Source organism: Metopolophium dirhodum, chromosome 3, assembly GCF_019925205.1.
Source record: "Metopolophium dirhodum isolate CAU chromosome 3, ASM1992520v1, whole genome shotgun sequence".
NCBI lineage: Eukaryota > Metazoa > Arthropoda > Insecta > Hemiptera > Aphididae > Metopolophium > Metopolophium dirhodum.
This window is the reverse complement of record NC_083562.1, coordinates 38,179,277-38,459,724: the sequence shown is the minus strand read 5'-3', so window position 1 is coordinate 38,459,724 and position 280,448 is coordinate 38,179,277. Positions and strand designations below refer to the sequence as shown.

Here is a 280,448-nt window from a genome sequence, read left to right as displayed (position 1 = left end):
AGCTTTCAAAATAAAGCATTCATAAAAAAAATTCACTGGGGTTTTACAAAAACGAATCAAACCAACAAAGTCAATTAACATTTCACGTATAACAAAAAAAAAGAAAAAAAGAAAATTAATTTTCAAATATAACATTTGAATTTCCTCCATTATTTAAATAATAATACCTATAAATATTGAAAATGTCCTCATTAATATTGATCGATTCTAAAATATATAAACATAAAAAGTAATTATTTTTATTTGAGTAGGTATTTAATTTTTTAATCAATCGTATTTATTTAAATACATATGATAATTTAAACTATATTGAGTCATACTCACTACTTAAATCTACTTACGACACAGCACATGAGTAATATTTTACTACCTACTGCATCAGTTTAATGTCGAATTTAGAAGGGCGTTTCAAAGGGGTCTGAGTTATTGTAAAATGTTTAAAAATGTACATTTTATTTTAGAAATAATTTAAAAATAATTTTGATGTAATATATGTATTTAGCAAAAAAAAAAATGGTCCTCTCTCAAAAAAAATATTATAAATACGGCCTGGCCTGCCGTAATAATCAAGCCTTATTATTCTTTTTTAAAAATATTATTTATAAATAATTTCGTCAGGTTTATACTAAATAAATTAAATAGATGAAAAAATCTTCTTGTTTGTTGAGTTTGATAGTTTTATGACATTGACGTTTTATACTTTTAAGTATTTATACATACACTAACTTTACTTATTTTAAGTATAATATAAACAAAATAAGGTATGATAACAGTATATAATGTATAAATTATAAAATTATACTATTATAATATTATCGCTTTTACAATCATTTGTATAAATATTAAACTTTTCAAATTAAATTTTTGTTGAGGATGGAATAATTTAAAAATATTCTGTTTTATTTTTGTTCCAATAAATAATTTATATTTTAATATTTTATCAATAAGTGTTTTTTTTATTAAAATATAATAAATAACCTATTCAAAAGATATAAACGTGATACCACTTAACTTGCACCGATAACCTAATTTGATTTATACCCACCTATTATGAGGCTGCTATTACGACTTTGTAGTAATACTTTAAAATCATTAGAACCACATCGAATTACTATACTATTACCTAAGATATATTTCATAGGATACTGTCATTGGCATTGGACAATAATGTTTCTCTGTTAAAATAATGATACAGTATTATAGCTGCTGTTGTACTTAGTAATATTTTGCAACACACGAATAACGACGTTGTTTTGTTCATTTTTTTTTCTCCCGATATCAACCAATGCGCATTGGAGACTACCTAAGTTTTAAAAATAAATGTGTTTTTTTTTTTTTAGGACGTCGAGTCAGTCGTCTAGAAGCGATGCAAAAAGCTACTTTTAATCGAATTTATACTCCCACTACTACTAACACCACAACCGCGTATATATAAAATAAAAAAAAAACAAGAAAAACTTTTCCATCACGGTTTGCCGCACATGAAAACGACCATAATCTTTGCACGCCTTTCGTGCGGTTTACTGTTTCTATTTTTGTAACACCTTTTTTATGAGTGGTTTTTTTTAACGCCTATTAATTTCAAGCTCTGGTTTCCTTATCTACTCCCGCGGCTGTTTAAACGGAAATAATTAACAAAATGACGCTCGTTTTCACGGAGCCATTTATTTCGCAAGAAATAGCTACGACACCGCAGCACACTTATTAGACGAGAAAAATTCTTGGTCTGGGTAATGGAGACTTATTCTAAGGATTTATTATACGCACCAATGGATGACCTTTGTCCGATTATGTTGGTGTCATACCACCTATTAAGAGCGAATCCTCACCACCGCACAGTGTACACCCATGATAAGGGTGCTATTTATTTAGATAGTTAATGAGAGAAACACCGGGTCATAATATTGTTTCTAACAGAGTTTATATAATTACAACGAGATTGAAATGAATATAATATAAATTATTATTATTTCATGATTATATTTGTGTCATTGTTAAAGTTTTATTCTATAATACATTTTATAATTATTAATTTTTTTCAATAATTAATTTGATTGTCATATATAGTTCTAGCTTTTTTTTTATTTTATACAACAAACAATAATATACATTATACATTATACAATTTGTAACAAAAATTAAAAGAACAGGTAATATATGGGGGCGCCCCCCGGGTACAAATATACAGGATGGACGTCTTGATGGAAATGGGACCTCTAATGTACTAGCTTTGTTTTTAAAAAGTAAACCAAAACTGAATTGTATTATTTATATATATTTTTTTTTTCGGTGAAAGTATAATACATATAATATTATGATAAATTATTATTGTTATATAAAATACAATTTTTTTTATGACAAACTGAAACTGAATTATTCTGGCTTCTGAGCAATAAATTTGGTATATATAAATATTATATAATAAATAAACTATTCGTGAAATCCAGAGAAATTATATAATTACCCAAAAAATTCTTAAATTTTTTTTCTATTAATTTATTCTATTCCATGTATATTAAATTATTGTTTTCACTTTCATCTAAATTATAGTGCACAACAGTTAAAATAACAAAATATAAGCTTCTAAAAATGTATCTATAAAAATTTATATTGACCAGTTACAATATACATGTACAAGCGTGAATCCAGGGGGAGTAAAGCGGCTCAAGCCCTCTTTTTGGATATATATCTAATGAATTATGAAGTAAATAATACATTTTCAAAAAAAAAGTGTTGATGGATGATGGTTTGATAGTGGTAAAAAGAAAACTTATCAACTACAATTATTTTTGGCACTAACAAATTTTTTGTGATTTTGATAAATACGCCTTTGTATATTATCAAATAGGTACTTAATATTATGTATAAACTAAAATTGTAATTGTCATCTAACCAAGAAAATATACTCCCCCCACTACCACCATTTCAAATCATAAGATCCATTCCAGTGCATGTGTAGCATATCATGTACCTAATATACAACTAATATGAATTTAAAAAATGTAACCATCAAATAGTATATTCTTATAAATAATGTACATTGTATTTCCTACAAGAAGTATTACCACTAGGTGGCTTCTTCCATCAATATTTTACTTTTCATTTATTCTTCTTGTGCCTAATGTGTCTTTAAAAAAAAATTACGCACTTCCAGAGAATAACCAAAATTATTATTACTTTGTATTTAGCGTGGAACGGTTTTAAAATATTTCAATAAAACGTCTTCACCATCTGGATAATAAATAAATTAGTATTAAATTACAGATTAATTAATAAAACATTTCGACCACATTTTTTAACCCCTTTGTTTATACTAAACTCATTTTAATTTAATTCATTTTTGATATTTACTTTGCTGCAGTAAACTAAAAATTATACACCCTACGTTTGTCCAGGTCTAATTCATTTAGTATTTTTTCTTTTAAAAAATAACAAAACTATTCATACTTCATCAACAGGTACCTATATTATACTAGATAACTGTTGTGATGGATATCTTATTATTTAAATTTAATAATCAATTATTGCTTACAAAAAAAGAATATTCCTAGGAAGGGAAAACTGGTGAACCATAATCTATGTCTACGCTTCTAAGCGTAGTTTATATAATAATTATACTTAAACATCATATTTTATGTATACAAATTTAAAATTATTATTATTAATTTCTTAATATTTGGTAAGTTGAACTATATTTTTCGAAAAATATGGAATTTAATCATTAAGTCATTATAGTCATCATTACCGCGTAACGAAGAATATTGTGAATAAGTTTATTGTACTTTAAATTTTTCTAAATATTGTGGATAAATAAAACGTGCGTGGATAATAATAATTTCGTAATTTCGGAATGTTTCAAGTTTCGTTAATTAATAATTTTTATTTTTTATACAGAATAAGAGTAATTATCTGCGTTTAAGAAAAAATCGTTTTATTTTTTCGATTAAATATCTAATTTTGTAAACATTTAAACTTTAATCGCTTGTATAAAAAAAAAATTGTAATTGTATTTTTAATATTTTTTAACCACTGCAGTATGAACAACTTATAAGAAACCCCTTATATTATTTGTAATAACATAGATCAAATAAGTTCTCTGCTTCATTTAGAATTTAAAAATGGATATTCCCCAGAACAGCTATTTTTAAAAATGTATTTATTTTTTCATTTATGCAGCAAAGTTATAAAGAAAATGAAATAATAATGATCAGTTTCAAATTTATTGTTTGGCTTAACTTTAAATTTTCTTATTAGTTTGAAGTTACCTTGAAGAACCTAATATTTTATTATGTCTAAATATAGAAGTATTATAAATTAATACAAATGTACATGTAATAAAATAATGGTATATCTTTAATCCCCAGAAATAAAATTGAAATTCACAAAACCCTTTAAATTTAAATAGGAATTATCTCGGGGTTTATATATTATGATAAAAGTTTAGTAACTGTTTATAACGATTTGTTAAATATCATTTAAAATACAAATGTCCACCGTTCTAACTTTATTTTTAATTTATAACGACCATAGCTGTAAAGTGTAAAGTGTGTTTCTCCTATTCGTTGAAAATAACTTTTAAGATACTTTTCATTTTTTTTTTTTCATTATTTTCGGAAGGAAAATAATATACTCTTAATAAATTTAAATGTATGTTGTAATACGGTGAATATTTATAAATTATTTTGAATACGTTTTAACGATTAATAGTGTAAAATTACACAAATCGCTACATTGCCGTGTAGATATCTTAAATTCAAATAATAGGAAATGTTAAAAAAAATTGTTCATAGCCTATCAATAATCCTTATTTTTGTCAGAATAAAATTATTATTGTAGTGAATTATTCTGAAGATTTTCAGTGGCGTTATTGTATGGTATTAAGATGTTTTCTATAATATTATATTTGATTTCGAATTTTTGATTCAATGCCCCAAGATTTCATTCTAACAGATTTTACAAAGTTCTTAAAAAAATATACTCTTTGAGAATGGTTTTATTTGGCCCAGTTTTCTGCATCACGAGTTTGCTGATATTAAATACACTCAAATTATATTGACCAAAGGACATATATAGACACTTGAATGTGTGTGAGAGATAAGCCCAGAGATAAGCCCTTGTGCATGTCCTATACGTGGATGTTTTCGACCTTCGAGCTCTCTTATAAGCATCCTATTTAAGGTACATTAAATTAATGGTTATTATGTTGCGTAATATTATGAGCAAATATCCAATTACCGTTAGTGTTAATTGTGCTTATATTATACAATGATAAACTTGTACAGTTGAACACATGCTGCAAAAACCTTTAAAACTTTATTTTATATTTTATATTTTAGCAACACATATAATTATTAATTGGTAAATATTAACGTAATCAATTATCCTATAGTTTTATAATTATATACAACGGCGATATTATATTTAGCCCCCCCCCCCTGTTCTTTCTAATTTTTTTTTTATAATAGTAGAACTTTCAAAATGTAAAAACAAATAGCCATACACATATATCGGTAAGTAGGTAGATGGTTTTATTTTTTTTATCATCATTGTGTTATTGTTATAATATATTCCACACATCAATCTCCCTATCCTAAACAATACTGTGTTTATCGTAATATTATTACGCCTAGCTACCAATAAGAGGTGATTTGTATCATAACTCCCCCCAAGCATCACAATTTTTTCCCCTATAAATTGAAGGAATGCGTACCGTGTTTTGTCGGTACGGCGAAGGTGTTGCACGAATAGCATTCTATCCGGTTGAATTTAAGATGGATATGGTGGCTGAGTATCTGTTAGCGACTTCCATTAATTCTCCCTCCCTGTCACCCCCCGATTGGCACGTTAAATTTACATGAATCCCAAATCATTTATGTTTATCCCAATTTTAAAAACCTCCAGGTATATATAGTGACGTTTATGTATTATTAAAAAAATTTCGAGTAATAAGTATTTTAATTAAAATATTATTAAAATATTTCATAGATTATACTATAATATTATGTATAAAAGTTTTAAAAAAATGTCCAAAGGACATGAAACACTCTTCATATTATTACATTGTCAAAAACGTGATATTTTCTTTGGGAAAAAAACTTCGCGGAAAAAATCGCGTCATCTGGGGTGTTTTAATCCGTTTGTGGTAGGTCTCGACGCTTGCGTCGCGGGCGTACATTTTGGACAACAATAAATTAGAACGTTGAGTCGAAGGACACTATAAATAAATACTCAGCAAGACCTTTTGGCCGCTATCTATATACAGTCTATAATACTGAAGCAGTGGGGTAGTACAAGTCGTGTCGTGGTTCGCGGGACAAGGGGTGGTGGTAAAACGGGTGTAGTTGAACGTACGCACGTAATGTGTGGGGGTGTGTAGGTGTGTGTGTGTGTGTGATAACTTGGTGGGAACGAGCTTTGTTTATCGACTCGTATACGGAAAAGAATAATGTCGGGTGGCTGCGAACGAAATGCCATTGTTGTGCGTGCCGAGTACGTGCTAACCAAAACGCGGTACACAAAGTTTCATCTTATTATATTGCAGGATGTGGGAGCATCGCAGCTATAATACAGGTAGTGGTCGTCTGATTTTCGTTTTCGGACGGGAACGAGAGAGCAGGGAGGGACTGCCGCAGCAGGTCTTATCCTCGGAGATCGGACGCACTAAATAACTGTATACTACCAGGCATCCCTTCGCACACGATTTACGTGTGTGGCGGTGGAGATATAGAGGTATATTGCGTATTGGAAGTTAGACGCATTGTCGTCCTGCAAACACACACTTTGTCACGTGGAGGCGGCTTTCCCAGAGTTGTTCGCCAACAATCACGGGGCGGCGGAAAGAGGCCGGGACGTGGCCGGGACCAAAAGTTCGCGCTGATTCCCATTCACAAATATACTTATATACACACAAACACGCGCACACAAATCACACACACCCCATTTTCCACCAATATAAATCTTTAACGAGCTCCGATTGTCATTATCTGGAAAGTTCGGGGGCAACCGACACGCCTATATACGACGACGCGAGTCCTAAAGCCTTTTCCAACTTGGATTTCGCCACACGACCCTGCCCGCGACCTCGCTACGCAACCCTACTGCACACTTTCATATTATACAATATATATAGGTAAGGTAAATCCTTGAAATACTCGGTGTGTATATACTTACTTATTGTCGGTAAGTTATAAATTAATCGGGTCCCTTGCACGCGGATAAGCGGGGAACACTGTCACGACTACCACCACTGCACCCCCTCGCCGTATTTCTTGCACGCACACACATGCACACACACACACACACACACACACACACACACGCACATGAACTTTTATAATATTATTATAGCGTTGTACGGCAAGATTTTTCGTGGTGGCACAGTCTATATGCTCTTTAAGTCCAGTTACTGGCGATAGATTTGTATAGACGGTAAAGTTTTTTATACCCCCGCACGCGAATTGCGTTTCGATAACGGTAAAAATATCATCGTAACAAACGAATAACGATTGCCTCCGGTTGTTATTGGTTTTTTATACAAATATAATCATGTTCGACAAATAAAACGAATTTTTTTTTTACATAAAAAAACATTTACATTTACATTTGCTATATGTATATTGTATAATGTATTATTTGCTCCACGCGCGTATTTGATTTCGCGTACAAACTTTTAATTGCAAATGTTTTTTTTTTATATTCATAAAAATATTTGAGAATACTAAGTAAACATTAGAAATACATACCTACCTACTTTATTTATTTTTTACTCGTAAAATTTAATACACGCATATACGTGATATATCTACTCGTAAATAAATTATGTTCGATACAAACCGATACAAACATATACAAATTAGAAAGCATATAAATACTATAGGTAATATCAGTAATACATAATTGTTTAAATTTTGCTCTTTTTACCTATATTGTTGTTTACCATAGGTGCAGTTTCTATAGATCGTAATAATATAATGCAAAGTATAAAAACATATTTATAATTGGTTTATCAGTATAATTATTATGCCTGGAATTTTAATCTGTCTTTGTGGTTTTAAAAATATTACATATTCACATTTTTTAACGATTTAATTACTATACTTTTGTACGGATTCCGATGTTTTTCATTATTAAATTTACTAAAAATATTTAATTAAAATATATAATATAATAAAATATGGATACCTTTTACGTATAAACAGTTTTATACCAGAATGTATAATATACCTACTATAGAATTATACATTATCGTACATACTATATAGGTACAGTCCTGTTTCAGAAACAGCATTATAATAATATTATGAACATTTTTTACTAAAAATTAATAAATATTTTTCATTTTAAAATACCATATTTTTTCAAACTATAAAAATTCTAAGAAAATATTAATAAAAAATAATATCATTGTATTAAGTGTGGATACGTGCTAGTCATTTTCACATATTATTACTTAGGTACTAATTTATTATGTATGCAATATAGGTCATTATATTACATAATATAATAAATATTGTTTTACGAAAAATCACAAATAATAATATTGGGAATTTGACAAATCCAACATTAAGTAGGCACTATAGGTACCCATAAATCTATCATAATAGAAGACAACTTAAAAAATACTTGCAAGGATAATATATTTTATATGAAAGTTTGGTTAAGTCAAGTTTTTCCATGGTAATAATTTTTTAATTTTTAAAAACAAAGCGAGCAATTAATTTGTTATTTCTCTGTCAACGCTGTAAGGTAGGTGCTAATTTAAAATACACATCAAATCTCACGAAGACATACAATTAACGATTTGGAATACTATCTCATTGATTGTATGAAGTTTGAAAATGTAATCAAAATGTAATGGTTTTATGAATAGTTTTCCCGCTTACTTAGCTCGAAAAATCCTCAGTAAACGCAATTTAATTTGAGCTCCTGCAGGCACACGAAATAACTTTTCAAATGTTATGATTTATCATCGCTTCCTAATTTATAAATATAATAATACACATTACTACCTTTTAAGCTTATAAATGTAGTAAAATGAATGTCCACGTCCCAAACTTGTGCGGCTTTTTATAGTATGTAAATTGTATTACATTTAGTTTTCCGACGGTTTAAATAGAAAAAAACGCTGAATACAAAATATTTTTAGTTAAAATTAATTTTTCTTTTAACTCAAAAAGTTTCGATCAATTTGTATTAATTTTTTTATGTGCAGCTTACTTAAAAAAAAGTTACTCTTATATGTACAAAAAGGTCCATTGGACACTAAAACTTTTTTAATTAAGAACTAAATAGAAAATAAACAGTAACAACATAATGAGAAGCAAAAATAACTTTTTTCCACCGTTAAGTTCTGCACTTATAACACTCTAATAAGTTATTAATATAACTTCAACGTGTTTTTATGCGGTTGATCAACATCTATGCCTAGAGAGGTTAGTTTTTATTATACGGTAGTATAAAATTGTATTATACACGTCATGGTACAAAATTATTTTATGAAAGTTACATATTAAAAAAAATAATAATATTAGGTTTTTAATAATATGGAAATTAATTTGATATTTATATGAATATAGTTTACTATAGTTGTAACTAGATTACTTTAAATTTAAATTATTTTTATAGTCACTAGGTATTAGGTATATAAAAATTGGTAGCATGACTGTAAGTATTCATTTTCTTTAAAATAATTCTCATATTATTTTGATTTTTAAAATGTTTTCTGAAATTATTAAGCCATTTTAAAATTGGGTATAATATAGGATAGTTTTATAACTTGTGTTCAATTATATATTATAATATTATACGCAATAAAGTACTTTTATCATAAGTTTTATAATGTATAGATTGAAATCGTTGTACTTTTTTTTAAAGTTGCTTACTGCAGTGCAGTATTAATTAAGGACTGGACAAATTAATGATAATTTTAATAGAGTTAAGTTAAGTTGATAGAAAACATTCTAAAAAGTTTAAAGTTAATAGTTTTCCGAATTTTAAAAGTTATATAATATGTAAACTTACAATTAATTTTCTAACTTAAATTAAGTTTTTTTTATATACATATAAAAAGCCAGTAATACGGTTTAAAATAATAAAAAGTAAGTGTTTACAATATGTCAACATGCGCATCATCAATAATAGTTTTATTATATTTATTATTTAATTATTTATAAATTAACGTATCTGAGATTTGATTAAAAGCAACTGGTTATTTATTAAGTTTATATCAATAAAAATCAGTTAAGTTAAAAATTAATTTACTGAAAATTGCATTTTAAAACGTTAAGTTGAAATCAACATAACTTTAACATTTTTAACTTGTTTATGCCCCGGCTTGAGTATTATTACATTTCTATATATTATAGCTATTAAGCGTACAGAATTTGGGTTATATACTGCACATGACGAATGGCACGATTGATGACGACACGTGTGTGATGTTATATTCTCATCAACCGTTATTTTAGCTATTGAATTATTTAAAGTTTTCCGAGAAAATAATAATGTTCAGTATGTACGTAAAAAAAAAACGGAATACTTTACATACCATTCGGGCAAAATATTTAATCTGCGTTCATAGTATAAGTATATATACACGTATACAAAGAGTACATACGACGAACGAGGAAATGGAAAAGTGGAATAGCACAAATAATTCGAGAGAAGTTTTTGAGATTCAGTGGGTGTTTTCCGAGAGGTTTGTTTATGCATCCAAAATTCACAGCGTTCTCCGGGAAAAAGATAAATGTTTTTAATCTTAAATTGACCCGGAGATTTACTCTTCTTATATTTTGTTTCCACGCCGCTGAACTTTTGTTTTCAATCAGCTCTGTATAGTGGATTCATGTATTTCTTGTAAGAGAAAGAGATACTGCCGGAACAGTTCGCGGACCGTTTGTATACTGCAGTTCTGGGCGAGAGGTAGATGTATTCTCCTGTGATTTAGGACACGACCACAAGCTCGGAGGTTTATTTATGAGTCCACCCCCCCCCCCCCTATTCGACGATATATAATATGTATGTATATATTATTTCACTAGTGATTCGACGAACGCTAAGGAAATGTCTTTTAACGATATTTAATGCAATTGACTTTTCTCCCTTAACCCCTGCCGCAATGCCAGCGTTCCTCCATTGATCGGATTCGCTGATTACACATAGACATTTATTAAAAGTCCAAAATCCATTTTTGTTTTTTTATAAAAAATATAAAACTTAAATGGTTTAGTGTATTAATGAATAAACGACTGAGAATATTCGAATAATTCCTGTATACAATTATCATTCCTTTTTATCATCTCTTGAATATAAAATTTGATTACGCATAGAAAGTACCTATCTAAGTATATCTTTATGAAAACTTACATTTATTCGTGACGCACGACGATTTAAAATTGAAATATTTCGATTAACTATAATATAAAGATAATATCTGTTATAGTAAAACATAATAATATATACCAAATATAATTTTCGAAAAGATTGTTGTCTTTTTTTTAAATTTAAAAACCAAAAATTATTAATGATTATTACATTTGATTACACTTTATTATTTGATAAGTATTTTACTATTCATGGTTATGCCACCGAAGTTTGCAATGATTCATCAGAGATTTCGGACATTGTTGGAAATTAAATTATTTTGTGGGTTAACCTTTGGATTATGATTATAGAAAGGAAAATATTATTATTTTGTTTATAGCATTAGATGACCGGTCTCCCGTAAGGGCTTTGGGTGTTAATTAATTTTGTAGGTAGGTACTCAGTACTTACACTAAAATCCGAAGTATGATAATGAATAAAGTATTGTTAATTATAATGTTTTTAATTAGTAAAGGAACACATTATTATTATCCTTCAGTAAATTAATAAATTAAAGTAAATTATATAGCTTACAAAATATACATCGTATTTCAAAATTATTCTATATTATGTTATTACTTACTAATTACTATTTAGTATTTAATTAATATATTTAAATTGTCAACCCATTTAATCTCTTTTCTATGGTTCACCTAGCTATTTCGAATAAGTTAATTAGTACAAATAAATAATAGTAAAAACTATGATAGTTAATAATAATATATCTTATTATCAGAGGCGCGACCCTGAGTCAAGTAAACATTGTGTCATTATCAATAATACAAATTTAAATTTGGTACATATAATATGTATTAATGTATTTATGTAAATAAAATATATTATTCCTACCAAACGAAAGTGTCACTAATGGGTGGCTGCTCTCCTCAAATGTTTATCACTATGTATAATCTATTGTAAACTGTCCTTTTTTTTTATTTATTATGTTTCAATACCTTACATTTTGTCATTTCTGTATCATGTTTACTTATTGTGCCTACATGTCCACATAAAAAAAAAATTTATATTATTCAGTTTTTGGTACCGTCTTATATAGTTCTATCAATTATGTATTTATAAATTAAATTACATAAAATCGTGATCATTAAAAACGATATAAATTGTAATATAGATATAGGTGTGATATTTCATCGACAATTTTTGAATATAATACAAACTAGGTAGTTTATAAAATATGTATAGTACTATAAATATTATAACAATATGAACACGAGTCTAATGTATAATAATATGCATTAACTGACCAATACAAATAAGTATATCGTTAATATGGCGGTAGAATTATTTGGGGTAGAAAACGGTAAGAAAGAATAAATTATAAACAGGTATTTTTTTTTTCATATACATAATATATATCCAGGTATATGCGGTTAGACGCTGCGGCGGGGAAGTTAATACAGAGGGTAGAAAATAGTGATTCGTATCGAGGGGGGACGTGCAGGAGGCCAGGGATAATGAGATAAAAAGTTGGGTTGGCTCAGGGGACTCTAATGCAGGAGATGTACGAGAGTAATTGCCACATCTGCCGGTGTTGTCCCTTTCAAAAGTCAACAGGCAACCAGCTAATTTCCCAAGAGGTAATAACTACTATAGCACCGCAGTAAAGATTTTTCTATTACGCCGTTCTTTTGTCCCCCTCCCCCTCCACCATATCCCACCTCGGCCATCGCCGTTGGCCGTATCAGTGCTGCCCTCCACTCCCGGCCCGCGCATAGTTCTTTTGTTCGGAGTTTTCCGACCGCAGTTCCTACGACCGCGTTGGATATGCCATTAAGGGGGAAAATGTCCACAAATATGACCCGTGGTGAAATCTGCGACAATACAGGCGAAATACGGTGGCGGCGGCGGCTGCCCTGGTCGTAAAGTGATAAACACAGTTTAAATTCCATATTTCCCCACCCCTGCGGCGTTTTGTGCTTTACGTTTACTTTACACGTCCACTTTGCGAAAATAAAAAAAATAAATGTCCTTACGATTTTTTTTTTCGTTTTAAACGATACTGCGCAGTCAGATGGTAAAACCAACTGTTCATTTAATGTCCGCGGTCTTAAGATAAAGAGTGTCACGTGATACAACTTCTGCAGTTGAACGTGCATGTAAGCGTTTCTAAAAAGTTTAAACTATCAAAACGCTATATTATCCATATATATATTATTATACACTAATATTAACTAATATTAACCTAACAACAATATAATATACCGTGCTTGCATATTTTAAATTTTTGTATACCTAAATAATATTTAGTTTTTCATTTGCCTGTTATACATGCACTGTTTGCATTTGAGCCATTTAAGCATTGTAGGTATACCTTTATTTAAATACAAATTCAACTCGTGTACATATGCGTGTAGAACGAACAATTATATGAACAAATAGTGCATTAGTCGTATTTCCCGACTTCCGTGTGATAAGGTATATAAAAGCACCGCCGAGGACCCTTTTGTTATTTTTTTTTAAATAAAATTACATTTGAAATTATGTATTGCACCAGCGCTCGGTCGTCTTAGTGGCAACAAAATCAGTTTTATACAAAAATATTATGTTAATAAGCCATTGATGTACATATTTTAGAAGAAATTTAGGTGAATATTACAGAACAAACGTATTTTTTCGACCGTTCCACCTATATGCGGGTAAGTCCGGCAGTTGCGCGTTACCTTCATTGATTATTTACTTCAAACAAAACCTTTTTATGAGTTCCGTAAATGTTGATATAAATTCAAGATGGCCTTTGTTTTAAATTATTTTATGACGGATATTGCACATATTGTATACGGGTACGCATATGAAAAACACGGACTTCAGGTCATAGAAAAATAAATTTCAATTCGCCAGCAGTCTCCTCTCGGTCCGCGGGCTGCCAGCACACAGGTAGAGTACTCTCTCTCTCTCTCTTTCTCTTTCTCTCATTCTCATTCTCTCTCATTCTGTACATATATATATATATATATTATATACATATTCGTATACAAAAACAACAAACACGAACCGTATATAGCTGGCGCGAACAAAAGGCGCGTTCCTGTGCCACCTCATGGGAAATCCAAACGGAACAGAATGATGTTTTAAAAATTCATGCCGCCCCCAGGGGGGTCCGACGGCGCATACCATTCAATTTCGAAATACACCCCCCCCCCCCCACACCGAGCTGGTCGTCGCTGCCGAAATAATAATAATAATAAAAAAATTCCCCCGGCAAAAACGTGACATTTTTGAATACTTAATGCGTCCCGTACAGTATATATATATATATACGCCCAATGCTCCTCCGCGTATATAATAATATTATATAGTGCGCCGTCTCGTATATATATTCACATAATGTGTATAATATTCTCGGGTTCGTATATATATATATTATGTGTATATGTATATATATTGTATACGGTATCCTCGCTGCCGACTTTAATCATATTATTATTCAGACTATACTGACCCACTACTCTACGACGGCGATGGAATTTATACACTGCCGTGCGGCATAAGTAACATGCACGCGGGAATGTTGTTATGCACTATATCCACCCCCCCCCCTCTCACCGGTGATAAATGACAGGTCGTACCTCTCCTAGTCTCACTTATTTATTGCTCATATCCATCATGACTTTCGAAGTTATTGCGGGACGCGTCGAGAAAATAAAAGTAAGGAAAAAAACACACGACTACCCGTCTTTGCTGCGGGATAAATAATGCAAGACCGATGGTGGGGGGGGGGGGGGGGGGTGGAGCCGCGACGGTCCAAAGTTTTTAGGCGGGCACGTCGCGTCTCTGTCGCCGCCGCCACCGCCACCGCCGCCGCCGTTATCCTGCTCCTTCTCCGCTATGTCTCTTCGCGAGCGTGTCACAGGAAACGCATATAACTATAGAGTTCTTTTTTGAAAAATTAACGTGTCATAATTTTTATTCTCTAAACAGACGACGAGGGGTGGGGGGGCTCATGCAGTTATGTATTTTAAAACATAATATATAATATATATGTGAGAAGGAATATAATACTGAGGACGACGAAAACAATGTCGTGTGTTGTGTAGCCGCACATTGTGCTGTATTGTTACTCGGCGACCGACCACCCCTCTCGTGACGGGCAAACCTAGTGTGGGGGAGGGGTGTCGTACACGATGAAATTTTGATGGTTACGTCCCGCGAATAGGGGAAATTTTTATTAATACGATATAATATAGTTCTGGTATGAAAAAAAAAGATTTGCGACGGACGGGCCCCAACTATTTATTGTTTTTATAACAACCATCGCCGCCGATTGCCCGAGTCACGACCGGGGAACAAGAAAATTATTATTACTCTATAATATATATTAAGCGTTAATATGGATGTTGGTGGAATATGGTATCCAACCCAGTGTAGAATTGTAGATAAATCGGAGGGGTTGAAAGAATAATCGTAATTTATCACTTTATTTTATTTAACTTGCACTTATAAAATCGCTTTTAATAACAACCATTAATATGAAATATATACGTAATACGATATTGCTTTTAAGTATTAAAACATTTGTTGTAAATTGTAGAAAAGCGTTTTCCCGGCAGCAGTAAAACGAGGTATTCAATAATCAATATAACAGCGATTAGTTAAAATGTAATCTATTCTACACGATGTTACAATACATAAACCGATGAATTGGACGAAGTTTTTATTTCGGTGAATAATCATACATAATTTTCAATTACGAATTTTATTCCTACGATCGGCTGTACAAACTGAAAGTAATTGGGCAACAAAATCGAATTCTCAATTTATTTATTTCATCTATACGCGCGATACGTTCGGACTAGTAAATTTACTCTGTTTAAACTATATAATTGCCATCCATAACCATAAGTAATTTCTCATTAATCTTGTATCAAGGAGTTATTTGATGAAATTGTTTTACTTATAGAAGTTTTACATTTTGTCATTTCACTAAACGTGTTTTTAGGGATTGGGTGCTTACGTTAAATTTTAGAGAATTGAAGTGGAAAGGACCTTCATTAATGAATAAACATAATTAATATTATTTAAAATTAAAAGCACATTAAAATAATAATAGAAATGCTTTATGGAATTATTTTACCGCTTTGTTGTTTTATTTATTTTTAGTTGCATTAGGTGACTGACGATATTGCTGTAGACAGATGTGTTTCAACGATTATGACTTTTATTTAATAATGATAATAGTAAAATTGCATGTGTCTATATAACCTACCTAGGGACTAATAATTACTATGAACACACTGAATAATAATTACTCTATTATACTTTCATTTTAATTTTAAACCACAACATTATTATTTAATTTTTATGAGCATAAATAATACTAAATAATATGTTTAACTATTTTGAGTACATATTTTAGCTTACATGTGGTATTTTTATCGAAAACTGTTATTTTTATTTATATAATGTATTGTAACTCTGAATTATTTATTACTTGATTGAATCCATACTTGAAGAGAACAATATTATTCTTATTCCATGTACCCATACTCAAATTCCAATAAGAATGACGGGTATTCAATATTTTGAATATTACAATTATTTTTGAAATTCAAATTTATTATACAAAGGAAATTTAAAAAAAAACACTTTATCATTTGAACAGTATAAGGTAGATACTTTTTGATCGTATTATTCGTTTTCTTGGAAATTATTCCAGTAACGTTGCAGCTTTAATTACAGCAGCTAATTCGTATTGCACAAACCTAGCGGAGAGGGTGAACTTGAAGAAATTAAAAACCGTGATCGGACTACTCGAAAGGTATCTCGGAAGTAAAGGAAAAACCGCTGTTTCCGTACACTGAGCACATTTCCGGTGAACAGGATCCAGAATACAAATGTACGGATCGGAAGTACCGCATATTTTATCACTGGAATTCGTCTAATTTGATTATTGGAGCAATGAATTCATTTTCATACCTAACGTTATTACCTATATCCATACCATCGTATATGGCACATACAGATATTTTTTGTTGCAATGCCTTATAATAATTTCTTATAATATGACTAATATCTTGTAATATTATCGCCGGCTGAAAAAAGAATATTTTTTAGGACATTATAAATTACAGATAAGAACTTTTGTAGTTGAAATAAAAAAAAAATAGATTTTTATGCAATATCTTTAAAAACACTAAATACAGAATACACACGCTTCTATTTCGAATATCTAGTAATTTATTTTTTTATTAGTGCCTAATACGTGCAGGATATGAAAACTAATTTTCCTAAAAGTATTTATTTTTTATGAAAACATAATATTATGACACATTAATGAACTTTCAAAAGTTTATCAAACCACTCATGTGAATTATACTCGACGAGGAAATCTCTTCAAACGCAATGTGTATGACGTATGCTAATTGGTAATTTGTTTGCTTATATATTCTGATTTCCTCTTGTCTAACCACCACCAGCTGGTAATCAATGAAATGTTTGAGATGTATGATATTCGTAAATCAAAGTCTTGACAGTTTTAGTTGTCATGATGATGGTTTGAATGATTTTCAATAATTATTAATAACATGCCATTCGCAGTTCATATTCTAACGGTATGGAAATAATTATATTTATTGTAAATTATCATTATGTATGATGAGTATTGAGTAATGAGTATAGGTAGACAGGTAGTATAGCCAGCGTATAGGTATATAGCTAATAAATAAAAATATTATACTTATTTGTTCACTTTATAGCTGATACGTCTCTACCACAGTTAACAAAATATGAAAAGCATCAACTCAATGCACTTATTAATACACACAATTCGACATTTGAATAACAGTCTAATTTTTCCGAAACCCTAAAAAAGATCATATTATATAAATTGTAGACTTTATTATAGTGTTGACATATACAATTTAACTGTCAAGTATAATTTTTTTTCACCAAGTGAGTAATTCAAAATTAATATTCTTAAGTATTAGTATATAATGATAATATTAAAAGAGTTATTATTAAATACGTCAATTTAAATCAGCCAGATTTAAATGTATGTATATGTAAATAAATAAATAAATAATTAAATACTACGAAGTTATATATATATATATTTAGCTAAATATTGGAGAGTATAAAATTTAATACAAAATATCTTAAAGACGATTATTTTATTCAACTTTCCCAGAAATTTCAATCCACTAAACTTGGGAGGGCATTGAAATGAAAATTCGTGTCCCGAGAGGAAATTGCTTGGAATAAAGGCTTTATGTGCATTAATAATATACACATATTAGAGTGAAAACTTTTAGCTTAAAATATTTTGGTTTTGTGAAATGCGGTATTTTTTTCTTTTGAAATTATTAACTCAGGAATACCTACTTATTATAGTAGAAATACTCAGAGGTTATATAATATTTATCATAATGTGATATACTATATAGGTGCTTATTATTATTATACACACTTTAGTTATAAAATCTCAGAATGCACAGTATTGAACATAAATGTAAATTGAAATACAATAATTATACTGTATTGACGTTTTTTTGTGTTTAACAATAAATATTAACTAAATTCAAATTTACAACTAAGATTAAAATATATTTATTTTTTACGAATAATTCAGCTTTGATAGACGCGTATAATATATTTAATATCTATATTTGTATATCACATAATCTAAATGAAAAAAAAAACTTATGTAATTTAGTTTTTTGAAAGAATTTGTAAAATGAACCTTAAAAACATTCGATCGACAAATTCAAATGGGACATCGTGTTGAAGTACGCACATTGGTCGTGGTGTGACCGTAATATAATATAGAATAATGAAATTATATACTTTAAAAACAAACTAAAATGCAAATATTGTCCATTGTATAAAATAATTATTGCATCTTTTTTTCATAAAAATGTCAGTGTTATTATAATGTGGTCACAGATTTGTCTGAATACGACATATTTCAGTTATAACTGACATTTTAAATTTATTTTTGTCCAAACAATACTTTATATTGTATTGAATAGTATGCCTACGATTAAAATATACCCTTGGTAATATGTAAATTCCGTTAATTCCATTGATTATTTCATATTATAAAAAAATGTAATTCAATTAATCGTCTTGAGTATTTATAATAGGTATACACTGAACGTGTTAAATTATTATCAAAAACTCATACCAAATATAAACAAAACATCAATAACAATATTTACAATACTATTAGTGAGACCAAACATTTTAACCAAAGTATAATATTACTTACTTTGTTACGTTTTAAATTTGTAAAGTATTTTAAACATTTGGATGTCTAGTTCAGTAGCTAACCTTACCAAATATTGCCGTATTCAATTAATTCACAATCATACCGATATTGTGCATGATTGACGTTCAAAACGTAAACGCAAAAAATATTATTCATTTTGGCCTTTATTTTAAATATTTACCTTGTTCATAACTACGATATCATAATCAGGTTTTCCAAAAGTTTATTTTAAATATTTAGTCGTAAAGTTATCGATTCATAATTAATGGAGACCTGTACAATGGCGAAACGTCAAAATATATGAGTGACCGTATTTTGTTCGCGTATTACACGTAGTGTGTTCACCAAAACATACTCAATACCATAAATATTGACATTGTGTTCGCCAGCTTTGTTAAATATCGCCTTTATATATTGTGAAAACCGTATTTATTTTTTACCGAGTTTAAAAAATAGGTGACAAGTTTCTCGTGTTGTTTTAGTGTCACAATCGCCAAAGAAATATTTGTTTTTCAAGTAGCGCAAACAACTACGCGTGTTCTTATACAACAAGTCCACGACAAACATTCTGTTATTTCTGTTTATTTATTTTACGAGAGGGGAAATAAAAATACGTACCTATTGTTAACGTGTAGCCGTGTAGGTGTGAGCAATTGAAAATACAATACACAAGACCATTGATAGCTATTGTTTGACATTTAAATGACATATCAGTGTTTTTACGAAGAAAAAAAGTAATTTATTTGAAATGTTATAATAATATGAGCACGTAATAATATTTGTTTCAATTCGATTGAAATTAATGGACCTACATATTATTTTCTACATCAAAATTGTATGAAAACATATTTTAAGTTGAGGGAAAAATTGAATTTATTACAAAAAAAAGTATAAAATATAATTATAATATTTTATAAGTGTTATTTTTAAGATTTGCTTTTTTAGGTTATTACAATGAACCAAAGAGATAACTTTTATCAATTTACTATCGATTTTATCATTTTTGACGGTCGAAAAAAATATTAGCTTGAGAGAAAAATGAAATCTCTGTTGGATATTTCGTAAGGAAGAATAACGTATTCGTTTCATGACTAATAAAATATCGGTCAAAACAAATTGGATTATTAGTTGCAAATTTCGTAAATGTAATTAATAATTGTACTTTATTTGTACATGTAACCAATACGTATACAATAAACTCATGTCACTTTTCATATTAACGAATGATTTTATGACATGGTAGTTGGAAATTGGTATAAAAATGTAGAATAACATAATAATTTTATTATTGTAGGCACTTTAATATTAAATATTTGTTTTGTTAAATTATAAATTATTATAATTGCCCTCTAAACACAATTCAATAAACATTGAAATCTATGTAAAATCTGATTGTAAAGTAGGTATTGTAATAATTATTTATTTAAGTACGTAATATAATTTACGATTTATTACATTTTCTATTTATAACAAACATTACTTCACAAACATTACATTGATAATCTTAAAGTTTACAATTTACAAATTGTACAATTTTATTTTTATAAGTACCTAACAACTTACAAGACATAATAATATGTTATAATATATATTTTTGCAACAACGCAAGACGTATTATATTACTATATAATATTAAACGACGAAAATGTGTTAAATACAACAATTATTGGAAGACGGGAAATGTATAAGGACGTTGATTGTGTGGTACGACTTAAGTATAATATGTATATGGTTTTTCGGGCGTCGTGAAGTCAAACTTTGCGGAAGAAATAGCAAGGGCTTTTCACCCGACGGCAAATATTGTTATATGACATTATAATCTTTAGACGTTCTCCTTATTCAAGTGCGTATATATACATACATATATATATAAATAATAATACATTTATTTCACGTTCGCTAAAAGTTCAAGTTTATAATTGCTCCGACTCTCCAAGTGAAAGAGGAAAATTCGAATCCGCCAAGATTCGACGATTCCGCTCGTGTATATAGTGGTCCCGCTGCAACCTGCTGCTCCCCACCGGGAAATCGTTTCATTACAATGGCACGCATTGTTTGCAAAGGATTTCGCGGAGCACTACAACTATACTTCACCTGCAGGTACCTCCTACTGGAACGAGGAGAATTAATAGTGTGAGGACTAAAGGAGTGGAAAATGAAAAAAAAACGGCGAACGCTTAAAACAATCGGAATACTACACGTAATATGTTTTGTGACGTAAAAAAAAAAAAACACGTAAATTTAATGTTCCGTATCGACGGACTATAATATAATGTCTTAAAGCCTCGAACATCTGGTATAAAGGATTACGGAATTTATTATCTCGCGCCGGCAGAAGACGTCGTAAAACAACTATACTGTATATATATAGCCCGTTGTATATAATAATATGCAAAGCAGTCACTATTATTCAGACACACTATGTCTCTCGAACGGGCGCCGTTCGCCGCCGCCCCTTTTGCCGAACGGGTTTTTGGCAAAGTTGGACCCTTTTTGCTCTTTACACGACACAGTACTTACGAGCTGCTCTCCGCCGTCGTCGTTTTGCTTTTTTTTTTATTCACCACCCCCTAACAGATTGTCCGCGTAATTTTACCCTTGTCACGGGCGCGCGCGAGAGGTCGTTTTTTTCCGACTTTCCTTTAACAAGTGTATTTTAATAATGAAAATAGTTCGGCCTTCGCTAAAACATATTATTGTCCTGCGCCTTCGCCGCCGTTCACTCGTGACCCCCCCCCCCCCCAAGTCTACTCTCCTTGCTCGCGCCGCTTTCGTATTCGTACAACGAAAACACGACCTGTCGACAGATGCGCGATGAAATGTTATTAGTAACTAACTTTCAAGAAACTCTGCTGCGAACGCCAGTATAGTAGACATTTTGTTTACGAGAGGATATAATGCCCGAGCGTTTAAATTCTATTGAAGTCGTGTAATAAGTAGTCGTTTGCACCTCGCTAAAATACACGATATTATGCTTAAATGCCCAGTGCGATTTACCATAATTATGTGTGTTAATCGTAAGACGTAATTCAAACTAAAGCGCACTATTCATTACGATATACCTACACACACCTTATAATATATAAACTTGGTAGGTATCTAGCTAAGAGGCTCAAAGTACGCCGTGTATATAGCACTTCTGTATATATAGATGGGAACTTTGGAAGACGTCTGCAACGCGATTTACCCCTGCACAATATCAGACTTAAAATAAATGATATCGACTTCGACGTTTCTTCTTTGTCGATCGTCAATTAAAATATTCCAGCTAAATAATAACAATAGTCACTGCGATTATTTATTCAATTTCGAAATAAAAAGGGAGGACGGTTAGAATTATAGTAACCATTATTACCGTTTTATTATTTTCACACGGCCATACCGATAACTATACTGTCAACATGAATCTAGGTGCGTCAAATGCGGTGGAGACCACCGCTCCGTGAACTGCACAAAGGACCGAGCTAGTCCAGCCAAATGCGCGCTCTGTTCTGAGGTACACACGGTCAACTACAAAGGATGCCGTGTTTATCAATCCGTTACAAAAAAACGCAAAAATACAAATGTACCAACGCCTACAAAGTCTTCGTCAAACGATGTCCCAGGAGATCATGCTCGGCAGCTTCCAAGGAAGTCCTATGCTGCACCGACCAAAACGGTAACCTCTTCCATGGAATCCATCACAAATGTTTTATCAGAATCTATTTATAATTTTAACTCTCTAATTACTCCACTAATTAATCTCCTTACCGGGATTGTCAATAAACGTTTCTGTCCGTAGTGTACAGGTTTTTCCCTTTTTATCTATCTTTTCATCGTATATCAGACCATACCTACAATTACTTATCTTTATTTACTTTAGTTTATATAAACACGTTGCTATTTTATCTATTTGTATACATTTTGCTCATGCTAACAAATATCATTAATTGTATATGTCATACTATATTTTATACCAATTGTAATTATCCATAGTACTTAAAAATTTTAATTATCATGTTATAATGTTAAAAATTATGTAAACTTTCAATATCCCTAGATTTAGATAGGTAGCCTTAGGCTAGGAAAGTCTTATGTTTAATTAATAAAAAAAAAAAAATTATTTTCACACGTTTCATCATACCACAATAAGTAATACTATATCTGACAGTGGCGTAGACAAGGGGGGGGGGGGGGTCAGATCCTCTCCCGTTGGCTTTGGAGTAGATAATCTTCCATATTGTGTTTGATGTGAAATTTAAATCAATTCAAATTATATTCATTGTTCCATATTGTTAAATATTTTACCACCTAAGTAAAAAGTTTTGAGAGGGTGGGGGATTTTCCAATATTCCCCTCCCATTTAGCTATGACATTTTTTTTTTTTTTGATCCCCCCCCCCCTTTCAGAAATAATGTCGACGCCACTGGTATCTCATGAAACGATTTTTTAATTGGAAAAAAAAAACGATTTTCTTTAAAAATCAATAATATTGTTTTAGCATTTACCAATTTATCGCTATATTGTAATATTTTAGTCGAGTTGCTCGTTGCTCGAGATTTAACTCCATAAATTATATATTGTGACTATACATCCACGCGGTGTGCAATAATTCTAGAATATTAGTTCGTGGTCGTCCGTCATACTAATGCCATATCAATAAAGAGAATAATTAATACTGTATAATTCCACCTAACAACTATTTTCCATTAAAGTTTAATTAATGTGGCGTATTTTTAATCGTCCGTAACCGATTAACAAGCGGAATTAATCGCAACGAAATTGCAGTGTACCGATACACACCACTCGCGTTCCACACAAACACACCACCATTGCGTTTTAAATACAAATTTATAAATATAAATTATATATCGACGCGATTTTCAAAATCAATACCACAACAATAATATAATCGTAGCTTGGCGACGAGGCGACGAGCCACGTAGGTAGTTATTTAAATGGCAAAAAGCACACCACTATAATAACAGTATTATAATATATACAGAACATCGCAGTATATAGTTTGCGATATTGCGCGATACCAATTTTGTGCGGAAACGTTCAATTTTGCGCCTAAAACGACATAATATTATACGACTATAAAATATATAATAGTATGCTCGTTCTAGGGTTATATTTTTATTTTTATTATTATATGTACACTCCGTAGCAGTCCTCCGCCTTGACGTACAACGGGCTCGTATTTTTTTTTTTCACGTCGACGTGCTTATATTATATTTTACCATTTTTGACCGCCTCAAACGACGACGACTTGGGAATCGGATTATATATAATTTAATACCGTTTATAGAATATCAATAAATATATTAAACCGGATAAACGTACGTAGGTATGTGGACAGAAAAATCGAACGACGATATTGTAGGCGGTGGGGCGCGTGTTCCACATTACACCACGACTTAACAAGACGACGTCTCGGTGGTGAGGGGGAAATTTTCTCGGGGGGTGTGAAGGGGTGAGGTGGTGATTAATAATAATAATTGTGCTGGCTAACTGCAGTGGAGAGCAAAAATAACAACTCTACACCGTCGCGTAGTGGTGTAGTGCATATAGTTTATATTATTTTATAGTGAGTCGTACATCGCGATGACTCTGTTTAGCATGCGGCAACCGTTCTCTTTTGCACCACGTCGAAAACTTTCGACCGCCCTTAAAATACGCGGGTGTGTGTGGGTGTGTGTGTTCAGCGCGCCTGCGAACCTTCGCGACACGCAGCCAGCAGTTAACTTTTATTAGACGCGTATTGTTCCAGCTGTCGCTTTTCCCGCGGGCCGGGCGGGCAGATGTTTACACTGGCAAAAAACACAACACGACTTAAATCCCGACAACCCCTTCTACCCGGATGCCGTGTAACATTCGTATATATACGTACCCCCTGGTCGTTACCGTCACACGAGAAATCGCACACACCCACACCCGCCAAACACAGACGTCACACACACATACCCACTAACATCCCCATAAACGTTCGCCTCGCGCATCCCCCAGGGACGACCACGCGTATAGCCCGTCTCCTGGTCGGGCATGACAAGACCCGAAACGAACTCTCTCAGAGACCGTAAGCAACTCGGTCCTCCGTGAGTTTCGGCTGTTTAATTGCTGCGCTGGTGTCTGATTAAAACGAAACGAGACGTGTCAGGCGATGCGAGGCGAAGCCGTTTCCCGGGGAAAAGTATGACGTAGTGACCTTTGACGGTGAACAACTATTAATACAACTCGAATGTACCAGAGCATGATATTTTAATATTGTGTCTTTTTACTTTATTAACAAACGGGCAACCTGCAGATGCAATCCATCATATGAATCCTGTTTGGAGGCTTATATTATATTGTATGCCAATTATCATAGGTACGTTCGCCTCTATTGACATAATATTATACTGTACTGCACACAACACACTCAACACGACGTCTTAATAGAATAAATCATAAAGCTGCGTCGACTTTTTAACAGCTTTATAATTTGTTATAAATCATTTATTGTGAAAGTAGAGCAATGCTTTTGTTCACGTCACGTGCAATAAACGGACACGGTCTAACTTAATTTAACGGTTTTATTATGACGTCACCGTTCATTTAACAGAATCAAGCAGTCCTTAGTATAATCGACTTATAATAGATAATATATATTATTCGTATCGCTGAAATTGCATTCAATCTATACGTTTAAATTGTATTATAAACCTACACGTTTTTGCTTTTGTTTTTTTTTTTTTTATTGACTTTATTATAGTAACGGCGGGCGGGGTAATCATAATATTATTATTTACGGTTTTTTTTTAATCTGTTAAAATTATTTTTATGGGTTTTCCACACTCTCCTGGTCTTGCTGTCCCATCATAATTATCACAAAGAAAAAAAAAATTCAACGGCCGTTTTTTAATCAATATATTAAGTAGATACCACATGAATGTAACCGTATCATTTTTACCTACAGATAAAATAATTCTCCTGAATTTTACCCCACAGGCGGTTATTAGTTATCTAAACTTATTTTACATACCGATTTTGGTATATTCTGAGGTTATTAATTAAGCAGAGTGTTAATAATAAGAACAAATTGATAAAACTAAAATTATCTGTTTTTATTATTGTAATTTGTAATAAGTTACAATAAATAGGTAGGTACCTACTTAATTATAAATGAAAATTAAATACTATCAAATGTTTTTTTTTTGTCTTATCAACTTAAAATATATTACTGCGTACAGTGCGATTTACAATTTACCAATTATGCAAATCCGCGTGTTTTATTTGTTTTCTTTGTTTTATTTATTTTCTTTGAATATTTGTTTAAATTCTGGTTTTGTAACTTTTAAATATACTTAAAAGCCATATTTTCAAATACTTAGATTCTTTATACATCTAAAAATTTCAAAATCCGAGCTATGATGATTTGACAATTTAATAATTAATATTAAGCTCCCGATCAACATTTTATAATTGGTAAACACAACCAGAGGATAATGAATACTATCATGGGTTCAATATTACATCTATTTTATATTTTTTTAAAACTATTTTTAAGGATTATTATATTTTTTATGTATATTTTAATAACTCAAAAACTACTCATTCAAATTTGTATTTAAATATATCGTCATTTTTAAAAAATATCCGTCTTATAATTTTCAGTAAAAAAAGTCCGTTCTCATCAAAAATAAAGAAGTTTGTATTGCCACAGGCCAAATACTGGTACAAAAATCTAAATAATTGAAAATATTAATGAACCAACCTTAAGGTTACTTAAAAATCAATATTAATAAATCCATATTTTTAAATTTTTTTTTTTTTATTGAAATGGGGATTATCATGCTTGGTGAATTTTCTTGTGTGTGACTAATATTAACAATAAATAGTATGTGTGATAATTGCATAATATTTTTATCGTTATAAAAACTAAATATAAACGAAACGTCATAACTAACGTTATTAACATTTTGATGATTTGAATTTAAGACACAAAAATACCCATAAGTTGCCTATACAATGTGCCGTCCAATATTTAACGTATTCTTCTAAAGTATGTGGTACGTTTAATGTTATTGTTAATGAATAATGACTAATGAGTAATTACTAGCTAATGATAAATAGAAAGCATAGATATTTCAAATGTTTTTTGTTATGTTATAAAAAAATACGATTATTTAAATCTATTATAGATATGGGTATTTCATATCAAATTTCGAAAGGAAAATAATATTGTCATTAGTGAATATTATAGATAACACAGTGAATATAATAAAATCGGACATAGCGCGTTATTTCATATAAACGTTTTAAACAGAATATAATGTATAAAAGCGATTTTTTTAGTAGTATTATATTCTGATATATATACCTTCATATTATTATATTTCTTGATGTAGGCAGCAGCTAACATAATATATTATGATACATCACTTGATATGACTTGCAAATCCATCAGAGGAATTTTGAATATTACTTTAAAATATTAAATTTTCTACTTTCGTAAAAGGAATGAAATTATTTCATTTCACGTCAAACTAATTCAAATCGCAGGAGAATATCTCACGCAACAAAAAAGAAAAATAAAGAAGACGACGGGAAGAGATGGAAAATAATTTTCCGGTGTTGGAATAAAGCGATATAAATAAATGATTGACACGTATTTGGAGAAAATATTGTGTGTATAACTCGAGGCGTGCACGGTTTAGTGACTACGTGAAATGTGCTTAATTAATTCTCATTAGGGTAATATATAAAATATAATTCCCCAGAGTTCTCATCGCATATATTACTATCGTATTTAATGCGAAGGAAATTTTGTACAATATTTTAACGTATTAGTGTATTGCGCAACACGCAATAACAGTATATACGTATACATAATAAGTATACCCGAAAAGTTATTTTAAATTATTCACAAGTCGTTCATACAGCTGTTTGCTTTTTGCAGATATGCGAAAAAAAACTTAAAAATATTGCACTTTAAAATCGAACTCGAGTGCTCAAAATGCGCGTGATCAATGGAATGATCGTAAGTCCGTTGACTGTGCGCAAGTCGTATTTTAAACGTTGAGTTTCACGTCTGTCTCGATGTTTCATAATATGGTAAAAACATTGTATAGGTATCTATATAAATAAATTGTACAGCAGTGAACAGAACAACATTATTTTATTAAATATCACTATAAGAATTATTAGTTATTACGGGTATAGGGTAAATACGAATTATTATTTAATAATATAGAATAAATAGCTGGATACAGCATGTACTTACCATGTAGTTGGCTGAAGTTCGTTACTTATTATAAAAAAAACAATATTATTATTTATTACTATTTACTATTATATTATTAATTAGAGTGTTTTTAATCGTTATAATGTTACATACATTTTCTAGTTACTATAAACCTCCCTTTATTTGTTAACATTATTTTGTATTTGTATAGCTTACAATTTGTAAAAAAAAAATCCAAATAGGTACCTGCTGTGGAAATGTTTTGTTGATGGCGATTGTCAAAATGTACAAAATGGTTTTATTTTTTATTTTCAAATCGACTGGGAATAATGTCGTTTTAAAAAATAAAAATGATACAATTTTAACCATTTTAAATACAATAATGCGTGTGACATGTGTTTGTACAATATTGGGTCGGTATATAATATTATGTTGGCGGTACACTAAATTGATCGATGGCGTCGGTTTTGCATTTCACAATATAAGCACCATTGACGTTTAAACAGTGTATTATGAAATTATTTATACGCGACTATGCTAATATAACAAACGATCCTACCAATTAGCTTACGTAAAGTGTATAATATTTTCATCGGTGGAAAATATTATTCGCATTAAACTACAAAAATAAAAATAAAAAAATAAATCCAACGATTTATGCGTTTTATATTATATATTATACAGGATGATTCACCGAGCATTCACACGTCCATTTTTTAGAATTCGGATTTTTATAATTTTTAAATATATAGGTGGGTGCCTACTTAAAGACCACAATATTTTAAAATTCTTGAGATTTGTTTGTACTTCATAAGGAGTATACTGCAGTAGAACAAACTTCTGTTTTTAAAATGAGAACTCGCCAATTTCACTTTCAATATTATTAAGTTGATAAATTTGGTATGTATCTAATTCATATCCGGACGAGTTTTTTTCAGTTATTAAAATGTTTACATTAAGGATACCTATAATAGTTCTTAAAAATAGTTTTACAATATTATAAAATAGGTGTACCTAAAATCGGATCTAGTAATATTATACTTGGTCACTTTGACCGTTTTCATAAATTTTATGAATATCGATGGGATTAATATAAAAACTAAAAATGTTTAATTACCATTGTCCCAATACCACTTACTTTCCAAACCCATTGTCATTGACCTATCATCCTTAATACCTACACAAAGTTAAATATCTCAAAAACAACTCGTTAAAATTATGATTTTGATAGGTATTTCCAAAATTTCAGAAAAATTATCCACTAAATGATTTGCAGTAAACAAAGGGGGGGTGGGGGGGGGGGGTTTATTTGTAAAATATACATTTGTATCACAACAGGACACTCCTTAATATTAGTACGAAAAATCCCAACAATAGATATGGTCTTATATATATATTTCGAAATTTCAAAAACCAGGATTTAAATAAATTCTTTACTATAGAAAAATGACCAGGATGACCATTCTTGGCGAATCGCTCTGTACTCATTATATTGCAATGGAAAATACATCATAATATAGGTATATCAGCTATCCTATTATTTTTTGCTCTTACATAGTGTACCTATAATAATATGTATAATGTACGGTTATATTTCTTAATGAACAATATAGCTCGTGCAGATTCATAATTGTATTACTTTTTGACTGAAGCGGTGGATCTAATTATTCTTGTATGCTATTGTAATGGATGAACAAATAATTAAAAGGAACGTTAAGTCAGAGACGTGATGCATAATAAATTAAACTGAATACACGTGAACGGTATGTTGCGTTTCGCGAACAAATAATATATATTATACAAACAGAAAATGTTTACAGCCCAACGTGATTTAGCCTCGCCATTATCTCTACGGCGTTTCGTTTGTACTTTGTTCCCCGCAGGACAATATCACCTGACCGAAACTTGAAGATATTAATCGCGTTGTAAATTTGAAACAACTTTAACACTGAAACAATTGTCTTCGTATTCATGTATAGTTTTCGCGCCATACGTTTCGCGCGGGTATCAAGGGACCGGCACAATAATAATATATGCTCACGCCATAGAGTCATATTATACGATTCTAAAATTCCCACTTTAAATTACACGCGAGTTCCAGCAGGCATAACAAACGCGTCGCGTGAGATACGCAGTTCCCAGTTGAAGTATTAACAATATTATTACGATTATCATAACATCATATAAATAAAACAAGAATAAAATAATAATATTAAAATGTCTTTTCGCGAGTCATCGCCGTGATAACCCGCGATCAAAATATGTCTACGTTTCAGTTTCTTTTCGTTTTACACCAAGAGCATCTCCTCGGACCTTCCGACGGTTCGTGACGTCGTTTGCGGGACGACACGCTGCGCAAATATCATCCTAGCAAACTATTATAGATTTAAAAATTCCCACTTTATATTACACGCGAGTTCCAACAGGCAGAACAAACGCGTCGCGTGAGATACGCAGTTCCCGGTTAAAGTATTAACAATATTATTACGATTATCATAACATCATATTAATAAAACAAGAATAAAAATAATAATATTAAAATGTCTTTCTCGCCGTGATAACCCGCGATTAAAATGTCTACGTTTCAGTTTCTTTTCGTCTTACACCAAGAGCATCTCCTCGGACCTTCCGACGGTTCGTGACGTCGTTTGCGGGACACGCTGCGCAAATAATATCATCCTAGCAAACTTTTTCCGCTCCGCTCCGTATGTAAACCATTAGCGATCCTGTGGCTAATACTCACGTAAGTTGCCCATGTATCATTATGTTATGTTATTATTATTATATAAGCCCATCAAACCGTCGAAAAACCGTCGCGGCGGGGGGGGGGGGGGATAGCTAGGACGACAATGACGGTGATGACTGTATAGTGCTCGCAATCGACCATTTTATATATACTCGGTCTGGCGTAGCGTTCCTGTAATGCGACCGAGGTATAATATACAGAGTGATTCAACCACAAGCACGCCCACCCCCTGCTTTTCATAACGATGCAGTTATTTTTTTAAATCGATCTGATTTTCGAACATTTCAATTAATATCCTCACTTAGAGATCATATTACTTTTTAATGTTTTAATTAATATCCTTACTTAAAGATATGATTATTCGATATTTGTTTGTATCATTATGGAGTGTCCTGTACTCCTGTCACGATGTAAACTTCTGCTTTTCAAAATATGAGAACCCCGCATATTTCACTTTAAATTATTCACAAGATAATTTTAATGTATTTTATACATATCTTAACCGAGTAGTTTCTAAGTTATTAAACATTATGTAAGTACTTGTACTATAACTTATAAGGACAATAGGATTGGAAAATATGGAGCTATATGTTGATTTGAAAATACTATAGTAAATAATATTAATCTATCGTCATTTTATAATTTGTAAAAGTTGTCTCGATATAATAAATACTAGATTTAACATTACATATTATTATATATTATATTTTTGTAAAACAATTTTTAAGGAATATAATAATAATAGGTTTAGAAAATATGGGGCTACGATGTTTTGAAAATAATTTTGATTATTAATATTAGTTTATTATAATTTTATAATATTTGTAAAAATTGTCCCAAGTATATCCTAGAGTATACCAAGTATATCTTAGTATTATAATATCTATTTCGTATTTTTTTTTAAAACACTTTTTAGGACTATTTTCCATAGGTAATAATAAATAATAATATATAGGGACATTTTTAATGACTCTGAAACTACTCGTTAGAATTTCGATTTAAAAATATTAAAATCTTCAAAAAGGTGCGATTTATCGAAAAGTTTTAAGCGAAATAGGAAAGGCGAGATTGGCTGGTGAATCGCCCTGTATGATATATATTATATTTAGGTACCTACATTTTAATAGTATATAGGTAAGGTGCAGCGTGTATATAGCGCAGCGTATAGATCAACCGTTGAACCGTCATCGTTTCGTGCGCTAGCAAACGGTAATCGAGCGTAAGACTTGAGATTTAGACTCTGGAGGGAAATCGACGTGAAATCCTACTTAATAGACGTGTAGTAATCCACCGAAATGTGTGCTTTCGGGCGCGACGAGAATAGGTGAATCCGTCGAGGCATATAGGGATATTCGAATTAGTCGTACAAATGTCTATTTCCCTCTCTCTCTCTGTCTCTCTCGCTCTCTCTCTCTCCCTCTCTCTCCCTCTCTCTCTCCTTCTCTCTCTCTCACTATATATATTATACAAACTGCCTCTGAATTTACCCCAGAACACCCCCCCCCCCCCCCCCCATTCGGCCCTCGCCAACACACTAAAGCCACCGAATTTCCGCCACGCGTCGACCGGTCGTGTGTCGAAACCGTTTCACATGAAATAATTTGGCGTATAAAATAATAATATACATCCATCACGCGGCGCCCGCGAAAACATGACGCGATAATGACGAAAAGGCAACAACGAAAACAAAAACAAAAAAGCGCACACAGATATCACGTCGTCCGCAAGCCACACGGACGGTTTAATTGTTGCGAAATTTCGCGGGTTTGTTTAGGCGTTAAGGTCCCTATTTAAATAGATTGATGAATGGCTCGTTACCATGGTTACTTCATTAATTATGAGGTCCGCGAACAAAACACGTCAAGTTCAATGTAAACATTATGTGTACGGCACGACGCACCCAGCTCCATCACACGCCCACTCATACATACCACTCCAACACGCACGCACATGCACACACACACGACAGTTTGCGCGTAAATTATAATATAAATAAGCAATTTATACATTGACCGGCTCGACGCTTGTGGGACGGGTATGGGTCTATTGTTTCCGACTATAGATACATTGTGTGTAATGTAATAATAACAATATTATTATACGTCCGTCGTCCTCTGCAACACTCGAACGATCGCGCGCCAGCATCGAAACAATAATATTGTTATCTAATATTAAAACAATAAACGCGTTTTTTGTTTTTGAATTTTTTTTCCCCTTTTCACGACCACCACACGCTGTGCAGTATAAACTATGACGTAGTGGACATGACGGTTCGAGGAATACGTCACATTATTATAGGTACCCACCGTGTTTTTTAGATTCTGAGCGGATGCACCTACTAATTATCGATTTTACAATGAAGCGTGGTTTCTTTTTTCTGCTGTCGTCGCCTTTGAAGAAATGGTAAGAAAAAAAATGATTCGATTTTCAACTTTAGGAGTGGTCTCTGGTAGCAAATTGGAAGTGGCTGGTACTTTTTAGGGGGTCAAAAATAACTCGAAAACGAATAACTGCGTAGATACTTGAGTTATTCACCAAATGTTTGCCTTATAATTTCCTACGCACGGTATAACTTTCTAAATATTTTTACTACTTTTGAGATATTTATAGAATTTTTTTCATTTTCTTTCCATGTCGATCAACATTTTTTTGCTGAGTCAAATATTTTTTATGGATATTTTAAGTTAAAATGTAGGTATACCAAATTAGATATTTTAAATGAAAAATAACGCTTTTAGTTAAAGAATACTTTTGTCATTTAAGAATATTATTCGTGGGTACCTACTACCTAACTTTTAACGCATATAGGTGTAGTTATTATATATTTTAAACACAATGACAATATGTTCAAATACAATGTTTTCAGCAAAAATGAATTCAACCTACTACGTATTACTAATATACAATAGTTGATAGTTGAATAGTACCATAAATTACTTAATAGCAATATAAATATATCATAAAATATACTTAATGATATATATATATAGGCTGACTGCAGACCGTCGGAATTGTTTTTCGTATGCGATTATCGTGATTGAATTGTCATTGAATTCAAATTGAACACATACGTCATTATAGTGACTCACTCAATGACGATAGGACAGAGGGGTTATCACTATCTTTTACATCATTTTTGATACGGCGGTGGTCGGCGGTGGGGGTTGCGGTAGGAGCTGGTGGTTGTAAACAGGGTACTGGTAGGGGTGGTGCCGGTGGCGATGGACGGTGGTAATATGGTCTACTCCGCGACATTTGCAGCAGTCTATTTTTAAAATTAATACGATACGATCGAATCGACGGCGTTGTAATTGCGAGGAATGTAAAAAAAAAAATGCCATTATTAGTACAACATCATAATATCATTGTATTATAATAATAATATATACCTAATAGATATTAGCAAATCGTTTATATTATTATAATATCGTTAATATTGTCGCCTGGCACGTGATTATAATATCCATTAAAATAAATTGCATTACGCGTATAATTCCACGTGCTATTTTTTCCCGTTATTCTCTGGTGCACTATATAACACTGCGACCCGTCCTAATCGGATCGATTCCGTTTCGATTTCCGACCGATCCTATCTATTGCAGTGTCGGTTAGGTTAGCGTAATAATGTATAGCAACGCGTAAAATGTTACATTATACACCATAAAGGTCGTTTATCAGCGTATGAAATTGAATAACGTTCGACGTTCACACCCCCCCCCCCCCCATCCTACCAGAGCCCCGACGACGCTACGGGGGTACGTATTTTACAACTTTGCTAATAATATAATAATAACAACATAATAAATATATACATTTTAAACGGAAATCGAACGGAACAATCTTCTCGCCTCGTACGCACTTATTATTAATATGGTTGCGTTTTGCAAAAAAAAAAATAAAAACGATTTTCCCGTTTCTTTATTTTTCTCTAAATACACGACACGTTTTTTATTTGACTCACGAATAATAATAATTCCTATGGATTTTTGGGAATAATTTATACTTTATGCATCGAAAACATAATCTGTTGTTATTATATTATTATGTATGTTAAATTAATAAATTACGATGGTAATGTCTTGCAAAGTAAAAACTATACGCGGTGAACTCGATGGATTGGGGCTAAGGAGGCTGCTTCAGTGAAAATATGAAAATACTTTAAGTTTAATTTAATATGTCTAGCCTTGCTCCACCATTGAAAAATCCTTTGCACAACAATGGTGGGGACTCTATAGAACCTGATTATTAATTTAAAATAAACTTTTTTAGTACTCAACTTTTTCGTACATATATACAGCATAGTAGGAAATATAAATACTTGACAACAGGGTCGGTACTAAATATTCACAGACTAAAAAAACCTTATTGCAGACATTCTACAATATAAAATATCTTTTTTTATTTTAATATAATATAATACACTATATATATTTTATAAGCCAAATCTAAATTTCGTTATAATTTAAAACGATGGCATAAAATACTTACGAATTAATTCTGGATTACGGTTTTGTAATTATAACTAATTTTTTTAATTTAATTTTTGTACACGATTTCAGGTAGTTACGCGCCGCCTGTATAATATATGTTGTGATTTATGACTGTATATGATAATTCAAACAATTTACTGGATTTCTTATCTTGTGCAGGTATTTAAGTATGTTTACTTAAGTCTGGGAGTACTCGTCGTGTATACGCGTACACTTAATATTTGTCAAAACCATAATAGACATAATATAAAATCTTTACTGAGGTGGGTACATGTTTTATTCATACACATAAATACATAATATTACCAACGAGATGTTAAATCCTTCGATACACATGCCAACTATTATTATATTATGACAACGTTATATATACGTCACGTTTGAAGCATTTGTTTACAATTTTTATAAGTATATTTTATTTTTAGTTTTCACTCACGACGTGAGTGAAAATAGACACCCTCGATACCCGTCAATATAATGTGACAACGCAGTGAAACTGTGAAAGAAATCGTAAGCTCGGCGGATAGAAATCAGACTTCCATTGTAGTCTCGGTACGGGTACGTGTGTATATATATATAATACTATATATATATACTATACACATAAGGATCGAGTTTGATGAAGAGACTTTGGAACCCGCAAAGCTCTCGCTATTGATCCAACTTAACAGAAAATGCTACTCCGCGACATCAGATATTTTGTCACTCGAGCTCTTGTTGAAAAAAAAATAAACACATCGAAATATTATTACTATATTATACACCGAAGACTTGTTGACTTGTTTTATTAACGCTTATTCATATACATAAGGCTATTATAATCATATTGCTTTAGAACTAATGAAATATTTATACTAAACGTCTACAGTTATGTTTTCGCCAACTGATAATAAAGGCAACTATAAAAATAACATAATATTAATTTTTCTTCCGTATATTTTTTTTTTTTTTTTGAAATTTGTATTACACTCTTACACATTTATTAATTTGAAAACGGCGAACAGATTATATAGAATGCGTTCGTACAACTCACAGAACTACAATGAATACACACTTCTAGGTTAGGTACAAGCGACTGATAAAATATTTACAGGTTATAATTTATATTATTATGTATTCGTGGAACAAACACTACAGATACATACGAGTATTTATTTAGTTTTAAAGTTAAGTTAACAGATATAATATTATTATAGTTAAGAAAATAATTTTTAATTTTCCTGGTATACGATGGTTTTTTGCATCTGAAAACATTGTTTTTCAATTTCGTTAGAAAAAGTTCATCAAAGGCGACTGACCCGCGAAGGCTGGCGACTGGTGACCGGCAAAAATATCTCTAACGGAAATATCTCCCATGAAAATATTTAATAATTTTTAGAAATATGTTATTGTAATCATACTATAATATGTCATTATTATTACAAGTACAAACTAAATGGTATTAAAATCGACTGTATTTCTAATACAGTGAGTTTTACATGTCTACAATAATGTTTGCGACAAAAACATGAAATAATCCACAGACAGTAAAAACTTATCACAAAATATATAATATATCAAATTACAATTTAAGGTTGTTGTGGACGATTGAGTAATGTGGAAACCATGGCGACTGTCCCGCGAAGGAACAGCCCGTGCCACGACAGTGGCGACTGACTCCAACGGAGCAGCCCACGCAGTCCTGGGTTTCCTAGTGCCTGATCCGGTGGCCGCGGTGGCGGAGTTTTGGTTCCGTGGTGCCGGGTGGTGCCCCGCGGTGCGATACGACTGCCGCCGCTGACGGCCGCTTCTATGTGGGGCCCGCGCTGTAGCAGTGCCCACGTGGGTCCAAACGATAAGTATTTGAAATAATAATTATTATTATTCATTCAACTCAGGTAGAAGTGTGGAATACATAAAAAAACAAAATAACATAAGTAATTATATGAACCGAGCTGATTATCCCTCTCTTTAAGCATGCCACAAGCATGGAGATTGGAGGGGGAAACTTCAGATATTAGATTGACAAGATTTTTAAAATTTTTAAAATTCATGAAAGTGAAAAACTATTACAAGAGTATAGTAAAAAAAAATAAATAAAAACAGAATAATACTTAAATAATAATAATAAACATGGCCAGAAAGTATCATTTGACCATTAATTCGCACTACTTGAGTCCTTTCAGATGGATAATATGATTTAAACCATTTTAGAAATTTTTTTTCTCCTAATAACTTTTGCAATTTGATTAATAATATGTAACCGAGTCAAATTCTTTTGCAATGTCGATAAAATTAGTTAGATATTTATCACCCTGATCAAGTGCACCATAAAAAGAATTTGCAAGTGGAGTTATGCATCATTACTACCCATGTTTTCTCTAAACCCAAATTGGTCACAATTTATAAAATTTTATGAAGTTAAAAATACTGCAGTCGCTTTTTACCAGGTATCTCAAATATTTGATATTAACGCTATAATATGGCGATAATTAGAAATAGCATCGCCCGCTTTAAAAATAGGGACAAATACAGATTGTTTTTAAGAAAATTTCCTATTTTAAAATTTAAATTAATTAGATATGTAAGAGCAGGTTTTAATATAATAGCAGGAGGAATTTATTTTAAGTAATTCAGAAGTTATCGTATTGAAGCCAAGAGATTTATTATTTTTTAGTATTAGACTTGTTTCATGGACTTCAGTTTCTGAGAACTCTCTAAATAAATTATCATTGGAATAGGAATTACAGCTTTTAAGTGTATTAATATAGTCATTATAGTTATAATTGTTAGGGCATTTTTTTTTTTTAATGGATTATAGGCTATATTAGCGCCGACCTCTGAGAAAAAAATCATTAAAAATATTGGCGCACAAGACTGCAGTTCCTCAACTAAAATAATTCTTTTATTTTCAAATTCTATGGAATTACTCAAAACATTATTCTTTTTCTTTCTATTAAAAATATCACGCACTGCTACGGAAACAGCATAGATATCGTCAACATTACTATACACACACACGGGTACACGATGAGATAAGTGACTGAGCGAACTACAAAATCGACCGGACAGCTATTGACGATCAGCCGAAGACATTTATATTATAAATGTTTAGAAAATCATGTTTACCCATTACTATAATATTTAGGCAGTCGGTGATAAACTCATCCGTTCCTAAAATCCGAGTCACACCGCCGTCGATATTCTCGACAAAGTTTCAAGTGCAGTTGGTGTACTATTCGTAGGTAGGTCGTACCTAATATTATGTATATTATAATTATTATGTTCACCGTTAAACTAAATAAATATCGACAAAATGTAATAATTGTGTATCGTGTCGAATTTCGTGTCTCTGCGGCAGTTGCAATCGTTACAATGCGATGGTAATATAATTATAACAAAAATGAACGGTATATAAGGTCACTGCAGCGGCTATAAAAGAACCGTATGAAAATTTAATCACAAAATTAAATGTCAGACATTTTATTTTATTTCTTTTATATTGTGTGATGTTTTAACCCTGACAGCGTGTCAAGTCAACCGAAAATGGTGTGGACAGCTATTACTATCAGCCGCGCAGTGTAGGTACATATTATTTGAATTCGCGTGTATATACATAATATTATATACATTATAATCTCAGGGGTTGCAAAGTCTGACAAGTTTTTTTAGGCCGTTTAATAGCATCTCCGTGGCTAAAGCATTTTTTTTTTGGAACACATGTCAGACATAAAATGACACCCATAGGACGATTGCAATAACTGCTTCCATGGGATAGCTGCTGTTCGATGATTACAAGTAGTTGTACTCTTAGTTTTAGATTAATAATATTAGTGAATGTATTTTGAATAAATATTGAAGTACGTATTACTATATATTATTAGGTACTCCGTGGTAATTCCACAAAGGACAAGAGGTCATCGTGAAAAATAATTCTGTATAATTTCGGACGTGATACAGGAAGTGGTTTTGTACAGATTGATATACTTTCTGGGTAGGTAAGATCACTGCCGACTACGTTTAGTATTTCTGTGGCCATCATTTAACGAAATTACACATATGAACTTATAAATATATTATACAGTTACGATTACTAATATTTTAATACTAGGTCGAGATTTGAAAATTCATGTTTTTGGAAATCCGCTTTGATATACTTTGGTCGCCGTCCTATGGATTTTTCCCATAATAATATACTTTACTAACGACTTTGCCGACTTATTTACGCAACAAAATTACTTTTCAGATGACTCGTGAGACGCTGCAGTCGTGCACGACGCCCAATTCTAATATAATTAGGCCGTGACATAAATAACTACATTACTGTGCTATGATAACTAGAACTTCCGCTGTTTTCATAATATTTGTCTAGAAAAGTAGTAGGAGTGATCGTGATGTGAGTGATGTACAAAAATGTATCATAACACAAGGAGATAATAATATATTGTTTACAATTTTATTTTGCATATTTTGTAGTTATTGCATATAAATAATGCATATTATTTGAGTACATTCGACAAATTAAGAGCATAAGTAGATTTAGGTACAAAATTGGAAAATATTGATATTAAATAAAATACACCATATTATAAAGTCTGTCTAAGATATTATTTTCTAAATGCGTACCTAATACATTTATATTATAATATTAATTTCATCGATTAGTAGTTACCTGCCAAATTCACTATATCTGATACATAACAATGTAACGCGCGTAGAAAGTGGATTCACTACTAGTCTGTCATAATTCATCGCATACTGTTGTTTGATTATTGTTCAATTGAATGTCCAAGTTGTTATCAAACGACAAGATTATCCCGCGCACTTCGTCGCTTGTAAAAAATTACAACTTAAAAAAAAATTGTGTTTGTTCAAGTCCTTTGGGGTGCAACTCAACCTCCCCGGGTAGGCGACCCGACTACGTCTGATTGCAGACAATATGTGATAGCATATCAAGTAGGCAATGGCCAATGTGTGAAAATTTGATTTTATGCGCATGCTAGCACCTGATTTGTCCGATTAACCAATGGCAACCAATAAAAAAATAAAATACTGATTTCTACTAATTATTTCTCCTATAGAACCATTTACAAATAAACAAATCTCAAAATCCCTGTTATTTGAGCACCTCCCCGGGTCGGACCTCTAATTCACCCTTTTTAAATTAGTCCACTATAACCGTACCAAATGTAACCGCAATCAGATGATTGGTTTAGGAATGCATATAAATTACACACACACACACACACACACAAACATTAATTTATATAAATATATAGATAGATTTAAACATAATTGTTAATATTTTAAATGTTATAATATTTAGATGCCATAATTTATAATATATTACATAATACATAATATGAGATAGAGCATAATTCAAATGCGTATTTATTTGTTTTTTAAATGCGTACATATTATATTTAAATGTTTTGATTTTTTTCGAGTAATAGAATAATTCCTCAACTCTAGTAATAACTATAATACCATCTATATTGTGTTGTTCGCTTAACAACATGATCGCAATACTACCGTGACGTATATATCTGTTTAGTTGTTGCGTTTATCGCTCACGACAAAAGTTCATCGGCGCGTCGTTCTCGCGTATAAATCGGTCTGGTGTATAATACACGATTACGACGTATATACCTACATAATATTATCATATTATAATATACACGTACGACGACTATACGTCCACGTGGTGTTTCGTACTTTCGGATTTATTCCTCCGCCGCCTTTACCGGTTTTTTTTTTTCGCTCAGCCTTTGCATTCGCCACCGGCTCTCGCCGTCGTAACACGTGTCGTTCGAGCGATTCCGGAGCGACCCGCGCGCGAGCTCTGAATACTGATGATGATCGACCCCCCCCCCCCCCCTCCCGGTTAGGTTAGGTTTGTGGGGGAGGGGGTGGATTATGGCCGGCAGCCGTCGTCGACGGTTGACAATAACATCCGATCGCGAAATACCCAATTTCACCGCCAGCACTGCACCGGCTGCTGCGGGCTGCGTGACGACGAGATGACTACCAAATGTATACTTACATAATAATATTGTATATTGATGTACATACAGGGCGATTATGATATTTTTACCGTGTGCGCGTCTCTCCGGAAACACGGCGCGAGAACGTGCGAGATTCCTAAATAGTATTTATTTATTTTTTTTCCGACGATATTTTTTTGTGCGTGCGATGGTCGTATTACGATCGATTTGAAAATATGAAAAAAAACATCGAATTGCTCATCATATCAATGTTTTCTCAAATATTATTATTTTACATATTAAGTTTCGCGACAAGCGAATCCTTCTGTATGAAATACGCACGACCCGGGTCCCGCTTAGAACGTGCTATATATCATTATGTTCGTACAAATATATATATTATTATATAATAATATTATACTTATGCTATGTAGGGACGATATAGAGACGTTTATCTAGGCGGTTGGTTTTCCAATTTGATTATTGTGCGTATAATATATGATTTATATACGTGTATAGAGAATTTTTCGGTGCAGGTAGGTAATATATTACGACGATCACTATTCACTATTTACGTGTACACAGCAATCTATGTGGAAATAGAATTTTTGGGAGCCAGACATTTTTTTTTTTGTTTTTGTACCTACACTATACTACATATTATTATTATTATTATTATTATGTTTTTCTTTTACCCAAAGATACTGCAGCAATATATTTATAAGTCTTTACTATATAATAATATATTCCTAGCTATTCGTATAACGCTTCTCTTGGTACAGTCGTGGTATAATGGTATCAGTAGCGTTATCGTGGCACTATAATACGAGTATATATACGCCAATCATATTATCATATTCTCAAACAGTAAACGGCGTCGATAAAAAAATGTTTTTGTTTCGGAAATTTTTTTTGGCATAATAGCCAGCGGATAACAAAACCAGTTGCCCGTCGTCGCCGTATTTCGTATATGAGCGTCACAATTAAAAATAAATAACCCAACTCGAAACCTTTTCTGTGTCAACATTATATTTTTTTATCTACGAGGAACGACATTAATGGTGCGGCGGTGTTTATATCGTAGGTATATTTTGTTTAAATATAAGTAAACGAACGAGAAAAACGAAAACCCGAACGAACTTGATCGAACTTTTGACTGCATATAAAATGTATACGACATCATGCCACCTTCAATGATCTCGTATATTGAATCAAGTTTTGTAAAGGATACGCGACACATATTATATAAGTGTATAAATGTAATAAAGTACATTAACTCTAAATAATATATTATATACGTATATAATAGGTTTTGGTCTTCATTAAAACCAATTTCAAGTCTATCCAAAATTCTATTCTTACTCAAACCAAATCGCTATTCTACAAAAATTCTTTCTCCGTTCATGCCCACGTCCGATTCCTAGGTAAAACTCACCCCCCTCCAACCACTAAAAAAAGAATCAAACCCTACCCATTAACCTGGGTAAACCAACATATTTAAATAATCACCCTCAACACACTTCCATCCACTAGTAGAGGCAAAAGCCTGGTATAGTATAACGACACAGCCATCCTTACAAAGCAAAGCAGATAAATCAAATGTGATCCATATATATATATATATATATATATGGTAAGAAAAAAATTATTGTAAATTCAACGCGTCACAAAAAATGAATAAATGAATAAGAATTATCAGGGTAGAAATATTTTAAAACATAATATACATATAATAACTTACCGTCGATTTCATTAAGTCGCAGTTAAACTGACTGACGAACTTGAATGATTTGTATATTATACGATTTGTATGGAGATATATTGTACTTAAAAATAAATATGTATATGTAAACTAAAATAAAAATATATAATAACTGGACAGTATATAAGTGATAACATTGGAAATTATTTTATTTTTAATTAAAAATTAAATTTTATTTTGTACATAATATTTTACTTTCTTAATTTTAATTTTTAAATAATACTTACTGTTATTATAATTTGTAATAAAAAATAATAATTTATGATAAAGCATTTATTCGTTTTGGATTTTGTTTACTATATATTCAGAATATAAATCATTAATCATACTAAAAGTTTAAGTCTTTCTCTGTGAATTATGCAAACAGTTTTTAGAAACAATTAGAATTTAAAATTATTTTAAGACTAACATTAATAATATTTCTGTTTAGCTTATACTACTGTATCTACTGCAGCTTTACTATTACGTACGTGTTCTAGTAAAATAAATTATGTAATAACTACACACTTTTCTTAAATTTTTTAAATAATATATACCTTCTTTTGGTGTTTCAAAATTATAAATCTACATTTTACCCATCCCTTTTGTAGGAAATAATAAATATATTCTATTACGTTTTTGATGTTATCATTGACTCGCGTACACATAGCACTACATGAGGAGCAAAATATATTAATCGAATTACATTTTTTAATTTTTCATGAATTTCGTTGCATCCAATTTTTTTCCAAGTTATCAACATATAACTTATTGAACTTTTAATTAAAATGTCAAGACGTTTTAATTTTCATAAAAGCAAGAATAATAACAAGGAAACACTTTTAAAACGTTCAAAATAATATTACGGACAGCTGATAAGTTATTATAATATCGTCTGAAAACTTAATAATGCTTAAAATAAAGGATAATCTTTCAGCTCACAGTTTAAATTTCCACGATGACTAGCTATATATAGTACTGGAATAACAATCGAAAAAATATACATTCATTATGGATTAACGCAAATGATTGGGCATAAGTAAAATAATATGTTATAAGCTCATAAACAGTATCCTGCAATGTACGTATGACGTCAGACACGACCACTCTCGATGGTTGTTGTCAATATTATATTTTATAGTCGGCTATAATAATCAGTAATTACCCATAGTAATATTACACTCTAGATGTAGGTACTGACGTACTGTAATCGAAATTTAATAGATATTGACATTCGTTTTTCCTTATTTTGTTATCTGAAGATAACTATATAATAATAACGGTGCTTACAGTTTTGATTTTAACCCGATGTTTCGAGTTTAGGGGGTGGCAATATTTATAATTAATAATTAATAACGCAGTCGAAATTTATAATAGCATTGTAAAATATGGAAAACCACGTCACGCAGGCAAACCCGGGAATCTTCTAAGAACGGCAACCGACATTTCCGAAACGTTTTTGGGGCTTTGACAGAAGTCAAAAATGCCATTGAATAGATGTTAGAAGATGTATTTCTGTTGGTTCGGCTTAAACGCCATTATAGTATAATGAATCTACATAATGCGTTTAAAACTAGGACAAACAAAATATCGATGGCTAAGAGGCCAAAAGTTGTAAGTACAATTTTCCTCAAAATCGTTTTATTACTCCATAGAGTTTATCTGGGTCGTGTTTTTGATTCGGTAATACATTACAAGTCAATATCATAATTGAAACATGTTTTATCTATGCTTAAAATGTTTGTGTTTTTAGAGTGCAAGATAGGTTTTTTTAGTGCACACATATAACAAGTCCTAATTTAATGAGACATACAATAAATATTTTAACATGATCTAAATATCAAGCGGACAAATATAACAAGTCCGGGCTTGTTACTTTTGTCAAAAACAATACATTCAATTTTGGACGTGTAATGTTTTAGATAATATTGAATTTGTTTATCTAATTATAAAAAATGAATATGTCCGGACGCATTATTTTAAATAATAAAAGTTTTTAATTTTAAATTACACTATAATAAATAATATGATATCTTCAATTAGCATAAAATATCATTAAACACGGGTTTTTATCTGACCAAAAATTTGATGAAAAATGCTACTTTATTATTTTTTTCATTCAATAAAAAATTGCAATATTTTTATATTTTTTACTTTTTTACTGCATTTATATAAACAAATTGAATTTTTTATATCAAAAAAATTAGTCTTACGTACATTTTAACTATTTATATAATAAATAAATTAGAGTTTATACTAAATTAACAACTTTTAATATGTCCATCAAAACCTTATATGTCCACGATAAAAATATATTATAATTGCCATTCATAACAAGTCCCATTTAAATTTAAAAGAAACATTATAATTACGTTGAGAACAAATTTTAAGACCTAAAAGTAATAATTTATGTAATCTACAGAATATTTTACAAATAAATCAGTTGCAACACTGGAAAACAAAAATCTACAACACAAATGTTTTGGTGTAGAATAATTTAAAATCTTAAAACTGCTCTCCTGTAAAATTTAATGTTTGGGACATACAACTTTTGGCCTCTTAGCCATCGATATAATAGCGGGACCTTCTGCAACGTCGTCTTCTCCTTCGCGAACAAACCGAAAAATCATTAGTAACCGACGAATGGCTTGGAAAATGTGATTCAGTTGGACGTTAAATACGTTGAATTTTACCATAGTAAGTACATACCTATAAAAGTATAAAATATAAATAGGTAATACGTATAATAATAATAACAATTTATGTAAAAGTAAATAGAAAACATTTATTTTATATTTTTATAAGACGGCACTCTGTGTACGCAATTTTCATACAATACGTATAAGAACTATACACCCGAAAGGGTAGACAAATAATAATAACATGACGTTCTATTCAATGGAATTCGTTTCGATATTACGACGCAATTCCTTGCCGTTATTTACAGTTATTATTGAATATGATAATATTATTATTTAATACACAATATGTATATCTACTTCAATACACTTCTTTCGGATGTCGACGAACGCCGGTAAATCAGAATGGAATATAAATAATGTTTGCTAAAAATTCGAACATAATATCCAAAATATTACCATTTTTCCATTTCCCTGTGATCTCCGGCATTCAACGAAATGTAATAGTTCACATAATATACTAAAACACTTGTACGTTATACTATACACATTCATACATTGAATATAAATTATAGAATTTTCAGCTATATATTGGTTATCTTCTTTGTTGTAGCCAAAATTGATCAATAAATAAAATATAATAGTAGGATTTGATTATTTTTAGACCATAAAACGTTGCTTAGCCATACCATTGATTATAAATACTAGTATTGACAATAACAATACTTGTATTTATAATCAATGGTCATACTTATTAAAACGCATGATACCTGTCTACATTTTAAAATATTTAAAATATTTAAATAATAAGAGTAAACATTTTCCGAGAAAATCACTCTATTTTCATTTCGGATTTTGAATGGCGAAAAAAAGAAGTTATTTAAAAGTAAACTGGGATTTCCAAATAATTACGCAGTGTCGGAGATAATGTAATAACGTTAAATATTTTATACTTATAAAAAGTTTGGTGTACATTTTTTCAACTAGCATTCAACATTGTTTACTTTGTACTCGCATTTTTGTAACTTTCACAAAGGTCAATACACAGTTTTGAAAAGATTTCAAGCAAATAAACAATATAATAGCTTATATTTTTTTAACTTATTTATAATACTTAATATACATTTTTATCCTCGCATGATTTTTGTTTTTTCAGGGGGAGACAATTCTGTGCCGTAGTATATTAATTATATCTTATACAGTTTCTCGCCCGCTTGTCCGTGTCAATATATTAATTCTTATTTATAATTTTTTGAGAATTATTACAAACGCACTGCATTTATTTACAATAATTCGTAATATTTTTTTAGTTCGCCTAAACTCAAAATAAACAAATATCCATTTTTCTTTTCTTTTCAAAAATCAAGAGATGTCGTCGTCATATAGAAATATCATAAAGCCAACGTGGGTCATTATTTTAAACATCGAATATAAATAATAAAACAATATATTTATTAATATTATAATATGTACTCAAATCATTTTGTTCGTATACCAAGTAAATTACGCGTTATTACGGTACAGTCGTGTATATTATGTTTGCGTGTAACTCGATCAATTATTTCGCTATACATCTCGGGCAGTAGTTGCGTTTCCATTCCGATTAATGAAGTATTTTCATTTCCACTGGCGGTCTTGTCACCGGAACATAGTAAGTTGTATGCGTGTACCGAATAATATAAGTTATATAGTCTATATCAAACAGATAAAAACAGGATGAGATAGCCATACATATATAGTCCACGGCTATCGTAGACTCGGAAAGAATAATAACATATTATGTACACAGTTCGAGTGCTGTTAACATAGAAACGTTTCCGAAACAATTCAATTTATATTCGGGACTGATATTTTTGTTGCAAAGACGTGTTTATCATTCTCGCTCGTATTATCTCTCTTAGCTCTTTTTCCTACAAAAATAACACAGTATGTATATAGTGTTTAATGACGCACACGCATATTAAAATAATAATCCTTGTGGTCGCATCTATAACAAAACAAAACAAATATAATAGATAGGTCTTAAATAAGATATGAAGTATAGATACATAATTTATTTTATTTTCCGATAAATCCGTTCGTTAATAATTACGTCCGTGTAATATAGGTAGGTGATATGAAATATATTTTACACGGATTCCTGACTCGCACTACATAAATCGCATTTATAGGAATAGCCCACCCTGCGGTATTATTATTATTCGATAATTTAATATTTTAGGTGTCGATAATATTGTCACAGATTATATAAAATATAAATTTATAAAATAAATATTTTCTGTGATATTATATTATTGTATCTTGTATTATTTTTACACGCCTAATACTATAATATTATAAAGGTATATTATGTATATATTTATGCGGAATGATTATTTTGTCGTATATATGTACCGCAGGCAATGACGTACCAAGACGCATTTTATAAGGAATTTTTAAATGATTTTTTTCAAACGTTTAAGAAAATAATGATATAGATACGATGAAATAGAATCACTCTGTACACACAAAATATGGTGCCACTATAATAATATCAATGTCTACAGTCGCACCCGAGTGCGAAAGGCTAGACGTCGGCGGCGGTCTGTATAATAATAATAATTGTATGCAACTAAACGGCACTCTGCTTCAGGTAGGTAGGTAGGACCTACCTAATACCTTCGACGACGACGAGAGTGAGTGCGGGTTTAAGGCGGATTAGAACTGGGGCTGCTCGCTGCAAGTGGCCGATAAGGACGACTGTGTGTACGATAAATGCCGAACTGGCTGCAGCTCGAATAAAGCGGCTTAGCTTTTCCAATCGTAAGTCCTCGCCCTCGCGAACCACCTCAAACCGTTTGTAATTAAACTGGCACGGAGCAGCAGCAGCAGCAGCACAAAAGCCAGAGCCAGAGAGCATAATATTATACACTTCTATCGTCCTGCCCGCCCACGCCACGGTGATAACTTGAAACCGGCTAAAGGTCGATGGTCTTTGCACTGCAGCACCCGTGTAAAGCCAACGACACAAAAACCTTTGTCTTTAGCCGCTGCGCGTTTGCCTCCCCGCTAGCTCGTGAATTACAATATATTTTATTATATTTATTATAATCTCACGACACACCGCTCGCCCCATCGACGCTATCCGACGCATTTCGATTCCTATTGTTTTCACTGTATTTCATAGATGTATGATATAATATTCCCATCGCCGTGTCTGCTCTGCGAAATGTGCAGTTATGAACAGTCGACTTTTCCCCAAAGACGCTATTTGCACTTAACAAACGCGCATGGCTAAAAAACCATAAACCCGGTACATAATATACCGCATTTACCGTACTGGAACCTATATATTATATTATATACCTATGTTTATGTTAGGCTATACCAGTGGGCAGGGATTATTTTGGCTGTCGACAACGGATAATTATTCCAACACACATCTCGATAACCTATATTATGCATCTATATTCTATAAAATGAAAATATTTTTATGCGCTATGAAAAAGTTGAATATTAATTAATTAGGAGGGTCGTCGCACATAAGGCAGGCTAAGAATCATTGAGCTATACTATACCAATATACATTACTATTAAAGTACTATATATACATAATAAATAGTATTCAATCGACGTTCCCCTGGAGTGGAGGGGATAGTAGACTCCCTCCATAAATTAATATAATAACTCTAAATAACTAATTATTGTACTTTTGATATTTGAGTGTTTTCATGTGCTTATACTGTAGTTGAAAAATAATGATGTGCATTTTGTGATGAGTTGATGTGTTGATGCGTTATTAATTTTCATATTTATTGAGTATCAACCGTTATGAAAACATTTTAAGTATATAGTTTACTTCGATCTGGCTGACATTTAAACCACTATTGCGCCGGACAAATAATTGGCAGTCAAAACTGAAAACAAATCCTAAATTTTCTAGACAGCTGCATAGATTCTATAGTCAATCAATTTTTCCCAATATTATATTTTATTACTTATAAATTAATTAAAATATTATAAACACTACCAGGGTCTTTGTCGACTTCTTCAAAAATGTATTCATGTATGAAAATACTGAAAACCTATCTAATAAGTAAAGAAAAACACGATGACATTTAAGACTAAAGTAGATAAGGAGTGCACGATATTATACTAATGTGACTTTTTATTCTTCTGATTTAAGATTTAACGTCATTTTTAAAAATCGTCACTCAATTGTGATCGATTACGAGTGTGTTTGAACTCAAACCTCAAAAATCAAGAAAAATGTATGTATAGTTTTATAAATGAATTTTACAATTTTTTTAATTCGATGCATAGCACCTACCTATAAATAATATTTATTAAGATTTAATATTGTATATTATATTGTTTTTGTGGTGAATGATGGCAGGGCATTCATTTTATCACACCACCTCCATTTAAAAACCTGATTACACCACTGAAGTAAGCAAGTTGTATTTCACGGGACTGTTACGAATTATTGATACAACTTACTATATATTCCAAAATTTAAAATCGTACAAATCTTCAATTATATTAGATAATTCCGTATTGTTATAACATGGAATTCTTGAATGACTCGTTTTTGTATTTTTTCACGATACCTAATGTTTAATACCTGATAGTTTTTGCAGTTTATCTACAACACTATCGTCGATGATGCGAGACAGATGAAAACCCAAAAATGCAGTTTACGTGAACAAATTAGTATGAAACGTCTCGGCCGCAGAAATTGGTTAAAATTAAAATTGTATGGTCCCCAAATTATTTTAGGTATACTATATTATGGTTAATAGAATTAAACCTGCGAACGTTTAGGAATAGGTTTAGTAGGTATATAACTTTCACAGTGTGAGAATGTGAGCAGAAAACATTCGCGTGTACGTTCTTGAATATACGATAGAACATAAAAATATATATTTATCGTGGAGCGTTAATCAACATATAGTACGCAACGATGATCGATCGAATTGGTTTATAAATTATTCCAAATATAGTAATAATATAATAATGCTACAATATCACGTTTATTATAAAATGTATGTACATATTCCGGATAGCACAGTTATCGATATCAGTATTTCGAATTCGTCCGACTAGTATAGTCTATAGAAAATGTCGTCTAAATGACGTGATGAAATCTCGCGTGTGCTTCTTATGGAAAAACATTTGAGACCTAACAAGCACAATAAAAAATGTAATGTAAAAATAAAATAAAATGTAATTGTCCCTGCAGTGTCTGGGACAACTGAATCCGAATTTCAAACCATCTGTTATAGTGTAATAAGTTGTCTGTCTGAATGGCACGCCATATTTCAAAGGGGTCTGTGCAAATTGCACGCTTAGTACAATTTTACTATTTTTTTTTTCCAATTTGTCTTGGTAAAATTGATTTAGCTTCGAAATTGAACACGACGTTCACAAAAAGTGTCGTTCTTGCGGGAGTTAAAAATTAATCATAAATCCATCATAGTCACCGTATTTTTTTATAAGTGTTTACATTTTAAATTTTGAAAAAATTCATCAAAGTTTGACAGGTTTTGTAGGTAAAAATTCTTAAGATGTAATAGGGACAAGTTTTATAGTCATAAAAGTATATTAAAAAAAGTTTGCAGACAAAAGCCACAAATTGAATTTGTATGAGTATTTTAAAATCAAATGTTGATGTAATTGAATATCTATAAGAAAAATAACAAGTTTTTAATAATTGCTTTTTATTTATAATGTTGTTTTAATAATTCACAAAATATTAGTTTATTTTGTTTTTTGTACTATTCATACCATTAGGCATTAACCCATTCACACTGCAGCTCTACAGTACGACGTCGGTATAGAACAGCGATACTCAACCTGCGGCCCTCCAACGATTTATATGTGGCCCGAACAGAACTCGTTGAATTGATAAAAAAATATAAGTTTCAAAACTAATATTATTATAAATATAAAATATAACAATAGATAAGGATGATTATGTTTTTGGTATTTTTTCTATTTATAACGATTTTGATGTATTTTAAATCTCGAAGCTATTTTCAAAGAGAAGAGAGAGCAAAAAGAATACATAGAATTTTGGAATTTAGTGCCAGGAAAATACAAAACCCTACAAAAATGTGCCCACTTTTTGATGACAATGTTCACATCAACATATCTATGTGAAACTTCATATTCAAAAATGAAATATGCAAAGAACGTGTACAGAAATCGGCTTACTGATTCACATCTTGACGACTTGTTAAGAGTAGCATGCAGCAACTACAAACCAGATATGTCCAAAATAGTGAAAAAACTATCTCAATTTCAAAATTCACACTAATTAAATATAAATATTTAATTAGTGTGAATTTTATTAAGTTTATTAAGAATAAATATTTAATTACATTTTTTTTATAATAAATTTTCAAATGTTATACAATATACACAATATATAAATTTATTTTTAGTTTTTTTTTTAATTTCCGTTCTATTCATTTTAACTTGCGGCCCGCGTAATATTTTAAAATATTTTATGTGGCCCAAATAAAAAAAAGGTTGAGTATGGCTGGTATAGAAGGACAGATTAATAACGGCTCCGGGCTAGTACCCAGTAATAACTACAGGTAATAGTTTTTATGTTATATTTTTATATTATGTGATTCGTTTTTTGAAAATAATAGTTACCGCACTACACTACTACTAAAATCTAAGAGATGTCTGGCAATTCGGACACTTCAAATTATGTTTATTTTTTTGGCGAGCAATTAGGCTGCACTACGTGATCACATCAATTATTGCTCGGTGAAAAGTGCTGTAAGCATTTAGTGTAATAATTTTAATTCAATCACTTATGCAATTTCCATGTGCTTTGTCAACATTTCGGAATTTGAGTAAATATTATGTTACTTTAACAATATAATAATATTATAGTTAATATAGTAATAATAATAATAATACTAATAATAATAATGATAATATTAATGCAAAAAACTCGCTAATACCATAATATTGTATTTATAGTTTTAATAATTCATATATTTTGTATTTTTAAAATCCTACCGATTAGGTATAATTTATTTATAATCCGATCAAACTTTTAATACCTATCACAAGCTTCACATTTTTTTTATATTTTACATAACTTGATATTTTGCAAACTTTTTTTTTCATTATAAGTTAGGAATTCCATCACACTGGTTTTATTTTGTTCGTCGTAATTAATTTTAACGTTTGGTATGTTAAACTACAATTTAAAATTTAAAAAAACGCGGAAATTAAAAATAAAACGTTTAAAAAAAATTGAAATATATTACATTGTGCGTTTTCAAATATTGTTGCAAATTATTAAACTATTTTTCACGCTCTATATTATATACATTTTAATGTCATTAAATTGGTTGAAATCTATTTCACACCATTTTTATCAATCCATGTTATATTATATACACTATTGTGGGTCATTAAAACGACTAACAAAATACTGTTAATACGAATGGACACTATTATCAACAATTTTTAAAAAGTGTATTAAACATCGGCATTATTATAATTTTTTTACGCTATTTTGCCTACCTTCATACCATTATAGATAAACTGTTAAACTGTTAAACTGTTTTCACATTTATACATCGTAAATAATATATTATATTTACAATTTGTTATAATATTATAATAACCCATCTTTCCATATTAATTCAAACATTATACATTTAACTTGTAGGTATTCGCAATAGAAATTATTTATTTTGTCACTTAATTGGTCATAAAGATAAAATTTTATTTTTAGTACTAAAGTTGACCGAATTTTACTCATCCAATTATAACATAAGATACTCCTACAATAGTTGTTTTATAGTAGGTGTATAATAATATATAAAATAAGTATATCATGCTCGTTATTTTTATGAAGAGGGTTATTATTAAATATATTATTTGTTACACAATACGACAATTATCGCTTTTCAATAATTTATATAATACTCGCCTGTAATTTCCGGGATAATGATTTACCACTTTAGAAAAAAAAAATTTTACTGGAAACATTATTAAACGTTAATTATATATTATATAACGACAGTGTCTAGACTTTGTAACGAGAAAATGGAAAGAGGTCCTTCTCAGAGCCACTATCCACCTAGCCTAGTAAGACCATTAATCGAAACAAACCAGTTTTACAACAGATAATCACACCAACACATGCTGATGATGTGGTTTTCGAGTAGAAAACAGTTGTGTGATACACCAACCAGAACGCTGGTGGCGGATCCAAGGCGGTCTGTTTGAAATATTTACCAGTGCGCCACGCTTAGAACTTCACACATAAAGACTTCACTAAGAGCTTCATTTCAAAGACAGGTACTTTAAAAAAAAATGCAGTGGCAATATTCTACTGAACTTTCACATCAACGTACAACCACATTAGAATAATAGGAGAATTTCCTACTACTAGCAATAAGGCCAACGGCCCGGAATAGTTTATAGGAATAAAGTCGTCCAACCAAATATAGAGTCAAGTTGAAACTCTACAGATCCGACAGTCTAAATTAGGCTCACCCAGTCACCCCTGACACTGGCATATGGGCCTAACGCCTGATCAATCAAATCAATGTGGTATTTTACATTTGAGTCGCAGTGGAGTCCAACTATGGCTTTACATTGCATATATAACGGCCTCATAGCGCACTTGACGAGTCGTATAATTTTGAGTTTGGAATTATTTATCTTTTCGACTCAAACTGTTCTACTGAGCTGAAAGCATATTCCAGAACAAAGTGTCGGTAAGATCGCCAAGACCAGCTGCTTCAATCGTCCAAGAAAGAGTGTGAAAACGTCGAACCTAATACGGTTGCAGTTGCAGAGAACAAAATTACTTAAGTCTCTCCACCAGCAACCAAGCCACGCGTACGATAACGACTGCAAGGTGTAAATAACACTGACTTCACACCGAGCCACTAGTTGTTACGGTTGCTACCTGTCTGCCTACGCCAACTGACGAATCAATCTTGAGAGCGGAACGACGTCACTAACGGCCAACGACGCATAGAGTCACCGCATACAGCCGTGGCCACTGCAGGTGTGATTTCACGCGATGAAGATCCATGAATTCTGGATCACTTCGATCAAAATATAATCCAGATCGGCCCAACGAAAAATGCTCTTCTTAGAGCTACCTGCACTCCGTGACAGACCCAAAACGTCTGCTCAGGCGTTTTTCCCCGAACCAATGTACCCCTACTCCACCCCCACAACTCTTCTGAGCAGGCACAGATGGAACGGCGATCCCGTCCGAATATTGTAGCCAAACATTACACATTTCCTATAAATTGTAACTATGGCTCAACTACGGTCGCTATACCTGTCTGCTTACGCCAACTGACGAATCAATCTTGAGAGCGGAACGACGTCGCGAACGGCCAACGACGCATAGAGTCACCGCATACAGCCGTGGTCACTGCAGGTAACATTCCAGTATTCCAGGCGATGAAGATCCATGAATTCTGGATCACTTCGATCGAAATATAATCCAGATTGGCCCAACGAAAAATGCTCTTCTTAGAGCTACCTGCACTCCGTGACAAACCCAAAACGTCTGCCCAGGCGTTTTTCCCCGAACCAATGTACCTATATACTCCACTCCCGCCATTTATCTGAACAGGCGCGGGCGGTCCTGTCCGAATATTGCGGTGCAACACTATCGCCTGAGCAGACTATAATAATATATTAGACCGATGTCCTTTTAAATTATATTTATATAATATTATTATAATATACATACATAAATCTGTATATTATAGAAATAAAAGATAGGCTAGCTGATACTAAAAACCTCTGTCTTCAAATATTATTTCACGAGGCTGTGCCACTCTTCCAAGTGTTGCGCACCGTTTCAATATTTACGTTTACTGTTTATAAGGTATGATGGCTAGTCTCGTACGAACGATGTACGAACACTTAATTATAATTAAAAATTATCCTGTGGGATATGCGAACCTTTCCAAATTCCTAAGTATTCGTTGTGGAGGACGAGTGGGTTATCGCATCGGTATTATAGGTTAGTATAAATAATACTGATGGATAAAATATTACTATAAAACATGCCACGTAGAAGCGAAATATATTACATGGAAATGATGTTCGCAATGCACTTAATATTTCAAATACCTACGAAATATTGTACAAACCCATATCATATAATACCTATATATATTATTATTATGTATTAGGTATGTATATTATTGTGTTTTTTATGAGTCGATATAACACAGAATTATGGGCAACGTTGCAATAAACATCAATGCCAATGAAAATATATAGTGCAATATCAGTCATGACTTCATGAGCCAACAAAATATAAACAAATGCTTATGCGTTAGCTAAATGGCCGGTTATAGTTTAGCACTCTATTTTCATAATATTTGGAGAGTAAATTTATGTAAATTACTTTCGTTTTGTTTTTTTAAAAGCTATACTAGAATGCAATAGACAAAGGTTAAATCATAAAAACTATACAGTTTTAATGAAATAAAATAAAAATCGTTTGTAAAATTATACCGCCATGTAGGTACATTGTACATTTTATTATAATAGTTTTTTATTATGCATTTATAAAATTATTGATAAAATAAGCAGCGGGTGGGTTTAACGCGGGTGGTATTTTTACGGATTAAAAAAAACGTATATGGATTTATCACAATATTATATTCAAAGTTTTTATAATAATTTCATAGCGTAGTGTAAATTCGACAAGAAAAATTATGATTTCAATTTGTTTTGTTTTATATTAACACTTTATCGCTTATCCACAATAGAAAATAGGGGGACAGGTGGGTGCAGTTCGTGTCTAGCGGGTCACCGTAATGGATGTTGTTAAAGTATAATTAAATAATGGTAGTATAAAATCACTGTATACGAAAAACGATTCTGAGCGAAGACAGACCGTCAGCATTTCAGATCATATACATAGTATACATGGTATATGATTTAAGGTCAGAATTTTGGTATTAGGTACCTATATATGTATACGTATATATTTTATGATATTATTGCTATTAAAGTAATTTATTTTACATTTAGCAATACGCTCAGTAGGTTAAATTAACTTTTCCTGAAAACATAGCTTTTTAAAATGTCATTGTGTATAATATAAAATACAATAAAATACTTTAAAAGTTTCAAATGTTTCAAGAGTACCCTGCAGATATAACATTTTTAAATTACAACAAATTAACTAAAATTGTTATTGATCGTTGAACTACCATCTAAATTCGTCCGACTTTGAACTTACAATGATTATAGAAAATACAATTGTGATTATGTATCTTTAATATTTTTGATCTGCAAATATATTATTATTGTAGAAGTAAAACTTAATGTAAAAAATTGTTACGAGATCAAATTGCAGTGAACTCAGTGTATACAAGTATTCCTTTGAATATACATCGATAAACATAAGACCTAGAATAACTAGGAACCAAAATATATATGATTTAAGGTTTTACAGAGAATGAATTAGCAGTGAGCGCCTTCACGCCATCCAGCTTAGGAATAAATTGTGAAAACACAGAATAATAGGTACTTTCAAAAGTCATTAAATAGACATATTATTTATTTTGATTATTATTGTTATTTTGTATGACTTATTAATTCAACTTCACATCTATTCCAACGATTGTTATGATAATTTATATTAACATAAACATTATTTTATACACACAGGCCTAATTATTTAATTGATTTAGTGATTTAGGTATAATAATATATCTTACCTTATTTATTTATTTTTTAATGTTTGTACTAAAGGTTGAGAGTATTTAAAAAAAAATTTGTTTCACTTTTATGATATATTATAGATACCTACCTATTGTAAATAATTTATTAAACTAATGTTTAATTATTTTGTACCAAACGTTCTGATTGAGTAGTTTCTTCTGTATCACTAATAAAAGGTTTTTTTCCTAAGTAGTGAATAGATATAGTGACCATAAATAGGGGCATAAAATAATTTTGAAAACAAAACTATGTAACTCTAACTTGGCCGAAAAATGTTTTTCAATATAACAATATATTCTGTACTGTGTAGTGTGTACACTTTACTGGACAACGTTTTATTAATGTAAATATTGCTTTGTACAAATCAACACCGAAAACAATTGTTGGATACAATAGAAATTAGCAGCGATGCTGCATTGTACATAATTGCTTACGTCCGACGTCGTAGGTACACAAAATTCACGAAAAACAATTTTATTTTCAAACTATAAGCCCATTTCATAAAACATAATGCGAAATAGCACGAAGAACGTCATAGTTTTAATCACAATGACTTGGTACATTCGGATACAATTCTTAATAATATTACAATGGGAGGATTGCTTGAATCGTATAGACCAAAACTTATAGTACATTAGACAGCCAGAGAAGTAGGTGTATTAAGTTTGTAAGACCCGGTAAGTTATGAGATGTGTTTATTTTCTCTTTCATTTCAGATATCGAAACCGACCTCTATGAACGGAATTTAAAACTAAAAACTATATTATGCGAGTTACGTTACTAGACTGCACCAGAAGTATACGAAAATTAATTATTTACAATACAATTAGTTACCTAAAAATAATAACCCGATCTCACTGATTACATAAAATTATTATTATTGCACAATCAAATCTGGTTAACTCGAAACCATCGATACTTCGAACTTTTTGACCGATCCATTCAACTTTGAGTTAACAATGTCCGTCTGTATTATATTATATATATAAAAATTTGATGAACTTTGATATTGTTATGAATATCCACTATAATTTATGTGGCACCGCATCATATTGTCACGTTTGGACTATACTGCAGTCGTCATAATTATTATTTGATAGGATGTTGTCGTGCTGATAACTTTTAGTGTATAGGTACTAAAAACAAGAAAAATGCTTTAAAAGCCTAAAATCTACACAAATGATCTAGATGGACGTAGTCTATTACACTTATATACCTATGCTTAAAAAAATGTCTCAAAATTATTTAAATAATTAATATAACGATCGTTAAAGGTCATTTTTTTTTTATCTACATAATTTCTATTTAATATCATTAATTGGATTTGTGCGATATAATACCTATTTTATAAATACAGCCAAACTTGGGTAACTCAAATCGTCGATACCCCGAACTTTTCCCTGGTCCCTAGGATTTCCTATAATTGTATTAGGTATATATTGTAATTTTCTGCATATGGGTCGACAACTCTGCGAAAGCTTATATTAGATAAATGTATTGAAATATACGTATATACGTTATTTTACTATGTTACCATGTTAGACAACTAAACAATGTTATCAATTAATATTTTGTTATTATTGGACATTGTCCGTGATTATACGCTAGCTGCGGTTACAGCAGTCTCTTACAATATTGTTGCAAAAAATGCAGCGTAAGATTTATGATCGAAGAGCCACTGCTATCAAAAGTTATTATAGGTTCAAAGCTATAAATTAACTATTATGAAATTATCTTACATACGAATGTCGATGCTAAATAATTATGACTTAATAACAATAAACCACGATCATGCAATGAAAGAAAAAGAAGAAGAAGAACGAAATCTACGAGAATCTCTAACGGGTGATTCCCTTCCTAGATACAGTGAAAAATTAGTAATTTGTGAAATGATCATTGTACGCAAAAGGCAAAACTAGATCAAGAAGAAGACCATAAGTAAATTCGTGTTGTAGTATATTTATTAATTATTTGATTTCTATATTGTTTACAGTACTATTGTTTACTGTATTCATTATTTAAAATGTTGTATTTATTTTTTTATAATCTATATTATGTCTTAGCATGTACTTAATTATAATCATGTATATTTAATTTATAACACTTTAAGAACTTCCGAGTCCCCACACGAGTTTTCTCGTTGGGGCACAGTATATTTACTGGATGAAATTTAAATAAAATAAATAAATAGACCCCACAATTCAACAATTGGCAGAGAAAGTTTACAGAACATTTCAAATGATAATGGCACACGCATGGATTTCTTGGTTATGCCTTTGGCGTTCCAGAATACTATAATTACAGGGTCTATTGTTCGTGATGGTTAGACAAAGGAGAAATTATGAATTTTAGAGATATGTTTCTTTAGTTAGGTCTCATTAAAAAACATAATTAATCATATAGTTACATACTATACGTTAGATTACACATATTGCCTTTATGATTTTATAGTTAATATTTATGTATTATAATCAATATTAATAGGTACAACAAATATTCACATATTGTGTCAGATATGTTTTAATAAAGACATTATACATTAACAAGTCCGCATTAATGGCATTATTATTATGACCTTCTAACGCTTTTTGTCTAAGCAAAAAAATAAATATTCACAAAAGAATAAATTGTATTTATGTATTATACTATTATGTAAAATGTGGGTTCATTTTAACGCTAATTTATCCAAAATTATCATTAGGTACAATAGTTACATAGGTATATTATTGCTTATTGTTAAATATTTTTATGCAATTTACCTACATTCCTATTAATTATAAATATTGGATGTTAAGTACCTATACCTTTTAGTTTAGAATAATTGTATATTATATATGTTTGGCTTGGTATTTATATAATTAAAAAAAAAAGTACCTACCATTATAGTTATGCATTTATGGATATAGTGAATAATACCAGTTGCATGAAGGCATACAGAATAAAGTAAAAACATATACCTAACTTCCGCCAGTTCTGAGATTTGACGATACAAGAGTTAATTTTCTTACGTTTTATGTACTATTATACATTATCTTATTCCAGACGTTTGATTAATGTTCATTATGTATTTGAAGTAAAAAAATGTCTTGTTAAAATTAGAAAACATCTTTTATTTGTTTCAAAAAAATAAAAACCACATAAAATCCATGATAATATCATGTTCATACTACTTTTCTTACAGTATTATTACCTATAGTATTCATATTAGTATTAGATCATTATCTGTGCAGACTCGAAAATATCAACCAAGAAAATTATAAACATTATAATTTATAGTCTTTGTATAAGTTTTTATTTGTATTATTGATTACATTTTAAATGCATCTGCTATCTACGAGCAGGATGGTATTACTGAATCTCTGTACTATAGGTAACTAGGTAGCAGTGTAGTAAATACTGTAGCCTGTAGGGCACCTTTTATTTAGGTATACATAATATATTAATATATTATTATACGTAAAATACAATCAACAATCGTTATAGTTATTATAATATAATATATTTTTATAAAATAGTAATACACACATAAATGGCAATTTTTTTTATTCCAAAAATAACATTTTTTTTTTATATAGGTATAGGTACATAATATATATTTTGTAATTATAAATAGTATTAAAGTCAGTGATTACATTTGAAAAAAAATTCGGTTTTACGTCTTAAATATTAATTGTAAATTGGGCACATGCCCGTAATGTATGCTTAAATAAATAAATAATATATTTTGTTAATCGTTATGTTTTGACGTTTTGTTTTACGGTATTTAATTATTTTTGATTTTCGATTTCCGTTATAATAACGTTTACAAATTTCAATAGTTTTTTTGTCAAATATAACGTTATTATAACGTTTGCAAGCCATGAATTTCAAATAGAATAGGTAATCATTAATCGTTAAACATACCAGTCACGACACACGGGTTAAATGTATTATCATCGTTATAGTAATCACACAATAATGAATACCTATTACCTATATCTTTAGCTGTATAATATTGTGGCCATAAAAAGGGTGCATACTTTAGGTCTAGTGACTTTGGAAAAATCTATCAGTTTCCCAGATCTGACCACAAGGAGAGATATGAATTTATGCGGGAAAACATATTTTTATATATTACGAAAATAAGGCATGGATTAATTGACTTCAATTTGTTGTGTTGAGAAAATATATATAAACTTAATACTGCTGATCCGTAAAAATTCGAAATGTTAAAACATATTAATCTGCAGTTTAAAGTTGTAGTGATTGATGTAACAGGTTAAAATAGGCGAGCATGATATATTATTATAAAAACTACAACAAAAGCAGTGTTACATTAATTTCTTAATGAGCAAACATAATATTATGTATGTACTAGGTACTTAAAATTAATTAAATTATACTATATAATATAACATACATATATATTTTTATTTTTTTATTTAACTTGAGCCCCGCGACTATGGCCATTAGCTGGTGTAGGGGATAGTGAACCTATGTATGGCTAGGTTAAAACCTAGGTTTTTACTACTACGAACCCTGGTGGTCACCCATCCGGGAGCTAGTAGCAGCGGGCGTTACTTACTCTCAGTCGCATTCCGCGACTGGTAGCAGCCAACGCGCCACGGCTAGCCACACATATTATATTTAATGTATCATAATCGTACTACCTACCTATAAGCCATTGTAACATAATATTACTGTTTAATGTCACGAGCCAATAACCATTGTTGTTGCTACTTTAATCAAACAAAAATAATATTTATAATGCACCTATTCAAAATATGAATATCACTCAACAGAATAACAAATAGATATTAAAACATCCATTCTTATAACAATAAATGATAACGTGCCTAAACATAAAAAATAAAAATATATAATAAGAATTTATCAGGTAAATAGATACCTACATGGTAATAAGTAAAAATCAACACGGTAAAAAACGATAAGGTAAAAAAGGTGGACACAAGTGGGTGCCGCTCTGTTGTACAGAAGTTATCGAGTACGTCATTAATCGTTATCATGGATGTGTTAGATTTTAATTCAATGATAAATCGTTTCATACTAAAAACGACTGTGAGCGGAGGCCAATGTGTCAACCATTCTTGTATAAAAAAAATTTAATTTAATAATAATAAAAAAAAAAATATTAATAAGAATCGAAAACATCTCATGGCTATTTTCAAAGGTATAAAACATATGAGCAATCTTCTATTAAATGTTCAAAATATATTAGCTATGAAAAGCAAAATATTTATGAATTTTTATAATTTGCCAATTTTAGGGATTTTATCAACATTTAAACTTTGAATGGATATTATAAAAAATAATCGTACATATTTATCTTTTATAGGAACTTTACATTACATTTTCAAGTTTTTAAATAATTTTAAAAATCGTTTAATGAGAATTCGTTAGTTTTCGGGTTAATTTTTGCGACCTTGATGAATTTTGTCGAATTTATAACACCAGACAATCATGAAAAAACTACTGGTGATTTACCATAGAAACTCTGTATAACATTTTTTTTTAAATTTATTTTTGTATCGGTTTAACTCAAAAACTAAGAACAGCAGACACTTTAAATTTCCATTAAAAGTTTATATGAACATTTTTCATACATAATAACAATATTTTAAAAATATGTTGACTTTTTTTGAGATTTTTTATTACTACCAATGAGAAATTTTCGATTTTTTTTAAAGTTTATATTCAATTATTGTCGATTAATAGTTTTTTGCTCGATCTTTTTGAAAGTGTAATACACAATTTTACTTGGCTCTAGTGTCAGAGTTATCTCTTCAGCCGTACACACTGCCATTTGGGATAAAATGATTTTATGATTGCCTAATGTTACAATTTTGACATAATTCATCTAAGTCTCGAAAATGTGAACATTATCCTTTGTTAAAAATGTATACAAATTTTTCTTTTCGTAGCTAACATAAGGAAATTTATTAAAAGATTCCCCACACGTTATTCTACCTTAAAAAAAAAAAATAACTACAAAATTTGATTATTTATACAAGTATATGGTAGGCTGACACACAGTCTCCATCCAGAATAATTTTTGGTATATTATGATTTATCATTAAATTCAAATTTAACATATTCATAATTCATTACAATAACGTCATACTCGAAAACTGCCATACAGGAGAGCGTTACCCACTAGTCTACCTTTTTGAAAATTGGGTTTATTTGCTAATAACAGCAGATGTCAGGATTATTATAATAAATTGTGAAAAAAACTGATATTTGTGATTTTTATGTAAAATACATTTGATGTATTTTTCAATGTCGTTGTTTTCCTAGATTCTGGTGCCTATTCATCATCGTCTGAAATTTCAATAACAACTGGGTCGATAGTAACGGTGCGTTTGCTGCAAATGAAAACATAATATTAATTTACAGTCTGTAACAATGCAAAGTATTTACACCTAACTCTTTAATACAAACCTGTGAATTTCATTTATTGTCTTGTAATTGCGTTTCAAATCAGTCCTCAAGTGTGGCTTGACAATCTGCAACGCCATCTTATAGATTTTTTCGGCGGTGGCTCTCCCAATGTATGTTAACTCGAACTCAATGCATTTTGACCATAAAGCTGCAATGTGACAAATATTATACTATAGGTATTCTAATAACAACTAGGTGGGCCAAAGCAATTTTCAACTGGACAACATATTATTTTTAAAGTACATTTTAGGACCATACAATTTTCCATCTCATAATCTAATTTATTGTGAATATCGTGTACCTAAGAATTAAGTTAGTACTTGGATTATTTAAATTTAAATTTAATTATTTATAGACCCTATTGTACCCAAAAGCATTGTATATAAAACAAATCCTGAAATTATCTGTCACACATAAAATATTCAACATAAATCAAACATGTTTATATTTCCTTTAAACAATACAATAACATATTTCTGGGGGTATCATCGATTCCGCCAGGGCTTTCTATACTAGGGGATAAGGTATATCGAATCCACCAGTACAGGTAATCTAAAAACAACCTATCGATTCCGTCAGGGAAAAAAATAATCTTCCCGAATAAAAATTATAGTTTTTTTTTACTTACTGGCTATATTATGAACATCACATGAAATACCCGTAGGTATAAAAATGTTCGTTTTATAGAGATTATATTATTATAGATAATATTGTATTGTTTTTATTTTACTTATTTAACTGTTGTATTATTTTGTTTATAATAAATTATAGGTATTGTAATAATTATTATATTGATTGTTAATTTATTTTTAATATTTAAATGATTAGTAGGTAGTTGTTGAATTATTTACGGTGAATCCCAAACGTCCCTCGTCCATTGTTTGCTTATTCCCAAACAGCTCCCATCGAATAATGTCTTACTAACAGGTAGATAACCAAAATTGCTCCTGTTGAAAAAGGTTTCACCCAAATTTAACCAATGTATGATTTTTATATTTATACTAGCTGATCTCGTGCACTTCGTTGTCCCGTCGCTCAAGCACACACAAAAAATGTCATCAAAATCGGTGCAGCCGTTTAGGAAGAGTTTGAATACTTACACACGGATAGAAGAAATATATATATTAAGATATAAAATGTAAAACACATTTTTAATCACAATTGGTTTAAGACAGTCCTAAGTCTGTATGAAGTGAGTAGGAATTTGTGTTAATTTCCTTAACCTTGGGAATTTACCATTTTGTAAAACGGTAGCCCATTCGGTTATGTCCGAAAATTACAGTCAATTCAAAATACAATCTTGATACATAATTTTAGGTATTATATGCTTATACTGTTACACCTCAAATCACGCAATCTTGTTTACTCTAGGGCCTAGAGGAGCCTATAAGTACATACCTATTTTGACAGACACAATATTACGTCACTCGATTCTGAAACTACCATGTCAATAAAAATAAAATATATTCGTTTGCCTTTTTTTATAACTTAAAATACTTTGTATGTATTGTTGGACTTCAGAATATATATCATCAGTATTATAAAAATATACTCACTGACTTCAGTGCCTTGGCGGCAAAATTTCGAGCACGCGACGTTGTACAGGTTTCTTATGTTGCTGACGTTGATCGGTTGTTGCAGTTTCTCGTACTCGATCATGTCCGTGTACAGCTTTTTGTTCTGCGGTTCTAAGTTTTTCAATTGGTCGAACAGTTTTCGAGCAGAGGATATGCCATCGTACATGTGGATCCATTCAAGGTAGTCGACTTTGTACACATTGCTGATCTCTGGGTAGGGACTCTTGGCGCCCTCTTCATAAAACTTCCCGAGCTATGAAAAATGAACGTTACAACAAATTAGCAAATCGTATGGACTAAAAAAAACAACATAATTTGTTATTTTTTGAGTGTTAATCCGCTTCACATTCACCGTATGTTCGATTTTTTACGTCTGTTCGATGATCGCTGTTTGTCATCTACGTAATTCGTTTTATGAATTTTTAACGTCCAGTGTGGTCTCTATTTTAAAGTATTTTTTTATATGAGTTATATATCAAGAGTAATTATGGCCTCATCAAATCACCAAATCAAAATGAACGCTACCATCCTCGTTCTTCACCAAATTCACCAACTCTGAATTTGCAACGGATAAACAACCAAATATTTCTACTCAGCCTATCGACCCCCTGGTATTATGTAGCAGGTGCAAAGCTATGATTTTGCATCTGCAGGCAGCAGTAACTGAATTTTAAATTATAAGCCTATTAAAATGCAATACCATTTCATTTATTTGTTGAATTATTTTATAATTTATGACAACACAACTGAATAATTAATAATACAATAACGCGTTATGTAATAATGTTGCTATCACTTGATTATCTATTATAGCCCGATACCTGTTGTCACTATCATAGTTACAGCGGCGAAACGAACCTAAAATAACCCATAAGCTCCTAAAGGTGACCCACGCACCAACAATTTATAATAAACGCAAGTACTAATAGTATTACTATATGATTACTATTTAATATAATATAATTATTTAGCAATAATATTGGTTTTTACTATCATATTGAGCACTAACCACCTACCCACCTACCCCTAAATAAAAAAAAAATCCTAAGCCACTGCTTCTCAAAGACCACATTTGTTCACCACTATGATTTATAAACTTAGTCACGAAATTTCCCAAAATAATTTTTTTTATTTCATATAAATATGGTATTTCTGTATATTATGTATAATATATAATTTATGTAGGTACATAACATTGAACTATGTATTATAAAACTTTGTTATATTAAAATAATAATTTAATTTACAAATATGGTAATCTAGTTTAATATTGTTAGCTTACACTTTGTTATCTTTTAGTTAAGTTAAATACTATTACAATTTTGTAATCTATATAATATTACTGTGAACTATATTTTATAATAGAACTTCTTTTATGCAATAGGACACTTGTCTAGTGAGTTGTCCGTATATATTAATTAAAATAAAAAAAAATAATAAGATTATTATATAGTTCATTTATATATACAGTGTTTAAAATAATATACAGATTTTGATATTTGTAAATTTTATCAAATACAAAAAAATAGTACACTCGAGCAAAGCGATTGGCTTTAAAATATATTATGACTTAATTTATCTTTATGATTACCTATTAGATATTACCTATTACCTATTACCTATTACCTATTAGATCAATACAAATTTGCACCTGCTGAAATTTGATGAAATCACGCTAATGGCTACCGATGAGGACAAATTGTCCTAATGGCTAATTGGCTAATAGTATTCATACTGCAATCTGAATTTCTTTTAAATCTTCCTACTTTAATGTTTACGTGATTGCCGAGCTGTACAATACCCTTTTGGTTAATAGCTAAATGTGGGGAACAATAATGAATGAGTTATTTTCACAATCACGCGATTGTTGTTAAGTTTGTAAATCGTATTTTATCTGAATGACTTATTATTTAAATGTATGTACAAATAGTTTTTTTTTCGTTTAAATAAAAAAGAAGTCTGAAAGATCAAAAAACCCCGAAAAAATGTGATGATTTTATAAAATCGATTATAATTTCAAATTCAAACTATCGGTATAACTTTTATATGCGTGCGTGTTAAATGGATCACTGGTAGTCGACGAATAATATTTTTATTCATAGGTAAGTATACCTAATATATTGAAATAATAATTAATAATATCATACCAGTGTGACGTCGCAGTACTGTTGTAAAACTGAATCCGTAATTTCCCATAACAGTAATGACTTGTTTCCCAATGCCTGATAGCCGACGTCAAAAATCTTTTTTAATGTTGTATAACTCTCGAAATGTATGACATAGTATTCTAATACTTCAGCCCACACGCGAACGTTTTCTTTGTTGTAATCGATCGCCAATTGTAAAATTTCAGGACGATTATCTTGACAAAGTACCGCCTTCGTAGCGAAACAAAACTTTATTTATGTACAATTCACAATGTAGTATTATATTGAGAAAATTTACCCAATAAACGTAATATTCTGGTTTGTGTAGACCTCCAAGGTGAAAGTGGCCCACCTGGAATGCCTTTTTCATTTCCCTTTTCACGAGAGTATTGATTTCCGAATTTCTAATACCGTTATTACATTTCCAAAGTTTTATTATATATTCAGTAAGCAATTTCATCAAGTTGCGTTTTCTTGTGACGTTTAATACATTTTTCAATCCTTCATTGTATGTTAGAATACAACACCTATAAAACAAAACCATATCAATACCATGTAGGTACCTATCAATCTAATAAAATAAAAATACATATATTTGTTTATTTGTTATATTTAATGATCTATATAGAAGAGTATAGGTAGGTACAATTTTTTATTAATAATATATTTTTCTTACATAGGGAATTCAAAGCCATTACAAAACCACATTTTTAATATATTTTATTTTTCATAATTTTTTTTAAAGATGTGTTAGGTATAACCAACCTTAATAATGTATAAGAAATATTTTCAAAAACGTTAATATTTTTTTAGGTAGGCAGCCAGGTAAGTATAAGTACTTTAAGGTTTAAGGTACTTAAATACGAATCGCCCTGCAGTTATAGACTCAACACAAATTGTTATAATAATTATTAATTAATAATATTATGTAAAATAACCTCGCTCTTTTTTGGAAGTCTTTGACGTATCCGAAGAAGCTATTATTATTTTGGTCGAAGATGAATCCGTCGGCGCACAATGTAGCAACTTTATGCCACATAACATCACTTAGTTTGTATATCTCCATCAAATCACTAAATAATGTAATAATAAAACAGTTTTAATATGTTTTGAAAAATCATCTACAAACTAATATAATAATATGTTTATCATATTTTATTATTATCATTGATATTATGTATAGGTACCAGACAATTTCGTGTTGTAGTCTCCATAAGGGTTTTACTTCTATAGATCTGTCCAACAATAAGATATGAAATTCCATGTCATTTTCGAAATGTTTTATTGTATTTTTATAAATTTGAATTGCTTTCATTTCATTCAAATGACCGCCTCCTACATCACCCAAGTACATCACTTCAATCCACAATTGTTCTAAATAAAGAGTTTTATTATTTATGTGTTTTATAATTCCTTCTTCAAAGTATCGCCTAGCCATCTGGATATTTTGTTTTTCATATTCAAACGTAGCTGCAGCTATATACATTTGAGGTTCGCATTTTTTTTTCGACATTAATACGATTAGCGGATGGATTTCATTGGTTATAAACTTTTTCTGAAATCAATAAAATATGTTTGACGTTAAAAAAATAAGATTCTGGGTAGGTAATAATATTATGTTGATTAATATTACGACATTTTGTTTATTTCCATTGTTGATTTTGTGATTTAAAAGAAAAAGTTTTTGTGTAATATCGTTATTCATAAAACAACATCGATATTTTTAAAAATATTAACTCCTGTGCAAAAAAAATTTTTTTCAGAGTGGAGTATGAGTGTATTCATTTTACAATGATATGGTTTTTTTATTTTTTGTATTTGTCATAAAGAAATATAAAATTAATACTTATAATAAATTTACGTAGGTATACCTATTTTATAATAAGTGGACTTTCCACCCAGAGGGGTTGAAGACCGACCGCCAATCCAACGAGATGTCTGATGGAGTGTAAGACCATAGGCGGAAATCGAAGGGGGCTTGAGTAGACTAAGCCCATCAAAAGCTTTAAGTACAGGTTTTAGCCTCCCTCTCCCTGGCCAGAACAAAGTGTCTAAGTATATAATTATTCATTCGCGTTACACGTCCTTGGTTCGATGAAAACACTAAATAATATACTATTAACTAATAATTGTTATTGAAAAATATTTGAGCAGATATTAAATTAGTTCTAATTCAATTGATTTAATAACTGAATAATTTCTGATTGAAATACTTTAACTTGTAAGATATTGGAAGTTGTCTACTTGGAATTAATAATTGCGAGTGAAGCGAGCGGCGGCTCCATAGGTAGTACCTATATGTATAATGACCAATTTTATGAGCACAATAATCTCAATCACCTTCCCCGGATAAATTACACCAAATTTCCGCGTATAGGTAGGACCTAGAGTTTGGTGATTGGAAACGGCAGGCATTACCAAATTGGTTAGGTTAGGTTTAGGTAACATGGGTTGTAAATAATTTAATAATGCATAAATATTTTTTTTTTTTAAATAAAAATTTCCGCTACCTCACAGGTAGCAGCAACGGCAATGGTCATAGAAATATTTTAAATGTAAGACTCTTTTGGGGACATATATATAATATAGTAAACCTGGTGTCACAGCTACATCTGGCATCGTGTCCAAATGTTGAGCTTGGCCCAATTCTGGAAATTTCCAGGTAGATCATGGTTAGTGAAATAGTGAACGATACCATCATTACAACAAGTATTCAGAACACGATAAAAGGCACATGACACGACAGATGACGTATAGTTGAAAACCCGACTTAAGTGGAGTTTGGAGCTCCTTAATCAAGTCTTCATGGTAATAATCATAGAGTATTGAGTAATAATTATAGTGATACAGGAAAGTGGGAGCCAAGGAGTGGGAAATATGGACAATGCCTTCATATGAGGGCGTGGCTTCGAATCCCACTTCTGAATCTGTAGGACGTTCTGAGTTGGGATCGTAATATGGCACGATCACAACTACTAATATATAAAATGAACCAAACAATTATTGAACAATTAATTATTGCACAACGGCACTTTATTGTGAAAGTAAGTATAAAACAAACACAATAGAATAATAATTGTAGAACAATAAAAATAATTTTAGAACATCGTGGGACGTGGAGCGTGTACCGCGCTAGAGCTGGTACACGATCACACCCACACGACAGGTGGCCGTGATAACTGCAGTCAACACTAAACTTAATACTACTACTGTAATTACATTGTTATCAAATGCCACTGTTATCACTTATTACTACGTCTTCTAGGTACCAAATAGTACGGGGTTTCCTGTATAACATTATTATTCGATAGAATTTTTACTACGATTCAAAATGGATAATGATTTTGATAATATCGATACGAATGTAGGTACCATTGTAACAAATAATCGGGTATCTACCGATAAAATGATATGTAGAATGTTGACATGTCGTTAAAATTCGATAGTCGATTAGGTTCATTATACTTATAACTCAACGTCATATAGTATATGATATAGGATTTGTTTTGCCTATTTTTTCATAAAATACTATAGAACTATAGATAATTATAACCTTCCACCAAAACATATTTTATAATATTATTAGTTAAAAATGAAAATTATTAATTTTTCTGAAATACTGGATTCATAACATTTATTTTTGTTTTTTCCAATTTTGTAATGCCCAATAGTGAGACGTGAGTATTTGTCGCAGTGACGTTGAAATAAAAATGCTCTCTGGACCCCTCCTCGTCTCTCTTTTTAATTTTTTCTTTACTGGTGGATTTTCCTAAAATTTGCTTTTATAAGAACAATAAATTACGAACACAACAAAAAAAGAATCAGCCAAATCAGCCCAGCCGTTCTCAATTGATTAATATTAAGATACATTTTTGACACAATTTTTATAAATATAGATAATAATATAAAATATTTGTATGTTTAATATACTACATATTATATAGTAGTAGCTATAATGTATAGTAGTGGTTAATATAAGTACTTAATTATAATTTTATATTTTTTTTTTATGTTAACGTTTAATAATATTGTAAATTACAATTTGTAATTATATACGAGTATAATAATAGGGAAAAAATATCACACAATTGGTTAACAATCTCGGACATTACCATCTCGGATATTATTATCCTAAGATTTACCAAATCCCATTTTTAAAAGTCCAAACTACAAAAACCAATCGAGGCTTGACAAAACTATTTTGTTTAATAATAATTAAAAACAAATTTTAAATTACCTATATTATATTATATCTATATCTTACCTCAATTTAAAAACATAATAACTAATAACTATTATCCACAAAAAATAATTGTGAACTAGGTAATAGGAATAAATATTTTGATGAAAATTGAAAATTAAAAAAAAAACAAAGTGCCAAATAAATTCAATCCACTAATAGACAAAAGTATGCTCAATATAATTGTATCATGTCATTCGAAACTATTTCCAAATAAAGTCACGTTGCACTCATAACTCATTCAAATAACCCATTCTTTTATATCGTAATTGTTTAGAAAATAAATACGGGACAAAACATTTTTAGTGATGGTAACACTGTTATAAAGCACGCCCACAACTTTCATTTTCTTTGTTTATAGGTACTCTCGCAGAGACCTCTACTTTCGTTTTCTTTGCGCATGAAGACTAATAAAATTGATCAATAATGTATAAAAACTTAAATATAATATATTTAGTAAGTATACATAAATAATTTTGTACGCCCATGTAAAAGGTCTGATAGCCACAGGTAGCAAAGATTTGGGGGGTGGTAAAGTTGTTAAGGTGTTCTTTTTAAAAGAACTTCCAGATTTTTTAGTGATTATGGTAACACTGTTTCAGGGCACTCCCATGACTTTTACTTTCTTTGTTGATACTTTCGCTACTTTCATTTTCCGTGATCATGAATACCAACCAATTAATCTGATCAATAACGTAAAAGCTTGAACTTATAGTAGGCATAATAAATAATATTTTACGCCGAATGCCGTGTAAAGAGACAGCTAATAATTTCTTGGGGGTGGTAAAGCTTTAAGGATTGTTTTCAATATCAAAGCTTGTTAAAAAATACTGGAAAACGAAATTACAAATAGAAAGTTTCAGTTTTTAACACTACAATGACTATAAATAAAACATCGAAATTGTTACCAGTGTGATTTTGTATTAAATAAGTACATGATTTTTTTTTTTTGTCATAGGTTGGATATACTGTAACCATAATATTAGAGATCACCACCCGACATGGTGATTGGTAAATTATTTGTTAACCTCAGCCATTTTACGTATTATTTTAATAATTAGTATAACTGTCACAAGTATCATGATTTACTTACGTATTTCGATTGAAATTCCATGTACTCTACCAATAACACACATCCAATAGAAAACATTTGAAACATACTGAAGTACAAGTGATCAATTCGATTGCACAACAGTTTCATGATACCGACGCTCTCATCAATGAACCATGATCTGGGAATGTGATATTTCTGCAGATCGAAAACCGATAAACATTAACATCTTTCGTTTCGCGATTAATAATTTATTATTTTAGCACATACATCGATTGCTGAACTGCAAATGGCCATTACGTTCAATTCGAGTGCGAGTAGTTTCAGACACTCTTCTTTGGTAATCTCTTTGGTTGCGGTTTTCCGGATAAACGTTTTTCGTTCATTGACAAGATTTCTAAACAAAAGAAAACGCCGTTTAGAACAATAAAAATTATAATTTGATTGCGCACGATTAAAATTGTGTACTCACGCGATCATATGGTCGTTCATGAGATTATAGCTCATCAACAATTTAATGTCAAGACGTGTTTCCAAAACATTCGGCATGGCTGCGGTGCTGATATTATATAATATTATATACTTAAAACCGTAGAGTACAGCAGACACTAGACAGCAGACACTGTAGGTATATTATATTAGATATTATACTATCATATGGTTCGTGAATGAAACGACGAAGTACGGCGTGAAGTACGACGGAACTCGTTGATAGTACGTGCACGGGCTGACAACGAACGGGATATTATGTCTGAGTTGGGTGAAAAATCGATTGAAGCTGACCGACAGCAGCGCTGATTCGGTCGATGGGGGTTGGAAAACGAGATGACGGATCACACATCCGCCGAAATGGCACCGACGGTGGCGATGGTGGTGGCTGTTTTTCGGGGAACCAAAAATCGATTACAAGCTGATGCTGAAATGGGGCCAGCGGGCCAGCGGGTTCCAACTTCCACCACCGCCACCACCAGCCGAGGACGTGGACCTCTGGCTCCAATGGTGAACCGAAAAAAACGATTAGCTATTTGAAAAATAAGGAAAACTTGTTTTATATATAGGTAGATGTTTCTTTGCCGATTCAAATCCACTAGAATACCTGCGCATAGCAACCCTTAAATGTTCGACGTCCGTACCCAGATCAGACCCTGTGTTTTTCCCGAAACAATCAATAGTAAACGTATTTTCTCACGTTAACGAATCACAGGGGTCACTGAGGGCATACTGCGCATTTCATCAGGTTTTCGGTGCATTTTTATAACTAATTACAATTTCATAGATTTCCGTCATAGTGTTCGGACGACTTTTTTTGTGTTTTTCTAATGCGTTTTATGTATATTTCCTATATAAATATAAGCCCGTAAATGTTAAAATAAATTTAGTTATCGTAATGTTGAAATTCGTGAAACAGATTAGTTGATAAATAGTAATATTAATTCATGTGGATTATATTGTTTTTATTTGCGATTTTGAATATTCTCGAATTTTTTTTAGCAATTTATTATATTTCCAATTTTTCTTCTTTTATAAGACATTGACATAAAGTCGTGTGATAAATTAAAATGATGATAAATTGTAGTTTTTTGGTAATATGTTATACTTGAAATTAAAACACCAATGAGTTGTTTACACTTTCGGGGTGGGCAGAGAAACGGTATTTGTACATATTTTATAGACGCAGAATCTTTCACGCATATACAAACGGCTACACGAGGGGGTTCGTCCAGTGCTGAAGGACGTTTTGAAAATAATAATAATATCTCTATCTCTTTTTGTCAAACATAATAGGCATTATTAAATTGTGTTTGACGTTTTTACTTGTTATTATATATATATAGGACGCTATTACAAACAAACCCTATTCTAATCCAATAAAAGGTTACCTTAAATGACCCCCCCCCAAGATTATTGTTAAACCGTTAATAATAAAAACAACCCTCATATTGTATTCAGCGTCTAAAAATTACCAATGTGACCTGTCGGATAAATATCATTCAACGGGTCTAAAATAGTTACAATAGTATTATATTATAAAAAAAAAAATACGTGGGTTTAGAATGAAATGGTTCTAAAAAGTTTTTATGAAACTGTCCAGAACAGCAATTTTAAGGTTTGAGTTCAAATATTTTACTCCTTGAACAACATTTTAGAAAATTAAAATTCTATAAGTTTAATAGTATTGTATGAAATACATTTATAAATACACTATAGACTATATAGAGACCCCACTGCGGTACCAAACCACGTCAATACAATATTATTCAAGTAAGAGCTGCAGAGTACAGTCAAACTTGCCGAACTCACATATCGAGACAGTGAAATGGTACATAGATAATAATATATTCCACTAATCTGTTATAATACATTTCTATTTTCGAGTTGACGTGTTTATTATTCATTTTTTCAAACACTGAAAAACACGCTTAAAAACGAAAAATACTGAACCAACCTCGCCAAAAAATATTATAGCCCGTATATATTATTTTTACAGATTTGTGCCTCGCGAAATAGCGACGAAAGTGAAAGCTCTCTCCACCGCGTAACAGTTGGGCACGCATGCGTGCGGCCCTGAAATCTCAGCTTGATCGATTTTTGTTTATTTACACAGCATACCGTAGCTATATATACATTTAAAGGACCACCGTGAATCACGTTGCTATGGTTACATACATAAATCAATACTGTACGCGTTCGATGTTCCATGTACATTGTACAATTTCTACAGCACTGTGTTATATTTATAAACTTATTTTTATTTTGTACTTGATGTTTCAACGCGAAACTGTTACCTATTAGAATACCATTACTCTTAAACGATAAATTCACCTAATATAAGAAAAATTTAATTATTTTTTTCCGATATGAACCCAAAATCCAAAAATATTAAGGACGTTTGGACTCCATGACTCTGCAAGGATTCTACTTTAACTACAATATATATAGATATTGCGTATAGTATTCTGTGAAATATATTGGCTTCTAATAAAATAAATATAAATTATATGATAGGGTTGTAAGTAGGTATCTACAGGTGGAAATTTCAGTCCACTATCGCTGAAACCAACAGGTTTCAATTGACCTAGTTTCATTGCGCACAAAATTGCATTTAAAATTTCTCATAGTATGATAACTGAAAACTATTTTGATTTGATTTGATTTAGATGATATTATTATAAATGTAAATAATTTGAAAATATAATTTCTGGTTTTTTCAAGAAATTTTTTTCGTGAATCCTGTTGCTTCCTGTAATTATACCCGGCTGGTCTTCGCGTGTTTATAGCCTATGTGTACATTTTATAGCACTCTTTGGTTTTTATACTCGGGTCGACCCTACCTGATTGTTGGCTTCTTAATTTTCATCACATTTTCTTTTGTTTTTAAAATTATTTTTGAAACAAACTAGTAAAGGTAGATGGTTAAAATTGTTCACTAGATTAAATATTCCTTTCTATCGAAAATTCACTTCAATGTTGAAGATTTGTTGGAAATCGGCAATGGTGACAGAGATAAATAAATAAAAGATATTATTAAACTATAAGCAAAAAAGATTAAAGACTAAATTTTAGATTTAGATTTTGGATTTATTGTAATTTTTTAATAGAAAAAATAATTTGAAATTAGTCTCAACGATTATGGGGGTTGGTTGCCCTGTGACCAACTTTAGGTGGTGTTGCACGCAACAAGTCGGGGGATATTTTTGTTTTTTTGGTCGGAGTATAGCGCAGCGAGTGAGTGGTCACGCGGGCATCACTGTAAAAAATTTACGATTTTTTTTTTCACGTTAGCGTCACTGTTGGGTCTTTGGCCGGTTATTTAATATTTACACGGATGGGGGTCCGTGCACGCAACCATGGACTAAGATAGTATGGACTGGACACGGTAGCTAAAATCGTGATCCCGAAAATGTCACGGTAAATATTGTAGTGGGGGGAATTGTGCGATTAGAGGACCATCTAGGTATCCCATAATTATTTCTAATATATAGGTATACAATCTATATATTGTACTATTACAATAAAAAAAGCGGGTAAGTGGATGTCGCTCTGCTGTACAGTAGATTACATGATATAATATCATTGTATAAGAAAAACGATTCTGAGCGGTGACGATTTGTCAGTCTGGATTTATATATTGTTATTATTTATTATAGCCTGTAAGTTGAATTAATATTATAATATTATAATTTTTTATTCGTTGCTATGGTCATAGACAAAGCATTAGAAATTAAAATCCCATTTTTAGCGGTTTTTCGTAATTTGTCGGTAGTTTTTCCCGTGGCATTAAATAACTATTGATAAAATCGAAAAATAACCTCTCTAAAGTACCATTTTGATTCAATTTTCTAAAATATAACGTACTATATTGTGAAATCGAAGCACTCCTTCTAGTAGAAATATCGTATACAGGATAAAAATAAATAAATAAACACCATTGTAAAACCATTAGCGACTAGCTTCCCGCTTCCCGCAGAATCTAAAATACAAAATACAAATTAAATGTTTAGATATTATCTTAATATTATACGTAGAACATAGAATATAAATATAGTTTCTGTCACGAATTATTGTGATTTGCGATACAACATTGTATTTCGGTACCATTTTTTAGTGCTCACGTCCGACGTCCACTATTAGGAGTGTCCACTATTGAGAGGTATCCATTAATTTTAATAGAGGTTTCATTGTATTATTATTATATTATATTTTTTACAATATTTTGAATAATGAAAACCAATCAATAAAAAAAAAAAAAAAAGGGACTGCAGACCTGGGCCTCGTATCATTCCCTGCTATAATACAGTTATATGCGATTTATATAAAATATACATTTATTTGTTTAAAATCTAAAAAATAAATTGAATTTTAAAACAACGATATAGCAAAATAACAGAATTTATAATTTAAGTTAAGGAACCCCACCAAAAAATTAGCTCCGAGCCCAAAAATTCCTAAGTAGGGCTCTGGTTACGACAGATCGTTATCGTCATAAAAAATCATAAAAATGTTAAAACCCTATACTTAACAACAGAACAAACTGAAATTCTGGATATCGGTGGACCGATTCGAACCTGTGCTAATACTCTTAACGGAGATACCCTCAATGACCACAACAAGGTTTCGCAGGCACACTTTCCAAGGGGACGACTCGATACCCACATACCCACAGACTCATATTATTTTCAATTTAAAATATAAACGAATACGTTAAACTCTTCCGTGGGGGCCGTGAGGGGTAGTAATATGGCGGGCTAAGGGCGCACGTACCGTCGTCAAATATCAATGTTAGAACCGTTACCAAGGCGACACCGACCCTAAGTTCGTGCACCCTTGCCAGAATAAATAACACGGTACGCACTCTATATTGTAGTCTTTATACTATATACTCTCTCCCTCTCTCATTCCCAATTACTGTTATCCAAGTCGCCATTTTACATTTGTTCAACACTAAAACATTATCACGGTGGTTGTTGTAGTAATAAAGAGGACGCCATACCCGCACGTATTTTCTCCGTCTTACAAATGCATCATATAGAAAATCGTACGTTCCCAATAATTCGTTTTTTAACTGTGTTATTTTTATTTTAGAGTGAACTGACCTATTACTAAATTTAAAAGTAAAAAAAGTATCTAGTTGATGACATACATTTTTTAAATATTTTAATTGTGAAGGGAGTTTTGAGCATTTTAAAATTAACAAACAATTTACAATTTGAAAAAAACCCATGTAAGTATTAGATAATATTCTTACTTCTAAATTTAGTAATAGGTCATCTAAAATATTAAACATAACAGAGTTAACGAATCATTCAGAATCAGAACTACTATGTACTATGTTTTGCGTTTGTCAGACGGATATAAGGCATGTGAGTATTTCTTGGCTTCCTTTAAATGTTTAAAAATTTTTTTGTACTTGCTTATATAATGTACGATTGTCTAAAATAGGTATCATTATTTTTTTCATTTAAATCAGTGAATATTGTACAACGCATAATCTCAGCAATCGCTTAATTATAAAATAATCGTTATTATCATTATTATAAAAATACTGCAGGCCAACACCACATAACAACCAGAGTTTCTTTTCGTCCAGGATACGTATATTTTTGAGTGGCGAGTTTTCCTCCAGTAAACGTTGAAGTCAGAAAACATAGGTACACGATATCAGCGTTTTTAACCAAATACATACAACGCAGACGACTTCAATATGCGAGCGAAGAGCGTTTTCGATGCGAAACTAAAGGTTGTCTAACAAAAATAGTATGTAAAATATTTTGTGAGCCATCTTTTGGTATCGTATAGATTACGTTGGACACCACGGACTAGATAAGCAAGAGTAGATCGGTGTGTGTGTACAAAGATTTTCGTTTAATTTGTCAAATAAAAATAAACAACGGATGTAAGTAAGGTCATAGATCATAAATGTAATACAAATGTAAATTAATACAGTAGATAGTTATAGATAGTTAACATAGTTATATCATAGATAGTTAATAATTTAAAATAGTCAACCTTTTATACCTTTCCAGAGTTTCTATTGCGTTCACAAGTCGGATAGGTAAATTCGTTTTTCTTACCCTTTTTTTGTTCCGATTGCGTCCTATATTGTATAATATTTACTATTTAGGTATAAGCATTTATATTTACACTATATATTTATACGATTTTAGATATTTTAATATACATTCGTGGTTCTAGGATCGATAGATGGGGAAATGTATAGTCATAATTCAGAGGCGTGCTCAACAACTGTGAGGTTCTTATTTATATCGAAATTAATTAATAGGTATACGAGTACTATACTCGTAGGTTTCTCAAATATATTTGGTCAATCATTTTTTTCTTATACATTAAAACTCAAATAATTCAGTTACATTGACGGATAATTGTTTTATCCATTTGCGTAAATACACATTTTCAGACGCTTCAAAAACAGTTTTTATTGTTGAAAATAATTCTTTATACCATGAATCGGATGCGGGATGGTTATTTTTAGACGTCATGTGCGACGGCCTTATCGGTGGTGGTGGTGGTGGCCAGGAAGTCTGTCCGATGGTGCGGGTTTCATTGTATTCTTACTTATAAGTTATAACTTATAAAGCACTATTTTTAATACTTTTATATATATTTCGGTTTCTTACGATAATCAATATTATACTGTATATTATTACACCACCAGCACTGAGTAGAGACAAGTATGACAACTAGTGATACTAGTGTGCTGCGTGTGTCTTTGTCTTTCAAACATTTGAGTCGGTCGCTGGTGATTTTTTCTTATAGTGTTATTAATGTGTAATTGAAAAATTATTCACGATTATTATTATTTATTCACAAATAATTTTTAGTATAAATATTGGTACCTATTGCCATTAGAATTTTACTGACAATCCCAGTAACTTCGGCATGTGCCGAGAAAAGCTTTTGATATTGAAATTAATTAAAACATATTTGAGGAACAAATTCAGTCAATAAAACCTTTCTGGTCTTCAATAATTTCAATAGAAAAAATATTTCGGAATCTTTAGATTATGATGATATCATAAATCAGTTTACTGCTAAAAAATCAAGAAAAGTAATGTTATAAAAATATGTATTAATTTTATGACTAATGTAATCAATAATTTTTATTGTTTGTTAATATTGTTCTTTCTGTTATATTGATTACATTAAAAATTTTTTTTAAATTTATATTATACCTATTTCTATTATTATCTATGCGTTTATACACGTTATAAAAATATGTATTAATCTTATGACTAATGTAATTAATAATTTGTATTGTTTGTTAATATTGTTCTTTCTGTTATACTGATAACATTTTTTTCATTTTTTTTCAACTTATATTATATTTCTATTATTATCTATGTGTTTATACATGTTATACAATTATTTTATAATAATTTATTAAAATATAATATATTATATGTATTTATGTATAAAATTATGATTGATATTTGATAAAATTGGTTTAGTAAGTACCTAGTTAGTTTGGATATGTAATCTAATTTTCGAGCGGAGCAAAGAGAAAAAATTTTTCGTGTACCTTTAGTATAATATTTATAGACTGTTATTTATTTTGCCCAGGGTCCCGCAAATCCTAGCGCCGCCGTCCCTGCGGAATCTCTCGTCACCGCGGGACGTTGATGTCATTCAACCACAGCCGCAACTGCGCAAACTGTCCACGGAGGCACAGGCCATGATAGAAATATTTCTATCATGAGTTCACCTTCAAGTGTAATCTCCGCGAACCAGGCTACGGCAGTACGACTAGTAGGTACGACGAGATTGACCGCTCGACGAAGGCACACCGTGCGGAAATTGCGAATTTGTAATTAATTATGAGTGATAAAAGGACATTGGACGGTTCTTCGAACCATGAACCAAAGGAACCTAAATCTATAAAAAAAAAGCCAGGTTGCACCCTCTGCGTCATAGGTCTGGACACGCCTATGTCACATTTGTTCACACAAATAGATAAAAAATATGTATCCTAGGGACTAGGGAATCTAAAATGATACATTTTTTTTTTTGAAAAATATTTGTCTAATGTAATATAATATTTCAAATAATTTATTCATGAAAATGTGCTATTTTATTTCCCCCTTGAGCATATAAATCAGAACTATACATTTTTTTTTTATGTAGGTAGGTACCTAACTTAACTAGTTTTGAGATCAAACTAAAACATTCTTGATTTACTTGAATAATGATGTTGTATAGTTTGAAAATATGGGAAGTAGCCAAGTTATGAAAAGCAATCTATTTCATCAGTACTCCGAAATTCTTGAGTCCTCGGGCTTATTTTTTAATGTTACTTAATTATTATTTTCAGTTTCAACCTAGAATAATCTCATTATTTATGTTTGATACTTTTTTTATTCTTTGTATCTGCTATAATATTTATTATATTAGATAAATTATTTTTTTTTTTATAATTAATCTAATAACATAAAATAATATAGAAAGTTAAGTTACTTAAGTTAATTCCAAAACAAAATGTAAATTTATATTAATTTTATAAAATAGTTAACATAGTAATTATATTTATAATGTCCACTATAAATGTTTGCTTTAATAAATATATTAGACATACATACATTTTCATAAATCTTTAAATTTATCAACATAACTAGAAACCTACAACTTGCACCCATTATTATTAATTCAATGTCTAGGAGTAATTTAATCATTTACTAAGTTTACCCTTGATAAACTTATTTAATTTACTACATTACTGTCCATGTATACTAATTACTAAGTATTCGTTTTAACCTTTTAGTAACCTGTTATTTTTTCCATGTGATTATAGGTGTATTCATAAATCATTATAAAACAATTGCCTAAATAATTATTAATGTTTATTTTAATTATTGTATTTATAGTTTTATTTTATATAACTAGTTGTTTTTGTTTTTGTTTTTAGACTTACCTGGTACGTGTGATGACAGTGGTAAAATGAGTTATATATTAATTGTAACAAACACTTTCAATTTGGAAGATATCACAGAATTGACTACTGATGAGTACCCCAGTTTATTTGGAGATGAAGACATTTTTTATTTTAAAATTGTTATATCTGATTATATTTCATATCTGAGATATGAACAAGTGTGCATTATTAGAGCATATGACATTGCTATATTATGGTACACTAAAAAAGAGTTTTGTAAATATTTTGTTGACTATTTACGTCCAACTATGCTCAACTGTCATTGAATGTTAAAAAATGTATATACAATAATGTAAATAAAACACAAGGCTATTTATATAATATATCTATATAATAAAAAATTCTAATTGCATGTTTGTAAGAACAACTACAATAAAAAAAAATAAAAAAAAAATATAATATGTATATTTCTTATATGTCTTTTTTTTATAATTCTTTTTAAGTAAATGGTTAAGTGCCTTTAATTCTAATGATAATTGTTTTTAAGTAATAATTATTATAATATTACTATATGTTGTAACCAGGGATTGAGACCTTAATGGTTTTAACGGCTTCGGTAAGGGTTAAGGTCTTTAAAATATTTTTTTAGGGGTTTCGGTTAAATTTAGGGATCTTATGAAGTTTAAAATTTAGATTCCGGTTAAAACCGGCTCCAATCAGTATCTAACCTATATTTTGTTATATTTGTTTTTCAAACAAAAAATGTTAATTCATGTATGCAGTTGTATAGTTGTATGTTATACTCATTTAGGTACCGTGAAAGCTTATATTGAAACATTTGAAACCTCATAAAAAGCTGTGTTATTGTTTATATTTAGTTTACAGTTTATAATAATTTATGGTTAAATTTTAACAAAATTATTCAATTTGTATAATTAACAAAAGATACTATTTAGTATTTAGGACTTACTAATCTATTCAGTGTTTTGTTTTTCAAGATTTTTCACTAGAATAGATAGGTGATATAGGTATAAACTATAAACTATAAACTATAAAGATAATGTCGTCTTGTCTGTCTACATGAAATTTGAATATCGCCTAGATACCTGTTTTATTTTTATTTTTACTTTGTTATTTACGATTTTAAATTTAAATTAAAGTCAAAATTAAACAAACCTAAAATGTGTAGGTACTTACTTTTATTATACCTTCGCAGTGTTTACAATTAATTGACTCTTGAATTTGGTTATGATAATTAAAAAATCCGTACACACACGACGCGGTACAACGGCCCATAATTAATATGAACTCAGTTTTCAGTTTTCCACACAAGTAATTAGCCAGTACAGGTAGACTGCAGTATGTGGTGCGTGCCACTGCGTCAGCGAGTGAATAGCCAGTAAAATAATAATAATACAAATATTATGATAAGAGCGATGGCGGACCGTGCAGGGCGTCAATATTATATTAAACATTTCAATAACAAAGTGTCATTTTGGCAAAAATGGTAAAAATAACTTGTATTCGTAGGTATTATCCGTTATCGACGTAACATTAAGATTGATTACGTAACAGTATAACATAGGTCGATATTGGATGGTCCATCGATTATCATCGACCATCGTCGCACGTCGGCCGTCACGGTCGCGGATATACGGGCGACGCGGCCAAAAATAGCATTACGTAGATAGGTACTTACTGTGTATTGTGAACTATAAAACTATAAAAGTATAAAATATAATTCTTGTTTTTGAACCATGTATTTTTAATAATTTTTTTTTCTACATCACCGAGTTATTGAAAACCGATAAAAACCCTAAAAAAAACCGGTATTTATTCGGTTTTGGTTAGGGTCTTTGAAAAACGTAAAATAAAGGTTACGGTTATTTTCGGTTCTTTAGTTTATGCAAGGTTTTAGGTTATGTAACCGGTTCTTTTCGGTCCGGTTAGGGTCCCTGGTTGTAACTCATATACCTCATCACAAGCTTTGCTTAGAGAGGTTAATTAATCAAAAATTGTTGTAAACTATAATTATAATTGTATCTTTGTAATTAATTGATAAAATAAAAAATTTAAAATTTAAATTAAGAAGGGATCCAGAGAAACCAAATGATTGTAGTTTCTTAAAAAGAATTAAATGATTAACTTGATCAAAGATTTTAGAAAAATCTTTGTAGATTATATAAGTTTGTGCATTCGATTCAAACGAGCGAAGTATTAAGTTTTTTTGTAATAGCTTAAATATTATGAAAAGCAAATATTGTTATTTATACAAAAAAACTAAAAAATTGAAAACTGAATATGACCGTAAACAGTTCAAAACAAATCAAAATATTTTAAAATTTTTATCGTGTAGTATTTGAAATGCTAGTATAAACAACCGGTGAAAATTGCATGTATAATATACGGTTATCACCCGATTATGCGTAAAAATTCCTGTTTTTCCTTAATTTTAATTTTGTTTTTCCCGACGCTTTAGAAAACTATTGGGAATTTTAAATGTTGACCTCCCGAATGCTCAAACTATATTCACTTTCCCACCAAACAAGATACTGTTGAAAAAAATCGAAGCGGTGACGAGTGATGACACACAAACGTAAAAAAAAATACAAGTAAAATCAGTACATTCATCGCTATCCGTCCAGAATCTAAAATGAATATAGTAATTCCAATCAAGTAAAAACCAATTCGTGTTTAAACAGATCTGCACACCATATATGGACAAAATATAACTAAGGTTTATACCTACTATACAAATATACTAAAGGACACAATCAGAACGCAGAAAAGGTAGGAACAAATCGTTTACCTGAGTCTGGGACGCAATCGAGTGTCTCCGCGGATGGGTGACCACGAGTCCCAGGTATTGCGATGAGTGACAAATCCTTGCCACACGTACATACACGTGTTCCAATTTAACCGTACCCTTCCTCCCTCCCCTAACATACTAACACACACACACACACACACAAAGCTAATGACCATAGTTGCCGGACTTTTAAGATCAATAAAAAAGAAAAAAAACTATGTAGACTGTACAGTGATTCTTTTATCATTGACACTCATTATTTCGAGAAATGTAAATGTTTTTGAAAATATTATTTTACAAAGTTTCAAATAACTAAAATCGCTACAGAGCCAATTCAATGAAACAGGTATTGTTGTGGACACTGGGAATCGCATTTATGAGAAACCACGGGAAGGAAAAACATTTATCATTTGTAAAAGGCCAAAAGGCCCATCAAGTTAAACCAGACATGTAACCACAGCCGTTATTATTTTTAAATATTAATCCTAAAGAGTTGACTCAAATCAACCTTATTGTTCCGAGGTACCTACCTACAAATAGTGGTTTTATAGGTACTATTGGTGGCCATCATAAATCTGCTACGTTCTCTGATATTTAATATCATATTACCATATTATAATACAATATAACTACGATAATAGCTTTTATAAATTTAATTATAATACAAGAACTAAGTCAGAAAAGATTTACAAGCACCCGTAAAACCTATTGTGCACGTCACTACGTGATCACAGGGGAGGGATGAGGGTATCATAGCCCCTTTGGCTTATTTTTGTTACATAAAATATAATATATGATATATTATTATAAAACAATAAAACAATATTTATCACTATAAAAGAGTCTGAAAATAGTTATTAATTTATATAGGCGAGAAGAGTGCAACAATTAGGACATTTGTCTTACATATGGAATAAAGTTATTGCATTGTTTTATTTAATAATGCTAAGACTTATAATACTTAAAGATATCATTGCAAAGCGTTAAAGTGTCAATGTATTTAAATGTTAAAATTTAAAATCTAGAGTTTCGTGATAAATTTTGTTTGTGGGAAAGTGGTTTTTAATGTTTGCTTAAATTTTAATTTTTACTTTAGTAAACCAATGTAAAATGGCATCATGAATACTACTTCTCCCCAAGTAGCATAATATATAATATTAGGTACATTAAACAAGGTATTATAAGTAGCAACATGATAAGTAAATATTTTTGACTAAATTCTTTTGTAGTTTATGGATTTTGTTTACTTTACAACAACACAAAGTGGAATTACTTATTAGTTATTTACTACCAATATTCAAACATCATATTTAATATTTTTTACTTTTATTAAAGTCTAAAAACAATAAAACAATACACATTAAATGTATAACCATTGAGTATATATTATTATATAGATAAACAACAATGTACTATAATAAAAATGTCCTAGTCTCCCAGAGACGCGGCTAATAGATAGCGCATGGAAAAATTTGTCGTAGAGGCAAAAACAGTGTAGTAATATTCTACCTATTAGTAATTATTGTTCACAATTGCGAGTGTCAAATTAATCATTATAATTGCCTTTAATCTAGTAAAAACGTAGCAGTAAAATAAATTATAAGTCAAACAATGAAATACGAATAATAATATATTATTTAATTTCACCTAATAAAAATAAAATAATATTGTTAGTGATTGCGGTAACGCGCTATATTGTCAGCGTCAAGTCAATGAACTGATATTTAGCGAACAATAAATTAATAAAATATAGAACATTGTTGTTTTGTACAATATTTACTCAATGGTATAACTCACAAATTAAATAAATAAAAACAAAAATTGATGTTTTAAGATAAAAAAAATAATAATAATAAACACTAACACTTTATACAGCAAATTTTTAATAAATACACATTCCTACATGCCCAATTCATTTTTTCCATTATTTTTAAGAATAAATTAATTTTTGTTGTATAACAATTTTAGATCACTAAGTATGCATTTTTAATGCCAAATTTGTAGGATATTTTCCTAGGAGTGTTTGTTCAACTCTAACTTTACTTTTTATTTTATTATTTTTATTTTACATATAAACGGGCTTATACCCAGGTAAAAAGGGTACATATAATATAATAATATAACAATATACTCAATATAACAAATCATAAATACGGCTATTAAATAACTAGAATTAACTAAATTAACTTATAAACAAAGGAAGTGGGGGTCCTCATTTGCAATTTCAATACAGTTTTCTTCATCTTTAGCAATAGTATCTGTTTTAAGTTATTTCCAATTTAGTTAATTGAGAAGCTGTGTGTATCATGTGTAACAGCTTCCCAATTAGCTACTTTAGTAATAACAGACAATGTGTCGACATAAATTAGGAAACTTCTGTTTGTGATATCACCAACAAAAATAATTTGATTTGTGTGGACCGGTTCAGGAGAAGAACATATTTTATCTGTAATCAAGTAATCCATCCATGTAGCACAACTAGTATTCAGATAACCAAGCCATGAAACTTGAATTGGAGCCGGTCTTAGCAAATATTTAAGTTTGGGCACCCTTTGTATAACCATGTAAATATAACTCATGTCAACAAATATATGGATTCCATCATTATTTATAACTTTGAGTTGTGATAAATCTCTATGGTATTCAAATTGACTCAACCTGAAATTCAAAAAAAACTTATTTAACATATTAATTAGTATTGTAATCAATAATAATGGGTGACTGATTAAGAGGACGTCACACTGGTATGTATTGTCTCCGTCTTACACGCATACGACATAGACAAAATGCGTTTACGAAGTCAGGGTAGAACTCGCTCAATTTCGGTGTTAGAATAAAAACTCCTATCACAAAATTAAAAAATAACAATATTCAGGAGGGCAAAACATCGAGTTTTTAATAAAAAAATTTAAATTTTGTAAAGTTAAAGGTAGGTATTTTAAAAATGTTGAAATTGTTGCTATTTCTAAACGATATAATAAACATTATATTAGGTAGGTACCTATAATGGGAAAACGCAACAACTTGCCATCAGAAATATTGTCACAATTCAATTTTGTAATAGGTATTTTTACTCTAGAATTAAAATTGAGCGATTTCTACTCAGACTGAGTAAACACGTTTTGTCTATATCGTACATGTGTAAGTTGGAGACAACATAATATCAGCTTAATGGGCTATGACAAAGTAAAATAAATAATTTAATACTAAATAACAAAGTGCTTTATATATTATAAATATATATTTATACTGGTCCCGAGCACTTTGTTGCCCGTTAAATGTATCAACTCTATATGACTCAAATTTTGTTCGATTCGTTATTTAGTATTCGGTGAATGGTGTTCAAAATTTAACTTAACTTTTCCGTTGCCCGGAATAAAAATTCTGATTCACAGCAGTACATTATAAGGTAGGCAATCTACCTGCGGTAGATAAATCCGATGAATAAAAAAAAACAAATTTAAACCTTTGTGAATTAACCTATCTTCTTCCCAGAGGTCCAATCTACCCACAAACATTAATTTATACATATATCTAACTATATAAATACACAGACTATAACTATACAGACTAAACTCTGGAACTACTTATCAGATCTTCTTGTATATATTATAAATGTCTTGATTTTTTTTTAAATGAAAGGGTATTTCACGGAGAAGGTTTGTATAAAAAAGTTTTTAGGAAAATTCACCTGTGTATAATATATTGATTGCTATTGGTTAATCGAGCATAATTGTTGATTTGTATTATTGTCTTTTGTCAATATACATATAAGATCTGATAAGTAGTTCCAGAGTTTAGTTTGTATAGTTACAGTCTGTGTATTTATATAGTAAGTTGGTAGATTAGACTTCTGGGAAGAAGATATGTTAATATTTATAAAGGGTTAAATTTGTTTTTTATTCCATTCATCGGATTTTAGTACGGTTAAGTTAGGATAGGATTTTGTATAAATTGATTATATTAAGTAAAAACGACAAACTTGGTATAACTTTGATACTTTAGAGTTAAATCATACGTACAAACAGCATACATACATACATACCTGATAATGTACTGCTGCGTATCAGAATTTTTATTCTGGGAAACGGAAAAGTTAAGATAAATTTTGAATACTATACACTGAATATTAAACAACGAATTGAACAAAGTTTGAGTCATATAGAGTTGATACATTTAACGGGCACTGAAGTGCATGGGATCAGCTAAAAAATAGTCTATACTATTATATAAAGAAGAGTTGTTAGTTACCATTGTTTCTTGTCCATTTTAAATGCAGTACAAACACAAGGAAAATATTTTTTAGATAATACATAATATTTTTATTTTTTATTATGGGAGGGACAGCCTGGTGTGGCGAGGTCAGGGACGGCCTGGCTAACCGGGATACCGAGAAGTTCTCAGTGGCCTGACTTATTGGGACTTTCCATTGGCCTGACTGCTATATTCAATTATTATTTTAAATAATTAGTATATTAATTAGTATGTATTTATATAAGCACGCGTAATACAATAAGTTATTACTTATTACTAATATTACAGTCATATACAATTTAATTATATCATTCAACATTAAATAATAAAATTACTTATGGTATAATTCATTTATAATCTTTAAATATAAATTGAATATAAAAAAAAAATGAAATAGCAAAAAAAATTTTGAATTTATATTTTAAGTTAAGTGGCACAACGATGAAATTAGCCCTGGGCCCCAAAATTCCTCAGTAAGACTCAGCTAACCACAATAATTGATCATTTAAGGGGATTCGATACCGTAATTTTCTGTTTTTGTTTAACACAAGCCCGACAAAGTATTTTTTTTTTTTTTTGCTAAACATACCAAATGATCTAATGCAGCAATAAGAATTCTAAAAACAGATTTGAATTTTTTGTCAAGTCTATTTGAAATCGACTTTATCACATTTTGGGGGATAATATCATAAATGTGGGAAAGTCAATTTCAAGTTATTTTGGCCCTCCCTGACGTCACTAGCTTCCGGGTTTTTAGTGGCAAATCCTCGCCCCACATACTCATGTGTTTTTAAACAACATAAACAACCCCCCTACAGGTGTCCATAGTTGGCAATGCTTCAGTTTAATAAAATAATATTCTTATTAACCAATATTAAGTGTATAATATTATATTGTTAATTACATTTATTATGTAGGTTTTAACTTGTAAAATATTTTATTATGAGAATGAGACACCTATTTACGTGTAATGTATTAGTTAATATGTAAATAAATAACAATGTTGAACTGTTAAAATGTTTTTACATAAATGTGTAATTATAAATGTGTTAATAGCTTAAATAATTATGTGTTTGTGTGTGTGTTTGGGGGGGGGGGGGGGGGGGTGATACCCTTATCTAACTAAACAATGAGATAGGTATACTTAATTTTAGCACCTCCTAAAATATAAGTCTAGTTACGCTTATGGTTCCCTTACTGGACAGATAATTTTAATAATGAATTTTAAATGTTAAATTGTACAGCAAAACTATAAATTAGTAGAAAACAATAAATTTAGAGGAGTTCTCTATAAAATATTGAATGTTATTAGTTTTTACCTCTACGCAGCTTAATATAAAGTAGCGTTAAAGAATATCCACACAATTTCACAGAGCTGGCTTTTCCAAAAGTTGCTTATGCCAAATCCATTACTTTTGTTTATCTTAATAAGTCAAATTTTTCGGAAATTCTTCAAACTTTAAAAAATAAAAACAATTAGTTAAAATAAATTGGTAATAAGAAGTTGAGTAAGCAGGCATATAACATTTATGAAACAAAATTAAATTTTAAAGCAATAAAAAATTATTGCATTCAAATGATGGTGAATACACATTGGACTTTTCAAGCACTCTTAGTTGCTTTATAGTACTAAACATTGGTGTTCCCAGGAATTTTCTATGAGAAGGGATGTTATAAGTAGAGGACAGATTTGTACACACTAAAAAGAACCATAATGTCATAATACCATGTGTCCGAAATAACTGGATAAATCTATAACTCAGCTACCTATATTACTCAGTATCCTAGTCCCTAAACATATTTTAGAATTCTGTCTGTGGGAGATAGATGATCCAAAGATACAGGGCTTTAGTAGTTAATTTTTAACCCGTCGTACGGCACATGGATTTAGATGTCTCATTTACGCGCATGGAAATATATAGATATACAAAGAGTTTACATTATATAGAGTGATTATAAAAACATTTTTTTTTATTTTTTTAAACAATATTTTGTATAATTGTAATATTTGAGACTATTGAGGTGATCAAATTTCCACATACCATATGATAAATTTTATAAAGTTGGTTTTATTATTTATTAATTTTAAAAGGTTAACATGCATAAAATGCAAGAAAAAAATTACTCTACAGTATTACTTTATACTTTGAAATTTTATTACTATGAAACAACATTCTGTATCATTTAGGTTTGCCATATACCTATGTAATATTGATAAGTACTAAAAATATATGACATTAAATTTAATAATATCAGGTATGACACAAAAAAAAATATTAACATATTCAAAATGAAGTGAATTATTTAATTGTTTTCAAAATGCTTTAAAAATATTATCTAAAATTGAATATGTTAATTTAGGTATATTTATGACAAATATATGGGTGATATGATTGAAGCATAGTGCGCACACATTTGTTTATGTATAATATTATAGTAACATAGAACATAGTAGCCAGTAGGTAGGTACTAGGTAAAATTAATAATCAATAACTAATAAAAAACAATAATTTGGAGGGTGTATACCCCTAATCTAATACAACTTAAATAAATAATACCCAACAGGTTGAACTCTGGCTTTTTGGTCTGGAGAAAAAAAAAACAGTAAAAACAGGGGATAATTACTATATAAGTCCATATCACTGGCATACCCAAAAACTAGAGATCAACCACCAAACATAAATCCAAATAACCATGCATTAAAATTTAATTTATATTTAAAAAAAAGAAACCTATACTCCGTTTCTCTATGTAACTGGCGGCGTTAAACAACCTGGGACACTATTTTCTTCATACAAACATTTCTGGTGGCAGCATCTAGCACTAAAACTACAAACTATGTTTGATAAGGGGAAATAGTGACCCAGGTCATTGAACCTCGTCAGTTCCAATGCGAAATGAGTTCCTTCTCTTGTGGAACGGAGTATAGATCCTTTTACATGATAATATTAATAACTGTAAATTATTTTTCTTTATAGGGTCACTTCTGATATTGAATCTGTAATGAATGTTTTGCACAAAAAATATCCTGTAAGTATTAGAATGATTGATTTATATAATATTTATAAGTAATAAAAGTAAAGTAGTAAAGTAATTTGTTTTACTGATTAATCAAAATTCTGATTCATGAAATAAACTTTATCTTTACACAGAGTTAATGATAATGGTTGGCATATTTAGACAACTATCACATTTAATAAAACCATTGATTTTATAATATACTAATATAGTACTATAAAATCAATGATAAAACCCACAAATACATTATTTTGTTGTCTCAAAAAGTTAAAAATACACAACATAGCAAATTTATGTACACTAACTCACATTTAGCTTAATTAATTAATTTTCCGATTGGCACTTGTAATACTAGACAGTAAAAATTAGGGTGTGGTGTTGTCTAATTTGTAAACATATTGCAATGCCATGAAAATTGTAGTCCCCCATTCACCTATTTTAATATACATTTTATGAGATTTCCTAATAATGGATGTCTTGAGAGCGTCTGAAATCTGAATAATTGTTACATTTCAAAATAAGTTTTGAAAGACAGCAAATATATAAGTTGGATAATATATTTATCATTAAAATGCCTAACAATAAGGATTTATTAATTAAATAATTAGAGTCATTAAAAATATCGAATTTTAAAAAAGGATTTTACATATACATATTATGATATCATCCACATTATGTCCTACAGACACTACTTATATATTATTGAATTATTAACATATTACTTACAGATGATAACTAATTCATAGTTTAAAATATTATATATGTATGTTTTTTTCAAATAAAGACAACTTATAATGATCCACATCGACTTGACCAAACTGTTGATAATGAACTGCAAAAACAAAATGTATAATATTGTAATAAGTACATATGAGAAAAAATTAACAATAAAAGCCAAAACACAGCCTATAAACCTAACCATGTAGAGAAACTCCAGCTCACACTATACTATTATTATTTATTACTCACTATGATAAGGACTGAGGCCCAGAGTGATCCATGCAGAGCCGTAGATGCCGTTAAAACTCAAGCAAACCGCACATAATATTTTAATATTAACAGACAATGGTTCCAAACTCCAATAGTCAGTACTTGAGTCTACTATAAAGTATTTATGTGCACTGAAGCAAACTACCTGCAAGGATAAACAAAATTGTATGACTAAACTACACATTGGTAAAGATAATATTATAAGTTATAATGGCGGTACACAACGATAGTGTGAACTGTGAAGCACAGTGTGATGGGCAAGATACCTCGAAAAAAGTATCTAAATATAAGATACAAGATACATTTATGACTAGTATCTTAATACAAGATACAAGATACTATAATATTTTTAAAGATACTAGATACAAGATACTTAATATATTTATTTATTTTTATTAATTTCTTAATTTACCTTGGATACAATTTTATCATATATAATTTATATTATATTATAGCTCATAAATGTATAATAATACGGTATGCATTGATCATTAACAATATAATTTCAAATAACATTAGATACGCTTCAAAAAATTATAATACTAATAATAGACAAAACGAAATAATAGGTAAAAAGATTTAGTCTATAAAAAAAATTAAAAATAAGAAAACGTTATAAAAAAAAAAAATATATTTATAAATTAGCAATGTTTACTTATTATTTATTAAATGTTTAAATATAGGTGATTTATATAAATATTTAACTATATTATTTATATCCCATGTTTTGAAATAAATTCCTGGTTACCTTTTAAAGAGAATAATTTTTTAAAAGTATCATCTGACATACTAGATCTACATGGAGAATGAATAAGCCCAGCAAAAGAAAATAGTCGTTTAACAGCTGCTGAAGAGGTTAGGCTTGTATTATATTTTATAAATAATTTTTTTTATTTTTGGATAATTATCTAAACAACTAAGTGATTTATTTTTATCATTTAAAAAAACTTATAAATTCAAGCTCGTTACTTGACTGTTGTCTGAACTAGTCTGGTTCAGAAGAAAAAATAATAAAAGATTCTGACTCTGACTCTGCACCTGAATGAGATTCAATTTCTGAACTACTTTGTTTTGCACTACAATCAATTTCATAATTACATAAATTTTGAATTCTTTTTTTCTCTCAATCAGTTGTTATATATATTTCTGGGAGCCAACGTAATTTAAATGTAGTGTGAAAACATATAGCTAAAATAGTATTAGCTTCAGGTTTTAAATTTAAAAAAGAATCAAATCTATTAGACAAGGATAATATTAATGGAGCTATCATAGAAGACAAAAGCCTTAATTGTTTTTCTTTTAACGATTCAAGCCGGTGTTTGAGTGAAAATAATGTTGGTAATAATACACCGTAGTAAAAATTAATTTGGCCTTGCAAATAATCTAAAGCACATGCAATTGGCTTTAATAAAATTACAAACTCATCTAAATACTCTATATCTAAATCTTTTAAAACATAATTAATATTAATAGTATTTAAATGTTCGAAAACAATATTTAGTTTTGCTTTATTAATAAGAAGTTGACTAATCGAATCAAATAATGAATTCCACCTTGTTGGACAAGGATAAATTAAAGAACAACCTAATATACTTTTTATAACTTCAGCAGATTTTGGACGTCTGGACATGTTCCACAAAAAATTGCACTTTTCAATGGCTGTTAAATGTAATCTATTAACTGGTATACTTTTAATAGCTTTCATGAAATCAGAAGTAGCTATCAAGCTTAAAGTATGGCTGGCACATCTCAAATGGTGAGGTAGCAACATAATCTGATCACCTTCATTTGCATTATTATCAGGGACAATTGGTCTAAATTGCAGACATTGTACATCATTATTCTCACCTATAAGTATAACAAAACATAATTAATTCTTTATGATACATTTAATATTTACCGTAATAATCAGAATCATTCTCTACTCAAAAATCACAACCAAATTCTTTAAAGGCTTTCACGAAATTGCTTCCATTATCGGTAATTGTTGATACCACTTGTACACGCCGCAGAGAAAATTCACCCAAAATGTTATAAAGCATTTCAGTCACACGATCGTATGAATGTTTTCCAGTAAAACGGTTACATGCTAGTACACAGCTTTGTCGTTCTAATGTAATTGAATCAATCTATAAAAATCATAAAATTAACATACCTATTATATACAATTATTATTGAATTAATACATAATATATGTTTATATTTTAAATACCCAGTGTGCTGTAACACCCATAAAACTGTGATGTTTGGTGGACCAAATATCAGCAGTTGTCGTAACCAACAACTGTTTCATTTCAAACAGATTTTTAATTGCGCCATTTATTTTTTTATAATCACCATCTATACGGTGACTAAGAGTTCTTCGAGAGTATATTGTAAGATCACAATCTAAATCTATGCAATAAAAGAATTAATAATATCGTATAATATTTTTCATTTCATGGAGTTACCTTTAAATATTTTTATGAAATGTTCATCTTTCACTGTAGACAGTGGTTTCATACCAAGAATAATGTAACGCATAATATTTTCGTCTAATTTTTTTTGTTTATGATCAGCAGTACTTTTATATTCAGTTAGTTTCCTTTGTCTTGTTGGAATTTGAGAATTATCATTTGATGTACTTGCTCTTTTAGGTCCTCCGACTTTTAAGTATGCATCACATGCTTCCAATTCTGACATATGCAATCTCTAAAAAATGTTATTAATTGTACAATATTATTATTATTAAATAATATTATAAATTGCGAATTTTAATAACTCTACATTGTATTATACAGACATATAGTTATAAATGTTGTGGTACACAAGTACATTATATATTTATATATATAATATATGTTATAAATTGGTTAATTGGTTAATATTATAGACATAAAGTTTGCATATTTTAAATAGGTACTTACTTTCATATGTAGTCGAAAATTTGATGTGAAATTTATTGCTCCTGAAATATTTCTGTTTTCTTTTTTTTTCTCTTTACATGTTACACACATAGCTTTTACATTAGAATTCACATTTGTTATTTCATCAGAATTTAAAATCGTATAAAATTTGCCATCTAAGCATTTTGGAATATTAACAATTACAATTGCATTATTTTGGCATTTTCCATGTTTTTAATAACAGATATTTAGATATTAAATTAATATTTACAAATATTAAAACAATGCATAAAATATAATTTTTTCATAACTTTGTCAATCTACACAAACACCGCACAGATGCATAATACGCATGAGATAGCCAGAGAATATGAACCGACAATCGTCAGTCGACGACCGGTGATCAACAAAGTCTTATCGCTGATATAATATTATCGCCAGACACCAAAGTTACTTTAATCTGATATATTATTATCTAACATATTATTAGTTATTGGGCAATTAGGAAAATTGTTATATAAATGAAATATGTAACATATTTTTTGAATGTAGGTATCTAGTATCTTAATCATCAAAATATACTAGATACAAGTCAATAAAGTATTTAAATACCCGATACAAGATACAATTGTATCTAGATATATATATATCAAGATACGTATCTTAAATACTAGTATCTAAGATACTGCCCAGCCCTGACTCCCTGAGCACACTGAACAAGCAGCGAAGTGTTTGGCATAGAAAAAAAATAATTTTCGGTATTGTTGTTTGTCGCTTTGACAAAATAGGTATGCCAGCAACCTTTTGATACGCACGGTGTCGGCCGACCACTCCACACCCTAGTGATCATGATGTAACTAACATGTTAGTTATATCATTCTAGTGATGGCCACGATTTAAGAGGACGTTTCACCCGCATCCGTTGTCTTACACACGTACGGCATAGCAAAAACTGTTTGCGCGGGGGAAGAACCGAGAAGGCTACAGTCATTACTAAGAAACGAAATTTTCACCACATAAAAAGGAGAACTTTGGCTGTGCACTATCGTTATTATTTTTTCGTCATCGGAACTTCAAAAAAAGTTATTAAAAACTTAAAAACACAAATAATAATAGATTTTTAAACATATAAGAACTTTTTCGTAATATTATCTATAAACCTTGAGCGATGGCCGATGGCAAATTGTTATCAATTTTTGAAACCGTTACAAATTGTTATTGTTACTCAAAAAAATATAACGGGGAAAATAACAGTTAGTGTTATTGAATATTGATTGATTCGGCAAGCGGGCAATGTTATTAATGTTATTTTTCGGTATAGTAACAACCAAGGTGTTACATTGATACACCTTGGTAACAACCACAGTTCTGTGTAACAACTAACAACACAACAGTATTGATAACAGGTTAACAGACAATAACAGCGGTACAGCTGTACTACAGCCATAATATAAGCATAGAACAATATTGGAGCGAAACTCGATCAGCTGATTGGGGTCTAATTGGTTACCTATGATCTGAAGTCTGAACCTATGGAAAACATGAAAACGGTTCCATGCACCAATATGTTAGACCCATGGTTACCAATATTATGAAAACGGTTCCAAGACCATGGCGGGATACGGTACGCGGGGTCGGCTTGTTTACCGTTCCCTATTTCACGTATGCCACGCCCCCCTGGACACGGTGTTCAAGGCCACAATCGCCCGATTCGGCCAATTCACGGAGTTTCATACCCCTTGGTTATACTCAAGGCTTGAGGATTTCAGAAACCGTTATAAAACCGAAACCGAAAACAAAATCATAACTAAAACCTAAAAAAATCGGATACCGGTATTAACTTCAAAACCGAAACCGGGAAAAATTGGATACCGGTAGGTATTATAATTAAAACCCGAAACCGAGAATATAATTTAAAAAACGGTATTTTTTTAAAAAATCTTTGCATCTTGACATTTTGGAAACTTTACACATAAGGCAATTCAAACGCTCGATCCGGTGATTCAAAAAAATTAATAAACCAAGAATGAACGTAAATAGTCCAGGCCTTGAAATTGATTTTAGAAACCGATATAAACCGTTTAAAAACAGAAACCGAAAAAATTGGAAACCACGGTATACATAATCGAAACCGAAACCGAAATGTATTCAATCGGTTTCAAGCCCTGGACTTACTTATACTAGTATAAGATCTATGGGTACAGCGGTAACAGCATTAACGTAACTCCCAACTCCCAACCAAAAATGTATGAATTGATATACAAGTTTACTTTGCATCGGTCAAAGCATATTTTTAATGTATTTAATAATAAAAATTGACAAATTTATAAAATTTAAAATATTTATTTTCATCAAAATATTGCTACAATTGAATAAGTGCTTCAACCGATGCAAAGTAAACTTGTATACCAATTCAAAAATTTTTAAATTTTTCAAATAGAACAACTAGAAGTACCTAAATTTTTTCAGGCGTATAGCTATTTTCCCTATGTTCCGCGTGTGTTAGACAAAGACAGAAAAACACCGCTTCCAATCCCCTTAAGGGTCCCGGTGACAGTTTTTCAAATTTTCCACAATTCTAAAAAATTTTAAAATTAAATTTTATATTTTAGTTTCCATCTTAATTATAACACTTTTCCACTAATCTACTACCCGATACCTATTTAGAGGGGGTTGATAGGGTGTATTATATCGAAAAAAAATACTTTACGGGAATAACTCTCAAGCTTTGTAGAATTGTCGGATTTTGATGACTATTTTTTTATCTGAAAGAAGAAGACTTCCTACAGCCCGCGTCGATTTCTGATATTGTATTTTATTTCAAATAATTGTATTAAAAAATTTGTAAAAGAATGATTTTTATCTAGCATTTTTTTAGACATATTATAAAGTTTGAGAATAAAATATTGAAAAACAGAGATCGATGCGGGCTGTAGAATATTTTCCTCTAGCAATTAAAAAAAAAATTATGAAATTTGGTTGATTCTACAAGGCGGTATCGTTATTCTCGAAGAGTATATTTTTGAGGACAAAATGGCATTGGCACCTGGCGCCTCGATATTGTTTGTTTCGAAAAATGTTAGTTTAGCTCTTTTAAAATAATACTGATTTTTAAAAAATAAAAATAGTAATATCTGAAAAGTGAGAAGGAATTGTAGAAGATAGAAAAGAAATTTGAAAAATTATTCAGTAGTAGATTATTAGATTAACTTTCAAAAAATTATTCGAAATTATTCGAACAAACTATGGAAACATTATTTGAATATTTGATAATATAAATTTTATTATTCGTTACCGCCCGTCACTGTATAGTTCGCTGACTTTTGTGCGTCAGTCTCAGAGCCACGGCCCACGAGCACGATTTAAGACACCTTAAATCGTGGCCAGGACAAGGTTATTAAAAACCTATTATAAGGTATCTATAAAAGTAGACAAACGGTCTTAGACCGTGATACAAACAATTACGTTATCTTATCAATCACGTGTTATCACAATTGGTGGTCCGACAAACGGTGAATATTAATTAAAATTGTTGTACTTGAGTATTTTGCTGCGTTTTCAGCTTTGATTTAATTTGTTATTTGTTAATTTGTAATTATTATTTAATCCATTACATAAAATGCCGTTAATTTGTGGTGTTTATGGTTGTGGAAACAAACACTCGGACAAATCGTTGTCATTTTATCGGTTTCCAAAGGTTAAAGTGCATGCTGCGGCAGATTTAAAAACACAAATGTTAAAACAGCGAACAGAGTGGCTTAACGTATTACACAGAACTGATGTTCGTGATAGTAGGCTTAAGAATATGAGAGTTTGTTCAGTTCGTTTTAAAACTGGTAAATATTTTATTGGAAATAAACATTAGTTACTTAGCAACTGATTTGGTACTTGTCTTTGACTAATGTGCTACCTATCCACCTACATACTTCAATAATAATCATACTTGCACAACTGAATTTCGTAGTAGGGACTAAAGACCTATTTAATCTAATAAACTAAAACATTAGGAACATTGTGATTATGTGGACAAACATAAGATTAATAATTATCAATTATAATATTAATTTATAATCACAATATTAAGTAGGTACATATAGCTGCTGTATAATATGTTAAACTTTTTTAAAATATTACTACATTATGAAATATAAGGTTGGTGGCATATTAAACAAGTATCTATCAAGAATATTATTTTTTTTTATTCAAATTGTTTTATTTTAAGGTAAACCAGCCAAATACTACGATGATAAAAATTTTGGTACCGACCTTAAGCATAGGCTATAACTCGGGAAGAGGTAAATAATTTTTTTTCTTATTTCTTTTCTACATATTTAATCAACCATTATTTTTTAGCTACTACTCCTGCAATTAAAAGGTACAATTGTGCAAGTAGAAAAATGGAATTAAAACCTACGGGTTTATTTCCAAATACTGTAAAATTAAACATTGTTGATTCTTCTGAACCCGGTTCGAGCATTGATTTAAAAAATGATTTGTTGGGTGATCCTATTGAAGAGAATGGAACAGCTTGTAATACTGACCTTAAGTTAATAGATATCAGCGAGTTGGAGAATTTACGAGATAAGTGTTCTGAATTACAAAATCAAATAGATTATTTTTACTTCACTGAAAAAACATTTAATGGGCGGAAAAAAATGTTCACTTATTACACAGGACTGGATTCAATTGATGTTTTTAATTTAATATTGGAGCAAATTAAACATGGACTTACTGCTAATAGTCAGAGATTAAACGAATTTCAAAAACTTCTATTGTGTGATTGTGTCTAATGAAATTAAGATTAAATATTCCATTTACTGATTTAGAATATAGATTTAATGTATCATGTAAAACAGCATCAATCATTTTCAGAAAATTCATCATATTGTTAGAACACATGTTTAAAAAATAAATATATTGGCCAAAGAGGGAAGCTCTACGCAGTACAATGCCATACGGTAGATATTTGTACAACATTCAAAAAGAATGCAAAACTATGATTCGTTGGAGATTTACTAAATCAAGTTCATTGAAGTGTCCCTGTATTTTAAAAACAGATTTAAATATTGATAGTCCAACTTTACTATCCATTGAACACGATCACGTACACGAGGCAAATAAAAATATGCTTTCTGCAGTAAAAATTATAAAAAATATGAAGGCAAAAGCCACAATAACCAACGACACGCCTAATCAAATTTTTTCATGTGCAATATTAAATGTTCCGGAGAGTGTATTAGCCGAATAAAAAACTAGGTACAAAACAATTAATTGAAAACCGCCTAAAAAATGTATGTGTACAAATTAAAAATAATGATATAAGTACATTAGATTTTCTAATGGCAGTTCGCCACAACATTAGAAAGCGATGCGACTAAATTATTTTAAATTTGTACACAGTTACATTTTTTTAATTTTTTTAAAATTATATACAAATGACAAATGACAGTTATTCACCTTTGACAATTTTTTAAAATTATATACAATGGACAAATGACAATTATTTACCTTCAAACATTTTTTTAATTATGTACAAATGACAATTATTGACAATGTAAAATGCAGATTGCAGCTATTCTTGTATACTTTATAATAATTAATAAGTAATACATAATATATAATATGTTATTGAACTATTTATTCTATATATATTTTGATTTATGGTTTATGTTATATGATTTTTTAACTGTGATATAATTAGTTATTGTTTAATGTCATATACTAGATGTAATTTTTTTTATAGTTTCCTTATAATAAAATAAATGTATTGTCTAGTATAATTAATATTAAATTACTTATTAGATACATACCTAATAATATAATAATTTTTATTAATTTTAATAAAATATTTTATGGTTATAGATATTATATTAAAGAAGTGTTAGGTACATTGATAAATGTAATGATTATATTATGATTATATTTAATTATGTAAATCATAATAAAAAAGAATAATGTATTTAGTTGGTACGGGGCTTTTTTTTCTTATGACGGGGATTTTTTTTCCTAGATTCGTTGAAAATATCAGGGTAAGTAATTGAAGGCACTTTGTTTAAATCTGTTGTCCAAAGTATATAATTGTCTTTCAGCAACAAGTATGGATCTTGGAAATTTACCAATTTTATTTTGTCTAAATACATTGTTTGAGTTTGGAATTAACATTTACAGTTTCAGATTTCGATGGCTGAAGAGAACTCAATAGTTCATCATTTTTTAATTTGTATTCAGGTCTATTTAACATAAATGATGTATAATTAAAAATAGTATAAAATTAAATCTAAATAAAGGATAGGTACTTACAGTTGAAAATATGGTCGTATGATTTGACCTTTTAAATATTTTGTAGGAATCGCATCTGATTTTAAACGATAACCACATTTGCTATAACAAGGTTCATCAAAATGTCTAGAACATAACTTTCGATTTGGCGAATATTCATCAGCTTGCAAACCACAAGCATTCAACCATATATTTCTTTTCTCTTCATTTGTTGGAAATCTATAAATTTAAATATGTTTTTAATGAAGTAGTTCCAAGCAGCAATTTATTAACAAAATAAAAAGTGTATCATGTTATTCTACACTACCAACTATATGAAAATAATTCAGCTAATAGCATATTTTATACCATAAAATACTAATTACTACTAATAATAAGTAGCTATCTGGGCCCCACCAGTAATAAAAGTAAAAACTAAATAATAACACTAAAGTATGCTTACTGATGCAATCTAAGATAAGGTACTTTCAATGGCGATTTCAGACATAAAATACAACAGTTGTGTGACTTGCTAAATTTGCTCATTTTCACAGTCGTAGTAAAGGCCCTCTATTCAAATTTCAAATACTCAATAGAAGATAGAAATTATAAAATGTATAATGATAAATGACTATAACGTCACGACGGTTATATTTTGAGTTTTGTGTATTCATCAGCAATGACTTGTAACTCACAGTTTTGCGCATGCGTAGTGGTGACTTTGGGCCGAACTCATTGAACTATTCAACAGGTTATTCTGTGCCTTGGCCACGAGGCCCGATTGCAGTATCAAGATATTGCTCGACGGCGGGCGGGTGGCGATTTTCAGACAAGGTGTATTGGTTATCAATGGTTATAATTGGTTTCCAGAGCACCGAGCAGGTATTAACCACAGATATCTATATACTAACTAGATAAGCCCCACGGACTAAGATATATCTTAGTCCGTGAGTACTCCTATATAATTTACATTGTTATCAAGTGAAGCTCAGCTGTTGACGGCCACTACTTTCTCGGGGGCAAAAATTTTCATTCATTCAATCAAGTTTGATCAATGGGATCAACCCCCCTCCCCCCCCATGACAAAAACCTAAATACACCACTGAACTCCACGCTACACTACAAGCATGGTATAGTTCTTAAATAATATATACCTTAACCTACCATGACAAATTAAATTAAATTTGTTAAGATACTAACTGGATAGAGCGATGGTAATCGGTCAAAATATCCAAGGACAAAATATTCAAATTTATCCGCTTTTACGTAAATTAGTAGATTACACTTTACTTTGTAATAAAATTAGCTCAAATATCAAACTATTTAATTATAAAAATATACCTAATATATAATAATAATATAAATATAAATATATTATTTAATATAATATCACAAAATATACTGCACACATATTAGTCAAATAGTCAAATAATATAAAATAAAATGTAAAATAATTTGCTAAAAACATGACTACCTACACTACTTTCTAAAAATTTAGAAATACGTTTTTAAAAATAGAAAATTTTATTTTATTTTCTAATAAAATTAGCAATAGCATTTAAAAAATTTGGAATGACCCTACTTCCATCATTGTACTCTTTTAATATATGTTTTCTTTTATTTTTCGATGGTGGTTCAATTATAGTACCCAGTTGACGCTGTGTGACTTTGGTTTCGTCTGCTGCATTTCCATGCCGCATTTTAGTAATCAATGTCCAAATTGTTGGATGTTTGTGATTCACCTTAATTAATATTAAACAAATTATATTGAATATTTTAATTGAATTTTAATACCTCCTAATAATAAATAAGTACTTACTAAGTTTTAAAACCGATTATTCCATCCCTCACATACATTGTTAGTCCGATCTCCGTTGTTTAATGTTGTGTCTCTTACATACCAGACAGATGGTGGAAAATGAGGAGATGTTTTTCGCAATTTTATACGTGTCTCCGATTGTCCGTTCCCAACTCTTTTATACGACCCTACATATGTGTGCTCAAAATACTCGACCAAATCTGTAGCTTCTTCAGGCATGACACTTTTTAAATAATTTAAACCTTGAACAAATCAAGCTATTTATGGATTCTTTTTTCTAAAAAATTCGTCGACTCAAAAAGCTTGAAAATGTAATACAATGTTACTTATAAGTAAGGACTTGATGACCTAAAACGAAAGAACTATTGAATTTTCAATTTTGTGTGACGTAAGCTGAATTTCTATAAATATGAGCCTCGAATATGAGCTTAAGAAAAAAGTGCAAATGCATGAAGTTCCGGGCCCTACTCATAAGTTTTAAATATAGCAGTACAAAAAAATTTATTTCTGTAGTTACAAATTTATAAAATATTTAATACTGTGTTAGCCTACTGTATAATAAAATAAATTACTTCAATAGCGTATAATACTATCGCAAACTATACTAAAATTAGTAAAATGTAGGTACATTAGAGGGGTAATCCCTCTTCCCATCTTTTAAATTATCAAATTATATTTTAAGTTGTAACTACTTACCTGCATTAATATCATTTATTGGTAAAAACGCCAGGCTGTCTAACATGCCACAAAAATGGGAAAACTCTTCATTTGACCTGTACAATTGTTCAAGACCTAACTGTTGTATTTTTCTGTGGGTACTTTAACAGAGATGAAAAAAGCATCCCTGGATTTGTACATCTTCTCCAATAACAGTTTTTATAGTATTGATTTCTGCTTTTTCAAAGTCCACATTAATTATCTGTGGGTCCGGAAACAAATTTCTTTCGGCACATTTATGTATTATGATTGAAGCATTTCTTCGTAACTCGATTCTGTTTTATTTTTAAATAAGATAAAAGCAGCAGTTATAAAAACACTATTTACTTTAACACGAATGACGTACAGTTGTTGGAATATTAGTGGAGCCATTGAAAAATTTCCGTCCATATAACAGGTAGAAGCTTCAGTTAAATATTTTAAACAATAATTATCTGTTGCAAAAACAATTATCCGTTCAGTTTCGTCAATTCCGTTATCGTGCAACAAAAATCGTGTTGATTTGTCACCTAAATAACACAAATCATTCTCATCAATAACTAATTGGTTAAGACATCTAGGATTTATTGGATTGTTCTTCGATGTTCGATCTTCTTTTCACGATTTATTCGGCTGGCATCAGAGTTTTTGTGTTACGGTCCACTTTTGCTACCACTTCAGAAAATATTTGTCCTGGATTTTTTTCATTGCGTTTGCAAGTTGGAGCATTTCATTTACACATTTTATGACATTGATTTTCCCTGAGTTTTTTGTACATGCGATCAGATGTGTTGTGATGACGTGTGGTTCAAAATAGTCCAATTCAGATTGTAATATTCCCAGACATTTTAATAAGTTTGATTTCACGCAGCGCCATGATACAGTATACAGTATACATGTGCCTACTAAATATGGCTTTTAAACCACCTTTGTTCGATCTCGTTACTTCCATTTATTAGTTTTTAACAAATTTATGAACTACACTTCACTACGTTAACACGAAAACCGAACGACGTTGACGACGACGAAGACAATAATTATACGTATTATAGATTTATTGATTTATATGTAACGATAACTGTAATTTGTCGGAGTTTGAAAACCAGACACTAAATATAGGTAGTAATGTAGTATACTAGTATAAGTAAAGCCACCTTATTTCCGTATGACCGTATAGATACGATACAACAAAATCTAATAAATTTAATAATAATCCGATAAAATCATTATAGTCACTCACACTTGTCTTGTCGATAATTTAAACGATAAGATACCTACATTATATAATACAATGGCATCTCGTGAAATTTCCAGGTTGAAATACTATAATATTATTACATTTTATCTTTATCGTAGGACGTAGGTGCGTGTATGTATCCATGAGCTGAGCTTGGCGAGCTTTGTTAATATTATATATATTGTAATTAATATATATATATAAATATATCAATAACAATTACAAATTCAACGCAGGGGTTTGACTAATGTGTGTGCAGTATAATTTGTGATATTATTACTATTAATGTAATTAATTTTACTATTAGTAATTAGTAATTACTAATTAGTACCTACATTTTTAAAAAATAGTGTAATATTATATGGAATACCTATATTATATCATATATTTATATTTATATTATTATTATAAATTAGGTATATTTTTATAATTAAATAATTTGATATTTGAGCTAATTTTATTACAAAGTAAAGTATAATCTACTAATTTACGTAAAAACGGCTAAATTTGGATATTTTGTCCGTGGGTATTTTGACCGTTGGATATTTTGTCCTTGGATACTTTGGTTTGGATATTTTTTCCGTGGATATTTTGTCCTTGGATATTTTGTCCTAGATTCCGCGTGATATATGTATGGCTCTGAATCTAGGATATCCGCGCTTGAGCCTTGAAGTCGATTTGGTCGGATCGTTCGGCCCTGATGAACTTAGGAACACAGACTAAGAAATTATAATGGACAGGAAACCAATAACCATAAACCTATTAACTAAGTTGGTTAGTTAATAGGTCTATATAGGAAACGACCTGAAATGGTCCGCGGGGGTCGGCCACTAAAAGGTTAAGAATACTGGGTACCTAATCATATATTATACTTATCTATGGTACCTAATGTTTTCAGTATAGACATATAAATAAATATATTTATATGTCTATGGTTTTCAGCGCTACCGGTGGTTTTATTTGGCTTTACATTTTGCATCTTTTGTGGTCTTGATAAGCTGCTCGTTTCCAGCCCATTATATCTTAGTCCCAGGGGTGGACTGCCTTGGCCCAGGGTGCTATAAGCCAGCCGACAGGTAGCACCCCGGGTCACCATTCGTATTTATAACACAGGTCCCTATTACCATTTTCGCGCCCTTTCTTAAATTTAACTGTTATTGTAATGGATAACTCTTTCCTAATTTTAGTTAGTTTAAAAAAAAATTTACGGGTCCCTAATTAATTTTGCGCCCTGGACCAAAAGTAGCCAGTCCGCCCCGACTTAGTCCATGGTCAGGAACGAAAAAGATAGCACGGGACGGGGTAACCTCAGCCTGTGGCTGTTTAATCTTGCGATCAAATATTATTTATGACAATACGGGACAAACAATGGTAATAGTAGATGACATAGCCCCCTGAAAATACTATTATTCACTATACTATTTGTATATTACAATCCCATAGATATAATAGAGCACGTTCATAACCGGTTCTGCAGTGGCGTGCATGTGACGCGATTTTTGATACTAGATGTCCCGTATATTGTCATATATAGTATTCGGCGCTACTCATTCCGCTATGTTTTTTCATGCAAGCGGCCGTACGAGTTTGGTCTCCTTGTTCTAGTCTTCGTGAATATTGAGTGATAGTCGAACAGCGCTCTCACGTCGGCCCGCTGGAACTATTCCCATATCCCATGCTCCATCTATTATAGTATAAGGTCTATGGAATGTCCCAAGCTTCAAACCACGATGTAGAGAAGATATATATATACCAAATGGATATATATATATATATATATACATTATACATTTTTAGGTTTAAAATTATTTTCTTAGATGTTCGTGTTGCAAATGTACCTTCCTGTAAAAACTTTACACAACCCAGAGGGTCCGGGTTCCATCAAAGCTCCATCTTCATTGAATCAAGATATTATATAATGTAGACAATTGTATTGAGCAGAGCAGTAAATTAGGTAATATATAATTTATGAAAAATATAATTATAAATAATAAAAATATGAGTGTAATTTAATTAGGTACCTAACAAAGCTCAAATAATACAAAAACAAATAGATAACAATTAAAATAAATTAATAGGTACTCTTATTTTTCATACTTGAGTGCATAAGTTTTTCATAACAAGCAGGGTTCAGATCATATAGCAATTGCGTCCTTTTTTTATTTATTGTAAAATATTGTAGTGTGCAAAATAAATTTATTAGGTCATAATATTGTCAAGTCAATAGGAAGTGTCACTACTGGATGGCTTCTTTCAACAATTTCCTTCATGTTCACGTAATTTAGCATATATTCTTATTATGCTTCCAGGGTACAGATTGTATATTTCATATAAAAAAAAAACGTCATAATATCAAATTTGAAATTTAAATGTGCATATTTTTACATACCAGTATAAACAATTAATATAAAAATGAGTGTGGTGGACAACAGCCGCTGCTATGGATAACTTAATTATTAAATGTTAAAAAAAAATAAAAAATTACAGTATTATACATTTTAAATTCTATGCTTTCTAATTAATTTAAGCTGTTCTATATTAATGGCTAAAATTGATTACTAATTTAACATCGATTTACTTAAATAGTGTATATACCCTGTCATGAGAACACACCGATTCTGAGAACCCCTATTCAACACCCTGCCACTGAGACTTAAACTAACCATGGCTGATGGCAGAATGTTGCGCAGGGTGCACAGAAGATCAAATTGTTGTCAACCAGCAGCATATTTTCTTTCTGAGCAGAGTATAATATAATTAACTTAATTTTTATCTCACTGCCTTTGTATGAGTAAAAGTAATTTAGGCCTTAAATTACATAATATAATTAGTTTTAAATTCAAAATTTAAAATAATGAAATAACTAAATGTAAGTGTTAATAAAATAACACTTTATTTTATATCTGTAAAGATATATAAACTCATTACTTATTTTACCTATTACTTTCTAATTTTTTTATTAGGTATTTTATTTCAACTAAATGGCCTAAGAGGCATGGATTGGGCATTATTAATCTATAATCTATATTATATTTTTTCTATTACAGTATTACCTATGTAACACAATTAATAATTATAAATTACAAAATATGTAACAGGATTTATTATATTTAAATAGTATGTTTGTATTTTATTACCTGGTATTATGTTTATGTTAAGTCAATTATCGACCAACATGTATAACCAACGCAATATTAAAGTGTCAATGGTTGCCAAAATAAAATATGATATTTAAAATAAAAATATATATATTGTGTAGATAGTATAATATTATTAAACATTTGTTTTAAATCTAATGTTTCATAATACGTAGCATATTCAAATAAAATTATAATAGTTATGTTTATGTTTTTAATTATTAATATATTAATAATATCAGTACCAAAAATTGAAAATACTTTATTTGACTTAACTAGATCTAAATACTAAAAATAGTGTATCGTTATATCACTTCAAAATTATATAATATTATACGTAGATACCTATTATCTACCTAATTGCATTATACAATAATTCTTGATAATTTTATTTTATTTTGATGAACGTCTAGTGAAACTTAGTGATATACTTAGATCTTAGATTCACTAGAACATATTTATGTTTTGATAACTATATAACTAGATATTAACTTTTAAGTTAAATGTAATATATAAACATGAACCATTTAACTCTTGAGTTTTCAACGAATGTGCACATTATACTGACATATTGTACAAATATGAAAAACCAACGAGCCGTTGTAAATATAAATAACACAATCTTGATGTCATTACTTGAAGAAGAGGAAGAAGAAGACAATATGATAGAATCTTTAATACTGAAGAAGAAAAGAAAATCCACAAAACCCATGTTTTTAAAGAGGGAACAGGAAGGATTTTTTGAAAAACTAATCATTAAAGGGCATTTAGTGAATGATGAAAAATTATTTCAAGAATTTTTTTAATTATATTTAAAACAGTTTAATTTTGTTTTGTCACTTGTGAAAAATTATTTCTCTTCTGAGCCATACAATCGAGTACAGCAGCTGAATACACTTGAAGACAAATTAACATTAACGTTGAGGTAATATACATTATATAATATTCAAATAAATTAGTAATCATTTATTAAAATATCAATTTATTTTAAAATCGAACAAAGTAATTAAATTGATAATTATTTATTTATTTATAATAAACCTTTTATGTGAGCAATATCAGGCTTACATTTTTAAGTATTTTACAGTAAGAACTAAAATTAAAACAATAATAATGAAAACACAGATACAAAATAATAATAATTTGACAACAGTAAATGTTAGTTGGGTGTTAAAAAAAAGTCGATTACAAAGTTAAGCAACACTAGGTGGAATTGCCATTACAGAAATAGTAGATATATTAATAAATGCGATAGATAATGAATCTGATAAAGATGTAAATGCAGCTATTAGTAAATATTTTGATAATTGCATTTCATGTTTTAATATATATATATAGATACTTGTTGTTAGTTTGAAGTTAATATAAAGGGTACCTACTATTCATTATTATTTTTCAAGAATTTTTACCAATATGAGAATAGGACAATTCATTGTATGTTTGTTTCTTTTACATAGATTTTTAACATTAATTAATATTTTAACAAGCAAATTGCAAGAAAAATCTTCGACTCTTGGAAATTCAGCAATTATTATTAAATCTATAATCAAATCCTTAAAGAATTATAAAACCATCTCGAATGTTTTGCAGAAATTTGGTTGGATATAAATAAATTTGCAACAGTCAATAATATATCTATTAAAAATCCATTCCAAGGTACACCTAATCAACTGATTACTTAACTACGTTATTATTAAAAATGATTATTGTATTAATTATATTTTAATTTAAAATTTAGGAAATAAACGAAAAAGGACAGAACCAAATGATCAAAAAAAATGTCATTGTCACTGCTAGTACTAGTACAAACTACTCAGAACCTACACAAAGTAACGTGCAGACAACTAAAGATTTCTTTAGAATAAATGCGTACTATGTGATTCTTGACACACTAGTTACAAAGTTAAAAGAAAGATTTTCCAACAATAGTTTACAAATGGGCATATGTTGATAATTTTTTTCAACTAAAATTTGAAGTTAGTCAATTTTTTATTGATCATTATCGAGTAAATCTTTAGTTTTTAGTTTTATGATAAATGTCATTAGTACATTTTAACTGTTTTTAGGAACTATTTGATTTAATGAAATTCAATATTCAGTAAAAAAACAGTATCTTGCAATCAGAAAATTAAATTAATTATGAAAGAATAAAACAAAATATTTCTAAAAGTGTGTTGCCCAACTTATAAAAATTACTAAAAGTAGCCATAACAATATCAATCAGCTCGGCTACATTTGAATGAAGCTTTTCTACAATGTGCAAAGTTAACAAAATATTTATTGTTTTATAAATTAATGATTTTTAAAGTAATTTTGTAATTTTGTAGCTAATACGTACTGAAGGTAATATTGATATTAGAGGGGGGGGGGGGTGCTATAAGGACGGCTTATTTTGCAAAGAAACATTTATGCCAGCCCTAAAATTCAATCATATCTCAGTATCAAAATTATTTATATCGAGTTAATAAAGGTGGTGGCCGATTTGGTAGTCGTTCTGGACTAATTGGAAATAAAGTTGGTGGCATATCTGGGTCATACTCTTTTTCTATTTCCGAAATCAGCTTTAAAACTTTTGCCTTAGCCTCGGCTATACCTTTTTTAGGAAATTTTTTAACTGTTTCCGCAATACTTTTAAAAAAAAAATCCACATCATCGTCTTTTTTACCTAATGTTTTTTCTTGTTGACCATTTATATTGGCATCTCTCTCTGAATTTGGTTCTATATCTTCATTTTTATCAACACCATCATCTTCTGCATGAATTTCATTAATCGATGGGCTGAATGGGGAAAATAAAAATTTACTAAAATTAAATTCAGTTAATAAAAACACATTTTGGATTTAAATGAATAAATAAAGTATATTAAAAATGTATTATGTTTTAAGTATACTTTAAAAGTAATGTACCCACCTGCGTTCACGCTTGACTGTATCCAAGAACGCAACACCAGGTTTTTTTATCGCACTTTCAGATCCTGCACCTAGTATGTACATAGTATTAAATTAATATATTATTACAAAAGTACACAAGTTGAATTAGTATAGGTATTTTTACATTTCGTTATAAAGCCATAGGTTTATTATATTTGAAAATAATTAATCTAAATATTAAGACTGAACCGATGAAACTTTTATTTTATGTATTTGTAATATGGAACCAGCAAGTGCAAATGTGGAGATTTCACTGCAACTATAATAATTGATGATGAAAAATAAATGCAAACGTCAGACATAAAATTCAAATAATTATTAATAAATGAAATAATAACTATTGTTTATGCTGTTCCTCAAATACGTGTCAGTTTACATTTAAAGTTTAAATCATCCAATAACACCAAAGTTGAGAAGTAAACTCGCCCATGCTGATGCGAGTGGTCAATTACCGCGTCTCACGCTTGACACTCCTATCAGGGCAGTAACGTTGCGTCATAAGTTCATAACCCTAGACGCACAACGACCGACGCGTCTAGGAATGCAGTTCAGAAAAATATAAAAGTTAAATTATCAAAATAAAATAATAGTTATTAATTGTATTATTCCATCTGGTATAAAACAATGAGAGGCTCAAAATTGTATATAAAATGAAATTTTTTTTGGGATTTCCCGACTTAATAAGTACAACCTATATTTAAAAATAGATAGCTATCAAATCATTTTTGCTAATAAAGAAGTCTGTATAGACATGTCATAGATGCGATACTTTGTGAAAACTAACCAACAGGTTTGCGCTCGGCCATATAAAACCACGTCATCACACGATTTGTGCTCCAAAGAAAATTTGTTAATAATTACTTACCTATAGGTTGATTGTTCATTGGAATAGTTTCTAAACCATCATTTTTCATTTCACTAGTTCCAGGACGATTGCTCTGTGGTTCAGTTCTTATACCATATTTTGTCTTTTTACTAGTTCCATCATACGCGTTTTGTTGTGATCTTCTATGATCCATTGCTTTAGTGATGTTGTACTGTTGTAAAATGATGCAGGTATAGACTGTTTGCTTTAGACCTTACGGCTTACAGACTACAGAGTACAGAGTTGAAAGATGTTAACTCTAACCTATCCTATAGTCGGGGTAACGAAAAATGAACGATGCTCGGTGGCCACGGTTATAGATAATATAACCTAACTTAACCGGCATGCTACTTCCCGCCACTTGTTGTTTAAACCCGCCATTATGGCCAATGACTCATCACAGTGTAGCTGTAATGCTGCTGCAGTGTTGCCATATCTGAATAATTCACGGTTGGGGGGAAATTTATGAATTTACTGTATGAGGACCGTACACCGGTTTTTAATGAATTACCGTACCGAATAATAATAATTATATGATAAAAGCACATATATTAATACCCCACATAAGCGGTCCTACGGGTGCAGCCTCTGCAGCCTGTGCAGCACCTTACATTTAAATTTTCAACCGTCACATTTTTTTATTGGTTGTTATTATATAATTATTCATTACTCATAAGGTAGGTAATTTATAATTTATATATGGTTGTTATTTCACGATTTATTTTTCTGATTAAGAACTCTGTTGTTAGTTCGTAGTTCGTAGTTCGTAGTTCATAGTTCTTATGATAAGGCTCGAATAGACTTCAGATCACAATGTAGAGAATATCTTCTCTAGATCGTGATAGATATTATTTTATCAGTATGGCATTATTCATTAGTACGTTTGTCGGATTCAATTTTCGTTAATGGTGGGGGGGGGGGGGGGGGGGTGAGGGCAAAACATTTTATTCATTATACAAAATGGTATACGCCAGTGGCGTAATTTTGGGGTTGGAAGCCTGGATAGGAGGGATTTCCCCTGTCTGATAATAAAAACAGTCTGAAGGGTCTCTTGTCGTCAATTTACTTAGGACCTGCAGAAAATATATTATAAAGTATATATTTAAAATAGAATAAAACCAGTTAATATATCGAATGACTGAATTTTAGTTAGGTACGTATTTAGTTATTTGTGCCTATATCTATGTATGCTGTATGATAAATATGCAATTGTATTGAAAAAAATTGTCTATGTACATGAAAATTTGATAAGAGTGAAGCGATCTTTTTTTCTGGGCTAATCAAGACATTTGCCGTTTGCCTGTTGGAGGTCCTTTTTTCCAAATCGCGGACTGGTCCTTTTCGAACCAGTCCGACACTGTGCACGATGAGTGTCATTCATTTTGTACGGAGGCATAGAATTATAAAATGTGTTATAATGAATTCCTTACCTTTAATCCGTACATATTGGATTTATTTGTGGTGAAGCGGTATAAACTGTCGTGTTTTAGATAATGCACTGAACTTTACTATACACGATTGTCGCTATCAGAGTGTGCCACGGGACTGACAATTTATTTTTTTATTATTTTTTGTATTAGTAAAAGAGTATTAGGTTTAACAATTTTGATTTTAATAGTTCGTATACTTATATGGGAATGATTTTATAAAATCATTAATAATTTTACAATGTTAATAATTTTAATATTCATTTTTTTTTGTTTGATTTTTTTTAGCTTAAAGATTAAAATATTATGATTATAGCCCAGAATTTTTTCTTTCATTTATTTCAAGATTTTAATATTAATTTGGTATAGATATATTTTCTTATTTAATGTTCATATTTGAGGGATCTGGATTATTAGATTAGACTAGATAGATATTGACGATTCCCCAAATAAGGGAAACGTAGATAATTTATAGTAAAAAACTAAATTTTTTTATAATTTTTTTAAAGGGTTCATTAATATTAGGTTAATTTAAATTGTTGTGATATTTAACATGGCGAATAGGGATTATATTAATTTAATACCTATGTGATCTTTAACAGATATTATATTAAAAACTATTGATAACTGATCATTTTTCATTTATAAAGACGTAACTTTTTTACTGTCACATGATTTTAGATATTAAAAAAAAATGTTAACTCTTTAAAAAATCCAAGTAGGAATGAACATTATTATAATATATTACTAATTTTATATAAAATATGTGATATATGGATGTAATTGTTTACAAAATGTATGAAAAAAAAGTACTGTAGGTATATTGAAGATAAAAATGCTAAAATAAGCCACTTTTAAGCTGTTTTTTTAACGGTTTAAAAAGTCCAAGTGATGCAGAATGAATATTTTTTTACTACCTACTTATATATTATAATATGCAAATAACATGAAATAGGCACCTAAATAGTATGGAGCGTAGTCACTCGTTAGTTTGATAATAATAATGATTAACTATATTTTAACTTTTCACTGTTATTATCGTACACATTTTGTTTTGAGATGGTTTTTTTTTGTTTTTGTACTAATAAGTATACTTATTTACATTTTTTGTGTAGGTGCGAATTATGAGATAAATATAATACATAGGTTATAAATATCCATGCACTTAAATACATATAGGGTGATCAATTGAACTTGTAAGAAAAATATTTTCAAAAACGATAATATTGTAAATAGTAATACCTAATGAGTGTCTTACGTTAAATGGATCATCCGGTATATATTATATTATAATATGTAGGTACTTATACCACAATGAGGTTAGTTGCAGGTGGTCGGCCAATCAGTATCTATATTAGGTTTATTTTGAACTGCTTATGGTGATTTTTTTTTAGCGAGTTTTGGACATTTCTGGGTCGCCGCCGCCACCAACACCGCTGATTACCGTCTATTGTCCAGACCCATTATGAATATATACTAATAAACTAAAACAATAATATTAATTAATTATAATAGTTAATAACGATGTTGTCGGCCGGCAATCACCGGTCATTATTGCAAACGGTGTAACATTTGTAAGCAACCGCAACGATAAAACATAATAATAATAATAATAATGCTGTTCACGATGATTACACGGTCGCGAGCTACAAAATATAATATTTTTGTAGTCTTCTCTATGGTGCGATCCAATATTGTACGTAATATAACTAATATAAAATATTATTTATTTACGTTTTGTATAGTTAGGTATATTATATTATTACGTAAAGTTTTTTTAGTTTCCACATTTTTCTTTTATAGGACAATAATATTATTATGTCTCCGGCTTGGAGCAGGAAAGAGTCAACGGAAATGCACATTGAACAACGGTCCCGTCACACTGCAACTGAAGCTGATGCTGCGTTGGATTCAATAGTTAGATTATTGTAAGTTATTGTAACGATAAATAATGATAACGAAATTTTAAAATCATAAAGATTATAGTTATAGGTCATAATATGAGTTATAACTTATTACTAATGCGCGAATTATTAATTTCCGATGACGCTATTTTTTTTATATTCAGTTAAAAGTTGTGTTATAGTCTATAATGTAATAGGTAATCGTTTAAAAAAATTTAAAAATCAAATTTTAGTTTTTACTAAAATATAATTTTAAAAGTCAGAGTATTACTTTTTTTTATCTCGCTAATAACTTTGACAGTACACTGACAAGTATTTTGATTTCTTAGAAGCTATTAATTAAAATATTAAACATTCTTATCCTATACCTTATTTAACTATAAGTATTAAGTACCTAGGTATTAAAATGACGATGTAAAATTAAGTAGACATAGCTAACTACCAAATTTAAGTATATTAGGCTGCTCAGATTATTATATAATTAGTAGGTAATTACTTTATCCAAATGGTTGTATATTAACTAACTGAAGAATATGTTTTTCTGTTTTCTATAAGATTTTTGTTGGTGTTTTTGGTATTTTACGGTATCTATATTGTATTACAGTTCTTTTAATATAAAAAGTATAGTAGGTTTTTAGTGTACCTACTTCTTCTTGAGTAGATTAGGTTAATTATAGACGTGTCACATAAATATTTAAATTCAATGATAAATCATTGCTAACGAAAAACAATCATTGCTAATTCTAAATAGAGTTTGTCTGTCAGTCTATATTTCTAAGGATATTTTATTGCATATTTATATTGCTATTATAGAAATAGTCTATTAATATTACGGTTAGTTAGTTAAAATAATTTCAGAAAAAACAAATCACATTCGTCATAATTATATAACAACAATTATTATAATATTAATATATTATATATTAACATCATAAGTACCTATAGCTATGGCTATATAGTATAGCTATATTATGTCTAAACATTGTTAATATAAATATTTGGTGAACATTTCAAGTCTATATGGCTATACATTTTTGAATTATATATAAAACAAATTTCAATTTTGTAAAAAAACTGGTTTTAAAATAATTTTTTTTTGTTTTTCCCAATTAGGTATTTAGAAAATAACTGTGCATTTGTACCTTTCAACTTTTTTTTCAAATCACATTTATTTCTCCAAAAGGTGATTACAGATTAAAAAAAAAAAACCAAAATATATTCAGAAACCAATAGGTACTACATTCATAGCTTACTCGAGAATCAAGGATAAAGCTGAGTTAGCTATTATTATCTTTTAAGAAAATATATAAGTTACAAAAAGTAAATATTTTCTTTAATTAATAAATTAATATTAAGTATGATTGTTAATCTATAAAGTAATTTTATTTAACTAAAAACTAATAAGTATGACTCGAATCCCTGTTGGTTATTGTTTGAATTTTTTTGATATATAACCAGCTATATCTTTTACCAGCTGCTTTGTAGTTTTCTACTGTAGGAAATTAAAACTAAACCTTCCGATACATAAACGTGATTTTTATTTTTTGTGCGCAAATATGTGCTTCTTTGCCTCTACTTTATAAAATTTTGAATGACGTCCATGCATGTCATCATTCATAAACCTGTAACAATGAAATTATTTTTTTATTTAATAACGACGTCAAAGAATCAATATTAAAGTTTTATCTAAATGTAAAGCATTAAAGGAGTTATGGTGATTAAATGTTATGATTAAAAAAACTGTTTGTTAGACCATAAAAAACTAATATGCACTCAAAAATGTTCCGTACATCATTCGCGCATCGTCTGTTTACCTGCGCCAAAATATCGTAGGTACATCGTATGCATATCAGTGGCCGATTATCGTTTGCGCATTGCCTGTTTACCTGTACCAAACTATCATACTGAACCGCAGAAAGGCGAAAAAATAATCGTTGATTGAAAATTCAATGATTGTCAACTGTCAAAATTCACATGTAATAAATATATACGAACAATTAAAAATAAATTGAATTAATTCAATTGAAATATATTGTTGTCATTATATATTTCAATATGCGCACGGTGTATTAACACGATAAATGTGCATACCTACATAGGTATTATATTAGGTATATTATAGTCATATAGATTATGAATACATTAGGATTTTTTAGTTTAAACTACGTTTTTGTTGAGTTAGCGTTCAAAGTTAAAATTTTGACAAAATTCATCAAAATCAGATTATTTTAATACTTTTACATTTTTAACTAGTCACATTTTTACTTCAAAAAACAAATAATATGCATACAATTTGGGAAAAAATAAATTGTGTTTATTATTGCAAATTATAGCGTTATAGTTATAATACATATCATAATACAAATATATACCTATATAGTTAATACATAAACAAACCTTTTTCAGTTCTATTGTTGAATAGTGTTGATGCGCAAATTATGTAGGGACGACCTTTCGACATAAGGGGAGGGAGGGATTATGAAATAAGGTCAACCCAGAGTAGGTTAGGTACCTATATTGCGACCGTGTAGGTAGAGGTAGATGCTATTACCATTGGGGTGTTATACTTAAAAAAGTATCGATGTAGAAACTGCTGTAGGTTACAAAAAAGCATTTAGATACAAATATTTAAAAATGGAATTTAAATCAATTTTAAATGGATAGTTAATTTTAGTTTTAGTTGAATAAAGTGTGTTTTGTCACATAAGCTAAAAATTCATACACGTTGTCACGAATGTAAACACTTATAAGTTATATTATATAACGTACTTATAATATAATACAATAATTAATGCAATATAATATAAATATACGCAAGTACCTGAATCAATGTGATGAATGAAAAATATTTTAATATGGTCACCTTTGCACATATAACCATAGATGCCAATAAGACATGACTAGATAACTATAATATATAATATATTGTATATGTATTGTGTTAGATTTGAATTGATATGATAAATCAACGCTGCGTAACTATTATAATAATATTATTTGACAAAATATTACTAGCTGTTAATCGCATTTCGACGAGAATAACTTATTCACATACAATAATGCACCTATATTATACGAATTGAGCCAATTGCTTTGTTTTTAAACGAGTTTCTTAGAAAAATTAAGAAATAATCAAATAAACTAGCGCGGCTGCAGTTTTTGAAATCAAATGCGTTCATAACTGATATTTTATAATATTTTATGATATTAAATTATATTGCATATTAATTGATATTATACGTGTGGCTGAGGAAGACATGGTAATAATAATCGTAGTGAATTTTACAGTCGAAGCCGATTAAACGCAATCCTATTGCACAATATAATAAATTAATGAATATCGTACGATGTGGTGGCCATCAATCACAATACTAAATGATTTATTGCTATTTGTACATTTTGTTACGCCTGTTTGTTTATAGATAAAGTCAAATTTTAGTGCAGACTCACCAAAAATCAAAGCAAAATGTCCAAGAAGGGTGTGTACAGGCAAATCTATGTCACTATAGTCGGTAAGTTTCAACTGTAAAACATATTAGGTTATTTAAATTGAACCTATATAATATGTTATCCAATATATTATATAGTACGCACGATCTTAGTTCGGTTAGGGTTTTATCTGAGTAAACAAATTTTTTTTAAACAGTTTTTATACAATCATTTCTAACAAATTATAGTGAGTCTCAAATGTAGTTTACATTAAGAACAACCCGGACACCTATAATCATCTATATCTTCTGGTCGTAATAAACGTGGTAATAATCGATGGACGATGATACACTATACGGCGGTTAATACAGACATTTACCAATGTTCTAAATTAGCCAAAAAAATTTAAACTATCATTATCAACGTCTTGGTCATATTTAACAATTTATATTAAATCTATTAAAAATGACCAACAATTGATCGACTCTGTGAATTTAAATTGTGGTTAATATGATTTTAGCGTACTTTATTTCAAATCATCATATTTTGGAACGCTGATATACAACAATATTTTAAAACTCATGTAAAAAAATGTTTTTATTCTCAAAATAATGCCAGGAATATTTTTCAGCACTATAAAATATAGAAAATACAAATATGAAATATGAAATCAACAAAAATAATATGTTTTTCTTTAATTCTAAGCGTGTAATCAATTTATTGTTTCTAATCATCTATAACCGAACACGTTTAAAAGAAGAAAATATATTTTTCATAATTTCAAATGAAATATTTCAAATTTAGAACCCTAATTATAATATGGGTCTGTCTGATCCGTGACAAATTAAATGCCTGTGGATTTACCCTGTTTTAAATGCTGGAAAATGTGAGGGTTTGACCAAATAAAAACAGTTCTAAAATTAATATATCTATCCAAATCTAATAACTATTTTATTTCTGTAACCAATGGAAAAACCTGCAAACTTATACAAATAAAAATTAAAATTAAAATATTTGGCTTTGAAGTGCACATCCTCAGGTATAAGATATTACCTACCTGGATACCAAATTTCAGAATCATAAGTGCTATTGACATTTGACATTTCTGTGGATCACGTACACACACACACATTGCATTTTATTTAAATAGATTATATTTTGATAATGATGACTGTTTCCGCAGCGACCATGTCGATATTCATCAGCGGCATGTGGCTGGGGTGGCCAAGCTCGGTGGTGGAGAAGTTCGTCAAGCATGAGACGGACTTCAACGCGACAATGGACGAGCTGTCGTGGATCGTGGCCACGATGGACCTTGGTAACGTGATTAGCCCGCTTCTGGCCGGCCACCTGATGGACTGGATGGGCCGGAAGCCCAGTACCGTGGTGCTAGGGCCGCTGTTCATCGTCTCGTGGGCGCTGACCCTGTTCGTGCCCACCGCCTGGGCGCTGTACACGGCCCGTCTGCTGGCCGGCATGGGCAAGGGCATGTCGTACACGGTGGTGCCCGTGTACCTGGGTGAGATAGCGTCGCCCGCCATACGCGGAGCATTGGGAAGCGTGTTCTGCCTTCAGTTGCACTTTGGCTTCCTGATGGAGGCGGTAATCGGTCCGTTGGTGTCGTACCGCACGCTGAACGTCGTGTCCGCCGTCGTGCCAGTTCTGTTTTTCGTCGCTGCCGTCTGGCTACCCGAGTCACCGTACTATCTACTGAAGCGCGGCCGCCGGCCACAGGCAGCCGTGTGCCTGCAGTGGTTCCGGGGCGGCGGTGACGTGGGCCACGAACTGGACCTGATGGAAGTGAACGTGCGCAAGGAGATGGAAAACCGTTCCACGTTCCAGGAGCTGTTCGCCAGCTTGAAGGACATGCGGGCACTGGCCATCGTGGTGGCCGCGTGCGCCACGCAGCGGGCAGGTGGCATCAGCTGCATAATGGCCTACTCGGCGCTCATACTGCCGGATAACGGTTCGCTGTTGAACAAGCACGAGTCGGTCATGCTGTTCGCCGTCACTCTCGCCGTTGTAAACTTGATAGCCGTCGCGTTCGTGGACAGGGTGGGCCGGAAACCGCTGTTGCTCTTCTCCGAGGCGGGCATGGCTATGGTCACGCTGACATTCGCAGTGTTTTTTTACTGTTCCCGGGGCGACGGCAGTGACTGGGGCCACCCGCGAACTTGCGTGGCTCCCGTACCTCTGCCACTGGTCGTTTGCCGTCATGTTCGGGGCCGGCGTGGGGTTCGTGCCCGTCGTGTTCCTCGGCGAGATGTTTCCGGTCAACATCCGGTCGCACTGCTCGGCCATCGCTTCCATCACGCTGGCGTTCTGCTCGTTTGTCACCAACAAGATGTTCCTGTTCGTGTCCAATCGCTACGGGTTCTATGCCATGTTCTCGCTGTTCACTGTCGTCAATTTTGCCGGCGCGTTCTACACGTACAAGTACGCAATCGAGACGAAGGGCAAGACGTTACAGGAGATACAAGAGCAGCTGCAGGACACTGTTGGACATCGTCGAGAGAAGACCAACCAAAATAATAATTAAATTGTAGGTACTAAAATATAACAATTGAATCCAACAATTAATCTGTTGTAAACTTTTAAAACAGTTAAAAATTATTTTATTTTATTTAAAAAAAAATTATAATTTCAACTTATAAAATAAATCAGTCTTGTTTTCTTTAACATCAGACATCCATAATAATAAATATTTCTTATACCTAAATATAAAATAATGTATTTATTTGTTGGTGTAATATTAAAAAAAAATGCAAATTAAAAAATGAAATACCTAATAATAAATACATCGTATAATTATAAAATAATGATAAAATGTGAAAAAAACGTATAAAAATGTTTAGGCACTCCGTGATACAATTGAAAATTATTTTTACATTTATTTGTAATTTCAATAATATTTTTGGACTGAAGAAATTGAATTCTGGCATTTACATCAGGTACTTGTGTTACCAATTCCTTAAAATTAAATTTAATGATAATATATGAAATACGACAAATACGTATTGTGATGTTTGATCGCTATATCGGTTTGACTATTTGTGATAAACACTTATGATGGTACCTATGCACCTAATAGTAATGGTACTTTTTTTCCGTCGAATTATTAGATTAATAAATATCAATAATTAAACTCATTGTTTTTATATTTTTACGATGTATTTATTACCATGGATGGAGATATCACACCTGAGTGGTTGGGGCGGCCAGTGTTTGACTTAGTTAAGTACTTTTTTATCTAGATAAAGATAACAGATAACTAAATTCAAATATTTCTAGATATAGATTAAAGATAAATACATTTTTATCTAAATAAAAAAGGATGTTTTTTTTAAATACCTACTATAAAGTCTAACTTTTGAGAGTACAGCTTAGAGCTTAGATACTACTTTGGACTTCAATAGTATATAAACACCGGCTATATGTTTAAATTAATGTTCGCATTGAACATTATTATTAATCAATAACTAAGGTATAACTGAAAAAACATTTTCAAAATAAGGTATACATATCAAGAAAAAAACTATTTAAAAAAAATAAATTGACAATAAAAAGTGTATTTCATTTTTTTTGTATAGAGATGAATTTTCTAGATAAATGAATTTTTTATCTTAGATAACTATTTAGATAAAATATATTTAATTATTTTCTAGATAAGTCTCAATACTGGGTGGGGGTATAACAAACCAGTACTATTTTGAAATAACAACAAAAAACCGAAAACAACGTATTCATGTACCATGTTGAAGTCGGATCTCCGCATTTGGCCGAACACAGCTGCCATCCGCAGCAAATAATGCAAATAACGATATTTTATCTACCTAATAAAGATTTGTGTTTCTCCAAATTGCTTAATAATTATATATTTTTCTCTAGTTTGTTCTATTTTAGGATATGGTCTTGTCATTTAGAATACCTGTCAATCTTGCTCAACAATGGTGAAATCGCAATTTATTGGTTGAAATTAGTTTCAAAGATTATTAAAAAAAATAAATTACTTTGTTATCAATAAAATAAAAAGTAAGTACGATAGCCGATAGATAATTCCTGATTCCATCAAAATGTTTAAATTGTTTCAATGAATGGAAATCAATTTCAAAAAAATAGAACGCACAGTCTACTTAATGCATGTAATCTTAACTTTTGTCTCTTAAGCATTGATGATTATCATTTATCAGCAAGTGTACAATTTAAATTTCGATTTTCATAATTCATATAGATTATCAAAAACCAAATACCTTAGGTATGACATCAAAACTCAAAAGTACGTACAGCCACGGGGGATGGTTATTTAATAATATACCTAATATAATATACACAGTGACGTATTTTCAAATTTTTGTGTGTGTGGGGGGGGGGGGGGGTCTAAATATTTTTTTTGTATATTATCAACTTTTTTTTGTGTAGGTAAAACATTTATACTACATTTGAAAAATGTAATTGAAAAGCGTCTGAATATTGGGTTGCTTTTTAGAAGTCACTCTGTACCTACGTAACAAGATATTTATGACTTTTTAACCTTTTTTTTTCTGGGGGGGTCGAGACCCGGCCCCCTCCCCGTAAATACGTCACTGTATATACATATAGTATATGCATACAATGTTTGAACTTTGAATTGAGGGCGTCGTGCGTTTGGCAGAATTACCTCTTTACCCACAAAATAAAAGTAATGTGTTTGGGAGAGTTTCTTATAATGTGTTTGAGCGAGTATGATACAATATAAAAGATAAAATTGTAAGTTTGTAAAGATTAAGATAATAATAATATATAAAATCTATTGGGAATTTTATATCAATCTAAATATGGCACATAATTTCAATTTATAATTACACACACTTACATAATTGCTTACATATTATTATTTTAATTTTAATAATATTTTAACTTGATTTTCAATAATTTCAATTTTAATCACGCACACAAAAAAAAACAATCCATCTGATAAAACACAGCATCCCAGGATATTAAAAAAAGATCGCCCAAACACATTACAATGTTTTAAGAACACTCGCCCAAACGCATTATGCTAAATTGCCCAAACACATTGCATTTTTTAAAAATTCTAACGAACTCAAACCGCCTTTGAATTGAATCTGTAATTTTACTACGGACCTTGGCCCAGGGGGCTTCCCCCTATATACGCTACTGAGTCTACATGATATACTAATTGTATTGTGTATTATAAAAAACGCTTTTTTTTTCGAAATTGTATATTATGTTGACAAAAAAAACAAAATGAGCTGTTGCGGCGTCCTCATCATATCACACACGATCCGAAACACATTTTCACAATGTCAAGTGCGTATACATAGCAATAATTGACTATTATTAATAGTCAATAATGTGTATTATTATAATATTGTTATAAGTACTTTGTTAGTGCCTCACGACGAAATCGATCAAGTGTGAAATATATATTATAATTATACTAATATAATAATAATAATAATGATAGCAGCATTATAATAATATATTAAGTGTGGTAAAAAGGTACCTATACCGCATTAATGGATTATTAGCTTAGTAATTATTGTTGACTTAGCGGCTGGCGGTATCTACGTAGGTATGCCTCCTATTCGTAAACTGCTCTCAATATATTATAAGTACTTAATATATTATACTCGTATATTATATTTCACGGCACGGCGATCATAGAGTATCATACCATATAGTCTATTCAGAATTAGAGCACACCAGATTTACTTAGCAACACCGGTTTTGACCGTGGCCGCCTGGTGTCGTCTTATTCTGAATAGAGTACGTATATAGTATCATTATTTTCACCCGAATAGTATATTTTATATCTTTATGTTTACATTGTTATATTGTTAAATTAATTTTTGTATATGTTTTAAAAATCGAAACTAGTTCAGTGTAATCATAGTCGAAAGCTGGAACTCAGCCATACGAATAATATTATTAAGCTTCAATTCACATGTATAATATTATATATAAATATAATAATATGTGCACCCGTGCAACATACGTATACCAATGGGGAAACAAAATAATACTTTAACGTTTTATTTCTCGTTCATAGACGTTTTACTATTTTTTTTTTTTTTTTAATAAAACGGCTCTATATGAAAATGAGTGTTCAGCCGACACGTTTTTACAAGCTTGGTATAGGCTGCTAACTAAATCGACAGGTTTAAGTGAATAATAATTATTATCGTCAAAATACCGATCATCGTTCTATGTGTATTAAATATTTAAACAATTCGTAAAAAAAACCAGTTTGGATATGATGACAAGAAATAAGACGTGAGTATTTACCAAATACATTAATAATTCTAAAGATGAATATTTTGTGTACAATCCTATAAAAACTGATTTTTTTTTAATCTATTTTAATAATTTAAACCAACATTGAGGTGTTTAAAAGCGGTGATTTTTCATGTTTGATGCCTTTTTTTACTGACATACGCACAATACATGAGCGTATTGAGGATTTGAACATATTTAAACATGATTGATAGCGATAAAAGCGATAGAAATTTTTAGAAAAAAATTTGAATTTGTTGTCAACTTTACTTGAGATTGATTCTACCGAATCTTCGATTTTATTCTAAAAAAAAGTATAAGTATTTATTAAAAAAGTAGAAATAAAAAAATGTATTATACTTCATTATTTGGAGAAGTTAAAATTAAAAATGAATGAAAGTTTACCTCATGAAGAGTATTCAACAATTTAAAACCAGTTTTCAGAATAATATTCTTATTGCTTCACTAGATCAATAATTGGTACGTTAGAATGAAGACGCTTCTATAATTTCCTATATTGCTCGTGTGTGAGACAAAGACGAAAGATCACCACTTCCGTTCCCCTTATGTGGCTTATGTATTATAATATGACAAATATTTTTTAACTATATTTTCTATTTCATTCAAATTTTTTTTAATTAAAAACACCTTCACACTCCCATTAAATATTAATTTCAAAACGAAATGGTATACGTCATTATATGCATATTAGGATCCTTGCAAAATTATAATAACATATAACTTACAATATAGTATCTAGCTATTATAGCCGTCCTACGAAAAACGCCGTAAATCGAAAAAAAAGAAATGAGATAATACTGTATTACGTTTAATATTATAGTTTTACATGTTTTTCCTAAACAAAAATGCAGTAACTATGATTATTTAATATACAGAATTTTATGTTCATAAGAAAACAATATTGCCGCAATAGTAATAAAATGTAATCGGTGCTTAGCAAAAACGTCGTAACCACAGTTTGCTTAGAAAGATTTCCATAAGTTTTGTTTAAAATACGGCGTTTTTACTTAGCACTTCCGCATAATCTATACTTGCGGCGTTGATGTTTAGGAAACCGGTTGCCATTATAGCCCGTATCTTATATATTATATAATTTTAAATCACTGATAATGTTTGGAAATTTTGACGTCATTATACATCGGACCCATATTATTTTTCGTTCAGTTATCGATGTACCTCGTCGCGAATATTTTACGCTCAGTTTTAATTTTTGCAGTAATCAGAATTACAGCATTTTTGCCAAGTAAAAAATTCTGAATAATTAATAGCTTATACTTAGTATAAATATAAAAACAATGATATCTTGGTGAAAGAAAAATTTTAAATTAAATTGAATGGTTCCATTGCATTCATTAGGTATATTTCCATAAGAAATCATGTATTTTACTTTGATAAATATTATATTTATGAAAATAAAACTACCAAAAACTACAAAACATAAAGTGTCATTTTTCTCAAAATGGCATGGGAGGAAATTATGGCGTTTTTTCTTAGGACGGCAGTAATACTATACGCGTAGGTATATTTGATAATATTTAAATAATAAATAATTATTTATTTAATGATTAATCAATTACCTATAATATTGTCGTATTGATCGTCGATTGTTTTTCTAAAAATAAAAATAAAAGTTTTTGAAGGAAAAATCAATGAAATAGCTACTGATGAATACTTCTTATTCGATGAATGTCGGGTAGCTGGTATCAGATAGGTGTATCTACTACCATTAAATAAGTATAGGTAGATTATGTAGACGCTATTACCATTGTTGTAAAAAGGTATTATACAACATCATTTTAAAAACAAACAATCTTAACACTCGAAATAACGAATTATTTTATATAAAACCCTACACTCAAAATTATATGTCTTGTACACCTATAAAAATTTTATTGTCTAGTGGAAATTCAGTAAATAATTTAGATTATTTTTCTTCTATCACTTAATATCCTTATACTTATTATTATAAACTTTTATATTTTATATTTTATCTTTATTTTTCTTTATTGTATAATTAATTTAACTTTTAATATTTTAGATTCTGAGTGAAACGATGAATGTATTGATTTTACAATGATGTGTGTTTTTTTTTTATTTTTTTTTTTTTTATTTTTTTATTTTTGTGTCTGTGTACACGATAAGTAGTCGAAATAATGCTTCGATTTTCGACTTCAGTATCTTGTTCGATGGGAAAGTGAATATCGTTGGTGCATTGGGGAGGTCAAAATTTTAATTTCCCAGTAGTTTTCAAAAGCGATGTGAAAAACAAAAGAAAAATTAAGGAAAAACGGGAATTTTTACGCAAAATCGATTTTTAACAAAATCGATTTTGGTTATTGGTGTAACTCTAAAACAAATGACCGTAGATGCATGAAATTTTCACTGGTTGTTTATATTAGCATTTTCTATACACCATAAAATTTTCCAAATATTTTGACTCTTTTTGAGCTGTTTACAGCCATTGTCAGTTTTCAATTTTTTTAGTTTTTTTTTCTATAAATATCAATAAAATTTTATCTATTGAGTAAAAAAGCTTGAAAATTTAATAGAAGGCTCCTAGTTTATTGTTTCAAAGGCAGATGAAAAAAATTAAAAATCCTTAGTCACAGTTTTTAATTATAAGCATTTAAAGTTCAAATTTTGACAAAATACGGAAAAATCACGAAAAATAGCAAATTATTTTGATGAGAATTCATAAAAATTTTTCTTTTTAAATCTAAGATTTGAAAATGTAATATAAGATTACTCATAAGTTTGTCTACCTTTATCAAAAAAAAAATGTCTAGAAGAAACTTAAATTAAATTTTTATGAGCGTATGAAATTTATATTTTTACAACATTTGATATTTACTCGATTTCTCATGTAACGATTTTTTTATTTTATTGTAATTAAAAAACGAATGACTGTAGATACTTGAAAATTTCACTGAATGTTTATATTAGCATTTTCTATACACCATACAATTTTGAAAATATTTTGACTCTATTTGAGCTGTTTACGGACATTGTCAGTTTTCAATTTTTTTAGTTTTTTTTTACTTAAATATCAATAAATTTTTATTTGTTGGATAAAAAAGCGTGAAAATTTAATATTAGACTCCTGATATATCGTTTTAATAGCAGTTGAAAAATATTAAAAATACATTTGCACAATTTTTTTTTATAAGCATTTAAAGTTCAAATTTTGACAACATTTATCAAATTTATAATTTATTAATTATTTTGTGGTTAAAAATTTATAAAATGTTTAACTTTTATGGCTAAGGATTGAAAATTTAAAACAAGGCTCCACGTTAATAGGTTATATATAAATTACTTTATTCACAATAATATCATCAAATATACTTGGTAATATCATAGGGTGACTGACCGTTTTCGCTCAGAATCGTTTTTCTTATACAATGATATTATATCATTGAATTCAAATTTAACACCATCCATTACAGTGACCCACTTGTAACCTACCGTACAGCAGAGCGACATCCACTTATCCACCTTTTTTTTTTTTAATCTAAATTATACACTATGTATTATGTAAATTACACTAACGTCCGTTAAATAAATAAATAAATAAATACTAAATAAGTTTTGATGTAGAAACTGTTGGAGGTGACAAAAAAACATTTAGATACAAATATTTAAAAATGGAATTTAAATAATTTTTAAATGGATAGTTACTTTTAGTTTTAGTTGAATAAAGTGTGTTTTATCAGATAAGCCAAAAATCCATACACGTTGTTACAAATGCAAACACTTAAGTTATATTATATAATGTACCTATATTATAATACAATAATTAATGCAATATAATATAAATATACGCAAGTACCTAAATAAATGTAATGAATGAAAAATATTTTAATGGGTACCATTGCACATATACCCATGGATGCCAATGAGACACGAGTAGATAACTTTAATATAATATAATATAATATATTGTATAATATGTATTGTGTTAAATTTGAATTGATATGATAAATCAACGCTGCGTAACTATTGTAATAATATTATTTGATAAAATATTACTAACTGTTATTACTTATTAGCATTCCGACGAGAATAACTTATTCACATACAATAATCTACCTATATTATACAAATTGAGCCAATTTCATTGTTTTAAACAAGTTTCTTTGAAAAATTAAGAAATAATCAAATATTGTACGATGTCTTGCAGACGCGTTAGACAAACGAGAGTGCAGTTTTTGACATTAAATCTGTCTACAATTTATATTTTATAATATTTTATAACCTATTGATATTGTACGTGTGGCTGAGGAAAACATGATAATAAAAATTGTAGTGAATTTTACAGTTGAAGTCGATTAAACGCAATCCTATTGCACAATATCTATCACTCTATACAATAAAATGATTTATTGCTATATGCAATAAATCATATAATAAATGAGCTATAAAAACCTATTTTTTACGCTTGTTTGCTTATAGATAAAATCAAACTTTGGTGCAGATTAACAAAAAACAAAGCAAAATGTCCAAGGAGGGTGTGTACAGGCAAATCTATGTCACTATAGTCGGTAAGTTTCAATTGTAAAATATATTAGATTATTGAAATTTAACCTTTATATGTTATCCGAATCAGATAATCCGTTATATTATACTCTATTTGCATCGTAATCTATATAAAATAAAGCTTCACTACCAATAATTTTATTACATTTTATGATTCTATTAGTATCTACGTAAACGTTTACAGTAATAATAATAAATACAAAATAGTTAAAAGTGGTAAATCGGATTGGATAAATTACTCATTAACTCGAGGTTCGAGCACAAAATCACGTGTTACTTAATATAATATTATATAATATAGTTATCCAGTATCTTCGTACACCACATTTGCCTCATGGAAATACTTAACAATTGTTCACATAGTATACAAATTTTAATGACACTAATTGACTGATATAAGTAATATCATTAGTTATTAAGAGTGATCGAACGTTTGCTGCAGAAATATGAATACCTTAGTACCCTTACACACACAACGTGCACACGTCACTTAAAACAATTTTTTTTTATCGTCAATCAGGCTATATCATAAGTTCAAGGAATTTTGTAACATTAATAAGAACACATAATATTATCATCATTTACCTAATAATTATTGTTTCTCTACGATTATCCAGTATCCTGTTCTTAAAATTAAAAACTCCAAATTTGATAAATACTGTCAAATATTAGGGGTTAGACTGCTCAAAGTCACCATTACAATACGGTAGTTGGTTCACAATATAAATATGATTACTCTGCAAACTTATATAAGTTATAATACGGTAACAACCAAACGATGATATTATTTTTCTACTATAGGTACTGTCTAATCCATGACAATTTAAATGCCTGTGGATTTACCCTGTTTTAAATACTAAAAAATGTGAGGTTTTAGCTAAATAGAAACAGATCTAAAATAAATATACCTATCCAATTGTAATAACTGTTTTATTTAAGAATAAAAATTAGGCTTTGAGGTGCATATGACTCAGGTATAGGATATTACCTTTTTTTTTTTTCTTGTTATCAACGACGCTGCCGGGACTGCTTGCGCATTACTTCGACAGCGTCGCCATCGTTTATTATGCACTAAAAATAATGAATAATTACAAACATGAATACATTATTATCAAATATTATATTCTTTGTTGAGCCGCCGAGCCGGTTTCTCGGGCCGACCAGAGTCTGCCACCCTTGACATCGCGTTCCAGATTGCCCCTTTGTCAGCGGTCCTCCTTCATAACCTGTCCGCTAGGCTTCATCCGACTGTCTGGCCCTCTCTTCCTCTTCATATAGGATATTACCTACCTGGGCACCAAATTTCAGAATCATGAGTTCGATTGACATTGCTGTGGATCACACACACATACACATTGCATTTTATTAAATAGATTATATTTTGATAATGATGACCATATGTGAACGTTCTCGCAGCGACCATGTCGATATTCATCAGCGGCATGTGGCTGGGGTGGCCAGGCTCGGTGGTGGAGAAGTTCGTCAAGCACGAGACGGACTTCAACGCGACCATGAACGAGCTGTCGTGGATCGTGGCCACGATGGACCTGGGTAACGTGATCAGCCCGCTTCTGGCCGGCCAACTGATGGACTGGATGGGCCGGAAGCCTAGCATCGTGGTGCTAGGGCCGCTGTTCATCGTCTCGTGGGCGCTGACCCTGTTCGTGCCCACCGCCTGGGCGCTGTACACGGCCCGTCTGCTGGCTGGCATGGGCAAGGGTATGTCGTACACGGTGGTGCCCGTGTACCTGGGTGAGATAGCGTCGCCCGCCATACGCGGAGCATTGGGAAGCGTGTTCTGCCTTCAGTTGCACTTTGGCTTGCTGACGGAGGCGATTATCGGTCCGTTGGTGTCGTACCGCACGCTGAACGTCGTGTCCGCCGTCGTGCCAGTTCTGTTTTTCGTCGCTGCCGTCTGGCTACCCGAGTCACCGTACTATCTGTTGAAGCGCGGCCGCCGGCCACAGGCAGCCGTGAGCCTGCAGTGGTTCCGGGGCGGCGGTGACGTGGGCCACGAACTTGACCTGATGGAGGTGACCGTGCGCAAGGAGATGGAGAACCGTTCCACGTTCCAGGAGCTGTTTGCCAGCCGGAAAGACATGCGGGCGCTGGCCATCGTGGTGGCCGCGTGCACCACACAGCGGGCGGGTGGCATCAGCTGCATATTAGCCTACTCGGCGCTCATACTGCCGAGCAATGGGCCGCTGTTGAACAAACACGAGTCGGTCATGCTGTTCGCCGTCACTATGGCTGCAGTCAACTTAGTGGCCGTCGCGCTCGTGGACAGGGTGGGCCGGAAACCGCTGTTGCTCTTCTCCGAGGCGGGCATGGCTATGGTCACGCTGACATTCGCAGTGTTCTTTTACTGTTCCCGGGGCGACGGCAGTGACTGGGCCACCCGCGAACTTGCGTGGCTCCCGTACCTCTGCCACTGGTCGTTTGCCGTCATGTTCGGGGCCGGCGTGGGGTTCGTGCCGGTCGTGTTCCTCGGCGAGATGTTTCCTGTCAACATCCGGTCGCACTGCTCGGCCATCGCTTCCATCACGCTGGCGTTCTGCTCGTTTGTCACCAACAAGATGTTCCTGTTCGTGTCCAATCGCTATGGGTTCTATGCCATGTTCTCGCTGTTCACTGTCGTCAATTTTGCCGGCGCGTTCTACACGTACAAGTACGCAATCGAGACGAAGGGCAAGACGTTACAGGAGATCCAAGAGCAGCTGCAGGACACTGTTGGACATCGTCGAGAGAAGACCAACCAAAACGATGATTAAAATTGTAGGTACTAAATAACAATTGAATCCAACAATTGATCTGTTGTAAACTTTTAAAACTGTTAATAATAATTTTATTTAATTAAAAAAAAAAATTATAATTTCAGTTTATAAAATAAATCAGCCTTATTTTATTTCTTTAACATCCGGCATCTATAATAATAAATATTTTTTATACCTAAATATAAAACAATGAATTTATTTGTTGATGTAATATTAAAAAAAAATTTTAATTTAAAAATGAAATACCTAATAATAAATACATCGTATAATTATAAAATAATGATATAATGTTAAAAAATGCATAAAAATGCTTTCCGTGATACAATTGAAAATTATTTTCACAATTTTTTGTCATTTCAATAATATTTTTGGACTGAAGAAATTTAATTCTGGCTTTTATTGTATTAACTTAAAACTTATTTTAATGATAATATTTGAAACACGAACAAATACGTACTGAGATGTTTGATCGGTATATTGGTTTGATTATTAATTGTGATAAACACCTCTGGTCTGCACCTAATAGTAATGGTACTTTTTTCCGTCGAATTTTTAGATTAATAAATATCAATATATAAACCCATTATTTTATATTTATACGATGTATTTATTACTATTGATTGAGATAACACATCTGAGTGGCGAGGCTACAACAAACCAGTACCATTTTGAAATTACAACAAAAAACCGAAATCAACGTGTCCATATTATGTACCGTGCCGAAGTCGGACTTGGCCGAACACAGCTGCCATCCGCTTCCGGAATAAAATCGTCGGTTTGACATCAATTTTGAGCCATTCCAACCCCAAACCTCCAAAGGCGATGTTTGTTTAAGACGAGCTTAAGCAAAAAAAAATATACCTGTAAATAACAAGTTTGCTATACGCGTATACTGTCATAATTTAGGATTCCTATATGTACCTAGTATAGATTTATAATGAATAAAAGTTTTTGTCATATGCTATTTAATTGGTTTTTATTGTATAGCTATTATATTATTGATATAGTAAAATTAATTTACACGGATTTTGTAATATTATTGTGTTTATATGTAACTAATGGAAAAATTTTACGAGGAGACTTTTTTTGACCAAAAAACAAATACATTCTATGGTTTATCGAAAAAAACCAAAAACAGTGAGAAATCATGTGAACAACGATATTTTATCTTCCTAATAAAGATTTGTGTTTCTCCAAATTGCTTAATAATTATATATTTTTCCCTAGTTTGTTCTATTTTAGGATACGGTCTTGTCATTTAGAATACCTGTCAATCTTCCTCAACAATGGTGAAATCGCAATTTATCGGTTGAAATTAGTTTCAAAGATTATTTAAAAAAATAAATTACTTTGTTATCAATAAAATAAAAAGTAAGTACGATAGCCGATAGATAATTCCTGATTCCACCAAAATTTTCAAATTGTTTCAATAAATGGAAATCAATTTCAAAAAAATAGAACGCACAGTCTACTTAATGTATGTAATCTCATTTTTTGTCTCTTAAGCATTGATGAGTATCATTTATCAGCAAGTGTACAATTTAAATTTCGATTTTCATAATTAATATAGATTATTAAAAAACAAATCCCTTAGGTAAGACATCAAAACTCAAAAGTACGTACCCGCCTCGGGGTATGGTTATTTAATAATATAAAATATAATACATATAGAAATATACATACTGCAATGTTTGAACTTTGAATTATTGAACCTGTAATTTTACTACGGACCTTGGCCCGGGGGGCTTCCCCCTACATACGCTACTGAGTCTATATATGATATAATTATATTGTGTATTATAAAAAACACTTTCAAAATCGTATATTATGTTGACAAAAAAAAAAAAATAAGCTGTTGCGGCGTCCTCACGATCCGCAACACATTTTCACAAAGTCAAGTGCGTATACTTAGAAATAATTGACTAAATTATTAAAATAGTCAATAATGTGTATTATTTTAATTGTTATAGGTACTTTGTTAGTGCGTCATGACGAAATTGATCAAGTGTGAAATAAATATTATAATATTATACTAATTTAATAATGATGTTGCGTCGTGTATTTATTCAAATAATTAAATGTGCTAATGGGTTACTATTACTAAAATAAATCAATACAATTTGATTGATAAATAATGTGGAATGGACTGTATTAAAAAATATCACACTTCTCAACATAAGTGAATAAAATAAATAATAATTATTATTATTTAGGGATGTAGGCGCCCATCCACTATATAATATAAAAACCGATTACTCCTTGTTCGAAAAAATTAAATATAATAATTATTCGCCACAAAGGCAATAGTACAAAATATTGATATCATATGGCAAATAAATATGTTTACAAATAATAATGGTAATAGCATAGATAAAATAAAAACCGCATATCAATATTATGATACCGCGTTACCGGTTGCCGCTGACCGCTCGACTGTCCATACTCCATACGACCATAAACATCTAACTGCCCGTTCGAATCCCGCGATCCACGATGTTGATCGATGGCTGAACCACATTAATTATGCATGTAACACGACGTCTCCTCGTCCAGATGACACCTCGTACATACAGACCCGAATGTCCGACGCACGTTCGGCGTCCGGTTGGATTGCACCCGCTCGCGCTCACGAAAATATGCCACCGATGGAAAATGCACTCTCGTATTGATATTCCGTAATACCAATATGAATTATCGAATGGGGCTAAGCAACGCGTAAATATATTACGTGCTCCAGCAATAACAAAACGGAGGGTTCGGAAACGACTAGCATCACACGACTTCGACGACCAATTAATTGATCACAGTCCGCGTACCCCGGTGGTAGGCCTCTGTTTGCGGCGGCCGGACGGGAAGCCGATTTGCACTATACTATGGGTCTTCTAGACGTTTCTATGCCTTATCGGCGTAGACCTGCGACAAAAATAAATATTGTAGCCGCCGGAGTCGGCACCGAACATTCTCCCGCCTTTGAAAGCAGTAGGCTTTCAAACCTACTTGTCCTGGTCTTCATGCGTTTAATAACTAATTTAAACTATAACATTATAGACACGAACATCAGATAAATCATCCACGATCGTGGGTATAAGACAAATAATAATACAAAATAAAATACATAGTGGTGGATAATAGACAAGGATATGAGACGTCCATACGCACCAGTACAAAGTGAGCATGCTGACTATGCAGGCAGCTTGGTAACCTTGACAACCGGTCGCTTGAAAAGACCGTCAGTTGTTCGAATGGTTACGAAGTAGATGACTTTGTCTGGACCTGGATAAACTTCCATAATACGTCCGAGTTGTCATGACATCGGTGGATGATTGGGTGTATGAATTGCTACTAAATCTCCTACAGTCAGGTTATCCGCTTTTTTGAACCACTTTTCCGTCCCTGCAGAGTTTGTAAAAATACTCATTGCTCCAACGACTACAAATTGATTGGAGAGCCTGACGAATCAGTTCCCATCGTCTTAACCGCTTGGTGGCGACATCTATGACATTTTCTTCGAGAATAACTGAGACCAATTAGATTCAAATTTAAAATTTAATAATTATTTTGTATTAAAAATTTATAAAATGTTCACCTTTTATAGCTAAGGATTGAAAATTTAAAACAAGGTTCCACGTAAATAGGTAAGTATATAAATTACTTTATTCACAATAATATCATCAAATATACTTAGTAATATCATAGGCTGACTGACCGTTTTCGCTCAGAATCATTATTCTTATGCAATGATAATTCGATTATATTATTATGTTTGATGATAATATTATTTTCTTATGGTGTTTTAGTTAAGAATATTAATATTTACAAATCTTGTATCTTATACCTGTCATTGACTCGATGCATGCCGAGGTTAAAAGAACTTTAAAGGGTGGACCCATATATGAGCCATCTCAATGGGTTTCATTAATAAAATGTGCAAAACAAAACTGGAAAACCTTACATTGTACATGAAATACGACTTAAATAACTTAAACGACTCGCATTAGATGTTGGACAAAATTTAAAGAAAAATCCTAATGGTGAAAATGTTTTATGGAATTCAATAAAAATGATTAGAGTCCAACGTGCTAAAACAAGCTATGTTGATATACATTTTAATATTATCGACACCAGAAAAAAATACAGAAAACCATTAAATTGTAATGACTTAAAATTATGTTGTTTGCAAAATGCAACAAAAATGACTCCACAGACATTTTTAGCATTATGTAACTCACATGCGATTTCCAAAAACCATTGAGCATTTTATCAACAATTAGAAGTGTATTCAAAAAAATTCAAAAAGAATTGTTGATACTGATACTGAAACCTAAATACCTAGTTTAAGTTTCTGCAAAAATATTTACTAAGATAATTTTAATAAAATAATCATACTTAGGTATAACTTAGTTTTAAGGTATTTTTATGATATTGCAATAATGTAAAATTAGATCTCCTAAGAGCTAAATAGTATTGGTGGTAATGACAAGTTGTCAAAAGTTTTATTTTCATTTGTCAAAAAAAAAAAATAGTATTTTTTTAGTTTATTTTATTTTGTTACTAACTTTTAAGTAACAAGTATGTACTTACAGAAGTTTTTTAAGTTGTTTTTATTAAATAAAAGTTTTGTTTGGTTTATTTTCTTTGTAATGAGTGTTATAACTAATAACATAAGTATTAAGTTTCAATTCAAAAGTACAACATTTTAACATACTGCCTTATTTTAAAAAAAATGTTCAATTCAAAACTGCTACATGTGATTAGATCTTATTAAAATAATTCATATATTTATATAATATTAGCAACAATGGAAACATTAATTAAAGCCCTATGTGAATACCAAAAATTGTATTCCTAGCTAATTTATTAAATATTTTATAGTTGACCAAACATTCATTGATTTTTCAAATCGCTATCCTGAAAAAAATTGTTTTTTGAGTTGTTGCAGTCTTGAACTGTATAGACGAATTATTATATCATTGAATTCAAATTTAACACCATCCATTACAGTGACCCACTTGTAACCTACTGAATAACAGAGTGACATCCACTTATCCACTTTTTTAATTTTGTATTAAGCTTTCTCGGAAACTAATAGAAATAGCTTATTAAAAAGCTTATATCCTATAACTTATGGGTTGCTAAAAATGTGGGGAATTTTATTCAAATGATTAAATAGTGTTTCTGTATTTTTTTTTTTTTTAGAATTGACTTTATTTGAAAAATTACGATCTATACAGTTTGTACAATAAGTAAAATTATTAATTTACAACAGTTGACAATGACTATTCACATGAGGAGGGAAATTACACATTTGCGACACCTCTTACATTTATAAGTTTTAACTTAAGTTATCAAATCTCGGCACCATTTTCTCTTGAACATGTTATTACAAGGTATTATTTATATAATAATGATACAATTAACAGAAAATAATAATGATGTTATTGTGGAATGAAAAATAACGGGAGATAAGATATTATATAAATATAAATTTTAATTATTAATTTAATTTTAATGTGAATTGTCTGGTCGATAAGATAAGACTATGGAATGCTATTAGTTGTGAGTGCTTTTAGGACTGACGAAAGAAAGATAAGGGGAGTTATTAGTGAGTTTAAATTAGAAATAATACTTGAGAGAGTGTCGGTGATTTTGAGTTCCGCGTGTAAATTTTGAGGATTTTTGGTGGCTTCAGCGTAAGATTTGGTTTTTTGATAGAAATCAGATCCTTTGGCTGGATTGACGGTTTTTTTGTAGGCAGCTTTGTAGACTGGGCATCCTTTAAAGTTTTCGGTGTGGTCTTTAGCGCATAGGGCGCATTTGGCTGGACTATTTTGGTCCTTGGTGCACTCGATTGTCAGGTGGTTTTCACCACATTTGACGCATCGAGCTTTATGGCTGCAATAATTCTTTGTATGTCCATAGTCTTGGCAATTATGGCATTGCGGTGGGCCACGTCTTTTTTTGATTGGTTTTTCGATTTTCACTATTGTGTCGAGAAGAGATGTAATATCATGGATATCATTGTTATTTTCTTGCTGGCAGATATCCACGAAGAATACTGGGAGTGGGCAGTTGTTCCTATTTTTGGCATTGTAAATACTCTTGACTGAATGTCCCAGTTCAGTAAGAGCAGAAGTAATATCGGTGTGTAAGATGGAATAATGTAAATTTTTGATGACGACTCTGTATGTGACTCTGTATTTTTAAAATATCGATTATATTCGTTGCTTTTAGGAATCATCTTATAGTGGTACTGAATTATATTTCAAATAACTTATCTATCCATATCGATATCGTTATTCGTTAATTTTTATAGTAATTTAAAATAGTAAATTGGACACAAGGTGGTAAAATATCAGTTTTTAAACCTTTTGAAACACTTACGGACTGACATGTCAATTACCAGCAGGGTAGGTAGTTAAATAAGCTTGTATTTTCGAAAACACCCTGCAGAGTAAATATGAGCGTCAGTTTTGGTGCTATACGCACTACTATTATATAGGTAGTAGGTACTTGTAGTAACAGGTATTGACATTTATTTTAAAATTACGTTTGTATAATTTACTATTACAGTAGAACCTCGATTATCCGAACTAATTGGGACCGCACCTAGTTCGGATACGCAAAAGTTCGGATATTGGAAATTTAGAAAAAAAATTTAGAATTACATATTATGTATTAATTGTTTATTATTGTTATTAATATTTTATTAGAACTACATACATACATTACATTATCAGAAACATTGTCATACATTATAAGAAAAACATTACATTTATTTTATTTACATAATATGTATTATATTTTTTTTACAATGAGCTGCAACGCGCTTTTCTACAGCCAAGTCTCGCAAACGTATAAGGAGAAGTAATTGTGTTGGACAACATTCGGACTGTTTTTGAAACCACTCAAGACCAGTTTCAAATGCAGCAAATGCTTCAGCAGATGTTGGTCCTTTTGACGTATTCATACTTTCATCACTACTGCTGTCGTCACTTACTTCATTTTGCAACGAAGAAATGATTTCATCGCTAACTAATATTTGATATCCTAGATCATTTACATCAGTTGTTAACCAATAAACAGCGTCATCATAATTACAGTCATTAAATCCTGGAATTTCATTAAATAAATCAACAAAATCATCAAGATTATTTAGATCAGTTTCTTCTTCGGCTTCTAACTCCATAGAAGCAACCCACAACTTCTTCCAAGCATTTCGTAAATTTTCCTCAGTCAAATTATCCCAGGCATCTGCTGCCATGTAACAGCAGTGTTATAAAATTCAATAATTTTGAAAATACAACAACACTCTCTTCAGTGCCTTCATTTAATAAAAGTCTCCTCAACATTTGTTTTCCTTAATATCTGTAACTGTTGCTTTACCTATATTATAAAGACGGGCTAAAGATACGCTAGTCTCACCTTTGTCCAGTTTAGCAAGAATTTCTATTTTTTGTTCCATCGTAAGAACATGACGTTTACGTTTATTAGACATTTTAGATACACTTGACAATCGTAATATATTTGTACGTACGTATGTATAACGATGTGTGTGCGGTAGAGAGCCGAACTAAACTGACAAGTAAAACACGAGGACGTCGTTTAGATAAGCCCGTTGCGTTTTGGTTATCTACTAATGATTGACGCACGTAAAATACATACATAAACCGTACTAATAATAAACCAAAAACGATAGTTATGATAAATTCGATAAACCGGCCGACCGGCCGGATACGAGTTTTCATGTTCGGATACGCTAATTATAGTTCGGATAATAGAGGGTTCGTATAACGGAGGTTCGGATAATCGAGGTTCTACTGTATGTTAGTTGTTACGGATTGACTTGATCAAATTAGGCGGATCAAATATTGAAATATGTGGGCAATTAATTTTCTATATTTTCTATTATTTTAATATTTTCATAATATTCATACCAATAAATTATAAAAAGAAGTTTAGTAAAAGTCACATTACCATTTTATAAGTCTTTGAAATTTTGATGAAATTTAATATATATATAACCTCTTTTTTTCTTTTTGTCTGGTTGATCCTAACTGAATAATGCGTTGTTATGGTAGTATTATAATATACTGTTTGAACCATAATAATTATTTATATCATAAAAGTTTTCGTGTAAGAATTTAATATATTGTATGTATTACTGTTAAATAATCGAAGAATATTTTATAAAAAAGAATTTATTGTATTATAAACGTTACAAGACATGTCAAATATTGCCGTAGAAAAGAGTTGTATTATGTCGGAAGCCGAAATTTGCTCGCCGTCCGCTGAGAAACTGTTAATGGATAAAGTTTTCGCCGACTTGAGAAACTGGTCGGCAGACTTTGCTAAATTGGGATGTCAAGGTGATTTCGCAGGGCTGAAGAGTAGGAGGCGATGGAGGTCATTGCCAGACATATCGTCGGCATGTCGCGTTGATGTCGTATTGGTGGAGGCCACTATCCGTCGTGATCAACCGACACAAACCGAAATGGTCTTGAGTTACGCAGAAATAATTCAAAATGCGGAGGACGACGTATTGGTGCAGGACAGTATCCGTCGTGATCAATCGACGTTAACCGAGTCGGTCTTGAGTTATGCAGAAACAATTCAAAATACGGATGATGTCGTATTGATGCAGGCCACTATCCGTCGTGATCAACCGACGCAAACCGAAATGGTCTTGAGTTACGCAGAAATAATTCAAAATGCGGAGGACGACGTATTGGTGCAGGACAGTATCCGTCGTGATCAATCGGCGCAAACCGAAACGGTCGTCATCTACGCGGACATTATTGAAAATATATTTCGAGAACTTAATCCTAGATCAGTTTTGGGGAAATACATATCTACCCAAATAGCAAATAAATGCAAGCGTCCAACCATGTGGAAACGGACGAAGCGTTTCTTCGTCCGCTTGTTCACTCGCTAACTTCAACTTCAGCTGAACAAGTGGACAAAGAAACGCTTTGTCCGTTTCCACATAGATGGACGTTTGAGTTTATTCGCTGATTTGTGAGCTCTGTATTCCTCTATGGCTGTTCTGGTAGAATAGTGTTGCACCGTATTATGATTTTTTTTCTATATAACTATTATTATTTATTACCACATTTCGGTAGAAGAGCGTGGTTATCTGGGAGACTTCATATTTTTATAAATAATATATGAATTTGTTTTGTATTATTACTATTTTGCACTTTGTATTATAACTAATAACTATGTATTTGTTTTGTATTCACATAATAAATTATTAATTACATGTACCATTTTATGTTCATTGGTTTATTTTTCAATTATATAATAACTAGCTGAACAACCCGGCGTTGCCCGGGAAAAAAATTATGATTTATCAACTCATTTTGGGTGTAATTCGCTCTGCATATGTATGGAAGCAAAATCATATTGTATTTTAATTTTTAGCCATCCCGCGTGGCGTTAGCGCGTTACTCGTGAGTTTTGCTTATGGTAATGCAAACAGTATAATATACATTTATCAGATATTATCTGTACCTTAAAGGCTAATGGGTCCAAGTCCATTATTGTAACTTCTCAGGAGAGCCAAAAAACCGTTTTTCAACTATTTTTATTTCACTTAAATGGCTGGTGTAAATTCAATTTAATGATTATACCAACGAGGTTTGTTTTAAATTATATAGACTATAATATTCTCAATAAGATGAATATTTTTTCTTTTAATTATAGCTTACCTATAGTTGTTTATTTTACGATTTAAATGAAATGTTTTGGACTTGGATCATTTTGCTTAATCACACAGTGGACTTGGTCTCTATTAATCCCCATGTTAATTTTGATTATTTTGAAAATATTATATCATTGACTGTTGTTAATTTATTGTAATATACGTAGGTAAAAATTATATTACCATGTTGAATAATTTACAACTTTTATGAATTTTATTAAGGACGTCCAATGTCCATACGACCATAACCTTGCAAACGTCTGTCTGCCCGTTCGGATCCCGCGATCCACGATGTTGGCCGATGACTAAACCACGTTAATTGTGCATGTGACACGACGTCTCCTCGTCCAGATGACACCTCGTACATACAGACCCGAATGTCCGACGCACGTTCGGCGTCCGATTGGATTTCACCCGCTCGCACTCACGATAATATACCACCGATGCAGGCAAATGCACTCTCGTATTGATATTCCGTAATATCAATATGAATCATCGAATGGCTAAGCAATGCGTAAATTTATTACGTGCCTCCGCAATAACAAAACGGAGAGTTCGACGACTAATTAATTGATCACAGTCTGCGTACCCCGGTGGTCGGACGGGAAGCCGGTTTGCAGTATACACGGCGGCGGGGGTGGGGGGGTCTTCTATACTCGTACCCGTGAACGCGACCAAATTCGTCCGATATCGCGCATTGTCTCCACTATAAAATAAACCTCCCCGAACGCTGGCCGCCGTCAACTCTGGGCTCTGGCCGCCGCCACCGTCGCTGACACATTAGCCGTTAGTCGCTCGTAGCGAGTGGTGGAATTTACGGCGGCGACTAGGTGGTAGAGTGCGAGAAATTTGAGTGCGATCGTACGAAACCGCTGAGCTCCGCGTCATTTTGGATGCGCGAACGAGAACCGTTCTCTGGCGGGCACGAGTATAGACGTCTCCATGCCTTATCCGGCGTAGACCTGCGACAAAAATAAATACTGTCGCCGCCGGAGTCGGCACCGAACAAAATATGTAAAATACTAATAGTCATAGTAATAATAATAATTATAATTTACCAACATTATAATGTATTATTAGGTGTGATAAGAAGATACCTACCGCATTAATGGATTATTAGCTTACTAGCTTATAGTAATTATTGTTGACTTAGCGGCTGGCGGTATCTACGCGTATACTACTTCCTATTCGTAAATTGCTCTTAATATTATAAGTACCTTCTTATATACTCGTATATAAATTAAATTTTACTGTACAGCGGCCATAGAATCAGAATAAGAATACACCAGATTTACGTAGCGAAACCGGTTTTGACCGTGGCCGCCTGGTGTCGTCTTATTCTGAATAGAGAATTTTCACATCTATAATATTTATAAATATAATGATATGTGCAGCTGTGCAGCATACTTATACCTATAGGGAAACAAAATAATATGTTAACATTTTATTTCTCGTTCATAGACGTTTTACTAATTTTTTTTTTTAAATAAAACGTTTCTATATGAAAATGTGTGTTCTGCCGACACGTTTTTACAAGCTTGGTATAGGCTGAATATTAAATCGACAGGTTCAAGTGAATAATAATTATTATTGTTAAAATACCGATCATCGTTCTATGTGCATTAAATATTCAAACAATTCATAAAAAAAAAAACGGTTTGGATATGATTACAAGAAATAAGACGTGAGTATTGACGAAATAAATTAATTCTAAAGATGAATATTATGAAAAGTTATTATATTACAAATATGAAAGATCACCACTTCCGATCCCCTTAAGTACCATTTAATGAATTGGCCCTTATTTTATTGATACCTACATTAGTTTAGTTCTTTATATTATATCCAAGTAGAGCTTTGGAGTTACAGGGAATGTATTTTTATTTTATGTAGAGCATAGCTTTTTTTAACTAGTTCATCACTAGTTTATTTTAACATTTGAATTGCAATTTTCAGCATTATATGTAATTGTTATACAATGCAATTAAAATATGAATATAATTGTATAACAATACAATAAACAATTCATAGTGTTAGGTTTATAAGTGTAAAATAATAATTATACTATCATAATATTTTATTTTTATACAGTATACATTAATATATTAATGTACCAATCCATAATAATGTACCACAGTTAAGAGGCCTTGCTACTATCCATACACGTTGTTACAAGTGTTATTATGTATTATATTTCATTGTTTTTATTAATGTAATATAATATAAATATACGCAAGTACCTAAATCAATGTAATGAATGAAAAATATTTTGATGGATACCTATTGCCACACGTACCTGTACTTAAATATGTCAATGAGACATGAGTAGATTACTGAAATATATAATAATATATTGTATATTGTGTTAAATTTGAATTGATATGATAAATCAACGCAGCGTAACTATTATCGTGACTAAATAAACAGGCATGTCAGCTAAAATTTTATTTTCGCTATCGTCACGCATGTTCTCCAGACTTGGAAAGAATAATATAAAATGTATAATGTAGATTATTATTATAGCATACAATATTTTAGCGTTTATTCTAAGTATGGGGAACATTTTATTACAATTTTATGCGCAGTGTTATCGAGCTGGCCGCCTGTTTATTTAGTCATGACCACGGCCTTAGAAGATAAGGTCGGGACACTTCCCTAATTAACAACGTTAATCAATTCTGTCGCTTAGAGAGGACATTTTAGTTGAGTTTTTCGCCGCTAATTTATTAGGCACCTAGGTCTGAACTTAATTGAGGTTATGAATAAAATTAAAAATATTTAAGCGGCAAACGAAAATTAAACATCACAATAAATTATTATTATCGTAATTGAAATTAGAAAACAGAAATATTGTATAATACAGATTGTTTAATATATTATTTAACAGGTAGGTAACATAATATAAAAATACCACTGAGCATATTATTTATTATTTATGAGGACAAACAATAAGAATGTTTTTTTTAATAATTGTATATATAATATAATAACACATTAATATACCTACTTAAAAATACATCGGACATTTATAAATTTTTTTACAAATAGTATTTGTACTACACTACTATACTCACTGTTTTCATTGGTTAGATGTCAACTAAATCTATGATTCAAATGATTTTTCAGGTTATTTATGTAAACAATTGATGTATTACACAAAAAACTGTCAAGTTTGTAAGACATAATTTATATCTCATCAAGGACATTCACAGCAAATGCAAGCAGCTTTGGTTAATCTGAAAACCCACGGACGATTAATACATCCAAATATAACTTTCTTCTATTTTATTAAAAATATTGAACAAAAATTTGAAAAATATTGTAATTCACTATTCACCTTATGTTTTTGATTTGATTTTAGAAGAAATATTGAGTGAACACAAATTAAGTTTCCCATGTTCTACACATGCCACTGATATAATTTCTTTCGTAGTTATATATTACATACGTATGAGAATGAGGCAGTTTTCCCAACAAGTAAATCATAAAAATAAAAAATTGAATCGTAATAAAAATAAAATAGCTAAGTTATATTCGACAATCGACATAATACATGGAAGTACCTACTGCACCAAACGTTGAAATTTTACTGTAAATATTTGTAAATATTAAAACAATAAAATATAATATGGTTAATTATTAAAGTAAATCATTATTCATTATCATCAATTTATTTATTTATTTTATTTAGTTAATACTTATTTATTAATTGGTGACCGGTTTTAGATTCTGAAATATGAGCGCCGAGCGGAGCGATGTTTTTTTTAAATTTGTAACAATGTTGCCAGTGCTGCAGCCGATGACCGATGGTAAGTTGGTAAATAGGAAAATTCAGAAAGTTGGAACAGAAGCGCTATTAAAATAGCGGATTAAATAAGTACTAAAATGTCCTATGTAAGCGGGCACAATAATAAGCAAAGAGTCCCGACCTTATCTTCTAAGGCCGTGGTCATGACTATTATAGTGATATTATTTGATCAAATATTACTAGCTGTTATTCGCGTTCCGACGAGAGTAACTTATTCACATCCGATAATGCACCTATATTATACGAATTGAGCCAACTGCATAGTTTTTAAACGAGTTTCTTTGAAAAATTAAGAAATAGTCAAATGACAAGCGCGGCTGCAGTTTTTCACATCGAATCCGTCTACAATTTATATTTTATAATATTAAATTATATTGCATATGAATTGATACTATACGTGTGGCTGAGGAAAACACGATAATATAATATTTGTAGTGCATTTTACAGTTGAAGCCTAATCGGCTAGGTTAATCCTACTGCACAATATACTAGCTTTATACTATTGAATATCGTGTGGTGGCCATCACTCTACAACGAAATGATTTATTGCTATAAATCATATTATAAATGAGCAATAAAAACCTATTCGTACATATTTTTTGACGCTTGTTTGTTTATAGATCAAATTTTAGTGCACATTAACAAATAATCAAGCAAAATGTCTAAGAAGGGTGTGTACAGGCAAATATATGTCACTATAGTCGGTAAGTTTCAATTGTAAAACATATTAGATTATTGAAATTACATTTACATTGTAATCCATATAATAAACCTTCGCTACCAATAATTTTATTACATTTTATGATTCTATTAGTACTTACGTAAACCTTTACACTAATAATAATAAATGCAAAATAGTTAAAGTGGTAAATCTGATTGGATAAATTACTCATTAACTCGAGGTTCGAGCACAAGATCACGTGTTACTTAATATAATATTATATGATATAGTTATCCTCGTATACCACATGTCCACATTTGCCTCACGGAAATACTTAAGAGGACGTCACACCCGCATGACGTGTTGTCTCCGTCTTACAAATGTATACAACATGGCAAAAACTGTTTTGCGTGGGACAAATTTTCTCGCACCATATTTGTTGTGGAACTACCAAATCTTCACAACACGTAAAGAAGAACATTATCTGTACAACAACGTGATTTTTTTTAATAGCACTATCCAATCATTTCTTATAAGAAAACGAAAAAACAAAAAACCAAATATTTAGAAGCAAATTACTTTTATTCAATTTTTGTTATCTAAAATATAGGCACGCTGTTGCATAGATAATTTTCTACCCTATATGTTCAGAAATTTTGGAGCTACTATTACAAAGTACAAACACAGAAAGATAGAAGTTGTTCCACGCAAAACTGTTTCTGCTTTGTTGTATACATTTGTAAAACGGAGACAACACATGCGGGTGGGACGTCCTCTTAACAACTATTAACATACTATACAAAATTTGAACAGCACTAATTGACAGATATAAGTAAAATTATTATTTATTCAGAGAGATCGAATGTTTGCAGCAATATGCGCACCTTACGCACACAACGTACACACCTCACACAGGGAAATTGTTTTTTTTATCGTCAATCAGGCTATATCATAAGTTCAAGGAATTACGTAAAATTTATAAGAACAAATAATCTTATCATTATTTACCTAATAATTATTGTTTTTCTACGATTATTCAGTATTCTGTTCTTAAAATGAAAAACCCCAAATTTGATAAATATTGTCAAATGATAGGGATTGGACTGTTCAGAGACAACATCAAAATACGGTATTGTTGATTCACAATAAAAAAAAACATTACTCTGCAGATGGCTCCTAACTTATAAAAGTTATAATACGGTAACAACCACACGATGATAATATTATACTATGTGTACTGTCTGATCCGTGACAATTTAAATGCCTTTTGATTTACCCTGTTTTAAATGCTGGAAAATGTGAGGTTTTGACCAAATAAAAACAGGTCTAAAATTAATATACATATCCAATTGGAATAACTATTTTATTTTCTGTAACCAATGACAAACCTTGTGAACCTATACAAACAAAAATTAAAAATTAATTTTTAATAAATTATCATGTATAATAATATTATATTACTTACATTGGTACCAGATTTTAGAATAAGTGCAAATAAGTGCCATTGACATTGCTGTGGATCACGTTATTTGATGTACGTCCGACGTCGTGGTCGTACGATAGTCAAACGACAAATGAGTAGGTAATGACGTTAATAAACAAACAATTATTATTCTATTAATATTTTAAAATAAAATTGTTATTATTCTTAAGAATTGTCATACAACGATAATGATAATATGACATATAGCTAATAGTGAATAGTGATATTATGTATAGTTTATACTTTATAGTTATTAATAATTTATTATTATTTATAGAAATATCCTTATAATATTACGATTACGAAGACTATTTCCAATAACCATCGGATATATAATATTTTATAATGTTTATACTTAATCGCTAATCGCTATTAGTTTGTAGTACATTCATTAAATAATAGATTTAAAAATAATTAAAAATAATTTACAGACTACCCAACCCAGCCCGTACCCTGATATAAAATGCCCGGCCCATTATAGCCCAATACTATTCTAATTTTCGAAACCCAAGTCCATCTTAGATTAATTTAAAAAAGCAAAACCCACTCAGGCCCATACACTTAAAATAAATATGCAGCCCGGCCCGGCCCAATGTACCAATGGGCCGGGCCGGACTCAAGCCAGGGCTGGGCCAGCACGGCCCATGCAGTGCTCTAGTACACACACGCACACACACACACATTGCCTTTCAACGAAATAGATTATATTTTTATAATGATGACCATATTTGACCGTTCCCGCAGCGACCAAGTCAATATTCATCAGCGGCATGTGGCTGGGGTGGCCAGGCTCGATGGTGGATAAGTTTGTCAAGCACGAGACGGACTTCAACGCGACCATGGACGAGCCGTCGTGGATTGTGGCCACGATGGACCTGGGTAACGTGATCAGTCCGCTCCTGGCCAGCCAACTGATGGACTGGATGGGCCGGAAGCCTAGCGCTGTACACGGCCCGTCTGCTGGCCGATATGGGCAAGGGCATGTCGTACACGGTGGTGCCCATGTACCTGGGTGAGATAGCGTCACCCGCCATACGCGGAGCATAGGGAAGCGTGTTCTGCCTTCAGTTTCACATTGGCTTGCTGATGGAGGCGATTATCGGACCGTTGGTGTCGTACCGCACGCTGAACGTCGTGTCCGCCGTCGTGCCAGTTCTGTTTTTCGTCGCTGCCGTCTGGCTACCCGAGTCACCGTACTATCTGTTGAAGCGCGGCCGCCGGCCACAGGCAGCCGTGAGCCTGCAGTGGTTCCGGGGCGGCGGTGACGTGGGCCACGAACTTGACCTGATGGAGGTGACCATGCGCAAGGAGATGGAGAACCGTTCCACGTTCCAGGAGCTGTTTGCCAGCCGGAAAGACATGCGGGCGCTGGCCATCGTGGTAACCGCGTGCACCACACAGCGGGCATGTGGCATCAGCTGCACATTAGCCTACTCGGCGCTCATACTGTCGGATAATGAGCCGCTCTTGAACAAGCACCGGTCGGTCATGCTGTTCGCCTTTACTTTAATCGTATTAAACTTGGCGACCGTCGCGCTGGTGGACAGGGTGGGCCGGAAACCGCTGTTGCTCTTCTCCGAGGTGGGCATGGCTATGGTCACGCTGACGTTCGCCGTGTTCTTTTACTATTCCCGGGGCGACGGCAGTGACTTGGCCACCCGCGAACTTGCGTGGCTCCCGTACCTCTGCCACTGGTCGTTTGCCGTCATGTTTGGGGCCGGCGTGGGGTTCGTGCCGGTCGTGTTCCTCGGCGAGATGTTTCCGGTCAACATCCGGTCGCACTGCTCGGCCATCGCTTCCATCACGCTGGCGTTCTGCTCGTTTGTCACCAACAAGATGTTCCTGTTCGTGTCCAATCGCTACGGGTTCTATGCCGCATGTTCTCGCTGTTCACCGTCGTCAATTTTGCCGGCGCGTTCTACACGTACAAGTACGCAATTGAGACGAAGGGCAAGACGTTACAGGAGATACAAGAGCAGCTGCAGGACACTGTTGGACATCGTCGAGAGAAGACCAACCAAAACGATGATTAAAATGGTAGGTACAATTTAATAACAATTGAATCCAAAAATTAATCTGTTGTAAACTTGTAAAACTGTTAATAATTATTTTATTTTATTTAAAAAGAAAATTAAAATTTCAATATTTATAAAATAAATCAGCCTTGTCTTATTTCTTTAATATTTTAAATATTTAAGATTGTACTGTTAAATAAATATGATTATATGAATGACAAAAACCGGACATATCTCAGAAAGACGTGTAATATAAATTATTAAATGATAAATAATAAATATTGAATACAATTTTAAATTATAATGATTATCAAATGAACATTTTCGGGGCATGTCTCGGTCGGACTCGGGACACACTAGTTCGTTGTCCATGTTAAGACTTTTTATCTAAAAAATAGAGAAAAGAAGTGGAGAAATATGAATTATAGGTACCTATTTATTATATCATGTAAATATTTTGTTGTCGTTCCTTGTGTAACGATAACCAATTGTCAATGAATAATCATCATTTGTGTGACTTTTGTAATCCATTTTCTTTTTAATTTTCTCATTCCTCTCAGTATTTAAAAACTTCTTAAGAAGGTTCCAAATAATAAGAAAAACAATATCCACACCTAATACACAATACTAAAGCGCATTCTTAAAATAAGAATAGACAGAATATGCCAAACAAATCGTATCTAAAATCGACATTGAAGCATAATACTTTATTACTAATTAATAATATTTTTATATCATCGTTTTATTACTAATTATGAAAGGAGGTGATGTACCTATAGATAAGGCTTATGCAAGTTTTTGAATGAGGGTTTTACTTTGATGTATCATTTTAAATTTCCCAAATAATTTTCTCGAGCGTAAAGAAAAACTATCTAATATACCATATTATGTGTTTGGAATTTTTTATTTTTGTAAATTAGCAAATTTTAACTTAACATTAAGTTAAACTACTTTTTTTTCAAAGTTATCTTTAAACTTAATGAGTTAACAAAAAGAATACGAGTAACTTTTAACTTAACTTTATTTTATCAATTTAAAATAACTTAACTTAACGAGTGAAAAAAAAAACCGTTAACTTGCCCAGTCTTGCCTATATGTATACGATATTATTTCGATTTTCCTGTTAATTTCAAACCACCAGTTAATTTCGGGTGGATTAACGATCGTAAATAATAAAAATAATTATGATGTTGATATTAGGCACCGTCAAGAGTTCAAGACATTGGTTCGTAACTCAAAAAATTAATAAATAATTTCACAGTGCTAAAAATAAACTTATAACAAAAAGTATTTTACGTCCAATCTTCACAATATGTGGATAACTCATATTATGTAGGACATTTCAATGTTTCATATTAACGGATGTAAAAAAATGGTAAATAGGTACCTACTTCACAAGTGCATTGTCAAGAACGTAACTTTTAGTGTTATTAGAAATCATAATATTATGTGTAACTGGATAAAAAATGTTTAGTATATTATACTAAGCACTCATGACGTATTGACAGTGCGTAATAAACGGATAAAAAACACGTAAAATAATGTATATATATAGATCATTAAATTTAATAACAACCAAAATACCTTATTGAACAATGACATAAACTCTTTGTCGTAATATTTACGAAGAAATCGATACAACAATAATTATTATAATATAATATATATATAATTAACAACAGATAATAATATTATTATATACTAAGATTTGTAGAACAAAAATAAACCAAACGGGTGCATTTAATCATATTTAAATGGAACACAAAAAAAAAGGAAAAACACGATAGAGACTTACAACGAATCGATATTGTTATTATTATTATCATTATTACGTTACAATATGATATATATAATATACAGGTATTATATATATATTACTCGCATTACGCATAATACTTAAGTACACCACAACGAACATTAATTAATAAACGCGCTGATTTTCTCACGTGAAAACCACCACTTGCATCTATAAGTATTTATAATATAATATTGTATAATAATTAATCTTTATGGAATTATAGAAGTTTTTTGAAAAATCACAACATGAAATATATCATAACATTTTGGCACATATTTGAAAGTTTACTTATTTAACTGCAGACGGTTATAAAATGGCGGTCACACACACACACACACAAACAAACTCTTCAAGTTAGATCATGAGAAAAAAATTTGATCACAGTATCAATAATAATAAATAAAAGTTTTGATAACGACTGAGTGAAAAAAAATCTCCATTCGCATAATATTATCATATCATTAGACAGCACGATTGCAAGAAAACATAATCAGCATTTCAGTGATCGAAGCACATCATATTACGCATGCAATGCATCCACTTAATATTATTATGTTTTTAAGCGTCCAGTTTTGTTTCATTTAAGTCTATATTAATACGATATTATAATAAGAACAACAACAATAATAATAATAATAATAATAATAATAATAATAATAGTAATAATAATAATAATAATAATAATAATAATAATAATAATAATGAAATATTATAATATTATAATACAATTTAAGCCTTTAAAACAGAGATCAAACTCCACCGACGATATGTTAGTGTAAGAAAATTCGTTAAACATATTTTTTTTTTCTTGAAACATGATAATAATAATATATATAGGTAACAATGATTCATATATATTATATATTTTATCCTTTAAAACAATGTAATCTAATCAATCAGTATAGGTACACATATTTATGTTTGTATATAGGTACCGCGTCTATAGGTGATTGTCATTTATGAGAAAAATAAATATTTATATAATGTAATATTATACAGTTTTTTTTTTATATAGCGATTGAACGTGTTACATAGTTTAAATTTATTATTATTGTTACACCTATAGTACAGAAAATAAATATTTAAATAACAAAATAAGAAAAAAAATTACATCAACAAACTAACGAATTTACATTAAAATCATTGAATCAAGTACATATAATATAGTTAAAATACAATAATATAATATATTAAAAACTTTGTATATGTGCATAACACACATATTTTAATATATAAAATACATTATTATATATATATATATATATAATGCGATGGCGAGAGATAGTATATAGAAAAAGAAGAGTAAATATGAAAGAAACTCGTATCACACAAAGAAATTGTCATATATTCATTTCATTAGTTACGTATAGTTGATGAGAAAAATTTGGCAATTGGGAAAAATTTGGGCATAGGTAAGTCTTATAACGGTATACAACTTATAGTTTAGAAAAATAAATGTTTCTCCTATTCGCCATCACTCGACGATGAGCTGGACTTGTTGATAATCGTTTTCTATACATTTTGTGCACAAATATTGTGTAAAACGATATCCAATAACCGTCAAACTTTCGTGCAACACACCGACGAATGACCGAGAATGAATAAATATAAATAATAATAACCGAACCTATCTCCTTACATATTAATAGTTATTATTATATAATAAGTGACGACTCTCAAAACAAAAAATATATATATTATATCTTTAACGATTCAACACATATACGTACGTATAGGTAACTATAAATTATAAAAATTGGAAATAAACACATACATTCACGCACCCATACACACACAGTTTCGGTAATTTTATCAAAACCAATCGAAAAGTGATCTGTCGCATGTGATTCGAGTCGGAAATAAACGTATTTTTTTATATTAATTGTCTGAGCAAAAACCGCAAGAAGGTACATATTTCGGCGCATATTTCGATTCGTGTATATAATCGTGACCGTTAATAAAAAATCTAATACCGTATACCGTGGTATACGCGGTGACCCCAACTGGGGGGTTAGGAAGGTTACTAACGGATTTACAACGAAAGAAATATAATCGAAGCCGAGTTCCTATACACGGAAACGATGGGCCGCACACTATACTATTCTATTTTATTCTAAGGGCGATAAATTATTTTACTGTCTAAAAAATAATATTTTGATTGTTCAGTACGACCATTTTTAATTTTTGTATATCCGTCTTGCCACCCACCTTCGGTTTGTGACGTCGTTGACGGCGATATGGGTAAGTATAACACTTTTCCGATAACGTTTTGAAAATTTATACATCGGACAACTGATTATAATAATAATATAATACCTATAAATTATGACAATCGTACAAGTGTCACACGACTTCATGTGTATAATATATATTGATCGTACGTGTTGTTTCTATTTTTTTTACATCCGAATCGCTTAACGAACAATGTCTATTATAAGTACACATACCGAAAGCCGTGTCTGTAAAAAAAAAAAAAATGTAACAGAAAAATAGTTAATGAATCGAATAAAAATGCCTATATGTGGCACAATATACTATTGTTAGCGTACGACGACGTATTATAATATATAATAAATCTATCGTCGATATTGCCGTGCCAGTGGTTTTTCCCAACGTCTGGAAGACAAAATTATGAAAAAAATTCGAAGACAAAAAAACGTCAAGACGAAAAAAATCGTATACGTATGACACAACGATGATATTAAAATGACATGTCATCATCGTTGCGAATATACGCCAAGTGATAGACTGAAGAACACGAAAGTCGTGAATACACTCGATTTAGATAACGCATTAAAATTTTGAAGCAGCTATGATAGCGGTGGCGCAGTAGAGCCAGCTTGGCCAAGCGGAAATGTATAATAGGTATTAGGTACCTACTACCTACCTATCTACTCGTTGTGCATAGTACGTAAACTGAGCGGGACGGCCCGCCGGAAGGACATTAAATAATATAATTAATTATTATATTGTATTCGCTGATCGCGCGCGGAAGACTCGCTCGCCACTGGGAATATATATAATAATAATATTCCTTCCGGTGGGAGAGGGGCGGCGGCGGCGAGATAACATTTGTGACCGTGTTGGGGTGATGAGAAACGATGACGATTGTCATCGGAGACGTGAGAACAGACCCTCCTCTCTGTGTCTGGCTGTATCTGCCTCTCAATCTCTCTCTCTCTTTCTGCAGCACCCTCGACCGGGCGCAGTGACTATAGAGCATCTAATGATTTAGGCATTCGTCACCGTACGATTGATTATTTTATCATACTGCTGCAGTTGTAGTGAAACGCGGTAGTGATGATATTGAAGACGATTATTTACTATTATTATATTAAATAGTCGCACTCGCTCGCCGCCGTCGCCCGCGGGCGGGTGTCAGTCGCATCGATCGTTTACTTGAAGCACGTGGTTTTATTCCTCTTGGCGCTGAACCGCCGTCATTGGCTGCTACCGCCACCGTGGTGAGGCGAGTTCGACAGCGTCGTGATGCTTAGCCTGGACGGCCGAGGTTCGATCTCCAAGGACCTGGTGTACAGCTCATCCTCGTTCAAAAGCAGTGACGTGTCCAACAGGTAGTTGGCCACCCTCGGGTGAAAGTCGATCTTGTACGGGGTCTGCTGAAACCGACGGATTTCCTGTACCACGTGCGCGATCTGAACGACAAAATAAGAAAAAAATTAATATTACAGTGAAACCTGCAGCTCCTCTTACAGATACCGGCTCCCAATAGCAAAACCTCCTCATAGAGGACGTTCTATTGGGAACCAACTACAACATTAATTCTACAGTCCGAGCCCTCTGAATACCGGACACCTCCGAATAATGGACAAATTTTCCGCGACCGAAGTTTCACTGTATAATAATATAATATGATATACTTATAAAAAAGAATGATTGAGAAACAGCGCGAAGAGATATTTACTCGTACACGTCCTTGCAAGACAGAAGTGTTGGAATAAGAAGGATGTCTCATATTGATATTATTGTACAGATCGGCTAAAATTGCTGAACGGTAGATGTAAGTACCTATCCTACCTATTATCCACGTTACAAGGCAATTTATAATTTTGTATTACAATAGTTTAGATTCAATAGGCATAAGATGTTACACTAATAGTACCAATAATAACGGATCTAAGTTTTAATATAATATTAATATATTATACATAGTAGGTGTATAGGTGCCTACAGTTATAGTAATAGCACGGTATATACCAGGGATGGCCAAACTGCCACTCACGTTATAGACTAATGCATCTTACCATTTTTACTAATATAATAACAATTAATAGGTATTATTCCATTTCCTGTTTTTGGTATTATTTTTTATTATATTATGAAGCTTGCCGTACTGTAGTTATACACACTAAATTATTTTTAGCTGTGATGTATAAACTAAACCTTTCACTACTATATAACGACGATAACATTGATAACAGTGTTCTCGGGGTTTCTCATCTAATACAATTATTTTATTTCTTAAAGCTATAATACCTGTGTAAGCATTGCAACAATATAATATGGAATGCTTAATAACTGACACAATTCAATAAAATAATGATACATTTTTAATGTAGGTACTGTACTCACCATACGCAATTTTGAAAAGTTAAGTAGACCGTCGTCTGCCAAACTGGGAGTCCCTTCTTCTAAAAACGATAAATCACTCAGGTACATCCCCAAGTACGGAATACACGGTGGATCGCATCTGTGCAGAGCTTCGCGAAGGTTTCTGAATCTTCCGTCAGACGAGACGATTATCTGAAGTTTTTGTACTGACAGTTTTGTCTGAAAACAAAATAATAAGCTATTTATAGAACAAATAATTTCACAAGCTCATTTACAAGTTGTAATTAAATTAACCTGACAAAATATACCAAATTTTTGCACAATTAAATAATACGAATACATTTTTATACCTCGTTTAAGTCGAAATGTTGACGAATATTTTTAACATATTTTATAACTGTTATTTACGAAATAAAATGTTAGTAGGTATTGTTTTCATAATATTATTATATGTCAGTGGTATAAATACTATAAACACTATATAAACACATCAACTCACAGCTTTTGAAACTTTCTCCCACGTTTTCTTCAATCTGAACACCGAACTATTGGTAAAAGCCGAACATATTTGTAGGACTCCATTAAAATTATGCAAACACCTAGATATGTCTGCCACTGCGGCCCACTTTTCTATTGCTATCACTCTCGCAGCCACATTGTTCTTGCGCATTATTTCTGAAGCGACCAGCTGCGACAGCTCGTTAAATCTCTTAGTCATTAGAATAATGTGAGGCGCTTTCATGTTTTTGTCGTCTTTCATCCACGCACGGCCGAAAAATTCCCTGGAAAAACGCGCGTAGATTAATGCAATAATGATATTTTATAATTTTTATAATTTTTTTTATACTAGACATCGAGTATATTAGTGTTTTTAATATTTAAATTATTGTTATATATAATATTTATAGCTGTAACAAATAAAAAAGATAATGAACAGTGAAAAAAAAACAGGGAAAGTATTACGAGTCTAGGCCCTGGACTGCTCATTTAATGTAAAATTCTACAAATACAAACTGTGTGAACCAAATTGTGATCAAACTTAATTCCATCTGTAAAGATCGTGTATAGAATTTAAAACATGATACTATCATTATTCATTACCTATAATAATAATTATTTTTATATAATATACGATAGGCAGATGATTTACCATTTACAATTTATTATTACTGTCGAACATAATATTATATGACTTCAGACTGAATCAGTTCAAAAAAATATTCTTTATTATTCATCATACAAATGGTCTGAATAAAATATAGGTTCACTTTTGATGTAGTGCAATTTGATATTTTGTTAAGCTTATCGTTATAATATTGTTATTTTAAATCAATTTATTAGCTCTGGTGATATGGGTAGATTGTACAGAACTGTTTGGTAAAATACATGTTAAAAATCAATACACCACGTGTCAGAAATAGATATTCGTTTGTAAATACAATTTCAAAGGAAATAATATTATATTTTCTTCCCAATATTTACAAATGGTTATCGTTGTATACATAGCCACATAGGTTATAACGTTATAAGGTACCTATAACGTCTACACAACTACAGCCCAAAAGCGAAAAGTGTAACAAATGATAAATCATTGGTATTTTTATTTTAACTTTTTAGGAGTTCAAATAATTTTAAGTTAAAACTATCATTTAAAAGCTATTGGTGATAATTATTATTCTGAATATTGTTATTTATTATATTATTTTTTGTAAATTTTGTATTATTTAATATCACTATTCATATTTAATAGGTAGTATATTTATCTGTGTAACTTATAATAATAATTGATAAATACACTTTTAAATGGTTAGGACAAAGAACAACTATATTTATTTATCATCATGCATAAAGTATGGCGTATCTAAAATGCTTAGCCAATGACTTTCGATGCTCTTGTTTTTTTGAAAACAACTAAAAATTCGTAGTATGTTCAATAACCTTAACTCGATTTATTTGCAATCAAAATGTATTTAAACAGATTTTTCTTCTAATCTGTTAAAGACAATTCAGAATATTTAATGATTAAAATTACAATTACAACACATACCTACCTATAACATAGCAAATCCAATATTCGTATATTATTTTCTCAGTTTATGGCTAAATTGCTCAAATATAGAGACGGTAATAATGACCTATTAAATTATTTATTAAGATTTTATTGTAGTGCCACGTGGCTATACTATATGGCTTTTTTATATAGCCTAATTAAAACATTAAAGAAGCTACTATTGTTTACTGCAATTAGGTACTTCATTGTTAACAATTATTACATTTAAGTGGTAATAAGGTTATAACTATTTAAAAATGAATGATATTGAAATATCTTATTATGCAGAGCACTAGAATTATACTTATGTAATACATTTTGTAACGTGTCATGAGTGTGTAATTTAAACAGTACCTATGGCTACAAAAAGTGGAGTACGTGAAATGGTTTTATTATAAGTTGGGAACGACTAATGAGTAGGTACCTACCTACATAAAAGATAGAGACAAAAAAATATGTTACGCTGGCATTAAGTTAAAAGGATTGTACTCACTGGCTTTGGATTCTTATAAATATTTGATGGTCGATATATGTCATTTGTTCAGCAATTTCTAATGCAGACAATGTGTCAATATTTTCAGAACTGGGAATCTGAAAATAACAATGATATAAATGTATGATTTTAGTATATAATAATTTATAATTTAAAGTTTTTTTAATTATATAGTTTTGGTACAATATTTTTAATAAATATTATACAATATTACTTAAATTTATTGTTAAATATTTTACACAAATATTATAAAAAATAGGTAATACTAATATTGATTTTATAATACAAAATTAAATGTAATAATACTTTGTATAATATAAAAGAGTAGGTAGATGCATAATTTTATAGCATAGTGTACAATGTACAAGTATAAAATTGATTAAACTATTGACGATTAAATTTTCTTTTAATAAAAATATAATTTTTCATATAGACATATTAGGCTTATGAGTTATAAATAATTCAATAATAAAAAAGTTGTATATGTAGATTATGGTCATTGTCTGGTAAATAACTTTTGAAAAAAAAACCAATTTCATAAATAATTATTAACGTACCTGTGATGGAGTCAACAGCAAGCTTAGGTCGACAGTAGGTTTTTTGGTTTCGTCCATTGTAAGTAATCTAAGTAATTGACCAGCTATTTTGTGCTCAGCTGGTAAAAGATTGGGACTGAAGAGTATGTCTTCTAAAAAGTCTATAGTCATGTTCTTAAGACGTGTTTCATTTTCAAAATCCTAAAAATGTTGTAATTTGATTAGTAAGTACTCGTCGTGTTTAAATTTGTCTTAGGGTACTTGTGGGTGTTTTGATATCCAATGTTTTAAGACATTTAACACCCGCATCGTAGCTGCTGTGGACATTACAGACTCTTTTCTTTTTCGTTCTACTGAACAACATCTTTGATCATGTAATGGAGAGAGTTCCCGAGGGTTACTCGAAGCTGACGTTGCGATAGCAAACGCTGCAGCAGCAGTAGACGTGCTGCTCCTTTGAATAAAAGAACACATTTGTGTTATTGTCACTGTTAGTATAGTAAAACTTTACTTGTTCGTCTAGAAACACTTGTGTTGAACTTTTAATTAATACTGAATTGAAAATATTAATGTATACAGCGCTGAAGAACATTGTTTTGATTGGGGTGTTGTTTTAAGAAAAAAAATAATAATAAAAAGAAGAGTATACTGATTGAAATGTGCATATGCCTCGATTGCGAGGAAAAGGGAATAGAATCGATTTAATATGATACTTGAATGAATAACACGTGCACGGAAACATTCCCAGGAGTCGCAGGTGTTCTCTATTTTGTCAGCAACAAACTCAAACTATTTATACGGCAATAATATTTTTACATTCTTTAAAAGTTAAACTCTACTTTCTATTAGTCTGGATTGGCTTTTTATTGGCCGTTACACAGCGAAGGATGAGCAGTTATAACTAAATGGTTCTGGTGGCTGTGGGACCAATTGGGATAACTAAGTATAGTATTAGCTCCAGAACTTTAAATATATTATCACTACTAGGGTGTGTGGATCAAACATTTTATCTAACTGCTAGTCAGAGTCCATGCATATATTATTTTCCTCCTTTAATCATTCTAAAATACCGGAAGACCTTTTATAAATACTATTTGGTTCATTTTGTGCTAAAACCAAATGTTCTGTACAGTGTGGGAGAGTACTAAGTATTATAACAATATTAGCTTTTAAAGTTTTCAAAGAGCAGCAAAATAGTATATGTAGTCTGTAAGTGATAGGTTCATGCAGAAATATGAAATCAAAAATAAAACTGAATAAAAACCCCTTTAGCTATGCCGATTTTCAAATGTCAGACCTCTCACATTGTGCATATCCACAGCACTTACCAAAACTCCGGCCTTCCAGTTCTGAACACAAAAATAAAACAAAACAGGTGTAAACATATGAGAACCGTTTTACAGCTGAGGGTTTGTATACATGTTTTGAGCGCAGGACCTATTTTATTTAGTCAATTTTCTATAGTTCCTATGTGATAATTTGGTCCCACGCTTTTCAAGATAACAAACAACAAATAAACGACGATGTGAGTTGAATATAAGCTATAGGTTTACCTTCTTTTTGATTGTCTCGATGACGTTATTACAACACCGACACGACTAGATAGTGGAGGGCTATCGTGTTGCATGCTAGCTCTCTGTGATATGCTTCCGCTGTAACAGCCATCAGCATCACCAGCGCATGCAAATGATTTTCTTCTAGAGAAATACTACAGAAATCCAACTATTATGTTCAGTTTTGTTCTATAAATGTACCAGCAATAAAAAATACCTGTGCAATGCTAGAGTTGGCAAGGGAAGCTGATCTTGATGATGATGCACTATGCAGGTTACTGAGCCATCCGTTTTCATCAGTGCCGCCCATATCGTCCTCACAAACGCCAAAACTCTTTTTCCTTATAGTTGGAGTACAATCGTGATTGAACCAACTTCTTCTACGTGGTTGTGGGGTAGAAAAATGCTTTTCTGAATGAAATCTGTAAAAATAATTGTTATACTTTTGTTTACTTCAAGTAAAATAATATTACTTTTCTACGAGTTCCTTAGCTGCATCTGATATTATGGACCCGAATTTGATCGCATGTCCATGGTGAATAGGGAAACCTTTTGAAGGCGATTGTATTTTACGTTCTGGTGGAGATACTTTTGGCAAACTACTGATTTTATTGTCATTAAGACTTTTCTCACAATTAGAAGTCGCAGCTACTAAAGTCGAACTACTATTATTGCTACATGGAGATGTTGCAACTACTGTTGGTTGGTTATCTAAAAAAAGGCAAACATTTAGAGAGAAAAAACTACACCATGCTTAACTGAATTCTAACCTCCAGTCAGTGTCTCATTACTAGATGATGAAGTTGCTTTAACCATAGTAGGAGGGGCTAAATGACAATTGTCACCTGTGTCTTCGATTAGTATGCTCACTTTTCGTCCCGGTGAAGGTTGCTGGTATAAACTAGTAGTTGAACTGTATTCTTCAGACACTTTTACTTTATTTTTTCTTTCCTCTTCTTCAACTAGAATACATAATTTAAATAAAATATGTGTAATAGTAATTAACCACTAATACTTTTATTTTTATTAAAACTTACGTTTTCGAAAACTATATTTTCTTCCTCTCGGACTATGCTGATAATCCACACTGGAACTTCTATCCCGGTCACTGATTTCTGATCCGTAGCCTGTAAATCACAACAAAATATATGTTAAACACGTAAGTACCCTAGAACGCTCCCGTGAGCGTTTTTAATAGAATGGATACCGGATACAGAACTGGCGGCACTATTCTTTCGGTTTGACGAAATGACGCTGGGTCTTCTGTCTCTATCCCCCGTAGTGAGATGATGATTGTTATGCAATTCACTTCGATCTAATGACCTAAAAGTGATAATAAAATAATATTATAATTATATAATTGTATAATTATGTATTAACTTACGTGTTATTCATAGGTTGGCCGATATTTTCATATGCATCTACTTCATTGTTATAAAACACCTTTTTTAACGCTTCCAAAATGGTAACTCCATCAGTAAAAACTCTATATGTGAGAAGAAATGTATTGAGAAAATCAATTGATAAAAATCTTAAGTCCACAAGTCTAGATATCAGTTTTTCTTTTGTAGCATGGTGAATACGCGGAATCTAAATTGAATAGGTAATTTTACATTAAATAAAATTATTCTGTTTAAAACAAACATTTGACGTACCCTACAGGAATTATAATATTTGCTAAATTTGATATCTTTGTCATCTTTAAAAAGCTTTGGATCACGCATTGAATTCGGCATTGTCACAGAAGATGTATCTGACATTGAATTTCGAAGCATTGCGTCAAATCTTAAGTTTTCAATACACTAATATTCAAGATATAAATTATATTACATTTAAAACAATTATTTGATAATACTAATATTAAGATTATCTGTACTTACTTGACTAATATCACTGACCCACGCGGTTTTTTCTTGTAAAGAGGGTGCATACAAATGAACTGCAATGGGCGTAGACGATTTGCAATCAACACAAAGTTGAAAATCATAATTTTGTGGTTTTGGACTAGGACTTGGACTTGGACTAGATGAACATTTTAAGCCTTCACAATCGCTATTCTCAACATCACTTGAGTGACTGGTACCCGCCGAATCGTCAGCTTTTGGAATAAAAAAAACAGTCATAAATATTTTTGATTTAAATGTATTTTACATACCTTCGTTGTTTCCGTCTGGAATTTCCAGGTCTCCTGGATTGTTATTGTCATCCTCTTTATCATTAGGGTCCTCTATTAAACGACAGTCTGCTAAAGATATTTTTCCGACTTCAGGAGCCAAATGTAATTTTCCACTAGTTGTCCTAAAATAAATGTAAATGTTCAAATATATGTGTTTATTAATTTCAATTCCATGTGCCTATAGGCTATAGTAGAAGTTATTGACTTACCTAGTTGTGATTATCATATGGTTCGTAAATAGAAAGCATTGTCTTACTGCTTCTTTTTCAGTTTTAAAATGGGGTATCCTGCTCTTTTTTCTAGCAATTGGCATTTGTACCAAAGTACCCTGTCTGACAAATATTTGATTGACGTCCAGTAGAATATCACAGCCTTCAATAATCATTCGTTCGATGGAAAGGTTTTTTCGTAAATTTTCAGTTTCGCTAACTTCATCATGAATTTGTCTGCTCAAGTCTTCCAGTTTCTGACAGGCTGTTTGCAAACTTTTTCTTTCCACATGGTCGTGGGGCGTATGTGCTAATATTTCATGAAGAGTTATTATATATCTAGGAATCTATAAACAAAAATATTAAATGACTAAAGGTTGACTTTTAAGAATATACATAATTTAAGTTTAATTTTTACAGAACACACACTCAGTTATAATATATAAATATATAATGTACTTAAAAATAAATAGTATATTTTATATTAATGAGTAATGACTTTATAAAATACAATACAGTTTAAGTATAAAAGTTGACCAATGTATACAATGTATTTATGCTGTATATTTAAAAATTATGTTTCGATTTAGAGTTAAAATAAACTCAATTGATAGCAAAAAAGTTTAAAGAAATGTTTTTCATATGAATGAAACTTTACAGATTTTATTTACTGTGTATGTAATGTGTTTTACAGTGTTTTTATTTCTGTTTACTCTGTTGGGTAAAATAAGAGGTCAAAAAGTTTCAAGTAGCCTTATATGAATCGAATGGAAAATAAGTCTTCTTGAAAGTACTTGAAAGAGGTAATTTTCGATTTTCTTTGTAATTTCGTAAGCTAAGAAAGAAAAGCTACAACAAAGTGTTAAACAATCGCAAGTTTTAAATAAAATTTAAATTTTAAATCGTGTTTCGAATACAATGATAACAATACATAATACAATACATTATTACTTTAAAATTTAATATTATAACACAAACCGGCATTATACTTTGTATAATTTAGGTAATGCACTAATAAATTGTACAACTAATGTATAACAATTTAATATATTATTGTCATTATTTTCTTCGTAACTTTTGTTATTTTAGCAGTTTTTCCAAACATAAATTAGATTTCTAATTTTTTGTTCCTATATAGAGGTAGGTAATTTAATTCTGGTCGAGATTTGCATATGATTTGAATACCTATCAAATTTTTTGTTGTAGAACATCAATTTAACTAGAGAAGATGAACAATTTACTTAAAAAAAACTGATAAATAACCTATACATAATTCAATTGAGATAAATTGTCGATGATATAACTTTGATAAATCATAATAAAATATATTTGACTGTGTAAATTATGAAGTTAATTATTTGTGTTGATATAACACCGTGTTATATACTATAATATACTATAATATTTATAGTATATATACTATAATATAAAATACCATTTTCAAATTGTATTGCGACATTCACACTATAATACGTGAATAACAATATTATTATTATTTCACACCAATTGTAAGTTTTACCTGATGCATTGGCACTATTAAGAAGTTTTCCAATGACCGTGCATGACATGCTGGTTTGTTTTCCAATCGTTCCAAAAGGTTAACAAATGCTGGGTTTTGTTTGCATTCGGTCAACACTTGTAAACTGTAATGATGATTTCTTACATATTCCTGGTAGATTGTCAGCATGGGCAGTAGTATGTCGAAGAGATCACCTGGAAATAACATGAAAATAAAAAAAAATCGTGCGTTTCTCGTAGTTAAGAGCTACATAGTAAAATATTGTATTCGACTTTTGGTACCTATAGGTATATACACTTGAAGCTCGCGGGAATCGAAACGAATTTTAACGGCAGTCGAGATGAGATCATAATATACAGTTATACCAAGAGTCGACCGTACTGTATAATTTAGTTCGCAAAGTTTCGAAACGTCTAAATATATGCCACGGACCATCTTTAATTTTATAGTATTACGGGTTTAGGGAATGTTCGACGAATCAATAAATGAAATGTAGAATTCCACTCACACGCGCAGGCGACCTTATAATATAATATTATGTCGGTTGATTCTGGCAGTAATAGAAGCCAGTATAAAACATTATTATTGCGTTAGAGAACGTGAAAATAGCTTTGTAGTGAAAATAAATGAAAACAAGAGGAGGAGATGGGCCGGGAGAGAGATAGAAGTAATACGTTTGCCAAATTTATTTTGGCCGAGTAAAGTTTTGTGCGGAAAAGTTTCTAGTGATTACTGCAGAAGATCAAATAGCGAACACAGCAAGGGCGTTTGTTTCTATGGTGACTGCCACTTGATGCCGCGTGAAAGCCCTACTATATATATTTTCTTAATCTAAGAGGAAAAAATTAATATCAAGATGGAACGGAGAAAAAAATATTACGGGATTCCATTGTTTTTCTGAAACAAGAGACCTGTGTAATGTTACTGGAGGCGTGTTAGAGTAATTGAAGAACATAGAGAACTATACCACTGCAGTGGAAAAAAAACGCGCGTAGTCATTTGCCACTTAATAATAATAATATGTTCACTTATTGGTGTTCGGGTACAAAAATCGGTCTAACGCGCGATTTTATCGATAACACACAACGTCACAACCCATAATATTAGGTAACACATAACAGGTGGTTATCATATCAAAATATGATAATATCAAACGTTATTACGACAGAGACGAAACGTTGGCGATTATAATATAATCTCAGGGCGTAGTGCAAATAATATTATAAAAAGGTGGATAAGTGGATGTCGCTCTGCTGTACAGTAGGTTACAAGTGGGTCACTGTAATGGATGGTGTTAAATTTGAATTCAATGATATAATATCATTGTATAAGAAAAACGATTCTGAGCGAAAACGGTCAGTCAGCCTATGATTTTACCAAGTATATTTGATGATATTATTGTGAATAAAGTAATTTATATATAACCTATTTACTCGGAGCCTTGTTTTAAATTTTCAATCTTTAGCCATAAAAGTTAAACATTTTATACATTTTTAACCACAAAATAATTAATAAATTATAAATTTGATAAATGTTGTCAAAATTTGAACTTTAAATGCTTATAAAAAAAAATTGTGCCTATGTATTTTTAATATTTTTCAACTGCTATTAGAACGATATATCAGGAGCCTTATATTAAATTTTCACGCTTTTTTAGCCAACAAATAAAAATTTATTGATATTTATAGAAAAAAAAACTAAAAAAATTGATAACTGACAATGTCCGTAAACAGCTCAAAAAGAGTCAAAATATTTTCAACATTTTATGGTGTATAGAAAATGCTAATATAAACATTCAGTGAAATTTTCAAGTATCTACAGTCATTCGTTTTTTAATTACAATAAAATAAGAAAATTGTTACATGAGAAATCGAGTAAATATCAAATGTTGTAAAAATATAAATTTCAGACGCTCATAAAAATTTAATTTAAGTTTCTTCTAGACATTTTTTTTTTTTATAAAGGTAGACAAACTTATGAGTAATCTTATATTACATTTTCAAATCTTAGATTTAAAAAGAAAAATTTTTATGAATTCTCATCAAAATAATTTGCTATTTTTCGTGTTTTTCCCGTATTTTGTCAAAATTTGAACTTTAAATGCTTATAATTAAAAACTGTGACTAAGGATTTTTAATTTTTTTCATCTTCCTTTGAAACAATAACCTAGGAGCCTTCTATTAAATTTTCAAGCTTTTTTACTCAACAGATAAAATTTTATTGATATTTATAGAAAAAAAAACTAAAAAAATTGAAAACTGACAATGGCCGTAAACAGCTCAAAAAGAGTCAAAATATTTTGTAAATTTTATGGTGTATAGAAAATGCTAATATAAACATTCAGTCAAAATTTCATGTCCCTACGGTCATTTGTTTTAGAGTTACACCAAAAACCAAAATCGATTTTCTCGAAAACAGATTTTGCGTGAAAATTCCCGTTTTTCCTTAATTTTTCTTTTGTTTTTCACGTCGCTTGTGAAAACTACTAGGAAATTTTTACTTTTGACCCCCCAAAGTACCAACTAGATTCACTAACCTATCAGAAAAGTTACTATTGAAGAAAATCCAAGCACTTTTACTGTCCTAAAAGGTGATGACAGACACAAAAATAAAAAAAAAAATTAAAAATTAAAAAATAAAAAAAAAAACACACATCATTGTAGAATCAATACATTCATCGCTTCGCTCAGAATCTAAAATTAACGAAATAATAATTCGCTATAAAAGCGGAGAACGATCGGTCGTGCTTTTGCGTATTCGCTTACCGAAAGTGGCTCGGTATATGTTTTCCCAAAACGGACGAGTAAACGCTTAACCACGCTTAACCACGTAATAATCATGAAATTATTTTTACACTAAACCTACCTAACTGCAGATTGTTATCAAACAAAAATTATAAAAAATTAGTTATAATATTAGTAATAGCCACGCAATTGTATTATAATACGTTATTTATTGTATTATACATGTACTGCAGTGTGTTAGTGACGCCGAAAACATACACCAGATAGTTAAATTGAACTGTCTTAAAAATTGGGTGGGTGGGTGCCGGGTAATACATAATACAGAATACAATTATTCCTAGTCTTTCTGCTATAATTTAAACACAGGAACGTCATCGTTAAATTATTTATAATACCTATAGGTATTATAATGTAAGTCCGTTTCACAGTTGTTTGTAAAGTGGAGGGCGGGTCAATCAAACTATTTTATTTAATTCCATTCGGCGCCACTGCAATGTGTGTGAGGCATTCGCGTCTTAGTAAAAATTAACAAACAAGCTACGCGTCGAGCAACGTCGTTACGGTCGTCAGTCGTGGTCGTCACTCGTCACCGTTTACGCAATACATCAGCCCACCGAGTAATAGGATTTCTAACTTTTACTACAGCTACAGACTACCATTATAGTTATAGTAAAGTTAGTGTATACGGTTTAATAATTAAATTCTATTTTCTACAAAATGTTTGTACTAATTTCTCATCATCGTATAAAATTACGGCCAAACGTTTATGACCGACCCACCGTGATTTTTTCGGCAGCTCACTGGCCCGATGGCCCCTGACTGTCGTCACCCGAATCGATGCACAATTATATGTATTTTATGTAATTTATGTATTATTTATTATATGTATTTTATGCGTGCCAAACAATATTATTGTATAGATTTACTCAATATAGATGATTACTCACTTAGGATTAGAGTGGGCCAGTTTTCCATTCTGGTCGTTAGCCCCTTGTAGAATATCTGGTGCAGGAACAGCACTGTCTCGCTGTTCAGGAATATCGAACTTATGTCTTCGTGAGAGCATGGTGGCTTCTTCGAGCTGGCCGCCATCCGCAAGGGGCGCAGGAAACAAGTGACCAACACCTCCAGCTGGCTCACGTACTCTTCCTCGGCTTCGACCATGCGAAAAACCAGACTGATGATGGAGATTTGAAAACGAAAGAAAAAAATGCGAATTATTGTAATAATTATTATATAAGCGTGTAATTATTATTATTATTATAAACGACAAGCACGCGATTAAATCGTTATTATTAACATAATCATCATCATCATCTTCATCATCATCATCATCGTAACCACGGGAAACCTCGTCGCGGTGTGTACAACAACGATAAGTGACTATAATAATATTATTATGTTTTTGTTGTTGTTGTGGTTGTATTGTGTTATAACCTAATGCCGTGTTAGTTTTGAAACCGTAGGTAGGTATACGGTAGTACACGGTATGTAAGGTTAAAAACCACTGCGTACTCGAAATAGTTGTGACGATTACGTGAGCAAACACGTGTTTGCATAAATTATTATGGCTATCACGCAAATGTGTTTTGCTTAACTGCGAACACGTAAAAAATAAAGTTTAACGTTTACCATCATTTATGTGCTATTTATTTTATCGTATACCAAAATAATATGTTTTATATGACGTGTAGTAATTGTGTAAGACATTTTCTAATAATACTGTCGTCTGTCAACCGATTCAAACCGACCTATACATACATTTTAATAGTATAAAGTATTATAATATAGTATAGTGCATTATCTATATTATACATTCGGTCGATATGACGCAATAATAGAAATGTTACATACGTTTCGGCACATATTTAATGTGATTTGACAGTTGAGTAGACAAAAAAAGACAATATACAAATTGTTATATAATAAAGTTGTTTTTTTACGATGGCAGTTAGTAGAGAGATTTTCCTAGAATTTATACTGAACAATTTCAAATATTCATGCTTATATAATGGACTTTTGAAATTTTAAATAATATTTATCGTAATATAAATCGTATGATTTTACAAAAACGGTTTAGACAATAAAATATCGTTTAAAAGCACATTAATCATATTATACCGGATATAATAATATATATAGTAGCTAAACGCTTAAAAAATATTGTTTTTATTATTATTTTATCATCAATATTTTTTTACATTGTTTCAAGTAGTTACAAAATAACGTTTTTTAAAAAATTATTTTTATAAATATTTTTTATCTTTATAATTTTTTAAGATTTTTACTATTTTGTACGAAAACATACATTTTCAACTTAATCTTCGAGAGCCAAATTTTTTTTTTAGTATTTCGATACATAAAATCAAATTTAGGGAAAGTAGTTTATGAGTTATAACTTATAATTTATTATTTGAAGTTTTGATGAGCGGAATAGTGGACCAACATTTTTCGGGGTAATAGCGTGTCACTCTACTCCGTTCATCTACATTTTAAATAGGTATTTATAACTCATAAACTACTACATATTCTTAAATTTAATTTTTATGAATCGAAATAGGTACTCGGGAAAATATTCCACTTTCGAAGATTAAATTAAAACTGTTAAAATATATATATATATATATTTAATAACTTCGTTTTGTATAACAAATTCAAACCATATGAAAAAAATATTTTCAAAAGCATCAATACTTTTTTTTTAATTAATGATAGTAGTTGATAATAAAAAAATCACCTTGTATATAAGTAAGAGAATTAAAAACAATTTTAGTAGAGATGGTTGCAGTAGGGTTTGTGAAAACAAAATATGATGTATAATGTACCTATACATATATCCATGGAATGGATATATTATTATAAACAAACATCAGGTAGCATTATTAATAATTAAAAAAATCATGATTATACATTATTGACTGCAATTCATTGAATAAATACTAATTTAATAATGTGTTGATAACTATAATAATTTATAATATGTTATATGAGGCACGTCGAGCGTAATGCATCTAATCAAATATTGAACAACGATTCAATTTTAATCAATACTAATCCACTATAATCAGTGTGACGTTTGAATGAAGTTAGTTAGCATTTTCGTGGAGGAGGGTAATGCGATTTCGTTTTGCAATAAAATATAAATCATGATACACTGGAAACTTGTTTTTTATATGAATACTGATATAGGTAGGTAGGTGCGGTATTTTTTTCTTAAGGATTATCACCTAATATAATAACTATTTTATTATAATCTAAATTATAATAATATAGCTGTAGGTACTCGCCTGTTTCTCTTGCGCATGCTCTCGGCGTGAGGACTTTTGATGTACTGTTCGACGATTTGTTTCCACCGCCTCCTGCACAGCCATCCCCTAAAGAAACTCTGAACTTTCTTGATCTTGCGCATCTCGATCGAGTCCTGGACATTGAAAGTGGTCGGGTCCGAGAATATGAAGCTGTCTTTGGATTGTCTTCGCGAGTACGTGCCCGTCGTCCCACCGTCGAACGATCCGGTGGTGGACCCGCTGTACGATGTCAACGGTCGCAGCTCCTTCTTTAATGTTAACACCTATTATAAAAACGGCACCCAAAAGGGGTACGGTGTCCAGTGATATTTTAATATCTGACTGCTAACTTTTATACATATGGTATTCGGGACGTGTGATGCATGTGAGGAAATCGGTCGTCTTACATCGCGAGATGTCGATTTAAAAAACTAAATAATATAATATGATACGGTCATGATTTCGTGCTGCAAGTCAACCAAACAAAGACGTAAGTATAGGACGTTTTTAACATTTTTTTTTGTATACCTAATATTTTTTTTATTCAAAACGTTTTACTTTTAACGGAAAATCATGTACGGTTATGTGTGCTGGGGCCTTAACAGCCTTATATTTAATCAAATAAACGAATAGGGTTTTGAACTTTGAAGTCTGTAGCATGTTTGAAATGTTTATAGTTGGATATAGTCGAGTGGTTTTGAACACTGTCGCCATCGTTGGCGTTTAGAACATAATAACAAATACGTTTTAAACCAAATCGAACGGTTTTTTTTCGTTTATTCTCGTCGGTATAGATTATACACCAGCTAAACAGATATTCAAAATATTAGTATAATGCATAATATTGCCTGTGCAGTCTTCGCTCTAAACCGGCTAAACCTAATTACATTACAACACGACATATTTACTAATTTACCGACGTTTGAATAACCAACTGTACAAGTAGGTATAGCACTTATGCCTGCATATAGCTTCATTAGTTTATTTCTACGCGTTTATTTGAGCAGAATTTTCTAATATTATAGATTCATACAAGTAAAAACTAATATGTAGCCCTCATATATTACTATAGTGTTATAAACAGTATGTTTTACTCGAAAAACATTTTTCAATTGATATCGATCGGCATTTAGTTAAGGTCAGTGAACACAATATGAGATAGTGTTATTGAGAAACAGAATAGTTCTTCTAAAGGTCGGAATCTTTGTGATGAATTTGATTAGAAAAATTATGCCAAAATCAATATTGTGACAATTTTTGAAATTTTGAAATAAAAATAACTAATTTTGATGATTCACGTATGTCCCGCAGTACTCGTGAAATGGAGACGCAATAATCGCGATGAGCACGTCACTATATAATATAAACTACAGGGAAATAATAATTCGTTTACAATATTATGTTTTACTTCTGCGCGTAGTTTTTTGATTTCTGAGGCCGACTCATCGACCTGTTGGGCGTATTGCCATTTTGCAGTCATTTCGCTCTCGACGACCTGTAGCAGATGCAAATGCCGTTGTTCGAGCTCTTCTTTTTGTAGCAGCAATTTATTGAAACTGAAACGGCGAGAATCAACGACAATAATATAACGGACGTTATGTAATATTTTTCGGGCTGTATATTATCATGATATAAGTACAATGGCGTCATTTCAGTTTTTGATAGGGGGCTGACAAGTTTTGACCAGCCAATTGACGCGGTACGCAGCGGCCACCAGTACAAAGTACAGGTACCGCAGCGACCAGTCTACACTTTTCGTCAACCGCCACTACGGGCTACAGCGCGACAACGCCAACTCCCCCACCACGCCACAAAGGCACAAGGTGGGACGGGAAGGCGAGTCGCGTAGAACGAGTACCGGCCGTCGTAGACCTACCACTAGCAACGTAACCCACGTCGTGAGCACAGCCACACGACCACAGAGAGAGAGATCTATATTTTCATATAGCCCGCCGTCATTTTGTGTTCTTTTTTTTTTATATCTTTCTTTGCTACATATATTTATATATATATATCTACGTACACCCGGTACGGGAAAAATAAACCCAACCATCGACACCCGAAATTGTGTTTGTTTTTTTTTACGCTCGAGTGTGCCACCCAACATACCACACCAACGACCGGCTCTCCGCGGACCACCTACCACAACCGTCGTAGCCGCGTCAAATTGGCTCCCCGCAGAGGAATCATCGCCTCAAGACAGCGTAAAGGTAAGAGTTTTTTCACGCTGACACATACCTCGGTAGATTGCTTATATTAAGTTAATATTAAGACGTTTAGCCAGGAGTGTGTTTGCCGGTTAGCTAGGATTCCCAGTGAACATTACGTAAGAATTATTTCTAGCACGTAACAGGGAATCCCGCGCAGCCGTGCATAACCGTGATACGGATTGGGAAGTAGTTATATAACAACCGCCACCCCTCCGCAACGCCTACCTTTCGTCCCGCGACATTACCGTCGATAACAGCACAGCGCGCAGGCCAAAACCGGTTTCAGCCGCTGCAGCCGTCAACTGCCGCCGCCGAGTACGTCGACCCAGTTCTGCTATTCTGGGAACGCAACGGCGGCACCGTCAACAGCTGACCTACTAACGTAATCGCTGATAAACTTCCGTAAACAGCGCACAAAATTTACGTCAAAAAAAAAAAAAGTCTCTAAACCACGTACACACACCAAACACAAGCTACCTCACCGACCAACTGCTTAACGACAGCATTTGTAATTAAATCATACATAATGACTGGTAAAACGTTACAACAGTTATCGTCGGCGGAGCTGCGTAGCGAGTGCTCGGCCCGCGGACTCAGTGTGTCCGGGTCGAAGTCGGATGTGTATGTCAGGCTAGAGGAGCACCTTAGGGAAAGCGGACTAGTACCCGAGAACGTGAGGTTCGAACCAGTGCAGCCCCCAATCACAGGATTAGGGGACGGTACTGGACAACAACCACACGTTCGATCAACGCTGTTAAGCACGGACGTCAGTCAGATTTTCGGACCATCGGCTAGAGGTATCTCGACAAGCCATACGGCAAGTCAAGGACCAACGGACGATCGGCCAGAGGACTGCGACAACCAGCTGACCATGCAACAGGGCCAGTCCGCACACCCATTAGATACCGACATTTTCAAAACCGCAGCGGAACAACTGCAAAAGTTAAAACTGGCGTTGCCACAAACGAACGACACAACGTCGTTCGAGGCACGCCTAATGGCGCTCGAGGCAAGCATGACGCGGTTCTTTACGGAATCGCGCACGACCGCCACGCAGCAGCCACACGACTTTGCAGTCCCGCGGTACACCAACCACCCGTCACCCGTACACATAACAACTCGCACACACGATAGTTACCAGTCGGGTAGGTCGTATGAGCGCAACGAAGGCGGCGCTCAGCCGAGCGCCAGCCACACTGCCGCCACGAACAACCGACCGTTCTTCACGCGCGACGGTCAACACGACTATACGGGTCACACCACACACGCGTCACAACACGCGTCATATGAAGCACGCGTACAGGAACGTTCGGTACTAATACCGTACGAGGACTTGCGTACAGCAAGAGCCTCGTTACCCGAGTTCACAGGAACTAGGGCCGAGGACCCCGTACGGTTTATAGACAATACCGAGTCGATTTTGACGCAAGCGCGTATACACCCATCGGGTTGGTGCAGGGCGGTCGAGCCGCAATTAAAAGGAACGGCGAGTACATGGTACAATTCTATCAGGGCACTCGACCTATCCTGGACAGAATTTAGGGAGGAATTTTATGAAAATTTCAATAACGCCGAAATTCAGTCTCGATTGCGCGCCGACATCGTGTCAACACGTCAAACGCCCAGACAGTCGTTAACGGAATTTGTGCTGATTAAAAACCAGCTCGCGCGCCGCGTAAATACCGGCCTATCCGAATCGGAGTTGGTAGGTATTATCGCCGGACTAACGCGTGACACTTTCCGTACACACATACGTCTACACCGGCCATTGACGTTCAGCGAGCTGCGACGCATCGCAGGCGTTTTGGACCCGGTAACGGACAACACCAACCCGCCCCCACAACAATGGGCCCCTAAAACTAAAAAAGGGGTGGAAACCCCACAAACAGCCCCCCCGGTCAAAAAAAAATTTTTTGCGAAAGCAACTGATAATACACCACCGGGGCCGTGCAGATATTGTGGGGAACTCCATTGGAACAGTAAGTGTCCAAACAGACCGACCACGTCGGGAAACGGCGGGGGAGTCGACGAGGACTAGTCCCCCTCATCGACTCATCACCACCCCCCCACTCATCACCACCCACTCTCGGTAGTACACACGGAAAAAATAAGCGTAATCGAAAAGCGCGTAGTTCGGTAATTCAACACACAGAACAACCAACTACGAACATTTTTTCCGTCCAATCACCACTCGGCACCCGTTCACAGACCCCCAACCTACACCACCCCACCATTGAACACACTCACCTCACCGGTGACACGTGTGTTCAACAACAACCGGCTTATGGGGCAGCCACAGGTGTAGGGACAAAGGCAACAGAGACACGGGTGTTCACCCACACAGGTGACGGGGACACAAGCACACACACCGCGCTTATCCCCGCATTAGGTCAGTCTGCGCACGTAAGGCAACAGGCGAGCAACGAGGCAACCGATGTTGACAGTATGGTCATGGCGGTTAACACCACCGACCAGACAGTCTCCATCGCGGTTCAGAACCAGTTGTCCCGCTCGACCAATTGCAATACGACTAATAACGGTACGCGAACATGCCAAGACAAAATTCCGACCCCCGCGGTCGAACTCGAATTTCCGTCAGGCTTCGTAACAGCCCTATTAGATTCGCAGGCACAAAAATCATACGTAAACCCGACAGTAGCCCGTAAATACGGCAAAACACCCACCCACGGACCAACAAACACAGTCCGGATGGCGGACGGTCGCACTGCAACAACCAGTGGCACCTCCACATTCGAAGCTAGGATAGGTACACTCGATATAAAATTCGAAGCGACCATCCTAGACAATTTGTATTGCGACGCGTTACTAGGACACGACTTTCTTGTTAACAACGAAGTCTCTTGGGATTACGCCGCGTGCACAATTCACATGGGTAAGCAAATTCGTACGTCGACATGTTGGAAAGGGAAATCTCAACCACCCGCCACTCGTCCCGACCTGTCACAATTAGAATTCGGAAACGACCCCGAAACACGCGCGAAACTAACCAAGATTTTAAATAAATACGCGGTAGTATTCAGCGAAAAAGTAGGACGTACCAAATTAATTGAACACGAAATTCTGCTAAAAGACCCGTCCCCAATCGCGCTCAAACCATACCCATATCCGCAGCAGAAACAAACTGCTATCGACGATATGGTACGCGATATGGAACTCCAGGGGCTCGTAGAACCAAGCACCTCACCATGGGCCGCACCAGTAGTAATGGCAAAGAAAAAAGACGGAACTTTTCGTCTCTGTGTCGACTACAGGAGGCTTAACGACGTTACGGAATCCGACGCGTACCCTATGCCAGATCTCAACAAAATGATTAGGCAAATGCGGGGCGCGAAAATATTCAGCATTTTTGACCTGAAGTCGGGGTACTGGCAAGTGCCGCTACACGAAAATGCACGAAAATATACGGCATTCCGAACACGTAGAGGTCTATATCAGTTCAGAGTCCTCCCCTTCGGTCTAAAGAATAGTCCAATGACTTTCGTGAGACTCATGAACGAGGTCATGAGGGGGTACCAGGATGATTTCGTACAAGTTTACCTGGATGATATTGTAGTATTTTCAAGGGACGAGTACGAACACCAGGCCCACTTAGACAAGGTTCTCGAGCGGCTCAAGAGGTTTGGACTAACGTGCAACACAAAAAAATGTAAAATCGGTCTACGCGAAATTTCATTTTTAGGGCACATCGTAGACTCGGAGGGCATACAAAAACAACCGGAAAAATTGGTATGCATTGACAATTTTCCGGTTCCCAAAAAGGTTAGGGACGTACGTAAATTTTTGGGCGTGTGCAACTGGTACAACCAGTTCGTAGATAATTACGCGGATACCATAGCACCACTCACTAATTTATTAAAACAGGGAGTACGGTGGAAATGGACAGAGGTAGAACAACGCGCGTTCGAAACAATAAAAAACGCGCTAGTCACATCACCAAAATTGTCGCCACCCGATTATAGCAAACCGTTTTGTCTGCAAACAGATGCAAGTGAAATAGGAGCCGGTGCGGTACTTTTCCAACGGGGTGACAGACCGGAGGAAAGACGCATAGTGTCCTACGCAAGCAAAAAGTTTAGCGAAACGCAAACAAGGTACGCCGCGGTCGAACGCGAGTGCCTAGCGATAATCTGGGCGACAGACAAATTCCGTCCATACCTAGAAACCCGACGTTTCGAACTCCTAACCGACAACTCGGCACTAACATGGTTACACAGGGCTAAAGACAAAAATTCAAAATTAACACGTTGGTCACTACAACTAGCTAATTTAGATTTTAGTACGGTACACGTCCCGGGAATACAAAACGAAGCACCAGATTTGTTATCTCGTGACCCGGCACCGGGCACACCTGTAGACGAAGATCGACTTGAGGAAAAATTGGTAGGGGCGCCCACAGCGCCGACAACCAGTGTTGACCTCGAATCTGACCGAATATTTTCAATGTTCGATAACCACGTTAGTGACGACACACCACTCACCGCGACGACTCTCGAAAAATGGCAGTCCGAAGACGCCACAATCCGCGAAGTAGTCGCCGGTCACAGGTGGGACGGGCCAGCGCGGAACACTAGGAGCACAAAATCGGGAACAAACGCATACGTTTTTTCCGAAGGTCTCTTACGCGTAAACGTAGGCACCCACACACCCGTCGTGATACCAAAAACCAAAGCACAACATGCAATTTGGAGGTGTCACGATCACGTCTTATCCAACCACCCGGGCTGGAAAGAGACGTACCGGGCGGTTCGACAACGGTACTATTGGAAAGGTCAAAAAAACGACGTCAGGTTATATGTCGGTGCGTGCCACGTATGTGCGTGCACGAAACCACTAAACTCACGTCCAAACGACCCAATGCAACCAAGAACCCCCCGTGAACCATGGGAAGTTATCAGTGTCGATCTCATGGGCCCATACCCACGTTCTGGTAAGGGAAAATCGTACATACTGGTAGCAACCGACTGTTTTAGTAGGTGGACCGAGGCTTACCCCTTAGGAACAGCAACCTCTAAAACAATAATCGAAACGTTAGAACGCGAGTTCTTTTCGCGTTTCGGTTACCCCCGCGTGTGTCTCAGTGATAACGGCCCACAGTTTGTGTCAAACGAAATGATGAACGCGCTAGAACGCTGGGGGGCACAGGGTTGGACGACCCCAATCTACCACCCGAGGGCCAACCCAGTCGAACGCCGTAATCAAGATTTAAAAAAAGGGTTACGCGCACAACTAGTAACGGGCAAACATAAATCTTGGGACACGAAGCTACCCTCAATCCTATTTTCGATACGGAACAGGTGTAACGAACAGACATGCTACCCACCCGCGGTCCTTGTCCTCGGCAGAGAGTGCAAGAGACCCGGAGACTGGGCGCTGTCTAAAGCGGCGCCGGTACACATCAAAAAAATACAGGAAGAGAGGGTAGAGCGGGAGAAACGTATTTTAGGCAAAAAGGTAGTGGTAAAACCAAGCACGAACACCGGCACACCGGTGAAGTTCGGCAAGGGCGACGTAGTCTACTACAAAGCACACCACTTATCTAAGGCACACAAAGATTTTCACGCCGGTTTCGCACCAAAGTGGTGGGGACCGGTAAGACTGGCGAAACAGGTCGGGAAAGGAGTCTTCCAAACCGACCAACAACCACCGCGGAAAATACATGTGTCATGCTTAAAACGGGCACCGATAGGCCAACATTAAATAAACAATTGTCTGTAATAATAATCATTTACAGACAACATGACCGGCCAACAGCAGGAGAAGTGGCAGCAGGTGGCCGAGTTAATCCAACGGCTGGGGCTGGTATCCGGTGGCCAGGATGAGCCGCGAACAGCCGCCCAGGTCGCGAGGATGACTACCCGCCAACTCCTGCAGGATCCAGTGCGGGCGGCCATCTACAACCGGGGCTGGGCGGACCGTACGATGGACATCCAGCGGAGGTTGCGGCCACACCGACCACCATCAACATCAACACCCGGCAGCCGCACACCGTCCCTGACAAGGCCACCACCCCCAGCAACGACACCTGCCCCCGTAACACCTGCGGAGCCGGCACCGGTACCCAGGCAAACGGGGGTACTCCCCGGCCCAACGGGAAAGGTGAGGACGGAGGCGCAGCAGGCACGGAACCGCCGGAAATTCCAGCAGCTAAAGGAAAAGAGGAAAGCCAGGGAAAGCGAGGCAAGCCAACAACGTCGGCTTGCCAAGCAACCCGCGCCAACCTCAGACCCGGAAGCAGCCGGCACGCCTCCGGCCAACCCAACACCGATGGAGGTGGACAAACCGGCATCCAAGGACGGCAAGTCCGAGGAGCCGGGACAGCCCACCAGCCAGGAGTCACCAGACCAATCAGAGGCCACGGTGGACATAACCGAGGCAGATTGGCTGGTGGCGTTCGAGGGGATGCCGGAGTTAGACGACACACACTCGTTCTACACTCCGGTAGGGTCCCCAAAACACCCCCAGTAACACACACGGGCGCGGGCAAGTCTACCTCAAGCGAAAGCCAGAGGTAGTACAAGCCACCCCCTCCCCTAATAGCACACAGACACCGGTACAAGTGTACCCCGTGTGACGGTTTGGCGGGGGAGTATGACGCGGTACGCAGCGGCCACCAGTACAAAGTACAGGTACCGCAGCGACCAGTCTACACTTTTCGTCAACCGCCACTACGGGCTACAGCGCGACAACGCCAACTCCCCCACCACGCCACAAAGGCACAAGGTGGGACGGGAAGGCGAGTCGCGTAGAACGAGTACCGGCCGTCGTAGACCTACCACTAGCAACGTAACCCACGTCGTGAGCACAGCCACACGACCACAGAGAGAGAGATCTATATTTTCATATAGCCCGCCGTCATTTTGTGTTCTTTTTTTTTTATATCTTTCTTTGCTACATATATTTATATATATATATCTACGTACACCCGGTACGGGAAAAATAAACCCAACCATCGACACCCGAAATTGTGTTTGTTTTTTTTTACGCTCGAGTGTGCCACCCAACATACCACACCAACGACCGGCTCTCCGCGGACCACCTACCACAACCGTCGTAGCCGCGTCACAATATAATTGGAAAAAAACCACTAGCTTCGTACACAACTTAACATCCAGTCGCATTCTCATCTCGGTATACAATATTGCTTCCTTACATAATTGTATAAGTATAAAATATAAATGTAGGTATATTATAATAATATGTTATATTATGTAAGTTTTATGTATACAGTTTTTGAGTAAAAGTATTTGAAGGGGGGCGAGATCTAAATAAATATAGTAGGTACATCTTATATACATCGGTACCGTATACTTAACCGATTTTTTTAGAAGGCTAAACAAATTAAATAGCAGTGCTAAACACGATTGGCGATACCTAATAATATTATTTTAAATGTAAAATAATAATAATATGTAAAAATATTTACGTTCTTTCGAAATCATGGATACAGATTTTAAGAGCGATCGTTTTGTTATTAACATTTTTACTGTGTTGATAATATATTAGTAATAGAATGAAAAAAAATCGTTTTAGAAATAAAATTATATGTATACCTATTATAATCCTATACGATAAGGATATTGTTGTTGTTGTACATGCCTCCACAGACAAATCTTTTCTAAATATATGTCATCATACCTACACCTATATTGTTATACAATATTATATAATATGAGTAGAGTGGTTCGCGTTTCGACGAGTTTATGAAATTTTTTATGCGGTTGGGTTAACATTTTTAATAATATAGTGTACGAGTGTACCTATAGCGTTTAGTTGAAATTTTACACAATGCATATTTCCTTCTCATCTGAACAGAAATGTAGGGACCGTCTGTGAATATCACAAATATGATTAAAAAATGCATGTTTTAAAAAAAATATTATAATATATTCATAAAAATTGCACATCTGCAGCAGTTCATCACAATTTAAAAAAAAATTATTAATTGTATTTTTCGCTCTATATTATAATATTCTAATAATGAAATTTCAATAGATATAATATAATAGTGATCTTATTTGGTTTTTTTTTTTAATAAACTTGTTATCATCTTTTGGAACTATTGTTATAAGACGTTATTCCATAGTTGAGTTTATATATAATATATTATATTATGGCACCTACTAGCACATTATATTTTTCCGAAATAGTCAATGGTTATACATGCCGAGCACTTACTTTACATTGAGGTGGTCTCAAACCCATTACGCATAATACTTGCGCCCAAATTCATTTTACACAACTCGCCCATGAACACATTGCAATAATTACTATAATATTATGTGCGTGTAAAAGCAATTAGCGTAAACGCATTTAATACGTACGCGCAGTCTGCGTCTTTCCGTTCGACAGATAAGGTTAAACTTAATTTAAAAAGCCAACACCAAAAATACATATTATTTAATATTATGTTCACACACAAAACCATTTACTTACACACGTATTTCTTATAATATGCACGCCCACGCGTCTATACATTCCAACTATTAAATATTAACTATCACATTGCGACAATAATTTACCACGGTATAAGTAGGTGCACGAAATTCCTGTTTACAGTTCCTCAAAATTATCAAAACATACATGCCTTATCAGTATAACAACCCACGGCTCGTCTGATTTTAAAATCTGACACGGGAAAATTCTCACCATCTTGCCATATCCCTCTTTAAATGACGCCACTGCGTCAATAGGGAATAGAATAACCATAGACCTATAAACTAATGGACAGCGCATTCCACTCCGCCCTGTCCTCAATGCTAGGGAATCATGTAACTGAGAAAAAAAGAAGAAAGAACGAAGAGAGAAAGAATACATAAAGTAGTAATCATGGAGGAAATACTTCAATTTTTTTCCATTTTCTTTATCAACCATAAATATATATATATATAATATAAATAGGTAGTATGGTTGTTACCATAGACCCATACGCTGGTAATCACAAATCAGTTATTATGTTAACAATAAAATATAACAATTGGCAGATTTTGTTGTAACATAATTTTTTATTTGGCCGTAATCACACTGTAATTATTACTACTTTGTTTCTTTTCTCGTTCACTCTATATCGTACCCCTGACTTCTCTCTCTAAACGCTGTCCTTTAGTTTGTAGGTCTATGAGGCTAACCTTACAATGGACCATAAGCGAACTAATCAATTGTACATAATACCTGGCTTGCTTCAAAGCGTTCACCCAAGTCTTGCAAGCCGTATCTGACGACGCGCGGAATTCGTACTGCCGCATTTGAGGATGGTTGTACGAAATGACGAAACAGTGCTGGAAGATCAAAAATCACAAATTATAGCAGGTAAGCAGCGGTCGATAAAATTTTTTAAAAAAAATCGCATGTCACCAACCTCATTTTCCGGATGAATTTTCCCAGTGACTTTCGACGTACCGCTGGAAAAATCTAGTTTCGAGCAGTAACTGCCCTCTAACAGTATTACTCCGGACGGCTTATTGCAGCTCTCGTAGTCGTAATAGAACAGTATGTTCTGAAATTAAAAATCATAAAAAAAAAAACAGTGAATAAAATGACGTGTAAATTGTATACGATACAGATATGTATTAATTATTAAAGATGTATCGTCGTATATTGTTGCCATAATTTTGTATTTTGCAGATGAAATCAATTGCACCGCGATGACTTCAACAGTCTTACTATACTAAATTAATGATCTAATTATTATTATTTATACCTATAATGTTATATAATTTAGACTGAATCAAAACAAAATTAAAACCGTTTCGCCGAATAGAATTTGGAAAATAAGAGTGGTTGACTACGGTTGTTGTACTCCTTCGTCAGTATTTAATTGGTCCGCCATTCAGTCACATTTCTATTAGATTTTAAGGTTTCCGTCGACGTTTAATAATATTGTTCCTAATAAACTCACTAGATTAATTCTCAGTGAATCGACATTTCCTTGTTGATGACTGATTTGTGATTAAAAAACGACAAATCTTTTTCTACGTATTAAAATTACCTTCTGTTAGTTTTAGTAATTTCAGTTTGCTTATCGTATAAACGGTCGAGTATATTAATACTTAATATATTAATATATATATATATATTAATATTGGTAATTACTAAGTATATGACATATTCAACATAAGAAATTATTATTATAGACGTAAGTAAATGTACAGATACGCTAGGCAAGTAGGATAGTAAAGATAATTTTCACACTACGCGTGTAGCATTTCTTAGATAATATGTATAGATACAATATTTTCCATTTGAATTCTATTTTTTTTTTCTAATTTTCTAGACTTTGTAGATTGCATTTTGTCGGAAAACAAGATTATTTTAAGCTCTAATAAATACTTAAAAGGAAAAATATTTAGGAGAAGTTTGCTTTCCTGTATAATATATACGTATGTCGTACATATTATATAATATTGTACTATTGCAGTGTTTCTATAACTACCACAGTACTACTTATATATATTATATACAGGGTGTAACAGATAAAACTGATGTGATTATGAAACTGAATATTACAAATTTTTTTTTTTTATAATTTTACAAAAAAATATTTTTATTCTTTACACTGAAAATAAAAAATTTTAAATTAGATTTAATTTTTTTGGATATATTCAAAATAGCCAATTTGTGAATCTATTTATAAGAACAATTTTTATTTTTATAGTAAAAACATTTATCGAAGTTAAGTAGTTTATTTTTTAGAATTTTTTAAAATATTAATACTTTTTCGATTAAATGAATTTGGAACGTAATAACTTTTTTCAAAATATTAATTTTTTTTGGTAATTTGACAAAAACGAATTTCGGTTTTGGCTATAACTATCATAGCCTTCACTTCTCCTAACAACCCCTTCCTTCAAGTAAATTAATTTTTTTATATTTTGTAGAATACAAAATTTTACAAACCAACAAACTTGACGTAATCATGTATGTAATTTACAATGCCTATTTTACCCGACTGCGAGTGGACCGTGCAATCGTTTATGTTCATCAGAAATTTCTTATCGAAACGTAATAATAAAATCAATGACTGTGTTCGTTTGGTGGGTGTTAATTTGTGAGCTATCATTAGCAGTGCTATAGTACACGGATAATGATTAATAATTTTCTTGTACACCCATTAGACGATAGAGATAAACACTTTAGTCTAAAATATCAAGCTATATATCAGAATGTATTTCCAAGACGCATACGGCTGTGTTCTAACCTAACTTATGTCATTATAAAGTATTTATTTTAAAATGAATATTATGTAGTTATATTATAGAATATAATATGATTGTGTGACATAATACCACTTCATCCCGCAGACGTATACCACCCGAGCCAGTCCACCCATAAGGATATCGCCAATTATATTATAATCTAATACATCCGGCATCTCTGTATAATAATATATTATTATATATTATAATAACATATTATAGGTACTTGACGACAAAGAGAAACTATATACATCGAGCAGTATTCTAGTTGCTCGGATTAATTCCTTTTCCGTTTATCACGTACAGTCGGGGTTGTCTTAAACAGGTGCATCAGCGATCTTAAACATCGGTTTGTGTAGGTTTATTATTATTATACTATTTAGCTATACAAATATATATATATATACCTCATATACCTACACAGCCTTTGTGCGCGCGTATTCCGCGACGTCAAACGGATAATAATTAAATAACGATATTTTGGTCTCGACGAGCAGCACCTACCTATACAACGATGATATTCGGAGTCCAGGGTCTGTTAACCCTCCCCCCTCAACACACACACACAGACACGCAGCCAAAGGTCACCAGTAATTTTCGTCAAAAATCGATATCGGTGAGAGGGACTACGTAACAAAGCAAGTTTGCAGGTGACGAGACGACCTAGCTATGTAGGTTTTGTTGTTCGAAAACCATTATTGTTTTCCAAAATCAACACGTCGACAAAGGTTTCTTTGAACGACTACCAGAGCGGAGAGAATGAGAGGGAGAGAGAGAGAGAGAGAGAGAGTGAGAAAGAGAGTGTGCGTGTGTGTGAGTGAGATTGGATGAAGAGCATAATGAAATGATAATTACTAAAATTGCTCAGACAATGGCTTGATTTCCATAAAGATTTTAAAAATCTACGAAATTCGTTTTCTGCAAGAGCTTGATAAGATGGTTTTGCATGTCAAAAAAAACTTAATAATAATTATAATTGTATTGAGCCGTTGGAAAAACGCTATACTCTTAAAAGAAATTTCCGCGTAAATTGTATATTATTACAAATATGTTGTTTGAATACGACACATGACAATATACCTACAATTTGGGTCCTACATGTAAATTTACAAGCTATAACAATACAATATTAAAAAAAAAAAAAAACAACAATGATCATAATATTAAAATGTTCATTCACAGCGAAATGTTTATATATTGCAATAGGTTGTCTCTTTGGAAACGCTTGCGTGACTGTAACCTATTGAGATACTATTAATAGATAGGTTCCTCATCATATAAAATGTAATATTATAATCATGTGGCATAATTTTGTTATTGTTGTAACTTATAGACTGTAAAATTATTTTAAATAATAAAAAAAACTGCGAATACTTGACAATTACAACTAACAAAAAATTTTATTGAAATCGATTTTCGAAATTGTTAAAATGTAGAAAAATTATGAAAATTGTACCTACTCTTGTTTTGTACAAACAGCAATAAATAGCAATTTAATATGTTTTATAAAAAAAATGTGTGATTAGAAATTGAACTGAAAAAAAATAGCAATTATATTATTATAGACGTTTTCAAAATACCAAGAATATGTGTAGGCAGGTAATATAATATTATAGTAACTACTTATATACCTATATATCTAGTTCGTACAATTATTTAAAGATCAATATCAATATTGTCAGAATATTAATTATACACTATATCAGGGGTGGCCACTAACCTTAATTTTTGGGGCCGAGAAGAGTCACAATTATTATAAAGCAATGCTTATAAAATTAAGACACATTTTTAATTTTATATCAATTCATAACCTAAAATTTTTAGGTTTAATGAATTCAACTATTTAAGAGTTGATTCACATACATAAGTAGTCTCAAAGATTGAAATAAGTCTCATATCACACTCTTTTGTTAGTAGATCTTTTCCTTCTGGAACATGGGCTCCACAATTTGGACTACCTACACATACTAAAAATCAACGCCACCGCCGCAATTCCTATTTATAATAACGACTGTAATGATAACGAAACCGATGGCAATAAAAACACTATCTTATGATTCTGACGGAAATACGGAATTATATTTATTCATTTTAGTCTGAGCTTGGTTCATTAGCCCCACGAAACTGATTTAAGAGCCGGCTCGTTGTGGCCACCCTGCACTATATAGTCGATTACAAAACCATTATTTTTACAAGACAAAATAAAATAATGCTGATATATAGGAGTAATATTATTATTGAGTTGGCTACCTGAGGTGCGTGTGATACGTTTGTGTTATTAATAATTTAAAATCAATGATAAACTATCGCATTTGAAAAACAATTCGGAACTCGTGATGGACGAGATATCGTGATTGCTTAATTTTCTTTATCACTTTATACTCGCACCACCCAGACTCCATCCACTCCTTTAATTTTTATGAACTCTTTCGAAACGATATAATATAAAATTACATAGAAATTCTAAAAACACAATTCGTAGCGACTAGTGGCTAAATGTAATTTTTGAAGCGAGCTCTTTCGACACAAAAATGTAATTGCAGTAACATACAAAAGTGCAGAAAAAAAATAGTTGATTAAATTATATTGCACAGTAAACATTTACCCGTGTGACCACCGAGTGTTTGTCATTTTTTTTTTTTACTACACATTTTGTAGTTATAATCAATAATGGTATTAACGCGCAAATATAGCCACTGAACAATATTAACTATAATATAATAGTATTTTTAACAGGGCTTGCATTTGAAAAAAAAATATTGTTTTACGTTATTTACAATCAAAACGTTATACAAATTTTGAGTTTATCGTTATTCAAAATTTAAACGTTATTCAACTTTTGTGTTTATCGTTATTCAGAATTAAAACGTTATACAATTTTTGCGTTTAACGTTATTCATAATTAAAACGTTATACAATTTTTGCGTTTATCGTTATTTAATATTTAAAAGTATTTAGATACCTGTTTTAAAAGTACACAGGCCGCAATTTAAAAGTATATGACTATGACCTTTTTTGGGGACATAATTTCCCTATTCTGAGTTTTAAGTAGGTATTGTGTAATTTTATTTATTTAATTAAATGGGTTAGATAACCCAATTACATATTATTTACAAAATATAGAGTACAGTGATACAGATTAAATTACAATATACATAGTTCGTAAAGAAATGGAAACAAAATAAATGATAAAACAGTATGATGATAATTAATCTTAAGTTATAAGTGATAATGTATTATTGAATTTAATAAATTGCCTAGGCTCTAAGGACTTTATTATAAAATAATAAATATTAAAAAAAAAAATCATGATCATTATTTTGAAATTTTGAACGTATTATTAGGTTTTTAAATGTTAAAATTATTTAGTAAGTTTTACAATATTGTGCTTGAGAATATCATTTAAGCAGGAATCTATGTTTCAAACATATTTTACTCTGATTGTTTTGACATACTTTGTCGACATTTATTTTATACCTTCCTACAATTGACAAAATAATCAGAATCTATAATTTATGTTGTTAAAAGTTAAATAATATGTATTGGCAATATAAAAGTGTGTACATAGCTAATATACTATAGAGTGTAGACAACATAGTATAATTTATACTATCTAAATTATACTTTTTACCATATTACCATTATTAAATAGAACATTCACAAACAACAAAATAAATACCAATGATCACCGAACACAATAGTTGAATAACTTGAATGGTATAAATTTCGACCGTAGTACAGATAGTACAGTACAATATTATCAGAGTATCACTATTATTAGCTATTGGTAATTAAATTATTCTATTAATACCTTCTTATTAAATTTTAAAATAAATCTAATACGGGATCTCCCGGATAGGCCGGATACGGGATAAAATTAATTCTTGGCTCGAATAAATAATTGAATAATACTAAGTATTATTAAATAATTGGAAATTAATTATTTTGTTTAATGAAATACAATATATACCGTTTTGCGTTATGTTTTGTTTAATGATATATCATATATTTTGTTAAACGTTACGTTTTGTTTTGTGTTATTTATTTATTTATGTTTATCGTTTTTCGTTATAATTACGTTTACAAATTTCAATCGTTTTTTATCAAACATAACGTTATAATCATAACGTTATTATAACGTTTGCAAGCCCTGATTTTTAATCAACAGCAACATTTATATTGCAATACCTACACGCACGTTAACAATTTTCACATCAATACGATTAATTTAAAAATAATTGGCTCGAAAACGGGAGAACGCTTTAAAATATTTATTGTATAAAAAATAAAACACGCATGCCTACGCAGTTTACGTCGATTTATTATTTTTTTTTTTTTTTTTAAACGAAATATTATCATATTTTATTAAAATAAGTTAAATTAAAACTACAACTAGCCAATGGGCTGATGATCGACGCGCCTGCAATCGCGATTAGTGTTTGATGCGACTGTAAAATGGTTTTCGTCACCGTATGAGTAAATTTTAACAGGAGTTTGTAATTTGCACCAAATTAAAGATATGTAATTTGCACCACTGCAGGTATTCGAAAGTAGTGTTTGTAATTTGCACCAAAATAAGGGTATGTAATTTGCACCACCATCAGATAGTCCAAAATAGGAATTGTAATTTGCACAAAAACTAAAATCGATCATTTTTTCGATAGGTAGTATCTTGATAGTACCAACTTACAAGTTTCTATATCCTAACATAAACTTAGATTAGTTTTTATTTATAAAATAGCTGAGCTTATACACATATTGTTGTAAGTTTCTATAACTAATTATATGTAAAATTATTCAGGGCCCTGCCTACACAAAATACACTGGATATGTTGTGCTCGAAGAGAACGTTATAGTTTAGCTGTGGTTATTATAATAACAATAATGGTAATAAGACTTATAGAAACAATTGCTAGTGATAAAATTAGTAAAATTATTATTTTCGATGTCAATTATTATCGATAACCATGTTTTAATCATGACACCGGACAGAACTTTATTATAATATCTTAAAATGAGTCGAAATCATATGTAGCATATTGTTATTATTACTTCACAGTTCACGTGCGGACTTTGCAGGACATATACTATCGAAAACGTGTTTTAAATTTTAGTCGTTGTGATAACAAATAACAACTAAAAAAAAACCATTTTTTTTTTGAGACGAAAAACCGATGAAAAACATTTCTATATTTATAGGCCACTTCAAGTTTATAGCCAATTGGAATCAATAGTGACTTTCTTCGTAGATTTTACCATTCCAATGTGTTGCATGGCGAATCGTATAGGCAAAACAGCTACATTGCTGTGATGGAGAACAACGTTTGCAGTAACTGTTCACATTCGGGCACGTTAATACACATTTTGTAAAAGGTTCGATTTTATATGTTACTATTGCAATACATGTATTAGTGAAAACTGACTGTAGTAACTAGTAAAGTGCATTTAGTACAGCTATTTTGATTATAAATCATATAATTAGTTAACTATCTACATTCAGAAAGGCTGTGATAATTAATGTGATGAATCAAAATAGGTGGAAGTTTTAACCACATAATGTATAAGGGAAATCAACACTTCCTGCTGAATATCATTTTTTTTAATTGTTCGATTATATTTTAAAAACATTAAAATTTAAAACATTTAATTTGTATATCAAGGTTAAAGAAAGCTAAAAAACAATGAGTACAACAACTACATTAGATACACTGTATTATAAATTATAATATATATCGAGCTAACTAATGTGGTTTTTTTATACTCTTTAGAGAGTTTAGGCAAGAAAACACCAAAGAACACACAATGATAATATTATTTATAACATATTTATCACTTCCGACTCAATAGTTCTAAGATATAAATTATTTATTACTTGTTTAAACTTCCAAAAATGTTTTTATTTAATCCCATTGTCGTATAATATGGAAATATTATATTTCTCAAGAAGAAAAATACAAAATCTATTTTTAAAAATGTTACGGTAGGTATATTAATATATTAATAAATTACGAATGACGTTTCAATTTAATGTAAAGGAACAGAAATTAATTTTAAATTTGTGTTCTTTATTTTAAATATCATATACTTATATAAATATTTACACAAACATTGAAATGAAAAATAGAGAGAGAAAAGTTCAAGACATAATATTATAATAATATTACAACGTATAGATAAAAAAATATTATGCATTATTCTAAAAACTATGTATAATAATATAGTACCTATATGAGTATTATTATTCACATGCGTTTTTATTTTTTCTAAATATTGTATTTTCAGTTATAAAAAATAATAGCAACATTTTAATTTATAGATGTTTTAAATAATAGTTCAAAACATGCCACGGATCATAAAAGAATATTTTATTAAAAATATTTCACAAATAATTAAATGTAATAACAAAACGTAGTGAAAAAAAACAATGATACGTTTATCAGTTCGTTTGTATAATAACAATTATATTCTAATTAAGTGTCAACACAAAACTAATTACTATAACGTGTCATGGGTACCTACATCATTATTTTATTTTAAGCAATGTGAAAAAAAATGTATGCGTTTTTCTAATTGCCAGTAATTAATATGCGAATAATTACGACTCGTCTGGTTCAGAATACTGGTAGGTATAGGTACTTGGGTAATAAAAAAGAGGGGTGTGTTATGTACCAACTGAAATAAATATTATAGTGTTGATACAAGTGTATAAACGTATTTTTTATGTAGCGTTCGTATTATAGGTATATCGTCTGATTGGTTGTTCGTCTTTGGTTCGTAAAACAACAACAACAACAACATCAAACAGTAAATTGATTTTTTAGATTTGCAAAAGTGGTTCTTACGCCATTACTATGATACGACAATCAGACAGAAATGAAAACATTTTTAGTAATAAAAATAACAACCAGAAATGAAAGGAAAAAATCGATTTTGTAAACAGGTAGTTGGTACACGGAACATCTTTTTATTGTGTGCGAGTAAAGACGAGTTATTCGACGACTAAAGCTATTAAAAAACTATTTTAATTATGTACAGTTTCGTGTTAATCAAAATCAGAAACCCAATTCACTCGGTGCTTATTAAAATTCACTAAAGTATCTCGGATTCGATTATAACAACATAGAGTTTCGATGAACCATCGGTTTAATCAAGTTTCCGCTCATAAATCATAAAATAATTATTATCATATTACCAGCGAATAAAAAACAGAATATTTCCATTATGGACATCGTAAATTAAAAACGAATTTGGATATGGAATACTTAATTGACTTGTATAGGCCACGCAGTTTCGAAATAGTTATAATTTGATTTGCTACGGTCGTGTCTCCAAATAAAAATATATTATGATAGAAAATATGAAAATATAATAATTATTATTAGCTTTATCAAATATAGCAAAGTTGCTAATTGTCGATGCTAGTGGAAAAAAACAAAAATTAAATAATTTACATAATGTAATTTAATTCCATTTATTATGTATGACAATTTTAAAACTTCAAATTTGTGATAATGTTCTTCATGTCGACTCATTTTAACTATAATAAATAAATAAGAAAAACTACATTAATAAAGTCGCAATATCGTACATAATATATTTTTTTTTATGAAATCGTCTTAACTTTTCCACGTCCGTGCGTTTCGAATAAATATCTAATAGTTGTATGCCTTGTCAATATTTACTAAAATTTCGAAAGCTATTTTTGTACTTGAACATTTATGCAAATACATTTCCAAATCGATAGAGTAATTTTACATAAAAGTTTACTATGTATATGATTATACAAAATTATCAAGTTTAAGATAATATAATATTACTGTAAAGGAGGTATAAAATATAAGGTTGCATCCAAAAACCGCACACTTTTGATTTTAGCCCTAAAAAGGTCGATAGCCAAAAACCGCACAGCTTATCGGTCATTGTATAATAAATTACTGTTCATTTATAGTGGGTTAAAACCGCACACTATTTTTAGTGAAAATAGTGAAAAGATAAGATTATATGATATGTACTATATTATGTACTATTGTTTCAATTTTGGGAAGAATTTTTACGTGGCGGACATCGTATAAAGTTTTTAAAAAACGTCGGCAGTCGGTTTCAGCCAATCAAACTTTGAAAGTTTTAATTATTTTTAAAATTAATATTTAAAATTTTTGAATATACCTATATACATTTTTCGTTTTACATTTTTTTTAAATTATTTAATTTAAAATTATTGAATATATACATTTTTAAGTTGACATTTTTTTAAAATTGATATTTAAAATGTTTAATTGTATACATTTTTTTTGATGAACTGTGAGAATAATGAGAACAAATAATTGATTATACATATACATATGCGTTTTTTGTTTATCGACCTTTTTGGGGTCAAAATCATAACTGTGCGGTTTTTGGATACGACAATTTTTAAAATTGTGCGGTTTTAACCTACCAAAAGTGTGCGGTTCTGTCCTGTATTTTATTAAAAGTGTGCGGTTTTTGGAGTCAACGAAATATAAATACCTAAATTTAAAAGGCGCATATTATTTTTAATGGTGAAAATAGCTTACGAAAAGTTAAAATTAGGAAAGAATATTTTTCGATAAGATGGTCTAACGTTAAGACTAACGTTCACGTGGTGAATAATATGTTTTGAGTGTGTCAATTAATTCGTCGTTATATTGCATTTAGAACAGTGTTTCCCAACCATTTTACCACCACCATGGACCACTTCAACAATATTTTATAGGTATCGCGGACCACCTCAACTTTACGAAAACTAGGAAGACCTTTTTTTTTTTTTTGCTCATTAAAAAGAATACACACAATTTATCGAAAAATGTTAATTTTTATTTTTTATTACTATACTTCATTAATAGTATAATAGTATAATTTATTACTCTGATACCTACACACTTTTACTTATAAAAAGTGTGTAGGTATCAGAGTAATAAATTATACTATTATATATTAATGAAGTATAGTAATAAAATAATAAAAATTAACATTTTTCGATAAATTGTGTGTATTCTTTTTAATGAGCAAAAAAAAAAAAAAGGTCTTCCTAGTTTTCGTAAAGTTGAGGTGGTCCGCGATACCTATAAAATATTGTTGAAGTGGTCCATGGTGGTGGTAAAATGGTTGGAAAACACTGATTTAGTATTACTACGATTCTAATCGTTTGATAGTTGCCGGAAGTTGATTTTCAAAAACGAAAGAGGTTTGAACTACCAATCGAGGATTGAACGTTTAGATTTTAGACACACGTCGAGCCGATTTGATTTCGGCGTAATACAGTTTGACTGGTCGGTGCATCGCTGCAGACGTTCAAGTCATCACAAAGTCCAGCATTTTCGGCAATTTAATACGTAACCGAGTATCATATTATAGTCACCAAAAATTATACGACTGGGTACCGCGGTATGAACTTCAATTAAATCGCGTTTTTTAGATTCGAATAAACGTTTATGATTACAGTCACACGCGTGTCCACGAACGTTTTGGTAATATAGACACACACGGAATGACGGAAAATAAGGTAACTAAATAATTGTATACCATTAGATATCATATTATAACAAAACGTATAGGTAATTAAAATAAAATATTATGGCGTACCTACGTCACGACACATTATGTTAATGATACAGAAAATACAATCCAGGGCGTTGTTTAATTTAATTGAATTACACTTTTTAGTGGTTCTACCTGTAACGCTTAAACGGTATAAACGAAACAGTATATCGTTACAGTTAAACAAGCGAACCTCGCACGTTTAATTAGGCATACGTCACTACGCAGCTGCGCTCACAACTCGCTATGTCATGTAATTTTAGTCGAACAAAATATTCAAATTTTAGTTAACGTGTTAGGTACCACTTACCAACATTATACGATATATATATTATATGTCACCTATTTCGGAACAAGACACTACGACGGCTTGTTGAGAATGACTATAAGTGCATTTATGTGTTATATGAACGATCAACTATATATCTACGCTTGGTTATTGACAAAAATAAATGCATCAAAAAAAAATTCTCCTCGTAAGGCTCCATTCAATTTGAAACGCACGCCAAATCAACATTTTTCGATGGGATATCAGTGTCATTGTTATTATCATGCATATTATCAGAATTTGTTTTTATTGTCATAAAGAATTACATTAAAATTTATTTAGCGATTGCAAACCAAAATTTATTTTATAAATATTGTCTATCACTACAGAGATCAGCTAAAAATATGAGTCATAGAAAAATTACCCTGCAGTACTGCAAGGTTGGGTGTTTATAAACATTCGCTTAACATTTTATAAATCATTATATAGTGAGCTAATGTTTCCAAAAACATTACTTATTGTTCCATTACATTTTAGTTGACCATTAAATTAATCATCGTTTTATGCATCTTGGCATAGGAGTAGTATGACTATAATTATTGTGCCACAGAACATTTTATACAGAAATTATATTCGATCGGACCACTAAAGACATTTTTTGGGTAGATGTGAAGTATAATAATTAATAGGATCTATTATAGTAGTATAATAATTATAGTTTAGTAAAAGTTAAAAACGTTCCCGTAACCTGATAGGATGTTGCTAACGTGTTGGTTAGGTTAGGTTATTATGTAAACTTAACACTCCATTTGCGCGTATTAAAGTTTACAATGTTGTTTATGATATTCAGTACACTATTAAAGTAATTATACTTAGAAGTATAATATAAATATAAATTAATATAATATAATATAATTAAATAATTTATCGATCTGGGTTAATGTTTATATTAAATAATATAGGTACCTATAGGCTATAACGTATAATATGTCTGTAGTCGCAAAGGTAATAAATAATAATATTAATATTGTCCACGTCAAGACCACATGCAGTGGCTCGGTGACAAGATCCGGGCAAATCACAGAGTGTCTTAGCCTAAGGTCTGAATGTCAGATAGAACTATCTTAAATCGTGGCCACAAAAATGGACGGATGCAGGGGCCCGAATTACATTTATGTGTATATCACCCAAATTTAAATATTATTGGGTGGCACAAGTATATAGTTTTTGAGTCCAATGTGTCGTTGCCGAGTGCATATTATAAATTGTGTGCATGAAAAATAAAATATATTGTGAAACACAAGCGTTCATTACATTATATATTATTAAAATATGAATTATGTTTGTTTAATATTAGTGTATGATGATATTACATGTGACATTGGACTGTCTTGGGGGGGGGGGGGGGCTATGGCGTATTTATTTCTGGTTTAGGGATAGGATATAATAATCGGGTATATCATAGAATATGTGTTTTGGTTTATTTTTTATATAACGTAGATATTTGAATAATTCTATAAAATATTTTATGATATGGCAATTTATTTTATACTTCATCCCACCCATTAAATATTCCCAAATAGGTCTCTTTTGGAGATCAAGACGTATAACTATGATAATAGATTATCATTTCACAGTAGCTGTGTCATCTACTCCCCCAACATTGTTGTTTACATAGGTACGACTGAGCTGTAGAACGGGAAAACGATGACGTTCAGACTTTTGTGAAATAAACTTCCGAAAATATAGGGTTGTCGCCGAGTGTCTGCTTCTTTTTCGTTCCTCCCCGCCGGCGCAGCTAATCACATAATAATACTAATAATGACACATGATATATATTAATACTCTCTTTGTAGTTTGTACCTATACCTATGTATACATAATATTATGTCGTATACTCCGTTTTCGCTATTCTCCGGTCTGTGGACGTCAGCGCGTCCTTTAATCATGTCAAACGACCACGTACGTGAATCCTACACTTGAAATACCCCTCGTCCACAGCGGTATATTATGTGAATAATGTTAAATATAATAATAATAATGATGATGATGACAATAGTTAAATTTTGATGACAACAGCAATACTGCGCCTGCAGGGTACATATTTTAATACGTCCGCTTCGTCTGCGTGAGTGCAGCGATACACACATTTTATTATAATTTACAATATTATAATAATATTGTGTACCGTTATACCGTTACCATTGTTGTAATATTTGAGTAGTTACAAAATAATTTCGAAAATTTGTCAGTAGCGTAGTTTAAATCAATATAATATTATGTACAGGCAATAGGTATATAATATTACCTATTTATATAGGTAATGTGTCCCATGGAATGACCAGCAAAAACATAGTTTAATATTATATCACTATACAGGGTGTCCCACGAGGATTTACCCATTACGATATCTCCAGAGATAATAAATATACCATAAATCTGTTTTTTATTATTAGACTCGTAGAGACAATAAGGACTACCAATTTTATTTTTTAATTTAATTAAACTTTTTGTAAAAAAGTTAAAAAAATGTTTTTTTATTTTCGAAACAATATTAAAGATAGCCATTTTATAGAGTTTGTTTTTGTGAAAATGTTGATTTTGAACATTTTATTTTCATTAATCTCATGATTTTTAATATTTGTTTTAGCTTAAAGTTAAAACACCAAGAACCCAGTTTAGGCCGGGCGGCGAGTCGCTTTCTATGTCCAATAGATATCTTTACGAGACACTCTGTATAGCTTTTTATAATATTATAGGATGCAGAGGTGCCGGGCAATGTTAGGCATATGAAAATCTGCAGTTATAGGGCTTGAAGTGAAACGGCAAGTGACAAGTTTAAGTGCTGTATGGAGAAACACAACACATGTTTAACTATAGTTTTTTTATTGTAGACGAGCTGCAGAGATATATTTCTCGGTATCTCTTGTTCAGATATTTTAATTACGAAGAGTGATTAAATAAGTTTTTATTAATGAAATAAAAAATGGATTTTTTTGTCGCCGTAGTTTTATCTTTCGTAAAATATATAACCATTTCGTTGAAATCAAAATTTAGGTCAATTAAAACAAACAACTCAGCGAATAAAATGAGATGAGTGATTTGGCCTGCATAAACTGTTAACAATTAGCGTCGAAGTACACAAAAACTGAACATCCGATGGAGAATAATTGATCAATTTCAATTATTTTGACTACGTGGAGAGGTATGCACAGTGTTAAGTGAAAAGGCAAAATGAAAATGTTCTATTTGTATTATACAAGCTATATAGCAAAACTGTAACGACCGTTTGAATAGTATTTTATTGTTTAGATATTACAGTGATAATATATTGTTCTTTGATTTGTTGTAATTGCCTGCAATTGGTAATTCGATTTCTAGTGCAATCATACGAGTTTAAAAGTGCACATTTAAGAAACACTGGACAATTATAATTTTGAAGAGTTTTTTTTGAAATAGTGTAATATTATTCTGCGTATAATAGCGAGTTGAGAAACAGCTACCTATTTTGTTTGATGTGAACTCCATTAATGACTTAAATTATAAAATTGTATCTGTGTAGGTAAATATAATTAATACATATTATACATAATATTATGGTTATGAAATAATGTCAACCAACGAATTGCGACAAAATATCAATAATAACGTTAATATTTTAATATAACTGATCGACGATCGAACAAAACAATGAAAAATTCTTTGAATTCCATAAACAATTGCCACGTCCAAATAAGTGGCTTATAAACAATAATAATATATTATTACATATAGTCATTTTATTTTCTCTCGCTACTATTATTATAGTATTATATAAATTATCTGCAAATAATAAACAATCCTGTATCCGGTGGCATACTTCCGATTAGGGTGGTTAAGGACTTCAAGAGACAGCCAGGAGTATGCCATAATATATATAATATAGACAATATAGTACACACTAGTTATGCAACTCATTACTAAATATTATACTAATCAGTAATCATCTAATGTTCTCGCGTCTACAATATTATCGATTATGATACATTGGTACGTACAGTATGAAGTACATAATATACATAAGCCGTGGTTAAAGAAAAACTTTCGACAATAAATGGTTAGAATAAAATTAGAGATTAGAGGTTAACAAACATAACGACAATCGTCATTGATAATGTAAGATTATCATATTATCAAATAAAAAAAAAAAAAAAATATATGTACATATTATCAAATGTTTATGAAACTAAATTAAAAGCTTTATTTTAATACAGTATAATAAATGTATTTATTAAAACAAAAGGTAAGTAAAAACTATCAAATATAATTTAAGCCACTTATTAGGAACGGATAATTGATACAATCATGTTATTAAAACAATAAAATATTTCTAGGGCCAGCCTGCTATAAGTACATACCAACCGGTTAATTGACACGTCATTTTACCTTGGTCCAAAAGTGTTTCTAATTCTTCAGGCTTCTACAGTAAATCAAAACGTCAGTATTTGAATTTTAAATTTGTGTATACTTGTTTATGTTAAACGGGTATTGCATTTAAATATTAAACTACAGAAGTATATTAACTACTTGTAGCCATTATAGTAACCTTTTTTTGTTACAGTTCATGTACAGACTGTCTGACAAAAATGTAATTTATTTTTATCTTATTTATAAAATTATACCCGAACATAATATAATAATAACACGCAGATTAGAATTTGCATCCCCGAAAGAACATTTATAAATAAACTGGTATTATAAACACACTTATTAACTTTTAATCGCTTCATTTCAGCGGGAAATCGATAGTACCTATACATTAAGACTTGTTATTAATATTTTATTTTTTATTTTTACTTTGCAAAAACACGCAGATTGCAAAAAAATATAAAAGTTGAAAATATAATATATTTATATATTTTACTGTAGGTTGTACCTACTTCAAATGACAAAAAAACATCGAACACATATTATATTATTGTAATTAATAACTAAAACCTAATCCCGAAAAGGGGGGAACGTATTTCGTAGGATTATAAAACATATAGTGTATGAATACAACTACTATAATATACCTATAAGCATAAATAAATTACATATTTCTTATTATGTATATTGCTTATTTGAGTAGGGTCCGTATTAATAATAATAAGCTACTTGGTTATTTAGAACATAATAAAACATTCAAGTGAACGTAAAAATATGTATACACTAAAAAACATTTATAATAAATAAGTAATTATTAGAATTATACTAGACTGACAATAAAACATAAGGTTTCGTGAAAGTATAAAGGCTCCGGTATTAAAAAAAGAAGATAAAAAATATGACGTGTTAGTTAATAAAATGGATATGTTTATGTGCTTTTTTTATCCCAATATTGATGAAGATTGATTACAAAATAATTGTTCCATTTACGAGTAGGTAAAGAAATAAATAATATATGATGTTAAGTAGGTATGCAATATGCGTATGTAAATTATAATTTTAAATATAGCGCCCAGCACTATTCGCGAATCATACATAAAATTGATGAATTTAATGAAGCCATCAGAACACGGGACAGTGAACAGTTGGGCTAGTAGGGATAGGAGTTCTGGAAGTGCAAAAAGTCATTAAACAAAAAGTGGGCGACGCTCAGCTGTACAGTAGGTTACAAGTGGGTCACTTTAATGGATGGTGTTAAATTTAAATTTGAATTCAATGATATTATAATTTAATTGTACCCATACGAAAAACGATACTGAGCGGAGACGGTTTGTCAGCCTAGGATAATAAATATTATACTTGGGTATATTGTTATTATTAATACGGTGGCTGAATTTTATTAATATTATTTGCATATTATCATATTTGTATATATTAATATTATACTTGAGAAGTTTTAAGCACCCACGAATAATATTTTTAAATTAAACGAAAATAACTAAAATCGTTATTTTTGGTTATATAATAAGTATATTTATTTCGTCCAAATTTAAACTTAAAAAATATAATTTTATTAATATTTAATTATTGTAAAATAAATACAATGTTTTCGGCAAAAATCAATTCTAACCGTATTATTAATAGTAAAATAAATTACTATAATTGCAAAATAAATATAATATCATATAATTTATTTAATCTGCAATGATTATCATTAAATTCAAATTTAACACGTACCTAAAAAACTTACTCAATGGTGCACCTACATACTCAATCGACACCCACATACCGCCTTCTCACTTTTTTTTACCGTATTTTTACTGTTATCGTTAAGTTTTTTTTTTCCAAGACAGCATATATTTTTACTGAGAATTACAGTATATAATAATCAAATTAAATTACAAGTTTTACAAAGTGACGATAAGCAGAGTGGTGGACCCACATTTTGGGGGGTAGCTTTGTGCCACTCCACACCACTCATCAAAACTTTAAATACAAATAAATTATACTTATTAACTATTTGTTCGTTATTCGATTTTTATTCAACAAAATTCTCAGAAAAATATTCTGCTTTGGAATATTAATTCAAAAGAGCAAAAACCTTATAAAAAATTATAGGGATAAAAATATAATTTGTTTCTTTAATAATGTTGTTTTTTAATTACTTCAAATTAAGCAAAAAAAATATTTCCAAAAATGTATTATTTACTTTAAAATAGTGTATTACTTTTATAATAATTTCCTTGTATATTATACTGTTGTCGTGCCAAGACGTACTTGATATTATTGTGTTGTGAATTCATATAAGTTTTATTCTATATGCATTGTAGACAATTAATCTATATATTTTAATATACTGGGACAATTGATAAACCTTGTTGGGATTATGTTGTCAGTGACACTATTATTGTTTATATTCTAAATTTTAAAAATACTGAACTAAAAAAATCATATACTGGGAGGAGACCACAGAAACAACTTTTATGGAGTGTATGGCGAATAATTTTTTTGAAATCTCATAGTCACATTAAAATTAAGAATTAAATGCACTAATCACAAAAACTAGCGTTGAAAACAACGCTTCTTATCAGTTGGTTTTATAAGTATAATTTATAATCTAAAACTTGATTTTTTTTTAAATAATATATATTATCTTGCGTTAAAAAGCACTAATATAAACACAAAAAAATACTATAACAATAATATTATAATACATCAGTTTTTAAAATATTTATGTAATCCGTAGCGCATTGTTCATATTATTTATTACCCAAATTAAAAAAAAAAAAATCATGAGCACATAATATAATATAATATCAAGTACCCTGCTGAAAGCTTCCATAGTTCACTACTAAAGTCGACAGATCCACTTCAATCCAATCTACACATATTATATAATATGCATCTTTCACTCCAATGACGCCTATAACGTGATCGTCAACACTGCCCTAAAGGTAAGATGTTAATTTTCGTCTATTATTCTCTGCAGTAATTATCACTATTAGGATTAACTACTTTAAGTTACATTCTATCATTATTTTATTGCTATTACTATTACGTCCATCGTGTTATATAAGAAAGTAAACTGTACATTATATCCATAGATGGAGATAAAGTATATAAGCTAAGTACCTAAGTCTTATTATTTTAAATTTGAAAAAAAAATGTAATACATTAATATAATATATTAATATATTTGTATGTATTTACCACTCGCACTACAGTTGTACACCATTAAGGGCCGATTTCACCAACACAGTTAATCACGATTAAAGTTAACCGGAGTTTTAATCGGCCGAATTTGGCTGGTTAAATATCTGTTATCAGCCGATTAAGCGTTAACCGTGATTAACTGTGTTGGTGAAATCGGGCCTAAATATTCAAAAACCTCCATCAATAATATAAGATAATGTGTTAATTTTAATAAATTCTAATGCGTCATACATTGATACATTATCATACATGTATGGATTTTTCTGATTACCTCATTATTATAGTTGTACACTAATTTTACATATTGGCTATTGCATGATATCTTTATAAACGATGTAGAGTGTAGAACTCGAAAAAAAGCAAGCTAGCTTAGATGATGATGTGGACCACAACCATATTGGCGAAATGCTCAAAAAACCTTTTCTACACAAAAAATGTATATTTTGTGGGCTAAAAATCGCTGTAAGTACCTATACCCTATCCACGCGGTGATGGCATTTATTGTTTGACGTGAGTATATAATATATATTATATTGTTATGAATTGTTTTTGGAATTTGTTTAATATTTGTGAATATTTTCCTTATTTATTTTGTATCAGAAATATTCTGTATATTGTCTATATATATTTGTTCTATGATATAGTATAAAGGTAGGTAACATAATATAATATAGCTGTTTGATAAAAATAAAGTATTATTTTTAATTTGAAATCAATTTAGGATTAATTTACATGTCCGTCAAGTTGGCACCGGCACTTTCTCCAAACAACTCAAAATTAGTATCAACATTTTGCTACGAATTTGCTACATTTTGCTACACTATTTTTAGAATTTGCTACAATTTGGTTTTTCCGGAAATCCGGAAACAAACATGCCGGTGCTATCTTGACGTAGCACCGGCACTTTCTACAAACAACTCAAAATTGGTATCAAAATTTTGATACGAATTTGCTACATTTTGCTACGTTGTTCTCGGAATTTGCTACCCCCTGGTTTTTCCGGAATCCCGGAAAATATAAAATTTCCCAGCACCGGCACTTTCTCCAAGCAACTCAAAATTGGTATCAACATTTTGATACGAATTTGCTACATTTTGCTACGTTGTTCTCGGAATTTGCTACCCCATGGTTTTTCCGGAATCCCGGAAAATATAAAATTTCCCAGAACCGGCACTTTCTACAAATAACTCAAAATTGGTATCAACATTTTGCTACGAATTTGCTACATTTTGCTACACTATTTTTAGAATTTGCTACAATTTGGTTTTTCCGGAAATCCGGAAACAAACATGCCGGTGCTATCTTGACGTAGCACCGGCACTTTCTACAAACAACTCAAAATTGGTATCAACATTTTGATACGAATTTGCTACATTTTGCTACGTTGTTCTCGGAATTTGCTACCCCCTGGTTTTTCCGGAATCCCGGAAAATATAAAATTTCCCAGAACCGGCACTTTCTACAAATAACTCAAAATTGGTATCAACATTTTGATACGAATTTGCTACATTTTGCTACGTTGTTCTTGGAATTTGCTACCCCCTGGTTTTTCCGGAATCCCGGAAAATATAAAATTTCCCAGAACCGGCACTTTCTACAAATAACTCAAAATTGGTATCAACATTTTGATACGAATTTGCTACATTTTGCTACACTATTTTTAATATTTGCTACAATTTGGTTTTTCCGGAATTCCGGAAAATAGAAAATTTCTCAGCGCCGTCACTTTGACCAAATACCACGATACAATAGGTATTAACATTTTTTATTTTCATAGATTCCATTCATGCGCTATAATGCGTTTCACAAATAATGAGATATATTAAATTCAGAACTTTCTTCTGCTTTGTAAGTTTAGAATCTTGAAATACTTTTAGCGCCAGCACTTATTATACATTTTTAAAGCCTAAAGCATGGGATATCAACAACAAAAATAAAATAAAATTTAAATAGATGTTATCAATATTTTAAATTTCCAAATTTAACATATTCCAGCCAATATAATATGTTTAAACCTATTTTCAACATATTCATTTTATAGTACTGGACAATCGTTGTCTAAGTATAGTATATATTATAAATAAATGAACTATAGAAATTTATTTTAGTTTTACCATTTATTTGACTCAATAAAGAATATAGTAATATAAAAGTGACCGTATTGTTTAGTAAATAAATAATAACAATCAAATAGGAATAATAATATTAATAATAAAACAAATAAACAGCTTGGTTGGCATATAACTAACAATTAAAAAGTGAATATTAATTAAATAGACAGCCTAATTGGCATATAACAGTAACAAACAAAAAATATAATCTTAAAAATGCTTATACAAATAGTTCATACAAAAGCTTAAATGGGCTTCAAAAGGTGTAATAATTGCAAGAAAATAATAATATTGCTAACGAAATATACAAAACATATCATAAAACAAAATATATACAATAAATTGTAAAACAAACACCTCAAAATTCGTATCAAAATGTTGATACCAATTTTGAGTTATTTGTAGAAAGTGCCGGTGCTGGGATATTTTCTATTTTCTGGATTTCCGGAAAAACCAAATTGTAGCAAATATTAAAAATAGTGTAGCAAAATGTAGCAAATTCGTATCAAAATGTTGATACCAATTTTGAGTTATTTGTAGAAAGTGCCGGTTCTGGGAAATTTTATATTTTCCGGGATTCCGGAAAAACCAGGGGGTAGCAAATTCCGAGAACAACGTAGCAAAATGTAGCAAATTCGTATCAAAATGTTGATACCAATTTTGAGTTGTTTGTAGAAAGTGCCGGTGCTACGTCAAGATAGCACCGGCATGTTTGTTTCCGGATTTCCGGAAAAACCAAATTGTAGCAAATTCTAAAAATAGTGTAGCAAAATGTAGCAAATTCGTAGCAAAATGTTGATACCAATTTTGAGTTATTTGTAGAAAGTGCCGGTTCTGGGAAATTTTATATTTTCCGGGATTCCGGAAAAACCATGGGGTAGCAAATTCCGAGAACAACGTAGCAAAATGTAGCAAATTCGTATCAAAATGTTGATACCAATTTTGAGTTGCTTGGAGAAAGTGCCGGTGCTGGGAAATTTTATATTTTCCGGGATTCCGGAAAAACCAGGGGGTAGCAAATTCCGAGAACAACGTAGCAAAATGTAGCAAATTCGTATCAAAATTTTGATACCAATTTTGAGTTGTTTGTAGAAAGTGCCGGTGCTACGTCAAGATAGCACCGGCATGTTTGTTTCCGGATTTCCGGAAAAACCAAATTGTAGCAAATTCTAAAAATAGTGTAGCAAAATGTAGCAAATTCGTAGCAAAATGTTGATACTAATTTTGAGTTGTTTGGAGAAAGTGCCGGTGCCAACTTGACGGACATTTAATTTACTCAACATTTGTTCGTTTTGATATCATCATATTATTAACCCATATGCTTAACAACTTGGAAACGACGATCTTTTTAAAAAAATGTTCTGTAAATATATTTTTACAGAAAATAATTTTTTTTTAAATATCAAAGGTAACATTATTAATGTATGTTATAATATCAATAGTTAGAGGGGTTCTGATGCAGAGACATTATCGTGTGAAAAAACTACGGCAGTGGGCCAATTACCAGAGTATACTTCTAAGAACGTTAAATGTTCAATATTAGATATTTATTTATGAAAGCTTACAAAAAAAAATATTTGGTTTCAGAAAATAGACTGTTATTGAAAGGGTAAAACCTTAAAAAATCGTTGCGAAAAAATATATTTTTGATAAATTGTAGGGTACTACATTTGTATAATCATAATACACAAAAATATTTTATGTAGACACTTGAAGAAAATTTAAATTTAAATTTTCTAAGAAATTAGTCTCATTTAATATAAAATAATATTTTTGTATTTCTTTAGAATTGTTAAAAATAATCAGAAATCTTTCGGTATATTAAAATGTTTATAAAAACTTTATTCCAAATTTAAACTGTGTGTATATAGTATTATATACGATACAGCTATAAACTACAGATACATAAATATTATGTAAAGAGAAAAATTAATATTTATTTTTACATTTTGTACTTTTAAACATTTTACATATTTACATATTGTAAATAAAATGTCTATGAAGGATTGGGGTTTTTCGTTAGGTACCTATATAATTTATTCGTAACAAATGTGACGACATTTAGACCTTTGGCTGACAGTTTATACAATTAAGTAATTACATTTATAATTGCTTGTTCCTAAATTGTTTAGTATAGTTTTAAATATGAAAAACTGAATAATTCTACAAGATTTAATTTGTAATGCCTAATTCTGGAATTCGATATCGCACTGTGTTTCTATCTAAATATACCACAATTCTTAAACTATGCAAACTTTTAGTGATTTTAAATAATAGGTATTCGTGATTCATTTTAAACATTACAAATAGAAATTGTAACGCTAATGTATTTTTATGCTCTAAACTATACGAAAATTAAATTATATATACTAAAGTATAGGTATAAAATTCAACGAACAGACTATAATCACGTGGTAATAACTAATAACATACATAATATTATTATGTAAGCGATCCAATATGTCTCAAAAGTATATATAGTAGTACTACTTAATTTTTTAAAACATTATTTTTTAAAGATTAAAAAAAGTGTTTGATATTGTTACTTTATTTTATTGTATTGTTGAGAATACTTAAATTAAATTATGTGCTCAGCACTTAACTCACAAGTCACAGTAATAAAATATAATTATTTATTATAAGATATTATTAGAGCGCGGATTTCTATGCAATTGCATATTTTTTTCCTTTTAATATTTTTGGATTGTTGTCAGTTATCTCCACGAATCATCATAATTTGAAGCTAATGGAGAAAATTGTTTTTGCATATTTCTGCATATTTAAAGGTTATTGCATATTTTTGCATACTTTGGCAAAATTCAAAATTTATTGCATATTGAAGCGAAAATTTAAAAAAATGTATAAAATAATATTTTGTCAAGTAGAAAAATTAAAACTAAATTTCATAGTCACTAAATAATAATGTATATATATATTTATTTAAACCTTTATAAGATAAATAATCGAGACGTAAACTTAATCGCTCTTGCTGTGTCAGTCGGTTATCGACATACCACTTGGCACTTGGTTACATCGTTTTTCGTTGTCCGTAAATCGTTAATATGCCGAAAATAAATGTGTGTCTACCTATAATCTAAATTGCTCTTGCTGTATCAGTCAGTTATCGACATACCAGTATACAACTGAGTCGAATCTCTATTTTTAAACAAGTAATGAATGATACCCCTTTACCACCGGTCCCAGTTCTTACAAGGTGGGGAACATGGATACATGCTGCGTTATATTACGCAGATTATTTTACCAAATCTAAAAAAGTCATCGAGAGACTGGCAATGGATGATGCACAAAGTATTAGAAAAGTTTTGGATATAATTGAAGATGGTCCTGTTGTCAATGATTTAACATTTATATCTACTCATTTGGCATTTTTAGTGATAGTCATAAAAAAACTTGAAACTCAAAATATGACTTTACATGAAAGCATTTCAATAATTAACGAAACGAAAGAAAAAAATAATTCTATTCCTGGATCGAAAGGTGCAACACTTGCAACAAAACTAAACGAGCTTTCCGACAAAAATGAAGGTCTGAAGATTCTACGAAAAATTAATTCAGTGTTATTAGGCGAAAACGTTCAGCTCGAAGATCTTTATGAAGACCCGACAATACTAAGTTGCTTCAAATATGCCCCAATAACTTCGGTCTTCGGTTGACGTCGAACGTTCGTTCTCAGTCTTTAAAAATATGTTAACCGATAAACGATACAGCTTCACAGAAGAAATACTTGAAATGCACATAATTATTCATTTTAATAATAAATAAAATTTTAAAAATAAATTAAGTTTTTCAGAAAATTCCCTAAATTTTTTTTTATGAAGTACCTATTTAAGTAATTAGTTATTATAAGTTGTATTGTAAATTTTAAATAAATAAAAAAATTTTGCATATTTTTTGCATATTTTCATGATTTTTACTGCATATTTTTTGCATATTTTCATGATTTTTACTGCATATTATATGGCATATTTCAATACTTTTAAGTGCATACAAATCCGCGCTCTAGATATTATATAATATAATATATTTATATTAAGACGTAGATCTATAAAATATAAAGATATTTTTTCGTCTAATGTTCTTAACAAGACAGCCGGAGTCAAATTGCTATGCAAAATACTTTTGGGAATTACCTTCATTATTAGAGTAATGAAATATCGCAGCAATTTAAAAAAAAATAAATAAATTACTATGAAACTTTTTCGTTGATCAATGGAAACCCGATATTATATGGTCCAATGTTAAAAATGTTCGCCCTTACAGTTTTCTTTTAATGTACATAAATATATGTAAAAAATATATATATTTTTTTTTAATGAAGAAAACATAAAGTTTTGTGTATACTGTATTATTACAACTGCAGTGTATACATTGAAACTCCTTCAAAATATTAAAACGATTTTAAATTATAAACTATAATATTGTTATTGTTTTTAAAAATTAAAATTATATATATACAGATGCCAATAAATTGATTGGATATGTCTTAAAAAAAAAATCGAGGAATTCACTGTTCGACAGGTATCAAGACGTGGATCTTATCATTGAACGGGTCGCTGTAATGGATATTATATTCAATTTTAATTCAACGATACATTATCATTGTATACCTACGAAAAACGATTCAGAGTGGAGGCGGTCTGTCTGGCTATAATATGCTTTGTATGTTACCAAGTATATTATAATATAATACATTAATATTGTTATTATACGGTTGGTTGAATTAATTTTCCGAAGAATCGCATTTATAATAATATTATTAATGAAAATAAATTATAATATATTACACAATTATATATTATTGTTTCTAATATTTGAGCCAACACCGAATTACCGTAGAACGACGTGAATAGGTTAGTGGTATAAATAGGCAATAGTATAAAACTTATCTAAATGTTTCGAACATACTAATATCATTGTGTATATAAAATATAATAATATATTTTATCCACGTAAACATTTCGAATATCTGCGAACAATACTTTATGAATTAGAAAAAAGTAAATAATATAATTATTTTTCGTTTAGATATCCAATTTCCTTAACATTTGAACTTCAAACACTTATAAAAAAAATTAAGCCTATGTATACTTGCTTTGCTTTGAGAGGGATGGCTGAGCCGTTAACTATACCAGGCTTTTGCCTCTACTAGTGGATGGAAAGTTTATGAAGGTGATTATTTAAAATTTTTGGTTTACCCGTGGTAATGGGTAGGGTTTGATTTTTTTGCTTAGTGGTTTGAGGGGGGTGAGTTTTACCTAGGAGTCGGATGTGGGCATGATCGGAGAAATAGTCCAGCCTATGTACATTTAAATATTTAATATTTTTAAACTGTAATAAAATCAACGCGAGGGAAATTTTTTTAAATTTTTAACCGTAGACTAAATATTGTTATCGACACTTAAAAAATAATTTGAAAGTTGCAAATGCCTATAATATAGTTTAAAAATATTAGTCTAAATATTTTCAAAATTTAAGCGTGTATAAAAAAATGTAATTCAAGTAATAAATTGCGCAACATTTCATGTTTCTAAGATAAATAGCTTTTTAATAACAACAAAATAATAAAAACTATTAGAGTATAAATCGTTATTAAAAGTTTGAATATCCAATGTCTTCAAACTACAATGTAATACTGCCTTTACGTTAAACTTTTATTTATTTCTAGGATTTATCTTTATTTGATCAATCTTGTTTCATATTCTCAAAACTTGGGTGATAAAATTAAAAAATTTTTACAATTTTAGTATTTATCTTTGATACAAAAAAAGTTTCAAATTTTCTTGATTTTGATGAATTTCTTAAACAAGTGAACTGTTCAAACAAAAAAATGTTTTCTATGTGATTTTGATATTTTTAATTGTTTTTTGTTTATCCAAATAAAGTACTAAATAGCATACTTACAATTATCATTTATTTAATCATTTTTTTTATTATTCTGCAGTATAGGTGCACGACTATAATTTGTTTAAAGATTTTTACATCCATTAAAACTTGTTTAAATCGCTAGGAAAAGCTTTATTAGTAAGGGCATTGACAACTTTTTAAAGTAAAAACGATTTCTGAAACTTTCCTAAACTGGTTTTTAAAACTAATTATTTACCCTACCTATTGTTTATACATTTTATAAAAGGTATCTAAATTATATTTAAATTCTTACCACTATCATTTTATGAATAAATGTGTATTCACAATTTAATAATAATAATTAACCTAATTATGTGTTTTAGAGAATTGTGCAATTTACATTAAGTAACCACTCAATTGCGTACAAAATAAGTGTTATTTTACTTTTAATAACATTTTATTGTTGCATGGATACATAAAACAATATAATGTGTATATGCATTAGGTATATAGACATAATATATAGGGTTTTTACATTTAAAGCTTATACGATATATTTCTGTCTAGTGACATTGGATTTAAATGTAGTTTTCAAGAGGCACTAAGAAAAACGTCTGAAATACATATTATTATATTTTTACGATATTAATATTTTTAGCCTTTTAGTTGTGTGCATTTAAAGTTATAGGACTTAAACTGTATTTTCGACACCTGATTTGTATAAACCGATTTTTTTAAAGTAATTTTGATTTTAATTCATATTTCATGGCTATAACACCAAAGTTGACTGAATTTTTGTAATTAAGTTACATTTTCAACTTAAAAACTAAATTAATGAATTTTTCAAAGGACATCCAATTACATAATATTTTCCAAATTTAAATGCGATTTCACACATTCAACCTAACTTTAATTCGTTTTGATTCAGTGATAGACATTTTGAAATCGTCAACAAATGTCTACTACCTATAATATTGCCCAGATCCTCTTGAAAAGCCCATTTCAATTCAAGGACACTAGACAGAAATATTTTGTGTAACCTTTGAAATTAATATTGTTCAGTAGTTTGTACCTATATATTATCTATACGGAAAAATACCTAGAAAGCCTATATAATAAAGGCTAATATATATATAATTAAATATAAATATTAAATATATATATATATATATATAAAGGCTCTCTAGAAATACCTATTATATCAAATAGTCACATGGACAACTAGTCATAAAAATTAAAGAAATTCATTGAAATTCAAATAAAGCTAATTTTAAAATTCAAAATTATTTGTACCTATTGTCAACAAATTGGTAAATATTAAATTTAACACAAAAAATGTTGGTGGTTACAAAAATTGTTCACCCGTATCGGTGATACCTCCAGTTTCAGTACCTTTGATTATTATTGTTTTACTGAAAATTGAAGATTGTGTATTTGTGTTTATGTACATTTGAATGAATAAGTTTAAGTTAAGATAATTTATTAAATTTCAAGATAAATTTAAGCATTAATTAATATTATTAACCTTGTACATGACTTATTAGTCAATGATCAAAAAAATATTCGTTTTACTAGTCAATAGCAGCAAGTTTCTATTACAACACATTTCAATTAAAAAAAAATTTAAATTAAGATAATCTTATGAGCTGACAAGCATTATATCATCACCTACAGCAGTAACAATGTGACACAATTTACAATCAAAAATATCATAAATAATATATAATAAATAGTAAAAAAGAGGTTGATCAGATATTAGATAATGAAACATGATATTTATATTTTATATAATATTAATTGTATCACTATAGGTAACTTAATTTGTATAATATGTTTATTGGTTATTGGTTATTGGTATTAATAAAGTAGACAACTAAAGCTAATTTAATTTTAATTCATTGTATTTTAGAAATAATTTATTCTTTTTATTTAACAGTGACACATGGATAATAATGACATGACATAGTATTTTAATTTTAGTTGAATTACCTATTTTTACCACTCATATATCTATCATATTATCAACATCAGTGTTTTTGTATCCCAAAATTGTAAGCAATACTTATATACTATTTACTCTTTAGTTAGACAATTATATATATTTAAAAATATAATTAGTAAATAGTCTTAATACATGTAACTGAGTTGCTTGTTGAGAAAATAAAAAAGTTAAACATTGACCTGTTGCTTTTCCCTTAGTATGGGTAACATCACAAGCGTTGTTCCTTTTTACTTTCTCGCTCACTTCTCTTTTTTCGTTTTCCGGTCTATTTAGGTTTCATCCGGCTTAACCAGCCAACAAAATGAACTTGCCTAAATTTGTTGTTCTTTTCGAGAAGCTCGGCACGCAACGGGTGAAATGTGCGTCGTAAATCAAACTGTGTACGCCAGGAAAAAATAATAAAAAAAGATAAGGTATATGAGGTTCAGAAAGAGCTTTTAAACCTTGCCTTTAAAAATCCAGACTTCTAGTTTATTAGTTGATTTATTAGAACACTGCGCAATTTTTTTCCAGTTAACTTCTATTCTACTTTATATTGATCAAAATATACGACAGTCACGGGTTTGAACTTCGGAATTTGTCGGAGAAAAATTCTAAGTTTTAAATAAAATATTTCATAACATTATAGTTTTGATTTAATAATGCCATCATTAAGTTATAAATATTTTTTATGAAATTGTGATTCTCAATTTCAAACTCTGAAATAAAATCCCCACGCAATAGTTATAATATAATGTTATGTCTAAATTATAAAGTAAGGAATATTTTACGATACCTAGTCATGATTATTAAAACTATACACAATATGGTCAAAACTTGAAGATTTTAATGATTATGAATTATGATTTAGAGTGAAGTGCGAATAGTATTGGTCTTAAATTACAATGATGAAAACATTTTTTGAAGATTTAAAAGAAAATGCTTTTGTTGTGAATATTGCTGAAACATTTATTTTTGAATTATCACCATCGGAATGATTTAATAATGTCATTAGAAATATTACAGAATCGTATACAATTTTTATTTATCATTTGCCAATTTTAAAAATCAATGTTATTGATTTTTTTTAAAAGCAACACATTTATATAATTGATTAATATTGTATATTGTGGTTGTATAATAATTAATGAAGTTATATCAAATACTTGTAACCTACGTTACATTTGAAACATTTTTTCTCCGTTAAATGCATTAATTTTTAACGCTATATTTTTTTAAGCATGGATATTATTCGGTGTCATTTTGTTGCCCGTAAAGGATAGACTAATAATTTTAAACTATCATAAAAAGTTGCTTCAGGGTATTGTACAAAAATGAAAAATAATAATATCCACACGTATTTTTTTCTCAGAATATTCGGCAAATGACAGCCTAAAATATGTTTCAATTCACATAGACATCAGTTAAGGTTTAAATTACTTTTTCTGTATGTGACTTTTAATGTAGGAGATCATCAGGGGTACACAGTACGAACAATATTTCAATTTTAAACTCAATGACAAATAGATAGGTAATGTGTATGAAAATATTACGACATTAATTGTTTCATTTTATTCAATAAAAATGTAATACTTTGTGCTAATAATGTAAGCGCAATTTGTGAACTTATTATGAATGTAATTTAAATTATAATACCGTATAAGCGTATATACACTTCTACGTATATTATTGATATGCAATACATTTGAGTTCATTGCACTTATTGTACATTATATAATTTACATAAAATTAATGCCGAATTTCGTTAAATATAGCTGATACTCTATTGAATCTATACGAAACACCAATATAGTAAATAATGAATGATTATTTATACTTGGAACTATATAATATAATGATATTCCTTTACGTCTTGTTCAATTGATGATAGATCTCTAATTTCTTTAATTATTCCTATAATTTGGTATAGTTCATTACATTTTCGGTTTAGGTTAGGTTAATACTATTACCTACCTGTTCACGGACAGTTTAGTGGTTATTCCGTCATGTTAATTATAACTTGAACAATAAATTATACGGCTGCGTATGAATTGATTCCCAAGTACCTATTTACCTACACCGATACCGTTGAATTGATTCCGTGGCTATTAAGAGGTATGCACGAGTTGATTCCCTTATTGTTGTATATTATCATTAATGAACAGGTAAATTAATGAACAGGTACTTATTGAAGTATTGTAATCCAAGAAAGACCGAGAAATATGTTACCTAGTGCTAACTAAAATGCAATTCCTTACATTTTTTTTTACTACGACTTGCTTTTTTACTAACTACGACGATGAATACCAAAAATATTCGAATAAAAAAGTTGTATGATGTTCCATGATGATTTTCAAAATATAAAAAATAAAAAGAAGAACATTTTAAGAGAATTCTCAGCCAGCCTCCTCACGTGGTGTCTCTTGGGTACCTAACACTATTAGGCTAAAGTTTAAACACCAAATAGAATAATAATTATCACATGTTATGTGGTTCAATCCCTAAGGTTTAACTTTTGGATGATTCACCGATACCCATTATCTGATCAAAATATACAGGTACCTACTCTAAAAATATCTACATTGAACTTTAGAAAAATATACATGAAATCAGGCTACAGCTCTTTAGGCCATATTATATACCACAATATATAAACATTATAATATATATTGTATATTATTATGTACATTATTATTTATTAACTTAAACATAAATAATAATTCATAAATATTATACTCATAAACATTTTTAAATTGAACAATAATTAACAATAGCTTGGGTCTCACAGACTAAAACTATTTTTAAAAATAAACACGATTATGAAGTAATATAATATAATATGTAATAAATACCTAGCTTCGAATGTGTAATACAAAATGTCCACGACTATACTCTAACTAACCCCATCTTGTTATCGTACACACTCCATTAAATTTTTAGTATAAAATTTATAAATATATTAACTAAGTAGTGAAAGAATGTTATTCTTTGAATAGGCAACTTTGGAATTTTTTTAGGGAATTTAATATAAAAATTCTTTAGCACTGATGTTAAAATATCTACTGAGATGCTATCGGTGTCTTATTCGATTTATAATATGAAAACTTGTGATAGAGTAGTTCTGTGATTATGCAGATTACCACAATACGCACAATCATCGGTCCAAATCATGGTACCTACCTATATTGAAAAATATTGAAACTTTTGGTCCCAGGTAGCTATCATTCCCCAGGCTGTCAACCGATTTCTCCAAATGGTTTCCGATTAGGACTTCATTGAGAGTGTAGTCAGACTTAAGTTCATATAATATCCTCCCGGAGAATGTGGCTACTACTATTTTCATAAAATACAAAATGTGTAGTTCTTATATATCTCTATCTGCATTGTCTCATTATCTACCTGCTACACACTTCTTGTGATAAGCATTGAAAAATAATTTAGGGTCGTCTCAATGAATGAAAATTAGAGAAAAAAAAATGAAAACCAAACAAAAATATAGTAATATATAGGCACACAGATAATAATATAATGAATCGATTTACCATTCAGAGTAAATTAATATTAAACTTATTTTTCATTTAATTTATGATCATGATTTTTTTCGGAGGAATGAGGACGCAATGAAAAAGCTTGCTTATCATAATACTTTATAATAATACTTGAGGGGGGGGGGGGGCATAATAAAATTGAAAAATCGCTTATTATAACTGTGTAGGCATTCAAATAAATTACAATCGGCTCTCCAGAACCAACGTTAGTATTAACAATAGGTTATATTTTGGTCTTCAACTGACCTGGTTGTATTATATAATATATTACACACAGATAACTGAATACATTTTATGAATAAGTTAAAAAAATTCCACTCGAACGATCAATCTGCAACGGACGGCGATAAAAATGATTTGCTATGAGCAATTTATACATTTTATAAAAGGGAGTTTATGAAGCTCAATCGACTATAATATTATATAGATAGTTGAAAATGTCCATACTAAAATGCTTCTGTTTAACATCAATATGGATATAGCTTGTTTCTATTCGCACGTGCATTTCGTTTCAATGCGTTTGTGTTTTATATATTACAATATTCAATATAATATACCTACATGAATCACATTTATATATTCAATATTATTGTTAAATTCAATTTTAACAATATATCTATTTGTTATTTTTCCCAAGTTAATAGTAGAAATTTTTAAAAATATTTTTTAATTTTAAATTGTATACTACGAATTTAATATGTAATAAATGTAAATTTAATACTGAAAAATATAATAAAAACATTTGAAATATCTTTTAGCAATTGCCATATAAAGTAGTCATATTGTATTCGTTGGGAAATCATAAAAAATATGATTGTATAGAAAAGACAATACCTATTAAGGTTATTAATTGATCAGAATATTATGTTTGTCTAAGTACGCGATATTGGTAGGTACTACATACCTGGTAGAGAACGAAAAATCGGTTTTTCCACCTCCCGCTGTCTGACGCTTTTTTGTGGAGATTTCCGGTGAGTGTGCTATCTGTACGGGCGCGGTCCGACAACATCAGGAGCTGATTGTCTACCACCCGGACACATCTTTGCATCTTCGGGCTCAACATCACTACTGCAAAACATTATAGCCGATTTATAATATTTTTATCGTTGATGTAGGTAGTGTTATAATGTATTTTTCTATACTAGTTTAGATTTTTCAGACCAATCTCTGATGGACCATATTATTTTTGTAGGATATTATAATATTATATAATAAATAATGTAATATATAGCCTGATAAAGCACCATTAAAGTGTTTACTTACAGTTACTATAAATCATATTATGCATAAAATATCATAGTATTGTATAAACTAAAAAATACTTAATACGGTACTATTATCATTTATATCTCTGCAGCACTACTAATTACTAGTATACGTTTTTCTCCGTGATATAATAATAAATAATACACCTATATTATTACTGTGTTAGGTAATTCAGTAGATAGATTAGTAATGAAATACATAATATATTAATTGTTAATTGTTCATAAAATAAAATTAATATACAAGTAAAGTACAATCATTGTACTTTAGGGGCGAACATTATTTGGCAATCTTGTTTGGCTGAATTTACGTTGAGACAATTAAACGATAACAACCATTTCGACTTCCGAGATAATCCTGAAAGACATTTCAGAATTTTGGCCACCAGTACAATGATTATCAAATATGAGATATTACAATACAAACCTACTAAATACTAACCTATCTATTGAATTACCTATTACAGTAATACTATAGATGTACCTAACAATATTATAATTTATAGTACGAAAACTGCGAAAAATGGGTTCCGGTGGGAGTATACTGTTATGGAACACTTTACATACCTAACAGTTACAGTAGACTTTTGTATGGATGGAGGGGATTAATAAAAGGTCATTAGAAAAAAATCCTCTTGTACATGCCCCCCCCCCACAATAGATCAGTATTTAAAATACATAATATCACGTCTTTATATTGTAATATTGCAATAATTACAATATTTTAATGATTTTATAGGTTGTTATTAAATAATATGAAAATAATTTCATAATAATATTATAACATAACTGTAGCGAAAATGAAACAGAAAACAATTTTTGCCGTCTCTATTCAACACTCGTCAATACAAAAATATACATATCTACATGTTATTATAATATTGTCTTTGAGCGTATAATCCCGAGATAGGGTGGTTGAAAGAGAGCGGTCGGCAATAATATATTATATAATATGTGGTGCATGATAACATAATATTATATATTTTAAAAGTCAACACGCGGTGTTTAAAAAAAAGAAAAAAAATCAATACATATATAGGTGCTATACAGTACACAATGTCGTGTACACAACAACTAATATACATTTCCCGTGTGTACATAATATTCCGTCGTTTGTGCAGAGGCATCGGCGCATCGCAAACAAGTGGCGCTAGCGAATAATATTATTGGTTTCGGCTGCGCGGACGAGACCCAAATCGCGATGATACATATATTATCATGAAATTACATTTCAATACGAAACATGCAATCATAATATAACCTATTAAGTGTATTATGTGTGTTTGTGTGTGTGTGTGTGCACTATGTATGTTTTTACGGATATAACGCATATAGTATGTTGTATGTATGTGTTTTTACGGATATAAATCATAGGTATATGTCGTATATATTATATAATATTTGATATGTATGTTATATGTAGATATATCCCGATCCCCAGTTACTCGATTATAATGACGGCGGCGTGGGAAGAACGAAAACAAATAGTACGCGCTATTCGCGTATGACCCAGACGTGCGCGGAGAACCTCGTATTATAGATAGGTATAACTGCACAAGTCGACGAAGGTTTTAAAAGATTATAATATAATAAAATAATACCTGTGAACATATTACGTCCATATGATATTAATATTATTATAATTTTAAAGGCACTCGTGCACCGACGAAAATAACAACGAATTGCGCACTGCATAGTCGTGTAGGGTAGTACCCATTATTCCCATCGACATATACGATACACCCACATCGCGTACGTCACAATAATATTATAATTAATCCGTAGTATTATGTTTCAAATTTTCAATATTAATTATAAAACTTAACGGTTTACAATATAATTCATCAACCCGGTATAAGGGACGTATTATAGTAGCAGGGTATATGGTTAAACTTGTGTATTAGTGCATCAGTCCTTATCACATATTACAATATAATTTACGTAAATCGTAATACGAGTGACCGCCGCAGCGTAAAATAATAATAATAACTAATAAGATATTATAAAATGTGCAAGCGCTCCATAATACTTCCGGACGGAAAACGTATTTTCGCGACCGGAAAACGATTTACGGAATAATTATAAATAATATATTGTTATTATCATATAGGCAGCTACGTCGTACGCGGTCACGTAAGCGTGTGCATAATATTATTAGGTATTACTATTAACTTAACGTCGACCGCGTTTAAATAAATTTCAAGAAATAACGAAAATCCTCGCACAACACCCTCGCAGTAGGAGATAATAATAATAATATGTTAACACACAACAGCAATAATAATAATTATAGGTAATTCAGACTAATAATAACAATAAAAATATTATTATGCGCTAGTACATAATACTACTCACCTGTGTGACTAATTGGCACACGTGGTCGACTTAGGAGGCGGCGGCGACGGCGGCGACGGTGGCAACCGCGGCGGTATCGTCGTCGGGTTGACAGCCGAAGTGACGACGACCCGGCGGCGGCGGCGGCGGCGGCGGCAGCGCAGCAGCAGTAGCGACGACGGTGGTGGCTGACGCGATTCGCTGTTGCGTGTGGCGGCGGCGGTGGTGGCTGTGGCGCGCGCGGCCGGGTCAGCTCGTGACCCTGAGCCGCCGTAGTGCGTACTGTTGTCCCTCTCGTCGGTTACGTTGTAATATACTATATAATAAAATATATATTATATACGTGCGGAGCACCCCTCCCGCCCCTGCAAAGGTCCGCCGCCGCCCGGTTCGATCGTGCGCCGTGGGGCACCACAGGTGCTTTTGCTAAACGCAGCCTCGTCCCCTTCTTTCGGCGGCGGCGTCCCCGTCTATCGTACACCCGCAGTCGGCCCACTCTTCGATTCAACCCCTCCCCACCACCACCACCACACAGCGACTATGGTCGCATCCGGCTCGCCCGGCGGCACACGATCCTCTCGCCGAAGCCGCGACGACCGAGCTGGCGGCGGCGGCGGTGACCTTTTGCGCGCGCGAAGATTGATTCTTCGTCCGCCGCCGCCGCCGCCACGGGCACACACGAACGCATCGCGCGATATAATATGTCAATATATTATTATAATATTAATAACAATATAATTATTGTTATATGTTTTGTTGAGCGTGCACTTCACCCACTTCATCCACAACGATCACGGGGAGAACCGACAAAAACCACTTTTTGGGGGGGAAGGGGGGGAGTGTTGCTGCAACCCTATTTTTTTTGCCTAGTCTATCTGTGTGTGCACATATCCCACACGCACTTCTACTTAATTGGTATACAATTTGCAATTGGATTGTAATAAATATAAATTTAAATCAATATATAAACATGTAGATAGATTACGATATAGATTCACCATGACGCCTGCACACCTCCATTGTTTCCTTAAACAATGTGTATTCAAATTCTGATAGTTGGAATTTTTAAAAATGCTCCTATATAGGCGCAAATAGTGTTTGGAATGTGGGGTGGCTAAAGCCTTACTTTTATAATATTGAATAAGCTTAAAACAAAATGTAGGAAATGTTTGGGGGGCTTAGCCTCTAAAGCCCCCCCCCCCTTTATTTGCGCCTATGCTTAAGGACCATATTTTACTCATTAAATGAAACAACAAATATAGTACAAGCTTACGATTTTGCCAAATTTGAATAACAGTCTATTAGTAGCATCACGTGTTTTATAGTATTATTTCTGCATGAGTAAGTGCTAAGCAGGGTAAGTGTACCAAATATTGCAGCACGCGTGCTTTTTCCCAGAAGCAGCTTGTAACGTAAGGTTGAGTCGCCACATTATATTATATTAAATCATACATACAACCACGTTCTGTGATGTTTGGACAGTGTGCCTACTATACATAACACGCGGAGCCTCTGATTTGGATATTTATTAGTAGTTTACAGTTATTACTTATTACATATGACGAACTAATTTGCATATCACCATCCCTTCCCAACACCAACTATTAGCCCACTCAGGGTTGTGCCAAATAAAATAAATGACGATTTGAAAAAATCATTTTATTATTCTTAATATCTAAGACGTTATCTCTGGAATACTTGTGATAATATTTAGGTAAGATTTATTGAAAGTAAAAAGAAGATAAGTGGGTAGATAAGATTGTCGATGAGAAATATTGGAATGGAACAATATTGTTATAAAAGCAGCCAATGCATTTAGAATTATTGTCATTTAGATGACGTGCATTTAGATTGTCTATACATCCCATAGTCCATAATACATTTGAACATTTCTGTCATGTTGCTATGATAGTAGATATATATGGTATATTATCCGATCAGTATAACCGGTATACCAGGGGTCACCAACTAATTTCTATGCGAGTCCTTTTTGAAACTTACCAAACTTTGTTCAAAACACTTTTAACGACTTTTCCACGCATATACGAGAAAATTGTCTTAGAAATCACTATTATCACAAATCTGTAACAAAATATTGAACTGGAACGAAAAATATTTATTTTTTCACCATTTTATAAAAATATAAAAACTATATATTCCATAACAATCAGGATCCGTACAATAATATTGGGTCCACTTCCGCCAGTTGGTTATCCTGCATATACCCACTTATTAGTAATTACTATGTATAAAATATATTGTTTAAGTTACTTGAGCCAATATTAGCAATGTACAAAATATCAAAATAACTAATTTAAAACTGTTTTTTGTATCTTTTTTTTCTATAATAAATGTAATGTATTTATGTTTATAATAATATTATGCTAATGACCATGGTAGTCGAAGCAGAAATTTGTACAATTTCAAGACCAATAAAAAACATATATTGTATTGCAATTAGAAATACAGCTAAAAAATATAAATTATATTATAAGAAATAAATTAACATGCCAGAATCAATAATATATACTATTATTAAAATCGAAATTCCTTAATCAGAAAAGTATGAATGCAATGTTAATTGTAATTTGTATTATTATATTAATAAAGAAAAGCTTACAATAATAATATTACCTATAATTATTATTTATTAGCTAGGTATAACTTTTATCCACCATGTACAACTGCAGGGTCTAGGCCTGTTTTATTCACCTATAAAAGTCCGTATTTAAATAGGTATAATACAATTAATAATAATAATATTAAAAAATGTACCTATTTGCAATACCTATGCATATTATTATATTGTTGACAATTATCAACTATAATCAAAATACCCAATAGGTATAGATAAATATATTATATTAAATTATTAAAATACATTCATTAGGCATTATATTAATTGTTGAAAACATTTTTCGATACCTAACTATGATGCTTAGAAAAAATGTACATGTTTTTTGTCTCATGATACTCTCATCGGACTCGTATATGATCCCCAACAAGTATAAATAGAGCTGTAAGCTTAACAATTTTCAAATACAATTTTTCTTATTGGAATTTTTAGGAACATTGAAAATTTTCAACGACTGAATTTTTCCAAGTTCTTTTAATTTTTCAATTTTTTTTTCACAGGACTTAGGTACACTATACACAAATACCAGTAGAGGTAGGCATAAGGTTAGGTTGTGCAATGTTGTCACGATTTCAACTTCATCATAATATGTAATAAATGATAATACTATCAACAATTTGTAATTGTACGTGTTTAATAATATTAATAAAAACTGTAATAAACTGTGATAATAACGATAGTGGTAAATGATAATTTATAATTATTTTATATATTTGTTTGAATTTATAACATCTACATTTTTAAGTAATAAAATATATTATACATTTGGAATTTGTGTTTTATAAGTAAGTCGGAAAGTGTTTTGTAAATATATGTATAATTAACAAATGGCCTATAATTTAGAAAATACAAAAATACAAAATTCTTATAAAAAAAAATTTTAAAAACTTTAACACTAATTGAACATTTTTATGAAACCATACAGTTATACAGCTCTAAGTATAAGAAATAAGGATTAAGGATTTCATACAAATAGTTAAGTAGTTGCCCAGATACCGGTCGCACCTTTTATAAATGCAACGTATTAGTGGCCCAGTTGCCGTACTTTTTTCTAAAAAAACATTAATTGCATCTCAATTCATGGACGCCCTTTTATTTTTTATTTTAGTTGATGATTAGGATGTACCTACCTACCTACCTACGTTTGTTTAATAGTATGGATTTTAACATTTTGGATTTATTTTCCACTAAACCCATTGATTATATTCAGATTTTTTTTTTAATAATAATTGTCATTATCATTAGTATTTATATAAATACCAATTATTTAAAGTATTGGTATTTACCTATAATAAAAATCCCATAATCCCAAAAAGTACTAATACCTATAATAGTATATAGTATAATTAATAATTATGTATATTCAACAACAATAATAAAAATCTTCATATTAATTATAATACCTATATGTATATTGTATATTATTGTATGTAATATAATATGAAGTACCTAATATGCATAGTTTTATAACTATTATTATTATAGTTACAATATATTAATTTGGTTAATATTTTATAAAATAATAATTAGATCTATAATAAGAATATTTTTGCTAATACAACCTACTAAAATTATAGGTATTATGAACTAGTTTCGTCGATATTCGTTTAGTATTAGGCAAGTATTACATTGCACAACACACAGCCAAAATGTGATTTATTACAGGTAAGAAATGACTGCATGCAAACTGCATTAAAATTCACTGTATTAATCTTTCATAAATCTTATTACAGACAATTTCAAAACATCTGCGTAAAATATTATTTATACAATATATAGTAAATTAAACTAAACCATGTTACAAAATTATTTAATATTAAATGGATTGTATTTATATTTTACTTTCTTTAAATTGATATACAATTCAAGTTAAACCAAGTTTTACCTAATTATTTATTTTCTATTTGATAATAACTTATTCCCATCTAGTTTATTTTATTTTACCTAAGTGTAAACAATGTATTGAAAATATAAGTATTATATGGGTCAAAATTACCTACAGAATACACAAATATGTTTCAAAACTTAATTAGAGTAAATACATGAATAAACTATGATAGCTTAGAATATCGTTGGTATTGATTTTATAGTTATATAGTTAATGTACAGTGGTGGATTTAATTGAAAATGTAGAAGATATTATATCCATTTTACATTTTATACGTCGTATTTCCACGTAGGAGGTAAGCGCCTATATAAATGTACATTGTATAGTACGAAACGTCAAACTTCAAGATGGTTAATTCAATAATTGAAGATTGTAGAGCACCAAATATTAAAGGGTAGTCACGAAATATCTTGTCATTAACTTGGGCCTCTGATAGTGTTATACTGTTATACCTGTCATTCTAGTTACATCAATTTTGGATTCGATGCATAATAAATAATATGAAATTATATAATCTATAGGCACGTATAATTCTTAGTTGTACACTAATATCGGGTTGTATAAACAATCACTAAAAATATTACAAATCATTAGAGGATAGCTAATGGTCCCTTAAACATGATTTAGTGGCCTATGATTGGTCCATTAAATTTTATTGAACCATATTAAATTTACACATTTTGCATGCGACCCGGTATAAAGGTACCTACGCGATTGTGTTAATTTGTGTGAAGAAAAAATTATAACCTACCAATGTATATATTACCAGGTAGCTATTTATAGGTTTTTTTTTCTACATGTACAGCCATTTTAACTAACATACGATTTTTGTCCATAATCCATATAATACATTATTTCACTGTCCGTTGATTAATGTTGCAGGAGTCAATTATTAGTTTTATATATTTAATATATGTAGCTATTATTATTATTACTATTATTTAATTAAGTGTATATTATTTTGGCATTTTTTAAAAAATTATATTTCAAGTATACAATAAAAGTTTATGCTCCAAGACAGATAATCAAGAAAAATATTACATTGGTTAGAATATGTCCTACAAAATATGTTGTTGAAATTAAAATTTGCCAATTATATAGGTAAGTCAATTTCAATATTAATATCATAGAGCAGTGTTGGTACTACAACAGATAACGTACATTTATTATGGTGTATATGGCTGGCAGAAATAAAAAATCGATATGTGGTGTCCTCTCAAGTATAATTTTATAAGAGCTTTTATTACGTCAATGAAGTATAGGTAGGTACTTGATATTTTAATTTTTTGAAACTTGCTGATCAATGTAAATTATTATTCACTCAAAGTGACCTATTTCAAAATGTATTGTGTAAAATATTTTTTTTAAATATTACAAACAAGATACAAAATTTGAGTGGGATACCTACTCATCACGCTTCGCTCACCTCGTTAAAATTATTTATTTATTATTTAAAGCTTTTTATATATTATTATATTTACAATCTGTCAATATATTACATGAAGTTTGATAATTTAATAGCTGATGTAGGTACAGTGTACCTGGTACACATAATGCATATATATATAAACAATTTGAGAAAATATGATGTGTTGAAGTTAGTGATAATAAATATTATATTAAATTATACATTTATACTTATATATTATAAGGTAAAATTTGTGTGCAATTATTACAATAATTGTCGTAGAGTACCTATTAGTGTTATCCGAAAGAAATGATCAATAACAAATTTAAATGCCAAATCAATAGAATGAAACATTTGCCATTTGGTACTTATTAGGTTTTCCCAATCAAAATCAAAAATGATTCATTTAACAGTAAACACAAAACACTGCTCAATATATCAAAATATCGAAATGTATTAACATTTTTGAAAATAATCTTTTACATAAATTAAAACCGTTACAAATTATTATATTTTAGGTATTATTTTTATAATTATTACTTGTAATGTTTTTTTTTTTTATTGAATGACGGCACACATTTCTGATTTCATATTCCAAAGCAAAATATTTATGTGGGAATTATTGTGTTGTACAATTTTTTTAATGTTGAACTTCTCTTTAGTTTTCAAAATTTATTTTACCTATCATATATTTGAAAGTAATATTAAGAAATTTAGCAACAGGAGTATTTATATTTCAATACAAGAAAACGAACATTATATAGATATTAGTCTTGTAAATTGAACAGCAAATTTATCAACAAATAATTTTTGTATAAATTGATCTAATAACTACAACGGGTATACGTGTATTGGGAAATATCAATAATTTGCTGTAGTCTGTAACTTGTTCCGAAAAGGCGAAAACTATTATTTGATCGAACTACGCTAGTCTATTTTCAAAAATATGATACAGATGTCTATTAGTTCAAAGTTTATACTCAAAAGAATCCGGTCCGATCTTATTTGTTAAATTTTCTAACCTAACCTAATCTCTTATTTCTTTAAGTAATATTTTCAATGTTGTTTTTCTTTTATTCCGTATTTATTAAAAACATATATTATTATTATTATTATTACTGTACCACAATTTTTAATTTTAATTAAAGGTGACTGTTCTAACCTAATCTTGTTTGATATATTATTATAGGTACTCCTGCGGGGCCAAATCCAAGCAAGTTCCTTCCGTGAATCCATGGCCATCAGAATTATTTTCTAAAAAATTAAGATTAAAAAATAAAAATATCTATGTTAATGACAAAACTTTTAAAACAAATGTGTACCTATATTATATATTATAAAAAATAAGAGAAATTACAGGGGAAACGTGAAAATATTTCCCATAAAACCGTTATCAATATTGACACACCACGTCGCTAACATCCGCTTATGATATCATAATATTGCGTACGTCGTTACGGATACCGCGGTACCGCGCACACCGACTTGAATATACGATTTTGTGACAGACGACGGTCTTAGAGTCATATTATTTTAAGTCAAACTCCAATTCCAAGTATACATGCGGGCTATGTGTATATGTAAGCAAATAATAATTAATAAACGTTTTTGAGATACACAAATAATAACATATTATTGTATTTATGTTAAGGTGTATGACCGCAGTAGGCGGATGTTGACAGTCACCGGTGTAGGTTGACATACACCAAAAACCGTAGTTAATGTTGACGAAATTGTCTTAATGCGTTCATACACCGGTGATTGTTGACATTTACAGTCAGTGTTTGGTAAATGTTGACCACACTTGAAGCACAATGTATGTAAAAGGTATTTTTGTATTATTTTGTAAAATTATTAAGATGTTATCGCCCAGCCACAATATGCATTGGAGACGTTTGGCCGTTAGTAATGTTATCGCATGAGACAATCCGATTGTCAATCAATTGCTAGATAATATAATATAAATATACCCTCGTCAGTATCGACGCATATTCTAAACCGAGCGCAACAGTTTAGTGTAATACAACAGTTAAAAGCAGGTGAAACTAAAATCATTTACTATGTAAAGAACGAAGAACTATACGACATTATGTACGAAGCTCATATAAAAATTGGTCATGGAGGGCGAACCAGAATGATGAACGAATTGCAGAACAAATTCAAAAATATAACATATGAAGCTGTTATGTTATTTTTAAGTTTATGTGTTCATTGTGTTCAATGCCAAACCAAACAAAAAGTTCCGAAAAAGGGTATTGTAATCAAACCTATTATAAGTCGTGAACTTAATTCCCGGTGTCAAGTAGACTTGGTAGATATGCAAACTTGCAAAGATGGCGAATTTAAATTTATATTAAATTATCAGGATCACCTAACCAAATTTATTCAATTAAGACCTCTAAAATCTAAAACTGCAGAAGAAGTTGCACATCACTTATTAAATATATTTCTTATTTTCGGTGCGCCAAATATTTTACATTCCGACAATGGACGAGAGTTTGTAAATAAAGCTAATATTATATTTATATATATGCAGGGGGCAATGCCAAAAAATCCAACACTAATAAAATTCAAACCTTCGAAAATAACATCCTTCGTAAAATCACCAATTATCCTTCTTATATATCAAACCTAACTTTACACACCGACCTAAAAATTAAAACACTCCACGAAGAAGCAGTAACTATTTTTACAAACGATTCCATTGAAAACCCCCTTCTCACACCAACCCCCTCATTTCAAACCTTGCCATTTTCACAATTCCTGGGACCCCCCCCCCCCCCAGGAGGAGGCTCAGTAGGAAATGGTGTCGATATATTCTCAATGATTAATCTAAAGTATAACAATAATATACATTAAAAAAAAAAAATCATCAAGTAACGGTAGTGTTACCTGCACTGGGTGACTCCTCTCATCAAATAATCATGTATCTATTTCTTTCTATTACCACATATTCGTATTGTTCCTAAAGCAACAGCTGTTGTATAAATAATAATAAAAAATGTATGTATGTATGTATATTGTATATATATATATATATATATATATATATACAGGTGTATATACAATACATAATATTATTGTGTATTGTAAATATATTATTATGTATATAAAATATAAATGTCGATATACACAATATGTTTGTGTGTGTGTGTGTGTGTGTGCAATATGTGCCCTGCGGATTATAATGCGCGTGTCAAGTTCAAAATCGTTCGATATCGTGTGAGGCGTGTGTAACCCTCTGTTCCAGTCCGGCGGTATTCCCCGCTTGTGGCCATCCCTATACATATACATATATAGGTTATCGGGGGTTTTGCGTCACGGAATTTTGTTTTCCGTATATTATATATACATCCGGCAATTGTAATGTTTGCGTTGGCTGCGCGTAAAACAACAGTGTACCAAATGAATTATTCAACTACACGGCAAATTGATCAATAGCTTTTGGGTTTCTCTCCGTCATCCTCGCGCGTACGCGTTATACGCATAGGTACCTATAATACCAGCTATATACCTACCTACCTACCTACCTACCTACCAACCACCTGACGCCGCCGCGTCAGTGACGGCTGGCAAGCTTGCATATAATATTATAATGATAATAATATAATATAATATCGTATGCCATATTATAATATTATTATGATATGGCCGCAACGATACATACACGGCATTAACGAAATCAATCAAACGAGTAGTGTCAGTAGTGATAAACAACACGACTAAATCGATGTGAAAGCGACAAATTATATCGAAAATACAGTTCATTTTTTATACGAATCTGTAAATATTATATACCTACCTACCGTGTGAACGCGCCTTATTAAAATTCAATAAAATATTTCTCAAGATAAAATATTACCATCACCGACTTTTCAGTCAAACGATACCAACGGTAAAATAAAGCTTCAAAAGTAAACAACGACTTTGGTGAAGGACACAGACACACAGTGTAGCATATCCTATAACAACTTAACTCTATATAGTTTGATAAATTGACCAAAGATCTTATGTACATTTTACAGCGACAACTTGAAGTATGTACTATTGCTCTTACAGAGCTAAAGCATCTTTTTGAAAATACTAGATGCCCGCCCAGCGTTGCCAGTGCCAACAATTTATTTTTATATAAAAATATTTGTAAAAAAAAAATATTTGTCATATTACGCTACTACCTAATTGTATGTAACCAATGACAGTTCTTTAAATAAGCAAACAATATATTTATTTTTCGTAAACCGCAAAATATATTACCTAATGTGTGAGCTGCCCTTCAGCTACCTATGTAGGGGTTGCAAAATAAGCTTAAAACACTTTCCGAGTTTCAAGGAATCTATTGATATAACTCTTATTGAAAACGATCCAGTAATTTTTGAGACTCTAGCTAACAAACAGACGGACAAATACAGACAAACATCCATTTATTATTTATATTATATAATATATAGATTACAAATGACTTCTTCATAGTAGATTTTAGAATTTTATCTATAATAGGTTTTTTGAGATTTTTTGCTTTCCAAAAGTGTGAGTTTTCCTTTCCAATTTCTCTAAATATAAAATGTATAGTTATTAAATTATATAATATTTTCTTATTAAAAAAAAATAAATACCGAATATTTAATAAATAAAAGGCATAACTAATAATATAATATGAACATTTATAAACCAAAAACTAAATTAATTTAATCAAAAATTAAACATTTACAATATTATACTATTACAGATTCAATAAAAATATCAAATTAAGTACTTAACTAACATTTTATACAATTGTTCAACACGCTGTTCATTATCATATAATTGTGCGTTAACGGCATACTTTCTAAATTATCGCTTAAGATAATATTATATTGTACTTTTTAGTTCGTTTTTAATTTAATTATTTTTATTCGAACAAAGAGCTTAGACGTTTTACTACCACTTATTGAAAGTTTTGCTGAGAGATGTAAAAGTAAACTATAATTAGTGGACCCTACTTTCAGTCAGAAGGCACAATTCGATTTTTTTTAAACTATAAAATATATTAGATTTAAAGAGACAAAGTGTATATTATCATAAACAAGTTTAAATAATTATTATTATTTAAATTGTTTAATCAAATAGACGATTAAAATATATTGCTATACCTATGCAAGTTAATAAGTGTTCTATTCACTATTGAATACAAATTTGCATTTACTGATAAACCATGAACAGCAACATTTCTTACACAATTCTAAATATAAGAGTGATATTTTTATGTAAAATTATACTGTATACTATGAGTTATACATTACTAATATTAAGATCAATAACGGAATTAAAAATATAAATGAATAAAATAACTTGTAATAAATAAATGTATTTATTCTATGTATCTAGATAATAAAATATAAGTGAACCATTAATTATAGATTTTTTGGACTTTTAGATTCTGAGTGAAGCGATGAATTTGTGTATTTTGTTAATTGTATTATGAAACATAAAGAAAACTATATTAATTTGAAGATGACATCTTCAAATTTATATAAACATACTTTTTATTATAAAAAAGTGGGTATTTGGGATCCACTCTGCTGTACATTAGGTGTCTTGTAGGTTGCTGTGATGGATATTTTAAATTTGAAACCAATGTAATTAATTTAAAATTATTGTATACGAAAAACGATTCTGAGTGAAGACGGTCTGTCAGCCTATATTATAATAATATTTTTAAATTAAAAAAAATAAACTAAAATCGTATGCTCAGCTGAAATATTACATTTTGTCAACATTTGAACTCAAAATATCCATTAAAACTCACTGTGTGTATGTATTTTTTAGATTTTTTTGTTACAATATGAATTATTTATGAAAAACCTAGTTTTAAATTTTCAAGCTTTTTTCAAGATTGTGAAAAAAAATTTATCGATATTTATAGAAAAAGAACAAAATAAATTGAAAATTAAATATGTCTATAAATAGTTCAAAAAGAGTAAAAATATTTTTAAATTTTTAAATATACCGTGGATAATTAATGATAAAATAACCATTTGGTGAAAATATCTAATACCTATCTACGGTTATTCATTTTTGAATTACAACCAAATAAGAAAATCGTTCGATGAGTATTTGTTAATTTATAACCTGCAATGTCAAAAAATATGATCTAAATCTATATTAAAAAATTAATTTTAATTTCTGGTTAACTTTTTTTAGTTGTAGGTAGGAAACCTTTGAAGAATCTTGTAATAAATTTTACTGATGAAAATTCGCAAATCTTTCATGATTTTGATGAATTTCGTCAAAATTCCAAATACCGACGTTCATAAAAAATATTGTGGATTTACGCTCAACTTTTTTTTAACTTACACTAACAACAAGTTATGAGGAACCTTGTATTAAAACATATTTCATCGATAGTAATTTGTTGTAATTTCAAAATACTTTTCTTGGTGTAATTGAACTTTTAAAGTATATTATTATACTTTATACACAGTGCACACAATGATATTTTCAAATGTAATTTTTTCGGAAAAATATAATTTAACCTAGGTACTGTATTACTAATGTTGAGTATTGTCTAATAGTAAAATAAAATATATCTTTAATAGGAAGCAATTATATCATAAAATATACATACTAATACAATCTGACAGACTGTCTGGAAATTGTTTTTCGTATACAATGATTTTATATCATTGAATTCAAATTTGACACATCCATTATAGTGACGACATCAGTCTAATGTACAACACACTTGCTCACCTTGGTTTTGATTTTCTTGTCGCTTGAAAATTGAAGTATTATTTCGACTACTTATCGTAGAGACACACAAAAAAAACACACATAATTGAGAAATCATTACATTTATCAATCTGCTAAGAATCTGAAAGGGAATCGTCCATACCCTATCTACCTATTTTAGTAATATCACATATTATATCTTCCACTAAAAGCGATCAATCAACTACCGGTTTAGATACACAAAATATATCGTTAAATATTTGTTTTTATGTTTTTCTATATTTTTCCATAAGATTATTTAAACTTTTAAAACGTATAAACCGCATGATAAAAACTTTTCTTGAATGTAATCTTTTACATCTCAGTTAACATTAACTTAGTATTCAGTTACGTCCAGTCTCATCCAGTAGCATGCCAAAAAAAAGAGTTTATTTAAATAAATTATAATACCCTTTAGTTTTTTTTGCTATTATTTACGCATAAAACCAAAAAAATGAAAAATTTATAAAAATGTGTTTAATGTGATATTATACTTTTTAATCAACTGAGAAAATCTTAAAAGTTATTTCAACTGTCAATTAAACTAGTTCATAAGTTAATTAGACAGTTAACTAACTAGGTAAGTTAAAAAAATTAACTTTTTAACTACTATTAATGCCCACTTTGTTTATTGTATAGGTACTTTTTTTAAAATAAATCTCTAAGTATTTCAAAAAAGTTTTGGGTATTGTGTTGGACGCCAGCAATGACAGATAATGACAATAATTGTATTATAAATTAATAGGTTCTTAAAATTTGACCATGAGTGGGCCACAGCTGCTATAAGTATTAGGAGCTACTGTATTATAAGTGTTCTGTAATAATCACATTCATAAGTAATATTTTATTTTGACATCACTTACGGTTACAGTCTACAGAGCTCGTAAAATCATAGATCATGTGCCTAAATAAGCATGCACTAAAAACTGGCAAAATATTCACTTAAATAAGCCTTAAAAAGTTCAGAAATATGCACTAAAAGTATAAAACATTGCACTAAAAATATGAGGATTAAAAAAAAGAAGAAATCATAAGCAATTTTTGAAATAGCAAGAAGTATTCATTCTTATTTTTAAAAGCTTTATTTTCAATCATTTTACGTTGTGACAATTCCCATCCATTTTATATAGTGTACGTTATTGTATTTCTAATAACATTTTGGTTTTCTTATAGTATTTCAAAAAGAAAATAGACGTGAATATTATAATAATATCAATGGAAACACAAAAATTATAAATAATAGGTATACCCAATAAAATAAAATAACGCATAAATATGGCAAATAGCAAAAAAAAATCTAAATATGCAAAAATGAGCAAAATAAAACTTTACATACTTAACCATGGTACTTACCTTCGGATAGGTTTCAATGTCATATAGCGTTAAACACAACTTTGCAAGATTGATATGCAAATGCACTTAATATGTTATGAAATTCACGAGAAAATAGTATTTGTATAAATATAATACAGTAAATAAAAAAAACTTTCTATTGAAAACATTAAATAATAATAGGTACGTTAATTTTATGATTTAAGCTATACCATGTGTTTATTTTAAATAAATAATGTTCAACAGTTTTGAACAGTTGGGTAGTTAACTTACCAACAATAGTATGATAATAATATTTTACAAACATGTAACATTTAAAATTTAAATGTATGTATGTTTATCATTTATATCATAATAACTGCCTTAAATTAATTACTAATATGTAATAATTTCAGCTAATATATAACTGATAGTAAATTTGTGGTTAAAATGTTCAGTTGAGCATGGTTTCCCGAGAAAAAATTATAGCACGCTACTTACAAGGAAAATCTATGAATCATAATTATTATGTTCTTGTTAATAAGTCACCGCGTGACAACGTAAAAAGTCTATTTTGCAAAATCGGTTAGAAGAATAAAATATCTGTGCTCAACCCAAAAACATTTTTAGGTGAGTTAAAATCAACAAAATCACAAACGTAAAAGGTGCTTAAACAATCTGGGATATTTTGGGAAGGAAAACAGAAACCATGTCAACAGTCACCACAGACATTCATTACGTAATTTGTTATATTGTTTGTTATAAATAAATCCAATTTATTAAATTGAATTACGTTATGGTTAAAACCAGTGAATCTCAGCCTGTGATACGTGAGGAGGAGTGAGATTTATATACATGTATTATATTATATTATGACGTATAATAAAGTATACATTTCTAAGGTATTTACGCACCTACATTTATTATTTTACTAGACTTTTACTATGTTTCAAATTGCAAATCTTATTAAATACACGATACCGTAATAAGACATTTTCATACCACTTGAATAACATTTTATCGTATTTATTTTTCAGATAAAATCGTATACCTATAAGTTATAACACATATTATGTCGTACTTTATTTTAGTTATATATTAATTAAATAGTTTAATAGCGAACACTCGTTTAGTAATTTATTAAAAAAAATATTAGCTTTACGGAATTTTCTTTGCGGGAACTTAAGTATACTCACCATTTCAACAATTTACAATATCCTTATTTTTACATATTTATGTTTGCTAATAAATTGACTATAAACATTATCAAATATAGTAGTACCACTAGTACCTATATATTTGTTAAAACCCAAAATTAAATAAATAATGTTCAAACTACAAATAATTATATTTTACAAGCACACTATTATAATGTAATTTTTTATTTTATTTATTGCCATTATATAAATCAACAATTTAATAACGTTAATAATAATTTATAAAAGTAATGCGATACAATTTGTATCGATTATGTCGTTTGTTAATTTAGTAATCTTGTAGAATTGGCAATAAAATCAACAAAATTGTATTATATTACATTGTATTATACTATTATATTATAACGTACCTAATATTTACTATTATACGCAGTCACGTATACATCTATTATATAAGTAAAAAAATATCCACATTAAATCGCTTCTGGCATTGTGACTTTAAAAGCACTATAGCTAAATTGATACAATATGAAAGACTTATGTCACGACAGAAAGATAGAAACGCGTATCGTATGGTTGAATAAACGGAATTCAGTTAGTATTTCCGTCATTTCAATTGAAAGCTATTTTACCCTATTCACATTCACATTATAAACAGATATTCTAATTTTATAAGTATAGAATACAAACATGATAGGTAAAAAGGCCGTTTCTACCTGTCATTTCATTGTACAGCAATATTTATGACGTACACATTTTTAATTTAAACAAAACCTAATAATTTCGTTTTTTTTTTGTCATAATTAAAAAAAATAACAATATTACAGTCAATTTCATGTTGACCAATAATTTGTTATAATTGGAAGCATTTTTAAAACTTATTATGTTTTAATTCAATTTTATTGTTATACAATTTTTAATTTTTATCTTTATAGGTATACATTTTAAACTAAAAACTGAATTATGTAAACGTTATGCAAACTATAACTATTAAACCATCTCAAACATAGTTATAAAATTATCTTTTTGGCTTTTTAAGTTTAAAAGTTGTTGTTTTGTAGTTACATTTTCTTTTGGTAATTTTAAGGTAAATAAAACATTGTTTTAAATTAAATGATAAAATATTTTTTTCAGTTGAATTTGTATATTTCAAAATAAATTGTTAACATACATAAGGTTTAACACAATACAAGGTTACTCATTTTATACTTAGTAAGCAGTGTTCGGATTAGATAAGTAGTTTTTTATCTAGATAAAGATAAAGATAATGCAACTCTAATGTATCTAGATAGAGATAAAAGATAACTTAACTCATATTTATCTAGATAAAGATAAATACTTTTTTATCTAGATAAAAAAAAAGATACAGTTTTTTTTAAAATGGGTTTTAAATTTAGGTATATTTTAGTTGGGCACTAGGAACATAATTATAATAATGATGATATAAATAAAAATAATTACATTATTTATAAACCATAAACTTGGTTTGAGAATCTGTATAAATATTTAAATGCGTTTGTACAATTTCGTGATTTTTATCAATAAAAAATGTATCTAGATGAATTCATTTAGATGAGTAAAAAAATTATCTAAGATGAACGTTTAGATACCTTGTAACTATTTATCTAGATAAGATAAAAGATGAACAAATAATTATCTAGATAAGTCCGAACACTGTTAATAAGTCATCAATAATTCCAATAACTTTCACGTGATTTTCACGTGTACCTATATTATATAAATAATAATAATAAAAATTTTTAAATTTTAATCGACAGATTTTAAATGACTATATTAAATAGCATCAAATTAGTTTAAATTGGTTAAAAATGTTATTGTTTATAAAAAATAATATTATAAGTAATAATTAGTGAAATTTTTAAGTTTCTTAAATATTTTTTTTTGCAATTACAACATTATAAAAATATTGTTTGAGGAAAATAGTATGATAGAACATAATTTATATATTTGTGAGTATTATTGTTTGTAAGTGTTTATAGTAGACAATAAAACTTAGTAGATAATAACTGAAATAGAATCCTAGGTATTTAAATATATTTAAGATTCTGATAAATCTACCTGTGGCTACGGTAATTATATATTTATATAGCTTTAGGGTCCTACACTCTTACGACTTACTCTGAATATCTTATATTTAACTGATGGTTCCCCCGACCCCATTACACACCTATTGCATTCATAATTTTCTACCATCATTCCGTGGAAGCAATTATTCATAATGTAATGTGGTTATAACTAGGTACTTATTAGTAAATACTAAATAGTAATAAACGTTAGTAAGTTATTACAACGAGAAAATAAATACATTATTCAGTATTTTTTTTTTTTTACTTTTAACTATAATAGGTAATAGACTTAACATTTTAGTACCTACCATAACAATAATTGGTATAAACTTAAATATTATACTTTTTTTGTAAATAATTGTATTTTAATGCTGATTTATTATATTCATCTGAAATAATATTAGTGATTTAAATATTATTAATAGTTTATAGTATTTTATTAATAGAGTTTTAAGTAATTGTAGTATAGCTTATATCATATCAATAGAATGAGGAGGATAAAAAAAAAAAACGATACTACTTTAACGTTTTACGAGGACACTCGTCCCAGATTTATATGTCAACAATTGGCGAGGTTTGAGTTGAGTACTCATTGCATGGTCACAAACTCACAACATAATATAACATATTATACCTTATAAGTGTAATCACATTATAGAAGTTCGACTAATCATCAGCATAAAAATTAAAAAGGCTCACCTAATACATTATCTTACTACGTCAACAACTGCCTATAAACTACTGTAATATTGTTTATATAATATATACGTTTTAATTATAATCATTGATCCCAAAATATTGTGCAAATCATAAAAAAAATTAATTACCAGACATGTTTTTTTTATAAAAATGAATTATAAAATAATTTAAAATTCAAAACTACCATAGTTTTTGTTTTTATATCTATACAGGTTTGAGTTTTTAGTTAATTAATTATAATATGAATAACATAGGTATCTAGTGTCAAATTTTATTTAAAATAATTGAGTGCTCTTTATTTTTATATTCAATTCTACTTTATTTTTGGTAAATATTTCTTCAGACGCACAAAGATAAACCTGATATTATTATGATGTGTACTTGATGTAAAAAAAAAACCTAAATTAATGCTATTTTTAAGGACCCGTTGCAGTTGTCCAATGGGCAACGTAGAAAAAAATCCAACTTTTCTGCTCGAAATTCTACAACCCGAGATCTAATTTAAAGATGAAAGTCAGTCGTATAATCTCATTTTGAATTCTTCTGAATAAAGTAAACTCAACTTAGAGTTTTCGTTAGAATTTACGTCTTTTAGGACAGTCCAATGTTATACATTCATTCCTCGTAAATAAAACTACATACGAAAAATAATAATATGAAGAAATCCATACAATAACATTCGATAGATGAATATCATATTATAAATTATTATTGAAAATATAAAAGCGACAGGCTTGGGGGACAGAGACTCGTGCTTTTATGCTATTAGAAAATTGAAATATTTTCTATCCGATATATTATTTTGCTGTTGATAAAGATGACGAATTTCACAATTCGACGTCGTTTACTACTTGACAACTGACAAGACAGTGAACTCAAGATCTATGTGAATGAAAAACCAGCGGACAAAAGCTCAAAATGTCTCTGTTCGGTTGTGGTACATCTTTTTAGAAACGAAACGGCAAAGTAATCAGCTGCTGCCCCACTAATGTACATATACTTATATTACATTATATTAAAATTAAAACTATCTCTATTATTTATCTTAATAATTATAATTGTAATAAAAATTAAATCAATGTTTTTGTTACGCACCAAATATCAATAAAATAGGTACTTACCTATAGGTACCTCATGCAACGTGGTGAAGAAACTTACAATGCTTAAATATATCATACCATTATTTATTATTATAAAAAATTATATATCAAAAATCAGACGTTTATAATTTTCACTAGAAAAAGAATACTGCAGAATATTGTTGAAATAAACTTAACTTATAAATGGTATTCGACCTATTATGATTTATGAAATATAGTGCAATACAATACATATAGCCACATATCCTATGTATATAAGTGTGTATATATAGCCTTTAAAAGTATATCCGGTCTGGAGATGTGTGACTTTTATACTTTTTTACTCGATAAAATATATTAACCCACTTTACAACAATATATAAATAGGCAAAATGTATATTTAATTTTATGAACGAGCGCATGGATTTAATTAATTACCTACTATAATAGTAATACAACTGGTTTTATATAAATATAGTTATAACCGCTACATATTTGCCATAGGTAATTCTAATAATTATAATAGGTATTAACATTTAATATAATCTGTAATCGATTGCAACCATTTAAATAAATAAAAAACTTACGGTAATTCTGAGCACTGTCGTAGTTGAGCTTCCAATAATTTTCCAGGTGAATCGCTGCCGTCGTCATTAAAGCTGATTTATAATAAACCAAATACTGAAAGTAAAAAGCCATTCTGATTTTTTGAATTTTTAAAAATACTTTTTTACTGATATTTTCAAATACTTAAATTTTTTAAATTTTTTATCATTTAAGGAGTGTCAAGATTAACTTATTTTTTCAAATGAAAAGTATTTGAGTTATTTATCTTTGTGTACAAATAATAATAATAATAATTAGTCCATGATAAAGTGCTTGAAAGTTACGGTGGCTACCTATGATAATTTGAAAAATTTAGTAATTTACTCTAACTACATTTTATAATTTGTGAAAATTGTCCCAAGTATATAATAAATTCTAGGTCAAATATTATACATATTATTATATTTTATAATTTTATCAAACCACTTTTTAAGGACTATTATCCTTAGTATATGTATATACAATGTACATTCTAATAACTCAGAAACAATATTAGTTTGAATTTTGAAGTAGAAAATGTTGTTTCTCATTTGAAGAAAAAAAAGAATTGCCATTTTGTATCGCCACAGGTCTGTTTTCAATTGGTATACAATATCTACGTGATTGAAAATATAGTCCTTACTTCTTAAGTATACTTAAAAATTCCAAAAGTCAAAATGTACGTAAATTCATTATCAAGGGGGAAAATAGAGGTGACCGTGCTTGGTGGATCACTCTGTATATGAGACATGAATAATTCATATAGTACCTACGATAGTACTAAATCCTGCGGTAATTTGGAAATCAACCCGATGCTACGTAATAGTTGGGGATATATAGTTATAGACATTTATAATGATAATCATCACGATAATCTCGTAGTGAATGTATTATTACTTAGGTACTAGTACCTAATATATCATTACAGATAAATCGTAAGTAAATTATAAAGAACAACATGTTTTATCATCCCGAAAAAATATAATAAAATAATAATAATACAAAATAATGCTGTTATTGTATAGGTATTTATAAGTATTTCGTATAGGTACAATAATAATTTTCTTTTAAATTTTTTTCATTTGTACAATAATATCAATATTGGTAAAGATAAATTGTGGGTTAACTGTAAACAACATAATTTCATAAGATTTTGCAAAATTCGATTGATAATAAACTGTAAGTAATATAAATTTGGTCAGTCTGGTTTTTAGTATTGAAGATAATATCATGCGAGTGCAGGTTAAATTTGTTTAGATTGTAAATTAATTTAAATATGGTGCTTACTGCGTGTTAACTGCACGTATTAAAAATAATATTCCATTTCAATTATTTTGTGGTAGTTGATTATCATGCTTTAAGTTCGTTCAATGTGTTATTAAAATTTAAAATGTATAATATAATAGCTAACGGTTCACTCTTGGTACTCTAGTTCTTTGTGTGCCACGACGCACATATGCGTCCATGAGTCAGTGTTCTTCCAGGGCCATATAATGTGTCTTTGCTTTTTTGAATTCAACAACAGCTGTTATCAATACTAAACTGATACCAGTACACAGATATATAAAAATGTTTACATATATTATTCTGTGTACCAGTACATCGTAAATTCAAAGACGAATCCAAGGATGCTTACAAACAAATATCGGAATAATACCAAAGAAGCTATAAGTGAGTAGTATTTTCATTTTTCCATGGTCTACCAAAATATTATTTTTTTTTCATCAATTTGTCATAATAACACAATTACAGTGAATTAAACCGTCGTATTACGTAGTCGTTATGTTTAAATTTTGTTCGTTTGAGACGTACGTAAATAATTATTATTATTCAAACCGCTAATTACACTAACCAATGGCCGCATTGTTCTAGATGCTCAATAACTTTGGTCCAAACATTTTTTTTTTTTAGTTACTCGGTATATTATGTAATTCATAAAAAATAAAATAATAATAAAATAATTTGGTGAATTATTTCGGTGAATTAATTTGGCACTCAAAAGGCTAGTTATAGTATAAAAAATATCAAATTTCCAAGTATTGAATTTGGTTTTGTCATCAGAAAGAAAAAAAAATCGAAATCAGTGGAATTCTTACTCGGATATTATCCTGACGAATGATTAGTAAGGGTAACTGTATAATTCATATAATATATAAATTTAAAATAGCAATAGTAATAATATAATAGTGGATGTGTCGGATGTGAGAAATTCAGCGTCGTATAAATTTGATTACAGTAGAATACTTAGCATAATAATTATGCGGCCATAATATTACGAGTAGTATAGCTACCAGCAAGACGAATGCGGACATTTCCCCCCCCCCCCCCGTTTTGTTTTGTCTTTTTATTTTTAATTATTTACCTTCGAATATAAAATTATTATTTTTAACACATATTTTTTAGCTTTTGTTCATATAATTTTTTTTTTTTGTAAAAACTGTACGTTAACTAAAAAATCTTTAATCTTAATAAAAAAATAATAAATAATATTTAAAACAAGTTACGTAAAAATATAATTTCAAAGAAAAGATAGTCTAAATAATGTAATATAGTACAATACAGCTGGCCAATAAATCCGACATATAAATAAAAAAAAGATTGTATAAACAAAATATAATTAACAACTAATATACAATTGGCTAAAAATGTCGACATAAAAATAACCGTCTTAATAGTCTTAGTAATTGACTGGATTTTGGACACAATTTTAGATTTCAATGTTACCCTTCTAATTCAATATAATAATATATAGGTATAATCAATATTAGTATAACTACTACTATTTTACTAATTATATTTTTACTTAACTTGTTTTAAATATTATTTATTATTTTTTTATTGAAATTAAGATTTTTTAGTTAACGTACAGTTTTTACAAAATTAAAAAAACCGTGGAGGGGGGGAAATGTCCGGATACCCAGCTAGACACAGACGAATCTGGTCCACGAAACTATTCCATACAGCCATTATTATTTTTAAAATAAGACTAAAAGATTTAAATTTTTATCCGACGCGCCCTGCGAAACTTTTTTAATTTTTTAACGCGACCCCAGAGTCCAAAAAGGTTGCCGACCACTGAGTTAGCGGAGTATCATATTATATTATATACCATCGAGTTTTTTAATCATAGAAATAATTTATTATTAAACGCCTAACAAACTAATACATTTTATAGCAGGTCACGATGGGTTATTGTAGTCACCGCAACCAGCACCATCGCCCACATTCACCCCCCAAAACTCGTTCACCCCTTCCGACCTACCTGTACTAATGTGATTGACAATATTGGACTGGAAGTTTATCATAAATAATAAACGATATAAAAGCGAGAATCCTATAAGTCACTTTTTTTTTTAATATGATTTTGAGAGACTGAAATATTTAATATTATATCATATTTTACGGTGTGTAATAATATTTAATAACCTACCCTACAGACTGGCTACCGCAAAAATCGATTCGTTGTATACTTCTATATATATATATATAATATGTAATATTTATAGTACGAGCTTAAGTATATAATAAGGAGACATATATCCCGCTGCAGCAAATACCTATGACCTACACCTACAGCTAACGTACGAAACACGCTTTTGTATTTTAATTATAGTATTAATTTAAACTCTCAAATGGAACTTATAATGATGCATAATGTATAACTTAAAGACAAAAAAAGGTGGATAAGTGGATGTCGCTCTGCTGTACAGTAGGTTACAAGTGGGTCACTGTAATGGATGGTGTTAAATTTGAATTCAATGATATAATATCATTGTATAAGAAAAACGATTCTGAGTGAAAACGGTCAGTCAGCCTATGATTTTACCAATTATATTTGATGATATTATTGTGAATAAAGTAATTTATATATAACCTATTTACTCGGAGCCTTGTTTTAAATTTTCAATCTTTAGTCATAAAAGTTAAACATTTTATACATTTTTAACCACAAAATAATTAATAAATTATAAATTTGATAAATGTTGTCAAAATTTGAACTTTAAATGCTTATAAAAAAAAATTGTGCCTATGTATTTTTAATATTTTTCAACTGATATTAGAACGATATATCAGGAGCCTTATATTAAATTTTCACGCTTTTTTACCCAACAAATAAAAATTTATTGATATTTATAGAAAAAAAAACTAAAAAATTTGAAAACTGACAATGTCCGTAAACAGCTCAAAAAAAGTCAAAATATTTTCAACATTTTATGGTGTATAGAAAATGCTAATATAAACATTCAGTGAAATTTTCAAGTATCTACAGTCATTCGTTTTTTAATTACAATAAAATAAGAAAATTGTAACATGAGAAATCGAGTAAATATCAAATGTTGTAAAAATATAAATTTCAGACGCTCATAAAAATTTAATTTAAGTTTCTTCTAGACATTTTTTTTTTGATAAAGGTAGACAAACTTATGAGTAATCTTATATTACATTTTCAAATCTTAGATTTAAAAAGAAAAATTTTTATGAATTCTCAACTCAAAATAATTTGCTATTTTTCGTGATTTTTCCGTATTTTGTCAAAATTTGAACTTTAAATGCTTATAAATAAAAACTGTGACTAAGGATTTTTAATTTTTCTTCATCTGCCTTTGAAACAATAACCTAGGAGCCTTCTATTAAATTTTCAAGCTTTTTTATTCAACAGATAAAATTGTATTGACATTTATAGAAAAAAAAACTAAAAAAATTGAAAACTGACAATGGCCCCGTAAACAGCTCAAAAAGAGTCAAAATATTTTGTAAATTTTATGGTGTATAGAAAATTCTAATATAAACATTCAGTCAAAATTTCATGTCCCTACGGTCATTTGTTTTAGAGTTACACCAAAAAACCAAAATCGATTTTCTCGAAAACAGATTTTGCGTAAAAATTCCCGTTTTTCCTTAATTTTTCTTTTGTTTTTCACGTCGCTTGTGAAAACTACTGGGAAATTTTTACTTTTGACCCCCCAAAGTACCAACTAGATTCACTTTCCTATCAGAAAAGTTACTATTGAAGAAAATCCAAGCACTTTTACTGTCCTAAAAGGTGATGACAGACACAAAAATAAAAAAAAAAAATAAAAAAAATTAAAAAAAAACACACACATCATTGTAGAATCAGTACATTCATCGCTTCGCTCAGAATCTAATAGAAGACCGCGGAAGAAAGTAAATACAGTAATATTATATTATTTTATATAATACATAATATATAGATTCTTACAGTAAGCCGCAAGTATATTATGTACAGTTATTATATCACATAATAATATGCCAATATTATGTAGGTAGTGATAGGGTGTTATTGTTCTCGAAATGGTCGTGTGTACCTGTTGTAAGACGTGTAATAATGATATTATAAGGTCATTGGCCCGTTGCTATATTATTATTCTTAAGTGCTCTGAACAATATGGGTAATAATCAAACGGCAGTAAAATATAATATTATGTACAATATCAGTATTATGATATACCCAGGTACGCGTGTGTACAAACAATACAATTTATTTAAAAATACGTAATTTAGTAGGTACGTACTATTATGTTATGTTACGATATTTATATGATCACCCCTAAAAATAAAACCCCGATAAACCTGTCACGGTTCTATATTTTATTTATACATTTGTTTTGTGTCCGACACACCCAATTATCGCCCTTGAATTATTTGCAGTCTGCAGTTATTGTAGTTGTGTGTGGTCGAAAAATACAATACAGCCAGATACAATACAGCCGTCTATTATATCGTAACTAAATATAGCGACGATATTATGAAATGTTTAAGACTAGGTGAACAAAAATATACATTCACAAAAATCGTCCTACTCATATTTTATGTATGTATTTTAAATTTTAATGGTATATAAAAACCAAAGTGAATATTTTAAAAGGTTCGTATGATATTAAAAACTTTATTTTTCTCTACACTTAAAGGTACAGTGTTGAGTTTATCTAGATAAACTATATTCTTTTATCTTTTATCTTATCTAGATAAATAGAGATTATTAATTTTCACAGTTATCTAAGATAAAAATCACCGTTATCTAGATGAATTTATCCAGATAATGTAATTTATTAAGTAGGTAGTATTTACTAATAAGTAATAACTATTGACATAACAATTATCCGATAATTTATCTAGATAAAAATTTTTTTTTCATTTTTATCTAGATAAAATTATATTTATCTCGGCTCAACACTGTATATGTATTAGTTAGGTAGTAGGTACCTATATAAAAATATATTACCACAACGCGGTCAACACGATTGCGTGAAGACGATATTATACTCGTTCGCGAAATTTGTTTATGTTTGTGCGGATTCACTTCTCGCGTGAGTTTATCGACGATTTAATTTACTGAAATAATATAATATAAAGTACAGATACAATGCGTATTTACAGTTTTCGGGGATCATAATATTATAGTATATTACATTTCCAGGTGTTATACCCATAATAACACGAAAATATAGTGTCGTTTGAGTAACAACTGAAAAACCTTAGGACCGTCATAATAATTAATAATTATACGTTAACTAACATAATATTATGCTCTAACCATATATATTATTTCACTAACAGCACATTGAGCTATACTGCCATGTAAAACATGACATTACGATGTAGACATATTATTATTATGTAGTGATTACTGCAGCTGCAGTGCGTGACTATACCACGCCGATAACCTAATTCAAACATTTCGCTGGCTATATGTTTTCTGATTTCTTTCTGGCAAAATAAAAACACGAAAGTTGGTTTTTTTTTGTATGACTTCAACGAAATTCTTTAACTTTAGTCATAATTAGAGTTTTATTTAAGTGAAAAAAAAAACGTTAATTCATGACCACCTGGCCCCTGTAATGCTATGAAATATCTATACTAATATTATAAACGTGAAAGTTTATGTGTTTGGATATTTGTTTTACTCAATCATACTAAAAGTTCTTAGCGGATTTGAAATAAATATGGTATACAAGTAGGTTATGAGTTTATGACCTATAGTAAAACATAGGATAGTTTTTATCCCGGATAATGACCTCCAAGGGGGTGTCATAACACGAAATTTTTCCTGTTAACATGGTTGTTGATTTGATTGCTATACTGTTTGGGAGGAGTAACTGGTAGCAACCAATTATTCATTAAAATAAATATAAACATCTATACATTAATAAAATGTCAAGAAGAACAAAAAAGCTTTTTCGAATGAATGTTTGTGTGTAGATTAGACCTCTGGGCAGAAGATATGCTAATTTAAAAAGAGAAAAATTTGATTTTTTTTATTCATCGGATTTTAGTACGGTTAGGTTAGGTTAGGATTTTGTATTTATTGATTATATTAATCCACCGTAGTAAAAACGACAAACTTGGTATAACTTTAATATTTTAGAGTCAAATCATACACTTACGTACAATTTTATTGTACAAACAGCACAAGGTCCACGATCTACCATAGGTAGATTGCCTACCTGATAATATACCACTGCGCCTCACAATTTTTATTCCTTGCAACGGAAAAGTTAAGATAAGTTTTGAACCTCATACACCGAATAACGCATTGAACAAAGTTTGAGTCATATAGAGTTGGTTCATTTAACGGGCAACGAAGTGCACGGGATCATCTAGTATATAATATTATTATTATTATATATTTATATCTACAGATGACATTTCCGTTTTTGATTAAAACCAAAAATATATATTCAAATTAGAAGGTTAATGGACACCGTGAGTACCTTACCTGCAATACGATAATTATTATGAATATAATATAATACATTAATATTAATATTGTACCACTTCGTATTCATCTTAATTCGTTAAATACTAAACAAACTGTTGTAATTTATGAGCTGCAGGTGTCAGAAAGTCTGATATTTAAAATTACCTAGGTAGATATATCATTTATATTAATTATTGTATGTCTAAGTATTAATTGCATATAGATACAAATGTTTAGTAAAATCATAATAATATTTTATAGATCAATAAATGATGTCTTAATATTCTCGTTATTATATAAATTATAAATTGTATTATAATATTTAAGGTGGCCATAATGATATATAATTACGTGCTTTATGGTTTACAGATACTATACAATAGTCGTATATTCATAATGCAGAGTTAATTTGACAACTGCTCGAGAATTTCCCATGGGGCGCTATCCCGATTACTACTCTCAATCATTAGCCCAACTGGCACAAAAACGTAACGCTTTTGCCGTTATAAATATAATTTGTACAATTATCACCGGACAATGATGTCGAAAAATATGTTAAAAGTTGCCTTTGACTGTCGACAATATTCTCTTGCCGTGGGATTAGCTGACGCTCAATTGCGTGCAACTGTGCAGATGGTAGCAGATCATTATGTATTAATATTATTTTATTATATATTTAAAAGCAATCTCTGTCTGTGACACACCATATAGATAAATCTCTTTTTTTACACTATGTATAAATAATCGTTTTTTTCCTATCGCTCGCATTTTTCACAACATACCTACGTCCTATAAACAAAATATATTTTACCCTATTTAATTCTAAAACAATACTATGCACTTGTAACCATTTATATAGATAAGAGCATAGGCGTAAATCGAGTGTTAAAAATCTGGGGGAGGGGGGCAAGAAATATCAATCAACATGCATTAACATAATTTATTCTACTTACAATTTTTAAACAGGAGTACTAATATTAATTTTGAAATATTTTTATGTTTAAGGTACCTATAGGTATACAACCTGAGTGGTTTGTAATTAAATCGTGTGATATCATAATGTCTTTTAATGGCACCCGACGAAAGACACACTGACACATAAGTACTTACCTAACTACCTGCTGAAATCGATATAAAGGCTAAAGCTGCCTGACTAGACACTGTAGCCCAAACACCACCCGACACCAGACCACTTTTCAACCGTCCAAAATGTTGTCTTTTAAAATTACCTACCATCACGTTCATTACTGTTATTTACTTGACTACTATAAAACTACTTATATAATTGAACTATACAATTTCAGCATCGTGCTTTTTGGGGGGAATTTTCGACACCAAATATATTAATATAACCCAGACAGAAATTTGTAATGATAATATCATATTAGTATTATAATAATGTTATACTAATTTTAATCGTTATTACAGTGTTATAATAATATTATTAATCAAAAAACTTTTGTCTGGGAACACGATAAATATTTCATTAAAATACAATTTTTTTCAGAACTAAATGATTGTTTTAATATAATATGGTTAAATATTGTTAAACAAATAATTAATCCATGATCAAACTTATAGGTAAGAACTAATAATTTTGGGTTTACACGGTATTTTAACTTTTAAGCGATTTCTGAGAATGTTAGAGCTGAAATATACCTGTATTAGAGACACTCATAATTTGCTTGAGAATTAAAATATCGTAAACAACGTATACAATAATAATATTACTAACACATTTTCTTACCTTAAAGTTTGATAAAAAGTAAATTCACCCTAAAAATATGCATTTTTGTTTTGCAATAATTATTATTTCAGTAAAAATGTTTAATTAACTCGGCATTGCATTGCAACTTCAAAGAAATTAACTCTGTTTGTGAACGTGATGTGGGTTTGGAGTTTTAATTAAACAACGATTGGATTGGATTTTTATCATTAAAACTTTTGCAATTTAATAATCTATATATTATTATTATTATTTTACTTCACATAAAACTAATTTATTTCAAAGAACGTAAATATTATGTGTAATGTTTATATTATAAAGTATACACGCAGATTTATTGTGAAACAAACATCGCTATCTTAAAATTTAAATCAATTAAAAATGTAATATATAGGTAGTATGAAATTTCATATTTCATGCAGTATAAATATTTTAAATAAGTAACAAAATGTTTAATTAAACGGGTCTACTTCATATTATACTTGTATGTACGGGGTGATATTTTATCATTGAATATACTCCAACAACAGCTGATTATTTCGAAAAGTTAATACCTGGCACCTGCGTACGTCCTATTATTTATTGAAATAATAAATGTTCACTGTTAAATTATAATCATCCTATATATTAATGTCTGTGCGTCTGTAAATTATTAACTCATGACCTCACGGCTCATGATCCTCTCGGAAATGTATACCACCACCCTGTCTGTTACATTTTGAAATAAACTATAGTGTGGCGTTATTTATATACATTCATTGTTGCAGTTTGCCTTGTTTCTGATAATTTTAGTTACTACCTACAAAACGTTATTATATATACAATATCCCTGCCTCGCAAAGTTTAAACGTGATACCGTTTGAAATCTGAGGCAAAAATGTAAAGTATAATATTATTATGTTATATTAATTATTATTACAATGATACATATTATTATTATTATTATTATTGTTGTTGTCGTTCAATAAACAGCAAACGTATATTATTACAAGTACAAGAAAATTTTGATATTCTGATAGTACATAATAATATGATAATATATAGTACAATATTTTATAATATTCTATACACGGTATTTACTATATCTACCCGTAAAGAATACTACGTAGTGGGTTGGCATAGGTAGATAATATTATTTTGTATACCATTACGTCAACGCTGCCGAAGCTTATTTTTGGAGAATATTATTATATAGAACCATCCATATTATGTCATCAGTCATCACTGACAGCATGATTGCCTTTGAGTATGAATCTGTGTACACAACCGTAAAGAATAGACAACATTGTGTTGGTATAACAATAGTATAATAAGTCCTTAATTTTCAGTTGAATTAATATTGGTATAACTGAAGTAATAGGTACCTATCTTCGTATTATAGTATTGTTTGATATTAATTTTCATATTCTCAGATTGATAGGTAGTCTTACGATATGCACGGCGAAAACAATCCAATGAAATTCATTAGATATTATATCGTATAATATTGAGGGGGTAATGGTGCAGTGAATAATCACATTATAGTAAATTTATATTTTAGTAAATGTACTATGTACAATATAAAACGAATGATATGTATACCCTCAAATCGTTGAACGGAAAAGATATTCTTTATATTGAGTAGGTATTAATTGATAGTATTAACTTATTTTTCTAATAGTTAAAACTTCCTATACGACTATACTCAATATAATAATAGTAATAGCTCAACAGATTCGTAAATATAACTGTTGTGTTAAAAACTTTAAGTATATTATATAAATAATAATCAGAAATAATACTTACAGAAATATTATTAAAATTAATTCGTGTTTTAATCACATTGATTAATGATCATTTCACTTTGTCAAATTATTATTTCCTCCCAGAAATTTTAAAACTAGGTATAAGCTTTTGCACTCGAAATTTATTAAAAAGTAATTTTTATTTTTTGTCGGATGAACTACTTTATGAATATTATTTTTAATAAAGTAAATTTTCTAAGGAAAAACTATTTGACGAACTGTAATAAAGGGAAAAATATGTACATAATAAAATCATCTGAGCCGTGGTTATTATTGCCATGTTTTTTTTTTTTTTGATAAAAATATTTACACCTCATACTGCAGGGCAATGTCATATGCAAATTACAAAAACGTTATAGCATAAAATAATTTCAGTGTTTTAGATTCTGAGTGGAACGAGCGAAGTATTGATTTTACAAAGGTGTTCTGATAGCAAATTTTATCTAGTCGGTATAAAACAAAAGGCTCGAAAGAACGTCACGTTAGACATAACTATAAAATCAGACTTAATTATGTAGATAGGTATTAAGTATTGATGCATCATACGTGTAGGCGTATATATTATATTATATCATTATAATATATAATAGATTATTGTATTTCTTTTTTTTTTTTATTGGGTAACCTGCGGCAACATAGGCCATTGGGTGTGGGGGAGGGCACTATAGGTTTTTAAATTGGGTAGGTTGGTACACGTGTGTGTTGTGTTTTGGCAGAATTTCTAATGGGGCACCCGTAGGTTTCTGCCGTGCCCCGGGTGGGGGGATGGCGGCACTTGTTCTCCGGACACCGTGACTTGCCCGAAGAAAAATGCCGCCCGCGGCCAAGGTATCGAACTCGGGTCCTTAGTCCGCTCGGCCACTCCGTCCCCCCAAACAATGATTTATTTCTGTGTACCTACTTTTTTACTTCAACTCAAACTGAATATGGAATACTGTAAGACTTATTAATTTTTTTCAATCATCACTAATTGGTAACTTATATTATATTTTTTAAGAAGTCAAAACTCCAAACGCTATACCTACAATTATTATCCTAATTTAATAAATAATAATTGCATGCAAGTATCATTAGGATGACATCCACTTCAAAATAAAATTACATGTAATAAATTATAAAAAAAACAATTGATAAAAACATTCTTAAATGTATCCAAACATTGCAATATCAAAACAAACTTTTTAATTATCAATAAACTTCAATAACATTTTGGAATTGTAATATATAACTAGGTATATAAGTTTAGTAACATAAAAACATAACAAATTATTTTAAAATAAATCAGCTGACAGTACAGTTTACACTTTACAGCTAATATGGAAGTATACATAAATACGTTCAAGGTTGAAAGTTCAACGTTAAGCGACGACTGCGAGTGAACGTTAGCAATTGAAATTGAATAAGGATATAATATTATTGTTTTCGAGATATACCAAATATTATTATGTTCTGAGCTATTTATGTTCGATTTACTCTCCGGACACCGCCTCACTATCCAAAAATCAAAATAATATTATTATTTTAACGTCAAGTTGTGAACGTCTAGCGGGACAGTGCCGAATTCCGAAGACTATACTAATATACTATAATTTATAATAATATACTATAACTATATAGATTATAGAGTATAGAATATTTTCATTACGAGTTCACGAAATAATGTGCGCTGCTGGACGAGGGTTTTACACTTAATAACAATATATATGTGTACATATACACGTAATAACAATATTATTTAGCTTTATATAAATAGACAATAACGATATTATTTCATTGAAACTATTTCTATAAAATAGTAATCAACATTACACGAGAAACGTAATAACTAATAATAAACAACAAAACACATTCGTATGAATATTATATTATTATAAATTATAATATTGTGATTTTATGGTATTAGATTGTTATTATCAATACAATTACTGCTATGAAAAAAATAAATATATTCATGTTTAATTCAGGAATAGTGTAATAATATTTTGTTTGATCAATGATAAGATAAAATTAAAAATTAAAAGTACCAAACTGCAAACAAATCAATCGAAACTAAAAATTATTTATTTATCTAGATACATTTATCTAGATACTGCTCAACACTGATAATATATAAATTTATAAATGACCGATTTACCGACGACCAACGGTTCAGTTTTCACTATACTGTGATGTACGTTTTTGATATCGGTTTGCACTACAACAGGCTTTGATAAACTTCACTATTGTAATATAATATTTTCTATATAGGTGCTTCAATATATATACCCCATAAGGGTAATAAACAGCCCGCTGGTTTCTATTTGTGCAATAACAGTGTCTCGTCGACTGTCGTAGTGTTATATATTATGTATTTCTATTTTGAGAATTAAGAATTTGTTTAGAATTTGTTAGCTCGCCACCACCGACGAATAATTTAGAGTTATCTTAATATTTTGGAATAACACGAGAATATCGACTCTTATATAATAATATTATGTGTGTATACGATTAAGTATTTATATTATTGTATAATTTAATATTCGCAGCGGGAGGACATTACGCGAAACACCGCGGTCAGAAAAACGATCCAAAAACAACGTATTTGAATACATAATATTAATAGGTAACAAAAAAATCCGTAACAGACATGCACGATGTGGACTGCGTTTAAAGTAAACGGAATAACATAAAAGGTATGAATTATTTGTTATATAATAGTATTATGTATAATATTGAATATAGGTATATGATACAACAGCAGGGTTTTAGTATTCTTTTTAAACATAATAACGACCGTTTCGACCACATTATTTTCACCGCATATTTAAAGTTTAGACACTTGCGACTTACACACACACTCACACATACTTTACCTGTATACTAAAATGTATAATAATAATACATCACACGGTATGAAAACACAAGGGTCGCAGCACACGCTTTGGGGGGGGGGGGGTGAGGGTGTCATTCCCCTCTCCCCATTTGGATTGTTTTCGTCAGATAAAATAATATATGATAAAGCAATGAAAGTATATAGGTATAACGCGATCTGATAATAGTAAAAAATGCATACCCCCCATTTTCAAAAAAACTGAACTCGCATGACTAGCCGGCCAGAAATAAAAATATTGAAGAATTATAAAAACAACGGTTAATTACTATTCTTTGTTACAAATTATACTAATATTATAATGAGTCAGAGACAAGAGAAGAGTAGTGTCGTCATTTCAGATTTTTTAAGATGGTATGATATTGCACTGGTTTCTCAAATCACACATTCTATACTATATAATATATATTTAAATATAATACGATCTGTACCTACATGGCTTCATTCAAAGTTGGGTATTAATTTTAGGTCAAAAATTATTTTAGAATAGAATCGAAGCGATGAATGTTGCGATGAACCTATATATTGGTGTTTTTTTTATTATAATTAGTATTTATGTTTCTGTAACTTTTCAAAAAAAACTGTTTGTTAAAAATGTTTTAATTATCTTGGTCCTAAATACTACAATTCTATGCATTTCACTACGAAGAAAAATATAAGTATAATAACTGTAAACATAATAATGTTAAAAAAATCATTACTGCATGGTTATTTAAATCTTTAAATATAACGTAATGTAAATTGTTTATATTTGTGTTTTCAGAAAATGTTTTCCTTTATTTCTGTTTTTTTTTTTGTTATAAGTTTTTGTAAAACTACACAACCATTTGTATATTAATTTAAGTTTTTTAGTTTAAGATTAATTTGTAACTATCTATTTCCGCCAAAAGTATAGCTTACAGGAGATCGAAAACTCAAATATAAAATATTGTATTGAACTTATATTTGTTGATAAATAAATATAAAAATAGGTACCTACACTTGTTGTAGTAAAAAAATATTTATTCAACATCAGGAATGGTTTCTAGAAAAAAAATGGATCTATTGGTACTTTTGGGTGAGGTACGATTTTTATGCAAAGACCAGTTTTCGAGAAAATTAATATTGTTTCTGTAGTCACTCAAAGTTATCACTAAAAAATGTATTTTAAAACTTTCTATAAATCATAATAAAATTTACAAAAAAATTGTTTTGGTCTACTCTTTTTGTTCTAATTATAGACACATGTTTGTTGATTAAAAAAGCTTGACATTTAAAACAAGTCTCATTGTAAGTTGTTCTTATCCTAAATACAAAAAATTAAATTGCATAATCAGTAATCACAGTTTAATTTATAAATTTAAATTTCAAATTTGACGAACATTGGATATTAACTCATACGATATTATACGACTAGAGATTTCTTCGAGTATTTATGGATTCTAATGTTTTTTGTCATTATTCACAAAAAAATAGGTACTATTCATATAATCGTGTAAACTTGAAAGTTGAAAACATTTCACTATATTTATTAAAATCATTATTTTCAATTCACAATGTAATTTCCTAATATTCAGTCTAATTTTAAGCCAAGTACTTTTATAGTTTATAGGCATTTCAAATTGTTTAATAATTATGGTAATGATAAAAATATATTTGGTTTGTGTCGAAAAATGTTATAAACAATTAAGAGACATTGCAAAAAAATGCGTAGGTACGAAGTAAAATCCCCAACACTCAAGTAATACCTGCTGCGCAACTTCAAGCCCGTTGGGCCGAGGTTAAAATTGTAGGTGAGAAAATATCTCTCTTCTTGATCACTCGCCCGCCACCGCACAACGCCACTGGAGTAATTTGTATAATGTAATCCTACGATTCTACGAATCACTTAGAATCCGGGGTGACAGGAGACAGTATAATATGTCATCGTAATATACACTGAGCAGCGTCATAATACGCCGAGTCTGCGTGTTGTGCCTCGGAAAATTGCTACATAATATAGTAGGTAGGTAGGTAGGTATATCGTATATGCATATATGCCACAAGACCCGTCGCAGTTATTGATCGTATAATCGTCTCGTGTATAGAATTATTGAAAACGTATATGAGAAAAAACACCATTCGAGTGTTCTAAGACCTGCACAATAATATTATTGACATCGAATCTCTGTTGACCAATGTCCACGGGATCCCGCAGAGATTATCCCGCGCCGGGACATAGCGGAGATTTAATGTAAATTTACCTACCGGCAGCGGCAGGGGAGATCCAGTTTGGTACTGGAATTTACTCACTGTAAGAACACGACCTGTAGTCCGAAAAAATGTTGTGACCCGCCTGTATTTTGTGCGTCGTCTTGATTGCAATAATAATGTGTACTGCGAGGAATTTTCCTTCTCATTTTCTACAGACGTATTATATATAGATACCTGCTACAACTGATAAACAGTATCGGAATGGTTAAAAATAGTACTTACATTTTTTTTAACAATTTTCTATTCCCCTGAAATTCCTGGGGTTGAAATATGATATACGTATTGTTTTATCAGATGTTTTTTTGGATTTTCATCTCAGAGTTTTGCGTTAGTTAATACTTATTATATCATAATTTATTAATGTGGGGGCTATTATTATATAGCTTCATCCCCACATGCATGTGCCTAGTGCCCGTGATAAAATGTGTGGAAATGTACGTATAAAAAATATACTGTGGGGATGATTATATAATTTGGTCCAAACGGGTTGTTTTAAAATCGGTAGATATATTCTATCGATCGGTCCAAACTCTCTTCCCTTTTCCCTTCCTCCCGGCCACCCCCGGGGATGCTACGTCGAGGAGTCCGCGCGTGCATGTGTGTGTGTGTGTGTGTGTGTGTGTGTGTGCGGGGGGAGGATGTTCGAGAGACGGGGGGTGGGTTTTTGGCGGCGAATAATCGCGTTATCTGCGCCTATGCGCGATCGTCGTCCCGAAAGTGAAATCGTGGCGAAAGGCCGTCCGGGGGAGCGCGCGCGCGCGTGCCGACGATCATCACGGCGGCGCAACGCTGCTATATAATATTGTTGTATATGTATTTTTTTCATATTATTACGACGACGTTATGTAGGCTTGGGCGTATATCGATTTTGGCGCGCGTGTTCGACCACTACACGCATTATTATACTATATAAAATACTATACTACCGCCACTACCACCACACCTCCATCACTGGCTACTACTACTGCTACTACAACTACTACAACGACTACTACTACTACTACTACTACTACTACTACTACTACTACTACTACTACTACTACTACTACAATTACTACAACTACTACAACAACAACTACTACTACTACTACTACTACTACTACCATCATCGCCGGTGCTGCTGCAGCAGACAGTGCCGACGTTCGTGCAGTGTTATATCTCCATGTTTAAATATTTACAGGTTGTCGAGCTATGATTTATTTCGCGTGAAGGAGCGGCTGCAGGGGCGGCGGCGCATCGTTCAATATATTTTAGATTTTGAGCGGAGCGAGGAAGCTAGTGGTTTTACAATGGTGTTTATTTTTTTTTTCCCGTATACAAAATTTCTACTAGAAGGAGTGCTTCGATTTCAACATATAGTACCTCAAATCTTAGCAAATTGGATCAAGATTGTACTTTGAAGAGGTCGATTTTCTCAATAGTTATTTAATGCTAAGGGAAAACCACCGACAAATTACGAAAAAACCGCTAAAAACGGGATTTTAATTTCTAATGCTTTGCTTATCACCATAGAAACGAATACAAGATTACAATATTATAATATTAATTCAACTTACAGGATATAATAAATAATAACAATACAAAATATCCAGACTGACAAACCGTCTCCGCTCAGAATCGTTTTTCTTATACAATGATATATTATATCATTGAATTCAAGTTTAATACAATCCATTATACATTGACCCACTTTTGACCTACTGTACAACAGAGCGACATCCACTTACCAGATTTTTTTTTGTTTTGTTTTGTGTCATATAATGATATACTTTTCTCGTACGGCCGTACGAGGCGATTCGTGTACGATCTAAGGTCTAGCTGGAAGTTAACAACCGAGTGAAAAATGTCCCCAGTTATATTAACGGATTTCACTCTTAGTAATAGCAGTAATATATCACGTATAGTTTCATGTTCTTATCGACTTATCCGAGCGACGCGCATTTTGTAGCCAGACTGCAGCAGCTAGGCCACCTGTGGGCTGTGAGTACGGCGCATAACAGCAAAAAACAGACATTTATTTAAATAAAAATATAAACACATTTTGATGTATGGCAGGGACGACGGGCACTTGAACTCACCAAAGGTCTAGTCTTCAAAACTCAAGAGTACTACAGAGACTTAAATTTTTTATCTATTCCAAAAAATAAATATTTTAAAACACACCGTGTGCTGGATAAAAAGGATACGTAGTCGGCCACTTGCGATTAACAATTCCAGCAGGCGACTATATTATATTACATAGACGAGCAGGTTCGTGACAATCGGAAGATTTATTATATATAATAGAGATGTAAAAATTATAGTGGATTATCTGGTTCTATGTTATACAAGAACGAAATTGAATAGGTACGCAATTCACCCCTGTGAAATCGGTGATAACTCTTTAAATCGTTTTATAAAAAAAACTTTTGTTATGACTACCCAGAATAGTTTTTTTCAGTCATTGCTGCGTGTGCTAAAGGTTTTTTTGGTGATGCGTAATTTTCAGGAAAAAATTCTTCATCGGGAACAATATTCAATTCTGGACAATATTTGTCAGGTTAGGAATGTTTTTACGACGGCAACATATATTATCCGGAAAATGATTCTCAGTGAAATCAAAGAAAATAATATCTGGGAAAATAATACACAAGAATAATTACTACAACTGGTCAAACATTCAAACAATGCAACTTACGTAAAATTGACAAAAAAATATCGCGACAAATTCACGTTAAAAATATGCCAAGTGCGAGGGGATGTAAGATATTATACGCATGTAAAATATAATATAACACGAGCAGATCGGCGGGCGATCGAGTGGCGCTGCCTTCCGCAAGTTTATGTTTCATAGGCGCGTAACACATATACAATACCTATGTCCTATATATAACGCGGTGACCCTAACCCATATACCTACGTAATAACCCTGACGGTCGGATAGCGATACACGCCGCATCTATATAATAATATATAATAATAATAATAATAATAATAATAATAATAATAATAATAATAATATCGTGTTGCATGGACGTATGGTACATTCGTGTAGATGATGTACCAAAATTGACTATATCGACTCTATAGTATAGAGCAGGGATGGGCAACTCGAAGTTACTAGAGGGCCAATTTTTAGAAAATTAAAATCTGGCGGGCTGCCAGAGCATAGAAAGCAAAAAAAAAGGGTCATTCAAAATACCTATACATTTTAATTAGCATTTATTTTGTTTATAATGTGAACTAACAGTGAATATACAAAAAAAAGGCTATTAAATATAAATAAAATTATATTAGGTACTATTACTATAGATACTTGTGAGTTTTGAGCATGTGCGGCTGCTAATGATAACGCGGCAAAATAGACTTTGACTATGGACGAAGAAACACGAAGTAGGTGACTTAATGTTTCATCGCTGCAAGTCTATTTCTTTGTAATAGACGATAAACTTTGAAATTGTATGATATAATTTGAAAATATAGCACGGACCAGATGAAAAAGGCTTGCGGGCCGCCAGTTGCCCATCCCTGGTTTAGAGGATGTAGCAGCGGAGAATCGAAATTAGGTACATATCCTATCTATATAATATATTATTATATTTTTTTTTGCACGCCAACCCGTGACAGAGTACTCACCCTAACACTCGCGTCCGGATAAATTTAAAAAAAAATAAAACAAACCCCTAGCACACGCCACCCCTTAACGTTCGTAGCGCCAAAGTCGGTGCGGCGGGGCGGGGAGGGTCGAATCTGACTTTTGCGGCGGCGGCGACAGTGACATTACTCGGCGCGCGTTCTAGTGCACTCGTCGAAATCAATATTATAACATAAAGCGCGCACGGTGGCTGCGTGGCGTCACGGACTTGTTGCTACGTGCGCGCGCGACCCCTAGGTATATAATACGCGCGCAATATCGAGCCGTCCCGGCCACGTCTCACCCTCTCGATTACACCCACCCACCCACCCACCCCAGAGCGCGGCAATATAATATTTAATATCGTAACGACGATATTATTCCGGTACCTGCCTGTGTATCAGGTATAATATTATTATTATATACAAAGCGACGACCCGGAGACGTCGTTTTTCCCGACCTGCATATTAAAATGTGTATGCGCGCGCACTGTAGTACACGATTTATTATTATTATGTATCATGGGTATAGGTATAGGTATAGGTATAGGTACCTGCTTACCTACGATATAGTACCTATAAAATATGTACATTACACGATATAAAAAGTAATAAAATTGTAATATCATCATCATCGTCGTCACACGCTGACAATTTTCGGTGCAACCTCCGCCCTGGGCCAGCAAAACGCGCGTTATCGCATATTTTGTTATATTTTATATTATTATAATAATATGGCCGCGGGCCTGGGCTATGTTCGCTATATTGTCATGACACTTGCACCAACAAGTATAATGTTATAGTATATACCTACACGTTATATAAAACTTATTATACGCTTTCGAGAGTCACATTTATAAAGCTCTTTTATCCCACCACCCGTCTGTAGACGGTGTTTTGTATTTGTAGGTAAATTATAATATACATGATATATAGGTGCTTCGCGATATGCAACCACATTTTCTACCTCCGACGTGACCACTCGTCTTTTGTAATTCGCTACTTTACAAAAATGTTTTGTGTGCAGTAGGTACGGTATCCGAGCATAAAAAAATTCAACTTTATACCTATTACACTATACCTAAAGTATGCGTTTACCTAAAGTAGTTTTCCTTTACGCGTTTAAACGAGATACTAATTATTATTACATGACGTTAAAATATTATAACAATTATTATTGTTCTAAAATTAAAAAATGTAGGTATTGGAAATATGTTTAAATGTACCTAACACCCATAAATATATTATATTGTCGTTTAAAAAAGTAAAGCATTTTGTTTTGTAATGACTTTAAATACTTTCACAAACTTTATTATTTAATTTTTTGAGACCATGAGTGAATCGTCCTGTAATATATTATATTATATTGAATACTCCATTCTTGATAGTGTATACAACGGTATTCGAGTACAAGCAAAACTAACATAATAAAATATATATATATATAATACAGTGAAGCTTCCATGTAATGAACTTCCATTTAACAACATTTTCCGTTTAACGAAATATTTTTGAGAATCAAACCAAATTATGTAGAAGTGTAGAACCCATTTCGTTCAATTCTATTTAACGAAATTCTCTATAAAACGAATTTTTTATAAACATATATTTGTTTTTTTTTTTATTAATATAGAGAGTTTTAATTTAAAATTTGTAGCATATGTATAATATGAATTCTCTCCTCCAGCACAGCCTTTGGCTTTTGAGGCGATCCAACAGAAATTTGTTTATTATAATTACACTTTGTAGATATTGCTGGTTGGAGAATTAATAAATTAATTTTTATATGCATTGTTTCAATTATATGAAAACGAGTAATAATAATTAATATTATTTAATTCAAGTGCGAATAACCATGTTATTTAAGGAAAATAATAAAAAAAATTAAATTTTGAAAAAACTATAATAGTTGTATAAAACTATAAACTATAAAATATAAAATATGTAGATAAATTAAAATTAAAATCTTCCAAGGTACCAGCATTTAAATTCTAATTTATACTTTTACAAAAACTGTATCGTGTGAAGAAAAAACATTTGGGCTATTCATCTGCAGTGAGGTAGATTTTTTATTGTTTTCATACAACTGTTATTAATACAAACAAATGTATTAGATATATTATACGTACCTAAACCCCTTTATTTTTGTGTTATACTAACTTAAATAATTTTTTTTTTTATTATTATTAGCTTTTAGTCGATGACTATATATGACAGCTTGACTATTATTTTGCCTTAATAATAACTTGTTTGTATAAATGATATCAAATAAATAAAACATTGTTATGACTTATGATACAAGAAATATTATGTTATGTATTGCGTGTAAAAATTTGTAAAAAAAGTATAATCTCATAATATTACGCAGCAACAAACAATAACCTATTGTTGGTTGTATTTACATGGCACCACTCGAGAGTTACTTTGAATTAGTGTTTTAAATATATATAATATTATACTAAGTCCATTATTTATTTATCTGTAGTATTTTCTAGTAGCGTATTCATCCTTTTGTTTATTATATTATGTAATTATATGCGATTCATTTATAAGTGTGTAACCGCTTGTAACACCCCTGCTCAGTGTTTTTCTGTAAGACATTAAAATTAAACCTATTAATTAATACATATTTTTGACATTAATTGATTAAAACTGCGCATCATTATACTATTAAATCTCTTAAAAATCGGGTGTGTGGCGTTTCCTTAATATTATAGTAATATAGTACTACCTATATTATTGTAGAGTGAGGGTAAATGGAATTTTTTTTATACAATCGGGTTTAACGTTTATTTTATTCAAATAAATGAATTACAATGTATGCGCAAAACATAAGACTGCAGGCGCCAATAGATCAATATAATACGGTATATATATGTGTAATGTATATAATGTATTATAAGCAGTAAAGCCTTATTATATAGCCATTACACGAAAGAAAGGTTTGGTTAATGTATTCATCAATTTAATTTTTATGGCTGTAATAATAGATATTGCCATCAGACATTATAATACATAATATGTATACATAGTGCCTATATATACTTCATGCAAGGTCAATTTTAACATAAAAATAATATGATAAAAAGGTAAATTATTTATTCGGCTTTGTTTGTTTTAGATTCTGAACTCATTGATTGGACGCATCATAGGTAGTTTTTCAACGGTGGACGTAACCTTTAGGAGCAGTAAATAAATTTAAATTTTCGACTTTGATGGTGATTTATATTAGAAAATTGGATCTAGTTGGGAGTTATTTAATGTAATTATTCTCAGCGGTTTACTCATCGTAAAAAAAACTAAATCGCTGAAAAACGGGAATATTTTAAAAACACCAGTTTTCAACAAATCTTTGTTTCTTTAATGCAATTTAAAAATTTTCAGAAAATATATTGTATATAATAACTTTTGTAGGTATAATATAAATTTAAAAATATTTTTGATGTTTTTGATTCATTTAAATTACATTTTAATGCACCAACAATTTTTTTTGAAATTTTTACAATTTTTTTTTTAGGTTCAGATCTTGAGAATTTAATACAATTGTTCCTCGTAAGTTGTTCCTACAATAATCTAAAAGTATTAAAAATATATATTATTATGAACCATTTTTCATAGATATTAATATATTATCTTAAATTCAAATGTGAATTAAATCGGATACTTAAACGAAAAATAATGATTTTTTATTTTTCTATACAGATTTTGGTTATATTGTTGAAATCGTAATACATTTTTGTCGCTCAAAATCGAAACTGTTTGTCATTACGTCTATTATTAAAATATTCAGATTAATTTTTGACTATTTATACCTCTATTTAAATTATTCTGTGGCTATACCACCTCACATACTTTTAAGGTACGTAAAATATATTGACTTATAAGTCTATTAAGTTAGTTGTAGCAATATTGTTTGATATAATAATTATTATATAATATATGCGATGTTTTTGGCATAAGTTAGTTATTAGCATGCAATATTAGCAAATTACTCACTATAATGTACCTAGGTACTTAATTTAAACAAATTATACAATATTCATAATAACAGTATTAATACCGTCTCAGCTTTATTGGCTGGCGGAAATATACCACATTAGGTAATAGGTTTTCCGTTATCCTTAAACCCTATATATATTTACAATGCTATCTTGTTTACTATACACATTATTATATTTATATAATACGCTATTATGGTCTATTAATATAGATAGTACTTATTTTATTGTAAGATCAATTAAAACGCCTCGCGACTGTTAGTTTGGTAGTAAGAAGACAGTATAGATACCATTATAATTATCAATATTTATTAATTTTATAATTATATTTATTATATTTATAATCGCTATATTTATTTTTAGCACTGTGGTTGAAGTTTACTGTGTGTACTGAAGTGTACTGAATATATTGACGATTCGGACAGTTTACAGGTAGTTTGTCTGGCTATGAGAGGGTGTACAAGCAAAGGTCCCAACGAGTCGTATTGAGGTAAATAACTTTTGACCCCTCCCCTCACCCAAGTTTTACAATGAATTTGCTGCTCAAAATCGTTATTATCGTATACAATCATTGAGTTAAAATTTAAAATGCCAAGCAGTGACTGTGAGTGATCTACTGAATGGCGAGTTAACCTCGAAACCTACAACAGTATACAACTGCCTAGCGACTTCCCCGGTTATTTTTTAATTGAATATCTCAGTCTAAATCATTATAATCTAATATTCATGCCTATTATAACAATATATAATATTATGACGTACTATAATACTGTTACAGTTTACATTAAAATGACAATTTCCACGAAAATACAACTTACTGTAATAATATAATAACAATGACTATAATAATGAAACATTGAAGCTCATTGAAACTCTAAAGTTCGCACCATAGTTGAAGTGGATAATCTTCACCTACAGATTTGGTGAGTGTGTAAGAATTATCCATATAAATATAATAAATAATAATATCATAACACTGTCGTCCGGCTTCAGTATACGATATACATGTATAAATAAATTTTAAATTAATGGTAATGATGTAAATAGATAGGTATATTATGTAAGCTTCGTGCGGCAGAGATAAAGTAAGGGTGCGCCGAGAAAATGTGGAAAATCTAATCACGATTTTAATATTAATGTGCGGTGGTATAGTTGTTTTAACCCACTGTTGTTGTACCTTCACCTAATTGCGGTTGGAAATCGTATGAACAATATCATTTATTCTAACAGTGACGTGGTGTGGATTACAATATTGCAGAACACGTAATAAATTATACTTTTTTGTTTGTAATTAATAATTATTATATTATGCGAAGCTCGGGGGAGAATAATAATATAACGGCCACCCTGTAACCTCAAGTTTGTTGCGACTCGCAATAATTATTCATATAATTCCATTCTATTCGCAGCTTTTTTATTTAATTTTTTTGAATTATATCGTTGGTTTGCTATACCTACATTTAACGAGTTGCGCTGATTTATATTTTATATTTTCGTGTCGCGGTCAATAACGCTGCAGGACCACATTTCGGTATTTTGGCCATACAGTTTATAAGGAAGCAAGCGAACTACATTAATTCGCTCGACCACTATAACTATTGACGAAACCAGGGTATCGTTCGTTGTCGAATCTTATCGAATATATGGTGATAACATTATTATTATATAGTATCCGAGTCCAAGGCCCGACGGCCGCCTATCGATAGGACGCAAAGTCCCGGACGGACACAAAATGGCGTAGTTGGTTTGACCGGCAAATGGATACCGGAACGGATGCGGTAACCGTGCAGAGCACGGTTAAACTAAGACGTCGATCATTGTGGGTACCGGACAAAGAAATTCGTAAGGCGCACGTTGTGCTGCGCATAGTCCGAGCCGTTGTCTGCCGTCGTGGACCCGAGGTGACGCCGTCATGGCTACAGAAAACCTACAACAATAATATTCGATATAGTCATAGTAATATGCTATAATATGTGAGTTACGTAATACACTTAATATTATATTATTACTGGCCGAATAACTCGCCGTGTACTTCGTCCGTGTGCGGTGTTTTTTGTGTTATAATTTTTTTTTTTTTTTGTATTCGGTACATGAGAGATTGAGATCATAATATTAAGCCATTATTAATATTATAATTTAGTAGTTATTAGATTACCTATATTGGTTTATTAAAAATAGTTGTTTCTGGGTACTCTTCTAAAAATGTTTAACGTACGATGTCGGATTTTACCTTATCCGTCCGAGTGATCAATAGCGACCATTTAAAAACAAAGAAAATTTTAATTTCCACCATGAATCTCAAAATCCTTGTTTTAGGACATCTTTAAAATGACGCCGTCTTGGCTGCAGAAAACCTACACCAATAATATTCGATATAGTCATAATATGATATATGTGCGTTACGCAATACATCTTTAAAATGAGAATTTCGGAAAATCCTTTCTTAGCTGGTCTCTATTCATCCTAAAACGAAACTACTGGCCAAATGTCATACTCATAGAGTCATAGCTTTAGCGGTTCCGGTAGCTAGAGGCTAGGGGAAAAATTATTTTATATATTTAGATTACTATTGTTTTTAATATTAATATATTATATTATTATGTATATTGTATAATTATTAACAGTAATTGTCTTTATATTATTATTTTTTTTATTGAACAAATCAAAATATTTCAAATATAAATACATGTATAGTACATGTATGGATATAAATACATGTGTGGTACTCCATCGGAATTCCAATGTTTAATAATTATGATTTGAAATAGGTAATTTCCAAAATATTTATTCAAATATTCAATATCGATTACCAAATTAGTACCGGTAAAACCTCCTCTGTATAGCGAATACCATAGAGAAGTTAAAATTATTAAAGTGTATCTGCTATTAGGAGAGTCATTTTGAATATTTTCCCACTATTAATAATTATGATGTGGAATTTAGAAGTGTACACTATTGAGAGCGTCTAGGTACCTTGACACATGATTTTCAAATATTTTCTAGAAATCTATCCCAAAAATGTTTAAAATATTTTGTGTTTTATTGCATTTTTAATTTATGTATATAAAAAAAATAGTTTAAAAAAAAATTAGATAGCTCTACCATAGTATATGTATTTAATTTTTTTTTTATTTTATAGGAATAATCTATAAACTATACATTTTTTTTTGTGCAATAAGTAGGTTTGATAAATGACAGTAAAAAAAAAATAGGTTGACATGAATCATTTTATTAGGGAGGATACCCAGTGCAGGTAACACCCTATAAAAAATGTATTTCAATTAAAACTATTAATGAATATACTAAGCTTTAGTGTGCCGTAAGTATTAAAAAAGTAGATTATACAACTATCAACAATTTCATAAAAAAAAGCATTATCTACCGACTACCACAGTCCAGAATCAATGAAAAATATTGTTGATGTTGCTGTTCAAGTGCAACCACGTGTTTATAATACTAAAATTGTAATAAAAAAATTAATATTGCCAGTTAAAAATAAAGGAACTTATTGTATTTTTTTGTTTTCTTGAAATTCCATGCTATCGATCTATTATCATTAAAAAACCACTCGTACAACGACATAAGATTCATTCTGTCTATAAAATAAATATTTTTATAATTATAATAGGTAGGTACCTATCTCAAACAAATCGTATTAGCAAATTTTTTATTTCATTATTTTGAATAATTATAATATGTAATATAAATTATAATATATTTGTTTGTATTGTTTAATACTTAAAGTATAGTATGCTTTATTTTGTATTATTTACTAAATAAGAACGTTATAAATTATAATCAGTTTAATATAGTTTAATACATTTTAACTTTTAGACATTTAGGAAAACAAATTTACTTATAAACATTTATCTAAAACGATGTATACACAAATGTATAAAGGATCCTTCCTATATATATAGACATGTTATAGTTATTTCACTAGTTCAAAGCAACGATGAAGTGGACCACAGTTTACCTATAGTAAACAACAATTTATGGATTTTGTGTTGCGGTATTAATACTACGTATAGTATATAATAATATATGACTTGTTTTTAAAGTTTTGTATTTATATTAAACTATATTAGATAATTTATTATTTTTATCATTACACAAATAGTTTCTTTTATATAATGTAAACGTTATTATACATTTAAAATATTTTCACATTCCTCAGAACATCATAAAAGATTGTGCAGGTAGAGCAAAAAATGTCCCCGTACACAATAAAAAAACTAAATAATATTACTTCTGCATTTTTTCATAAACAAACTTCAAGTCATTTTTACAAATAAAAATTATAATCATAAAAGATACTAATATATAATAACACTAACAGACGTGATGGCACATGATAATTATTGATAATCTGATAACGGCGCATGCAATTAGGATCAAGATTTCTTTTTTAAACACCGTGACCATTTATTTTAATACTTATTAATTTAACTCTTTATTTAAAGGTACCTAGTACTTAAAGCTTGTATACGTATTATAATACCGAAGTGTCATCACTGGACCGTTCTGTCCCCACGCTGACAAACCCCACTTACAATACGACTCATACAGTAGAGTAAATAGGAAAAATGTCTAGGGGGCTCGTGGCTCAAAACATTTTTGTTTTAATTATAATATATATTATATTAATATTTTTTGAAGGGGCATTGAGTGATTTTGAGGAGGATAACCTCCCCCCTAGCCCCCCCACCTATTTGCGCCACTGGACCCATAATACTTAAATTGTATTACACGCATGCATAACAAACTGTGCAGGTTTTTATACGAAATTTTCTTTGAAAAAATGGATGTCGATAGACTTCAACAATGCAGCATATTGCGAGAATTTATTTCGGAACAGTGTTGTATAATTTTAGTACTGACGGGGTGAACGACCGAACCGAATACGTAGAATTGAATAGGGTGATATTTTTAGATCGTTGATTGTTTTTCGCGGAAAGTCGACGATCGGTGACGTGGAATACAAGAAAATCACAGTTATACGTCTCTAGACGTTATTTTACAATAGTTATATAGGCTATGAGCTATAACAATATATTCAGCGTCCGTTATACATTAGCAGTATACCTACATATATGAAAATCCCCCAAAAAATAATACCAACGATTTTTTTTTTAAATTGGAATCACGTGTATTTTTGGTTTTGTCAGAATTTCAAATTGGGCACCCGTAGGTTTCTGCCATGCCCAGTCGGGGGATAGCGGCGTCTCTCTCTAGACAGTTGTCTGTCCAGAGAGAAGAGCCGCCTGTGGTCGAGATTCGAACGATTGTCATTCACATTTGTTCACATTAATTGAAATGCTAATATAAATAACATTTGTACACCTCCCCAAAAAAATGTATTTCCGCGGTGGTGCTAATGTAACGTTACACCAGCACCCCACTTTGTGTACAATGGAGTTTTCGACCCCGGAATGGTAATACCAACGATTGTTATTCCACTTGTAAAAATTTTGTAATCCTAATATAAACATTTTTACACCTTCCCAAATGCCCCAATAAAATTTAAATCCCTGTTTGATCACCTCCCTGGGTTGGGCCCACCTCTAATTCTAAACCATTCAAGAACCCACTCAATCACGCACAAAAAATCTCATTAAAATCGTTGTAGCCGTTTAGGAAGAGTTTGAATACTTACACACGGACAGAAAAATATATAATAATATATTAAAAATCGTTAATATATGAAGAATAAGAAACATAATTGTATTGTGTAGACAAAATAATTTAATTTTCTTTAACAAACGTGGTAATATATTTTAAATAATTCGATCATATATAATATAAAACAAGAAATATAATATGATAAAAATATATCAGATAACATGTACGTATAACCACTAACGCTATGACGTGACATTTTCGATACGTTTGATACCTAAAATTGTTATCAAAATATATTCAAATCTATAGAAATATAATGTAGTAGTTAAACTATTTTTAAACTATGTAAATAATTTAGAATTAAAAATGTTATGAATTAAGTGTTTTTTTATATATGAAACTGAACTTGGCTTTTAGTAATTATTTAATATTTAACTTTGGAGTTTGGATTTTGCATGTAATATGTTAAGTATTGTTTTAAATTATGTTTAATTTATATCGTTAAATGGTTTTTTTAACTCGCTGATCCTTTTCACAAGCTTGCTTTTTGGGACAGCTTCATCAAAATCTACTTTATGTTTTTGTTTTAAAATTTACGATGATTCAATAAATAAATATAAATATTTGTCTGTACATGAATATATTATATTATAATATATAATGCATTTTTCAGCCTGCAAATGATGCAAAAGAGTAAGTCTGCATGTGATATTGCGTGTTGTCGCTTCTCAAACTTTTCCACTATAGGTCGAAACTGTGAATACTTAAGTTTTAATACCTATACTGCCCGAAGAGGATTGCGGACCTAGTTTATATTAAGTTCTAGTACGTATCGTTTGACTAAAATTCTTTAAAAACGATGTCAAACACCGTTTGAAACTGGGTTAACTTTTGTTCAAACTCTCAAAAAACTATATATACATAACTATATAAGGTTATACGTCAGGTTTGGTCATAATGTTAAAATATTTAAATCAAGTACCTATATACTTCCACTTAACAGCTCATAATCTAAATTAGTTTACACTATAGATATGTAAACATTAACATAATAATATTTGCATTTTGGTAAAGGCTTTATTTTGTCGAAAGAAAAATAATAGTATCTATAGCCATATAAAATCGCATTCCCTAAAATTGTGTGTAGTACGACGCATTTTGCTTTGGGTAGTACGAAAAGTGCAGTGTGTTGTACGAAATTTAAAAGTGTGTTGTTCTAATTAAACCTTTATAGTAATATTATGTATCATTTTATACATTCACATTTTTTTATATTTTAATGGTTTTTTGCCGAACCACGTTTTAATTACTATCTACTACACAGATACACAGTAAACAATATTTTGTGTTGTTACGTCTTATATTCTTATTATAGTTATTACTTATTATTATTCATTGTTATTGAGAGTAGCTATTTTTATTATTATCAGCTTAGTAGTAAACGGTGGTATATAGTATACTAGTGTTTATCTAGAATTTAGATTTGACCGATTTGGGACTATGTGTGTAGTACGAAAATTTAGATATTTTAGGGACTGTAATATCGTCGCATAGTGGTTCATATAATACATTTGAAAAGCTGTACCCAGGCACGTAGTCAGAAAATATTCACTAGGTGGGCCAATGTTAGATAGGCCCCCTACCTAAATATATTACCTTGTACAGTTGTAGGGGTGTTCGACAGACGAGTTGACGACCATAATAATAATATAATTCTATATGAATCAATATAATGACAATACCCTTACTCAAAAGTATTTTAAAAATAGACATAAAAGTATACAACAGTCACTGTCTAGATAAGATAAGAATAACATGACATGCTATATAGTATACTATAATAATATGGTACCAGTGTTGGGCTTTAAATAGCAATTATTTCCTAATCAATCGTTGACGATATTATGATTTATAAAAAATAAATTATCACCGATTCTTAGTAGGAACAGAATTTAAATGTAATACAATATACATATTTTATTCCAGAAATGGACATGGATTGAATTTAGTTACGTAACTTATTTTAGATTCTAATTAAAACCCGATATATTTGGTTTTATTTGTGTAATATTTAGACAATATTAAAAATTTGAAATTTCATTTAAATTAAAAGCCCTCGTATAATAATGGGCCCCTCTGAATACTTTGGGTGGGCCGGCCTACGGCCGGACACATAATAGGGTGGGCCTGGCACACCCTGGCCCCCCCTTAGCTACGTGCCTGGCTGTACCTAACCTTTTATTTAGGTTTAGCGTGTGACTAAGCTAATTCATTTAAAAGAGTGTATTACCTACTTATGTACGTTCGTGTTAAGACCAAATTTGTTGAATCAAACATTGTGTTCACACTTTTGTTTTATGCAATAATTAAATTATTAAAACATGTAACACCATTTTAAACATCGTACCAACAATAAAATTATTATTATCGGTTTTGAAATCGGAGTTGTGGTTGAATGTTACAATGTGTGGCTCCATCTGGCGATTAGACTAAAACATAAACGAGTTGAAGATTTTTCTTTTTAGTATTAACGCAATAATAAGTAATAATTACTATCCATATTAAAATAATTGTTTTATTTAGTGTTTTGGACAAGACGTTTTGTAATTTTTTTCATCTGTGTATGTATTTGATTATGATTCAAATTAATTTTTATTGAAAAATCAAGTCGATAATATTCTAACAAAGAAAAATAACAGTAAAATATCGTATACATTTTGATAGTTACAGAGAAATCAACTTCATTTTAGAAAGTGGACAAATATTATTTCAAACTATTAAAATTTCTCCGATATTTGAGTTTGCCAATTTCGTCACAAAAGAAAATTCAGGTGAGTGTACTTGTAGAAGTTTTGATTTAAATCTTACAAATTTCTAATTAAAACTTTCTTTTTCGTTAATGTCATTGGAAAAGTTTGGATATATATTTTCCTTTAAATTACGGCACACTTCAAAACCACCCAATTGTATAATACTTTATAAACTGTGCTGAAAATATTAGCAAAAACAGTTTTAATTTATCGTATAAACTTTGCACTAATTATATATACATGGGTGTGTGACTTATAACGACATAAATATCGCAAGTACCTAATAATTAAATACTAAAGTGAATAACTTACGTTTTTTTTCTTCTTATATACAGTTAAAATTTTTTTATATAATGGGCATTCTTACATTATTTAGACCACGGAATTTTATTAGGTTATTATCTGGGTTAGAGCAATAGGTTATAACAATATAATGGTGCACCTGATATTAAATACTAATTGTACAGCGATTGTATTTTTGTTAATTAATCTCAATAATGTATTAATATTTAATACATTTATTTATATATTTCATAACTATTACAATATTACAAGTACCATCATACTGTTTAGAATATATTACAATTAAACCAATATAATATTATAGTGATTTATAAATCTATTATTGATTAATTTTGGATACCCCTTGAGGAAATATTATAATATTATTATACTATAAAATGTATTTGTAGATTTGAAGTCCGAGACTAAGGCTCTACTACAATTACAGATGTAGATTTATATAAATAAATGTGAATAGTAATAAATAGTAATAGCTAACCGTGTTATAGGTACACAATACACATCGCATGATGGTATTTAATAATTTGCCGATTATTGCGTTGACAGATAACAGTTATGGTTTACTTAGGTTTTAATGCATTTTTAAACAATATAATAATATAGATATTTTAATAAATAAAAATTGAAGAAAATATATAAGAGTGGGAATGGACCAATTTCAGAGCCACGCTTCAAATCCTGTTTTCAATGGTTAAAAAAACCCTAAAAGCTATATATTTAAGGAACATATTTCATAAAAAATATATAGCACGACAACGTAATAAATGCATTGTTGACAAGACTATTTTTTTGTTGCACACCAAAAACATTTTCTTAAAGAACAGATATTTTCAAAAACACTATATTTTATTATTGTTATCGAACAATATTATTATTGAACTAGTTCCTATATATTGTGTATAAATGTATAATACTCGATAACCATGAACAATTATTATTAAATGTTTAGTAAAAAATTTAGGAAAATATCATTGGGTCAGAGTCACTCTTTACTCAATAATATTATGTTCAGTAGAGATCATAACATTTTAGTAGTTTTTGTACCTATTTTACCTTACATTATATAGTTACGGTATATTATTACGATTTTAAATATTAATCCACTACAGAAAACTGCGATGGAATAATATTATGTACATAAGCTTCATATTTGAGTACCTTGTTAATATTTACTCAACAAATGACGTAGGTATTATAAAAAATAATATTCTAAAGTTGTAAATTTCATAAAATAAAGTTTCTTTTGTTGGGTGATCCCACGGGGCTAAATGTAGGCCACATATAATGCACGCACGACTTGCAGTGTTTTGAAATACGGAAAAAATCCAACCACAAAAATATGCACTATATTATTATAAACATATTACAGTGTCATGGTCATAAAATAATATGTATATAGTTGAACAAAAATAAATACAAAACTTTTAACCGAGATACTTCATTATGGAAGTCATATATTAATTTAAGTTTAGGTACCAAGACATTATATGGGTATTTTAGTGGATAATAAAAGTTTTAAATTTATAATTAATGGCTTTGTGTATAAATGTTAAAATATTTTTTTCATATAAATACAATAATATAAAAACATTCAATCCAGAAGATATACAATTATGTACTAAAACATGAAAGTCTTTTAAAGACAATAATTGAAGGAGATGTAGAAGGACATATTGGAAGAGGAAGACCTTGGACAAAATAACAATATAATGGCCAAATAATGAAGGATATGAATAAAAAAAGCTATAACCTGAAAGAATTGAGTTATAATCGAGAAGCGTGGAGAGCTGCAACAAACTCATCTAAGGAATAATAACAAAAAAATAGAAATAGAAATTTATATTAATTTGTTGGTCAAAATGAATGATTATCAAATGTATTAACCTAACCCAACTTAACCTTTGCCCAAATGACAACCACCCAGAAAAAAGATAGCACTAAGCTACACCGCAGGTATTGAATACTTTTACTAACCATGTGTTGGCTCTTGCAAATCCATAGCAGGTTAGGGTATGTGGTGCCTGTCGTATGAGAGTCAATATTATATATTAATAATATGTCTAAAGTAAATTTATATAGTACCTAGTCATGGAAATATAATATATATAAAATAAAATTACAGTCCTTATATGTATATCGAATAATTTAAATCGAGAACATTTTGTTTCGTAAAATTTTTAAAAATGATATGTACTAATAAAAATACGCACTTACATATTATTAATTCAATTTGGTCGATTATTTTTATTATAAATTAAAATGTTCGAAATTCAAGTGCACATGGTTTTAAGAACAAACTAATTCAAGTTAAAGTTTATCACATTAAGGTATTTTAACTTCTTAAGAGAAAATATTACATTGTTGCAATAAGTATGGGCGTCTATCAAAAACATGAATTATATATATGAAAAAACACAAAAATTTAATTCATAAAATAATGTAAATTTAGTTTTTATCATAATATACTGTCAAATAACATAATACTATGGGCAATTTTCGCAGGTAATTTGTTTTTCAAATCTATAAATATTTAATATATTAAATTTCTGCATTTTCTAATAAAGAATTTTAAAAATTTCAGGTACTTTTCAGAACTCAACTCTGTACAAGTTACACTGTGGTATTGGCAGCTGTATGTTATAAACCCTATAGTGATAAGTACCTATGTAATTAATAATGATTAAAATAAAAACAACTTATTATGAGCTGAATAGGATAATATTCCTGACACACTTTTCTATTCCTCAACGTTCGGTACACCATTTTGTTAATTTTTATAATGATTTTATCATAACAGTATAATACATGAAAAAATATAAAATATTATATTATTATTATAGGATATGTAGGTACTTATAGTATTATCACACAGACTGTAGTTACAAAACTCCGGGAGGTTTGTCCATACCAATGTATTGAAATAGCTTTGGCTGAATTGTCATATTTTCATGTTGTTAATTTTTGATATAATATTATGCAATATATCGTGATTATTGTATCAACATTTGATCAATTTTATTTTATTATATGCCGAATGGAGAGCGAACACATATTGTCTTAAATGCCAAATACCTGCAGTAGGTACATTGTTAAACTATTGATTATTATTATCTGGTAGAGTCTATCACCTGTGTGGCTTTATCAATAGTTAGGAACGCACAACAGAAATACTATATGTGAAGTACAAAAATTACATTTTTTGGTGACTTGGTTTTCTGATGTTTGACATTCATATATTTTTTTTTTATTTTGAATAATATATATGTTAGACGGCCGGCGTTGTGTATAGGCAATAGAGGTACATTTTACATAATATTATTGTAACATTTTTAAATATTCAATTCAATTTATTATTATGTTTGCTTAAAGAGAGGGAAATACGTTCATTAAAATATTGTATTATACATAACAATATTATATTTTATAATATTATTCAGGGATGTATTCACAATACTCAAGCTAGAGTGCTAATTTTTCTTTTATACCATTTCCATATAATATGTACTGATCATTAATTGTATAATATTTTTGTACTGGAGGAATTGCAAAATTCCAGCCTTTTCATCGGCACTTGTGTTAACAAATCGTTTAAATTGATTTTAATTATGCATGAAGTAATAATATTATAAAAAAACAAAAATCTATAAACCGTGGAATAACAACGAACAAAAAACATTCGAAGACCGACGGCAGTTATTGGTAGATCGTTTGATGTTTGATCGGTATGACTACGGTATCGGTTTAATTATTGGTTTTTAAAACCCATATATTATATGATAAATAAATACCTATATAGTAATGGTACGTTGTTTCCTATAGGACCGTTTTCCGTTTAATTATAAACATTATTATAACGCAAATTTATAACTTTGATGGCGGCGTGATAATAAACCTGAGTGTCGCGTCAGCTGGTGATAAAGGTTTCACATGATATAATAAAACACTGCCAAACAATTTTTCCATTCAATAATAATAATATTATATGTGTTACAAAACTGAAAAAATTATAAACGCAGATATATGGCCATATTTTTATTTAATGTCTCACACAGTTTGGTCGTCTAACTTTTGAACTCGCCAACCCATAAAAACGTCTTTGGTCTCTGCAGGTCAATGTATGATACAGAGAGATTTTTAAACATTGCTTTAAACATAATATATTATATTTCAATGATTGTGATACTTGAAATTTTTAAGAATGTATATAGCCTAGTTGTAGCCTGTTGGTACTAACCTATATATACTTTAATTTTAAAAATGTCATTTCATGACATTTATATAGAACTGGGCGATCACGCAACTATTTTATCTATGGTTGGTTGATTTACATATTATTTGGGTTTTAAAGATAGTTCGATTGGGAAATATTGTAGAATATTATAATAATAGTAATTTATTAAATTGCAATTTATATATGTATGACGTGTGTTGTGTATTATTAGGTATAGATTTATAATGTACTAATAATTGTATTATTAATATTGACGTTCATTATATATTTTTTATATAATATAATTATGTAATTTTTTATAATGACTGAAAAAATCTATTTTTTAATACACATTTTTATAAACGTATATAATATAGTAGATGCTGTAATATCAATTATAATATTATAAACCCTGAAAACAACTGAGCGCAATTGATTTATTGAAAGGTCATTTTAAGCGCATATTGGTAAACTCCCTCCCAGCGGACTGCAGTGTCACCTATACTCACCTATATATATATATTACTCAGTGGTATCTTGTATAGCCTTTACATGGATATAAGACATACGTAGTTATTTTTATTTTATATTTTATTAATTAACTCGTGGCAACTTAGCCCGTTGGGTGGTTTTTAAGTGTGGGGGAGAGTAATGTAGGTTTAAACGCGTGAGTTTGTTAGTTTGGCAAATTTTGTAGTGGGCACCCATAGGTATCTGCCATGCCCAAGTGGGGGATGGCGGCACTTCTCTCCGGACACCGTGACTTTCCCGAAGAAAAATGCCACCCGCAGCCGAGGTTTCAAACCGGCGTCGGTGTGCATCGCAACCGACGTCTTAGTCCACTCGGCCATTCCGTCACCATACGTAGTTATTTATAGTACGTAGCCCTATTATAGGCGTACGCTTTAATTATCATTATTATATTGACATTAAATATAATTAATAGCATTCACATAATAATATAACAGCGTGTATACATATAGGTTTATAAAATTAGTGTTAAGCCTGTTGGCGAAATAGCTGCGTAAATTAGACATAAATAAATGTAGAATTTAATAAACAAAAATTAAGGGGGGGGGGGTGTTCAACGAAGCTTAAAATTAACCCTATATGCAAATAAAAAACTATTATTACCCGTATTATTGAAACCTTGCTACAGATAATTATCAGATACATTTAAATAAATACTTGAAGATCGTAGGTATAATATAAAGATTAATGTTATATAATTTCTATAATAATAATAATATAATGTTATAGGTAGGTATATAATTATTATTATAATAGGAACAACAAATTTCACCGAGGAAAATAAACTGCAGTTATTTACTTAATTTAATAAAAATTAATAGCAATCAATACATATTGACTTGGAATTATAATATAGGCACAATGCGTATCATAATGTGTTGTTAGAAAAGAAGCTCATCAGATCATAAAAATTGTAAAAAAAAAATGAATTATATTATATACCTAAATGTTTATAATTATTTAATAATGTTTTTGTCGTAAATATGTCCATATAATGTATAGGTAGGTATAATAGTTATATTCAAAAATGCCACCTGGGGCGATCGACCTCCTTCTTAGTACGTCTCCGATTTGATAATATTTTGTAACATGTTCAATGTTCATGAATTTATGTCATATAATTACGCTAACTTTACCGAGCATACTCACTCGCCTCTTTATTATAATATCCTTAAATAATGAATTTATTCAATTTCTGGTTTTTAATTAAATACAATTTTTAAGCGTACCTATATAGGTACTTAACAACCACATTTTCCTATGAATACTTAGTTTTTAAAGGAGTGACCTAGCTATAATAGTGATACAAATTACTGTACATTTTTAAGCAGATGATTTTTTTCTTTTAATTATGATATTATATTTAAATCAAAATTCGAACGAGTAGTTTAAAATGTATATTTACAAGAATAAAAGTCTTTATAATTATTGATAGTACATAAAATATAAAATATAAATTATACTTAATTTCGTATAGATTACTTTTTTATCAAATTAAAAAATTGATATAAGTAGGTATTAATAAATTTAATACGTATAAATTACTATAATTTTTAAATTGGCATAGTCTATACATATTATTATCAATCAGTAAATCCAAACCTATATTTTTGTGAAACTATAATATTATTATCCTTAGCATATTATACAAAGTTAACTAACTCAAAAACTAATCGTTCAAATTTCGATTTAGACACATCAAAATTATCGATAAAATCATCAGCTTTGGAATTTATAGTAAAACTACGATCTACGTTCTCGTTTGATAAAGTTAGTTATTATCATAACAGTAAAATACTTATTAATTAGTATAAAATAAACACAAATGTAGCATCATGCTTCTAGATATTTTACCTCTGTAAGAAAAATTGAGGAACCGTAGATACTTATGTTTTCGGGTTACTATAGTGGACAAATATCGGATTCTACCTTATTGGCTCCCACTAGACGTTAATGAGTTCGTATCGGCTCCGGGTGTGTGACCTGGCCGTTGATTAAGTAGCCGTTCACATATGAGTTGGATACAGTGATCCTCAGGTGGCCACTATCGCTTTTTGCACCGCTCTCGACAAAATAAACGAAAATATCTCTCGACTTTTTATGCAACACACTGTTCGGTTCCCGGACAAGCTGACGAGTTTGGGCCAAAGCCCGAGTGTGACCTGCAGGGCCGTAGTTACGTACACTATGTGGAGTGTGGACATGCAAACATGTTAACTATGTATATTATATTATACATAACTGTGATAAAGACTTAAATACGTATATATCGCCCGCAGTTAAAGATTTTTTTGTCGGTAATGTTATGTATATATATTTACCTACCTACTGCTTATTGTACCTACGCTTACCATATATAAACAGCGGAAGACCGGGAGCGATCGCATCCGCCCAAAATCGTTCGAAGATAATGCGCACATACACGCATATAAGGTATACCTTATTACAACTTTTTATCACACTGCAGGCTGCAGCCTTTAACTAGTTAATTCATATATTATAATATTAATATTATACCTATACGGTTATACCTACCTTCTATATAATATATAATAATATATCGTAAAAAGCCACTGTAGAGACACGGGCAATTTTCTTAACTTTAAGTTTGATAATATAGGGGAGTTCACTTTAATATTAAAAGTAATAACACATCATT

The 280,448-nt window shown here is 30.7% G+C and overlaps 10 protein-coding genes, 1 long non-coding RNA gene and 3 pseudogenes across 21 annotated transcripts; 8 read left to right on the top strand and 6 right to left on the bottom strand.

Moving 5' to 3' along the window:
* Positions 1 to 64,374: 64,374 nt before the first annotated feature.
* On the bottom strand, positions 64,375 to 74,098 carry LOC132940201 (U3 small nucleolar RNA-associated protein 6 homolog). The gene is made up of 10 exons (XM_061007663.1): positions 74,022 to 74,098; positions 73,820 to 73,946; positions 73,592 to 73,747; positions 69,446 to 69,813; positions 69,197 to 69,331; positions 68,557 to 68,785; positions 68,259 to 68,489; positions 66,091 to 66,364; positions 64,535 to 64,682; positions 64,375 to 64,458 (listed from the first exon to the last, which is right to left on the bottom strand). Exons 1-10 carry the CDS (start codon positions 74,096 to 74,098, stop codon positions 64,401 to 64,403), a joined length of 1,803 nt encoding a protein of 600 aa, XP_060863646.1. The 3' UTR covers positions 64,375 to 64,400.
* Positions 74,099 to 79,140: 5,042 nt separating this feature from the next.
* Positions 79,141 to 83,297, top strand: LOC132942000 (uncharacterized). Of its 3 annotated transcripts, XR_009664210.1 has the most exons (3): positions 79,141 to 79,410; positions 81,629 to 81,818; positions 82,968 to 83,297. XR_009664210.1 is itself a non-coding variant. In XM_061010283.1 (2 exons), the coding sequence occupies exons 1-2, from the start codon at positions 81,761 to 81,763 to the stop codon at positions 83,258 to 83,260; spliced, it is 351 nt and encodes a 116-aa protein (XP_060866266.1). In that variant the 5' UTR covers positions 81,331 to 81,760; the 3' UTR covers positions 83,261 to 83,297. The 3 variants fall into 3 exon arrangements, 2 of the variants coding, with proteins under 2 accessions (XP_060866266.1, XP_060866265.1); XM_061010283.1 differs by lacking the exon at positions 79,141 to 79,410 and having other exon boundaries at positions 81,331 to 81,818; XM_061010282.1 differs by lacking the exon at positions 79,141 to 79,410 and having other exon boundaries at positions 81,331 to 81,872.
* A 4,725-nt stretch (positions 83,298 to 88,022) lies between these two features.
* LOC132940692 (uncharacterized) lies at positions 88,023 to 97,218 on the bottom strand. The gene is made up of 9 exons (XM_061008396.1): positions 96,912 to 97,218; positions 96,456 to 96,696; positions 96,218 to 96,399; positions 95,942 to 96,134; positions 95,599 to 95,853; positions 95,164 to 95,451; positions 94,975 to 95,081; positions 93,981 to 94,150; positions 88,023 to 88,401 (listed from the first exon to the last, which is right to left on the bottom strand). Exons 1-9 carry the CDS (start codon positions 96,999 to 97,001, stop codon positions 88,023 to 88,025), a joined length of 1,905 nt encoding a protein of 634 aa, XP_060864379.1. The 5' UTR covers positions 97,002 to 97,218.
* A 3,222-nt stretch (positions 97,219 to 100,440) lies between these two features.
* Positions 100,441 to 102,449, top strand: LOC132941998 (uncharacterized). 2 transcript variants are annotated; one of them, XM_061010280.1, is made up of 3 exons: positions 100,441 to 100,726; positions 101,113 to 101,185; positions 101,244 to 102,449. In XM_061010280.1, the coding sequence occupies exons 2-3, from the start codon at positions 101,134 to 101,136 to the stop codon at positions 101,678 to 101,680; spliced, it is 489 nt and encodes a 162-aa protein (XP_060866263.1). In that variant the 5' UTR covers positions 100,441 to 100,726; positions 101,113 to 101,133; the 3' UTR covers positions 101,681 to 102,449. The 2 variants fall into 2 exon arrangements, with proteins under 2 accessions (XP_060866263.1, XP_060866264.1); XM_061010281.1 differs by lacking the exon at positions 100,441 to 100,726 and having other exon boundaries at positions 101,014 to 101,185.
* A 417-nt stretch (positions 102,450 to 102,866) lies between these two features.
* On the bottom strand, positions 102,867 to 103,928 carry LOC132942059 (uncharacterized). Its single transcript, XM_061010353.1, has 4 exons — positions 103,844 to 103,928; positions 103,612 to 103,718; positions 103,191 to 103,388; positions 102,867 to 103,120 (listed from the first exon to the last, which is right to left on the bottom strand). The coding sequence occupies exons 1-4, from the start codon at positions 103,853 to 103,855 to the stop codon at positions 103,021 to 103,023; spliced, it is 417 nt and encodes a 138-aa protein (XP_060866336.1). The 5' UTR covers positions 103,856 to 103,928; the 3' UTR covers positions 102,867 to 103,020.
* A 749-nt stretch (positions 103,929 to 104,677) lies between these two features.
* On the bottom strand, positions 104,678 to 107,996 carry LOC132940691 (uncharacterized; annotated as a pseudogene).
* Positions 107,997 to 109,564: 1,568 nt separating this feature from the next.
* On the top strand, positions 109,565 to 112,070 carry LOC132940689 (uncharacterized; annotated as a pseudogene).
* Positions 112,071 to 116,923: 4,853 nt separating this feature from the next.
* Positions 116,924 to 123,271, top strand: LOC132941091 (facilitated trehalose transporter Tret1-like). Its single transcript, XM_061008968.1, is given in 5 exon segments — positions 116,924 to 116,955; positions 117,063 to 117,187; positions 120,586 to 120,675; positions 121,776 to 122,752; positions 122,754 to 123,271. Coding segments are annotated over 3 exon segments (1,401 nt in total). The 5' UTR covers positions 116,924 to 116,955; positions 117,063 to 117,187; positions 120,586 to 120,629; the 3' UTR covers positions 123,132 to 123,271.
* Positions 123,272 to 126,206: 2,935 nt separating this feature from the next.
* Positions 126,207 to 134,341, top strand: LOC132941561 (facilitated trehalose transporter Tret1-like). 2 transcript variants are annotated; one of them, XM_061009666.1, is made up of 3 exons: positions 126,207 to 126,361; positions 131,342 to 131,430; positions 132,842 to 134,341. In XM_061009666.1, exons 2-3 carry the CDS (start codon positions 131,385 to 131,387, stop codon positions 134,194 to 134,196), a joined length of 1,401 nt encoding a protein of 466 aa, XP_060865649.1. In that variant the 5' UTR covers positions 126,207 to 126,361; positions 131,342 to 131,384; the 3' UTR covers positions 134,197 to 134,341. The 2 variants fall into 2 exon arrangements, with proteins under 2 accessions (XP_060865649.1, XP_060865650.1); XM_061009667.1 differs by having other exon boundaries at positions 126,231 to 126,868.
* Positions 134,342 to 140,381: 6,040 nt separating this feature from the next.
* On the bottom strand, positions 140,382 to 141,838 carry LOC132941393 (uncharacterized). Its single transcript, XM_061009429.1, has 2 exons — positions 141,622 to 141,838; positions 140,382 to 141,309 (listed from the first exon to the last, which is right to left on the bottom strand). The coding sequence occupies exons 1-2, from the start codon at positions 141,692 to 141,694 to the stop codon at positions 140,981 to 140,983; spliced, it is 402 nt and encodes a 133-aa protein (XP_060865412.1). The 5' UTR covers positions 141,695 to 141,838; the 3' UTR covers positions 140,382 to 140,980.
* A 5,782-nt stretch (positions 141,839 to 147,620) lies between these two features.
* Positions 147,621 to 150,617, top strand: LOC132941157 (uncharacterized). Its single transcript, XR_009664138.1, has 4 exons — positions 147,621 to 147,708; positions 148,328 to 148,411; positions 149,845 to 149,950; positions 150,596 to 150,617. It is a non-coding gene; the product is annotated as an uncharacterized LOC132941157 (long non-coding RNA).
* A 57-nt stretch (positions 150,618 to 150,674) lies between these two features.
* Positions 150,675 to 151,969, top strand: LOC132941156 (facilitated trehalose transporter Tret1-2 homolog; annotated as a pseudogene).
* Positions 151,970 to 153,418: 1,449 nt separating this feature from the next.
* LOC132940350 (ras-specific guanine nucleotide-releasing factor 2-like) lies at positions 153,419 to 221,053 on the bottom strand. 7 transcript variants are annotated; one of them, XM_061007890.1, is made up of 26 exons: positions 220,798 to 221,053; positions 218,082 to 218,245; positions 184,390 to 184,527; positions 184,203 to 184,309; positions 174,197 to 174,359; positions 172,804 to 173,087; positions 170,464 to 170,693; positions 166,773 to 166,966; positions 165,254 to 165,600; positions 165,024 to 165,166; positions 164,749 to 164,966; positions 164,524 to 164,670; positions 164,253 to 164,458; positions 164,076 to 164,191; positions 163,906 to 163,995; positions 163,639 to 163,830; positions 163,342 to 163,579; positions 163,086 to 163,290; positions 162,869 to 163,023; positions 162,644 to 162,664; positions 161,577 to 161,769; positions 161,337 to 161,516; positions 160,780 to 160,877; positions 158,736 to 159,018; positions 158,258 to 158,455; positions 153,419 to 157,320 (listed from the first exon to the last, which is right to left on the bottom strand). In XM_061007890.1, exons 2-26 carry the CDS (start codon positions 218,238 to 218,240, stop codon positions 157,105 to 157,107), a joined length of 4,521 nt encoding a protein of 1,506 aa, XP_060863873.1. In that variant the 5' UTR covers positions 218,241 to 218,245; positions 220,798 to 221,053; the 3' UTR covers positions 153,419 to 157,104. The 7 variants fall into 7 exon arrangements, with proteins under 7 accessions (XP_060863873.1, XP_060863874.1, XP_060863876.1 ...); XM_061007891.1 differs by having other exon boundaries at positions 164,088 to 164,191; XM_061007893.1 differs by having other exon boundaries at positions 172,804 to 173,072.
* Positions 174,403 to 182,532, top strand: LOC132940351 (proteoglycan 4-like). Its single transcript, XM_061007897.1, has 2 exons — positions 174,403 to 175,013; positions 180,766 to 182,532. The coding sequence occupies exon 2, from the start codon at positions 180,771 to 180,773 to the stop codon at positions 181,497 to 181,499; it is 729 nt and encodes a 242-aa protein (XP_060863880.1). The 5' UTR covers positions 174,403 to 175,013; positions 180,766 to 180,770; the 3' UTR covers positions 181,500 to 182,532.
* Positions 221,054 to 280,448: the final 59,395 nt, after the last annotated feature.

What these genes read in the sequence shown, in the direction of transcription:
- LOC132941561 (XM_061009666.1), top strand. Translation starts at nt 131,385, where the DNA reads ATGTCCAAGGAGGGTGTGTACAGGCAAATCTATGTCACTATAGTCG. An exon ending in AATCTATGTCACTATAGTCG is followed by an intron (nt 131,431 to 132,841) that starts GTAAGTTTCAAT and finishes ACGTTCTCGCAG; the next exon opens with CGACCATGTCGATATTCATC.
- LOC132942059 (XM_061010353.1), bottom strand. An exon ending in CCTTATCTTAGATTGCATCA is followed by an intron (nt 103,389 to 103,611) that starts GTAAGCATACTT and finishes TTAAATTTATAG; the next exon opens with ATTTCCAACAAATGAAGAGA. An exon ending in ATACGACCATATTTTCAACT is followed by an intron (nt 103,121 to 103,190) that starts GTAAGTACCTAT and finishes TATGTTAAATAG; the next exon opens with ACCTGAATACAAATTAAAAA.
- LOC132940692 (XM_061008396.1), bottom strand. Translation starts at nt 97,001, where the DNA reads ATGTGTGTAACATGTAAAGAGAAAAAAAAAGAAAACAGAAATATTTCA. An exon ending in TTTCATAAAAATATTTAAAG is followed by an intron (nt 96,400 to 96,455) that starts GTAACTCCATGA and finishes TTTATTGCATAG; the next exon opens with ATTTAGATTGTGATCTTACA. An exon ending in TGGGTGTTACAGCACACTGG is followed by an intron (nt 96,135 to 96,217) that starts GTATTTAAAATA and finishes TGATTTTTATAG; the next exon opens with ATTGATTCAATTACATTAGA.
- LOC132941393 (XM_061009429.1), bottom strand. Translation starts at nt 141,694, where the DNA reads ATGTCTAATAAACGTAAACGTCATGTTCTTACGATGGAACAAAAAATA. An exon ending in TCTTGCTAAACTGGACAAAG is followed by an intron (nt 141,310 to 141,621) that starts GTGAGACTAGCG and finishes ATGAAATTCCAG; the next exon opens with GATTTAATGACTGTAATTAT.
- LOC132941998 (XM_061010280.1), top strand. Translation starts at nt 101,134, where the DNA reads ATGATAAAAATTTTGGTACCGACCTTAAGCATAGGCTATAACTCGGGA. An exon ending in AGGCTATAACTCGGGAAGAG is followed by an intron (nt 101,186 to 101,243) that starts GTAAATAATTTT and finishes ATTATTTTTTAG; the next exon opens with CTACTACTCCTGCAATTAAA.
- LOC132942000 (XM_061010282.1), top strand. Translation starts at nt 81,761, where the DNA reads ATGAGTTCACCTTCAAGTGTAATCTCCGCGAACCAGGCTACGGCAGTA. An exon ending in CGTGCGGAAATTGCGAATTT is followed by an intron (nt 81,873 to 82,967) that starts GTAATTAATTAT and finishes TTTTGTTTTTAG; the next exon opens with ACTTACCTGGTACGTGTGAT.
- LOC132940351 (XM_061007897.1), top strand. Translation starts at nt 180,771, where the DNA reads ATGACCGGCCAACAGCAGGAGAAGTGGCAGCAGGTGGCCGAGTTAATC.
- LOC132940201 (XM_061007663.1), bottom strand. Translation starts at nt 74,098, where the DNA reads ATGCCGAATGTTTTGGAAACACGTCTTGACATTAAATTGTTGATGAGC. An exon ending in GACTTCCAAAAAAGAGCGAG is followed by an intron (nt 68,786 to 69,196) that starts GTTATTTTACAT and finishes TTTGTTTTATAG; the next exon opens with GTGTTGTATTCTAACATACA. An exon ending in CAGAATATTACGTTTATTGG is followed by an intron (nt 68,490 to 68,556) that starts GTAAATTTTCTC and finishes TTCGCTACGAAG; the next exon opens with GCGGTACTTTGTCAAGATAA.
- LOC132940350 (XM_061007890.1), bottom strand. Translation starts at nt 218,240, where the DNA reads ATGTTGAGCCCGAAGATGCAAAGATGTGTCCGGGTGGTAGACAATCAG. An exon ending in GGGTCAGTGATATTAGTCAA is followed by an intron (nt 164,671 to 164,748) that starts GTAAGTACAGAT and finishes CTTGAATATTAG; the next exon opens with TGTATTGAAAACTTAAGATT. An exon ending in TGCCGCCAGTTCTGTATCCG is followed by an intron (nt 163,996 to 164,075) that starts GTATCCATTCTA and finishes TGTGATTTACAG; the next exon opens with GCTACGGATCAGAAATCAGT.